This window comes from Pinus tabuliformis, chromosome 8 (genome assembly GCF_031772625.1).
Source record: "Pinus tabuliformis cultivar Carrire ecotype Pingquan chromosome 8, CPIR1, whole genome shotgun sequence".
Taxonomy (NCBI): domain Eukaryota; kingdom Viridiplantae; phylum Streptophyta; class Pinopsida; order Pinales; family Pinaceae; genus Pinus; species Pinus tabuliformis.
The window spans coordinates 607,822,632-608,110,989 of NC_142294.1; the positions used below are offsets into that span (position 1 = coordinate 607,822,632).

At 38.9% G+C, this 288,358-nt stretch overlaps 2 protein-coding genes, 1 long non-coding RNA gene and 2 pseudogenes across 4 annotated transcripts; 3 read left to right on the forward strand and 2 right to left on the reverse strand.

The window, feature by feature from the left end:
• Positions 1-40,289: 40,289 nt before the first annotated feature.
• CGL1 (alpha-1,3-mannosyl-glycoprotein beta-1,2-N-acetylglucosaminyltransferase) lies at positions 40,290-227,854 on the reverse strand. Of its 2 annotated transcripts, none has more exons than XM_089372551.1 (19): positions 227,500-227,854; positions 225,512-225,700; positions 204,986-205,036; positions 157,260-157,347; positions 115,062-115,124; positions 91,059-91,096; positions 90,748-90,824; positions 90,512-90,557; positions 90,292-90,354; positions 62,533-62,599; positions 62,370-62,438; positions 62,183-62,252; positions 61,996-62,057; positions 61,796-61,886; positions 61,599-61,692; positions 41,907-41,969; positions 41,604-41,642; positions 41,053-41,223; positions 40,290-40,871 (listed from the first exon to the last, which is right to left on the reverse strand). In XM_089372551.1, the coding sequence occupies exons 2-19, from the start codon at positions 225,590-225,592 to the stop codon at positions 40,758-40,760; spliced, it is 1,347 nt and encodes a 448-aa protein (XP_089228677.1). In that variant the 5' UTR covers positions 225,593-225,700; positions 227,500-227,854; the 3' UTR covers positions 40,290-40,757. The 2 variants fall into 2 exon arrangements, with proteins under 2 accessions (XP_089228677.1, XP_089228676.1); XM_089372550.1 differs by having other exon boundaries at positions 225,512-225,694; positions 227,500-227,848.
• LOC149236963 (ubiquitin-NEDD8-like protein RUB2 pseudogene) lies at positions 72,203-72,700 on the forward strand (annotated as a pseudogene).
• Positions 227,855-231,678: 3,824 nt separating the features above from the next.
• LOC149236964 (uncharacterized) lies at positions 231,679-232,395 on the forward strand. Its single transcript, XM_089369092.1, has one exon. It carries the CDS (start codon positions 231,679-231,681, stop codon positions 232,393-232,395), a length of 717 nt encoding a protein of 238 aa, XP_089225218.1.
• A 36,381-nt stretch (positions 232,396-268,776) lies between these two features.
• On the forward strand, positions 268,777-271,043 carry LOC149236965 (SWI/SNF complex component SNF12 homolog pseudogene; annotated as a pseudogene).
• A 1,883-nt stretch (positions 271,044-272,926) lies between these two features.
• LOC149236966 (uncharacterized) lies at positions 272,927-273,837 on the reverse strand. The gene is made up of 2 exons (XR_016268453.1): positions 273,519-273,837; positions 272,927-273,476 (listed from the first exon to the last, which is right to left on the reverse strand). It is a non-coding gene; the product is annotated as an uncharacterized LOC149236966 (long non-coding RNA).
• Between the last annotated feature and the right edge of the window lie 14,521 nt (positions 273,838-288,358).

A 288,358-nucleotide genomic window follows, 5' to 3' on the forward strand; every position in this document is an offset into this window, starting at 1 on the left:
ACTGATATAGCCACCACTTTCAAGGCATAATCCTTGATGTGATTCTTGTCCAAGGCTGCCAGGATCTTGGCCTTCTAGATGACAAAGTTGGATGCTCCATCCAATTTGCCATGATCTCTCAGTCCATTGACTGCCATATTTGCTAAAACAAGTTTACAACATGTTCTCTTCTCCCTCTCTTATTGTTGCCTCAGTAAGACTCAGATCTGGATTTCTTTGGCGCTAGAAATTTTTAAGGAACAAGTTCTTTCCAGACTCCCTCTAAGTCCTAATTTCCTTCACGAAAATCCTCCCGCCAAATGTCGAATCACTCCTCTTCAATCCTCCTTTGTTTCTGCTCAACAACCTAGATCTAGATTTCTTTAGCAAGAAATCTGTTAAGGTAGTGACTCCCTCTACCTCGGTTTTGTCTCCTCATACATTGTTTTACACCAACAGCAACAGCATCCCACTAGCACCACAGATCAAATTAGCATTGCTTCTCTTGCCCCGGCAACTGACTAACTTGAGCCTCTCAGGATTTGCGTTGGCCCAGAGAGCTAATGCAGTCACTGTGTGAGCTCCTCTCGGGTACTGCCTCACCCTCCACTAGCTCATAATGATGACACGGGCACTATGTGAGCCTTTTTGTCACTCCTCTGGCTCTGCGTCACTCCTTCAGCTGCTCCTTTGGCTCTGAAACAGTGTTGTCACTGAGGACAACAACTTCTCTGCAGCAGTTTCATTGGATCTCCCATCTGATGGCTTCAATGTCCTATGATCTGCAATGCTCTTATACCATGTGAAAAATTCTAAATCTACACATCAGAAATCCTAGTGCAATCATTGGTTTATCATCTCCTACTTGTTACTACATTCAACAAGTTATTTAATTTATAAACTGTGATGAAAAACAATATTGCAGCATACATTGACATATAGATCATAAACTAAAACAAATATGAGACAAACACACAAGGGACACCGTTACTTTTGGACAAACGTCTGCGGAAAATCCCAATGCGGGAAAATCGACGCAACATCTCTGAGGGTTTTCTATTATTAAGTAGTAGTTCTGAAGACAAATTTGGATGCCCCCTCGGCTATCCAGTTACACAGATAAAATATATTGGCAGAAACCTAAGTGAGGTTACCCAGAAAAATCCCTCCAATCCGGCAACTAGACTAACTATCCCTAGCTACAACTATGTTACCCCTTCGCAGTAGCTATGTGGAGCTCTCTGAGACATTGCGTCAGCTTTGCGCTGCCTCTTGGAGCTCTGACGCCAATCTTCTCGGCTGATCCTGCTACTCCACAGCTGAATTCAGACTTCTGCAGGAGGGAAACTCTTTCCCTTGCATCAAGCAATACATGGTCCCTCCTGGCCCAGCGTCAGCCTCCCCTAGACTGTGTTACCTCCTCTGGTTTACCTTCTTCTCTCTCTGTTGTGTATTTGGGGTCCCGACGAAGATCCTCCAACCCCAACTATCCATGCCCCTCTAATGTAACTCAGATCACCTGTTTGACTTTCTTAGCAAACCTCACCCCAAAAAAATCAAACTAACTAATCAACTTGGTGTATCTCCAACTGACCCTTAACCTCCTCTTATACTTTTCTAATTGATGAATCAACGACCAAGATTAAGTCCATAATCAACGGCTAAGATTAAAGCAGACTTGATCCTCGCCTCTTAGAAGCTTCTCACCCATATTTTTATTAATACCCATTAATATTTTTATTTTCCTAAGTTAAAAATATTAATTATTTTGATAACTCACAATTCGGGTGGAATTTCTCCAAACGATTTCTGCGTCTTGGAGATCTTATGTATTCTAGCCCCTGCACAAAATTTCAAAGCTAGAGCACATTCGATGCTACTCAAAATCAACACATGTCATATCATCATCTCATGGATTCCATACGTTAGAGTTCTTGTTGAGACACTTGCTCCCTCTCTAGATTAGTGAACCCTACGATGAGGATTCCATCAGAGAATTTTGAGGATCATATATATCCCCAGCTAGCAGATTTTTTCCTTTCTGACTTGATGTATGATGAGCCTTAGATGACTCCTTTCTTTCCTTCAATGTCCACTGAGGTTCCCAAGAGCTATATATCCTACATGTTGTCTGCCATGGATTTTTTTCCTTCATGATCACTATGGATATGCTACGAGATCTTGCTTATAATGCTTCCATGATGCCATGATGCATCTTATTATCATTGTCATGTCTTATAACACAAGATATAGGAGCTTATGATAGGATCCTTTTGTGAGGGAGACTATCTTAATCATAGGAGAGATTTGATACTCCCTCTTTCCTTGGCCCTTTTCTTTTATCCTTTAATACTATAGACTGCAACTTGTCTTTCTCTATCTATCATAGTGACCACAAATTGTCGGGTGAGGTAACCTTATTTGTTCACTGATATTTGTTACCTTACTCATCAATGATAACTACCTTCTTATCATCTTTCCTAGATCTTCATGAAGTTATTCCTTCATTCTTTGGTACCTTTATTATTGTGTAGATCTAACTAGCCTTCTTTACTTTAATTTCCGAGAGTATGTCTAGCATTTCATATATCTCCCTTTATGTCTCCTCTTCTACTATTTAGGTATGAGAGGACTTTTGAGTGATATCGTATGAATCCTATGAATCTCTTGATGGATTCAAACAATGCTTGACCTTCATATACCTTTCCATAGATATCAATGATTTCTCTTTTCTATGAGGATTATGACACTCCATATACTATGCAAAGACTTTCGATTATCTAACCGATTTATAAACCCCTTGCAATCATGAAATCATTTAACCAAATCTGATTATAAAATTGAAAGATACTTACTTGGTGTGTGAAGAGGAGATCTTCACCTTGATGCTTCTTTTTCTTGAGCTTCCCATCATTAGTATCCTTTCATCACGACTTCCTTGGAGGCCTTCTAGCACCATGACATCAATGATCTTGACATCAACGAGACTGATTCATGACCTTCCTAGTTCATTTTTAAGGTACTTTTGACTTCAAAATATTGTTAACATGTTAGTGATACTATTTTTTAATCTGAGCACCATGCTATTGAGATCATAATCATACACAAAACTAGAGAATGTAACAAGTATATTGATATGGCACTGCACAGTGATGCCTATGTGCATTGTGTACAGAGACAATGTATTAAGAGCCCAAACTTATCAATGATTAACATAACTAAACTGTGGGAGGCATTGTACTGCCTCATCACTGAAACTGCTTTGATGTATTAACTATACTGAGACAGTGATGTAATCATGGATTGTGAGAGGTATTCCTTGGATTACTTCTGCAATATATATATATATATATATATATAGATATATATATATATATATATATATATATATATATATACACCTGAGACTATATTTTATGGCATGGAGAAATTTTAGTGATCAAGAAGTGAGGATCATTGATATACTCCATCAAACTGGGCATGAGTTGAGTGCATGACTTTAATTACTAAAGTTGATACTCCATGACTATTATAGACCTTCTTGTTGTATACTTGCTCCTTTAATCCTTTCAACCTACATTGATGTCCTTGAAGACAGATACTTGTATGTCTCTTTTTCTGCCCTTCATTTGACTTCAGCACCTTAGCTCTAATACCATCTTGAAGAATCTAAGGAAAATGTAGTTAATGTGATTCTTCTTAGAATGATAACTATTTGTGAGGTATTTTAACTTTTTGCTTATTAGCACAATCTTATCTTGACATCATTAGTGTCTGTATTTCTTACTTCATCAAAAGATACCAAAATAGAAGAGACAAGAACACAAGATGTTGGCTTTCTGCCAGGGCCAAAACCTATCCCGCTTGGAGAGGAAAACCCGCATAAAATTCTTCTTATAGAGATTCTACTTGACGAATACCAAGACCATGACCCTTGACCTACTAGGCCACTCCAAGACCAAGACACCAACACTCCAAGACCAAGACATCAATCCTCTTCTTACTGTTGGCATCATCATCATCATTGTTACTACTTCACTGATATCATGATCATAATATCACAGAGATCCTTATAGTTTCATCTTGCTTTATTCACCATGTCAACAAGGTCTTGTCCCTGCTGCACTATAAAGGTAATAATTGAGATTATTGTTTTTGCAACAATGTTGTACCGAGACTTATGACAGCATCCTCTTTGCACCGAGATCACAGTTGTGCTGAGAAGTTGTGTCACTGTAATGATTTTCTAAGATCACATTAATCCATCTAAATTGTTGGTTTTTTGCCTTCATTCAAGTTTCATGTACCATTGTTCCTTTGTCTGCAATCTCATAGAGGAGTCCTAAGATATCACTACAATTGCCACTAAGGTTTCAGAAGTATGTCGAGGCTCTGTCTTCATCTAAAGTTACAGAGGTTTTTGCTCACTCTCCTACACCTCATCCGAGACCCTATACTAATGTGCTTGACCGAGACTTCATAGATGTATATGCTCTGCTCCTTATCCGTAGTTTCAGGATGTCCAAGATTCTGAGCTTCAGTGGTGACCTTAGCTGGGTTTATATAGTTTTCACGTCTCCATAATAAGATGACATATTACGGTGAACCAATGTGTCTCTATTTTTTAGCCGACTTGTCATATATATATATATATATATATATATATATATATGCTTTGAGGCTGACATGATTGTCTTCTTCATCGTGTTGTTAGCAGTATACTTCTTTGGAGGATGGTGCTTGTCTTGGAGGGCTACTTGACACTAGGTTGACCCATATTCATGCTCAAGAAGAGCTCCTTAACATGACTTTGATTCTTTGACTTTCCTAAACCTAAGGAATGAGCAAGAAACTCATAATAAAAATAATATTTATTTTTCTTGACAAGTACAAAGATCGAAATTCCATTTACAAATATTGAACCTAGTTACATTTTTCTTCAACACGTTTTAGATCAGATATATGTATGTTGGTGGCGTCCAATTGAGAGATGTGAGTGAGCTATATATAGTCTTCTCCATAAGTGAAAAGGTGCCCCATGTAGCTAAGCCGACTTGAGGGATAGGAGGGCCGACTTGGCATATTGGTGAGACAAATGACACTTGAAAAATTTAATATGCATTCCTTTTGCAAGGGTCATAAAGAACATGTGCTTCTAAATTTTATTTTGACCAATATAAAGCATGAAGGACGTGCTTGACAATTAAAAAATAATAATAATTTTATTTGTTCAAACATTATTTTATTTGTTCAAACCACATCAATAATTAGTTATTGTGAAGACCGACCATAGTTACTATTTCAACATAATGTTGAGGCGTAATACATTGTCAATAAAGTGATTTGATCTCTAAAACACAAGATCTAATTAATGTGAGAAATGGAAACAACTATAAGCCTCTTTCTAAAGACTTTTCAGGGGCCTTTTGTATTAATTACTCAAGTAATTTCTTTTTTTTACTTGACATTTATCTTTTGTTAACTTAGTGTTACTTAAGAAAAGAAAAAAGGCTTATGAGTAAGAGAAAGGAATGAGAGAGTCTTCATGTTGCTTTATTAAGATTGAAGAGAGCGTTATAGCATGAGGCCAAGGGTTAATGGTATGTTATAACGCTCCACTAAGGCTTAGTCGAGTGACACAGAGAGATAGGGAGGCCAAAAGATGAGCTCAAGAGAGAGATTTTAAGACCATATCACTTGACTCATGCTCAGTGGACTGCTAAGGAGGCTTAGGGAGGAAGAAAATTTGGCTTAGATCCCAAGTTTGAGGGTTGTAGTGTTGCCTTAATGTCAAAGAGGGTGTTATGATGCTAAGTTGATGATTAGGCGAGCGCTATGGCAACTTGACAAGGTAAAAATTTGAGAGAGACTCGAGAGACATTTTCCCAAGGCTATGATGTTGCCTTAAGGCTCATAGGGGTGCTACAAAGAAGTTGGAAGGCTAAAAATCAAGTTGCAAGGCAAAAGCATTGGGTTGAGGGTTGAAAATCCAAAAATTGCAAAGAAAATCAAGTTGAAACCTCTCCCTAAGAGTTACCTCAGTGGGCTAAAAAGATGCAAGGTCCCTCTATGGTGTTGTACTAAGGCTTAGTGCTCCCCATTGTTGTTGGATTGGCCATCGTGGCTTATGTTGAGAAATCAATGCTTAGGGTTTGATTCCTCTTTCATATAATTGCTTGTGAATTATGTTGGCTTCTTTTACTTCTTAATTAGTTTATCTTTCATCAAGCAATTACGATATTATATGTATATGAAGATCACAAGAACAAGAGACACAAGATGTAGGCGCTCAGCAGTGGCAAAACCCCTATAAGGGGAAAACCCAGTCAAGAACTCTTCCTTCAATAGATTCAAATCAAGATGAGACTCTTTCCAAACTTCTTAGACCTAGACAAAGACCTCCTCCAACCACCAAGTCAGCCCTTCCTCCTAGTAGATATATTTTTCTTAGCCTTCCAAGTGTCATCTCTTCAAACTGTAGCTTCAAATCAAAATTTCGGTCCCAGCTTGAGATTTTTATCCCCCAAGTTTAGCCCAGAATCTCCGCACATGTGAGGGAAAGGTAGCCCAAAAACTCATTTTTTCTTCTCCCAAATTCTCTCCTCCTCCTTCTGCAACTTTGCACTCTTTTTCTGCTACTACTTCTTAGAGATCAAACTTGAGATCATGCCATCCAAATGAAGTCCAGTTGCTCAATATATCGGCTTCTTTTGAGGTTGAATTTCCCTAACTCATGCCGACTTGATGAGGGCAGGGCCGACTTGGTGTAGAGGTGAAAAATGATCATTTTGACTCAAAAATAAATATTTTTACATGGAATAAAATCCCAAGGGTCTAATATAAATGGCAATGACTTTAATGACTCAAGACAAACCCTAGAAGTCTTCAATTGATACTTTGGCCTATAAAACATTAATGACTCAAGCATGAACCCCATGCTTTAATAATTCAATTAATTTAATAATGAAATTCGTTTTTCTTTCTTTGGAGAAATGCATTACATCATGACTCATACAATTATGAAGACCAACACTCATTACATTCATCAACAGCTTATTGAAGACCAACCCTCTCTCAAATCATCAGAGAGTTTATCATAGCTTGAAAGTTCTATCTAGGGTTTGCAAGGTAACTAAGATGACTAGGTGGGTCCCTCAATTCTCCTAGGCTCAAGACACTAGGAGGAATTGAGGGTTATTTTAGAAACTACATGTCATTAAATAGTTTTTCTTCTCTCCACTTGAGAGAAACAAGAGAAATAGGGTGCACCAAGAAGCTCTATCAAATAAAAATGATTAAAATGTTATCAAGCAAAGAAGTGCTCTACAAGAAAGTGTCCAAGTTGTTGAAACCACTTTCCAAGAAACAAAAAAAAAAAAAATTATCCAAGGTAGTGGGCCCTGCAAGACATCCCAAGACTGACAAAAGTGGTCCCAAACTAGTCTCCAAAGCTCAACAAGTATCCAAAAATAGTAAACCATAAATGAATGATCATGGGGTCCACATTAGCTAAGTACGATAACCATAAAATATTCTCCATTGGAAATAGTGAACCGTAGGGAACACCATGTAACCACTCTCCAAGAGGTAGGGAAAATTAGCTCAAATTCACTTAAAACCTCAACGAAGTGGAAGCAAAGTGAGAACAATACCAATTAATAATGTAGGTGGACCACCTACTAGACCACTCCACCTAGGAGAATGTGTGAAAATGAACAAAGGCCTATGGATAAAGAGATTTTCAAGGAATAAACTCAATAAGGACAAAGGCATGTGCATTATTAACCCTCAAACTATGTGCAAGCCTAACCAACTCCATAAGAACATATGCCAAAGGATAGGGCTAAATCCTAATCCACTGAAGTGGCATGTGTGAATGAGGTAAAGGCTTAGAAATCACCCAATTGAATTCATAAGATAGGCAACCAATAATGTGTGTGTGTGTGAGAGAGAGAGAGAGAGAGCCTCAATGTGTACCAAAGGGGGAGTGCTACCCTAAAGTAACCATGAGGATACGTTGTATCCCTAGTGCTTTATTATTTTTCTTTCATTCTTACCTTCATTTCTTTTATTAATTCAACTTACATAATAAGGCTTAAATCAAGGTTTAGAAGATTGAAATATGTTAGATCAATAATGTAGCACCTAAACTAAGGTTCAAGCTCAAATAATCAACAATGAAAATATCCCACACCGGTTTGGTGTTTCCACACAAGAAAGTAGTGAAACAATATAGTATGGTAAACAGATGATTAAAAATGTAAAGAAAACGATATTGATTTGGGTGAAATGACTAACGCAACCCCCTACAAACAAGAAACGTTGAAATGTGAGTGTAATATGACTTGTACCAAGATACAAAGTGGAAACATGGTGAGAAAATGATGTCTAGCAAAAATGAAGGAAAAGTGATGAATTGTAAGTAAAGGTAAAACAATGGGAGAACACATCACCATGAGGACATTAATAATAAAGAGCAAGACATGAACCCACCATGAAATAACCCAATGAGGTTAGTGACTAGAGAATTCTGAGCAAGCACAAATAACAATATGGTCTCCTTAACAATGATCAACTAAAGAAATGCACCATAAAAAAGATGAAATAAACATCAAATTTCATTGAAGCAACCTCCAGTTGTAGAAATAATTTGATACATAGGAAAGAATGAAAATGGCATGACAAATTAGTTGTGCCAAGTCATCCTCCATGAATTCCACCTTCCCACCTAGTTAGTGAAAGTTAAATAAACCATAATGGTAGCACAAATGATAACTATGAACAACATGATAATTCCCCATGATCCACCACTGCTACATAGAAGGTCCATAAATTTCATGCTATAAGATGTCATGGAATGGTACTTGAACAACCCATACAAAATATGTTGTGATAGGGGCTAATGATATCGATGAGTCCATGAAACACCTCAAAAATCAATCTAGACACATGAAATTCATAATGAAGAAATAAGGAAAAAAAATATCATACTATTGGAGGAGACAAGTGATAACTAAAGTTCCAGATTACCACAAAAGATAAATTAGAGCAGTTTGAGAAATGGAGAAATGGTGAACTACCTCAACTAGGATAATGGTCTTAAGCTAAAAAGAGGTGTCAAATGTTGGAAAATGTAACTAAGTTTGGTAGACTTCAATAATGTACTTGATTCATTATGTAATGTACTTATCAAAAGAATAAAGAAAAAAAAAATATTGTTATTATTGTGACTTATTAAAGCATGGGTTTCATGCTTGGGTCACCATGTTTTAGGTCAAAGTTCTCATTAAGAACGTCTAAGATTTATTCTGAGTCTAAAGATTTATTGTACATTTAAAGAGACCCTTCTTGGGCTTTCGAATCATGTAAAAAGCTTAAGTATTGAGTCAAATATGAATTATGTAACCTCCACACCATATCGGCCTAAGGAACCTATTTGACCCCACAAGAAGCATGTAAAAGGAAGCTCATCGAATTCATTTGGAGCCTCATTCTCTCATCAAGTTAGAACTCTCTTGCAGCTGGGAAGAAGCGCGAATATCTCTTGTTGCTGGGAAAAAGTGCAAAGTTCTCTTATAGCTAGGAAAAGGTACGAAATCTGTTGCCAGGACGCCGAAGTGAAGGCGAGTTTGGGGAAGTCTAAGGAAACAAGGAAAATCAAAATTTTGGTGTCTCTATATCTCTCTATTTCATGCACTGGATTGGGAGATTGAAGTCTTCCAAGTTTCACTATTGTCAGACACTACCAATTGTCGTAAGTTGCTGCATAGTCGAAGTTGCTAGAAAGAGGTCGAAATTCTGGGAGGCTAATTTGGTGTGGAGGGAAGGTTTGGTCTTCGTCTAAGGTGAAGAGTCTGAAAGAATACTATTGAAAGGAAGAATAATCTTGACTGGGTTTTCCCCTCGAAGGGGGTTTTTCCCTGGCTTGTGCCCACATTTGGTGTATATTGTTTCATGTGTTGCTACTTTTGGTAATTGCGAGATCAACTAAGGAAATAAGATATAAAGAATTGTAATAATAAGAAACATCACAAATAATTATCAAGATCAAGAAAATCTTTACTGCCTTTCTGATTTTCTAACATGGAATCAGACCTTTGGTGAAGAAGGAAGAAAAATGCAATCCTAAGCACTTTATCCATTCATAGGTACTATCTCAGGGAAGAAGTTTACTATATTTAAGGAAGATATCTAACTCAATCAAAGGTGAGAACAAACTTGAAGGAGCCTCTAACTCAAAGAAGAGGATTGACCTAATCCTCGAAAAGAACAAGGTGTTGGACTTAGTAAGAGGAAATGTAAAGAAGTCTACAAAAGAAGCCAGTGATGCCGACAAAGTGAAGTTCAGGGATTTAGAATTGATGGCTATGACACTGATGGTAGAAGGGATAAAATACAATCTTGTCCCATTCATAGCTAACATCGATCATGCTCAGGAGATGTATGAAGCCTTCTCGAAGTTGCTCACTATTAATAACATTGGTCAAGTAGCAAGTTTGAAGAATGAGCTGAGGACTACGTGTTGAAAAGTGTAACTAGGTTCGGTCTTCATAATGACATGTAATTGTGACTTTTGTAAGTGATGTAATGAAGAAAATAAAATTATTTTTTAACCCTTGCTCCATGGGTTTCATGAGAAAGTGATTTTATTTTAGATGGCTCCCATTGAGAGCCTTAGGATTTATCATTAGAGTCATAAAGTCAATGTCATGTATGCAGAAGCCCTACTTGGGGATATGTCAAATGTATTCTAGTCATAGGACTGTAAAATAGCCCTCCAAAGATGAGCATGGTTCTCCTCTTCATGTCAGTGTATAGAAGGAATATCAAACTCATGCCGACTCACAATTTTCAGGCCAGGCAGTAACTCCACCAAATCAATTCATATTTTATTCCTTCAGGTTGGTCTTTATTATATACATGAGGGAGAGACTCTTCACTTCATCCCCTAATGATTATTCATATTTCTTATTATTTATTTACATCAATTACATTTATTCACCCAATCTTGATGATTAGGTGTCAACATTCCCCCCTAATCTGAAGGCATGTTGGTGAGTCCAAGCATCATTCTGAATCGTTCAAACTTTTCTCTTCCAAGTGCTTTGGTGAAGATGTCTGCAATTTGCTCATTAGTGGAACAATGATAGAGATGGATTGTTTTGGCCTCAACATGATGTCGAATCAGATGATATTTAGTATTGATGTGCTTCATTCGATCATGGAACTTTGGGTTCTTGGCCAACTTTATTGCAGAGGTATTGTCAATAATGAGTGGAGTTGATTGTACTTGTTTTACCTGCAAATCTTCAAGAATTTTCCTGAGCCACACAATTTCTTTTATTGTCTCAGTTGCTGCCACGTATTCTGATTCTATTGTGGAATCTGTTGGAACTGATTGTTTTCATGATCTCCAGGAGACAACTCCTGATCCAAGACTAATAGCATATCCAGAAGTAGATACCCCAATTTCTTTGTCTCCATCGAAGTCTGAATTAGAGTATCCAATCAAGCTGAAGTCGTCCACTTGTGTATACTTGATTCCAAAGTCTTGAGTTTCCTTCAAGTACCTTAGAACTATTTTTGCAGCAGACCAATGTCCCTCACAAGGCTTTTGCATAACCCTGGAGAGGATTCCAACAACAAACGAAATGTTTGTTCTGGTAGTAGTTAGGTATTTGAGACTTCCTACAAGTTGTCTATACTTTGTTGCATCTTCAAATTCTTTTCCTTCAATAGATGTGAGCTTTAAGTTTTGTTCCATTGGAGTAGTAAGAGGATTGCATTATGTCATGCCAAACCTATTCAACATATCTCCAATGTACTTCTTTTGAGAAAGAAATATGGACTTCAGATGTTGAGTTACTTCAATACCAAGATAGTAATGAACATAGCCCAAATTAGTCATTTCAAAACTTTTCCCCAATTCCTTCTTTATGGATGCAATGTAGCTTTCATTATTCCCTATCATCAAAAGATCATCTACATATACCACAAGATATACAATTGTTTTGCCAACTTTCTTGAAAAATAAAGTTGCATCATCAAGATCATAATGTTTGAAATTGAGTTTCAAAAGATTCTCTATTAGTTTTTCATACCAAGCTCGTGGTGTTTGTTTGAGGCCATACAAGGATTTCACAAGTTTGCATACTTTATGTTCATGTCCTTTCACAGCAAATCCTTTAGGCTGGAACACAAAAACATTCTCTTTTAGATCTCCATTCAAGAATACAGTTTTTACATCCATTTGATGGACTTTCCAACAGTTTTGAGCTGCTAGGGCAAAGAGTGTCTTAATGGTAGCCCATTTTGTTGTGGGGGAAAAAGTCTCTTCATAATCGACCCCTTCCTTATGTGCAAAATCTTTTTCCACAAGCCTCGCTTTGTGCTTGTCAAGTGAGCCATTAGCTTTATACTTGTTCTTGTAGACCCACTTGCAGCCAATTGGTTTAATTCCTAATGGAGGATCAACCAGCTTCCAAATGCCACTCCTTATGAGCGCATCATACTCCTTTTACATCGCTTCTTTCCATTCATCATGAGAATCAGCTTCTTTGAAGGAAGTTGGTTCAAAATCTGTAGACAAATTAAATTCACAATCATAAGAAACATCCATATCAACAGGTGAATTAGAGTCATCTACATCACCTCCATTTTGCCGATTTGAATTTCTAGTTCCTGTGTTTCCAACCTCATCAAGATGAACACTTTCAAGTGTCTTTGTCAGCCACTTTGAGAGACCTTTCTCAGATGGTCAAGGCTGCTTCGTTGATTGAGTTGGGACTGAATCAAGATTGAGTCTCCCAATTCTATCAATCACATCACTTAAAGCATCATTCATTGTTGGAGTTTCATGTGGGGGAGAGAGTTCTTCAGAAGAAGATTCCACATGTTGATCTAGTATAGGAATCTCCCCTTCAAGATGTGGAATCTGATTATCAAATTCCTGAAATGATTTTTCATTTGTGAATCTATCCAAGCGATCAAGTTGCCGCTCAACAACATTGTTAGTTTTGGATGATTAAAGAAAAATTACATCTCTAGATACAACAAACTTTTTATTGACTTCATCATAGAGATGGTATGCTTTGGAGGTGCTTGAATACCCTAGGAAGATACACTTACGAATTCTTGCACCAAGTTTGTTTCTATGTACCTTTGGTATCAAGGTATAACAAGTGGAACTAAAGACCCTAAGATGCTTTACCGAAGGAATGTGCCCATACCACATTTCATATGGAGTCTTGTTTATAATAGCATTAGATGGACATCTATTCTTTATATATGCAGCACATAGAACAACATCAGCCCAAAACATTAATTTTACATTTTTGAAGAAGAGCATGGAGCGTACCATATTTAAGATTGTCCTATTCATTCTTTTAGCTACACCATTCTGTTGGGGATTATAAGGCACAGTTGTTTGATGTTTGATCCCATGTTGGCGAAGATAGTTTTCAAATTCATTTGATGTGTATTCTTTTCCATTATCAATGCAAATAGACCCAATATGAGATTGTGTATCATTTTCAATCCATTTATGAAAGTTCTTGAATGTTTGAAAAGCATCAGATTTGTTCTTCAATAAATAAACCCAACACATTCTAGCGTAGTCATCAATAAATGTCATCATATATTTATTTCCATTTGCAGAAGGAACGAGCATTGGACCACATAAATCTGAATGAATGAGTTCAAGTTTTCTATGTGCTCTTGAATGTGAATCATGAAAACACTGTTTGCTATGCTTTCTTAGAATGCAAGCATCACATTGCTTAAATTTCCTAGGAATTGTAGGCAAACTAGCAACACCATTTTCTTCAACAAGCGGAAGCTGTCATAGTTCATATGTCCAAATCTAGCATGCCATAATAAACTTGATGGAAGTGTACCTTCTTCATAATGAGAATTGTATGAGAAATGTTGTGCATGAGCAGAGGTACCTTGCAGCTTGAGAAGCCTTTCTTCTTCTATTCCCCTCATGACAAGTGAGTGGTCAGATGCTTTTCTCACTTCAAGTTTGCCATCAAACATATGAATTGAGTGACCTTGCTGGCGAGTGTGGACCAAGGACAGTAAGTTTCTCTTCAGCTGTGGGAGATATAGAACATCATGCAGAGGAAAGTCTAGAAGACCAGGCAATTTGAGCCTGATTGTGCCAAGCCCTAATAACTTGATTTTTGATTGTTCTACAAAGTATACTGCTCCATCAACATTGTCAGTAAATTCTTCAAAAAAATCTTTTCTATGAGTCATGTGGCAAGTTGCTCCTGAATCAAGCAACCAATCATTTTTCCAAGAAGCAAGTGAAGCATGAAATAAGTCTTCATTTACTCCAATATTACAGTGTGCCACAACATAATGAGCAGATTCGGGTGCTTTACCTTTGTCTGTGTCATTAGTTTTACCTTTGGGTTGATTTCTTTGCTGCTCAATTTTGTCCCAAGGTATTTTGCATGTAGAGGCATCATGTGATCCATTTCTTTTGCAGCGTATGCAGTGCAAATCTGACTTTTCTCCTTGAGAGTGTCTGCCCCCCCTGCCTCTGAAATATCTTTCTCTTCCTCTTCGACCACCTCTTCCTCTGGAAGAATCTTGAGCAGAATTCTTTTATTTATGAGCAAGGCACATAGCCTCTTCAGAAGATTCAAGGGTTGTCTTCTTTCCAAAAGCTTTTTCTCTTTCAACAAAATTTTTTTATAAGAGAGTCAAAGGTAATATCTTTGAGATTTCCATTTGCTTGCAATGACTCAAGATAATTGGAGTAAGTAGGATAAAGTGCCTTGAGAAAAGCGATAAGAGGAATATCCAATTCAACCTTAGTGGCTTTGATATCATGCATTATAGATTTTACTTCGAATGCAAGAGCAAGAGGATCATTATTTTGTAATTCAAGAGTGAAGAGTTTAATCATGAGTTGAACAACTTCAAGTGCAGAATGTGAGTCATAGAGTTCTTTCAGCGTTTGTAAGGATTCAAAAGCAGTTGAAAATGGCGTGCTAGACACATCCCTTCGTTGAATACATGTCGGCTTATATATATGGGCAGACTACTATATATAAGCATGTAAGGTATCCCCATTTCCACAGTTGAACAGTTCAGATTCCTCTGAAGTTTAGGTGGATAAGCATGAAAACAGTTCGGTTACATCTCTGAGATCTTCGGATGGGTAAGGAAGGGACAATGAGTCATGTTTAAGGCTGATCACAGTAAGTAAAGCTCATATTCTTTAAGGTTCAGATCACAAATAAAATATAAGCTCGGAGAAGGTATTGAAGGGGCAGCGAAGGTCCATGGAGTATTCAATGTCATGAAGTAACTAGTTTGAATAACCTTACAATCAAGGAACTCGCATATAATCAAAGTCAAGGAGTTTTGTATTAGTCAACAGTTCGGATTACACTACAGTTATGAATTTTGGGTTTTTGTGCTATGAGGAAGTCACATATCAGTGTTATAATGAAGCCACAAGGATTTGGTGTTTAGTACTTCTCAAAGATCACAGTTCATTGATGTGGTAATGATGAGTATATCTACAGTTCGATATGAGATGGTCTCAGTTCATAAGCATAGAAGGTCGAAGAGGAAGAGCAGGCAAGAAGAAGGTTGACTGTCAAAGGAAACTTGTCTTGATCTTGGAGTGGCTAATAGGTCAATGGTATTGGTATTGGTATTCGTTAATTGAAACCTCTATAAGAAGAATTCATGTGGATTTTCCTCTCAAAGAGTGAGAGGTTTTGGCCTTGGCTCATAGCCTACATGTTGTGTCTCTTGTCTATTTATGTTCATGCATTGGTCACTGTTTAATCAAGAACACTAATAATCTAACATGAAGAAGATCCTAATCTAAACAAGTAAAAAGCATTCACAAGCAGTCACTAATAGAAGAGAAAACACCTAATGCTAATGCCCTAGATTTTTCAACACTACGAAGATGACTAAAGAAGATATTGTGGCAACTTTCTTTGTGAAGATAGCTAGACTCAGGGATGATCTCGTGGCCATCGATGAGATTGTTTTGAACAAAGAACTTGTGATCACTACTCTATTAGGATTGCCACCCTCTTGGGATGCATTTTCTACAGGTCTCAACAGTTGGAAAGAAGCTCTCGCCTTTGAAGAATTATGGACCACCTATAGTCAAGAAGAATTAAGGATCTCAATGGTTGCCAATCTTGAAGGAGTATCAAATGCTTATGTTGTTCATCATAAAGGAAAGAGATCAAAGGGACCGAGGAAGAAAGTTGACATGTCCAAGATAGAGTACTATCAATGTCATAAGAAAGGTCACTTCAAAAGTGACTATCCCAACAATCCAAAGAATAAGAAGAGAGGAAGGGATCAAGTCAACCTTGTGGTAGAAGGAGACTCAAAGAAAGTCAATTCCGAAGAACCCGACATTAGGGACTTACAATATTAAGTCCTTTGCTTGTAGATTTACAAATTTGGTTTTATATGTTTTAGAATTTATAGGTTTTTAACATATTTTGGAAAAGACATTTTTGTATTGTTTTAAGTTGTAGGTTTCCCTCAAGATTTGGAGGGAGCCCCCAACAACTTCCAAAGATAAGTATCTCATGTCTTTTCATTTTTGGGTTCATATACTCATTTAGTTTTGATTATATTAAAACACTAATAACCTTTCTCCCCTTGTTTTCTTGATTTGGAAAACATCTGCAAGGAGGATCTCTCAAGACAAGGTTAGTCTAGAAACAAAGGTATGCTTTGAATACATTGATTGAAAGGATTATTCATTTGATGATCTATTACTAACTATGTTATGACTAGTTGTATTGAATCTTAGTGATTCTTGTTTGGGTTATCCATCTCTTGATAAATCTACCCACCCCACTCATATTCTTAACTGATTGAATAGAACCCTAGACAGGTTCTGGAAAACCCTAACCGAAGGATATGCTAATGTGAATGTTTGAAATCCTAAGTTGCTTAGGGATACTATGGAATGCTAGTTGAAGTTTGATCAATGGTGTCAGGTTTGGGATTTTGATATGATCGGGAAAACCTAACTTGTTAGGGTGGAATGATAAGGTCTAAAATCTCGAACCTTTGAAGTTTTGGTAATGTTGGGTTTGTTGTGTTCCTACATTGGAACCCGAGCTCATTAGGGTTTGGAGGAATGTGTGAGCGAGACCCTTATATTGTCTAAGAAATGTTTTCCTTGGGATGTGTGTGTTTGTCTAATCAAATCTTAGTGCAATCAAGACGATTGTGTGTTTAACTCTTATTGATCCTTGCGAAGTTGGGTTTGACTAACACATGATATGAAATGCATTTGCATGATGATAAAATCTAGGCTTATATGGATATGCCCTTTTGAAAATCCTAGGTTGGTCTAGGTCAGATGTATTAATACTGTTGGACATATGATATGCTTATGAATGATTATGAATTCCTAGATATATGTGTTGACCTAGTTATTGATGGTCATAACTCTTAGGACTTAACGGAAATCCTTGTTTTAGGATTTAAAGAAAGTCCTTGTCTGAGATTCTAGGGTGATGATTTTTGGAAATCTAAGGCTGTTGTAGCTAAAACCTAAAGAAGCTAAATTGTCTAGTATGTGTGACATAACAATCTGAAATCTATTGAGTGATTGTTGAAAATGAAAATCTAGGGTTTTGCAGTTAAATCCTAGTAGTGACATTGTCTAGTGTGAAATATAACAATCTGAGATCTATGTATTTAATCACTGTTGAAATTGTGAAAATGGAATTCTAGGGTTTTGGAGTTGAACCTTAGTCAAAGTAAAAATCTTTGAAATATGATGATTTGAGATTTCTGTAAGATTGCTTAGATTGTGAAATTGGAATTCTAGGGTTTTGGAGTTAAACCTTAGTCGAAGTAGAAATCTCTGATATATGATGACTATATGATAATTTGAGATTTGCGAGAGATTGTTGAAATTTGAATTTTTGGTTGAAACTGATGATTGATCATAAATCTAGGGTTTGAAACTAACCCTAGTGGCAGTTGGTCATGTTAGTGACTGATTAATGGTTGATTGAAAAATCTAGGGATTGGAATTAACCCTAGTAGAAGTTGGTCAAGTTAATGACTAAGTTGTGATTCACTGTGATTGATTCTTTTGTATGAAATCTAGGATTTGTATGAGTCCCTAGTGAGAAGTCTAACACATGTATTTTTGAAAGGTTGCCAGATACTTTGTAGATTTATATTTGTGAGAATTGTTTCTAGATTTGTTATATGTTGAAGGAAGGCATGTCATACATTTGGAAGAAACATTGAAACCCTAGATAGAATGAGAAGTGTTATGAAGTAGTCTAAGGTTTATAACAAAGTCCCTCGCAAGATGTTGGAGAGTATATGTCTCTTGTTTATAATTGAGTTCACTGATATATATATATAAAGATGAAATGCTTCTGTGATTCTGATATGGCTAACATCATGCTTCTATAAATTTGGTTGCACTTGTTATTTAAGTTGTGCAAACACACTATCTTCAACTTGGTGAAGATGCTCAGCGTGATGAGGATGACGATAACTCTGATGAAATGGTTGGAAGCTACGAAGGATTCTCTAATGTAGATAAGAAGAAGTTGATCTCCCTAAGGAAGCATCAATAGAAGAGATCTCCCCAAGATTAAGAGGGAATCTGAATAAAGAGATGGTTTCTGGTTGTGAGGGAGGGCATAGCTTGATGTTAAATGAAGAACAAATTTCGGAGGATATGTTGTTGCATGGGTAGGAAGAAAAACATATGATTGAGGAATATTTTGTCAAAGATTCGATTGATAGTCCTATTATGGAAAGTTGAGAAGCAACATCAAAGTTTTCTAAAAGACCCCAAAGGTTTGTATTTGACTATGTACATGCGAAAGTATATTTTTGATTGGGGTTGTGTTTGTACAGGTGAATCTCTCGAAGGATTTGATAGCATGTTGGTTACCAATCAAGTTTGAATGGGAGAGATTGGTCATTCTTGATTTGTTGGATCAAGGGGTATTGAGGCTTTGTGAGTGAAGCATTGCCTGGGAAGACCTCTGGTTGACACTTTGGGTTGATGTCTGAGTCCTGAAGTTGGAAAGGTGGTTTTGATCAAAGAGTTATGTTTTGGATACACACCTGGATTTTTGGGTTAATGGTTAGCAAATAAGCCTAAGAGTACCTGAAGGGGATGGAAGCTCAATTCCATCTTAGTCCCACCTGGATATATTTCCTTGGTCAGGAATCTAGTCCATGGCATTGTGGTGCCTAAATTGTTGAGTGACTATTTGGATAGATTTCCCTGGCCATGAATCTAGGCCATGGCATTGTGGTGCCTAAAGTTCTTCATATTTTATATAGTTTGAGATCTTCTATTGTATTTGTATATTATGAATACCTCCCTAGTTAAGAGGGAGTGTTGCAAAATGTAACTATGTTCAGTCTTTAATAATGTACTTGAGTCATTATATAATGTACTTATCAAAAGAATAAAGAAAATAATTTTTATTGTTATTATTGTGGCTTATTAAAGCATGGTTCCATGCTTGGGTCAGCATGCTTTAGGTCAAAGTCCCCATTAAAGACTTCTAGGATTTATTCTGAGTCTATAGAGTTATTGTACATTTAAAAAGACCCTTCTTGGGCTTTTGAACCATGTAAAAAGAGATAAGTATTGAGTCAAATATGAATTATGTAACCTCCACACCATGTCAGCCTAAGAGAAGATCAAATCGACCTAAGGAACCTATTTGACTCCACAAGAAGCCTATAAAAGGAAGCTCATCAAATTCATGTGGAGCATCATTCTCTCATCAAGTTCGAACTCTCTTGTAGTTGGGAAGAAGCGCGAAAATCTCTTGTTGTTGGGAAGAAGTGTGAAGTTCTCTTGTAGCTGGGAAAAGATGCGAAGTTTGTTCTCGGGAAGTCAAAGTGAATGCGAGTTTAGTGAAGTCTAAGGAAACGAGGAAAATCAAAATTTTGTTGTCTCTCTATCTTTGTTTCATGACCTAAATTAGGAGATCGAAGTCTTTCAAGTTTCACTATTGTCAGAAGCTATTAAATTATGGTATGTTCCATGCTTAGAGTAATTTACTTCTTTTTCTTCTTATTAGCCACAGATTAGCAATCACATATTCATTAAGTAAAGTGCAGATAGAACATTAAATGATCAATAGAAAACAAGCCAAGACAAGAGACACAAGATGTGGCAGCTAGCCAGGGACAAACCCCAATGTGGGGAAACCCTTTGATCAAATCTTATTTTATCTTCAATAGTTGAGCAGAGAGAAATAGTACAAAATCTGAATTCTATTGTTTTATATCAGCAGCAGCAAACCCTAAATCAACGAAGTCAAACTTGGTCAAACTAGTTGAAATTGACCTCTAAAATGCTTGGTCAATTTCCGGTCAACTTGTCTTCGAACAGCCTGAAGAAACAACCCTTGAACAACCCCAAAAGTATAGCCAATTTGCAGATTTTTGAAGGCAACTTGCAGCCCTAAACTAGGGCAGTCAACACCGGTCAAACCAGAGGTCAAATCACCTCGATTTTCATGCCAAAAATTGCGGCCGACCTAGGAGAGGCAACCACACCCAATAAGCACTTATGGAAGGTCAATGCTTGGTCAACGTTAGTCAAAGAGATGACCCGCTGCCCTAGCGTCCTTCTTTCTGCATCTTCCTTGCCCTAGAATGTCTTCCTTTCAGCCACATGTGTGAGAGAGATAGAGGCTCCTTTTGTGCGTAGGAGAGAGAGAGAGAAGATGAGTGAATTGAATTGTCCAAATGAGGAGAATGCTCCTTGTACATATATGCAAACATTGAAGTTGAATAGACATGACTGTTGGGATTCTGAGCCTACATAAATTTGTTGGCCGACCTTTACAGGTTGTCCATAATCAAAATAAATTCATATCTCCATAAATACTTATCTGAATCAGATGATCTTTAGATCAATCCTACACCTCTCGATGAGAGGAATCTAGGAAAAATATCATTAGCCATAAATAAGGTGACCCACATGGAGTTTGGCCCTAGTTGCCAATTTTAACACTCCCTCTCAACTAAGGAGAACTTCATTGCAACCTGTCAGACCGTCATTGCTATCCATCCATCAAATGCATTGTCCTGTACAACTTGACCCCACTGTGCTCTGCGTTGCACTGCTCTGCTCTACTCAAATTATGAAGAAGAAGAAATGATCGAGAATGTATCATACCATCCTCCACAGACCCGAAGCCAGTCTCAAAGTGTGAATGACTCTCACTGATCCCATATTAGTATCATTGATTCCAGATCAATAGAGGTCATCCTAGCATAGGGAGTACGGTAGATACAATGATGTGTCCTTAGATAGTACTACTATGGTCCCTATCCTCATTTCCCTGTTCATTGATCAGATGAAAGGTACTTCCCATGAGTCCCAGACTGCATGGGTAGGATGCCTCGACAGGAAAACTAATCATCATATCCACAGGAGGACGAATCATCATGTCCAGTTGATGCCACGGAGAACTAATCATCCTGGCCTACAGGAGAACTAATCATCCTGCTCCACAGTCTCCATGGAGAACGAATCATCCTAGCCCACAGGAGAATTAATCATCTTGTTCCACAGTCGCCATGGGGTGTCACATGGGAAGGTTGAACGTTTACCCTGTACATAGTGCACCACCAAGGGATGGTGAGTCGCCCTATGGTCACATGTCGCTCCAAGAAGTACCCCACACCCCCCTGGAGCTCCCAAAGCTCAATACATCATACTCGACCCTCATAAGAGGGTCTTTGAATGACACCAAGTCATTCTCGGAAAGTTAGGAATTTGACCTTTCCTAGGGGCTTTGTCAAAATGTTGGCGACCTGTTCATCTGTACTGATATGTTGGAGCCTTATTGCTCCTCGCTGCACCATATCTCGAATATAGTGGTACCTGATATCGATATGCTTTGAGCGATCATGAAATACGAGATTCTTTGATAAACAGATCCCACTCTGGTTGTCACACAGAATCACGGTGGTATCCAATGTAAATCCAAATAGCTCACTGAAGAGGTTTTGCAACCAGACTGCTTCACAGGAGGCCATGCTAGTAGTAATGTACTCTGCATCGGCGGTGCTCAAAGCCACCAACTTCTGCTTCCTGCTCACCCAGGATATTGAGGCACATCCTAAAGAGAAACAGCACCCGAAAGTGCTCTTTCGGTCCACCACACTACCTCCCCAATCAGCATCAGTGTACCCAAGTAGTCCCACATCTCCGACAGTTTATCTCAACCCATGAGTGATTGTGCCACGAAGATATCTCAACAGATTCTTGGCACCAATCCAATGTGAGTGGTGAGGCTCAACCATATGTTGACTCAATGTGTTGACTGCAAAGCATATATCCGAATGGCAATTCACCAAGAACATTAATGCTCCGACGAGTTGATGATACTTGGTAGCATTTTGTAAAATAGGTCGCTTAACTTCTTGAAGTCAAGCTCCATCGGGGTAGTTACGGGCTTGCAATCCACCATGTCGAATCTCTCCAATATCTTCACCACATATTTTCATTAAGATAGGAAAATCTCCTCTGGTTTCTAACAGACTTCCAGTCCTAGGAAATAGTTCATAAATCCTAGATCTTTCATCTCGAACTCAAAAGCCAACTCCCTCTTACATTCATGAATGAGAGGGTCTGCACCTGTTAGAAAGAGGTCATCAACATATAGCACCAGTATGAGAGGCTTGTCATCTATAACCTTAAAGTAAAGGTTAGGGTCGGCTCCACTCCTAGTGAATCCCAACTTCATCAAGTAGTTATTGATCCTCTCATACCATGCTCGGGGTGCTTGCCTTAGCCCATAGAGGGCCTTCTTCAACCTGCACACATGAGATTCTCAATCATAACTCTCAAATCCTTTGGGTTGCTCCACATAGACCTCCTCTTTGATCAAACCATGTAAGAGAGCAGTCTTGACATCCATCTGATGTAGGTTCCATCCTTGCGAAGTAGCAAGGGCTATGATCGAGCGCATGGTGGTATATAGGGAAACAAGTGCAAATATCTCATGATGGTCTATACCTTCCTTTTGGGAGAAGCCACAAGCGACAAAACGAGCCTTATACTTTTCTGCACTTCCATCAACTGCATGCTTTATTTTGTAAAGCCATTTTGAAGTGACAAATGCTTTGTCCTGGGGTTTGGGGACCACATCCCAAACATCGTTTTTCATGATGGACTCATATTCCTCGGTCATAGCATCCTTCCATACTTGATGCTTGACAACATCTGTGAATGACGAAGGCTCATTTTGGATGATCGTGCTCATGATGGTCAAGTATCCCTGATACTTGTTTGGCTTCTTACTTTCACGGAAGGTTCCTCGGGGTGTAATGTGTCCTTCAGCATCATCAAGTGTCCCCCTAAGCCATGAAGGCCTCTTCCAAGAAGAGGAAGGCTCTTGCAGAGGAGGATTAATAGGATCCATAGGTTCTTCCACATTGGGCATCGTCTCATCTTATTTTTCCTTCAGTTCCCCGATGTCAGTGTCTTTAGATCCCCTTAAAGTAGGAAGATTGTCTACCTTGCTAAGAGCCATATCTTCGTCAAAGGTGACATCATGACTAATCTCGACTTCCCTTTGACCAACTACATAGATTCTATAGCCCTTAGTATTTTCGCTATAGCCCACGAAGATTCCTTTCTTTCTAGATGCACCCAATTTATTCCTTTTTTCTTTAGGCACATGAAAATATATAGGGCTTCCAAAAATTCTAAAATGAGATACGTCAGGTTTCTTACCGGTGAACATTTCTTCGGAAGTCTTGGAACCCAATGCTTGATGAGGGCATCGGTTTTGTACATATATGGCGGTATTTGCAGCTTCGGCCCATATAAACGTCGGAAATCTTTGATCATGGAGCATAGCACGAACATCTTCCACAATTGTACGATTCTTCCTTTCCGCCATACCATTTTGTTCAGGAGTCTATGGTGTAGTAGTCTCCCTCTTAATGCCAGCCTCTTTGCAAAAGTCATGAAATTCAGTAGATTCATATTCAGTCCCATTATGAACCCTTAAGATCTTGATCTTATTTTCGGTTTGATTCTCGATCAAGGCTTTGAAGTGTCGAAACCAGGAGAACACTTCATCCTTCTTTTTCAAGAAGTATATCCAAGTCTTGCAAGAATAATCATCTATAAAAGTAAGGTAATATAAATATCCTCCCAAGGAGTTCATAGGCATCATACCGGATACGTCTAAGTGAACCAACTGCAATATATCGGAGGTCTTACTTTGGCTTGACGGGAGTGGTCCCCTTTTGAGCTTCCCTTCGGCACATCCTAGACATACACCTTCTTGCTCTAATCTGAACTTGAGCATCCGGGTCAACATTTTTCTTACATCAGGTAGAGCTTTATAATGAAAGTGAGCAAACCTCTGATGCCATAGTTTAGACTGAAGAGATGTGTCACAAGACATGACACCCAACGGACTTCCACCAACCTAATATAATGAATCAACTCGAAACCCAAGAGTAAAAGCATCTTTAAAGTTCTTTTTCCATACACGTACATTTCCATCGTTGAAGGCCACCTTGTAGCCTTTGTCTTCCATTGTCGAAATGGACACCAGGTTCTTTTTTAGATCAAGTACATATAATACATCTTGTAAGTGGATGGTATTACCCCAATTCAATTGAAGAGTGACATTTCCTACGCCTTTTACGGGATATTCTGAATTATCTCCAAGAACAATTTCCAAGTTGGTTTCCTTCTCTATCAGATTATAGAGAGCTTCTTTGTAACCAATGAAGTGTCTTGAGGCACCACTATCAATAAGCCAATTTCCTAGTGAGTCCGGGGGAGCAGTAGTAGATAGAGTTGCTGGTAGATAATATTCATCTTGCTTATTGTTAACAGTGTTAGGTTCATACCTGGAATTTCTTGCCCTCTTGAATGTTTGTCCTCTTCCTTGATTTTCGGCGCTTCTTTTACCGTTGCCATTTGACCTGCCATTCCTTTGACTGCCTTGAGAGGGATTTTGATCATCGTCCCGATGTGAGTCCCTTTTATCATGGCACTCCCTTGCATAGTGACCCATTTTATTGCAATTGTAACATCATCATTTTCTTCCACCCTTTGGTCTAGCCTTTCCTTTGAATTTAGCCCCGAAATTGTTTCTTCTTTTAGTATGAGAAAAAAGGCAGAGGGATGACCTTTTAAGTACGGGAATTTCTTGTTCTTCCATCCTTGTTTCTTCTTGACTGCATCTAGCCATCAATTCCTCAAATACAAGAATTACGTTGTTGTTGAGAAGAGTAGTCCTGAATATATATCATTCAGATGGCAGTCCTCCAAGAGTGGTGAGTGTCATTTCCATGTCAGAAATTACTTCCCTAATAGATAGGAGATCATTCTTGATCTCGGTGATCCTTAAGAAATATGCTTTCATACTCTCATCTTTGCCCTTCTTAATTTCCTTCGACTTATTTCTAAGGAACAAAACTTGATTTGCATCATTAACTTTAAATAAACTCACCAGTCTATCATAGATTTCCTTGGAGGTGGTCAGCTCGGAAACATTGGCCACCAAGCGCCTGTCAATAGAGTCTCGGATGATCTTCCTTGCTTTGACTTCTCCCTTGGTCCATTTGTTCTTAGTAGCAGTGGATGCATTTGATGGAGGCTCAACAATCTGGCCTCTCACATGGTCCAACACTTATTGCTCTTCTAATGTTAGATCGAGAGACATCTTCCATCCGTGATAGTCAGACTTCTCACGAAGTTTGTCTTCAGCAGGGAAGTGTGTTGAGGACCCCATGATTTCTTTTTAAAATAGTCTTGCCAACCTTTTGTTCGGTGATTTCTCTTGCTCTTGCTCTTGCTTGGGCTTTGTCTTCACCTAGCTCTAATACCATGTTAAATTATGGTAAGTTCTATGCTTAGAGCAGTTTACTTATTTTTCTTCTTATTAGCCACAGATTAGCAATCACATATACATTAAGTAAAGTGCAGATAGAACATTAAATGATCAACAGAAAACAAGCCAAGACAAGAGACACAAGATGTGGCGGCTAGCCAGGGACAAACCCCAATACAAGGAAACCCTTTGATCAAATCTTCTTTTATCTTCAATAGTTGAGCAGAGAGAAATAGTACAAAATCTGAATTCTGTTATTTTATATCAGCGGCAGCAAACCCTAGATCAGCAAAGTCAAACTTGGTCAAACTAGTTAAAATTGACCTCTAAAATGCTTGGCCAATTTCAGGTCAACTTGTCATAAAACAACCTAAAGAAACAGCGCTTGAATAGTGCCAAAAGTACAGTCAATTTGCAGATTTTTAAAGGCAGTTTGCAGCGCTAAACTAGGGCAGTCAACACCGGTCAAACCAGAGGTCAGATCACCTCAATTTTCATGCTAAAAAATGCAGGCTTCCTAGGAGAGGCAACCACACCCAATCCGCACTTATGAAAGGTCAACGCTTGGTCAACGCTGGTCAAAGAGATGACCTATTGCCCTAGCATCCTTCTTTCTGCGTCTTCCTTGCCCTAGAACGTCTTCCTTTCAACCACACGTGTGAGAGAGAGAGAGGCTCCTTTTATGCGTAGGAGAGAGAAAAAGTGAGAGAAGACGAGTGAATTGAATTGTCCAAATGAGGAGAATGCTCCTTGTATTTATATGCAAACGTTGAGGTTGAATAGACATCATTGTTGGGCTTCTGAGCCTACATACGTTTGTTGGTCGACCTTGACAATTTGTCCATAATCAAAATAAATTCATATCTCCATAAATACTTATTGGAATCGGATGATCTTTAGATCAATCCTACACCTCTCGACGAGAGGAATCTAGGAAAAATATCAGCAGCCATAAATAAGGTGACCCACATGGAGTTTGGCCCTAGTTGCCAATTTTAACACTCCCTCTCAACTAGGGAGAACTTCATCTGCATTCTATCAAACCGTCACTTCTATCCATCCATCAAATGCATTGTCATGTACAACTTGACCCCACTCTGCTCTGCTTTGCTTTGCTCTACTTTGCTCTGCAATGCACTACTTTGCTCTACTCAAACTATGAAGAAGAAGAAATGATCGAGGATGTATCATACCACCCTCCACTGACCCGAAGTCAGTCTCAGAGTGTGAACCACTCTCACTGATCCCAGATCTGTATCATTGATCTCAGATCAATGGAGGTCATCCTAGCATAGGGAGTACGGTAGATACAGCGATGTGTCCATCGATAGTACTACTATGGTCCCTATCCTCATTTCCCTGTTCATTGATCAGATGAGAGGTACTTCCCATGAGTCCTAGACTACATGGGTAGGATGCCTCAACAGGAGAACTAATCGTCCTGTCCACAGGAGGACGAATCATCCTGTCCAGTGGATGCCATGGAGAACTAATCATCATGGGCTACAGGATAACTAATCATCCTGCTCCACAGTCGCCACAGAGAAAGAATCATCTTGGCCCACAGGAGAACTAATCATCTTGTTCCACAGCCGCCACGGGGTGTCACAAGGGAAGGTTGAACCTTTACCCTATACATAATGCACCACCAGGGGATGGTGAGTCACCCTGTGGTCACATGTCACTCCAAGAAGTACCTCGCACCCCCCTAGAGCTCCCAGAGCTCATAACATCATACTCGACCCTCATAAGAGGGTCTTTGAACGACACCAAGTCGTTCTAGGAAAGTCAGGGATTTGACCTTTCCTAGGGGCTTTGTCAAAATGTCGGCGACCTGTTCATCTGTAATAATATGTTGGAGCCTTATTGCTCATCGCTGCACCATATCTCGAATATAGTGGTACTTGATATCGATATGCTTTGAGCGATCATGAAATACGAGATTCTTTGATAAACAGATCCCACTCTGGTTATCACACACAATCACGGTGGTATCCAATGTAAATCCAAACAGCTCACTGAAGAGCTTTTGCAACCAGACGGCTTCACAAGAGGCCATGCTAGCAGCAATGTACTCTGCATCGGCGGTGCTCAAAGCCACCAACTTCTGCTTCCTGCTCACCCAGGATATTGAGGCAGATCCTAAAGAGAAACAACACCCGGAAGTGCTCTTTCGGTCCACCACACTGCCTCCCCAATCAGCATCAGTATACCCAAGTAGTCCCACATCTCCGACAGTTTATCTCAACCCATGAGTGATTGTGCCACGAAGATATCTCAACAGATTCTTGGCACCAATCCAATGTGAGTGGTGAGGCTCAACCATATGTTGACTCAATGTGTTGACTGCAAAGCATATATCCGAATGGCAATTCACCAAGAACATTAATGCTCCGACGAGTTGACGATACTATATAGCATTTCATAAAATAGGTCCGGTGGCACTACCGCTTAACTTCTTGAAGTTAAGCTACATTGGGGTAGTTACGGCCTTGCAGTCCATCATGTCGAATCTCTCCAACATCTTCACCACATATTTTCCTTGAGATAGGAAAATCTCCCCTAGTTTTTTACAGACTTCCAGTCCTAGGAAATAGTGCATAAGTCTTAGATCTTTCATCTCGAACTCAGAAGCCAGTTCCCTCTTACATTCGTGAATGAGAGGGTCTACACCTGTTAGAAAGAGGTCGTCAACATATAGCACCACTATGAATGGCTTGTCATCTATAACCTTAAAGTAAAGGTTAAGGTTGGCTTCACTCCTAGTGAATCCTAGCTTCATCAAGTAGCTATCGATCCTCTCATACCATGCTCGGGGTGCTTGCTTTAGCCCATAGAAGGCCTTCTTCAACCTGCACACATGAGATTCTTGATCATAAATCTCAAATCCTTCAAGTTGCTCCACATAGACCTCCTCTTTGATCGAACCATGTAAGAACGCAGTCTTAACATCCATCTGATGTAGTTTCCATCCTTGCGAAGTAGCAAGGGCTATGATCGAGCGAATAGTGGTATATCGAGCAACAGGTGCAAATATCTCGTCATGGTCTAGACCTTCCTTCTGGGAGAAGCCATGAGCGACAAAACGAGCCTTATACTTTTCCGCACTTCCATCAACTGCATGCTTTATCATGTAAAGCCATTTTGATGTAACAACTGTTTTTGTCCTCGGGTCTGGGGACAACATCCCAAACATCGTTTTTCATGATGGACTCATATTCCTCAATCATAGCACCCTTCCATACTTGATGCTTACCAGCATCTATGAATGACGAAGGCTCATTTTGGATGATTGTGCTCATGATGGTCAGGTATCCCTGATACTTGTTCGGCTTCTTACTTTCACAGAAGGTTCCTCGGGGTGCAATGTGTCCTTCAGCATCATCAAGTGTCCCCCTAAGCCATGAAGGCCTCTTCCTAGAAGAGGAAGGCTCTTGCAGAGGAGGATCAATAGGATCCATAGGTTCTTCCACATCGGGCATTGTCTCATCTTCTTTTCCCTTCAGTTCCCCGGTGTCAGCTTCTTTAGATCCCCTTAAAGTAGGAAGATTGTCTACCTTGTTAAGAGCCATATCTTCGTCAAAGGTGACATCATGACTAATCTCAACCAATGTTTTACGACTCCGACTCCGACTCCGACTCGGCCAAGGATCGACTCTGACTCCGACTCCGAAACGGTAATGACTCGACCGACTCGATTTCAATGACTCGGTCGTTGTAAAAAATACATTAAATATTTATTTTTTTTATTAAAAAACATAATTTTAAATATTTTAAACATAATTTTAAAGATTTTCATTCATGTTTCCAAAGTCCAAACACACAGCATTATAATATAGATGGAAGACAACATATGATCAAAGTAGGCTCATGAACCAATCCATTATATCAAAATGGTACCCAATGGCAATACATAGTCAACTGTCATACATGATCAAAGACTCAAAACAAAATACAAATAACCAAGGAGGCTAGAAATGGCCTCTACAACAAAAGTAAACTGTGATGGTGACCAGACTCCAATACTAGTACTACTGCAGCACTGCTAGCAGCTACACTACTACTGGCTAGTAGCTACTGCCAGAGGAGCCAAGATCATCTCGACCAATCTCTGGAGTCTGGATCATCATCATCAGAACAGTGAAAAAAATATACAGTAGCTCTAGGTGTCAAGGTAAGGGTTTCAATTTGTATTCCTTTGTGTGTTCCAAATTTCCAATGGAATTTGTTTGGGTAATTCTTTGAGTATAATTTCAGAACTTTATTGTATTTTTGATCCGTTGGTGTTGTTTTACCTTGAGTCTAGGGTTATTTTAAATTTTTATCCTTAAGATCTGTTCTCTTCCTTTTGCCCTTGTGATTCGGTTGGGATTCCTTTTCAATTGCACACCCAGAATTTTATTACAGACCTGCTCCAAAGAACTCGACATCCACTAACAATGAACTACAGGACTTATGCTTGACTGTGGATAATCATTTGCACTGAAGACTCAAGTAAAGTGTTTAGGGCTCTGACATGTGTAGTAGGGCTTGAGGAAAAGTTATATTAACTGCAGATTTTAGGCCTTATAACCAGCAGCATAGTACTGTTTAGGTCCTTTTTGCATTAATTTGTTTTGTAACTCTGAGTCTCTTAGGTATTCTGTTGAGTGCAAGAGTAGGCCCTCATCTAGGGCATCATTTGACATTTCAATTGTAATTTGGACGATACCTTATATATAGACTGATATATAGAATCTAGATATCAGATTTACTAGCTGTAATAAGATCTGTACATTAAACAGATATGAAGAACCTGGGCTTATTTCAAAGGGATTGACCACTGGTATCTTCAACAATGATAGTGATATCAGCCCTTTCACTCTTCAGCTCAGAAAATCAGTGCATAACCATGTCACTCCAACAATGGACACGATCTGAAATAATTGTGGAATGAGGAAACACATACAGCAAAACTCAGCTCCCTTCACACTTGAATAGTCAACAGTGATAATAGATATATGGCAGATTTCGATTCCATATTAAAACATATGTGACTTAAACTGCATTAAACAGTTTGGAATCCTTAAACTCCATTAAACATTTGAAAAATACCAAAAAAATGAATTTTTTTATGTCTTTTATGCCTGCCCAACCGCATTTCATTGACTCGGCCTGGTCAATACGGACCCGGCCTGGTTGACCGAGTCAACTATGACTCGGCCTAGTCATTGGATGACTCGGCCTAGTCATTGGATGACTCAGCCGAGTCATAGTTGACTCGGTCAACCGAGCCGGGTTGCTAGCCTGGTCACAAAATTTTTTAATGGCTCGGTATGACTCGGCCGTTTCCGAGTTGAATCTGCCTGGTTGTAAAACAGTGATCTCAACTTCCCTTTGACCAACTACATAGATTCTATAGCCCTTAGTATTTTCGCTATAGCCCACGAAGATTCCTTTCTTTCTAGATGTACCCAATTTATTCCTTTTTTCTTTAAGCACATGAAAATATACAAGGCTTCCAAAAATTCTAAAAAGAGATACGTCAGGTTTCTTACTGGTGAACATTTCTTCGGGAGTCTTGGAACCCAATGCTTGATGAGGGCATCGGTTTTGTACATATATGGCGGTATTTGCAACTTCGGCCCATAGAAACTTCGGAAGTCTTTGATCATGGAGCATAGCACGGACAGCTTCCACAATTGTACGATTCTTACTTTTTGCCACACCATTATGTTCAGGGGTGTATGGTGTAGTAGTCTCCCTCTTAATGCCAGCCTCTTTGCAAAATTCATCAAACTCATTAGATTCATATTCAGTTCCATTATCAGTCCTTAAGATCTTGATCTTCTTTTTTGTTTGATTCTTCATCAAAGCTTTGAAGTGCCAAAACCAGGAGAACACTTCATCCTTCTTTTTCAAGAAGTATATTTAAGTCTTGCAAGAATAATCATCTGTAAAAGTGACGTAATATAAATATTCTCCCAAGGAGTTCATTGGAATCATACCGGATATGTCTGAGTGAACCAACTGCAATATATCAGAGTTCTTGCTTTGGCATGAGGGGAATGGTCCCCTTTTGAGCTTCCCTTCGACACATCCTGGACATACACCTTCTTGCTCTAATCTGAACTTGGGCATCCTGGTCACCATTTTTCTTACATCGAGTAGAGCTTTATAATGAAGGTGAGCAAACCTTCGATGCCATAGTTCAGACAGAAAAGATGTGTCACAAGACATGACACCCACCGGACTTCCACCAACCTGATATAATGAATCAACTCAAAACCCAAGAGTAAAAGCATCTTTAAAGTTCTTTTTCCATACACGTACCTTTCCATTGCTGAAGGCCACCTTGTAGCCTTTGTCTTCCATTGCCGAAATGGACACCAGGTTCTTTTTGAGATTAGGTACATATAATACATCTTGTAAGTGGATGGTATTACCCCGATTCAATTGAAGAGTGATATTTCCTACGCCTTTTACGGGATATTTTGAATTATCTCCAAGAACAATTTCCAGGTTGGTTTCCTTCTCTATCAGATTATAGAGAGCTTCTTTATAACCAGTGAAGTGTCTTAAGGCACCATTATCAATAAGCCAATTTCCCAGCGAGTCCGGGGGAGCAGTAGTAGATAGAGTTGCTGGTAGATAATATTCATCTTGCTTATTGTTAACGGTGTTAGATTCATACCTGGAATTTCTTGCCCTCTTGAATGGTTGTCCTCTTCCTTCTTTTTCGGTATTTTTTTTACCTCTGCCATTTGACCTGTCATTCCTTTGATTTCTTGGAGAGGGATTTTGATCATCGTCCCAGTGTGAGTCCCTTTTATCAGGGCACTCCCTTGCATAGTGACCTGTTTTATTGCAATTGTAACATCGTCCTTTTCTTCCACCCTTTGGTCCAGCCTTTCCTTTGAATTTAGCCCCGGAATTGTTTTTTCTTTTAGTATGAGAAGAAAAGGCAGAGGGATAACCTTTAAGTATGGGCATTTCTTGTTCTTCCATCCTTGTTTCTTCTTGACTGCATCTAGCCATCAATTCCTCAAATCCAGGAATTATGTTACTGTTGAGAAGAGTAGTCCTAAATATATACCATTCAGATGGCAGTCCTTCAAGAATGGTGAGTGTCATTTCTCTGTCAGGGATTACTTCCCCAATAGATAGGAGATCGTTCTTGATCTCGGTGATCCTTAAGAAATATGCTTGCACACTCACATCTTTGCCCTTCTTAATTTCTTTCAAGTTATTTCTAAGGAACAAAACTTGATTTGCATCATTAACTTTAAATAAACTCACCAGTGTATCATAGATTCCTTCGAGGTGGTCAGCTCGAAAACATAGGCCACCAAGCGCTTGTCGATAGAGTCCCGGAGGATCTTCCTTGCTTTGACTTCTCCCTTGGTCCATTTGTTCCTAGTAGCAGTGGATGCATTTGATGGAAGCTCAACAATCCAGCCTCTCACATGGTCCAACACTTCCTGCTCTTCTAATGTTAGATCGAGAGACATCTTCCATCCGTGATAATTAGACTTCTCACGGAGTTTCTCTTCAGCAGAGACATCTTCCATCCAATGACTAGGCCAAGTCATAGTTGACTCGGTCAAACAGGCCGGGTCCGTATTGACCAGGCCGAGTCAATGAAATGTGGCTGGGCAGGCATAAAAGACATAAAAAAATTCATTTTTTTGGTATTTTTCAAATGTTTAATGGAGTTTAAGGATTCCAAACTGTTTAATGCAGTTTAAGTCACATGTTTTAATATGGAATCGAAATCCGCCATATATCTATTATCACTGTTGACTATTCAAGTGTGAAGGGAGCTGAGTTTTGTTGTATGTGTTTCCTCATTCCACAATTATTGCAGATCGTGTCCATTGTTGGAGTGACATGGTTATGCACTGATTTTCTGAGCTGAAGAGTGAAAGGGCTGATATCACTATCATTGTTGAAGATACCAGTGGTCAATCCCTTTGAAATAAGCCCAGGTTCTTCATATCTGTTTAATGTACAGATCTTATTACAGCTAGTAAATCTGATATCTAGATTCTATATATCAGTCTATATATAAGGTATCGTCCGAATTACAATTGAAATGTCAAACGATGCCCTGGATGAGGGCCTACTCTTGCACTCAACAGAATACCTAAGAGACTCAAAGTTACAAAACAAATTAATGCAAAAAGGACCTAAACAGTACTATGTTGCTGGTTATAAGGCCTAAAATCTGCAGTTAATATAACTTTTCCTCAAGCCCTACTACACATGTCCGAGCCCTAAACACTTTACTTGAGTCTTCAGTGCAAATGATTATCCACAGTCAAGCATAAGTCTTGTAGTTCATTGTTAGTGGATGTCGAGTTCTTTGGAGCGGGTCTGTAATAAAATTATGGGTGTGCAATTGAAAAGGAATCCCAACCGAATCACAAGGGAAAAAGGAAGAGAACAGATCTTAAGGATAAAAATTTAAAATAACCCTAGACTCAAGGTAAAACAACACCAACGGATCAAAAATACAATAAAGTTCTGAAATTATACTCAAAGAATTACCCAAACAAATTCCATTGGAAATTTGGAACACACAAAGGAATACAAATTGAAACCCTTACCTTGACACCTAGAGCTACTGTATATTTTTTTCACTGTTCTGATGATGATGATCCAGACTCCAGAGATTGGTCGAGATGATCTTGGCTCCTCTGGCAGTAGCTACTAGCCAGTGGTAGTGTAGCTGCTAGCAGTGCTGCAGTAGTACTAGTATTGGAGTCTGGTCACCATCACAGTTTACTTTTGTTGTAGAGGCCATTTCTAGCCTCCTTGGTTATTTGTATTTTGTTTTGAGTCTTTGATCATGTATGACAGTTGACTATGTATTGCCATTGGGTACCATTTTGATATAATGGATTGGTTCATGAGCCTACTTTGATCATATGTTGTCTTCCATCTATATTATAATGCTGTGTGTTTGGACTTTGGAAACATGAATGAAAATCTTTAAAATTATGTTTAAAATATTTAAAATTATGTTTTTTAATAAAAAAAATAAATATTTAATGTATTTTTTACAACGACCGAGTCATTGAAATCGAGTCGGCCGAGTCATTACCGTTTCGGAGTCGGAGTTGGAGTCGATCCTCGGCTGAGTCGGAGTCGGAGTCGGAGTCGTAAAACATTGATCTCCATAAATACTTATCGGAATCGAATGATCTTTATATCAATCCTACACCTCTTAACGAGAAGAATCTAGAAAAAATATCGGCAGCCATAAATAAGGTGACCCAAATGGAGTTTGGCCCTAGTTTCCAATTTTAAAAGGAAGAAGTGTGAAAATCTCTTATTGTTGGACAGAAGTGTGAAGTTCTCTTGTAGCTGGGAAAAGGTGCGAAGTTTGTTGTCGGGAAGTCAAAGTGAATGCAAGTTTAGGGAAGTCTTAAGAGACGAAGAAAATCAAAATTTTGGTGTCTCCCTCTCTCTATTTCATGCCCTAAATTAGGAGATCGAAGTCTTTTGTCATCAGTTGTCGTCAGTTGCTACATAGTCGAAGTTGTTGGAAAGAGGTCGAAATTATGGGAGGCTGACTTGGTATGGAGAGAAGGTCTAGGGCGAAGAGTCTCAAAGAATACTATTGAAAGGAAGAATTATCTTGATTGGGCTTTCCCCTCGAGGGGGGTTTTGCGTTGGCATGTGCCTACATTTGGTGTCTATTGTTTTATGTGTTGCTGTTTTTGGTAATTGCTCGATGAACTAAAGAAAGAAGATATAAAGAATTGTAATAATAAGAAACATCACAAGAAATTATCAAGATCAAGAAAATCTTTACTACCTTTCTGATTTTCTAACATCAAAATGGTACTCCACACCATAGTTTTAAGACTCCGACTCGGCCAAGGATCGACTCTGACTCCGACTCCGAAACGGTAATGACTTGGCCGGCTCGATTTCAATGACTCGATCGTTGTAAAAATACATTAAATATTTATTTTTTTTATAAAAAAACATAATTTTAAAGATTTTAAAAATAATTTTAAAGATTTTCATTCATGTTTCCAAACACACAGCATTATAATATAGATGGAAGACAACATATGATCAAAGTAGGCTCATGAACCAATCCATTATATCAAAATGGTACCCAATGGCAATACATAGTGAATTGCCATACATGATCAAAGACTCAAAACAAAAAACACATAACCAAGGAGACTAGAAATGGCCGCTACAACAAAAGTAAACTGTGACGGTGACCAGACTCCAGTACTAGTACTACAGTACTACTGGCTAGTAGCTCCTGTCAGAGGAGCCAAGATCATGTCGATCAATCTCTGGATCATCATCATCAGAGTCAGACAGGGGGCCCCATGGCTCCTCATCATCATCATCTCCAACTGCAACTGTAGAAGTGGTACCACTAGCAGGCTGTGCAACTGCAACAGATGCAAGCTGAGGTAGAGTACATATGCGGTTGCGCTCCTGTCGTGGCTGAGCAGAGGAAGCATCTACAACTGGAGTCCTTGCTGGTGAGACTGAGGCTGGTGGATTGGGATCTGCATTCAACTGAACAGGCTGAAGTTGAACAACATGTTCAAGTTCAACTGATGTCTCCATATCTAAATCTACATCAAGATCCTCATCAGGATCAAACTGTGTTGGACGACTCTCCACTACCCAATCTGATGTTGGATCAATGTCTTCCAACACAATGGGATCTGAATCAGGTCTTTTGTTCAGCAAATGGTTTCGTCTGAGCCGAAGGTTGTATTGGACATAAACTAAATCATTTAACCGTTTTTTATCCAAACGGTTTCTCTTCTTTGTGTGAATCCTCTCAAAGACAGACCAATCGCGCTCACACCCAGATGCACTGCAAGTTTGACTCAAAATATGAATTGCAAACCTTTGCAATTCAGGACAATGGCCACCAAAGGCCTCCCACCATTGTGTTGCAAAAAACATAGGAGTGTAATGAGTTAGCTCAACAAAATTACAAATTATATCTAACTTTCAAATTATAAACGATTTAACAAACTTAAAAAAAAAAACAAAAAGTAAAACTATTAAGAATTTGAAAATTGAAATTTTTGTTTACCTGGCTCATCTGCTTCTCTTGCAATCTTTGCTAGGTTCTTCCCAAAGATACCTGCTGCATTGCTGAAGATATTGGCCTATCGGTGTATCTCCAGCTGATCAGACTCCAATGGGATCATGCGTTCAATGCAATCAACCAGTCCATCTCTGACCTCCCCCCTCAAAGCTCCTGACTCCTTAGCTTTATAATGATACCGTGGGTTCAAAAAATACCCAGCTGCATGTATAGGGCGATGGAGTTGATTGTTCCATCTTTCATCAATGATTGCCCAAATGGGCCCATACTTTGCCACTCTATCCTTGTATACCATCTTTATTTGCTCCTTTGCTTGATCCATAGCCTCATAAATGAAGCCCATAGCCAACCTTTCCCCATCCACCAACCGCAACACCTTAACTAGTGGCTCAGCAAGCTTCACAATCTCTGCTACCTTTCTCCAAAAAGTTTCCTCATGGACTTTCCTTTTCAATTCTTTGCCTTCTGGTTTGTTAGACCAATTGCTTTGATTCCATTCATCACTGGAAAACATCTTTTGCAAGTTTCTATGTTGGGAAAGCATAAACTGCAATGTCAAAAAATGTGTAGCAAATCTAGTGATGGTAGGCCTAATAATATCCTTGCCCCCAGTGTGTTTCCTCATGAGGCTCAAAACCAATGTATGATTGTAGATAAATTTTGTTATGCTTTTGGCAAGATCTATAGTGTTTTTGACCCAATCTAATTTTCCAATATCCTCAAGCATGAGGTGTATGCAATGTGCAGCGCATGGGGTCCAAAAGATGGTCTTGTGTTTTTCCTCTAACAGTTTACCAGCAAGAACATAGTTAGAGGCATTATTTGTGATGATTTGAACATTAGCCACCCCACCTCCTCAACAACCTGATCCAATAGCTGAAACAACAAGTGGCCATCTTTTACCTTATCAGATGCATCAACTGATTTTAAAAACATGGTTCCCTGTGGGCAGAAGACAAGAAAGTTTATAATGGTACGGTTTCTTTGATCATTCCATCCATTTGACATGATGGTACACCCTGTTCTTGCCCATGAGTCCCTGAACTCTTGCAAATACTCATTAATGGATTGAATTTCTTTCTGTAAATGAAACCCCCTTAGTTCATGCATAGTAGGGCCTTTGAAGCCTTTTCCAGCAGCATGTATGGCATCAAACATAGGCTCATAATATGGTGAACAAGCAGCATTAAAGGGGATATCAGCATCATACCACCATCTAGCTATGTACTCACAAGCAGTCTCCCTCAATTCTTTCTTCCAATGGTCATCTAAAGTGGGTTGTATTTGAGTTTTACTAACTTCAGGACCATGTGCATCTGATGGAGAGGAGGGAGTGAAACAACTTTTAATAGTCACATCACCCTTTTTCATTCTACCCTTTCCTTTATCTTGAACAGAACCAAAAGAGGGAGGAACATATCGGTTCCTTTATCTTGAACAGAACCAAAAGAGGGAGGAACATATCGGAAAGGGTTGGATGTATCAGTTTGAGGGATAGAGGAAGAACCTTCAAAATCATAATGGGGGTTGGCAGCCATCATTTTTTGTATCTCCCTCTTCCTCCCAATTTCAGCATGTATGTCTCTTTGCCTAGCTTTATCTTCTTTAAATTTCTCAAAGCTGGCCAACAAATTCTTCCTAATCTCCCCAATTTCCGGTGAGGTACATGGGGTAATTTGGCCTCTAATCCCTGCCAAGTGTTGTTTCAGCCTATTAATGCCCCCAGGACCTTCTTTAATTTTCCTATGGCAAAATTTGCATTGCATTTGACTATCAACCATTTCAACATATGCCCAAGCAGGATCTCTTGCTCTAGGTGCCATTTTTTTACTAGGAAATGAAAGAAAACAATTTGAAAAAAAAAAAAAAACCTTGATTCAATGTTCATTTATTTGACAAAAAACACTCTAAGATTTCTAGATATGCACCTAAAATTTACTAAGCAAAAACAGATTTATAGAGGTGAAAAAAATACCTCCAGGCACAAATTGCCTCCTCAAGCTTGCTCCAAGAATCAGCTCCTCAATGCTGCTCCAAATGGCTGCCCAAGAAGCTCCTCACTCTAGCTACAATGCTCCTCCAAGACTCCTCACTGCTGCTCCAAAACAAGCTCAAGAACTGCTCACTAACTCTCAAAGAAGACTCTCACTCAAATGCATAAGATTGCTGTGAGTGAATGAGAGCACTTGGGTGTGTTAAATAGGGTTTGGGGGGGGGGAAATGGACCCCAAAAATCATTTAGCAAATTCATATAACTATTTGGAGTCCAAACCAACCAAAAAACCATTTAAAAATCCATTAAAATTTTATAAAATCGTTGTAATACGTGTTGCTGGGCGGTTTGTTGTGACTCGGCCGAGTCATAACGGAAACGGCCGAGTTGGCCGAGTCAGCCATGACTCGGCCGAGTCATGGCTGACTCGGCCAGCCGGACCGTTCCAAAGGCTGGGTCATGGGTGGAGGCTTTGGCTCGGATCAACCCGGCCGTTTCGGTTTCGAAACGACCGTTTCTTAAAACAGTGCTCCACACCTTAAATAACTATGCCTTGGCTATCTTTGTGAGATTTCATTTTTTCTTTCAAAGCCAACCTATCTTATTGATCTCAAAGAATGCATATTAACAAACTTATTCCACAGATTAATTGTGAGCTTTTAGTCTTCCCAATATTGGACTTTCCTTAAGGTTCCAAATGTCAAGAAATCTACTAATTAAGCATAGGATTCCATTATTATGAAAAATGTTTATTGCTTAATGAATTCTAGATTCCTTGGAAGTCATAAACATGTCGGAGTTAGATACTATTGTATCATAGAACTTTGTTTGCCTCACTTGAGGACCAAGGGGACACGTCACATCCTTTACATGTTGGACATTATCTTCAAACTTCTAAACATTGATGCTGGGATGAAGAAGGATAACTCGAGATGACCTTGTTTACATTTTCCCTTGTACATATTTGGAACTGGTCTTCCAATCATAACATCGAGTCTCCTATCTTTTCTATTCTTTCAATATTCATCTATTATGTGAAACCATTTGATTGGATAATAAAATGGTCACAAGTTATTTTCCTCACAATTTACGTAAGTTAACACCCATGTGCTTTAGGCATGAACATACAAATTCTTAAGTATTCTATGCTTCTTGATTGATAGAAAAAACAAGCCCTGTATTTAGTCAGTACTGTCTTGCCCATATATCTAAGACTGCTGACTTTGAAAAAATTTCCTTATTTATTGAATTTATATAAAGAAGTGCAGTTCGTTTGGCATCTATCTCCACACATAAAATAACCAAAGGAAGTTATCACTGGATTTTCAAGCTTTGAAGTTATAGCAACCACTAATGTAACTTGGCTCAACTAGTTGATCATATTGCCAATACTAGGATGATAATATTGTATCACACAAAAGCTCTGCAGGCCACTCATAAAAAACGACGATGATTGCCTGGTAAAATTCAAGAAGCCCACTGCTTTGGCAAGTACAAGAGATACCAAAAATGGCTATCAGCATATCTGAAACTCACTTTGAACATAAAAATGAGAATTACTATCTTTCCTTTGTCTCTGTTTCAGCTTTAAATATTTACGGGGGATGGTGACAGAATCCCAGTGCTTCACTATATAATTTAATGGAAGATTCTCAAGAAGGATACCGTTCAGATTAATTGATATTTAGAAGGGTTGAATGGCCCTAAAAATTAGTGCAAGCTGATTTGACTGGCTGAAGTAGCTATCTTCTACTTCAAATAATTATAGGATAATATACAAAGGCTTCTGAAGAAAATACCATAGATAACCATTCAGGCCACCTATTTTTCAATGATCAATTCCAAGTTCTTTCATAGCCTCTGGACCAACTAAAAATATCCGCCTTGCTGTTTGCCATCTGAACACTACTACTCCTTTATAAGAAGTCCTTGGTATTCCATCCTGTAAAAATGACAAGATTAAAGTGGATGAACAATACTTCCATACAAACATTCTAAACATTATATTACTCAATTGAATATGATCAAATTGAAGGAAAGTATGATATGATTCTCCTGAACATCAGAACCTGACTGATTTCATATGATGCAAGTGGAGCAGGAGCTCTGGCAGAATTATATACCTTCCATTCTTCAAAGATCCCAAACTTCCGTGCAATCTGTTCAAAATGTCCCTGATCTTTATATTCTATCCGTACATCACCATCTATATTGTATGCCTTTTGAACAACATCCTCCCCATACACGGGTGTTGCACTTGAAACAAGTTTACCGAAGTACTTTGGATAGTTTGCCTGCACTCAGGGAACCTCCTATGAGCAAATCAAAAGCTAAGATTATATTATATTAGAAGCTGAATAAATTGCAGAGGAGTTGTCTTTAGTGCGACTTTTTGGACTTTTTGGTGCCAGAATCTGGCGGAAAATTTTGAGGTGAAATTTTGATTTGTGTTATTTAAACTGGTTTTTTGACTGTATATATAGATTCAGCACCCTGAAAAACCCTTAGGGCACTTCGATTGTGCAGGGGTTACCCATCAAGCTTGTGATTTCAATAAATTCCTGCCGGATTTTAGAGAAATTAGACTGGAAAAACCCACCGGAAAAACTTCCAAAAAGTCGCACTAAAAACGATCCTTATTGCAAATCATCTACATCAACTTTCAAAATGTTACCTCTGACAGGTAGCTCAGATCTTTTGACTTCCACTCAACCTGCACAACAAACATAGGATAAAATAATATCCATTGAGAGATATAAGAAATATCTATTTAGAATCACAACAGTTGTAATACAAATGGAAAAACAGCAGATTGGATTTCTCCGGCGAACAGGAGAAGCCAAAATTTCACTACCATTCTGATTTTGCCTGCTGAATATAACTATAAATACACAAAAAACACACATTCATCGTTCATGGAAAAGTCCTGAATACAAGCAGCCTGAAGATTGCATCGCAGGAGAATTTTATAACATACGGGAACATTATTCAGCTTGATTGACTCCAAATATTGTCTGAAAAACTGTCCCAGACTAGATCCCTGCCATTGAAGAGTGGGATTGAACAGTAATCAGCTTAAATAATCTGTTGTTCAGGAAAAAGTTAAAACTGCAAGAAGAAAAATTTCGTAATTAAAACTCTACAAAAATTTTCCATAGGTGCATGGCAACTTCATCAGACTGAAATAAAAACTAATTGATATAAAAGAATTATGAAACAGAGCTCCCTTGCAAACCAAAATACAGTTAACTGAAGTACACCATCCAAAATTGCATACCACAAAATGGATTTTTCATTCAAGTCTATATGCAAGAAGCAAGGAATGAGGGACATGAGATGCAGGTGGAAAGCGCAATCAATTTTTTTGAATATTTTGAGTAGGAAAGAAACAGAAAAGACAGCTAGAGTTGTGAAGCACGGGTATAATACTTGACCAGAGCAAAGAACCTGCAAGAAATGTCACGTTTGTGCTAGAATTGAGACTCGACTTGCCAGCTTGTTCCAAATGAGCTCCAAACACAGCCAGGAAGCGTGAAAGGGTGCAGATCCACATAATGTCTAATAGAGACTACATGTTGATGTTTCCCTTTCCTGGCTCAGGGAAGACCATCACATCATTTCCTCTGAATGTAAGTGATTTTTGTTTAGTCACATCGAACCTCTTGTTCTTTTACCCCATGGTACCAACAACACCAGTATAAGCATATTCTGAGTTTACCATATCAATAATTTCAAAATCTACATGGATGACAATACCCATTAGCCTATTTTGAATTTCTATCACAAAACCCCGTGGTTAAACAAAGTGTTGCTCGGGAACATTTAAGCAGTTCTTTGACCTTGATAATGATGTCAACCCAATTGTATACAAGCCGTTCTGGGATGTATGTTGACTTGTGACCCAAAATCAGCCACAAACTCTTGCACCAAAAATCCTTCTGTTTACTGGTTGACCTTAGGACCAAAGCTAATGAACACTCTCCAGACTTGTTCAACTTCTGAAATGTTTGGATTTATCCATTCAAATTAGCATAAGAAGAATTGGCATACAATATTTAAAGGATTTTAAGGAGTGCAAAAATGCATCGTCTTCTTTCAAGAATATCATTAGTTGTTTAACTGGTTTCCACAATTTGGCTTCTTGATCTTGACTTGTTGAGCAACTAGGCACAGCCAAAGGATTTTCATCCTAACCCATCTCTTGGAAGTATTGAGTTGCATCTTAAAAAATTGCTTCTACTCTACAGAGTTGCATATTGAGCTACCCTCCAAAGAGCTGGTCAAGTTGCACTTTTTGACCTGATAGTGGCATCAGTAACAATCTTTACTCCATGTCAAGTAACATAGCGACATGAATGTTGACATTCCTCTTTTCTATAATCTTTTCATGTATTTGGGCAAGATCACATAGAATGGTCCCCAACATTACAAAGACTGCAATACTTCAAGTCTCTTCTTCTTTCAAGAGCAATCAAAGCTCAAGCAGTCTTTTTTGAAACAAATGAAATATTATTGTTCAGCTTGACCTCCTTTTCTTTTGTCTCAAAATTTGACCTCGTAGCAGTTGACATATGTAATATACAACTCGTGGACTCATTGACTTCTATCTTCAAGTATTAAGTTGGCATTTAGAGGTTGAGTGTGTATCTTTTCATAGATAGATCACCATGATTTTTTGTTTTCAATTTATAAAGAAAATTTTGTGTATCATATATAACTTAGAATCACTGACATTGGTCCTAGAAGTTTCGTTCTCTATATGGTTGGACTATTCAATAAAAAGGATGAGACATCTACCTGTTGGTACAGGAGTTTTTGGACAATAAAGAATAGTATCTCAAATCATGACCCCCTCTAGGATGCAAAATACATTGTAGGACTTGTTACCCACCCATATACATGTATACATGGGTAACCTCGGGGAAAAGATTTTCTCCTATGATGCAGATTTCCAGCCAGCAGCTACATATGTTCTTCATTTTTCCACAACAGATCCACATTGTAGAGATGATGAACAACATTCTCCACATACAACAGCCCCTCATATGGCTCTTGATCCTAATATGCTCAACTCGTCAGCATACTCATCTGATGGTGGTGGCTCAACACACATGAGGTACTTTAGTCATTGATTCTATAGAGTGTTTACATTTAATGCATTAGGCATCTAAGGATCATGGGTTGAAGTCAAAGATCATGATGCTTGGACGTTATGTTTATTTCCTTACTTCACCTTGGTGGTTATCAATTCCTTCTAGTCAACTATGACAACCCTCAGGTTTTTCTTTCACTGTCCATGAGGGGCACAAATAGGAGGCCAAGATTGTGATAACATCATTGTAGAGATGATGAACAACATTCTCCACCTACAAAAGCACCTCATATGGCTCTCAATCCTCATATACTCAACTTGTTAGCATACTCATCTAATGATGGTGGTTTACCACACGAGGTACTTTAATCATTGTTTCATATAAACCCAGGAGGTAACTCCTCAAACGAAATTGTGATTTTGCATTAAGGTTGATCATAGATATATACATGGAGGGAGAGATTCTTGGGCTTCTTCTCCCAGTGTCTCTTCATATTCTAACTCTCCTTATTTTCTATTTACATTATTTTACACATATTCATCTAATCCCAAGGGTTAGGTGTCAACATTCCCCCCTTTAATCTGAAGGGATATTGGTGAGTCCAAGCATCATTTTGAATCTTTCAAACTTTTCTCTTCCAAGCTCTTTGGTGAAGATGTCTGCAATCTGCTCAGTTGTGGAACAATGGCATAGATGGATTGTCTTGGCCCCAACATGATGTCGAATCAGATGGTATTTTGTATTGATGTGCTTTGTTCAGTCATGGAACTTTGGGTTCTTGGCCAACTTTATTGCAGAAGTGTTGTCAATCATGAATGGAGTTGAATGCACTTGTTTCACCTGCAAATCTTCCAGAATTTTCCTGAGCCACACAATTTCCTTTGTTATTTTTGTTGCTGCCACATATTTTGTCTTTGTTGTGGAATCTGCTCGAACTGATTGTTTGCGTGACCTCCAAAAGACAGCTGCTGATCCAAGACTCATAGCATAACCTGAAGTAGATACCCCAGTTTCTTAATCTCCATCGAAGTCTGAATCAGAGTATCCAAGCAAGTTGAAGTCGCCCACCTGTGTATACTTAGGTCCAAAGTCTTGAGTTCCCTTCAAGTACTTTAGAACTCTTTTCACAACAGACCAATGTCACTCACAAGGCTTTTGCATAAACCTGGAGAGGATTCCAACAGCAAATGAAATGTCTGGTCTAGCAGTAGTTAGGGAGTTGAGACTTCCTACAAATCCTCAAATTCTTTTCCTTCAATGGATGTGAGATTTAAGTTTTGTTCCCTTGGAGTAGTCAAAAGATTGCACTCAGCGATGCCAAACTTGTTCAACAGATCTCCAGTGTACTTCTTCTGAGAGAGGAATATAAAGTTCAGATTTTGAGTTACTTCAATACCAAGATAGCAGTGAACATACCCCAAGTCTGTCGTTTCAAAACCTTTCGTCAATTCCTTCTTTATGGATGCAATATAGCTCTCATTGTTCCCTGTCATCAAAAGATCATCTACATACACCACAAGATATACAATTGTTTTGTCAACTTTCTTGACAAACAAAGTTGCATGATCAAGATCATAATGTTTGAAGTTGAGTTTCAGAAGATGCTTAGTTAACTTGTCATACCAAGCTCGTGGTGCTTGCTTGAGGCCATACAAGGATTTTACAAGCTTGCATACTTTATGTTCTTCACCCTTCACAACAAATCTTTCTGGCTAGGGCATAAAAACATTCTCTTTTAGATCTCCATTCAAGAAAGCAATTTTTACATCCATTTGATGGATTTCCAACCGTTATGAGCTACCAAGGCAAAGAGTGCCTAGATGGTAGCCCATTTTGTTGTGGCAGCAAAAGTCTTCTCATTGTCGACCCCTTCCTTCTGTGCAAAACCTTTTCCCACAAGCCCGGCTTTGTGCTTGTCAAGTGAGCCATCAGTTTTATACTTGTTCTTGTAGACCCACTTGCAACCTATTGGTTTGGTTCCCAATGGAGGATCAACCAGCTTCCAAGTGCCATTCTTTATCAAGGCATCATACTCTTTTTGCATCGCTTCTTTCCATTCATCATGAGAAGCGGCTTCTTTGAAGGAAGTTGGTTCAAGATCTAAAGACAAATTCAACTCTCAATCATAAGAAACATCCATATCAACAAACGAATCAGAATCATCTACATCACCTCCATTTTGTCTGGTTGTGCTTCTCACTCTTGTCTTTCCAACCTCATCAGGGTGAACACTTTAAAGTGTCTTTGTCAGCGATTTTGGAGGACCTTTCTGAGATGGTCAAGGCTTCTCAGTTGACTAAGTTGGGACTGAGTCAAGATTTAGTCTCCCAATTTTTTCAATCACATCACTCAAAGTATCATCAGTGGCTGGAGCTTCATGTCGGGGGGAGAGTGCAAAAACTGAAAGGTTAGTCACGGAGAAGCAGATGGATATCAAGGAGGGCTTCTTGTCTAAGAAATAATGAATGAATGAGTGGAGTCACCACCCAAACAGGACACCAACCAAAATATCCAGGGGCTAAAGGTGCAGATAGAGAAGATGAAAGGATTAGTGAGAAGAAAAAGATAAGGTGATGAAAAGATGAAGAAATACAATGGCGCTAGAAAATGTGGCATTGATGGGATAACAAATGATGAAAGATTGAGAAGATAAAGATGATTAAGACGAAGGTCGCAAAGCCAAGGTCCAATAAACTGGTACCCGACAATGGCACCAAAAAATGTTGTGCTATTTGACAGGCTAATGAAGAATGATTAGAAGATTAGGAAGAATGTCGTTAAACCCTGGCAACAAGAAACCATGTTAATTTTTGTTAAATTGGCAACTAGGGCCAAACTCCATGTGGGTCGGCTTATTTATGGCAGCTGATATTTTTATTAGATCCCTCTCGTCGAGAGGTGTAGGATTGATCCAAAGATCATCCGATTCCGATAAGTATTTATGGAGATATGAATTTATTTTGTTTATGTAATTATTATCAAGCCGACCAGCTCTTATGTAGGCTCTAGAAGCCCAACCGACGTGTCTATTCATCACCCTCATTTTAGTATAAATATAAGAGGATTTGATGTCATTTAGACACACTCTTTAAGTGATCTCCTCTCCACGTCTTGGGTTTTTGGAGAAGGAGAAACGTTAAAGAGTACGTTGGGCTAAGTATGATGCCCTAGCTTATATGCAGATGATGCCCTAGCCTACATGCTGTTCAAGAAGCCCTAACACTTCTGAACGCAGTCCTATAATGGAGTCTCCTAACCGCAGTAAGGGAAGACAATACACAGGTGGACTTCATGACTGTATATATGTTAAAGAGGAGACTTAGCCGCAGTTAAGAAGAGCCCTAGCTGCAGGTAAAAGAGGAGACTTAGCCGCAGTTAAGAAAAGCCCTAGCCGCAGGTAAAAGAGGAGACTTAGCCGCAGTTAAGAAGAGCCCTAGCCGCAGGTAAAAGAGGAGACTTAGCCGCAGTTAAGAAGAGCCCTAGCCGCAGGTAAAAGAGGAGACTTAGCCGCAGTTAAGAAGAGCCCTAGCCGCAGGTAAAAGAAGAAGCCTTATCCGCAGCAAAAGGAGGGCTGATCAGCAGTGAAACATAAGCCCTATACGCTGTAATGAGGAGGCCCTAATCCGCTGTCATATTGTAGCCACTGTATTGAGAAGAGTTTGGGCAGCAGCAAAAGAAGGCTTCTATACGCTGTCTAGAGGAAAGTCATGAAGCCCTAACAGCAGTGAGGAGATCTGGCCGCAGGCAAAAAGGGAGACGTATTACGCTGTCAATCTAGCCGCAGTTTGATGTGTGATCCATCAACTGTCTAAGGAACTTCAATACGCTGCATAAGAAGCCCTAAAGAGCCCTACACGCAGCATTAAAAGGACCCATATATCAGCGTCTAGCAGCATGGAAATCTCTGTGACATTACTGTTGTTTAAAGAGCTATTTAGATCACTGTTTGAAGAGACTACAGCTACAGTCCACTGCTGGGCTAGGCCGGAGGCCATAGCCAACAGTTGGAGGCCTTTTTAGTAGCTGCATTCAGAAGGTAAGCAGCCCTATAAGGCAGCGTATCACTGGAGGATTGTATGAAGGCTAGCCACAGTAATCAGGTGAACTGTGGGGTATGTTTAAGGTGTTATGGCTCTCAGAGTTTGTGCCCAAACAAATGACCAGGTCTGCCATGCACCCGTCCTTATGAAAGGTACCAGATTAGTAACCTTGACATGATCAGTAAAGCAGCAAAGGAAGGAGAGTCTTATGGAAAGAAAGCTTCAGTAATCTGGGTAATTGACTGAGCTGTTCATCTGCTGCATATCTTCAGTCCTTGGGATCAGATCTGCAACCTCATTTTGTGTTATCTTCATGGTGAAGATCTTTGATAACTGATCTCTTATCTTGTCAAGTCAAAGTATTGACTTCTGATGTATATGTACTATCTCTCTCTCTGCTGAACCATTGAAGAACATAGAAGAAGAATTTATCAAGGGTTTCCCCACATTGGGGTTTGTCCCTGGCTCGCGCCATATCTTGTGTCCTCTTGTCTTGGCTTGTCTTCTGCATATTATATTTATGTTCTATCTGCAGTTTATCGTAATGCTGATGTGATTGCTAACTGTGAAAATTTAAATAAATTGCTCTAGCATAGAACATACCTAAACTTAACAATTTTTCATAGTGCTACATTGTTCTTTACTTTGATAATTGCATTTCATCATTAATACATTAAGTTCACTCCATATCATCATTACATTATTCAGATCTACACCATTATTCATCAGCATATGCAATTATATAGAAAAACAACATTATCATCATCAATGCAGCGGAACATAAAAGAACAATAGAAGAAAAGCACGCACGCACATAGAGACACCAAGATTGGTCTGAGACCAGGGCAAAACCCACTATGGGGAAAACCCTTGCAATCTTCTTCTTCTTAGATTGTCATCAAATGATTCGGCAAAAGAGAGTACAATGATCCATAACTTTATCTATGCAACAAAACCACTATGATATCCATGAAACAGATCTAATCATGCGTATAATCAAAACCCTCATTCTGATGGTTGTAATGTGCTGTCACAAACTGTCAAATCTTGGATAGTGTTGTCACCGATATGAACACTGTTGTCACTAAGCGGAATCCTCGGAATACTGAAATCTCATCTATGAGTCCCAGACGTAGGGAGGAGGAGTTGTGTGAGCGTCTATAGCAGTTATAGACACTCTCTGCATAACTGGATGACTATGTTCGGAACAAATTTGGACGCTCCCAAGTGAACTGGATGAGGGCGTCTGAGGTCAAACATACCCAAACTTGCTTCAAGCCCTAGACGCTCTCATAAGGCCACTGTGCAAGCGTTTATGGCAGCCCAGACGCTCTCAGGTGTTGAAGGAAAAGTAACTAGGTTCGGTTTTCATTATGACTTGTAACGATAATATTATGAAGAAAATTGTTATTCCTTGCATCATGGGTTTCATGAGCAAGATGTGTTCACCATAGGTCAAAGACGACTTCTTGATGTCTTTAGGAATTTTATGTTTCATCATAAATATTATGAAAGACATAAGGTCAAAGGTCAAAGGATATGCTCCAAGATAAGTGTCACTATCGTCTTGCAAATTCGCTCTACGAACTGGAATAAGTCTCCTTGACATGTCAGTTTTAGATTCAAAGGCTCTCCTGTCGGCTTGACATATCATCGTTGACCTATATATATATAGTGGTAACGTAGAGTCAATGTACATAGATCTTTGGAATAAGATATATATTACAGTCATCAAAAAGGGAACGAATACACAGTGATATCTCTCAGTAAGTGAACTTCGGATATCTCTCGAGAAGCTCGATATATCTCTCAAGGTCTATAAGTGAAGCTCAAATATATCTCAAAAAGATTGCCTCAGCATATCTCTCAAAGTCTTCGAATCTCATATTACAGTCATCAAATATACAGTGGACATATCTCGAAGGACAGAGTCTTGGCATATATCTCAGAAGCTCAGACATATATCGAAGGACAGAGTCTCGACATATATCTCAGAAGCTCGGACATATCTCAAAGGCAGAGTCTCGGTGTTTATCTCAGAGTCTCAGTATTTATCTCAAGGTCTCGGTATATCTATATGTGAAGCTCAGTATGCTTTCTGAAAGCCTGTAAGGATATCTCGAAGCCTCTCAATCATGCTCGAATATATAAGCCTGAAAGGTATCCTTGGGACATCCTTCAGAAGTGCGATATATCACTCACTATAATGTATATACTTCAGTACTTATAAAAGGACTACGCATATGCAACCACAGCAACAAGTGCTCAACATAACACTATCTGGTGACATAACTTATCTCTAGTGTAATCAACAAGGAATCAAAGGACTGTGGCAAGTCAAGAAGAGAAGGTGTCAAAGACAGTGACCGGACAGTGAAGACATAAGGAGAAGGAGAACAGTGAAGTCAAGACAGTGAATCAAAGACCAAGCAGTGCAGAGAATAGTGACACTTATCTTGGAGGTAACCTTGTGTTTATTTTGTCAAGGGTCTTGGTATTCATCTAAATATCTATAAGAAGAGATTCAAGGGTTTTACTCTCAAGAGGAGAGGTTTTTCCTTGGCTTGAAGCCAACATCTTGTGTACTTGTTTTTATTATTGATCATCCATGTTGATAACTATTTGAAGAATTGAAGAACACACTAATAAAACAAAGTTAATTGAAGAACACAACACAAACTGTTATCAACAAGTTTGGGAAGAATCACTAAATCATGAATTGCCCTAGATTCTTCAACATTAGGACCACTCTGTGGGAGCATCCGGGGACTAATACAGCCTGATTTGACCCTCAAGCCCTGGATGCTCCCATAACTCACTATGTCAGCGTCCAAGGCTCCCTAGACGCTATCAGGACCACTTTATGCCAGCGTCCAAGGCTCCCTAGACGCTATCAAGACCACTTTATGCCAACGTCCATGGACTAAAATGATGAGTTTTGTGCCAGCGATCGAGATCCAAAAAACCCTAGATCAGTGCAAGCTTTGACCCTGAGATTTCAGACCCTTATGCGAACTTTCCTCTGACAGACCTATGCGAACCAAGACAATAAGAGAAGAGAAAATGGCTTGATCAATGTTTCTAAATGAGCTTGAGGTCTCTTCTATTTATAGGCTTTCATGAGGGTCCACTTGGGGTTGAGGCTGACCTAAGCAGTTACACATGGTTAGGGCCGACCCATTCCATAATACATGTATGAATAAAATAATTCAAAACTCAACTTTCGCTTGACCAAATTGGGTGATATTTAGGTCGATTTTGGTCCTCTCGAAAAGAGGAATCTAATGCAATCATTATCTTCATCATATGAGATGTCCAAGGTGGAATTTGACTGCAGTTGTCAGAGTTGTAAGCCCATTTTGCAAATATTTTAATGTAAATGATGCTAGTAAGACCATATCTATGTAACAACCTAGGTAAGCCTACTATTTTGGGAACGGATTTCACCCTAGGAGGGTTTTCGTCTCACTGATTCATTTGTGTTTCTAAACACAGATGATCGGCAGAGTTTTTCTCTCCAACCTCACCCCAATGCTAAGGTGGAATTTGACGTCAAGATCTTGGGTGAGTCTTAGTGTTCTAGTCGAGTTTTTTTGTAAAAGTGATTTGGGAATAATTTAAGCTAAATGGCTAAATTATTTTATTACAAATCACTTGGTCTACTAGATCATATTGAGTCACGAAATTGCGTATTATATTGAGGGTCTATAACGAAGGGGTGTTCCCCCTTTGAGGGTTGAAATTGTAATATCTTGATGTAAAAGATATTTTGGTGCATGGTCCCTCATATTTAGACACCATGGCTAAAATATTTAAGGGTGGAAAAAATTATTAATACCCTTTAGTGTCAATCAATTAATTTTTCTGGCTAAAATGAATTAAAATCCTAAGCCAAAAAATTAATATATTTTGAGTCAAAAATGATTATTTTTTATTTTTGGTTTTCTGGCAAAAAGCGACAAAAATATTAGCAAGAAGCTGGTCAGAAAATAAAAATGAGGGAAAAATAAATTCTCTCCAAGTGAAAAATATTAAAAAGGGGAATGTGCACTTTCCAAGAAAGGAATCTCCACAAATCAAGCAAGCAAAAATTCAAGAAAAAAAAAATTGGTCTAGAAAATAGGAATTAATTCCCAAAAAAAATGATTTTTAAATAAAATCGAATTTATGATCCAAGTTGGTTAAGTGAATGGGGATTTTTCAAAAACAAAAAACAAAAATTGGACCAAGGAAAAAGGCATCATCAAGTAATTCAATTTTTTTCTCAAGCAATCAACGGTGGAAATTATTTTGACATGGATCAAGCATTAATCAACCAAGATTGAGTCAAATTTGTGCACCTTCATGGATCTAGTCGTTTTCACTAGGAAGAGTCTCCAGAGCTCTCATTTTTTCTATATAAGGAAGCATATGCTTCTCATTGTAAAATATTTGATCTTTGGATAGTGTACTGGCTTTGAAGCTCTGTAATTTTTTTTCTTGTGCAATAAAGCAAACACTTTGGGGTTATACTACAGTGTCTTCTTAGTTTATTATGGTAATGTGTATCATCATGTGCTTATAATTTCTACAGTTGCACTATTTTTTGTTATATTCATTGGCCATCTAGATCTAGTGGTTACTTGTTTGTACCTCTATTTGGATTGGGGAGTCATAGTTGAATAGGTAGATCTGGTGGGTTCTTGTTTGAAACACGAGCTCCTTCTCTTTGTGCTAACCAATCCCTGTGAATCTAACATAATCCTTCAAAGTTTTGTAGAAATATTTTTGTGAGCAGATATTGATGACTTGGGGAAATTCTTGCTTGATTCAACAAAGTAATCGAGCTGGGCATTTTGGAAAGTTCTTGTTTGAACCACCCATCTACCTAGCACATAATGACTTTAGAACTCGTGGTCAATATCTTGAGGTCTTGATCATCCAGAAATTTTAAAAGGGAGTTTTCTCTGCCACTTATTTTAAATAAAAAATCATATTTCAAACTTTTAGCTTATTGAGCTTTAAGTGATAAATATGCTATTTAAAGAGCCTACCTCATTGTAGGTATTTGTAAATATTTTTTCTATCCTTTTCATTCTGAATTTGTAAATAAAATTTGTGTATATTTTAAAATAACCTTGTATATAATACCAATTTGCATTGTACGTATTGTATTTTTCTTGTTTATTTCTGCAGATCTGGAGATTTTTCACAAATCTTGAGGGGGTTTTGGCTCAGTTTCGGTAGCCCATATTGCAAAGTGCAAGCCTCTAGGGCTCTTAAAATCTGCATTTAATTTTTTTTGCTAACTCTGATTACTTTTACAGAGATCACTGAATTTTGACGAGAGGGTTTGGTCATGGCATTGTGTTTCAATTGCTTAAGCTCAATTTTGCAAATTCTGGAGGCCTGGTTTTGAATTCTGAAAATTTTAGTGAAGGTCGCTGGCATTTTATATGGCCTTTATTTCCTTGACTGAGAGCTTGAAGAGGTATTTCTCCTTTGGCTCGGATTTTCTCCTGGCTTGGACGTCATGAAAGGCAGCGAAAATATTTTTTAAGGGGTTAGGGCCTGCAATTTAAAGAATTAATCATAAATAAAAAAAAGGGAAAAATGAGCCTTCCTTCTCATCCAACCGTGAGTAATTTGGTTAAATTTCTTATTTTGCTATGAGCCCTTTGAAAGTTTGTCTCTGTGCATTTATCCAGCGGCTAGGGTTCAGAATCATATTGCAGAAGAATTTTTTTAAACCGTGCTCAAATTTTTCTGGAGTGTCTTCCACATTTTGAGCCTGCACAAGATTTTTTCCATATGTCAGATTGAGCAAAATTCCTCCTTGAATTAAATGTCTGGCAGTCTGACTAAATCTGTGAAAGATTGTCGAAAAATTGAATTTCTGGAACCCATCTGCAAATTTTTAGTAAAATCGAAATATTTCTTACTCCAGGGCTTGATCTTTAATTGATTTATACTTAACCCTTGGTTGCTCTGCAAAAAATAAAATCGAGATTTCTTGAGAACGTTCTCTCTTTCCTAGCAGACCGAAACTTTTTGGGCAGTTCGATTTATTCTGGGATGGTTATTTTTTTCTCCTGAATCAAAATTCACTTTGTGGACAGTCATTTTGCAGAGTATGAGGTCAGATCGAACTGTATACTTCCCCGTGGGAGCCGTTTGCAATCTTCCAGCCGTTTTCTCCTCTGATGCAAGCATAAAAGAAATTCGTCCTTTTATTTAAGCGAGAGCCCTTGATTCAATTCCGTGAGCGAAATCTCCATGGTATTTGAACAAATTTTCATAAAGTCGACCCTTGGAGAATTAATTATAAGAAACTCTAGCGTTTAATTTTTTGGAGTTCCACATCCACTTTGAAAATTAAATTTGGGAGCATTCTCTATCTTAGGTAAGGTCGATTTTCACTTTGGGAAGAAAGTTCTCTTGTTTCAATCATTATTGAATTTTTCCCATTTGAGAAAATCCTTATTTTGGTCTTGTTTATATTGACTTGCATCCCCACTGCTTTACAAAAATGTTCAAGGGCATAAAGGTGTATCTGCAATCCCTAGGCCGATTTAGCAATCAATACAAGGTCATCAGCGTATAAAAAAATCTTTATCACAAACTTCCCCAACTGAACACCACCCCCACCTTGCAGATTTAGCCATTCTTCCAATAATATATAAACCGAAAAGAGTAGGGGATAAAGGGCAGCCTTGCTCAACTCTGATGTCACTTCTAAAGCTTTCTGAAATGCCTGCGAAAGTTCTAATTTTGACTTTCACCTCTTCATAAAGCCTATGGACATCAACTCTATAATTCAAAGGAAATTCAAATTCTTCCATTCTACTCCACAACTTATCTCTAGGGACCATTCCCCAACCGAACACCATCCCCGCCTTACAGATTTAGCCATTCTTTCAATTTATCAATATATAAACCAAAAAGAGTAGGGGATAAAGGGCAGCGTTGCTAGACTTTGATCTCACTTCAAAAGCTTTCTGAAATGTCTACTGAAGTTCTAATTTTGACTTTCACCTCTTCATAAAGCCTATGGACAACAACTCTATAATGCAAAGGAAATTCAAATTCTTCCATTCTACTCCACAACTTATCTCTAAGGACCACGTCAAATGCCTTTTTGAAGTCAACAAAGCAGCGAAATACTTCTTCTTTGCCCTCCCCAAACTTTTCAATAATGTGTCTCAATGTGACACCATGATCTATTGTAGAATGCTTCGGCCTAAAACCTGCTTGCCCTTTTGCCCTCTTTTCTTTGACTTTTGCCCACTCACTGATTCTATTTTCCACCATGTTGCTGAAGAGCTTTGCAAACAACGAATTGATAATAATGGTTCTATAGTTGGAAGGATTATTCATGTCTGCACTTTTAAAAAGGGGTATTTCTAGACTAGTTGTCCAATCTCTTGGGAATCCTTGCCGAATGACATTGTTGAATATTTCCATGATGTGCGGTGCAAGAATGTTCATTCCCCACTTTAGATATTCTACTTGAAGTTCAACCAAGTCCTTTGCCTTTCCTATTTTCAACTTCTTAATTCTTGTCTCTACTTCATGTAATGTGAAAAGCTTTGTAGTTGTGTTAATCATGGGAGGAGGCTCCTCCGTTGATTCTTTCTCATAGAGTTGTCTTGCATAGTCAAACCATTGATTGGTTGTAATATTATTTTCAATTTGCTTCTTCCTTGGTTGAAGTTCCTGCCAAAAACGTTTTGGGTGATTCTTGCCTAGATATATTAACTCTTCTCGTCTTGTTTGCATGAACTCATCTTTTCTCTTTTTTAAAATATGCCTATATAAGTCTACATTCATTTTCTCCTCGTCTGCCTTTTTCAAAAAAATTCTTGCCATTTTGCATTCCTCATCAAACCAAGCAGTTACAAGAAAACAATTTGATTCAGATTTCCTATTTTTTGCTCTTTTGCACTTCTCAAGTGCACTCTGAATTATATTTGTTAACTCATGACTATTGAGGCTTTGGGAACCACTCTTCCCCTTCTAAATTGATCTCTCCAACATTGTTTTGAAGATAGTGCAATTTTCTTGTGTTAGAAGAATTTTTCCCTTTGATATCGATTGCCGAGAACATTGGGTTTTCTTCCTATGTTGTCTTTCTTCTAACCAAGATAGCTTTATATAAATTGGGTTATGGTTTGATTTTAAGTCCCATGTATGCTATCCAATCTTAACTTCATCTATCCTTTCTATCAAGCTTTGTGAACAAATAACGTAGTCAACAACACTTGCCCCATTGTATGTGTTGCAAGTGAACTTCCTAGACCTTTTCCATTTATCTAGACCATTGCAAATGATTAAGTTGAAAGCACCACACAACGTGAGCAACTCCTCCCCAAAATGATTGCTAACTTTGTCATCTTCTGAACTTCTCCGCCATTGGGGATTCTCCTCTTCAATGAGCCAGTTAGGATTGTGATCTTCTTTGCAACAAAAAAAACTAGCTTGTTGATTTGTTGTTCTAGCATTGAAGTGTCCCACTAAAATAACTTCTCCCTGCTGAGAATATATAGCAATATCTTGCTTTAAAGCTGCATATGGGTCTTTGCTATCTAGCCCCTTATTTTTGTAAGTTTTTGAGGCTTGAGCTGCAAAAGAGCATGTTGCAATTCTTATGTGGTTCTCATTCTTTGTTATTGTGCTTTAAAGTTGCATATGGGTCTTTGCTATCTAACCCCTTATTTTTGTAAGTTTTTGAGGCTTGAGGTGCAAAATAGCATGTTGCAATTCTTATGTGGTTCTCATTCTCTGTTATTTTGAACCATAAATATTGCTTATTTGTTTCTTCTTTCACAAACTGTATGTGACGACCTTGTTCTTTCACTAAAACTGGTATTCCTCCATACCCTTTGCCATTTTCTGTTGCCTCATTCCAAATTGCTAATTTTAAATAACCATCAAGCATAGGAGTTTTACAACCATCATGTTCATAAGTTTCTGTGAGACAGATTATGTCTCTACCTTCTGCAATATGCCCTATCCCATGTCCCCTCCTCCCAGGTAACCTCTATAGTTCCAACAGACTAGACTTAGGTAGACCTGGGTAGGATTTGATTGCTACGCAGTTTGGCATACAAGACTCAAATTTGAGTCTTCACCCCTTTTCATCCATGTTGATCCCGTTGTTTTCCTCCCTATTATAGAATTAACTGGTTTTTCTTTACTACCAAATTGCTGCCCTGCTTTGCCATGAGGCCCAAACATTGCAATAACCGCTTTACCATTGTACAACCATGCTCTTTTCCCTTCATTTCTTGTTGCTCTAATTTTCTCCACTTCTTCTCTTCTCACCTCTTGTTGTTTGCTAGTTAGATCTTCATCTAAGAAGAAGTGTGAGCCTTTCAAGAGTTTCTTTTTGCTTAAGAGATAGTGTTTGTCTTGCACACTCGCCATGATGACTTTTATGGGTCGAGGCCTCTCTTCACATATTTTTCCCACCCTTCTTGCTTGACAAATTTGCCCTCTCCAATGTAATTTCTCTTTCAAAAAGTCTCTTGTCAAATTGAGAGTGCTTTCATTCTTTCCATAGTCACTTATTCCTCTTATAATAAAATTTGTTTCCCTATCTTTTTTGTCTTTGTGCTCTCTTTCATGTGCTCTACGAGCACTTACATCTTTTTTTTCCTCCATCCTTATGTAACCTTTAGTGCCCTCAGCTCTGGTTTTGATTTCTTTTGGAATGCTTGTCCTCTTGATCTCTTTTGCATTTTTTTCGGAAATGACTACCTGCTAAGATATTTGTGTGTCCACCTAAGTTGCTTTAGAAATTATCATTTCCTTGTTTGCTGCCATTGATTCTTCCATGTTTACCATGTTGCCTTCATGTTTTCCCATTCTTGTTTTCCTGTCTCTAAATCCTCTTGTAGCATTGCTACTTTCTCTTTTAGGATCCTATTACCTTCCGTTAAAAATTGATTTGCAAGTGTAATCTCTTAAATTTTGTGGTCCCTTTCCTGTTCTTTGGCTTCCAAAATTTCCAGCCTTGCCCTGGCCTTCATCAGCTCCTGGACATAGAAATCTGACGACCAAGTAAGAGGTGTAGATGTGGGACTGTAAATGGTTGACTCTTCTTTATTTTTGTTGCTTTTATTTGCTTTCTTTTTCTATAACTATTTTCTTCTTCTTTGTTCCCATTTAAAGTGAGCAAGTCTGCACTTTAAAATGCCCCAATATTGTTTTTCATTTACCCAAATCCACTTCCCTATTTTGTTTGTTGAAGTAATTTTGACTTGACCTAAGTGATTTGTTTCCACAAAATCTGAGATTTCCTTGCCATTGTTTTCCATTTTGGGATGAGGCCTCTGTATATGTTTAGCACACCCACTGTAACCTGTCTCTATGTATCGTGCAAAGCGTAACGCAAGTCTCTGTATATGTGTAACGCAACAGAAAATGATAGTAACGCAACAGAAAATGACAGTAATGCACAAAAGACCAAAATACCAAATGAAAGAGACCCCGTCTGTCCGTCTGATCACTGGATGGGGGAGTTCTAAGCGTTGGTCCTCGTTGAACCCGAATTGAAATATTAACAAGCAAAGTAGAAAATAGATAGATGGGTACCTCACAGAACTTTTCTGTGAAATGGGTTTCGCGCTAACATATCACGTCGGTCGAACATGTGACGAGTCCTGCAATGAACAGATTGAACGCTTCTTATAATGGTTGCCTGCAAAATAAAGTAACAAGAAAAGCAGCAGCAACTCTGTGGCTACAAAATGTACAAGAATGTAGCACTGAATCCCACAAAACAGGCCCCATTCTTCTCTGTGGTCGTCCTCGTATGCAATTTCAAGCGCTTGTGATTGATTTACACAATTGCAAACATCACTAAACTGAAAACAGGGTCCGAAACCACGAAAATTGCTGCGATAACCTGATAACCTAAACTGTTGTGATAACCTGTATCTGAAATTTGCTCAGCGTAACCTGTAACCTGTAATTTTGCTCAGCATAACATGTAACCTGTAATTTTGCTCATTGTAACCTGTAGCGTAACCTGTAACCTGTGTAATGCCAGGCGACTGTACACAAGCAAGCCATCTCTTCTGAGTGGAGGGTCGAGTGTCCACAAAAATATTCTCATTTTAATATTTTTAAGTCATTTTTAAGATATTTCTCTCATTAATACATTTGAGGAGAGGATATTCAGCTATTAAAGTTATTTATTTCATAAATCCTCCTTGAAGGATTTTTAAACTCTTTATTTTGTCTAAAAGGAATCGTGGGATTACTTTATAATTGTGAGCTTATTTGAATGCCATAATAAGTTTCTTTCTTGCAAATTGTTTCTAATTTGCTTTACTGCTCATATTCCTGGGTATCTTGATCAGTTAAACTAGCTTTCTTCTTACAAAACTGCTAATCTAGTATTTTGAAGTTTTCATGTTGTGCAAGTGATATAATCTATATTGAGCATTGTTCATTAGGCACTGGTCTCTAATTCGAGTTATCTAGAGAGGTCGCGATCTTGCCCCTAATCTCCTAGGACTTGTTATTCCAACAAGTTTTCCCCTCATCATCATCATTAGGGACTACCCCCCTTGAATTAACTAAGAGAGAGTCTAAACGGACTGAGTTGGGATCAGGGTGACCGCACCTACGCTGAGTGTTGCGCTTTAGGTGTACACTTTGGGCGACAGCAGCACCCATGCACCAAGCAATGCACAATACTCAGTGCAGTGCTGATAAACGTGCACAAACTTATCAACAGAACGTGCAACATAAGGGTGTGATTGGAACCATCTAGAGGCTGGAAGTAAATGATGAGCCCAAAGTTAGCAATGCTATACTAACTATTAAATAACAAAATAATGGCCACATTGCAATTTGCCATATCAACTCACAGGCAGAGCCTACAAATTTATCAAATAGGTTACAGTTACCAAAGACTTTGCAAGAGGGAACGCAGCTCAAAAATTCTAAGCTAAGTTGCAGGAAACGTGGCCCTAGGGGGCGTTTCGCCAGGGGAAACGAAACGAAACGAAACGCGTTTCCCCGTACCGTACGGCCTGGAAACGCGTTTCCAGCCGTACGGCCACGTTTCCCGAAACGGAAACGTGGTCGTACGGCCGGAAACACGTTTCCAGGCCGTACGGGCCACGTTTCCCCCAAAAAAACATTTGTTTTTTAATTTTTTTTTTCTAATGTAGATCTCTTACATTTGTTTGCCCTAGTGTTGATATGCAGTTCATGGTAATGTTAAATTCTTAAAGTAAAAGTGATATTCTCCTTTATTTTTCATTTTCATCCTTTTACTTAAATTTTTAACATTACCATGAAATGACTCAGGATGTTTGAGAGTGGTTTCGCCGTCATTGGATTTCATATGGAGAAAGTAGAATTTTAGATCTTACTCAAAATCCAGCAGACTTATCTGTTTTTCAGGATTTCAGGATTGGGGGGATTTCAATGTTTCCATTGGATTTTATCATGTACTAGGGTATGGAACTTGTATTTAATCGAGAGAACAAAGCCTTCTATGCAGGGGAGACTCCCAATAATCAAGAGAATGTAGGGTACTAGGGTATGAAACTTGTATTTAATCAAGAGCACTAAGGTCATTCGACTATGTAGGAGGAGACTCCCAATCAACCACAAGACAAAAAATTAGAAATTTCTCGTGGCTGATTTTGGATATTTCTATTTTCATTATGTGATTATTCATGAGTAAATGTGATGTAAATTTAGATACTTATAGTCTATGCATTGACAATTGACAATTTTATCATAATGTAATAAATTAGAATGTATCATATATGCTTTATGATTGCACATATTTCTTAAATTCCTAATATATATATATATATATATATATATATATATATATATTCGCGTTTCCCCGTTTCCAAAATTTGGGGAGGTCGCATTTCGTATCGCTTCCCGTTTCGGAAACTCGTACCCGTTTCCCCGTTTCGTGCAACCTTGATTCTAAGTTGAAGGAAAAAGGATGGAGAGGGCATTGAACTTATTGACAAGGTTACAAATGCTCAAATGATCTTCCCAAAATTCTATTGAACGTTAAAATGTACACGGAACCTGATGATGTTCATTTGAATTATCTTTGTTAAAATCAAGCTTTGTTTTAATGATCCTACATGGGTGTAACCCATTACCAACAAATGAATCATTAAAATAAAAGGAAGGCATTGCAGACATTTCCAGTGAGGGTTACCACTATGCTACCTGTATTAAGTTGAAGGAAAAAGGATGGAGAGGGCATTGAACTTATTGACAAGGTTACAAATGCTCAAATGATCTTCCCAAAATTCTATTGAACGTTAAAATGTACACAGAACCTGATGATGTTCATTTGAATTATCTTTGTTAAAATCAAGTTTTGTTTTAATGATCCTACATGGGTGTAACCCATTACCAACAAATGAATCATTAAAATAAAAGGAAGGCATTGCAGACATTTCCAGTGAGGGTTACCACTATGCTACCTGTATAATCAGCATTTCTTTCTGAAAGATTTAGTGACTAGTTAAAATTCATATTTTTTATGAGAACAAGCACACTTACATGCTCACCGAAATTATATGTTCTGCATACTTCTGGACGAATAAACTGTCGATCTTTACGCACTTCCTTTAACCTTATCCAGTCATCCCAATAAGTATAAATATGTCAAGGATAGCAAGGAAAGGAATGAAGACAAATGGAAGCATATTATTGATGTACAAGGATGAAATAAAGAAAATGGGAAAAGTGAAGGATATGCTTTTGGCCATTTTGGAGCCAACTCATCCCACACAGTCTTTGTCAGCATCCACCCTAGTCCAGGGAAGAAGTCTGATCGATAGAGCAATTCTGCAACCCGGAATCAAAGGACCACCATCTAAGTTTCTAATCAAACCGATATTTAATACATTTATATTGTTGAAACATGAAACAATTCTACATGCTCCAGAGAACTCACCAGCATCCTGAACAAACTGCTTCTGCCCATTGTCATTCCAAGATGAAACCGCCATAAGGGTGCTTTTACAGAAAAAAAGTAAGGTAATCTCAAGGAATTGAAAATAAATAATAATTTGATAGTCATTTCTGAAAGCTGGAAAAGAAAAGGACTAGTAGTTTTCTGTAATGTAATTTAAAGAACATACTTGTCATTTTCAAGTAAAGATGCTGCTGCTTCAAAATATTCAAAAAAGTCGACAGAAATCTCCATATCATCTGCCTCAGAAAAACACAGTGACTCCAATTAATAAAGTAGAAATATTTGCCAATCCTTTTATCAGTAAATGGCGCTTATATGTTTTCCTAACATAAAATTTGGCAAAAATATCTCACCTTCCAAGATAATTACCCGCTTGAAATTCTGCTCATCAAAGAGTTTACCTAAGGCCCATTTATAATGATCTGAAGAAAACATTGGTACAGAACAATTCAGTAGATATTCAATATTAAATGATACCCTGCTCTATCAGACAAGGAATTCAAAAAGTATCCATACTCGCTATTTTGTAATAAGCAGTCAACTCTCCTGGCCTTTCAGTTCGTACTGGTTCAAAATCCAAGTGCTGCAAACCAGCATAGACAGCCAGTGTAAGTGTTGAAATTGATGAGAACAACAACGCCTCTAGTTAAGTAATTGAATCTCACATTCATCAGTTGTTACTGTACTCATAAAAAACATGTCAAACTTCAAACTATAAACTATAAAATGATGTTAAAAAAGTTCAAGAGCTATGAGAAGACTCATTGTAAGATAACTGAAAAACACAAACATGACAGTAAGGTGCGTGGCTTAGTTTCCCATGCATGAGGATCAGATTTGCCAATGGAAAAAGGGAAAGAACATAGCATTTTATCACTGTCTCATACTTTCCTTGCATGAGAATCTAATGTGTGAGAAATCGCAATAATGCAGCATAAGTGAGCATATCATGCTCTACAATGGAAAAATAACTGATAGATAGTGTGATAAAAAGACAAAATATGGATTTCATTTCTCCTAAACCCTAGAATTATTTTTCCTCGACATACCTGTAATACCCCGGTTTTGATCCCCATACCAATAACGTAATAGTGTACATGATGAGTGGCTATAAGCCAAACAAATGTAATTTGTAACAAAACACTGAATGTTAATAAAATACATCACAGGCTGCAGAAGAGGAAAAACAGAATGGGGGGCATGACTCCACAAGAGAGGAAAGTCATGGGGGGCTTGGGGGGTAGAGCAGGCTAAATGAATATAATATTATTTTAATTTTATCCTGAGTCCTTAAAATTGTTTAATTAGTGCCCTTTAATCCATGTATTATTTTATCTTATGTTGGGGATTAACTGCATGGAGTAGGTACATGGGCTCTCCATAGAGATACGTGGCCCATTCATGCCATGCAATTTTAACCTGTGCCTTTTTTTGGCCATGCAGTGTAAGATACCTAGCTGGAAGTACTTTAATTTTTCAACAATTTTCTGAGTTGTTTAATATAATTTTCAGTGGGAATTTCCATCAGAGTTGGGAGACACACTGCTGTAGGTATCCTTTAATTCAAATAACACACACAGTGACCATTACATATATGTAATTACTTCAAAACAACAACATCTGATTTATAATTTTATACTAATACAAGTCTGAGTAGTGACGAAAACAAGCATGAATAGCAACAATATTAACTCAATATCACAAGGAAATGAGCTCTGGAAAGTAGTCTTTGGATTAATTTGCAGCCGGGTTTACAATAAGAATGGAACAGTAGCACCTGATTTATAAACTTAGTTTATGGGTCCAGCCTCTTCCTTAAGTTCAACAACGGTGCCTCCAACCATACAGCCCAGAAATTGTCTTTCATATGGTACGCAGCTCCAGAAGCAAGACTTGCTACAGCTCAAGTATACATAGAGAGAAATTTGTCCTCCTTTTAGTGCCTCTCCACAGTAAACTTGGTCAGCAACAGGAATGGAGATTCGACCCTCCTTTGGGAGTAAACTTAATCACTGTACACTCAGAACTCAGCCTCTTTAGCTACAGCAGAACTTGACCTTGAGGTTCAGCTACTCATCCCCTCTCCACAGTATATTGAGCCAGCAGGTAAAGGTATAAATTTGTCCTCTCTCTGGCAGTGAACTCGTCCAAGACACCAGGAAACTCGACCAGCAAATGGTGAGTAACTCGGCCCTGAGATTTATGGCAAACCCAACTAGCAAGGAAACTAGTGAATGAACTTGGCCCTATCTCAGAGATGAAATCAACCCATAAACTTCAACAAAACAATGGTGCTTGATCTTCCAAAATGGTCCAAGAACTCGTTTCCCTTCTACAGTATGAAGCCTTTGACACAAAGCCCTCTTTCATTCACTAAATCAGCCCACTGGAATGATATCGTAGCAAAGACTCTTCATGGTTTCTTCCAATCTATCAAGAACTATGATAAACACAATATCAGAAGATAAAATCAACTGATAATACCTCTTTACCTCAAAATCTTCTGAAAACCTTTTTCTCCTTGGAAGCACAATGGTGAAATATGTCTAATCTCACTCTTGGAACCAACTAGGGTGTCTAGTTTAAACACCAAAGCTAGCTATGGTGGTTAAAGTTTGGAAAAACCTAAGTTTCTCTCCCAAAAGCTCTCAAGAATTCATTTTCTCCAAAAACGCAAGTAACAAAATGAAGAGAAACTCCTCACTTTTCCCTTTTTATAATTGAGTGACCACTTTTGCAGTCATTTTACCCTTTTAATATTTTATTAATTCAATTTAGTAGAATTTCACTTTATAAAATTAAATTGACTTTTTCAATAATGTAGGACATGTCCCATTTTCACCTCTTAGGCAATGATGAAGTTTCTCCTCAGTGAATCGCGTACCCTAATTAAAAAAATTCCCCGCATTAGCCTACAAGAACTCATTAGGCTAGCGGAACCCATCATATTTCTCCTAAGCAGTCGAGGACATTATAGTCCTCCTCACCCGAGTTTGCTTACCCTCAAGTAACTTCAACTCTAGATGTTTGAGAACATGTTCACCTTCCCATGTGGCATCCTCAATCAGTAGATCCTTCCATTTTACCAGGTATTCTCTCACGGTTTTGTTCCTCAACTTCCACTCCCTTGTTTCTAGAATCTCTTCCAGAACCAGGATTAGCTCTCCTTCCTCATCCAATGGAGGGAGCTCAGTGGAGGTGACTACCTACTTCCCCAAGGCCTTCTTGAGGCATGATACATGAAAGATGTTATGAATTTTACATCCTTCAGGAAGTGCAAGTTCATAGGCCACTTCTCCCACTCGCCTCACAACTTTGTATGGCCCATAGAATCTGGAATTTAGTTTCTCTTCCCCTTTAGTTTTGAGCGATGACTACTAGTGAGGTTGAAAACGAAGGTATACCATGTCCCCCACTTCAAAACTGCACTCCACCTTGTTCCTGTATGCATACACCTTTTGTTGGTTTTAAGCCATTTGCAGATTGTCCTTGAGGACTCGTAAGATATCTTGGCTCTCCTAAATCCAGTGTTTATCCAAAGGGGCACAGCTATCCCCAAATATTCGGTCTACAAATGTTGGGGCACATATCTGTATAGTGCTTTAAAGGGCGTCATACCAATGGACATGTGGAAAGTGATGTTGTGGCAGTGTTCCCCCAAATGCAACCACTTTCCCATGCCTTTTGTTGGTCGGTTACATAATTACGAAGATAGCCCTCCAGCGATTTGTTGACTATCTCTATTTGTTCATCAGTTTAGTTCTAATCCAGGCATGACAAGGTGCAACAAACAATATGAAAACAATATGCAGAGTTATGGGTCCATTGGCTCTGGGTTCTTCGAGTCAACTGGGTCTAGGATTGGCCCTGGAACTAGATTTGGATCTCTAACCGGGGAACGAACTGCCAGGTCAGAATAGATTAGCTCGATTGTGATCTAAGACAAGAAATTAAGAGGTGGGGGTATCAGAGTTTGCATGGACTTACAAGGTCTAAATGTGGCTTGTGTTCGCTGTGGGTGGTAATTGGTGGCAGGTGCTCAGTGTCAACTTGGTCCCCACAAGTCTGAATAGCTCCTGCTAAAAGTTGTCCATGAACATATTATCCCTCACTAAAAATGGTATTCGCCAACCCATGTAATATGAAGACCTCCTTAAAGAACAACTCGGCCACCTACTTTGTTGAGTATTTTGACAGTATGGCAGAGAAACAAGCAAATTTTGTGAGTCGATCTACCACCACATATGTACAGTATTTACCTTGTGTCAGGGGTAGCCCAATGATAAAGTCTATGGAAATGCTCTCCCACTTCTACTCCGAGATAGGGAGTGATTGCAGTAAACCTGTTGGATGAGTGTGCTATGCCTTGTTCTGTTGGCAAGTGCTACATCACTTCATGAACCTCAATACATCCATCTTGAGGCCCTTCCAAGTGAACCTCTCCTTAATTTATCTGTAGGTCTTTACGTACCCCGGGTGCCCTGCTAAGGGTGAGTTGTGAACTGCCTGCATAATTTTCTCCTTGAGTTGTAATTATGGCACCAGATAGATCTGATTCTTGTAGTAAATAATATCATCCACAACCCAATACCTGTCATCTTGTATCAACCCCTCCACAATCTCACAGGGAAACTTGTTTTTGCAATATTCTACAAGCAGCAGTGACTTCCAGTCATTTGTTATCTCCATGAGTGAGAGAGTGGATGGCATCCTAGAGAGAGCATTTGCTATTGCATTGTGTTTTCCCTTGACATACTCGATCTCGAAGTCATTGGTCTGTAATTTACTAATCCACGTTTGTTGTCTCTCACTCTGCTCCTTCTGCTCCATTAGGACAAAGACACGTTATATCCTATAAGTATTCATCCTACAAGTCCTGGGTCAGCTACCAAGTGCATGGTACGTCTGTAGGGTTGGTTGGGTGAAGGTGAACTAGGTGCATCTTCCTCGTCTAATAGTTGGATCTCAAGCCAATCCCTAAACATCTCTGGGGATCCCTGGAGTGTTGTCTACTGTTTAATTAATGAATGAATTGAACTGATTTACAATGAGCAGTGAAGCTCAATAAATAATACAATTGTATTTACAGAAACAACAAGTTTCTACTAAGAAAATAGAAACAACAAGTTTCTAATAAGAAACTGCTAATTAAGATCACAGATGAGCATTAAATACTAAAATAGCATTATTCTAATACCCTCCCTTAATGCTCAATCTATTTACAACATCTATAGACCCTCTGAATTTTACAAACTTATCAGGACCAAAAGGCTTGGTGAAGATGTCTGTTGGCTGCTCCGTGGTGGGAACATATAGCAACTGAATGGATCCGTCTTCAACAAGCTGTCGAATGTAGTGACAAAGGGTTTCCACATGCTTTTTTTGTTCATGTAAGACTGGATTCTTGGAGAGTTTGAGCACTCCCTGATTATCACAGAACAAGGGAGTAGGACCTACCTGGAAAACATGCATATCCTCAAGCATACGTCGAAGCCAAACTGCCTTACAAGATGCCTTAACTGCTCCCCAATACTCTGCTTCTGTCGAGGGGAGAACCACTGCCTGCTGCTTCTTACTAATCCATGTGACAGCACCAGCTCCCAGAATAACACAAACCCAGCTGTAGATTTACAGTCATCAACCGAACCGGCCCAGTCCTAATCTGTGTAACCACTGAGTGTAGGATCTGAACTCCGAGTGTACAGAATTCCATAATCAGAAGTGCCACTCACATAACGCAACACACGCTTTGCTGCTATCCAATGATCAGCCTTAGGAGCTAACATGAAGCGTGAAATGTAGCTCACTACGAAACTGATATCAGGTCTAGTGGCAGTAAGGTAGATGAGGCTGCCCACTAATTTCCTGAATAAGGTTTCATCCACAAGTGGTGAGGATGACTAAGCCGAAAGTTTGAGCCCTGGTTCCATAGGGGTCATGGCAGGTTTGCAATCCTGCATTCTGAACCTGTCCACAAGATTTCAGGCATACTTGGACTGAGAGAGAAATATGTTGTGCTCAGTCTGCCAGACTTCAACCCCCAAACAGTGATGAAGAAGTCCCAAATCTTTCATATCAAAAGTGCTACACAAATCCTGTTTGATCCCGTGGATCAAATGTGCTGAACTGCCAATAATGATAAGGTCATCCACATAGACAACCACAAACAGAATATCAGCACCAGTATGTTGGATATACAGGTTTGCATCAGATGGACTCCGCTGAAAGCCATGATCTGTGAGGTACTTATCAATTTCAGACCATAGAGTGCTTTGACTAATCTACAGACTTTTTGTTCTTGATTGGCAACCTTGAATCCTAGAAGCTGCGTCGTGTAGACTTCTTCCTGTAAGTCACCATTCAAAAAAGCACTCTTTACATCCATCTGATGGACTTTCCAATTGAACTGAGCTGTTAAGGCAAGGACAAGCCGTATGGTACTCATATTGGCTGTAGGAGCAAAGGTCTCCTCATAGTCTATGCCTTCCTTCTGTGAGAACCCTTGAGCAACAAGGCGAGCCTTATACTTGTCTAGGGTTCCGTCAGCTTTGTATTTCACTTTATACACCCATTTGCAGCTAATGGGCTTCTTCCTTGCAGGAAGATCAGAAAGGGTCCAAGTTCGATTCTTCTGAAGACTCTGGAATTCAGCTTCCATAGCATGTTCCCACTCAGGTGTACCCTTAGCATCTGAATAGGTTTGAGGCTCAAAAATACTGTGTAGGTTATCCATAAGAGCAAAATTTATTGTAGGTTGTTGTTTGCTCTTATTTCTGGAAGTTCTACCTTCAAGGAGCTCATTATCCCAGAGATCACCAATAGTTTTAGCCCACCATTTAGGTCTGAGAGTAGAAGAACCAATATCTGGAGTAGGTGGAGGAGGCTCAGGAATAACAGGAGCAGTGAGGGGAGAATTATTTGCCGGAGGGAACTCAGGTAGTGCACTATCAAATATTGATGCTGCATCATCCCTCCCATCAGGTGGACCTAACGGAAGAAAAACAATGTGAGGTTGATCCTCAGAACACTGCTTAGAAGGAGGGGAAAGAAAACCCTCTGTCTTCATCAAATACTACGTCCCGACTGAAGATAAGACAATCAGTGTCTAAATCTATTAGCCTATAGGCTTTGTGGTGATCACTATACCTTGTCATCATGAGTTTTTGGCTTTTGGAATCCAACTTAGAGCGCTTAGCAGCTGGAATCCAAACATATGCAACCGAGCCAAACACTTTGAGGTGACTGATCTTAGGCTTACGGCCAGACCAAACCTCTTCTGGAGTCTTCCCCTTAACAGCCTGAGTAGGTCATCAGTTAAGAAGATAGACAGCAATAAACATTGTTGCAACCCAAAATTTGTTCGAAACACTCCTGTGTTGTAACATGGAACGAGCCATTTCAACAACCGTACGGTTGCGACGTGCGACAACACTGTTTTTTTTAGGAGTGTAGGGTGTAGTTAACTGGCATTTGATGCCATGGGTATCACAGAAGTTGGAAAAAGCAGAAGAACAAAATTCCCCCCCATTATCTATCTTAAGAGTTATGATATTACAGCCAAACTCTTTGTCAACTAAGGATTTAAACGTCTGAAAGATACCAAAGTACACCCACATCTTTCTACTAAAATCATCTACAATAAGGAACTACTAAAATCATCTACAATAAGGAAAAAATATTTGCAACCAGTAACTGAAGATGTATTCATAGGACCACAAATATCAGCATGAATTAACTGGAGTACCTTAGATGCGCACCAAGATTCACCATCCTTGAATGCAGATCGATTTTGCTTGCTAGCTTGACAGGCGCCGCACACTCCCACCTGCTGAGTTTGAATATCACGTAACCGTGACACAAGTCTCTCCTGAGATAGCTGAGAGAGATACTGAATGTTTAGATGCCCATATCTCTGATGCCACAGAGTGTTGATGGGAGAAACATGAGCTTCTAGAGCCACTTTTGGAGAATCACCAGTGTCAAGAAGCCTGTATAGACCATGATCCTCTAGGCCAACAGCAACCGTAAGACGAGCGTCCCTGTCAATAATGGAACACTTATGTGCACTGAACACTACATCAAGCTGACGAGAGTTCCTCATAATCTGGGTGACAGATAACAGATTAATTTCCATACCAGGAACATAGTACACATTTAAGAAGATGAGTGTGCGCCCATTAGACTGGAAATGAACTGTACCTCTACCAACCACTGTGTACTCTTCACCTCCGCCGAATACCACAGAATCACTGAAAGATGAAAATTCAGTAAACCAGTCACGCATGTGAGAGAAATGACGTGATGCACCAGAATCAATGTACCAGGCAAAGACAGGGCATGATCGGAGGACCTCTTAGCCATAAAGGCATAAAAAGTAGATTCCTTTTGCTTAGAATGTTCTGCAACATTCGCTTGCTGATAAGACCCTCCCTGCTTCTTCTGTTCAGAAGCAATCCTCTGTCGGCAATCTTTCTTCATGTGGCCGAACTTGTGATAGGAATTATACTGCACATTTTTCTTCTTAACCAGATCAGAAGGCTAAGAAGAACCTTTCTGCTGAAAGGACTGAGAGGATTGATATTTGGCAGCAAAAGCATTTTATGAGGAGGCTGACGAAGCACTACTACCAAAGTGTTGTTTCCAACGATCCTGCTGCATGAGTTTGGTGCATAACTCTGGAAACTTCATATCAACATTAGTGGAGGTAATGTTGAGCGTTTCTATGAAGTGCTCATAAGGTTTTGGTAGACTTTTCAGAGTGATGACTACCATATCTTCTTCCTCCATGGTCTGACCAATGGCTTCGAGCTGATCTCGAACATCTTTAATCTTGTTAAGATGTTCCTGTAAAGACATATGTTCATCCATCATGATGGAGAACAATTGATTCTTGAGAAACAAAGCTCTGCTCTTGTCAGATGTCTCGTGCAATTCCCTCAAACGTTGCCAGATTTCAGCAACTGTCTTGCCGGAAGGAATCTGTGGTAACTGATCATCAGCCACAGAGAGAGCCTCTCGATTTCGATCATCAAACTTATCTTGATCAGCACCAGCTGTACCAGGTCTGAGCTCTTTGCCTAAAACAAGCTGGTCAAGACACCTATACTCAAAAATGGTCAACATTCTTTGTTTCTAGATGTTATAATTGGTGCCATTAAAGCGCTAACCGACTTCCAACATCAGATTTGTTAGCAAGGCCATTTGCACATTTCCCAAGACACAAAAAACAACAAAGGAGTCTGACACGGATTTTAATGCAGATGCCGGATGATCTAGACGAAATCTGACAGGTGCAAATTTTTATGCAGTCAACAATTAATTTGAGATATGACGTTCAGCATAGAAGACACGCTCAGCCAGCAATAAAAGACACGCTGAATACACCGTATAAGAGGGCTGATAAACACAGCAGATAATAGGCCTTGGAAACGGGGTGTATATATGTCTAGCACCCTTGCTGTTGCAAAAAACAGGCACGCTGAGAACACCTATATACGAGAACGCCCTTCTGGAAAAAAAAATTCTCAAATCACAGCCCCGTTAATAAATGCAAGCATGGGTAGAGCAGGTTCCGTCAACAAACGGAAACAAGACAGCGTCTGATGATCTTTGCGTGCAGAAGGACTCACGATGCATTTCTTCACGGCAATCTCTTTATGGCAACAACGTAATTCTCTACGTTTTTTTTCTTCAAACGACGACTTCAGCGGCTCAATATATTTGTATGTGCTGACAGTCGCTTCAAAAAAACAAAATGACAGTTACGTTTGAATGGACTCCTCCAATGGCAGCGGCAGTAGCTCGGATAGACAGCGGCAGCGACAGTAGCAGCGGGAATGAACAAGGTATGGACATGCTGATTTCGAAAATTTGGCGGATTCGAGCGCGCACCTGAGCAACGCAGAATCTTTGACCTCGAGCTCTATGACCACTGCGTTGTGCCTCGTCAAAGAATTCGATAGCTCCACCAAATGGCAAATTGGTTAGCGTACTTACGTGAAAGCATTGTTATATAATAGTCTTTATTTTGGACAGCGTAGCGAACAATGACGATGAAGGCAGAAGCGGTCCTCTCGCACACATAAACCCTCACAGAGAGCCAAGCAGGAGTCGACCTGCCAGGATCACGCGAGATATTTTCCAGCTTGACGCTAAGCACGGTGCCGCCGAGACGTTTGATGGTTGCTCGTCTGGTCTCTATAATTCTCACCACCCTTCAATCGGGGCTGTATTCCCCCTATATTGTAGAGGTTTTGCGGGGTTCAGTGATATTTGTAGGCCAAGATGCAGATATTTGTGAAGACTCTCACAGGGAAGACGATCACTCTCGATGTTGAAAGCAGCGATACCGTTGATAATGTGAAGAGTAAAATCCAAGATAGGGAGGGTATCCCTCCAGATCAACAACGATTAATATTTGCTGGAAAACAGCTAGAAGATGGGCTCACTCTAGCTGATTACAATATCCAAAAGGAATCAACTCTTCACTTGGTTTTGCGGTTAAGGGGAGGCATTTCCATCAAGGTGAAAAACCCTTACCAGAAAAGAAGTCGAGATAGATATTGAACCCAATGATACAATTGACCGAATTAAGCAGCGAGTTGAGGAAAAAGAAGGAATACCGCCTATACAGCAAAGGCTCATCTATGGAGGAGATGACAATCGGCGCCAAGACAAGTCTTGAAATGTAGACAAACAATGAAACTCCCAGGTTCGATCCCCACGACTTGTCCTTCAGGCACTGGAGATCTCAGAACAGGAGCGGGAAAATCCTTCGATTACTGCGCCAATCAGAACGAAACCCCTTGCAACGTAGAAATCCACACCCGCTATAACCCGAGATTAAACCAAATCCGACCCAACACGACATGGATAACTCTAGTATGAAAACCCTCAGAAAAAACTGCAACTCAGAAATTATGACGCCTAGTAAAAAAAATTCCAGATTCCTAGAGAGCTATTTCGAAATGAAGCAAAATTTTTCAAACAATGAAAAATTATTTCGAAAAAAATACCCGAGCTCTGATACCATAATCAATGAATGAATTGAATTGATTTACAATGAGCAGTGAAGCTCAATAAATAATACAACTGTATTTATAGAAACAGCAAGTTTCTACTAAGAAAATAGAAACAGCAAGTTTCTACTAAGAAAATAGAAACAGCAAGTTTCTAATAAGAAACTGCTAATTAAGATCACAGATGAGCATTAAATACTAATATAGCATTATTCTAATACTGTTGTGGAGGCCCATGGCTCTCAACACACACCCTACATGTGCCAATGTAGCCCTCTGGACGGTTAGGACCCCGTATAGGGAGACCAAAGTTCAAACCCAAGATGGAAACTACCTGCAATCCTACATAAGATCCAATGCGTCCCGTAGCCTTCCAGTACAACAAGTCATAGGGAGCTCAAACAGGGGGGAAGAGCATAGCTCAGTGTTCTTAATTAGTCGTGACTCTTACCCGAGAGAGTCACATCCATCAATCCAAGCTACTCTCTAAAGAACAAGAACTTCCCTTTCGGAAAAGCCTTGGTGAGAATATTTGTTATCTACTCATCGGTTGAAATGTGATAGTCTTACAGCTCCTCTGCACCATATCTCAAATGTAGTGATATTTAATCTCAATATGCTTGGACTTGTCATGGAACACGGGATTATCTGCCAATCAGATCCCACTCTTGTTGTCGCAATAGATTACAGTCGTATCCTCAACCTACTCAAACAACTCTCCAAGAGCTCCCTCAACCATACTCCCTCACATCTAGCCATGCTAGCAATAATATACTCAGCCTCAGTCATGCTAAGGGCAACGTATTTCTACGTCCTTCTCATCCAAGATATCATGGCAGATCCAAGGCTAAAATAGCACCCTGATGTGCTCTTCCTGTCAATAACATTTCCAACACATCCAACATCAGTGTAACTATGAAGTCTCACATCTCTAGCAGCATATCTCAGACCAAGATTAATAGTCCCGTGAATGTATCTCAAGATATGCTTAGCAGTGGCCCGATGTGTATGTAGAGGCTCGGTCATAAATGGACTTAGAGTGTTAACTACAAATCATATGTTTGGTTGAGTGTTCACAAGGAACATCAATACCCCAATCAATTGTCATTACTTGGAGGGATTCGCCAAGTCAGGTCATGCACCTTCTCCACATAACTTTTTGAAATTCATCTCCATCGATGTGGCCATATACTTACATACCAAATCTTTCCAGCAGTTTCACACCATATTTCCCTTGTGAAAGGAAAAACTCACCAAGCCTATGCCACACCTCTAAGCCCAGGAAGTAGTGCGTCAATCCAAGGTCTTTCATCTCAAATTTAGAGGCCAACTCCCTCTTACATTTGAGAATCAGAGGCTATCCACTTGTCAACAATAAGTCATCAACATATAAAACCAAAATTAGGGACATACCTTAGACAACTTTGAAGTAGAGGTTCGAGTCGGCATTTCTCTTTATAAAACCAAGCTTCATCAGGTAGCTATCTATGTGGGCATATCAAGCCCTAGGGCTTACTTCAATCCATAGAGTACCTTCTTCAGCCTGCACACATGAGTCTTCTTGTCATGTACTTCAAAGCCCTGTGGTTGCTCAACATATACTTCTTCCCAGAGAACGCCATGCAGATATGCGGTCTTCACATCCATTTAATGAAGAGTCCATCCTCGGCTAGCAACAAGGGCAACAATACATCGAAAGGTAGTATAGCGGGCAACCGGTGTAAATATGCCATCATAGTCCTCTCCCTCTTTCTGGTAGAAAACATTAGCCACGAACCTCGCCTTATATTTCTTGATATTTCCTCTCGCACCATGCTTAATCTTGTACAACCATTTTGAAGTCACTACAGATTTTCCTTTGGGTATCAGAATCACTTTCCATACATCATTTTTCATTATAGATTCATAGACTTCAGCCATAGCATCCTTCCATACCTATTCTTTCACTGCTTCATCAAAGGTGTGTGGTTCAGCCTATATGATGTTGCTCATAGCTACAACATATCCCTAATCCCTGCATGGCTTCTTGCTTTCCCAAAAGGTTCCTCTGGCAACAGCATGTCTCTTAGCATCATGTAAAGTGTCATGAAGCCAAAGTGATCTCTTCCTAGCAGGAGGATCACATGGAGCCGAATCCAAGGGGTCCAAGGGTTCCAAGGGATCATCAACAACATCAGTCTCTAGCCCAAGCATAGAAGGACCTTCCAGAAGATCCATGTCATAATCCTTCTTCTCAACATTGGCAGGGGGGGAGTGTCCCTAGCTTTCCCAAGGACAGCATCTTCGTCAAATATCACATCCCCGCTAAACTATATATTCCTCTAACCAAGTATGTATATTCTATGCTTTAGAATTTTCACACTAACCACTAGTATCTTCCTCAACCATACTACCTCACAGCTAGCCATGCTAGCAGCAATATACTCAGCGTCGGTCGTGATAAGGGCAATGGATTTTGCTTCCTGCTCATCCAAGATATCATGGCAAATCCAAGGCTAAAACAGCATCAGTGTAACCATGAAGCCCCACATCTCTAACAGTATATCTCAGACCAAGATTAATAGTCCCATGAAGGTATCTCAGCACATGATTAGCAACGACCCAGTGTGTATGTAGAGACTGAGTCATAAATTGACTTAAGAGTGTTAACTGCAAAACATATGTTCTGTCGTGCGTTCACAAGGAACATCAATGCTCCAATCAACTGTCGGTACTCAGAGGGATTCACCAAGTCAGGTCTTGCGGCTTCTCCACATAACTTTTTGAAATTCAACTCGATTGGTATGGCCATATACTTACATTCCACCATACCAAATCTTTTCAACAATTTCACAACATATTTTGCTTGTGAAAGGAAAATCTCACCAGGCCTCTACCACACCTCTAAGCCCAAGAAGTAGTGCATCAATCCAAGGTCTTTCATCTCAAATTTAGAGGCCAGCTCCCCCTTACATTTGAGAATCATAGGCTCTCAACCTGTCAAGAATAAGTCATCAACATATAAAACCAAAATCAGGGACATACCTTAGACAACTTTGAAGTAGAGGTCTGGGTCGACATTGCTCCTTGTAAAACCAAGCTTCATCAAGTAGTTATCTATGCAATCATACCAAGCTCTAGTGGCTTGCTTCAATCCATAGAGTGCCTTCTTCAATCTACACACATGAGTCTTCCTGTCCTGTACTTCAAAGCCCTGTGGTTGCTTAACATATACTTCTTCCTAGAAAATGCAATATAGAAATGCGGCCTTCACATCCATTTGATGAAGAGTCTATCCTTGGCTAGCAATAAGGGAAACAATAGATCGAATGGTAGTATAGCAGGCAACCAGTGCAAATATGTCATCATAGTCCTCTCCCTGTTTCTGGGAGAAACCTTTAGCCACTAACCTCGCCTTATATTACTCGATACTTCCATCTACACCATGCTTAATCTTATACAACCATTTTGAAGTCACTACAGGATTTCCTTTGGGTCTCAGAACCACTTCCCATACATCATTTTTCATGATCGATTTATACTCTTCAACCATAGCATACCTACTCTTTCACTGTTTCATCAAAGGCGTGTGGTTCAGCTTGTATGATGTTGCTCATGTTGGAAAATGTAACTATGTTCGATCTTCAATAGTGTACTTGTGTCATTATGTAATGCACGTGTCAAAAGAATAAAGAAAAGAGTTTTTATTATTATTATTGTGACTTATTAAAGCATGGGTTTCATGCTTGGGTCACCATGTTTTAGGTCAAAGTCCCCATTGGGGACTTCTAGGATTTATTCCGAGTCTATAGAATTATTGTACATTTAAAGGGACCCTTCTTGGGCTTTTGAATCACGTAAAAAGGTTAAGTATTGAGTCAAATATGAATTATGAAACCTCCACACCATGTCGGCCTAAGGGAAGATAAAGTCGGCCTAAGACGCTATTCGACCCCACAAGAAGCCTATTAAAGGAAGGACATCGAATTCATTTGGAGTATCACTTCTCATCAAGTTCAAATTCTCTCTACTGGGCAAAAGTGTGAAAATCTTGTTGCTAGGCAGAAGTGCGAAGCAGGTAGCTGGGAAAGTCTATTGTCGAGAAGCCGAAGTGAATGCAAGTTTGGGGGAGTCTAAGGAGACGAGGAAAATCGAAATTTTGGTGGTGGTCTCTCTCTGTTCCGTGCTATGGATTGGGAGGTCAAAATCTTCCAAGTTGGACTACTGCCAGAAGCTACTAGATGTCGTAAGTTGTTGCATAGTCGAAGTTGTTGGGACGAGGTCAAACTTTTGGAGGCTGACTTGGTATGGAGCGAAGGTCTGGTCTTGGTCTAGGGTGAAGAGTCTCAAAGAATACTATTGAAAAGAAGAATTACTTTGACTAGGTTTTCCCCTCGAGGGGGGGCAGTTCCCTGGCATGTGCCTACATCTTGTGTCCATTGTTTTATGTGTTGTTGCTTTTGGTAATTGCTTAATGAACTAAAGAAAGAAGATATAAAGATTCGTAATAATAATAAACATCACAAGTAATTATCAAAATCTAGAAAATCTTTACTGCCTTTCTGATTTTCCAACATGGTTTCAGAGCTTTGGTGAAGAAGGAAGAAAAAGGCAGATCAATTCATAGGTACTATCTAAGGGAAGGAGTCTATTATATTCAAGGAAGATGTCTAACTCAATCAAGAGTGAGAACGAACTTGAAGGAGCATCTAACTTTAGATCCTGGAAGACGAGGATTGACCTAATCCTCGAGAAGAACAAGGTGATGGATTTGGTAAAAGAAAATGTAAAGAAGCCTATAGAAGAAGCTAGTGATGCTGACAAAGCAAAGTTCAGGGATTTAGAATTGGTAGCTATGACTCTAATGGTAGAAGGGATAAAAGACAAGCTTGTCCCAATCAGAGCTAACATCGATCATGCTCAGGAGATGTATGAAGCCTTGTCGAAGTTGTTCACTATTAAGAACATTGGTCAAGTAGCAAGTTTGAAGAATGAGCTGAGGAATACAAAGATGACTAAAGAAGATATTGTGGCAACCTTCTTTGTGAAGATAGCTAGACTCAGGGATGATCTTTTGGCCATTGATGAGATTGTTCCGGATAAATAATTGGCGATCACTACCATATTAGGATTGCCGCCCTCTTTGGGTCCATTTGCTTCAGGCCTCAACAGTTGGAAGGTAGCTTCCACCTTTGAAGAATTATGGACCGCATGTAGTCAAGAAGAATTAAGGATCTCAATGGTTTCCAATCCTAAAGGAATATCAAATGCTTATGTTGCTCATCATAAAGGAAAGAGATCGATGAGGCCAAGGAAGAAAGTTGACATGTCTAAGATAAAGTGCTATCAATGTCATAAGAAAGGTCACTACAAGAGTGACTGTCTCGAGAATCCAAGGAATAAGAAGAGAGGAAGAGATCAAGCCAACTTTGCTAAAGAAGGAGACTCAAAGAAAGTCAAGCCTGAAGAATCTGACATTAGGGACTTACACTATTAAGTCATTTGCTTTACATAACTTGTTTTATATGTTTTACAATTTATCGGTTTTTAGCATATCTTTGGAAAAGACATTTTTGTATTGCTTTAAGTTTGTAGGGTTTTGCAATTAAATACTAGTAGTGACATTATCTAGTGTGAAATGTAACAATCTCAGATCTATGTATTTAATGATTGTTGAGATTCTAGAATTTTAGGGTTTTGGAGTTAAACCTTAGTCAAAGTAAAATCTCTTAAATATGATGATTTAAGATCTATGTAAGATTGTTGAATTTGTGAAAATGTAATTCTAGGGTTTTAGATTTGACCCTTAGTTGAAGTAGTAATCTCTAATATATGATGATAATTTGAGATTTGTGAAGAGATTGTTGAAATTTGAATTTTTGGTTGAATTTGATTGCTTGAAAATCTAGGGTTTGCAAACTAACCCTAGTGGTAGTTGATCATGTTAGTGACTATTTGATGGTTGATTGAAAATCTAGGGGTTGGAACTAACCCTAGTGGAAGTTAGTCAGATTAATGACTAAGTTGTGATTGACTTTGATTGATTCGTTTGTATGAAATCTAGGATTTGTATGAATCCCTAGTGAGAAGTCTGAAAGGTTGTTAGATACTTTGTAAATCTATATCTATGTAAATTGTTTCTAGGGTTTGCTATATGTTGTAGTAAGGTATGTCATACCTTTGGAAGACACATTGAAACCCTAGATGGAATGAATGTTGTTATGAAGTAGTCTAGGGTGTATAAAGTCCCTAACAAGATGTTGAAGAGTATATGTCTCTTGTTTGAAATTGAGTTTGGGTATCTAATATGTATAAATATGAAACGCTTCCATGATTTTGATATGGCTAACAGCATGCTTCTATAGATTTCGTTGTACTTGCTATTGAAGTTGTGCAAATACGCAAGCTTCAAATTGGTGAAAATGTTCTTTGATGTGATAAGCATGATGGGGATAATGATAACTCTAATCAAATGGTTAGAAGCCGCGAAAGATTCTTCGATGTTGAAAAGGAAGAAGCTAATCTACCAGAGGAAGCATGAATAGAAGATTTCCCTAAGATTAAGAGGGAGTCGGGATAAAGAGGTGCTTCTTGGTTGAGAGGGAGGGCTTAGCTTAGTGTTAATTGAAGAATGAATTTCAGAGGATATGTTGTTGCCTGAGAAGTAGGAAGTAAATCATATGATTGAGGAATATTCTGTCAAAAGATTCAGTTAATAATCCTACTATGAAAAGTTGAGAAGCAACATCAAGTTGTCTGTAAGACCCCGAAGGTTTGTATTTGATTATGTACATGTGAAAGTATATTATTGATTGGGGTTGTGTTTGTACAGGTGAATCTCTCGAAGGAAATCATGCTAGTTACCAATCAATTTGATTGGGAGAGATTGGTTATTCTTGATCTTCTGGATCAAGGGATGCTAAGGCTTTGTGAGTGAAGCATTGCCTCAGAGGACATCTCGTCGGCATATTGTGTTGATGTCTAGAAGTTGGAAAGGTGGTGTTAATCAAAGAGCTTTGTTTTGGATACACACCTGGATTTTTGGGTTGATGGTTAGCTAGTAAGCCTGATGGTACCTAGAGGAGTTGAAAGCTTGAGTCCATCTTAGTCCCACTTGGATAGATTGCCCTAGTCAAGAATCTAGTCGATGGCATTGTGGTGCCTAAATTGTTGAGTGATTGGCTGGATAGATTGCCCTGGTCATGAATCTAGCCCATGGCATTGCGGCACCTAAAGTTCTTCATGGTGCATATAGTTTTAGATCATACATTGTATATGTACATTATGAATACCTCCCTAGTTAAGAGGGAGTGTTGGAAAATGTAACTATGTTCGATCTTCAATAATGTACTTGAGTCATCATGTAATGTACTTATCAAAAGAACAAAGAAAAGATTTATTATTATTATTATTGTGACTTATTAAAGCATGGGTTTCATGCTTGGATAACCATGTTTTAGGTCAAAGTCCCCATCAAGGACTTCTAAGATTTATTCCGAGTCTATAGAATTACTGTACATTTAAAGGGACCCTTCTTGGTGTTGATTTGTGGTAGCATCGGATGTGCTCTAGCCACGAAAATTGGTGGAAAGGCTAAAGCACATGAGATCTCCAAGACCCAGAAATGGTTTGGGCAGAATCTAACCAATTTGAAAGATATTAAAATAATTAATATTTTTAATGGAGTCCCTAAGTCTAAACTTAGAGAAAATAAAATATTAATATGAATTAATATAAAACTGAGTTAGAATGGTCCAAAAGTCATGGATCAAGTCAGATCTAATCTTAGCCGTTGATTAGGGATTTAATCTCGACCATTGATGGACCAATGAGAAATTATAAGAAGAGACTTGAGGGTCAGTTGGAGAATAAACTGAAGGAGACTAGTCAGTTCGATTTCTGGAGCGGGGTTAGCTGAGAAATTCGAACTAGTGGTCTGGAGAGCAACAGGAGGCAGCTAGTATGAAGTAGTGAGTCAAGATCAGCGACAGAAGACCAGTGCAGAGGCAGGGGAGGCAGACGCAGGCCCTTTCAAGCAGACGCTAAGTCAGCTGGAGACTGCGCAGTCACTAGAGGGCCTGCGTGGGTGACACAGAGAGGCCCAAGGCTGACACAGACAAGCAGGGGCTGATGTAGAGTGTCTGGGAGCTACGCAAAGGTTAGCCAGGCTGACGCTAGGACTAGGAGAAGTGCTGGAGAATTTTTCTCTCTGTTGGGTAAGCCAGTTTGGCACCTGATTGTACTGAAGAAATGCTGAATAATAAAATCGTCCCTCGTTGCATCAGTTTTCCCACATTGGGTTTTTCCAGGGACTGTTGTCCAAAATATCTATGTCGATGTGTTGATTCTTATGCATGTGTTTGTTTTTGTATTATGGTGTGATATCTGCAGCAGAATTTATTTTAACGTTTATTGAAGGAATTTAATAAATAACTTATTGAAAATAAGTAGGCAAAGTAAATCAGATGTTGCAATGATAGAATTTTCGTATGGTATCAGAGGAAGTAATCAGAAACAGGAAGGGAAAACCAGTTATGGGTCGAGACAATGATGCAAAGGCATCCACGTCAGGGGACTCGCACAGATTTTCAGAAAATTGCACAAGAGATTTCGATTTCTCCATGTTGGCTTCTAGGATGGAAGAAGTGGCTTGTATGACTAGTTCTGCATCATTAGAAGTGTGGTATATAGACAATGGAGCCTCTTGGCATATGATGGGAATCATGGAATGTTTCTCAGAGTATCGAGAAGAGAAGATGAACTTTCAGATCACCATGGGGAACAATGCAAAGTGTACTCCAATAGTTTTTCAAATAGAATCGGGAGAACGGTTCCGCGCTACAAATGTGTTGCATGTACCAGGATTGGGGATGAACTTACTTTCCGTGTCGCAACTTCAAGGCAAGGGCTATGACGTCTACTTCATCAAGGAGAAGGTATACGTCAAACACCTGAGCTGAAAAAAGAAAGTGCAGATCGGGATCAAAAGTAACAAGTTGTACAGATTACAACTAGAATCACCAATGGCACTAATAGGTAGTCATGGAGACAAGGACTTGAACGAACTATGGCACAGAAGAATGGGACATTTGCACCATGGGGCTCTGAGAATTCTCAAGAGCACTGTAACAAGAGTTCTGGATCTTAGTACGGAACGAGATGATGTATGCAGAGGATGTGCTCTAGGAAAGTATGCCAAGTCAGCATTTCCTAGGAGTAAACACAGGCCCAAGAGTGTAATTGATACACTCAGATATTTACGGACCTATGTCCACCAAAGCTCTTAGTGGTGTCGAGTACTTCCTTACCTTCATTAATGACCACTCAAGGAAAACTTGGATTTATTTTCTGAAAACCAAGGACGAGGTTTTTTGTCGATTCAAAGAGTTCAAGGCTCTGGTGGAGAATCTGACTGGGAAGAAAATAAAAGTTTTGCGCTCAAATAATGGAGTATGTCGATAAGGACTTCATTGATTTTTGCGCTAAGGAGGGCATCATAAGAGAGTGGACAACTCCGTACAATCTGGAGCAGAATGGAGTAGCAAAAAGGAAGAACGGGACTATTGTAGAAGCAACTAGGGCCATGATGTATGATCGGGATATGCCAAAATTCCTGTGGGCAGAAGCATGCAACACAGCAGTCTATGTTTAGAACAGGACTCCTCATCGGGCATTGGGCAAGATTACTCCAAAGAAAGTTTTCACAGGGAAGACACTTGAAGTCATTCATTTCAGGATATTTGTAGTTTAGCATATTGTCGCATACCCAAGGAAAAGAGGAAAAAGCTGGATCAAACTACGGAAAAGGGATATCTAGTGGAATATAGCGAGAACGCTAAGGCATACAAAATCTATCTTCAAGGGAGCAAGAAGGTAGTGGTTCGACGAGATGTAAAGTTCATGGAGGGCAGGGCTCTCAGAAAATCTCGTGAGATGCCTTCCGAGGAGCAGTCAAAAGAGGAGTCGTTGAATAAAACTTATTCAACCAACAGAAGTAAAGAATTCTTCCTCGGATCAAGAAGATTCACAGGATGAGGAGGAGCTAATAGAGGCACCTGCTAATAGAGGAAGAACTAGCAGGGAACTTCATCAGATTCTGCGAGATGCAGAGGACTTCATCGATGTGCCAAGAAACAATAAGAGAGAGGGAAAACAGCGAGAGATATCAGGAATTAGTAGCTCAAGATGGGGAGCCTACCAGTTTCCAGGAGGCAGCTCAACATCAGGTTTGGCTGGATGCAATGGTAGAGGAGTACAACTCCATAATGGTGAACGATGTCTGAGAAGTAGTGCCAAGGCCTCAAGACAAATTAGTAGTAGGTTTGAGATGGATCTGCAAGATCAAATACGCTGCAGACGGCAGTGTTGAGAAATACAAGGCCAGGTTTGTGGCTAAGGGGTATGCTCAAAAGGAAGGAATTGACTATGAGGAGACCTTCACCCCAGTAACCAGGTATACATCTATTAGGACTGTGATATCTCTTGCAACTCAGATGGGGTGCGAGATTCATCAGTTGGATGTCAAAATGCCTTTTCTGAACGGGGTAATAGAAGAAGAGGTAGACAGTGAACAACCAGAGGGCTTTCAGACACATGAGAAGAAGTCTCATGTATGCAGATTGAAGAAAGCCTTGTATGGGCTGAAACAGGCACCTAGAGCATGGTATGGTCGAATCGATGGCTACTTGTAGAAGATGGGATTTGTTAAGAGTGACGTGGATCTAAATCTCTACTATCTGGTTATAGAGAATGAGCCGTTAATATTAGTATTGTATGTGGATGATCTCTTTCTGACAAGTTCATCCAGGCTCATTGGGGACTGCATGAAGAATCTAACCACAGAATTCGATATGAAGGATTTGGGAGTAATGCACAGAGAGATCTTCCTTGGGCAAGGGAGGTATGCTACAGAAATCCTGAAAAGATTCAAGATGGAGGACTGTAGACCCATGGCTACTCCAGTGATCACCAACTAGAAAAAGATTGATGCATCAGAAGACAAGGATGTTGATCCCACCCTATACAGGCAACTCATAGGGTCCTTGATGTATCTGGTCAATACCAGGCCAGACATTTGCTACGCTATCAACACCCTCAGTCAGTTCATGGTGGAACCGAAGAGGGTGCACTGGGCAGCAGCCAAACACGTTCTCAAGTATTTACAGGGAACAATCGATTATGGACTCTTGTACACCAGGGGTAAGGATATCAGATTGAGTGGATTTACTGATGCAGATTGGGCAGGAAGTTCAGTGGATCGGAAAAGTACCTCTGGGTATTGTTTCAACATTGGATCAGGAATGACTTCCTAGTGCAGTAGGAAACAAAAGTTTGTGGCTTTGAGCTCATCTGAGGCAGAATATATGGCGGCAAGCACAACTTCGTGTGAGGCCATATGGCTTAGAAAACTACTTGTGAACCTATTTAGAAGGAAAATGGAGGCGACCAGGATCATGTGCAATAATCATAGTCGCACCAAACTCTCTGAGAATCTAGTGTTTCATGATCGACCAAAGCATATTGATATCCAGTGTCACTTTGTCAAAGACTGTGTCCAACAAGGCATTGTACAGTTGAGCTACACTCCTACAAGAGAACAGGTGGCGGACATCCTCACCAAGGCCCTTGGAAGGACAAAGTTTGATTACTTCAGGGAAAATATGGGGATGATAAAGAACCCGTTTCAGTAGAAAAAATGGGGATAGCAACATGGATGCAAAGGGAGTTGTAGTGCGGATGCAGTGTTGGGAGAAAGGGACAAGCAACAGCACGAACGCAGAGGAAGTTGTTGTACAGATGCAACAGTGGTAGTAGCAGAGCCATGGGCAGTAGTACAGGATGCAGCAGTGCAAAGGATGTTGGGCAGGCAGGCTTAGCATCAACACAGGGACCGATGCCAGATGATCAGGGTGATAATTAGTGAGGAGTATTACTACAACACAGTCCTCGCTAAGAGGAAGTGTTGATTTGGGGTAGCATCGGATGTGCTCTAGCCACGAAAATTGGTGGAGAGGCTAAAGCACATGAGATCTCCAAGACCCAGAAATGGTTTGGGCAAAATCTAACCAGTTTGGAAGATATTAAAATAATTAATATTTTTAATGAAGTCCCTAAGTCTAAACTTAGGAAAAATAAAATATTAATATGAATTAGTATAAAACTGAGTTAGAATGGTCCAAAAGTCATGGATCAAGCCAAATCTAATCTTAACCGTAAATTAGGGACTTAATCTCGGTCATTGATGGACCAACGAGAAAAGTATAAGAAGAGGCTTGAGGGTCAGTTGGAGAATACACTGAGGGAGACCAGTCAGCTCGATTTCTGGAGCGGGGTTAGCTGAGAAATTCGAACTAGTGGTCTAGAGAGCAGTAGGAGGCAGCTAGTACGGAGCAGAGATTCGGGATCAGCGACAGAAAACCAGCGCAAAGGCAGGAGAGGCAGACCCAGGGCCTTTCAGGGAGCGCTAAGTCAGTTGGAGACGTGCAGTCACTAGAGGGCCTACGTGGGTGACGCAAAGAGGCCTAGGGCTAACACGAACAAGCAAAGGGCTGACATAGAGTTTCTGGGAGCTACGCAAAGGTCAACCAAGCTAACGCTGGGACTGGGAGAAGTGCTGGAGAATTTTTTCCTGTTGGGTAAGCCAATTTAGCACCTGGTTGTACTAAAGAATAGCTGAATAATAAAATCCTCCCTTACTGCACCGGTTTTCCCACATTGGGTTTTTCCTGGGACTGTTGTCCAAAATATTTGTGTCGATGTGTTGATTCTTGTGCATGTGTTTGTTTCTGTATTATGGTGTGATATCTACAACATAACTTATTTTAATGTTTATTGAAGGAATTTCATAAATAACTGATTGAAAATAAGTAGGCAAAGTAAATCAAATGTTGCGGTGATAGAATTTTCACACTTCAGCTTTTGAATCACATAAAAAGGTTAAGTATTCAGTCAAATATGAATTATGTAACCTCCACACCATGTCGGCCTAAGGGAAGATCAAGTCAGCCTAAGACCCTATTCGACCCCACAAGAAGCCTATAAAAGGAAGGACATCGTATTCATTTGGAGTATCACTTCTCATCAAGTTCAAATTCTCTCTACTGGGCCGAAGTGTGAAAATCCTATTGTTGGGTAGAAGTGCGAAGTGGGTAGCTAGGAAACTTTGTTGCCAGAAAGCCGAAGTGAATGCGAGTTTCAGGGAGTCTAAGAAGACAAGGAAAATCGAAATTTTGGTGGTGGTCCCACTCTGTTTCGTGCTCTGGATTGGGAGATCGAAGTTTTCCAAGTTGGACTACTGTCGGAAGCTGCTAGTTGCCATAAGTTGTTGCATAGTCGAAGTTGCTGGGAAGAGGTCGAACTTCTGGAGGTTGACTTGGTGTGGAGGGAAGGTTTGGTCTTGATCTAGGGTGAAGAGTCTCAAAGAATACGATTGAGAAGAAGAATTACTTTGACTGGGTTTTCCCCTCGAGGGGGGTTTTTCCTTGGCATGTGCCTACATCTTGTGTCCATTGTTTTATGTGTTGCTGCTTTTGGTAATTGCTTGATGAACTAAAGAAAGAAAATATAAAGAATCGCAATAATAGTAAACATCACAAGTGATTATCAAGATCCAGAAAATCTTTATTGCCTTTCTGATTTTCCAACAGCTCATAGCCACAAAATATCACTAATACCGGCATGGATTCTTGCTTTCCCTGAAGGTTCCTCTAGCAACAAGATGTCTCTCAACGTCTTGTAAAGTGTCACAAAACCAAAGTGGTCTCTTCTTGGCAGGAGGATCACATGGAGGGGGATCCAAGGGGTCGAAGGGTTCCAAGGGATCATCACCAACATCAGTCTCTAGCCCAGGCACAAGAGGACCTTCTAGAAGATCCATGTCATCATCCTTCTTCTCAACATTGGCAGGGGGAGGAGTGTCTCTAGCTTTCCCAAGGGCAGCATCTTCGTCAAATGTCACATCCCTGCTAAACTCTATATTCCTCTGACCAAGTACGTATATTCTATATGCTTTAGAATTTTCAGAGTAACCATCAAATGTACCTTTCCTTCCAGTAGCTTCCAACTTGTTCCTCTTGTCCCTCGGTGCATGAAAGTAGATGGGGTAACCAAAGATTCTTAAATGACCAACATCGGGCTTCATACCTGTGAAAGCTTTTTCGAGAATAGTCCTGTCACATAACGCTTGACGAGGAGTTCTGCTTCGAACATTGACAGCAGTATTCGAAGCTTCACCCCATAAAAACTTTGGCAAATTTTGATCATGTAACATAGCCCAGGCAGCTTCCATAAAGGTTTTGTTCTTTCTTTCAACTACTCCATTTTGTTGAGAATTATAAAGCACAATAGTCTCCTTCTTTATTCCAACATTCTTGCAAAAGCCAATGAACTCATTTGAAACAAATTCCCCTCCATTATCAGAACTGAATACTTTGATTCTCTTTATTATTTGATTTTCTATCAGTGCCTTGAAGTCCTTGAACATATCAAATGCCTCGCCCTTGTGCTTGAAGAAGAATATCCAAGTTTTGAGGGAAAAGTCATCCACAAAGATAATGTAGTACAAGTATCCACCAAGAGAAGTCACCAACATGGGTTCACATAGATCAAAATGAATAAGTTGTAGAATTCCAGTAGTCCTACCCCTGCTAGAAGGTAATGGTCCCTTCGTCTTTTTTCTGCTAGCACAACCCGAACAAACCCCATCATGATTTGCTTGAACCTCGGGAATACAAGAAAGTAAAAACCATCATCCTTACTTTAGGCAGTGCATCATAATGAAGATGAGAAAACCTTTTGTGCAGCAGCTCACCTTGATGATTACTATCATGAACCAACGCTCGAATTGGTCTACCATTGACCCTATAGAGACCTTCAATTCTTGATCCCAAAGTGAATGCATCTCTCATGTGAGATTCCATAGGCCAAGTGAGGAGCTTTCCTCTTATAAAGGCAACCCTCATTTCTTTGTCCTCCAAGGCAGATATAGACACATGATTCTTCTTCAACCCCGGAATATACAAAACATCATGTAGATGTATAGTTTCTCCATAGTCCAAATGAAATGAAACAAAACCAAATCCCTTCACAGGATAGGTAGAATTGTCCCTAAGAATGATCTTCACATTTGTCTCCCTCTCAACCAGGATCGAGGGGACTTCACGATAACCAATGAAGTGTCTAGAGGCCCCACTATCTACCAACCAACTATCAAACGAATCCAATGGAGAGGACCTAGAAAGAGCAAAAATAAGAAAACATTCAAATTGAGTAGAAATTGCATTATTTCCATATCTTAAATTCCTTAATCTCTTTTGACGATAGTGACCTTCATCACGATCATCATGAGCATCTCTCCTGCCTCTATAGTTAGACCTATTGTTGTTGTATCGACGATTGTTGTTGTAGGATCTGAGAGCATCATTCTTCTCAGGACAATCTCGGGCATAGTGATCTTGCTTATGATAATTGAAACATTGAATATGAACATATCTTTGTCCCTTTTCGATCTTCTATTAGAGTCCCTGGACACTGGAACAGGCCTTCTTGAATTAGATGGACCTCCTCTTCCTTTCTTCTTCTTAGCTTGAGCAACAAATGCAGAGGGTTCTCCTTCTTCATGCTTTTGAATCCTCCCTCTAGAAATCATCTTGGTCTCTTCTTGAGTGCACTTGCCAATGAGCTCATCAAATGTCGAGAACATGTCATTGTTGCTTATAGTTGTAATAAATGTCTCCCAAATAGGTGGAAGACCTCCAAGGGCAATGAGTACCATCTCTCTATTAGAAGTAACTTCTCCGATAGACAACAATTGATCCTTGAGTTGGGATATCCTCATGAGGTATGACTACACAATTTATCCCTTTTTCATCTTGATGTCCTTGAATTGATTCTTCAAAGAAAGAATGTGGCTCAAGTTGTTGACTTTGTACATCCCAACCAGCTTATCATACATTTCCTTGGACTTCTTCAACTTTGAAACATAAACAACAAGTGATCTCTCAGGGAATCAATAATAACTTTCTTAGCTTTGATCTCACCTTTCTTGTACTTGGCCTTGATAGCAGCAGAAACATTATCAAGAGGCTCAGGTACCTTTCCTTCAACATATTCCAAGGCATCATTTTCATCCAAAGTCACATCCAACTTGGTTCTCCAAACTGCATAGTCAGACGAGTCATTCAGCTTCTCTTCAATCTTGAAGTATGAGGTAGACATCTTGACCAACTCAAATAAGCTCCTTCAAATCAGATTCCTTTAATGCGATTGCTCGTCTCCTTGGGCTTGTCTTCACCTTAGCTCTGACACCATGTTAACTTTTCAGTGTTCTATGCTATAACAATCACTTACAACAATTTTTTCTTCCAAGAGCAATCAATTATCCAATTCAATTCCAATTATCCAGTGACAGTAAGCAATTGTAGATAGAACAATTAATCATACGCACAATAGAAGACAGCCAAGAACAATAGAGACAAGATTTGGTCAAAGACCAGGGAAAACCTCCACAAAGGGGAAAACCCTTTCCAAATTCTTCTTCTATTAGATTGTCATCAAATGTTCAGCAGAGAGATACATCATCCAAATACATCAATAATGAGTCAAAGTCAAATCTTTGACCAACCAATATCTTCCAACAAATATCTAATCAAAGATGAGCCCAAAAGTCAAATCTGCAAATTCTGTCAAGGTCAACAGCAGTCAACGCTGCCATAACCAGACAACAGTCAATGGTCAAAAGTCCTCCAAAGAGTTCGGTCAAAGCAGCAGCAAAATTGGCCTTCCAAAAAACTCGGTCAAATCAGCAGTCAACTCAGCCTCCCAAACAGTCCAAGAAGAATTGATCAGCCCAATTCAAAATATCCAATAAAAGGATAGTCAAACAGATCCAAAACAGAAGTCAATGCTGGGCAACAGCTTCTCCCTCTCCCCTTCGCACGCATGGCCTCGGACCTGAAATTTCAGAGCTATATGAACCAATCAAGAGAAGAATGATGATGTGTGATGATGCCTCCAAGTGATGTGACATGTGATGTATTTATGTGGCTGAGGGAGTCGAATTTCCTTGCCCAGGCCAACTTGTACTTTTGTGCAGTTGTGGGTTTCACATTAAAAATAATATTTTTCCTTGAGAAAATTAAATTCTTCCAAGGGCTAATAGAGTCCTCTCAGGGTGAGGAAGGCTTCCCAAAGGAGGGAATTTCTTCCTGAGCTGCCAAAATTCAACAAAGTAAAACTTTATCCAGTCATAATATCAAACTAGATGCTATCTTGTGTCTACCTGCATATATTTGAACTGAGTGTATCTCAAAGCTTTGCTTCTCACTGAATAATCTGGGCCATCCTGAAAATTAATTAATAATAAAAGATTACAAAACGATTTTTCTAGTTCTGAATTTTATACCAAATGAAACTGCATTTATATAAACAAAAGAGAGAAAATAGAAGAAAATAGATGTGCACAAAACTAGGTCAATGGAAAGAGTAGACCATTTAAATACCTGTGATATGAAAAGCGGAAACTTTGAAGCCACAGGTCCATGATACCTGAAATGAAAAAGCTAATGCTCACAGATCTAAAAGGGTAGACTGCATTTCATGAACAAAAGAAAAATGAAAAAAAAAAAAAAAAATCACTAAGAACGATCCTACAAAGAACACACAATTACTTCATAAGAAAGAGTTGTTTTAAACTTTTAATTAAATGGTCAAATGCATAGATAAGATTATCGCTCACTTTAGAATTGATTTAATTGTTCTTTCCAAGTAATCAGCACGATTGCAAGCCATAATGACAACAGCTGCTATGGGTTCCTGTAAAAATTAGTATTCACAACTAAGATGCCAATCTAATCTTTACCGGAATAAAACAGAAATTGGAAAGTAATGCATGAATTTAGGACCCTCTTCTATGAAATTCAAAGGGGAAATTTTCATGAGGCGGCTCTTTCCTCAAAAAAGAAAAAGGAAACCTACGTTACATCCAAATATATATATATAATCCCTATCCCAAACTGATTAATAGCCTATTTTTTCTGTAGTTCTCACCTCATTTCCTTCACCATTCTGTGTTTTCACTGCTCTTCCTGCCAGCAATATGATATACAAATGTGAAAAGCAGGTACAGAACAAGAAGAGATTGAGCAGGATAAAACATTTAAAACATGAGAATCACATATAGTATTCAGAGCAGATATGCAAAGGGCAGGAATACTGGTGCCATAGATCTTATCTAACATAAAAATATTCTACTGATGTAGCAACATAGAGTATCTAGCATGCTTTGAGGCCTTAAAAAATTCACTAGTAATGATCTGCAATGCCATGCAAAATAAGGAGTGACAATGAGGAACCTGTTTCATGTGAAGAGTCATGCGTGATCCCTCTGTGATTCGGCAAATCAATCTAGGACATAATGAATGAAAGTACTATCTACCCGCCATTCTTTCTGGAGTGACTGAGGATTATGTATGTGCATGGGTTAAGGGCGGGCTGCACTCTCCACCGGCTTGCTCTTATGAACCGTCTGACTAGGCCAGTGAATTTCATCTTCTGGTTGGGTGATCACCACTTCATTGAGCACTCTGCCTGCCTACACACAGATTTAGTTGCCGTTTTGCCTAGGAGTTCTACTCAATTAGCTGACTGGCATTCATTTTATTGAAAATTCCATAATCTGAGACTGGTTTGATTGGTGTTTTAAGGAAGCATTCTACTGAGATGTCTAATGGCACTGCAGCAGAGGTTGGGAGGGAACATCTGTGGTGAAAGGGTATTAGAAATATCTTCTAGTAACTCGCACCAGTCAATGAGAAAAAAAATGAAATGTTCACATTGTGCTCAGGTTTACAAGGAATTTAACCTTTTGTGCATAACAGCATAAGTAACTGTCTATAGAAAATCAATTATAAGTGCACAAGATTCCTTGGATGATTAATCTAATTAATGCGGCTTGCAACGTAAGAAAGACCCACTAGAAAAAGTAATGATTCCTTGGGAGAGGGACTTGTATGATTTTTCTGAATATAAACTAATAAATGAAAGTACTGGTCTTAATGGTGGTTCATTCCCATGTCATTGACACTGCAAAAATTTATGTCGGTACTTTTTTTTCAGAAGAAAAAAACGCTGGCTTTTTATGTATAATATTAAAAGTCCAGTACATGCATGTGAGTGAAGATAGACATGTTGGTACTTAATGATAGCATCTGTGGTTTACTTGTTTGTAATTTTGTATCTAATGTTGTATGTGAATATTTAATCATCTTAAAGTCATAAACTATGCCATAGGGTGATGCATTAAGTTGAACAGCATTCCAAACATAGTATAGGCATAGTGTGCCTCGTTGACAACATGAATACCTTGCTGGTCAAAATAGTAGCTATACAGTTGGATGTGATTAATTTCAACCATAATTGACTAGCACTATACCTATAATTTATCGTTTTCTCATGAATGCAATACCCTTTTTTCCCAAAGTTCAGAGAAAACCTAACAAAGATGAAGTTGGATTTGCATTTATGAGCACCACCATAAATTTTTTACAATATCAAGCTAAGGGGTTGTGAGCCCAAGGATAGTCATGTTGTGCCCATTGCAACACAGGAAAGGGTTGGAGTAACATGTGAGTTGTGTTCCAAATAGGGATACTGATGACCATGTGCTACTAGTTATTTTGAAAGATAAGATGCAGAAAGTTATATCCACTGCCATGAAAGTAGAATCCACCTAACATAAGGATAAGCTTATCTGGATTATCATGTGCTCTATTAATTTACATGCAATAAAGAATTCTAGCATGCCGAAAAAGAGAAAGAACTCTCCAACTTTGTTTTTGCTGCCTACTCTTATGAATCAAGAAGCTAATTCACATCATCCATTCAACAAAGAAATTTCCTCCCTTACTACTAACTTCGTAATGTCTAGGACAGTCCTTTGTAAAATGATTTCCTCTACAAGACATCACAAATTTATCTTATCTTTAACCATAGTTTTAAAAAGCAGAACTGGATTTAGAACCGGACCATTTATCAAACCATGGTTCAATTGGATTCAATGAACTGGAATTGAAAAAATCAGTGTCACACACATTGCGATAATATCGGAATTATCGCGATATTATTGCTAAACTGCCCCTCGACAATATTATCATCATAACTTATCGTGATAGTTTCCCTATTTTGAATTTATTGTGATAATTTAGGCAATTATAGAGAAAATTTTGAAATTATCAACTTGTCCCTATCAATTTCAACTCATTACCAATTTTTTTTTTCTTTTAACACTAATCTTATAAAAGTGAGTTAGGGGATTGAGTGGCAAGGATACTCTGCCTACTTCCATCAAGCAAACAAGGGGAAATCTATTGTTTTCATTTCCCAAGATTCATCTCATGAGATACATATCCTAGTAGCTAATGGTAATATTAAATTCTTAAAGTAAAAGTGACATTTCCCTTTATTTTTCATTTTCATGACATTTTCCTTTATCTTTCATTTGTTAATTTTCTCTAAGGGCTATATTGTTCTTTGCTTTGATAATTGCATTTATAAACTTTTCATCATTTGCATATTCATTCACCCCATAACATCATTAGCAATATATGCAATTACGTAGAAAGAACAGCATCATCAACAATGCAGCGGAAATAAGAGAAACATTAGAAGAAAAGCACACACACAAAGAGACACCGGGATTGGTCGAAGACCAGGGAAAAACCCCAAAAAGGGGGAAAACCCGTCAAATTTTCTTCTTCTATTAGATTTCATCAATTGTGCAGCTGAGATACAAATTGCATCATTGAGAGACATCATATGCATAAGGGTCGATAAAAGACTTGTTCACAACTTCGTTTGTGAACAAGTTACATCAATAATATAATTGTAGTCATCAATAACTTCATCATACTATAAATACCGCCATTGAACTTATACTAATGTTGCTTTGTTATGAGACTGCCATCCATAGATACCTATGAACACATTGATATACATGGATCAAAGACTGTTGTTATATCCATTGACCAAAAGTTGTTATCATAGCATTACTCATCAAAGCGAGCTCATGTGTCGAGACCATAATGCATATCTGGTGCCAAGACTAATGCCAAGATTGTAATACGTTGCGCCAAGATTGTAATACATAAGCATTGTGTCAAAACAGTGGTACACATGCAATATGCCTAGGACAGAGACCATACCATTGAGTAAGCAGAGAATCTGTGCCAACATGCCATAATGTTATCAAGCAGACGGGCCATCATGAAATCATGCCATCGTGCAAACTACCATCATGCAAACAAGCCAACGTGTCATCATGCGGACTGTGCCATGCCACTAATGGACCATTGGGCCAAACCACCGTCGAGTCATAGGGCCATGTTGTCGCTTGGCCATCAGGCCATACTGCCACTGTGCCATCGAGCCATACGGTTGTTGGGCCATCGGCCATCCTGCGACTGGGACATCGAGCCATATTGCAGCTGGGCCATTGGGCCATACCTCCGTCAAGCCATCGAGCCACTGCCTATGCTATGCGCTCATCGAGAGGGCAATACCAAACACATATCGGGCGATGAGGGGCCATGTAAAACACACATCGGGTTATACCTATTACCAACGATTCATCCAAACTAACTGAAAACATAACTATGCCCAGACTGCAATATATATATATATATATATATATATATATATATATATATATCGTCATGCGACATCATGCGAATCCAAGACAAAAATCATTGCATTGCGATGCCAAGACAAAAACTAATGAGCGAATCAAAAACAAAGATCATCATGAGGCAAAGAGACCATAGTGCAATGTGATGCCCAAAACGTTACTCCATGCGATGCCAGGAAAGAGATGAATGCTAGGTGTCGAGACAGAACCAGCATGCGACCATACCAATGCCAACACTGTGAATGAGATGTGTCAGGCTGAGATGTATATTTGATGCAATGACCGTAGATCGTCAATGTCGTAATATATATTTGATGCCAAGAACACAGACCACTAAGACATTAAAGACAATAGCGATCCTCTTCGTGTAAAACCCAAAATCCATTCAAACCACTGAATACCGCAAATGTAACAAACTTCAGATGTATGGTGAGTTTTCTTCTTGATTATCTCTCTCACATGATTCACAAATATCCTTTTATATGATATGATAGGACCCTCTTTAGTGAAATCGACTTGAAATCTTTGGAGGAAATTTTCAAATTTTCATTTAATAATATTAAATATAATTTTCCAAGTTTATGCGAAAATAAATTTGTAAAACTAATAATATTTCTTTATCCATTTTTAAAATCTTCTTTTGGTGAGATGGGATTGATATGAGGCTTTGGGTTTCCCTTAGGGGAAATTAGTCCCGACATTGCCCAATTTTAACATCATTTTCATTCTTTTACTTAAATTTTTAACATTACCATTAATTGACTCAGGATACTTGAGAGTGCTTCTAACATCATTGAATTTCATATGGAAAAAGTGTTGAAAATGTAGCAAGCAAGGTCTTCTAGCATGTGCCTAGCCAGTGAAGACCTCCAGTTGTCCTCATGAGTTAGACTTCAGTTAGGATGGGTTATTTCCAGGTTACTCGAATAATCATCAAGTTAGCATGCATAGAGTCAGACCTTCAGTTAAGTGGAGTCTTCATCAAATTTACTATAGAACGAGGTGGCAAGTAGGAATTCAATTAGAATGAGTTAGTCTTTAGTCTTGACTCTTGATTGAAGGAAGAGCAAGTTAGATCTCCAAAGTTGATTGGAGAGAGCACGAGTTATCAACTCCATTGATGATTGGAAGGAGAGCGAGTAACAGTCTCAATTAACTTGTTATCACAACTTGAGTTCTAAATTTGAACTAACCTAATTTAACATGGATCGAATCTATAAAGAGAGGATGAAGGCACAAGCAGATTACAATTGTTTTGTGCACAAAGGGTTGTGACATAACAGAGTTCACGAGTTAGTGTGAAAGAGCCTTCAATGAATGTGGGAATTGTTTCCTAAAGAATAGGAGCACAAGTGCTCTATAATTTAGGAGGATTGGTTGTGCGCAGGTTGTGTGGAGTTGGGGTCCTAAAAAATAAGAGCTCAAGTGCGCTAAGAAATAGGAGATTAGATCAAGGAATAAGGAGGCCAAGTGTGTAAGGAAGGAGGAGCAAGAATTGAAGCAAGTGAGCACGGTTTGCAGAGCAAGTCAAGGAGGTAGCAGAGGAAGAATTGTGTGAGGGAACCAATACCAAGTAGTGATCAAGACAGCCAATATCAACTGTATAAGCTGAGAATTGTGTGAGAAGTGGAACGCTTTCTCAAGAGCGACAGATTGCTTTGTAATAGATTCAATTGCTCCAAGACAATCAATAAAATAGCCACATCAAGCAACCAGGTTTTCCCTGTTGGGTTTCCTAACAAAAGCGAGTCAATATTTGTGCTATGTGTTTTTATCTTTGTGTTTTTATTTTGTTTCTTATAAGTTGTTAAGAAGCTCTGCATCTTGGTGAAATTTAACTAGATTCCAGTTTTCAGTAATTCACTAAGTAGTTGCAGACTTTCATGGAAATTTAACATGGTATCAGAGTAGAGATCAGTATAAATACCAGCACCAAATAGACCAATTAGTGAAAAGCGGAGATCAAGCAGAAGGCTTGAGTTTGAAGAGCAGAGCAGTTCTTTGAATAGTAGTATGGCATTCCAAGGACTAAGGTCAGATCACAGTTTAGAGGGAGCCTTGAATTTCGACGCATGGAAGGAGCAGATGTCAGTGGTGTTGGAAGATAGTGGGGTGCTAGAGTTTGTGAAGCAGCAAATAGTGCCACCTATGGATGCCCAATAGTTGGCCCAGCATAACAAGAATCACACCAAGACGAGGAGGATCATTCTTGAGGGGATCAAAGACCATATTATCTCTCATCTCCATGAGAAGAAGACAGCATATGAGATGTTTAAAGCCATCTTAGTGCTGGAAATACTAAGAGGGGGGTGAATCAGTATTTCACTTACAATTAGTTAATTTTTCTTTTACAGAGCATTCATTAACTTCACCATCAGATTAAAACATAAATCAATAGTGCACAGAATCAAAAGACAGTAAACACAAAAATTTTCGGTGGAAACCCTTCCGAGAGAAAAATCACCGAACGCTTCTCTAATAATTTTAAGAGTACATATAATTCAACTCCTGCTAGAAGATGCTCCAACACCCTGTTTTTATCAGCTGTTACTGATAGGATGCTCCAACACCCTTGCAAGTTCCAACTTGCCCTAGCACCACCCTACCACCCTAAAGTATTTTCAGGCTACCTGAAGGTGACTTCAATCGCCTACCTTGCACCACCCAACCACCCTGAAAATGATAATGAATTAGACCAACTATTGTGGGCTCTTGTACCAGGGACAATGACCCACTTACAAGATATTTAATGAAACCCTGACTGTAAAACAGTGAAACCCTTACTGCTAGACTCCTTCCACTACTGCAGAATGATGTGTCACTGAAACTCTTACTGCAAAACTTCTTGAACAATGACTCAAGACTTCTTCAAACACTGCTGCTAGGTGATGTAACCATGAACCACTTACTATTAAACAGCTACTACAGAAACCCTCAACCTTACTGCTACAAAATGACAATGATGAGATTGCTGGTAGTGAAACCCTTACTGTTGCACGATGACAGTGATGAGACCAGGCTAATATGAATCTCAAAAGAAAAGGTCTGCCAATCTGAAACCCTTACTGTTGCAAACAAATTCCTTACGGCTGAAGAGAATGCGAAGCCACTATAGGTTATACTATACCTCTATCTTCCTAGAAACCTTGATCACTGAGGACATAGATTAGTGTAATCAACCTTCAAGAATTTCCTTGCTGAGAATCATCAAGAACCAGTGCACAAGGATACTTAGTTTGCCATCAAACAGGAGGGATTGTAGTTATAAGTCCACAGTCAACTTGCACAGATAAGTCAAAGATATACCAGATCTTCAAGTTACAGTTCCAAAATGCTCAGATCTCCAACATTCAAAAGTCAAAACTTTTATCCTCACAACAAACATTCAAGCATAGACCTATAATTTTAAACCACATAACTTTGTTACACATTTGATTTGCAGAATGAATTCTCGACAGGCAGCTTCAGGCATAGACCGAAATTCCTTCCTCAAAGCATAGAATGCATGACGTGATACTTCACAAAGTTTCGACTTAATGAGTGATGGTTAGAGGCAGATCAATACAAGTCACCAATGCGGCTAGAAGGCCTGCACAATTTATACTTGAGCTCGCTTGAAATTCCGGATTCAGAACATAGTATGTGAGAGATTGTTCCAGTGCAGACTTAGCAAACTATTCGACAACTTTAGCACTTCTCAATTTTACACAGGAGTTTGTCCCAGAGGATTGGTCAACCAGGACGCATATTTAAGGCTATTAGGCCTCTGCCCTAGACATGCAACTTGCTTCAAATCACACTCAAAATTATCCTTGTTTCCTTCATTGGTCCTTGAGGAGCCCCAAAGATAGATGAATGAAACCCTTATGCTCAGAAGTATTGCCCTAAAGAGGGTCGATACTCAGAGATGGAGAATAACCTTGCAAAGAAAATCCCAATGAATCTCTTAAGCCTAGAAATGATAAGTTAAAAATCCCCATTGTTCCTATGAGATCAAAGAGTACAGGGATCGAAAATTGCTTCAGGCCTCTCGTTAGACTAGCCTCTTCTCCACAGGGCTGAAAATATTTCAAAGCTCACACACTTTAGATGTGCATTAGATTCATGCCCTAGTAGGTGAGACAAGGTGCCTTTTAATAGTATCTGGAGGATGCAATTAGGGAAGCCGACTTGCTAAATCTTAGGATGGAAACCCTTATTTCAAAATTTGAATTTTAAAATTGGGGCCAAAAGTTGAGGTCGACTTGCCTTGTTGGATGGAAGGCACATATTAAATTTTCAAATTTTCCTTCTCATAATTAATGAAATTTTATTTTGACCTTTGACCATTTTGACTTCCTTAGACCAACCTATAATGCCATTCCACATCATCTCTCTTTGGGGCTTTTGCCCACAAGTTGGGGCTTTGGCCTTCCAAAGGGCATATCTTGCAAATCGTGAGGAGCCACGAGGCATGTCATATACCATTGGAATTGGTAGGAGTATCCAATGAAGGTGGTCTTGTCATGAAAAAAACTGATTTTCCATGTCATTTTGGTCAACAAAGGCGGGGCATCTTCTTGTGTTGCTTGGGTTGATATCAATGTCAACCACATTTCAACACTTACATTTGTATCAGGGTTCCAATGATGCCAGGAAGCATGCTTTCAAGGAGAAGCTAAGAAGTATTTGGATGAGAAAAGGAGAGCCCGTTCACTCAAGTTTGGAATGAGCTAGGTGGTGTGGGTGAGACGGTAGCAGAAAAGACCTTGTGAGTCTTGCTCTTCTGGGATTCCATAAGTCTTGATAGAGTTTCCAGGATGCAGTAAGTGGTAGAGAGAATATTCCCAATTGGGAAAAGTTATGGAGTGACTAAGTTCAAGAAGAAATCTGAAGATGGATGAGAGCTAGTAGAGAAGCTCCAACAAAGGAAGAGGGGAACTTTGCCTGGCAGGCAAAGGTAGCAGAGCCAAGGGCAAGAGGGGCCAAGGAGAGATTGAGTCCAGTCAGAAGGGCAAGAAGAAGAAGAAGGATGTGAGCAAGATCAAGTGCTTCCATTGCCATTAATTCAGAGACTATGCCACTAAGTATCTTAATCGGAAGGAGGAGTCTAGTAAGTATCATGTAGCTACATCAGCGGAGGTGTTTTCTTCCCAATTTGAGAAATATTTCTCATTGATCCCCTGCATGGCAAGCTCAACAAATAGCAATGTGTGGTATATTGATTCAGGAGCATCCTTCCATATTACCAGGAACAAGAAGAATTTCAGCCACCTGAAGGAGAAGGACATGCAGTTTCATATTGAGCTAGGAGATGATAGCAAGTATGCAGCGAGAGGAGTTGGTGCTGCCAAATTTTAGAGAGATTCAAGTAATCTTCTTCATCTCAGAGATATTCTCTATGTTCCAGGATCAAAGCAAAATCTTGTTTCTGTAGCTACCCTCGAGGACAAGGGTTATGATGTCATCTTCAACAAAGGTAAGGACTACCTCTAGCACTTAGCTTCTGGATGTAAGAAGCATATAAGTGTGAGGATGAAGAATCTCTACAAGTTTCAGGTAGAGACAGGCGCAACCTAGAGCAGCAAGACAGGTAGTGTTCAAAGTAAAGAAGTGATGGTTGAGGAGAGCAGGGCTTTGAGAGAGTTCTTAGAGCAAGAGTAAGTTAGTGTACCTGAGAAGAAGCTACTCAAGATGGAGCCTCAGCCAGTATCTTAGTTTGAGTCTCGGCTAGTTGGCAAGTGGGCCGACCAGCAGGATGATGAAAAGCAAAGCCCAGGTTGAGTTGAGTGGAGGCAACCACTAAGTCAGTGACTCCTAGTATAGGGAGAGTTCGAGCCAAGTGGGTCGAAGATTTGTTTAGGGAAGATTAAAAGACTGTTGGACCTCCTAGTACCACATTCAAGCATAGTAAGCAGTCACAGAGATACATGAAGTACATGGCACCTATGACTGAGGTGATAGACTCGCAGAATAGGAGTATGGTTGGAAGCAATGGGCCTTTAGATCAGATTCCACAACAAAAGGCAGGGAAGTCTTCTAGTTTAGAGGGAGCAGTTGCAGCATAATGTGGTGATGTTGAATACAAATCCAAGTGGAAGAGGTTCTTCCAGAAGTACCTTCCTCTCTAAGAGGGAGTGTTGAAAATGTAGTGAGAAAGGTTTTATGGCTTGTGCCTTAGCCAATGAAGACCTCAAGTTGTCCTCAAGAATTAGACTTCAGTTAGGATGAGTTATTTCCAGTTTACTCGAATAATCATCAAGTTAGTATGCGTAGAGTTGGAGCTTCAATTAAGTGGAATCTTTGTTAGTTTGACTACAGAACAAGGTGGCAGTTAGCAGTTAAATTAGAGTGAGTTACTCTTTAGTCTTGATTGAAGGAAGAGTGTGTTAGATCTCCAATGTTGATTGGAAAGGGCACAAGTTATCAACTCCAGTGATGATTCGAAGGAGAGTGACTAACAGTCTCAATTAACTTGCTATCACAACTTGAGTTCTAAACTTGAACTAGCCTAGTTTAGCATAGACCGAATCTCTAGAAGAGAGGACGAAGGCACAAAGGATTGTGACAAGACAAAGCTCACGAGTTAGTGTGAGAGAGCCTTGGTTGTGGAGCATAGGAATTGTGTCTTATAAAATAAGAGCTCAAGTGCACTATGATTTAGGGGGATTAGTTGTGCACAGGTTGTGTTGAGCTAGGATCCTAAAAATTAGGAGCTCAAGTGGGCTAATAAATAGGGCCTGGAATGCACTAGGAAATAAGAGATTAGCGCAAGGAATAAGGAGGCCAAGTGCACAAGGAAGGAGGAGCAGAATTGAAGAAAATCAACAGGGTTTGCAAAGCAAGTCAAGGAGACAGCGGAGGAAGAATTGTGTGCAAGAACCAAGACCTAGTAGTGATCAAGGCAACCAAGACCAATTATATAAGCTGGGAGTTATGTGAGAAGCAAAACACTTCTCAAGAGAGACAGATTACCTTGTAATAGATTCAATTGCTCCAAGACAATCAATAAAATAGCTACATCAAGCAAGTAGGTTTTCCCTATTGGGCTTCCTAAGAAAATGTGTCAATATTTGTTTGAAGTGTTTTTATAACTATTTTTTTATTTCATTGCTTATAAGTTGTTAAGAAGTTTTGTATCTTGGTGAAAGTTACCTAGATTTTAGTCTTCAGTAATTCACAAAGTAGTTGCAAAATTTCTTGGAAATTTAACAAAAAATAGAATTTTAAATCCCACTCAAAAAAATCCAACAAACTTAACAGTTTTTAGGGTTTCAGGATTAGCGGGATTGTAATGTTTCTATTGGATTATGTGATGTAGGAGGGTATGGAACTAACATTTAATCAAGATCACCAAGCCCTCTACATAGCTTGACGTTGGTGGCATTCACTGTTGAGCTCCCTTCCTTCATGACCCTAGTAAAAAGGTACACTTCACTCACGCAAAATCTTTGATTAGGATTTTAAGTTTTTTCTATCTTGTTTTAATGCTTAGTGGGTGATCTTAATGAGTAGGATCCCAATATAGGCAATGATTTTGATGTTATGTAGTTATTTGTTGTTGCATGATTTCCTTTGGATTTCGGAGGCCATTTACAGAGTCTCGGTCTCTATTGATCTATTTTAATTCAAAGATGGATTGCACTCTGGGATATTTTGGTTATATGCACCCTTTCTATACACGAGAAATTTTGCATATTTGTGTATAGAAATTTGGAATCATATGAATGCACATAAATTAATTATGTGTTATTTTCAAAATTTGAATATTTTATGTATTTTTTGGTCAACCAATCTTTTGATCCAATTTTGATAACATTGTTGAGGATGTTGTGACCATTTTCCATCAAGCAAACAAGGGAAAATCCATTGTTTTCATTGTCATGATTCATCTCATGAGATACATTTATTTTTGTTTTGATACAATTTTATATCATTTTGTTAGATCTTATGACTTAGGACAAATATGTTGAAGGAAATGTAACTAGGTTCGGTCTTCATAAATGTACTTTTGATATTTGTATTTATTCAAGAAAAGAAATATTATTTTTATTATATTTGTCAATGAGTTTCTTGCTCATTGAAATAGGTTTAGCACATGTTAAAGTGCTATAAGTGAGTCAAAGAGTCAAAAGAATTATGTTGAAGACCTTAAGGGCATGTTACACTAGGTATACTTATGTATTAGAGTCGAAGAAGACACCTCTAAGCAAAGTCAAGTCTCCTCCAAGCAAAGACACCATCAAAAGAACCCATCTGAAGCAAAGAAGACAAGTCAGCCCACAGTAAGCAAGTCGGCCTAAAGGAGGGGCAGTCCTCTATATATAGAGGTTGTTCACTCCTCCAACATGACACACACTCATCTCTGAAATCAGCGAGAAAGAGGACGAAGAAGGGATACAAAAAGGTGAAGAAAAGAGGTCTCCAAGTGCAGTGAAGAAGAAGGGTACATAACCAAGCCTAAGAGGATTGTTCTAGGGCTAATTACAGCGACACGTGCAAGAAAATGAGGGTTGCCTCTGTGGTTATGACAGCAGCAACTCACAGTCAAAAATCTCTCAATGTTTGTGCTTAAAACTAGGCCTACAAGGCCTCCTACTCAAGCGAAGTAGAAGGAACCTCAAGCAAAGAAGAAAGTGCCTATAACATCAAGTAAACCACCCACATGTGCGATAAATTAGGGATGCAGGATAGTCATACCAACCCTGTACCTACACCTCAAGGAAGAAGCTCATTTGGTCAAGAGGAAGGAAGGGATCATCACAAGGAAGGAGTCTCATCATAGACCAAGAATAAGTGCCTCTTCTAGAGCAAGTGCAACAAGGTCTACCAACAGTTGAAAGAAGAACGAAGTGCCAGAAGGAGGACAAAGTGTCGGGAAAACAAAGTGCAGAAAGGAGGAAGGACTTGACTTGTGCTTGGAGGATATTCTTGTCAAGGGTCTAGGGTTTTGCATTGACCAATAAGAAGCTTCAATAAGAGAAATTTACCGAAGGGTTTTCCTCTCAAGAGAAGAGAGGTTTTGGCCCTAGCAGAGAGCCAACATTTTGTGTTCTTGCTCTTATTTTTTTGGTAGCAGTTTGATGAAGTACACACACATGCATTAATAAGAAGAAGAAGAAGATTAAGCTAACAAGACAAATTGTAAAAAGACTTCACAAAATGTTATCAAGTCAAGAAGAATCCTACTATACATCATTGCCCTTGATTCTTCAACATGGTATCAGAGCTAAGGTGACACATCAAGGAAAGGCCATCTCAAGAACACTAATCAAAGAAGGACCTACATCAAGCTACAAGTCATCAAGCAAGCCCACTTGGAAAAAGCAACTTCAAGAACATCAAGATCTAAGGAAGGCAAGCCACCAAGTCTTCAAGGAGAAAGCAAGTCCACTACATCTCAAAACCTATCAAGTAAGTATATGTCCCTTTCTGAATATACATCAATGTCTTTTTGCAAGGAAAGCAACAAATTGGTAGGTACCAATAACTTTCTTGCATGGAAGAAGAGGAATGATTTACTTCTCAAGGACAATAAACTTCTCAAACACATCAAAGGGAATATCGCTATTCCTGCTAAGGAACAAACTCAAGCCTTAGCCAAGTACAATAAGGATGAGACAAGAGCTCAAAGGATTCTAATAAAATCTATCAAGGACTCTCTCATTCCTTATGTCTCCAAACTTGAGACATCAAAAGAAATATGTGATAAGCTAGTAGAGCTATTCTCGATAACCACAATTGGAGAAGTAATATCTCTACGAAATGAATTATACAAGATGAAGGTATCAAAGGAAGGAATAGCTCCCTACTTCATGAAGATCTCTGAGATGAGGGATCAACTTCAAGAACTGAGAGAAGTAATGACTGACAGAGAAATGACAATCGTAGTACTCAATGCTCTACCTGAGGATTGGGGCAACTTCACATCAAGCATATATGCCAAGAAGGAAGCTACCTCACCAAGTGAATTATGGTTTTTATGCAAGATAGAGGAAACTAGACTCAAAGCAAAAGAGGATGTGGGATCAAAGGAGAAAGAAGTTGCATCCATGGCCAAGAAAAAGGGAAATTTTGGCAAATTTCGTCCACGAAGAACAAACAATAGAGACATGTCCAAAATCCAATGCTTTGGATGCCAAGAATATGGACACTACAAAAGGAATTGTCCAAAACTTAAGAAGGACAACAACAACAAAAGAAAAAGAGAAGAAGCTCACATGACTCAAGAGGTGAAGGAAGAAGAAAAGAAGCAAAAGGAGGAAGATCCTCCAGATCTCTACTATGACTAAGTCTACTTCTTTACTTAAAGTCTTCTTTCAAAGTTTTGAGTAGTATAGGAGCATATAGGAATAGAATAAAATTGCATGGCTAGAAACATCTTCTAAAATCTAGAAGCATGATGTACATAGAGTTCAAAATACTCATGTCAAAGGAGCATTTAGCACAAAATGCATGGTTAGAAATATCTTCTAGAATATAGGAGCATACCTATTATAGGACCTCATCCACTATGAAAGAAAAATTGATCATGAGTAAGAATCTTACAAGATCTCCATCATCAAAAAGAAAGAAACATTTGCAGGGTAAGGGTCTTCAAGATCTTCTGATGGAATCTTCAAAAGAAGATTCATAAACAAAACAAGATGTCTCATTGGGAGTCCCATTCATGCGATTCAAGAAAAGGATGATATGTAGGCAAGCTAACATGAAGCAAGAAGGACCACACCAAGGACAACCAAATGAAGCTAAGATGATCAAAGGATAATCAAGATGAGGTATGTATGCATCAAAGTTAAGTCATGTATATTATTGAGTCATGAGAATAGTTTTATGACATGATCAAGTATGAAAGAATCTCTTTCACCAATGACATGCTCAAAGGCATGTACTACAATGCAATGAAGGCCAACAAAAGGAAAATACTCACATAAGGAGTATAAGATTGTTGACTAAGAAGCAAGAAGAAATGTTGACTAGTCCAAGAAGCAAGCAATGAAGAAGTGCTCCCACAAGGAGTAGAAGGTGGTTGACCAATCTATCCAAGAATAAGCAAATGAAAAAAAAGATCAAGCATGAGAAGAACACCATGATCACAAAGAATCACTATCTGACAAAGATTTGTTGAAGACATCTCCCGAAAGAAGGCATGACGACTCTAACAAAGGAAGGAAAAGATCAAAGGACCCTTGACACCTATGAAGCCCTTGGAGATATGAAAGGTGCAGATAATTGATTCTACTCTACGAAGATGTCATGATGAAGAAGCTATCCAGCAAAAGCACCATTTAATGTTGAAGCAATATCAGGATAAAGTCATGAAGGGCTACTAGATCAAAGCATGGGAACAAGCAAGTACAACAAAGCATCCATGTGAAGAGTAGTCTGAAGCATAGACAAGATGACAAGGAGTAACCAGATGGCAAGAGAACATGATATATGTCAAGAAGGCCACTTTTCACGAAGGAAGCAATGACATGACAAAACTAGAAAGGAAAGTGATCGATGGATGGTGCCCTACCAAGAAGAAGTTTGAACAAAGACTTCATGACATCAAAGGAAAGAAGGAGATCAAGCAACTGAAGTACCCACGAAGAAGAAGTTCTTGATGAATGGACAAGTCCCTAGCTAAGAGGGAGTTATAACAAGTTCCCAATTACAAAGGAACTTGGACAAGTACCTTGTCAGAGGATACTTGGGCATATCTTCCTCAATTGAGAGGAAGAGATAGACACAACATTCTTATCTTCACTTGGGAAGAAAGAATGGGAGGATTGGGTAACCATCTGGCATCCAATACTATTTGAGGATGTGTAGGGCATCCATGACAAGAGTAGGAAAGAGGACCGAAATTCTTTGAGGGCTGGGAACCCAAGATAAGAATAGTCCTAGAAGGTCATACTCAGTGAACACCCGGGTGGGTATGTACCTTGAGAGACAATGACTAAGGCGTTAGAAGTCATTGGTCTCGCCAACATTGTGCCCTGATCTATTGAGAGATAGAGTTGTCAGTCAAGGCCTTGTTCTGGAAACAATGTTGGTTACTATGATGCTATAACAGATGGATTGCCAATACGGTCTCTCTTATGTGAATTCTTCAAGATTGAAAAATAGCCAAACACCTTATAATGTTGTATGAATACCTCCATAGTTAAGAGGGAGTGTTGAAGGAAATGTAACTAGGTTTGATCTTCATAAATGTACTTTTGATATTTGTATTTATTCAAGAAAAGAAATATTATTTTTATTATACTTGTCAATGAGTTTCTTGCTCATTGAAATAGGTTTCGCACATGTTAAAGTGCTATAGGTGAGTCAAAGAGTCAAAAGAATTATGTTGAAGTATGAAGACGTTAAGGGCATGTTGCACTAGGTATACTTATGTATTAGAGTCAAAGAAGACACCTCCAAGCAAAGTCAAGTCTCCTCCAAGAAAAGGCACCATCAAAAGAACCCATCTGAAGCAAAGAAGACAAGTCGACCCACAGTCAACAAGTCGGCCTAAAGGAGGGACAATCCTCTATATATAGAGGTTGTCCACTCCTCCACCATGACACACGCTCATCTCTGAAATCAGCGAGAAAGAGGACGAAGAAGGGATACGAAAAGGTGAAGAAAAGAGGTCTCCAAGTGCAACAAAGAAGAAGGGTACATAACCAAGCCTAAGAGGACTGTTCTAGGGCTAATTACAACCACATGTGCGAGAAAAAGAGGGTTGTCTCTGTGGTTATGATAGCAGCAACTCACAGTCAAACATCTCTCATTGTCTATGCTTAAAATTAGGCCTACAAGGCCTCCTACTCAAGCGAAGAAGAAAGAGCCTATAACATCAAGTAAGCCTCCCACACGTGCGACAAATTAGGTCTGCAGGATAGTCATACCAAGTCTGTACCTACACCTCAAGGAAGAAGCTCATTTGGTCAAGAGGAAGGAAGGGATCATCACAAGGAAGGAGTCTCATCATAGACCAAGAATAAGTGCCTCTTCTAGAGCAAGTGCAACAAGGTCTACCAACAGTTGAAAGAAGAACGAAGTGCCAGAAGAAGGACCAAGTGCTAGAGAACGAAGTGCCGGAAGGAGGAGGACAAAGTGTCGGGAAAACAAAGTGCAGAAAGGAGGAAGGACTTGACTTGTGCTTGGAGGATATTCTTGTCAAGGGTCTAGGGTTTGGCATTGATCAATAAGAAGCTTCAATAAGAGAAATTTACCGAAGGGTTTTCCTCTCAAGAGAAGAGAGGTTTTGGCCCTAGCAGAGAGCCAACATCTTGTGTTCTTGTTCTTATGTTTTTGGTAGAAGTTTGATGAAGTACACACACATGCATTAATAAGAAGAAGAAGAAGATTAAGCTAACAAGACAAATTGTAAAAAGACTTCACAATTTGTTATCAAGTCAAGAAGAATCCTATTATACATCATTGCCCTTGATTCTTCAACAAAATATCATATGTCAATATCGATCTCAGATGTATCACTTGACATCTTATATATCCACTTTATTTTCATATTTATGTAGCAATGTGTTTGTTTGATGTCGATGTTGTTTTATAAGTTAAAATTTTGAAAAAAAAAATTGTTTTTGTATTTTTTAAGTTTCATGATAATTTCCAATATTTTCCCCGATATTGCCAACAATTTAAATTTTGGAACCCTCTCAAAAAATTGTCGATAATGATAAATGTAACATTCAAAAAAAAACATAAAATGATTAATTTTCATGGGAAGGGAAACAAAAAACAAAAAAAAAACAATGTATGAAGTACTACAATGTATTGAGGATGTCTTGACTCTTGATGTTGCTAGAGTAATGAAAGAAGAAAAGCTTTTGACTAGTTGCATATGAATAACTCGATATAAGTGGCATCAAGATTATTGAGGACCCTGAAGGTTTGTATCTACTTGTATATGTATATTTAATAATTTATTATTGATTGGGGTTTGTGTTTGTCTCTCCATAAACAGGCTGAACACTTTGGGAGCATGCTTGGACAAATGGATATATCTTGTTTATTAGGGAGAGGTGAAGCATATAATGGCGGATGCTTGGGAGGACATCGGGTTGACCTATGTGTTGATGTCTAGATCCCGAAGAGGGAGGGTGGCATTTGTCTTGGAGCTCTGACCTTGGATACACACCTAGATCCCTGGGATGATGATTAGTTAGTAAGCTTGATGGTACCTAGGCTAGATGAAAGCTTTAGTCCATCTTAGTCCCACCCGAATAGATTACCCTGGTCAGGAATCTAGTCCGTAGTACTGAGTGTGCTAAACTCTTTGTAGTTCATTTTAGAGATCTTCCATGTACCTCTATAGATATAGGTAGTTATGAATACGTCCCTAGTTAAGAGGGAGTGTTGAAGAATGTAACTAGTGTCGGTCTTCATAATTGTACTTGAGTCATAATGAAATATATTTATCAAAAGAAAGAAAAAGAAAATTTATTATTAAATAAATTGACTTATTAAGGCATGGATTTCATGCTTGGGTCAATTGTTTTTAAGTCAAAGCCTCCATTGAAGGATTCTAGGGTTTATGTCAAGTGTCGTTGTCCATGTCATATTGTAAAGAACCCTTGTGATTTATTTGTCAAAGAAATTTATTTTATTATAAAATAGGCCATTTAGGCCTCCTCCACCAAGTCGGACTAAACTAGGCATCAGAATCACTATATAAAGGCAACAACTCAACCTCATTTGTCACACACACTCAACAAGTTCGATCTGAAACTTTTGGGGCCAAAAAAAGTGTGAATTCCAAGGAAAGAAGGAGAAAATGATAACAAAGAAGAAGGTCGTCTCTCACAAACATAAGAAGTCGAAATTCTCACTCTTTTTCCCACACGTGTGAAGTTGTGAAGCTACTGAAGGGGCCGAAATTCTGTAGTCACCAGGGAAGCCAAAATTCTAAAGTTGTTGGTGACATTGGGCCGAAATTTCTGGGTTGATGTTGGGTTGAGGCTACTGGGCAAGAAGAGACTACTAAAGTGTGCTAAAACATATTGGAAGGCTAACTTGGTGGAGGAGGAAGGTCTGTTGGTCTAGGGTCTCAGTCTATCTCATTTGAATTACTGAAGGAAGAGTCCTTGACTAGGTTTTCCCCTATATAGGGGTTTTTCCCTGGCTATGTGCCTACATCTGGTGTCCTTGATCTTCGTGTTTTGGTTTTGGTAATTTCTTGATGAACTAAGATAAAAAGAAGAACATAAAAAAGATAATAATAACTCAAAGAAATCACAAGTAATTATCAACAAGAGAAAATATTTCTGCCTTTCCAATTTTCTTACAGGACTCCCTAGAAAACCTCTTAGAGAGCATTTTTCTAGTGAATCTCTCCCCTCATAAACTAATAGCTAGGCTTAAGAAGTGAAAACTAAGGTTTTCCCCCTTAATCCCTTCAAAGTTTTGATATTTCCATGGTTACAATTCCTGAGACTCCATCACCCAAGTAGAAAAAGGCATTGGCAACCATCTTGATGATAAACACTATAAAACCTTCCCTTTTCCTCTCTACATTTTTAGCCCTTCAAGGAAAGCCACTAGAGCTAGGATTTAAGACGAATTCAAATAGGGCTTGAGCATTGGAGCTAATTTAACATTTCCACACCTTGCTTGACCCTACGACATCAAAATCTTATGTATCGCATGGCAAAAAGCATCTCACTAGGGTTGACATCATCAACCCTAGGTAATTTTAGGCCCTATAAAACCATAATTCTACACATAAGCTTCAACTTAGGGCTATTGAAGGTTCGCCATACCACTAGTTGACCATATCTTGTAAGGCAAACATTTTTCTTTGCTTGTATGCCTAGATGTGCCATTGCAGAGCTACATCTTGAAACCCTAGGCCACAAGCACTATTTCATAGGCTTTTTCAAACATATGTTGTTCCTTATTACAAATTATTGTGCCTTGTTCCTAGTGTGAGGTACCTTGATCTAGCCTTTGAAAGTATCACCTTGATCCTATCAACCTAGAATACCCTTAGGTGATATATACTAGGAAGCCTCTTGTGTGGTGAAATTCAACTAAAGAGCAGGAGGTGGAGTGCTAAGGTGACAATGGCATCCACCTCATTGTTGTGCCTTAGTTTGGTTGTTTCCTTGTGAGCCCTTCTCGCAAGGCCTACTAGATTTTGAGGCAACATGGACAATATATAAAATGTTGATAGTCAAAAACAAGATGATTGATTGTACAACAATGGGCCCCATATAAATACTAGACGAAGCGCCCTGTTCATTATACTAATTATTATTTATTAATTATTATTGAATTGTGAGTTACACACACACACACATGTATATGTATTATTTTATTTATTTATATTCATGACATATAAAATTTATAATGTACAAATATAATATTGTCTGCATATGTTCACTAGACTAATATCATCAAATCCTCCATGCTTAGAGGAAATAGTCCTTGATTTCTATTGAAGGTGGGCAAACTACATAACATACATAAAATATATAACTAACATTACTTAATACATAAAGAGTCTGGTCATTTTGTTTCCTTCATGTTGTTTAAGGCTACTCAAATTCACCCCCTTCTACATTGATCCAAAGACAATCTTCTCATCCACGTCTGAGCTTCTCTCCACTTGATTACTCGAATTTGTCCCCATGATATTTTTCTTCTTAGCATCTTTCTTTTGGTTCTTTGTGTTGAGCTTTCGATGCAACTTCCAACACTTTGCCTCTGTATGACTATCAATTTTATACTGCTTATAGTGATTGTTGGGATCTTTGCACTAGTATGTTGTGGTTGTTGTCTTCCTGTCCTTTCCCCTTTTATGTTGATTTTTCAAGTGCAATATACACTAGCACAATATTTCTGAAAAATAGATAATTACTTATAATGATGTTGATCTTCTTTTAGTTTTCCCAATATATCATTAAGCAATTATACTTCAAAAATTCAACCATACAATAACAATAGAAAAGTAGAGATCACAATGCACAAAGAGAACACAAGATTTACCCTGGGAAAACCCACTAAGGGGGAAAAGCTTAGCAACCTTTTCAATAGAGAAATTACTTTGTTCAACAAGAGACACACCTATACCTATGGTCAAACCTAGTCAACCCCTCCAAGTCAAGCCTCCTAATATGATCCAACACTGTGCTCTACTGATCCACCCTAAAATTTTGACCCTCCTGCAATTGCCAGAATCCCAGAATTTCGGCACCCTACAATTGCCCAGAAATTTTGGCCCCTGCAATAGAAACTGCCCAGAAAAATGCGAGCTACACAGAGAGAGAGAGAGAGGGAGTCCTTTGACACGTGTTAGATAAGAGAGAGAAAGATAGATTTTCGTCCTTCTTTTCGTCTTCCTTGTCCTTGTCCTGTGCTAGGATGCCCAAAAACTGTCTTGCTTGAGAGAGTGTGAATTGTGCCTTGCTACCTATATATAGTGATCTGCCTGGGTGGAAGGGGTGTGATTCTACCAAGGATGACTGGACTTGAAGGGAAACCGACTTGACAAACTTGGAGCCAAAAATTTCAAATTTAAAAATTCATATTTTCTTTTGTCAAAAGTCCAAATGGTACTTGACTCAAAATAATTTCTTCTTTTGACTCTAGCATTTAAAATATGCTTTACAATGATCAATATAAATACATCAAGGGCCAAACATACATTATGAAACCAACCATGGTTACAAAAATTCAACATTTTCCACTTCTTCTTCCCCTGCTTGACAACTTCCTAGTGCTCCTTCTAGTTTGACCAATTTGATTGTCCTTCCTTCAAGCCTATGTTCTCTAGGTATTGTGCATGTCCATAGTCCCCATCCATCATTTTGGGTTTGAACAGCATCACTTACTTCCAAAGATGGTTGTGTAGACCCCCTAGATAATTGAGGAGCACGTCTAGGTTCTTTGGGGAGATACCCAGCATAATTGCCATCTTCCTAAATTCGATGGTGTACTCTTATACACTCTGTCAATGCTTCTACCTAAAGTACTGCCATCAGATCCAGTGGTCTTCCACATACCCAATAGGGTAGAACTGGGACTTTATGAGAGCTTTGAAATCCTCCCACTTAGTCACTGGATGATCTCCCTCCAGCCTCAAGGTCTCTATTGGACTTTCCCACCAAGTTAGGGCATGGCCCTCTAGTTTCATCCAAGCAAACAAATTTTTTTGTTCTTCCTCTATACAATGAACATTAAAATAAACTTCTAACTCGTGCAATAGTGATTTAACTTCAATGTATCAATATCACCTTCATATGGCTTGATGTTAGCCTTTGCTTCCATCTTGAACAGGAATTGTGAATGGTTCATGGCACTCAAACTGGGTTGATCCTTTTTGGATTCTTTCTTAGACTCCCTCTCTAGTTCTTCCCAATCCGTTGATCCTCTCATTTGACCTCTACATTAGAACCTTTATCTTCTCTGAATAGCTTGAGCTTATTGGTCAGGGTTGCCATGAGGAGGCTCACATTATAGTTTATATATGTGACTTGTGCTTCCAGTCGCACAAACCTCTCCTCTACAGGATCTTGAGGGTTATTAACAGATTCATCAACCATGGCTGGGGTTTTATGGTTTTCGGCTTAACCAATCTAGGTCGCCTACAACTTCCCACAATATACCCAAAGAAACCTACTCTCATACCAATATTATCTGTAAATTGTCGTGGATATTCCACTGGACGGTTCATCACAACAGATTTCATAATTTTTTACTAAAAATCCAAAATATATACTATAAGGGTTATTTTCCTTAGACTTGTGGATTTATTAAGTTCTTGTTTTTACGCATGCAATATAGAAAATGCGAACAATAGGGAACAAACAAAAATTTAATCACTTACAACCATAATAACACAAGATATGACTTGGGAAGCCCTTTTGGGATAAAAACCAGCTAGAAGTTGAGGTTGCTCTGCTCACTCTTTCTTTGAATGGAAATGGATGAAAGTACAATGGAGTGAGACTTGTGGCTCGTGGGATGCTACGGTATACAAACTCTCTCTATTCTCTCTCTCTTTATCCACTCTCAGCTACTCTATTCATCTACAAAACAAAATGCACTTGAATGGAATGGAACCTATTTCCCTCCTAGTGGCCCGATTAAAACACAACCTGATAGCCCACTAGTGGTTAAGTTTGACTCCTTCAACTCTTAACTAGAGTTACAATATGAAATATTATAGAGACTTCTTTGTCATGATCACGTGGCTACCCCCTTTTACATGAATAATCGGGACTGACGTGGCATCATCTAGAATCATGGTGGTCAAAACAAGGTGCTCAACTTCCAAGTGGCATAACTTTTGAATACGGACTTTGATTGAGGCGGTTCTTGTCTCTCGAAAGGTATATGTGTGTACAATATTACTAGGGTTGTCGAGCCTAAGTGGCAAAGGTTTAACCCTGAAAAATGTCATTTAATGCCTCAAATGAATTTTGTAAGGTTTCAACACCTAATTCGTCAAACTGGGACCCACCAACGAAAATGGTCATGTGACTTGATTCCTCCACTTTTCCACTCTAAAAGCATCAAGATGGATAACAAATAATATAATGATCCAATCTGGATCATTAATCCATGGGATACTGACCACTACATATATCTACACCAAGTATGTTTACCATGATCCAATTTTACATTAAATATACAATCTACAACCAACTCCAATATATGTCAATCATACTCCAATCTCAATGGGAGATTGTACTCTTCTAGAAAGCTGTAATCTCAATTATGCGGATCACAATCAAAATCAACACAATAAATGTGGTCCAGCCTCCTCATATGCAACTCTTTACACTAATGTAGTATGCTTACCTTAGTTTGCCTAGACACAATAAGAAATTTGTTGGCATGGAAAAATAGGGGATCACTAAGCCCATACACATGTTTCATCATAAATGTGTTGTAAAAGGCAACAAAAAAGGAGCTCATGATTGCCAAGAGATGATGAGTGATGATGACAAGATGTAACTTGAAAAGGTACATATGGCAATGCCTTACCTTGCACACCCTATTTCCCTATACGAAGTTATCTTAGTTGCACTAAGAGAAGTTGTGTGCATTCTACATTCTTTATTGGATGAAATTACACATGTGGTGGCAGGTTGGTTATGCTAATATGCTAAAAAAAATGAAACCTAGCGTCTAATGTATAAAAATCAACATAAAAGAAACGATAACTAGCAAAGATCCATCTTAACCTAGAATTTTCTCAGTGATGACAGGTTTGCACCTAGGTTGCTTTTAACCCTCTCAATGCTTAATAAACATAGGATTAAGACAGATCTATGCTAGTTAACAATTCAATTTCTAAATTCTAGTACATAAAAGTAAAAGCGCAAATTCACAAATACCAACATATTAGAGATAAACGTGTAAAAATAAGCCAAAAAAATACAACTTACTTTCGAGGTCTTTAACGAGACTCCTAAGTTGTGTGCACTCTGCCTCCAACCGTTGCTTTGCCTCTGCACCATAAGAGGTAAGCTACAATCAATTGGACTAGAATCTATGCATTAGATACTTTCAATATACAAGTAAACAAACATAGCTCACCCATAGAGTTGGGATTTTATGAAATATTTATACCAATGTTTGATATGTTATAGAAGAAAATATAAAGGAATATGTTTTCATAAAAAGCCCTTAATATGGTAAACAGTTTACATTTGACCATGTTCATTGTTCTCATAAACAGCAAATTTTCAAATATATTTGCATCACAGATTCCTAACATACCACTTAAGATAACTACTAACAGCTATATGCTTAACAAATAAAAACTAGAATGTCGGAAGCTATCTTCCCAAATAAAGAGGCAAGGGATGAGAAATATGTTGGAAAAACAAAAATTGCTTTAAATGCCATAAACATTTTACATGCCAATCTCAATTGTAAAACCCTTTGAACACCTATCAATAGAAAATGATAAAAAAAAAATAAGCAATCTAAGAATAACTGGTTTGTGGAGGAATGAAAGTCATCCTAGTAAAAAATAGATAAGAAATCTAACAATAACTGCATTACTGGAGAAATGAAATTCATACTAGTAAAATCCCCTAAGGACCTGGAACGATAAATTTACCATCTTACATTACAAAATTATAAATGCATAAGCAAAATTGATCATTTACAAAAATGTTGAGTTCATACAAAGGTCTATACCAACTTGTAGTGTGCATGTCTTGAGTATCGCACTATTGGGATGACTATAAAAGTAACTAAAAATAATAGTAAGAAATATTAGAGGACTAAAGTTAAAATGACAAAAATAAAGAATCCGAAGAACAAAAAATAGTGGCAATTTTGAGGGAATTTCTTGAAGGAACGCCTTAAATTTTTGGATCAATTTCAAGCGGTTAGGAATATGAGCTTGGCAAAGGCTATCTCTCTATGCAATTCAAGCAGGCCATGAAACCAAAGTGACCTTTCTTCAGAATTTTGAGCATTAGTTTGAAGTTTACAATATAGATGAATTTAGTTGTCAAGATTTAATAATGTATTCTCTACCATGTTGTCTGAAGAAGAGAAATTTATCCCAATAGTTAGTGGAGTAGGTCCACGTTACCACCAAAAACTGGGTATCCAATAGGAAAAAACTCCTCCTTGGACAACTAGCTAGCCATCAGACCTATATGATCAGTACATGACATGATGTTGGAGATACTAAGAGGGGAGTGAATCAGTATTTCTTAGCAATCAGTAACTGATTAATTTTTCAGAGCATTAAGTTAATCTTCAGCAATAATTCATCGGATAACAGAAGCAGTAAACAACACCATTTAACAATGTGCAATAATAATACAGTGGACACAAAGATTTTCAGGTGAAAACTCTTCTGAGAGAAAACCCATCAAACGCTTCCGAATATTTGTCTTTCAAAAATAATTACATCAAGTTTTCAGCTCCAACCTGTAAGACGCTCCTACGCCCTATTGTTAAAATTGGCAACTAGGGCCAAACTCCATGTGGGTCATCTTATTTATGGCAGCTGATATTTTTATTGGATTCCTCTTATCGAGAGGTGTAGGATTGGTCTAAAGATCATCCGATTCTGATAAATATTCATGGAGTTATGAATTTATTTGTGTTATAAAACAAATTGTCAAGTCCGACAGCAACTTGTGTAGGCTCAAAAGCCCAATAGTCATGTCTATTCACCATCTACGTTTTAGTACAAATAGGTGAGAACTTGAAGTCATTTGAGACACATTCTTCATGTGATCTCCTCCTCTCCACGTCTTGGGTTTTTGGTGAAGGAGAGACACAAAAAGAATATGCTGCGCTAAGTGTATGATGCCCTAGCCGCAGTTCAGATGTACCCTAGCCGCAGTCAAGGGAAGGCTCCTATCCACTGTCTAAAGGAGCTCCAATATACAGTCAAGGTGATGCCCTAATTTGTTGTCACGTGATGCCCTAATCTGCTGTCAAGTGATGCCCTAATACGCTGTCCAAGAAGCACTTATACGCAGTCAAAGATAGAGGCCCTAATATACTTATACGCAGTCAAAGATGGAGGCCCTAATACACTTATACGCAGTCAAAGATGGAAGCTCTAATACGCTGTCCAAGAGGCCCTTATACATTGTCAAGGAAGAGCCTTAATACGCTGCCTGTAGAAGCCTAAACACAGTCCTATCACGCAGTCAATAGAGACCTGTTCATGCAGCAAAGGAGACTTTTTCTAGCAGTCAAAGGAGACCTGTTCATGCAGGCAGACCAGATCTCGTATGGCATGATAAAGCCCACGCATCTCTGTAGTCTCAGCATGATAAATGAGGACACAGCATATAGATGCAAGAATCTCGGATAGAGGTATATTCTTGGCATACCTGTAGGTGCTCGATCTCGGTTGATATAGCAGAGAGGATCTTGGATGAGGTGGCATGAAGTCTGGACAATCTCGGCATAACAAGTAGTCTTGACATCAAGATCTCGATGGCACTCCTGTAGCAGACTAGTCATTGGAAAACAATGATAGATCTACTCTCTCAGCTTGATGAAGATAATGTTATACGCTGTCTCTTCCATATATATATTACAGTCTTGCCATGACCTGATAATGAAACAAGGGTCAGATGAAGAGATCCTCGGCATACATATAGAAGGAGACTATATCATCACAGATCATGAATAGATGTGATCTCATAGTCTCGGAGGAACTCAGTGCAGCAAGTGATCCTAGTGATACTACGTAAAGGCCTCTATGTTGCAGCAGTGATGAAGATCTATGTTGCCGCAGTAATGAAGATCATGGTATTGCAGCAGCGATAAAAATGCAGCATGATGGGCATGTTAGTAAAGGGCAGCATGATGATGAATGAGACCATGATGATGAAAGATGCAGCATGATGGGCATGTCAGTAAGGGGCAACATGATGATAGGAGCAGATGGGAGCAGCTCAGTGACTAGGTGCAGCACAGCAACATGAGTACAAGCTGCAACACTAAGTTAGGTGAAGTCGTCACCTTGGAGAATCAGTTCAAGCAGAATGTCTTCAACTGATCTCATGTATCATCATGACAGGAGATGATCCATACTCATATCTAGATAAGTCAAAGTGTTGAATTCTGTTGTATATGTACTATCTCTCTCTCTCTCTGCTGAATTATTGAAGAACATAAAAGAAGAATTGATCAAAGGTTCCCCACATCAGGGTTTGTCCCTAGCTAGCGCCACATCTTGTGTCCTCTTGTCTTGGCTTGTCTTCTGCAATTTATATTTATGTTCTATCTGCAGTTTACTTTAATGTTGATGTGATTGCTAATCTGGAAAAGATATTGAGCTAACTGTTAAAATTGAAAAAAATTGCTCTAGCATAGAACATACCTAAAATTAACATGGTATCAGAGTTGAGGTGAAGACAATGCCCAGGCAAGAGTGAAAGAGCAGTCACCGAAGACAATTGGGGCAGGACAAAAGGATCAATGGCTTCCACATCTCTCTTCTAAATTCACCAAGGATGAAGTCAAAGCAGAGCATATTATCAGAATGGCGTAGTGGAAGTTTCTGATGGCCTACCTAAAGATCACTTCATTGGGAAATCCAGATCTAAAGGTGGAAGGAAAAGCAAATGCCTTGGTTGTAATAAGTTCAACAATTATGCGAAGGAGTGTCTGAGGTAGGGACACATCACTTGATGATGATAACAATCATTCCAGGGACATCTTCAATGATTAGAGGAATGACAAGTAATGCAGGTCATCAAGGAAACGGCCGACTCTTCAGAGAAAGCAAGGAACCCCAGGTATGAAGAATCAAATGTTGTTTCTGATAAGATAAAGAAGCATTATCTTGCATTGGCCCTCTCCTTCAGATTCTTTGGGAATCTGGCTTATTGATTGTAGTGCTTCAAGGCACTTCATCGGATATATGGGTGCACTCTCTAATTTGATAGAGATGGAAACAATCGTGGGATTATACTTGGAGCCGATGCCACCTATCCCGGAAAGGGTGTAGGGAATGTTATCCCTCAATTGAATAAGGGTAACTCGATTCATTTACAAAATCTCTTTTATGTACCTGATCGCAAGAAGAACCTAGTGTCCATTTCAGCAATGGAAGTAAAAGGTTTCAGGGTGGCGCTCATCGATGGAAAGGTCCACAGGTTTGGAACAACCCGTGGGGTTTGAGATCCATGATGGGGAATCTCATGTATACATGTGGAAGACAGCCCCCTATGGCTTGAAGCAAAACACCTCGGGCATAGTATGAGAGGATTGATAGCTGTCTGATGAAGTTGAGATTCACTAGGAGTGAAATCGATACAAACCATTACTCAAAGGTTGTGGATGATAGACCTCTCATAACGGCACCTTATGAGTACAATCTATTTCTAACAGGTGCAGACCGTCTCATTTGCAAAAGTAAGAGTGAGTTGGATTCCAGATGTGGAATGATAAACTGCAAGCCTGTGACTACCTCGAGGATCTTAACTTTCAGAAGTTATATGGTAGTGATGTCGGACCAGATTTGGGAAATGCCTCTGAGTTTCATAAACTCATTCGCGTTGATGTTCTTGGTGAACTTCCGTCCAGACATATGTTTTGCAATTAGCATGGTGAGCTCATATTTGGTTGAGCCTCACTGGATTGGTGCCAAGAATCTTCTGAGATATCTTCTGGGCACAATCTCTCATGGATTGAGATACATTGCCAGAAATATGAAATTGCATGATTATTCGAATGCTGACTGGGCAGGCAGTGTGGAGGAACACTAGAGCACTTCTCAGTGCTGGTTCTCATTGGATTCTGCTTCGCTATCATGAATGAGCAGGAAGCAGAAGTCGATTGTTATAACCACCGCCGAGACCAGATACATAACTACGAGTATGATCTCGTATGAAGCTGCCTGGTTGTGGAAGCTCTTCAGTGAGCTGTTTCTACACATGATGAATACCATTGTGATTCTTTGTTACAACCAAAGGTAGGATTCGATTATTAAGGAATCCCGTACTCGATGATTGCTCCACTAGATAGACATCAGATACTACCCTATCTGGGATATGGTAAGTCAATGAGCAAGGAAGCTCCATCGTTGTGAGATGATGTACAGGTCGTTACACTTTGTCAAAGCCCCGAAGGGAAGATCAAATCTGTGATTTTCCCGAACGACTTGGAGTCGTCGAGAGACCCTTGTAAAAGGGTCCTACATGTTGCATACATTGAGCTCTGGGAGCTTTGGGGACTTGGGGTACTTACTAGAGCAACATACGACCACAGGGTGACTCATCATCCCCTATTGGTGCACTTTGTACCATTGTTTTACAACCAGGCCGAGTTGACTCGGAAACGGCCTGGTCAAACCGAGCCGATAAAAAAAATTACGACCAGGCCAAGTAACCGGCTAGGTTGGCCGAGTCATTGATGACCAGGCCGAGTCATCCAATGACTCGGCCTAGTCATCAATGACTCGGTCAACTAGGCCGAGTCCGTATTGACCAGGCCTAGTCATTGGAAAACGGCTGGGCAGCGTAAAAAATAAATTTTATTCACTTTTTTTTGGATTTGTGGTGTGAAATTAATCTGTTTGGATGTCTGTAATTTTATTATGAAGTACACAATGCATAAAGTATGCCATGAACCATGGTATGAAGCAATAATGGGAAAATGATAATTATAAATCTTACGAGCCATGTCTGAGAAATGTCAAATCTGAAGTTGATATTTTCGAAATATATCAGGACTGAGGGCCAGCTGAATGCCCTTCTCCTGCTCAGAATATCGGATCTGAAAATGAGTTATTTCAACTCAAAATGATCTCGGAAACTTAACAAAAATGCTGCCCTAGCAATGAAAAACTTGGTTGTGAAGAAACCAACGCTGAAAATATGCTTAAAGTGTTCTATAGCTGTGCTTTCTGGTGAAAAATCAGGTCTGAAAGTGTGCTCTAGCTGCCATAGAAGTGACAAGATGAAGCTTGATTCTTTGAAAATCATATCATAAAGTTTTGCCTTAACAGCTAGCTGGTGAAAACAGCCTGAGAAGTGCAAATTTGTGCCCTAGCTCCCCAAATTAGTTCAACAAAAATCACAAAATGTGCCTGAGATGCTATTGCTGTTGAAAATCTGCAGTATTTAGTTTACCCTAAAAATAGTAGAGGTATGTTGTAGTTGTGTCCTAGTTGCTTGTTGGAGTTTGGTTTCACCAATCAAAAATTCCTTCACAAAAACAGAAAAAGAGCTGAAATGGACAACTTTGGCATTCTACTGGAGAGTGTCCAGTTGACAGTGGTCTGTGGGTCAGACCACATATGTCTTGACTTGACCTGGTTTTTAGGTCATTTGTGTCTGAGTGCCAGCTGTGGTTTGAATTTTTGAATGACTTTAATCATTGCATAGAGGATCAATGGTAAATCTCTAGATACCAAGTTTGTGACCTTCCGTGGAAGAGATGGAAGGTATTTCACCTCTTGGAAATTGAAGCTCCATGAGCCTACTTTGATCATATGTTGTCTTCCATCTATATTATAATGCTATGTGTTTGGAAACATGGATGAAAATCTTTAAAATTATGTTTAAAATATTTAAAATTATGTTTTTTTATAAAAAAAAAAAATATTTAATGTATTTTTTACAACGACCGAGTCATTGAAATCGACTAGGCTGAGTCATTACCGATTCGGAGTTGGAGTCGGAGTCGATCCTCGGCCGAGTCGGAGTCCTGGTCGGAGTCGTAAAACACTGCTTTGTACAGGGAAAAAGGTTCAACCTTCCCCTATGACACCCTGTGGCGACTATGAAATAGGATGATTAGTTCTCCTGTGGGCCAGGATGATTCGTTCTCCGTGGTGACTATGGAACAAGATGATTAGTTCTCTTGTGGGCCTAGATGATGTGTTCTCCATGGCGATTGTGGAACAAGATGATTCGTTCTCCTGTAGGCCAGGATGATTAGTTCTTCGTGGCATCCACTGGACAGGATGATTCGCCCTCCTGTGGACAGGATGATTCGCTCTCCTGTGGACACGATGATTAGTTCTCCTGTCAAGGCATCCTACCCATGCAGTCTGCGACTCATGGGAAGTACCTCTCATCTGATCAATGAGCAGGGAAATGAGGATAGGGACCATAGTAGTACCAATGGATGCATCGTTGTATCTACCGTACTCCCTATGCTAGGATGACCTTCATTGATCTGGGATCAATGATACTGGTCTCGGACCAGTGAGAGTGGTACCCACTATGACACTGACTTCGGGTCGGTAGAGGACTGATCTGGGACCAGTGTTACACTCTGAGACTGACCTCGGGTCAGTGGAGAATGGTATGAGACATTCTCGATCAAACTCCATGTGGGTCATCTTATTTATGGCAGCTGATATTTTTATTGGATCGCTCTAATCGAGAGGTGTAGGATTGATCTAAAGATCATCTGATTTCGATAAATATTCATGGAGTTATGAATTTATTTGTGTTATAAGACAAATTGTCAAGTCAGCCAGCAACTTGTGTAGGCTCAAAAGCCCAATAGTCATGTCTATTCACCATATATGTTTTGGTATAAATAGGTGAGGACTTGAAGTCATTTGAGACACATTCTTCATGTGATCTCCTCCTCTCCACATCTTGGGTTTTTGGTGAAGAAGAGACACAAAAAGAATACGTTGGGCTAAGTGTATGATGCCCTAGCCGCAGTTCAGATGTACCCTAGCCACAGTCAAGGGAAGGCTCCTATCCACTGTCTAAAGGAGCTCCAATATACAGTCAACGTGATGCCCTAATTTGTTGTCACGTGATTCCCTAATCTGCTGTCAAGTGATGCCCTAATATGTTGTCCAAGAAGCACTTATACGCAGTCAAAGATAGAGGCCCTAATACACTTATACGCAGTCAAAGATGGAGGCCCTAATACACTTATACGCAGTCAAAGATGGAAGCTCTAATACGCTGTCCAAGAGGCCCTTATACGCTGTCAAGGAGGAGCCTTAATACGCTGCCTGTAGAAGCCTAAACGCAGTCCTATCACGCAGTCAATAGAGACCTGTTCATGCAGCAAAGGAGACCTGTTCTCGTAGTCAAAGGAGACCTGTTCATGCAGGCAGACCAGATCTCGTATGGCATGATAAAGCCCACGCATCTTTGTAGTCTCAGCATGATAAATGAGGACACAACATATAGATGCAAGGATCTCGGATAGAGGTATATTCTCGACATACCTGCAGGTGCTAGATCTCGGTTGATATAGCAGAGAGGATCTTGGATGAGGTGGCATTAACTCTGGACAATCTCGGCATAACAAGAAGCAGTCTTGACATCAAGATCTCGATGGCACTCCTGTAGCAAACTATTCATTGGAAAGCAATGATAGATCTACTCTCTCAGCTTGATGAAGATAATGTTATATGTTGTCTCTTCCATATATATATTACAGTCTTGCCATGACCTAATAATGAAACAAGGGTCAGATGAAGAGATCCTCGGCATACATATAGAAGGAGACTATATCATCATAGATCATGAATAGATGTGATCTCATAGTCTTGGAGGAACTCAGTGCAACAAGTGATCCTAGTGATACTACGATAAAGGCCTCTCTATTGCCGCAGTGATGAAGATCTATGTTGCTGCAATAATGAAGATCACGGTATTGCAGCAGCGATAAAAATGCAGCATGATGGGCATGTTAGTAAAGGGCAGCATGATGATGAATGAGACCATGATGATGAAAGATGCAGCATGATGGGCATGTCAGTAAGGGGCAGCATGATGATAGGAGCAGATGGGAGCAGCTCAGTGACTAGGTGCAACACAGCAACATGAGTACAAGCTGCAACACTAAGTTAGGTGAAGTCGTCACCTTGGAGAATCAGTTGAAGCAGAATGTCTTCAACTGATCTCATGTATCATCATGACAGGAGATGATCCATGCTCATATCTAGATAAGTCAAAGTGTTGACTTCTGTTGTATATGTACTATCTCTCTCTCTCTGCTGAATTATTGAAGAACATAAAAGAAGAATTGATCAAGGGTTTCCCCACATTGGGGTTTGTCCCTGGCTAGCACCACATCTTGTGTCCTCTTGTCTTGGCTTGTCTTCTGCGATTTATATTTATGTTCTATCTACAGTTTACTTTAATTCTAATGTGATTGCTAATCTGGAAAAGGTATTGAGCTAACTGTGAAAATTGAAATAAATTTCTCTAGCATAGAACATACCTAAAATTAACATGGTATCGACGTCGAGGCAAAGACAATGCCCAAGAAAGAGTGAAAGAGCAATCACTGAAGACAGTTGGGACAAGACAAAAGGATCAATGGGTTCCACATCTCTCTTCTAAATTCACCAAGGATGAAGTCAAAGCAGAGCATATTATCATAATGGCATAGTGGAAGTTTCTGATGGCCTACCTAAAGATCACTTCATTGGGAAATCCGGATCTAAAGGTGGAAGGAAAGGCAGATGCCTTGGTTGTAATAAGTTCGGCAATTATGCGAAGGAGTGTCTGAGGTAGGGACACATCACTTGATGATGATAACAATCATTCCGGGGACATCTTCAATGATTAGAGAAATGACAAGTAATGCAGGTCATCAAGGAAACGGCCGACTCTTCAAAGAAAGCAAGGAACCCCAGGTATGAAATATCAAATGTTGTTTCTGATAAGATAAAGAAGCGTTATCTTGCACTGGCCCTCTCCTTCAGATTCTTTGGGAATCTGGCTTATTGATTGTAGTGCTTCAAGGCACTTCATCGGATAGATGGGTGCACTCTCTAATTTGGTAGAGATGGAAACAATCGTGGGATTATACTTGGAGCCGATGCCACCTATCCCGGAAAGGGTGTAGGGAATGTTATCCCTCAATTGAATAAGGGTAACTCGATTCATTTATAGAATCTCTTTTATGTACCTGATCGCAAGAAGAACCTGGTGTCCATTTCAGCAATGGAAGTCAAAGGTTTCAGGGTGGCACTCATCGATGGAAAGGTCCATAGGTTTGGAACAACCCGAGGGGTTTGAGATCCATGATCGGGAATCTCATGTATACAAGTGGAAGACAGCCCTCTATGGCTTGAAGCAAAACACCCCAGGCATAGTATGAGAGGATTGATAGCTGTCTGATGAAGCTAAGATTCACTAGGAGTGAAACCGATACAAACCATTACTCAAAGGTTGTGGATGATAGACCTCTCATACTGGCACCTTATGAGTACGATCTATTTCTGGCAGGTGCAGACCCTCCCATTTGCAGAAGTAAAAGGGAGTTGGATTCCAGATGTGGAATGATAAACTGCAAGCCTGTGACTACCTCAAGGATCTTAACTTTCAGAAGTTATATGGTAGTGATGTCGGCCCAGATTTGGGAAATGCCTCTGAGTTTCATAAACTCATTCGCATTGATGTTCTTGGTGAACTTCCGTCTGGACATATGTTTTGCAGTTAGCATGGTGAGCTCATATTTGGTTGAGCCTCACTGGATTGGTGCCAAGAATCTTCTGAGATATCTTCGGGGTACAATCTCTCATGGATTGAAATACACTGCTGGAAATATGAAACTGCATGATTATTCGAATGTTGACTAGGTAGGCAGTGTGGAGGAACACTAGAGCACTTCTCAGTGCTGGTTCTCTTTGGATTCTGCTTCGATATCATGAATGAGCAGAGAGCAGAAGTCGGTTGTTATAAGTACCGCCGAGACCGGATACATAACTACTAGTATGATCTCGTATGGAGCTGCCTGGTTGTGGGAGCTCTTCAGTGAGTTGTTTGTACACATGATGAATACCACTGTGATTCTCTGTGACAACCAGAGGTAGGATTCGATTATTAAGGAATCTCGTACTCGATGATTGCTCCAGCAGATAGACATCAGATACTACCCTATCTCGGATATGGTAAGTCAATGAGCAAGGAAGCTCCATCACTGTGATATGATGTACAGGTCGCTACACTTTGTCAAAGCCCCGGGGGAAAGACCAAATCTGTGATTTTCCCGAACAACTTGGAGTCGTCAAGAGACCCTTGTAAAAGGGTCCTGCATGTTGCATACAGTGAGCTTTGGGAACTCTGGGGGCTTGGGGTACAACATACGACCTGTCTTTCAAAAATAATTACATCAAGTTTTCAGCTCCGACCTGTAAGACGCTCCTACGCCCTATTTACCAGCTGCAATCGGATGGACGCTCCAATGCCCTGATATCAGGCTCCAACCTTATGAGTCCTCCAACACCCTATTTACCAGTTGCTACTAGATAGACGCTCCAATGCCTTGTGCAGGCTCCGACTTGTCCTAGCACCACCCTGCCACCATGAAGTGTTCTCAAGCTCCAACCCAAAGGTGACTAATGTTGACCACCAGATTCGCACCTAAAGATTTTTTGAAGACTCCATGACCAAGGATGTATCAGAGACTTCATCTAGCATCAGATTTTTTCAACTCTACTTCTTCTTCTCATCTTTTTTTGTACTCAAATTCCACAAGCCCTGCAGGGGCAACGTAAAAGTGATGCTAGTATGAAGAATTGAGTCATGTAACAGGCCTAGGTAACTTGGGACCCTGTCACCAAGTGAGTTTACTCGAGGAGGTTTTTTTCACTTGGTTAATTATTAGGTCCTTCCGAGGATTTAATAGTTAATTGAGTTTTTTCCTCAAAGCTAACCCCCAAAGCCGGAGTGCGGCTTGATGGTGAGGCTTTGGGTGAATCCTAGTGTCTATGGTCTTTGTATATTACCATACTAGATCACACCAAAAATTTGTGGAATTTGAGTAGGTCTAGGGGTCATTTTTTAAATTTCCCACAGGGCGGAGATTTGAATAAAATCTAAATGTAAAATGTAATAAGTGATGTTTGGAGAAGTTGTATGGGGTATTTGTGCTCAAAATTGCACCTCTCACCCTCAACTTTCTACTATGACACACTTAAAGCGGTAAAAAATAAGTTCTAGACCCTCAAAACCCACTTTTCCTAAGTTTAGTGGGAAATCTAGCAATAAATCAATTAAATGGAGAAAAATAATACCTCCATGTTACAAAATGAAATGGGAATGACTTGGAAATTATCTCAAGTTAAAGGAATGAGTCAAAGGACAAGTGGAGGATGATTTGGCACCTTGCATCATAAATACACCGCCCACTCAAGAAAATCGAATTTTTTACAATTAATGAAGCAGTTGGTGACTTGGAAAATCGAATTTCTTGAGGGGTTAGTGCACATGTTGGAATATCTCATGGAATATGATGGAATATTTAATGGAGGATTTGACAGAGGCTTGTCTCCACTTCACTCCTCTTATCTCTCACACTTGGCATCCTCTAGGAGGAACCATGCATTTCTCAAGGAGATCTACGGTTGGCACTTTGGAAGCATCAACTCGAGGTGGCACCTTTTGGCTTGGTTGTTGGGAATTAACTCCCTTTCATTGCATACTTGGCATTGCTCATCTCCACAATTAGATTTTCGACTTGCTTGATGGAGGCCACTTCATGAGTTCGATTTTGTTGGATGCTACACAAATGTCTCTTCATCCCTCCACTTGGAATTCGATTTCCTTCTTGGGATCTTCTCCATGGCCATTTGTCACTTGGTTGCTACATTGGGATTTGCTCCCATTTCTCTATATAATAGAGTTTTTTGCTCTTATTTTGTATCATTGTTACGAGCTATTGTTCTTAGGGAAGCTCTGCTCTTATGTACACTTGTTCTCAATTGCAATAAAAGACTTGGGGGTCTCATTCATGAGTTGTTGTTCCTTTGGAGTATGATGATTGGTTGACTATTGGTATAATTTCTTTTGTTCATGCTTTTATCTATGGTATTTCCATATGCCCTTGTATATTTGTTAATGTGAAGCTATCTTGCATTGAGAATTGATTTAGAAGTATGCTCTAAGTGTAGAAATCTCTAGTTATTTTCCAATAAATTTCTAGAGTTTTCTTATCATTGCTTATTTGCTAGATCTATATGGGGCTAATGTTTGATTGAAGTGTTGTAGAGGAAAATCTTATTGGGATCATATATTGTTAAAATTGGCAACTAGGACCAAATTCCACTTTGGACAACCTATTTGATGGAGATAATGATTGCATTAAATACCTCTTTTCGAGAGGACCAAAATCGACCTAATCATCTAACTTGGATAAGGAGAAATGTATTTTTGAATTTATGTCCTCTCATATGAAAATTGTCGAGATCGACCTCACCTCTATGTAGGCTCAAAAGGTCCAAACGTCATGTCTCTTGACCCACTCCAAATTGTATATAGAGAGGTGTCCTCCAACCTTATTTGATCATTCAAAGGCTCCAAAATATGCTTGCGGTAGCCGAGCACTATAAGTAGGTCGAAGCGCTGACTTGTTTGGGTTATTCTTCTACAACAGGGCCTAGATGTCTCAGATAGGAGAACTGTTGGTCTTGAGGAGATTTCTGGTCACATTGTATGGGTAAATTTGTCATTGCAGGTATGTTATCAAGAACATAATGGCAAGCTGAATTTGTGGACTGACTTGTGCATTGTGTGAGGCAGAATCTCCCTCTTGGTAAAGCCACACTTCAGACTTGTCACTTCAGAAAGGGTCGCAAGCATATACAAGGACAGATAAGGAGGCCGAAATGTCTAACAAGGGTTCAGATCAACCCTTAGAGCTAGCGAAGGGCACCATCATGTTTGCCTAGGAAGGTCGCAACTAAAATGAAGAGTTTTTGGATCAGTCAAGCGAGACAACATTGCTTTACAAGAAGCCGTAACCAGACCTCGCTTTAGGAAGGTGCCATCTAATCACTGAAACAGAAAGCCAGAATTACAGTGTTTGATTGGGCCATCTACTTGTTTAGCGCAACGATATTGGATCTACAAAATTGGCAAGTCATTTTGACTTTAAGTTATTGTACTCTCTCTCTCTATTGAATATTTGATATTAATAATAAGAAGATTTGATCAAGGGTTTTCCCCATCTTGGAGTTTTTCCTAGGCTTGAGCCAATTTCGGTGTTCTCTTATCATGGCTTGTCTTCTGCACGTGATTACTTATGTTCTTTCTTTAATTATTGTCAATAAATAATAGTTTAAGTGGTTGTTATTAAAATAAATGGAATTAATCTTGGGCTCATCTGAATCATTGAAGTAATTGTCCTAAGCAAAGAACATGTTAACTTAAAGTTAACATGGTATCGGAGCTCAAGAGAGGACAAGCCCAAGCAAGAGAGAATGCAATCACTAAGATGGCTTCTCACATCAAAAGATAGAAGCATACCCAGGACCAAGCTCTTTGTGACATTAAATCAAATTTTGGGCATGATCACTATGATCACTATGTCCATGCCGAAAACCTAATCAGACAGTTCATTACAGTAGTTTTGTGCTCATTTTGGAGGACAAATTCACACGTTTTCTTCTCTCTGAAATCTTTCGGACCTGTAGAAGCAACGCTTAATATTCATGGAGATCTTCATGGGTTATGGTTTTGATAGGGTTTCGTTGGTCTGTCTCAAGCTCATGTTGCAGGCAACTCTGAGGGAATTTGTATGATTTCAACTATGATTTTCGAGCCCCTCTTTGAAGTTGATCGTGTGACTTGAGGAGAACTTTTGTTGATTTTTAAAGCACTTCTGTTTGGTTTCATTGAAATTAAGGTGACAGTCTCTAAGGTGGATATGAAGGTTGTTTTGAAGACTATCCTCCAGTTTCATACCTATTTTGAACATCTGCGTTGGATCTTTGATGAGGGTTGTCATATTCTATTCAAGGCCTATACCTTCGTAGAGTTCGTTGATATAAGGATTAATGTATGCGGCCTGTTACTGCTCAAACTAGCAGGGGACCTAAAGGGTCAAATGCTAGACCAAGGGCAACAAGTGGAGACTTAGCCCACTGTCACCTCAGCTAAGTCTCCCTACTATTTACGGACTTTTGCCGATGCGAGGAGACCCGGTATATATGGAGTCACAAATGAAGGATAAATCAACAATTGGATATAAAGTGACCCAAATAATGGCTTTCCAGAAGAGGTTGAAGAATGGAGCTTGCTTGCTTCCTAAGAAAGGTACAATGTCTTCTAGGAGAAGGGTGTGGGGATTTTAGGGTTAGGTTTATGGGATAAGACTTATGATGGAGTTTCCCAATCCCTAAAATCTTTATTGAAATTGGCATCCTAGATGGTTCCTGAAGAATTGTCTTTTCAAAGGAGTAGGACCACACAGGACCAATTGGACCCAGCGTAGGTTAGGGGGCAAGAATTTAGCAACCAATGATATTCTTAACCCGGACAGGAAGGGGCAAAGGATCAAAGAAAGGATTTTCACTTAAAGGTGTTGAATTGATCCTATGTGGTACTAGCCTTGGGGATACTAGGGAAAAGTTTGATCTCAGAGCTAGGGCTTGGCTTTTCTCACAACTCCACCGTTGAAAAAGCTTCAAAGTTGGAGGAGGCCTTGAGGATAAACCAGCGCAAGAGAGGCTAGGAGATCGAACTTTTTGGAGGGTTATTTTGTCAGGAAAATGATGCCCTAGGTGACCCAACTTGGATAGAACTAGGAAAAGGTGAAAAAGATTTGATTTTTGGGTGACCACCTTTTGGTAAAACACTGCCTTAGTCTCGGGAGAATGGAGTCTATGACAAATATGAATGAGGACCTTGTTTCTTAGTCAAGGAGGCCTTAAGACTACCTCGCTAGCCTTCTAGGGCTAAGGGAAATAATCTTACAGCTTTTATACTTCGACTTGCAAAAGGTAATGGCTTATCAAGATGAATTTGTTGGTAGAATTATCTTTAGGAAATTTCATTCAAATTACATGGCCCAGACATTGAGAGATACTACATAGAGACAAAATTCCACAATTTAAGCACTAAATGCATGCAGCAATTAGCCCTAAAAATAGCGAAAATCCCAATCCGATGTATATGAAAAAATAAAACAAGAATAGCATTAAAAACATGTCGTTACACGTAATAGAACATATCCAACCATCCACACTTTGACAATAGAGAAGCTCCAAGATAAGATAAACCAAATCCAAACATCAAAATTCATGCATAAAGCTCCAATTCATCCTCCAAGAAAAAGTGTGAAAGTCTCAAGAGAGAAGAAATCCAATCCAAAGTGATGATGAGCAAATGAACTCATCTCACTTGTATTTATACACTAATGATGAGTTCGAATTAGTGTCCTAGGCCTACAATAGCCCCAAAAATAAAATAATGTGCTAATAACCTAACTTTTGGTGACAAGCCCACCAAACAACCTCACAAATGAAATAATAAGCCTCTTAAGAGGTCAGATGATAAATAATACATGTCGTAGGGCCCTCCAAGAGGCCTGATGAGGTCCATAGGTGCCATAATGAAGAGTAGGACCCTCAAAAGTGATGGACAAGAGGTTGGCCCCTTGTTCTCCAAATAATAAACTTGTGGTGCTCCCAATGGGTGTGGGGGCACAATAATAACCTCATGGGTCTCCAAATGAGTCGAAGATGCCTACAGATCATCTATAAGGGTTCTAATGATGGTGTAGGTGATGCCACATCATCCTAAAAGTCCTGCTCAACTGCTTAGTGCATGGTACATCTGTGGGGTTGACTGGGCAAAGGTGACCAGGTGCATCTTCCTCGTCCAATAGGTGAATCTCGAGCAATCTCTGAGCATCCTCGAGGATTCATGGAGTGTTTTCTACTGCTGTGGAGGCCCATGGCTCTCAACACACACCCTACATGTGTCAATGTAGCCCTCTGGAGGGTTAGGACCCCGTATAGGGAGACTATACCCAAGATGGAGACCACCTGCAATCCTACATAAGATCCAATGTGTCCCTTAGCCTTCCAGTACAACAAGTCATTAGAGAAATCGAGTAAATGAGCTTACCAACCATGGACCAGAGTTGGGGACTTCATAATGGCCTGCCCTTCCATAATGGGCTTCGGGATGTGCCAATGTCTCCCAAACTCCAAATGGGGTTAACCAAGTATCCTATTAGGTGGTTTCTACTTCTAAAGGGGATAATATGTTCAAAGTACATCCTTTAAAAAGTGGTGGTATGTGATAGAGAGGTGAATGAAGTAGGAGATGAGAATGGGCAACCCTAGGCCACATGTTGGGATACAAGTGTAGCTAATAAAAGGGAAGCCCATACTTGGGTCTATAATGTATAGGAGGGAGCAATCATGGTACATAAGGTGCCCCGACCTTGATTTTTCCACCCTTCTTTATATGCCTTTTTCCTTTTTATGATTTATCTTTGATTAACTGCTCGGGGCTCAAGGGGTAAGAGCATGATGTGTAACATATAACAGTGAATACCCTCTTTTAAGTTAGAGCGGTTCATTGCCCACCAGGGTTGGGACAATCATGGGTTCCTATATGATGAAGGAGGCTCATAGAACCTGTAGAAACCAGGGCGATGGCCATGATGATGGGGCAGAGCTCATGTATTGACTTTTGCCCACATGCTAAATGTGTTTGTCCTGGCCATCTTTTGCATTTTGTGGTATGTTTTCCTATTGAATGTGGCCAATTATGCTTTTATCTTTCTTTTTAGCTGCCTCAACCTATGGGGCATCATTCCAAGCTTAACCCAAGGTGTGGGCAAGGGGAAGGGGAAAGCTAACCCTATGTGGACCCAGTGGAGGAATGTGTGCCTAGGTAGGAGAAATGATGAATGGGGTAATAATAAGTGGAAAGGGGTAATATATGCAGATAAGTGTTAATTTTAGGTATGTTCTATGCTAAGGGCAATTTATTTCAATTTTTCCATTTATCTCATTATCGATTCCAGATTAGCAATCACATCAGCATCATAGTAAATGGCAGATAGAACATAAACATAAATCGCAGAAGACAAGCCAAGGCAAGACAAGAGGACACAAGATGTAGCGCCAGCCGGGGACAAACCCCAATGTGGGGAAACCCTTTATCAATTCTTCTTAAATGTTCTTCAATAGTTCAACAGAGAGAAAGAGAGATAGTACATATACATCAGAAGTCAACACTTTGACTTGACTAGATAAGAGCATAGATCTCTAAGAAGAACCTATCATAGTGTTGTACAATCGTACCATGTCCATCATCACTGAGCAACGCCATGCTGCACCACTGATGAGTTGTACCTCATCATGTTGTACCAAACATGTTGCTCTTCATCATCATGCTGCACACATCATGTTGTTGCACCATATCATCATGCTGCACCTCCTTGTGTTGCATTTTCAAACTGTACCTTACTGTGCCCATCATGCTGCACCTTGATACACTTGTGTTGCACAACCTTGACTACACATAACAACTGTTGTTATGGTGTTATGGCCTGTGGCCTAACACATAGCAACAAGCGTATCCCAGATAGTGTCCAATCATTATTAACGCAGCAACATTTAGTCATGTTGCAATGCTGCAATTCTGGGACTGGTTAGGGTACTAACCACAGTCCCTAACAGCCCATCTAAGTTGGCCCAGAATTGCTCCTAATGACTACGGTTGTCCTCTAATGAGATACCGCCCTCCACGCTGCATCATAACAGTCCTCCTTGATATAGCAGACCTCCCAAACAGTCCCACTAATGAACTGTTGTAACCTTCTCTTTTCCTGCGACTAGGGCAGTCATGAGACTGCATATAAGGAACCATTCAAATCCCTTCTCAGAACAATTTAAGGGCACATGAAACCCTCCACAAAATGCGGCCTAGAACAGTGTTAAGGTGATTGTGTTTGGACCTGCGTTCAGCTATGTACAGACAGCGTCTAGGACACATTTAACCCTTCCTTAGATCTGCGGCTAAGCCTCCTCTAAGGCCTCCTCATGTCTGCGTATTAGGGCCGCCTTGTTACATATATAAGTTCCCCTAAACAGTGGGTAGATTTCCCTTCTTTGTTGCGGCTAAGTAGCCTCTTTTGACTACGGTTAGGGCATCCTTTAGGCAGCGTATTAGAGCAGGTTTGGGCAGCGTATAAGAGCAAGTTTGGGCAGCATATAGGAGCCTCTTTACTGCGCCAAATCTCCTTCATGATTACGGCTAGGCTTCTTGTGGACAGCATATAGCTAGGGCATCCTCATCATCTTCATGTTTGTGTTTATCATGACAGCGTTATGGTATCTCCTTTCCTCCTGCATCTAGGGCTTCCTCCTCTTAGATTTCTCGTCCACTAAAACAAGTGGAGAGAAATCAAGAGTGAAGTGTCTAAATGACTATCAAGCCACCTCCTTTTTATACTAAAACGTTGAGCACAAGTGGGGGTTATTTGGTTGCTGGTCAACCTTGACGAATTGTCCCATAACACAAATAAATTTATATCTCCATGAATACTTATCAGAATCGGATGATCTTTAGATCAATCATACACCTCTCGATGAGAGGAATCCAAGAAAAATATCAGCTGCCATAAATAAGATGACCCACATGGAGTTTGGCCCTAGTTGCCAATTTTAACAATAAGGGAGCAAAACCACGCAACCAAAATCACGGTTTCCCATCAAATACCATCCCTAAAGCCAAATGATCAGTAAAAGAGATCCCACGGGACTAGAATCCAAGGTTAATATCCAAAAGGGGTCTAGGGGACAAGAGCACAGACCTAGCCCATTCTTTCCGCCAAATCCCCCCATTAATCCACGCCCGGAAGTGTCCATGATAAGCAAGCTACAATACTCAATTATCAAATGACAAGGCATACCTTTAGGTTCACAAGGCCCACCTTCAAACATACAATCATGGCAGATGGGTGAGGGACCACATGGCTGGCTCAGGTGGCAGAGAAATGGCACAATGAGCTAGTTGGTGACTGCAAGGGGCAGTTGGCTGTCGGCTGAGGACCATCTTGGAGAAAAAAAATCTTCTAGGGATATCACCCATAAAATGGTGGGTAACATGGCCTTGAGGCATAAATTACCCTCTGTGGCATACATTCTGGGAAATCTTTCAAAACAAAGAAGTAGGTTTTGGGTGAAATCTAAAGCTTGTTAATGACCAACTTACTCTAACTCTTGTGGCAGTCTTTAGGGGATATATATATGTCATTTTTTCATACATTTGTCATAGTTTTGAGCCGACCTTTATACAAAAGTCTATGAAGGCACTGTGGAGAAAGAAAGATGTTTTGATTACTTGGTATTCGGCTTTTATGCAATATGACCTTTCTTCTTGATGTTATCTCTGAGGTCTTGTGTGGCTTTTCTCTACAACAAACTTAGCTTGATTTGAGGAACTAAAACTATAACGTTGATATGATTTTGGGAGTGTTTGATTTGATGACTCTTTTATGATTGAAGCCTTAAGCAATTTCAGACCTATTGGTGTTCTTCAAGCCCTAGCCTGTGATGATATCTCAGCACATTGTTTGGATCTCAAAGTTCTCTTCAACCCTTGGCAAGTAACAATTGTCTACCTCATAATTTTTCTATCTGATATGAAAGAGTCTAGGCTATGAGGGTTTTTAAGGTAGCCCAAATTATGTAATAAGGGTTCAATGCATTGACTTGAAGTTTAAGTTTGGGCACACGAAATTGTAGCTTTTGTAAGGGATTTTTATTAACTAGAGATTTACAGCATCTCATCTCTTGTCCAATGCCTTACCATAACACTTACACCAACCATAACAGATTGTAGTGTCATTATCTTCAAAGACAAAGCTTTATCATATTATGGTGTGTGGCTCTTGGTTGACAAACCTATTTGACCTCCTCTCTCCTGGAGTCTGAAATCATTTAAAGATTAGGTTGAAATGAAACATCTCCTGGAGTGAATTCGAAGGGCAGAGGTATCAGCTTGTTGAATAGAAAGTTTGTTTGCAGCATATATATTATCTCTTAGAGGAAACCCAGCTGCGGGAAAACCTCTAGGGTAACCTCGAACCTCTTTGAGGTTGAAAGTTGGCCCTTCAACCTCGAGAGGGATCTCTCCCTAAAACTCAACTACTCTAGGTCACTAGTAGTAGGTTTTGCAATTGAGTTATGTGGCCAGATTTATTAAAAAATGAAGTTTGGTTGGGATACGTGAAAAATACTACCATTAGGCATGGAGTCTAACCCAATCAGGTACATATAAACACAGTTTCGATGAGCAATACATAAAGCCAAGGTAGTGACAATTCCTTCAACACTTTAAGGAATTTGGAAAGAAAATGAAGGAGATCAGTGCAACAGTCAAGTGAAAAACATTTATTAATGCATGATAAACAAAGAAGAAGGAGCATAAAACATGAACCTTAATTTCATACTCTTTTGTCAAACATGAGGAAGTATAAAATGAAGAAAAGATAGACAAGGAATCATAACACGAGAATTTCTGTAACCTGCTCATGAATATTGTTTTCATTAAAATCTGCTCAAAAATACACAAAGGATGATATATCTCAAATAAAATCCAACCCTTTCTTCTTCTACATTCTTTGCTTATATAGATAATACAATAACTGTAATATGTTTGTAGCTCAAAAAATAATTACAGTAATCCAGAAATAGAATAAATATCCTAGGTACATGCATCTTGAAAATATCTTTTAAATATATCAAAAAATCATAATAACTGTTGAAAAAAGAGCCTGAGAAAGTGTATCATGATCATGTTCTCCTCCCTGTAGATCAACCTTATCATCCTGCAAAAACGGGTTATGTTTTGTTGTTGTCTTCTCAGTCATTTGTGCTGCAATACACTGATACCGTCGTTGTTAGTCCTGTAGCTGCCTGAACCAATGGTTTCGTTGATAAGTCGACTGTCAGCGCCCTTTCCAACCTGTTTCTTTTTCAGAAAGCGCTAACAATGGAAATGTCAGCATTTTCTGTGCAAAATACACTAACAAGGGAAATGTCATCTTTTTTTGTGCAAAATATGCTGACAAGGGAAATGTCAGCTCTACTCCGCACTACTCTGTATCTAAACGCTGACATGTGTGTGATCAATGATAGATGACCAAAAACTCATTGTAGCAGTGACTTGATCAAAACTCAAAAAAGGGTCATCAACTTCCTAGTTGAGGGTGTTGGCCACTTCCAATATTCCCTTTGTTTATTATCAAGTCCTTTAATTGGACATTGTCCACATCTATCACTTACTTGGCGAGGTCAGGATTTTGCTTTAATTTTATTTTCAGCCTTAATTTGTTTAAAGGTCTAGTGTGAGGTTTCTTCCCTCACTTCAACATCTAAGACAAAGAGGGTTCTGCTTCATCCTGGGGCTCAGTTTCAATTTTTTTTCCCTTGACATGTTCTAGTGGGTGAGTTTCTGCAAGGGAAATCTTAATGGGTGGCTCTTCAAGGGGATTCACATAATGAGGTATATCTTCAGCAAGAGGGTTTTCAACATTAGGCTGGGTTTTCTTCAGTCTAGCACTTCTTCTAGCATACACCTTAGGGATTGTAGGTTCAGAGGATGAGGGGATCTCTCTTTATTCTTAGCTTTGGGCTTCAGTAGAAGTGCCCTGAGTAGAGGTTTCTCCTTGAGTTTTCTTACCAGGCTTAGTACCCTTTTGTCTCCCTCGTTTGGCTTTAGGGGGCTGAGGTTGAAACCCTCCCCAAAACAGGAAATGGCTCCAAGTCTTGCCAGCTTTAGCCAACTAGTTCTCAATTAACAATTTGATTAAAGCCTTGTGGTAAATAAAATGAGGAGATGGGTCTGCCCTAGCCCGGAAACGAGCAGCCATGTGTTTAAGACTCTCCAATAAATAAAAACAAGCGTTCATACTTACTTGCCCTGCTAGATGAGCTAGGAAATGAAAATGGTAAAGATTTACCAAGTTAAAATGTTGAGAAGTAACTAGGTTCGGTCTTCATAATGACATGTGTAATTGTGATTTTATGTAATTGATGAAAAGAAAGAAAAATAAAATTATTGTAATGCTTGTCTCATGGGTTTCATGAGCAAGGAATTTTATTTTAGTAATGGCTCCCATTGTGAGCCTTTAGGATTGAGTCATCTAGTCATAAAAGTCAAATTTAGTCAATGTCATGTATGAAGGACCCTTCTTGGGCATGATACACTTGTATATGAGTCAATAGAAGTGTCAAACAGCCCTCCAAGACAAGCACAAGCTTCCTCCTACAGGTCGGCTTCAAAGAAATAATAATATCTTCATAAAAAGGACATGTCGGTTCACCAAAAGTCATGTCGGCTTATTATGAGGCAGCAACCACTATAAATAGGCAGCTCGGCCTATTTCAGAGCACAGAAATTTCAGAGAAGTGCGAGGTACAAGGATCTGCAAGTCTGTAATTTGGTTGAAGTCTAAAGGGAGTGCGAAGTTCACAATAAGGCAACCTACTATCCGGCGAGGAAGGGAAACAAAGGTTCGAAGTTTTCAGCATTGATTTTAGGGCTTATCTCCTCACACGTGTGGCATAATCTAAGATTTTTGTTGCTGTAATATATCAGTCCTAAAGAAGTCATCGAGAAGGTCTACAAGACACCTTCTATGCTAGCCGAGATCATTAAGAGAAGCACTCTAGTAAAGCGAAGGAGGATAGTAGCCTAAATCCTCTCCATCTCCTCACACATGCAGAATTGCAGAAGTACGAAAGTTGCAGGTCCATTAAAGAAGGCCGAATTTCAGAGTAACTAAGATTAGCAGTAAAGGAAGGAAGTTTGACTAATGTTGACTTAGTCAAGAAGACGAAGCTAGAAGGAAGGGTTTGTGTCTTGGTCTTGGAGTGGTAGATAGGTCAAGGGTATTGGTCTTGGTATTCATCAATTAGAATCTCTATAAGAAGAATTTGTTCGGGTTTTCCTCTCAAAGAGTAAGAGGTTTTGGCCCTGGCTGATAGCCTATATTTTGTCTCTTATCTCTTTATGGTTTATGCATTGGTAGTTGTTTGATGAAGAACACTAGTAACCTAAGTAAAAGAAGATCCTAATCTAAAGAAGTAAAAATCACTCACAAGCAATTACTAATAGAAGAGAAATCACTTAATCTCTATGCCCTAGATTTCTCAACATAAAACACCCTTCACATGTGAAGTATTGTTGGGTAATGCATAGCAGCCCATGCCATTTATCCTCCAGCCATGATCTCTGCACCCTTGTCTTCCAATTTTTGTCTTTGAATTTTGTCTTCAGAAAAAAATCAGACATCAATACCAGCGAGAACATGGCTTCTGAAAACCTTTTCCCCATCCGTCAGCAAAGTCGTAACTTCTATAATCAATTCCTCTGTAACGAGGAACGAAAGTCCTCCTACTTCCACCTGCTATCCGTCAAACCCCTAGGTGAATGCTTGAGCTACGGCATCATGGTAGTCGGTGCACCAGTGGAAAAATTCCTGCCACCCAGCTCGTTGAAATTGTTGTTGAATGTATGGGTAAATCTCCAGAAGGTTGAGGCCTTTGGGCTCATTTTGATTTAGCTTACCGCTCCTCCCCATTTTCCTACAATTTGGTGATTACACAAACAGGGAACCAAGATCGAACGTTGTATCCCCGTCAATAAAATTGAAACAAACAGCCCTCGAGCGATCGAACTGACACAACTATGCAAACAAAAAAGGTGAAAATAACATGTGGTAAAAACAATGAGAAATTTTTAAACAGACTAACTGATTGACAGGTTAAATGATTACTCTGAACCTTTGATAAATACAACTCACACCATATTTCATTGGGCGGCGAAACTTCACTTTCAATACATACCTTTCACTTCCAGGTAAATCGTGGTGGGACAGACCAATAATTACCATATAGCTGACATGGAATGTGTCAGCGCGTTGTAAAAAATCAAAATACAAATTTTATTTTTGGCATTGATATTCCCACCATCAGCCAATACCTGATAATGTTGACACTCCCATTGTTAGCGTATTCTCGTTAATCATTTTTCTGTAGTTGATGAACATTGATAACCGCATTATCAACATTTCCCTGTTTATTACAAATTGTTTTCGCTAACACTGAAATTGTCAACGTTTACAGAGAATATATATATATTCAGACTCAAACTAAAAAGTGATAACAATATCAGTGACTAAAATTTAGGTTGAAAATTGGTTGCCTGAAGAGTTGTCATGGCAATGTGATCACTTATGTTGATAACTAGTAAAGGTTCCCTTCTTGTTGTTGCTTATACACGTTATCAACGGAATATTATAGTGAACTTGATAGAGGTTGTAACATTTAGATTAGGCTTCACAGGGTAAACATGAATAGGGCAATGTTGCTAGGGATTTGTTATTACAGGACTTGTATTAATGTATAACTATTTCTGGAACAGTGTTGAGAAGCCTCATTAACAAAACTATGCTTGTATGGACCATGATGATTACCTATTGATGCAATGATATAAGTATTTGACAGTGTTGATATTTTGGGGTAATTCCAGAGTCTTCCTGAAAGAATGAAGACCTGTAGCTATCAAGGATAGAACCCTGTGTAGTGAAGACTCTTGATTATATACGACATCACGTCTACCATGTATGGGCACTACCCTATGTATGATATCTCGGCATATGTAGCTCAGCATCACTTATGTTCCAGCATTATGCATGATATCATAACAGTGGTGATATGTTGCAAACCCAATAAATCAATGACCGCGTTGTAGTCTTGTTCACAAACGGAGTTGTGAACAAGACATAGTAAACTTTTATAGCCTATCTTTTAAAGATCAACTATGAAGAAGCTACAAGGATTTGCTAGTAAAAGAAATTGCAACGCCTTTGACTTTGACAAGGGATACAACACACTTGAAGGTTTCATTCTTGAAGATCAACTAAGTTTAGTGCATGGCACTTTGTTGAAATAATCATGAGAGGATTTCTTCTCCTGATTGAAGAAGAACCATGACGATTCTCCAGTCTTCTTTAACCTGGAGCTTCCTAGAAATTTATTGTTACAGTTGCCTCATGAAAAGTCTAATCCTAAAGATGAAGTGCATGTTGGAATCACGATTGTCGTTACACCAAAACCCGCATGTGTTAGTAAATGGACACACCACCAGAGTTAACGGATCCACGAGATGTGGTTAAGCACATGTCATGAAACACACGAGGAGTGCTAGTTTATCCAATGTCCAAAAATCTCCCTCCCAGCACACGCTAGTTGTGATTCGAACTCGAGACCTTTGGCTCTGATTCCACTTGTTGGAATCACAATTGTCGTTACACCAAAACCCGGAGGTGTTAGTAAACGAACACATTGCCAGAGTTAACAGATCCACGAGAGGTTGTTAAGCACATGTCATGAAACACACAGGGACTGTTGGTTTATCCAATGTCCAACAGTGCATATTGATAAATAAGACTTCAGAGGGAGCTATAGAATCCCATGTCAAAATAAGCTTGATGACTCTTCTTGCCTGATCAAGGCAAGACATGACCACTGATTATGATTATGATGACTCTGATGATACCTTCAAATATCCCTGCATGGAAGCTGCATAATCATGATTTATGACTCTGGCACATGGACCTAAGGGTCTATAACACAAAAAAGGGACACGTTGTAGGTGTTCCAATGATTATGCTTTTGGCAAGATCACATTACCTACATACAAAGGGAGCTATGGTCAAAGATGTAGTTATTGATGATGTTTGATTGATAACCCTCTTGTTTATCAATGTAAGAGGGAGTTGACTTTTAAAGCCAAGATAAAAGACCTAGCCTTGTTTTCTACACTTAAAAGTCTGATGAGATGGAGAAGTTGTTGGTCTACATATGTCTATCTTGAGGAATCCTTGGTGTTCTTGATAAGCACCCTATCAATCTTATGCCTTGCTATGAAGACTCTGAGTCAATCTATGGATGAACCTCATATATTGGATAGTTGCTTATTGAGATATCTTTGTGATTCTATTATCTATAATCTGAGGTACACTATCTAAGACTCCATGAATATTCTGATGTTGGCTCGATTGGCAGTGTGATGGATGGAAAGAGCACATCTAGTGCTATGTCTCCTAATTTGGTTGCTTTGGAAGTACTATTGAGGCAAACTGTATATAGCAGCAAGTTTGGCTTAGTATGAAGCTAGTTGGTTGAGGAAGCTCTTCAAGGAGCCATCTGAGCACGTGTTGGTAACCATCGTTGTATATTGCAATATTCTTATGTAAGATTCATTTTTTTCAATGAATTCATGTTCCACAACAGCTCCAAGTATTGGGTACCGCTTTATTTTGATATGGTACATTGGAGAGCTACCAAGCTCCATCATTGTTGGTGGGATGAACTGATTACTTGTTAATTTTAGATAACAATGGTATGTTCTATGCATTAGCACAATTTACTTCAATGTTCCTTTAGCATCCCAATGACAATTCCAATTATATCCAATACCAATCACATTAACAGTAAATGCAAATAGAACATAAAAACATGTGTAGAAGACAAGCCAAGACAAGAGGACACAAGATTTGGAGGTTGCCATGGAAAAACCCCAATGTGGGGAAAACCCTTTGATCAAATCTTCTTATTATTATTCAAGAGTTCAGCAGAGAGAGAGAGAGAGTACATAGATCAAATTCACTTGGCCAATACATAGTCAAAACAGCCATGACAAAATCAGCAGTCAACAATAATCGACTACAGCCCTAACCAGAAAGTCAACGATGGTCAAATCAGCACCAAAACGTCCTCTAAGCAACTCGGTCAATAGCAGTCCAATTCGGCCTTCAAGGACAGTCAAAGTCAGCCCAAAATAGTTCGGTCAAACCCAGTCAAAGGAGAGAGAAACACTGCTATAATTTTCTGCGGTCAAATCTAAACTCAATCAAAAGTCAACACTGGTCAAACTGCCCAAAACATCTCGATTTCTGTGCCCAGCAACTAGGCCTAGGAAAATCAAAATTCTGCCCTGAAAACCTAAGTCAAAAAAGGTCAAATGAGCCCCGGTCAACCCTGGTTTGTTTCTCTAAAATTTTCCTTGCACTTAACCCTGAAATTTTCAACCTCTTGCCACACGTGCGAAGGAGAGAGAGATTGCCCAAGCTGTATGAGCCAATCAAGAGAAGAAACGGAGATGAAATGATGCGATGAGTGATGTCCAAATGAGGAGAGAGGTCACTCCTATTTATACAATTCATTGAGGGTGAGGAGACACATCCATTGGGTTTCTTGAGCCTACATTTCACTGAGGTCGACCTTGACAATTTGTGCATGAGAGAGAATAAATTCAAAATTCCACTTCCGCTTGTCAAAATGAGATGATCTTTATATCAAAATTGGACCTCTCAAAAAGAGGAATCCAATGCAACAATCATCTTCATCATATGAGTTGTCCTAAGGTGGAATTTGGCCCTAGTTGTCAATTTTAACATTACTGTCATGGTAAGGTCACGATTATCTTTCTTCAGAGAGAGGCTGGCAGTCGTGGAAGGACCCTCTCGTAAGGGTCGTGCTTGAGTTGGACATTGAGCTCTGGGAACTCCTGGGGGCCTAAGGTTCTTCTTGATGCTATGAACTACCATAGGGTGAGTGGTTCACCTTCCCCTACAGGTACGCTAGGTACAGGGTGCGTGGTTCACCTTCCCCTGTGATACCTTATAATGATATATGATACATAGGGTGAGTGGTTCACCTTCCCCTATGGTGGATGTCATGTGTGTAGGGTGATTGGTTCACCTTCGCCTATGATTGATGAGATATGCATAGGACAAGTGGTTCACCTTCTCCTAAGGCATATGAGCAGGATGTGTGGTTCACCTTCTCCTGCAGATACCCCAGTGAGAGATGCATATAGGCATCTGCTTGTTGTCACATGTGGACATGTCGGTGGGACGTGATTCATCCTTTCCCCACATTTAGGATGCTCATTCCCTATGATCAATGCTTGACATGTCGATGGGATGTGGTTCATCCTTTCGCCACATGTAGGATCCTTCCTACGATTGCTAGTTGGCATGCATGTAGGATGTGGTTCATCCTTTCCCTACTCTCGGTGATTTGCATGCATGTAGGATGTGGTTTATCCTTTCTGTATGATGGTTGTGATATGTGATTATAGGATGTGGTTCATCCTTTCGCTACATGTGGTTGTAAGCAAGTTGTGATTTACTCTTTCCCTGTTATTACTCCAATATCATCCTACCCATGTAGTATGGGACACATGGGAAGTACCTCTCATCTACCCAATGAATTGAATTGGGAAAAGTGGATAGGGACCATAGCATGACCGATGGACGCATCGTGTACTGTCGTAATCCCTATGTCTAGGATGCATGATGTTGAACAACTTGATCACTTGGGATCAAGTCCGACTATGGTTAGACCCCTGGTGATGTGGACTAACTTTTGTCAGTGAGAGTGGCAAGGTCTTGTGACTCACACTTGATCAATTCTTCTTCATTATCTATATCAGTGTTTAGCAAAGTCGAGATGAGATACAAAGATAGTTCATGACGACAGGATGGTATGATGATGGAAGACAGGTGGAATTCTCCCTAGTTGAGAGGGAGTGTTAAATTTGGCAACTAGGGCCAAACTCCACTTTGGACAGCTTATTTGATGGTAATAATGATTGCATTAAATTCCTTTTTTCGAGAGGACCAAAACCGACCTAAAGATCATCTAATTTGGATAAGGAGAAATGTGTTTTTGAATTTATGGCCTCTCATATGAAAATTGTCAAGGTCGGCCTCACCTCCATGTAGGCTCAAAAGGTCCAAACGTCATGACTCTTGACCCTCTCCAAATTGTATATATAGAGGTGTCCTCCAACCTCATTTGATCATCCAAGGGCTCCAAAATATGTCTGTGATAGCCAAGAACTAAAAGTAGGTTGGACTTGTTTGGGTTATTCTTCTATAACAGGGCCGAGATGTTTCAAATCGGACAGTCGTTGGTCTTGAGGAGATTTCTGGTCACACTGTATGGGTAAATTTGTCATTGCAGGTATGCTATCAAGAACATAATGGCAAGCTGAATTTGTGGACTGACTTGTGCATTGTGTGGGGCAGAATCTCCCTCTTGGATAAGCCACACTTCAGACTTGTCACTTCAGAAAGGGTCGCAAGCATATACAAGGACAGATAAGGAGGTCGAAATGTCTAACATGGGTTCAGATCAACCCTTAGAGCTAGCGAAGGGCACCATCATGTTTGCCTAGGAAGGTCGCAGCTAAAATGAAGAGTTTTTGGATCAGTCAAGCGGGACAACATTGCTTTACAAGAAGCCATAACTAGACCTTGCTTTAGGAAGGTGCTATCTGATCACTGAAATAGAAAGCCAGAATTACAGTGTTTGATTGGGCCATCTACTTGTTTAGGGCAGCGATATTGGATCTACAAAATTGGAAATTCATTTTGATTTTAAGCTATTGCACTCTCCCTCTTTGCTGAATATTTTATATTAATAATAAAAAGATTTGAGCAAGGGTTTTTCCCATCTTGGGGTTTTTCCCGGGCTTGAGCCAATTTCGGTGTTCTCCTGTCTTGGCTTGTCTTCTGCATATGATACTTATGTTCTTTCTTTGTTTACTGTCAATAAATAATAGTTTAAATGATTGCTATTGAAATAAATGGATTTAATTTTGGGTTCATCTGAATCATTGAAGTAATTGTCCTAAGCAAAGAACATGTTAACTTGAAATTAACAAATATCAAGAGTGAGGGGAAGTCTTTGGAGAGGCCAACCCACTCTTGACACATTCTCTAAAGAGCTCTCATTGGTTCTTTGAGTTTCCATATTTTTATCTTATAAAGTGGTTTTTGCAGGGGTTTTCTTGGACATAGCTTGTATACAAGAAAAAATATTTCTAAATTTAAATCTCTTTAAAAAATTGTGCTTTCATTGATTTTATTTAACTATTTAAGAGCATTTTCCAAACTAGGCAAGTGATGGGGTTCACTCCCATCACTTGATTTGGTTTTGTACACTATTTTGTATCATACTTGTTCATTTTACATTCTCTCTCTACACTAATTGTGTCTTGGTTTTGCAGCCCATAGTTGGAGTTTTGACAACAAGTGCCTTGAGGAAAGACCATTGAAACTCTAACTATTTTTCTTGTAGGACCTCTCAAGCATTCAAGATTCATTCTAAGGAGGTCGTGGACACTAGAAGGAGTTGCAAAGAAGGCTAGGTCATGGGCCCTATTGGAGCTTGTAATTTTCTGATTTTAGAAGGACTTCATTGGCCCTTGAGGTTACCATAGTTTGGAGGGATTTTCTAGCTTTTTCTAGCTCTCATCTTGTACAAATCTCTTTCATCTTTTGGGCAGCCCTCTAAGAGGCTTTTACATCATTGTAACAAGTTAATAAAAGGCTTAGTTTTCTTGTGGGAGCTTGGGTTTTACCCAAGGCATCCTTTCTCCTTATTTAGAAGGAGGATTTTGTGTGGGTGGATTAACTTTGCTTTTCAATCTTTCCATTTGCATATTTTAAAATTAACACAATCTCACTATCACATTTTGCTCTTCTAAGTTAGATTTTTCTACAAGTTTTCATTTGATGTTTTGCTTTCTATTTTTGCTTTGAAAGTACAAGTTGACATTTTAGAGCAACTCATTTATTACATGCAAATATCTCAATTCGTGTAGCAAGTTTAATTTAGTTGTTTAACATTTGCTCTCTTTACAATTTGCCTCACTATAGGCTCATTTGTGGTTTTGCTCATTTATTTTCAAGGCACACTTTACAAGCAATCATTCACTCTTAGCTTCATCTCATTTTCAATTGCAATAAGTTTATTTGTTTATTGGCATTTAATTGGAACAATTTACAATTTCATTTACTTATAAGCTTATGTTTATATGCCTTGTACAATTTTGAGAGCAATTACGCAAGTTATTTCATAAAACTCTATAACAGGTCATTCCTCCTCTATTTAAAGTTATTTCATTCTGAGCATATTTCAATTACTTGAGGCAATTCATTTTTTCAAAGCACAAATAAACTTACTAGCATTCCATTTAGGCATTTTAGCATAGTTTGCATTTTAACTCAATTAACCTCCAAACATAAGCTTGGTTGATAGACATCATAGGGAAAAAAAATCTTGGAGAATTCTTCCAACTGATACGAAGTAAGGCAAAGGTGTGTGACCTTGCAGTTATGAAGGTGGCTTGTCCCCTTGTCGAAATGAAGGCAAACACTAGCTCGTAAGACTGAGGTGAAGGGTATCATTAACAACACATTCGTGTACTTAGCCCCTCTTTCTTACAGTCACCACAATTTTTACCCTTTGGAAAGAGTTCAAAAGGAATATCGTTCACTTAGAGTAGGCATTTAGCTTAAAATTAACCAAGATAATTGCATCTAATCTTAGTTAAGTACATTTTGTTGGGAATTACAATTGTCGTTAGACCAAAACCCGCAGGTATTAGTCACCGATCACATCACCAGAGATAAGGATCCATGAGAGACGGTTAGTCCATGTCACGAAACACACAGGGAGCGTTGGATTATCTAATGTTGTTAATTTATGGTATGTACTATGCTTAGTGCAGTTTACTTCGATTTCTTCTTATTAGCCACTGTTTAGCAATCACATAAACATAAAGTAAAATGTTGATAGAACATTAATAGATCGACAGAAAACAAGCCAAGACAAGAGACACAAGATGTGGCGGCTACCCAGGGACAAACCCCAATGCAGGGAAACCCTTTGATCAATTCTTTTTTAAGCTTCAATAGTTTAGCAGAGAGAAATAGTACAAATTCAGAAATCTGTAATTTTATGACAGCAGCAGCAAACCCTAAATCAGCAAAGTCAAATCTAGTCAAACAGCCCTGGATTGACCTCTAGTCAACCTTGAAGAACTTGGTCTTCAACAGCAAACTTCGATAGCCCAAAACAGCCCTTGGTCAACGGTCAAAACAGCAGTCAAAGATCAGCAGTCTGCGGTCAGCCCTAACCAGTCAATGCTAGTCAACACTTTGGTCAACGCAACACCCAAACAACATGCGCAGGTCAGCCCTTGGTCAACACTTCATTTAGCAACCCCGCACTTGGTCAACGCAACGCTAGAAAAGTCAACGCTGCCCAAAAAGTCAACATTGGCCTAAAATCAGTCAATGCTGCCCTAAAATTGTCAACATTGCCCTAAACAGAAAATGTGTCCTTCCTCTTGCACGTGTGACAGAAGCTACTCCTTCGTTAGCCCAACGAGAAGAGGAGAGAGAAGATGAGTGTTGAGATGATGATGAAATGAGGCACAATGTCTCCTTGCTTTATATGCAACGTTGAGGTAAAGCTGGGGGTGTGCCACACACTTTATCTTGCTGGCCGACCTTGACAAATTGTCAAGTATATACAAATAAATTCATATCTCCATAAATACATGTTGGAATTAGATGATCATTAAATCAATCCTACATCTCTCGACGAGAGGAATCAAGGAAAAATATCAGCTGCCATAAATAAGATGACCTACATGGAGTTTGGCCCTAGTTGCCAATTTTAACACTCCCTCTCAACTAGGGAGAACTCCATCTGCTAATCTGTCTGATCGTTGGTACTATCTCTGTCATCAAATGCACTGCCCTGCACTACTCTGTTGAACTATGAAGAAGAAGAAATGATCGAGGATGTATCATAACACCCTCTACTGACCCGAAGTCAATCCCAGAGAGTGTGTCATGCCACTCTCACTGATCCCAGATCAGTTTCATCGATCCCAGATCAATCGAGGTCATCCTAGCATAGGGAGTATGGTAGATACAACAATGCGTCCATCGATAGTACTACTACGGTCCCTAACCCCATTCCCCCGCTCATTGTTCAGAGGAGAGGTACTTCACATGAGTCCCAGACTGCATGGGTAGGATGCCTCGACAGGTTAACTAATCATCCTGTCCCTAAGTCGCCATGGGGTATCACAGGGGAAGGTTGAACCTTTCACCTTGTACATAGCGCACCACTAGGGGAGGGTGAGTCGCCCTATGGTCGCATGTCGCTCCAAGAAGTACCCCCAGCCCCCCCGAAGCTCCCAGAGCTCAATGTATGCATCATACATGACCCTGATAAAAGGGTCTCTCAATGACACCAAGTCGTTCTCGGAAAGTCAAGAATTTGACCTTTCCCAAGGACTTTGTCAGAATGTCAACTACCTGCTCATCTGTACCGATATGTTGGAGCCTTATTGCTCCCCTCTACACCATATCCTGGATATAGTGGTACCTGATATTGATATGCTTGGAGCGATCATGAAATACGGGATTCTCTGATAAACGAATCCCGCTCTGGTTGTCACACAGGATCACGGTAGTATCCAATGTAAATCCAAGCAGCTCACTAAAGAGCTTCTGCAACTAGACCGCCTCACAAGAGGCCATACTCACAGCAATGTACTCTACCTCAGCAGTGCTCAAAGCTACCAACTTTTGTTTCCTGCTCATCCAGAATATCAAGGTAGATCCCAAAGACAAACAGCACCCGGAAGTGCTCTTTTGGTCCACCACACTGCCTGCCCAATCAAGATCGGTATATCCATGCAGTCTCACATCTCCGGCAGTGTATCTCAACCCATGAGTGATTGTGCCACGAAGGTATCTCAACATATTCTTGGCACCAATCCAATGTGTGTGGTGAGGCTCAACCATATGTTGACTCAATGTGTTGACTGTAAAACATATATCCGGGCGGGAGTTCACCAAGAGCATCAATGCTCCGATGAGTTGACAATACTTGGTAGCATTTTGTAGAACAGGTCCGGCAGCACTACCGCTTAACTTTTTGAAGTCAAGCTCCATCGAGGTAGTCACGGGCTTACAGTGCGCCATACCGAATCTCTCCAATATCTTCACCACATATTTTCCTTGAGAAAGGAAAATATCCCCTGGCTTCTCGTCCTAGGAAATAGTGCATCAGTCACAGGTCCTTCATCTCAAACTCAGAAGCCAACTCCCTCTTACATTTGTGAATGAGAGGGTCTGCACCTGTCAGAAAGAGGTCGTCAACGTAAAGCACCAATATGAGAGGTTTGTCATCTTCAACCTTGAAGTAAAGGCTAGGATCTGCTTCACTCCTAGTGAATCTCAGCTTCATCAAGTAGCTATCGATCCTCTCATACCATGCTTGGGGTACTTGCTTCAGACCATAGAGGACTTTCTTCAACCTGCACACATGAGATTCTCGATCATGAATCTCAAATCCTTCGGGTTGTTCCACATAGACTTCCTCTTTGATCGAACCATGCAAGAATGCGGTCTTGACATCCATCTGATGTAGGTTCCATCCTTGCGAAGCAGCAAGGGCTATGATCGAGCGAATGGTGGTATATCGGGCAACAGGTGCAAATATCTCGTCATAGTCTATACCTTCCTTTTGAGAGAAGCCACAAGCGACAAAACGAGCCTTGTACTTTTCAGCACTTCCATCAGCTCCATGCTTTATCTTGTAAAGCCATTTCGAAGTGACAACTACTTTGTCCTAGGGTCTGGGGACCACATCCCAGACATTGTTCTTCATGATGGACTCATATTCCTCAATCATAGCATCCTTCCATACTTGATGCTTGACAGCTTCTGTAAACAATGAAGGCTCATTTTGAATGATCGTGCTCATGATGGTCAAGTATCTCTGATACCTGGCCGGCTTCTTACTTTCACGGAAAGTCCCTTTGGGTGCAATGTGTCCTTCGGCATCATCAAGTGAGCCATAAACGCCTCTTCCTAGAAGAGGAAGGTTCTTGCGGAGAGGGATCAATAGGATCCATAGGTTCTTCTACATCAGGCATCATGTCATCTTCCTTTTCCTCTGGTTTCCTGGTGACAACTTCTCCAGATTTCCTCAGTATAGGAAGATTGTCAACTTTTCTAAGAGCCATATCTCCATCAAACATGACATCATGGCTAATCTCGACATCCCTTTGACCAGCCACATAGATTCTATAGCCCTTAGTATTTTCGCTATAGCCCACGAAGATTCCTTTCTTTCCGTATGCACCCAATTTATTCCTTTTCTCTTTCGACACATGAAAATATACAAGACTTCCAAAAATTCTAAAATGAGATACGTCAGGTTTCTTACCAGTGAACATTTCTTCGGGAGTCTTCGAACCCAATGCTTGATGAGGGCATCAGTTTTGCACATATACGACGATATTCGCAGCTTCAGCCCATAGAAACTTCGGAATCCTTTGATCATGGAGCATAGCACGGACAACTTCCACAATCATACGATTCTTCCTTTCCGCCACATCATTCTGCTCAGGAGTATATGGTCTTGTAGTCTCCCTCTTAATGCCAGCCTCTTTGCAAAAGTCATGGAACTCATTGGATTCATATTCAATCCCATTATTATTCCTTAAGATTTTGATCTTCTTTTCGGTTTGATTCTCGATCAAGGCTTTGAAGTGACAAAACCAGGAGAACACTTCATCCTTCTTTTTCAAGAAGTATATCCAAGTCTTGCGAGAATAATCATCAGTGAAAGTGAGGTAATATAAATATCCTCCCAAGGAATTCACAGGCATCATACCAGATATGTCGGAGTGAACGAACTGCAATATATCGGAGGTCTTGCTATGGCTTGAGGGGAATGGTCCCCTTTTGAGCTTTCCTTCGGCACATCCAGTACATACACCTTCTTGCTCTAATTTGAACTTGGGCATCCCAGTCACCATTTATCTCAGATCTGGTAGAGCTTTATAATGAAGGTGGGCAAACCTCTGGTGCAATAGTTCAGACTGAAGATATGTGTCACAAGTCATGACACCCAACGGACTTCCTTCGACATGATATAAAGAGTCAACCCTAAACCCAAGAGTCAAAGAATCTTTGAAATTCTTTTCCATACACGTACCTTGCCATCGATGAAGGCCACCTTGTAGCCTTTGCCTTCCATTGCCGAAAGGGACACCAGGTTCTTTTTGAGATCAGGTACATATAGGACTTCTTGCAAATGAATTGTATTACCCTGATTCAATTGTAGAGAGACATTCCCTACGCCTTTTACGGGATATTTGGAGTTGTCCCCAAGAACAATTTCCAGGTTGGTCTCCTTCTCTATCAAATTAGAGAGATCTTCTTTGTAACGAGTAAAGTGCCTTGAGGCACCACTATCAATAAGCCAATTTCCCAGCGAGTCCGAGGGAGCAGTATTAGAGAGGGTCGTTGGTAGATAATATTCATCTTTCTTATTGTTAACAACGTTAGATTCATACCTGGAGTTTCTTGCCTTCTTGGAGGGTTGACCATTTCCCTGATTTCCGTCATTCCTTTTTCCTTTGCCATTGAACCTGCCCTTCCTTTGATTGTTGTTGGAATTGCCTCAGGAGTGATTTTGATCATCGTCATGAGATGTGTCCTTTCTATCAGGGCACTCCCTCGCATAGTGGCCAATTTTGTTGCAAATGTAACATCTACCTTTCCTTCCACCTTTCGGTCTGGCCTTTCCCTTAGATCTTGCCCCAGAATTATTTCTCCTTTTAGCATGAGAGGAGAATGCAGCGAGATTGCCTCTAAGTGCAGGCATTTCCTGCTCTTCCATCCTTGTTTCTTCTTGAATGCATCTCGCCATCAGTTCCTCAAATCCTGGGATTACATTATTGTTGAGAAGAGTGGTTCTGAATATATACCATTCAGATGGAAGCCCTCCGAGAGTTGTGATGGTCAGTTACCTGTCAGGAACGACTTCCCCAATCGATTGGAAATGATTCTTGATCTCGGTGATCATTAAGAAGTATGCTTGCATACTCTCATCTTTGCCCTTCTTAATTTCCTTCAGCTTATTTCTAAGGAACAAAACTTGATTTGCATCATTAACTTTAAATAAGCTTACCAGTCTATCATAGATTTCCTTGGAGGTGGTCAGCTCGGAAACATAGGCCACCAGGCGTTTGTCGATAGTGTCCCGGATGATCTTCTTTGCTTTGACTTCTCCTCTGGTCCACTTGTTCCTTGCAACATCAGATGCATTTGATGGAAGCTCAACGAATCTGCCTCTCACATGGTCCAACACTTCCTTCTCTTCTAATGTCAGATCGAGATACATCTTCCATCCGTGATAGTCAGACTTCTCACAGAGCTTGTCTTCAGCGGGGAAGTGTGATGAGGACCCCATGAAATCTTTGAGATTGCTTTTGCTCTTGCTCTTGCTTGGGCTTTGTCTTCACCTCAGCTCTGATACCATGTTAATTTATGGTATGTTCTATGCTTAGTGCAGTTTACTTCGATTTCTTCTTATTAGCCACTATTTAGCAATCACATAAACATAAAGTAAAATGTTGATAGAACATTAATAGATCGACAGAAAACAAGCCAAGACAAGAGACACAAGATGTGGCGGCTAGCCAGGGACAAACCCCAATGCGGGGAAACCCTTTGATCAATTCTTCTTTAATCTTCAATAGTTCAGCAAAGAGAAATAGTACAAATTCATAAATCTATAATTTTATGACAGCGGCAGCAAACCCTAAATCAGCAAAGTCAAATCTAGTCAAACAACCCCGGATTGACCTCTAATCAACCTTGAAGAACTCAGTCTTCAACATCAAACTTCGGCAGCCCAAAACAGCCCTTGGTCAACAGTCAAAACAGCAGTCAAATATCAGCAGTTTGCAGTCAGCCCTAACCAATCAATGTTAGTCAACGTTGGTCAACGCTAATCAATGCAGCACCCAAACAGCATGCGCAAGTCAGCCCTTAGTCAACGCTTCATTTAGCAGCCCAACACTTGGTCAACGCAACCCTAGAAAAGTCAACACTCCCAAAAAGTCAACAATGCCCTGAAAGTCAACAATGCCCTAAACAGAAAATGCGTCCTTCCTCTTGCACGTGTGAGAGAAGTTGCTCCTTCCCTGGCCCAATGAGATGAGGAGAGAGAAGATGAGCATTGAGATGATGATGAAATGAGGCACAATGTCTCTTTGCTTTATATGCATCGTTGAGATAAAGTTGAGGGTGTGCCACACACTTTATCTCGCTGGCCGATCTTGACAAATTGTCAAGTATATACAAATAAATTCATCTCTATAAATACACGTCGGAATCGGATGATCGTTAGATCAATCCCACAACTCTCAACGAGAGGAATCAAGGAAAAATATCAGCTGCCATAAATAAGATGACCCACATGGATTTTGGCCCTAGTTGTCAATTTTAACAAATGTCCAACAATCTCCCCCCCCCAACGCAAGTCGGGTGTGTATCGAACTTGTGACCTACGCTGATACCACTTGTTGGGAATCACGATTTCCATTAGACCAAAACCCGCAAGTATTATTCAACGATGCATCGCCAGAGATAAGGATCCATGAGAGGCAGTTAGTCCATATCGCAAAACACACGGGGAGCGTTGGTTTATCCAATGTCCAACGCATTTCATCTTAATTCACATTACTTTCAAAGCATTTTACTTGAAATTTATCATGTACTTGTTATGATGAGCACCCATTGAATCTATTGTTTGAAAGTATTTCCTTTGGGCAAGTACCATATCTTTAATTTTGCAACTAAAGCTTTAAGTTTATTTCATATTGCAAGTTATTTTACATTGCTTCTTGACATGCTTTGGAATCATGAATGGTTATATTTTGAAAGCATTTTCTTTAAGAGCAACTTAATATCTTGCAAGCTAATTTGATATTTCATTTTGAGATATTTCATCTTTGAGAAAATGTTATTTATTTTGAAGCAATATTGAAAGCACTGGTGTTTTATATGCTCATCTTTGATTTATGTGTTGATGGTTATTGACAAAAATATTTCATTTCAAATTGTTTATCATATTTTTGAACTTTGCTCATAATCTTCAAGTAATCCATTTGACCTTAACATCTCCTAGAAACCTCACATCATTTTTCACTTAGCTTCTCATTAGGGACCACCCCCCTTAGCTTGCCTAGGAAAGAACTTAAACGGAGAGAGTTGGGAATAGGTGACAGCCCCATCTCTTTATTTTGCCACCAACCACATCTTGTGGGGTTAAGGGCTTTTCCCACTAACTTAGTTGTGTGTGCAAGGCAGCAACAACAACTCCAACCACCTGCCTTGCACCACCCTGCCACTCTAATCAACAAGCGGATCACATTTCACAATTTTCAGATTGGATCTCCCTGCACTCAAAATCAATATAAAGAAACTGTAATGAAAGTTTTGTTGCTCTGCTTAATATGTATATCATTGTCAAATCCTGGCAGCCTCACTGCTCAAACCTGCTCAATCTGATGTCTGCACAATCGTACCTCAAACAGTATTTTCCACCATACCCAAACCTGTCTCTGTTCAAACACAATGCCGAATCAAACCACTGGTATCATCATCAAAGTTACCAGTTGCCAATTATACTTGTTCAATAACCATCCATTATCATATACGTAATGTGCTATGTCAATGAAGTACTTGTAATATCATCAGGAAACTATCATATACAAGGAACACTATCAAATATCAAAAGACACTGTCATATGCCAAGTGTACTCTCATGCAGATCAAGGTCAAAACATCAAGTGTGCTGTCATGTCATAGATTCATAATATCATAAAGGTCTAGCAAGATGACTTCTATTCTATCAATAGAGTCACTGTAGTCAAGTATCAAGTCAAATTACCATTATCAAGTCAATCACCAATACAGCCATATAGCCACATCAAATCAGATTCTCTTACCTGTTTCTCTGCTCAACAATGGCTCTACCAAATACTAGTTACAAGGTTTGCCAACATTTTTCACTGTCAACGTATTATAGACTGTTATCATGTCACAATCATCACTATCGTAACATCAATGTCACAAGCAAGCACTGTCACATTTGTTTCAAGTGTTGTTGTCAAATCAAGTCACTGTAATATGTTTAAAAGCATCACACCTTCAACAAGAATCACAGTCACACTGCTTACTCAGTTGATCATGAGCTTTAGAGGGAGCAACCCTATGTAAGCTTAGATCTTCTAGTTTTGAGAGATCAGTACACACTGGTGCAGTGATGACATCAGCATAAAGTCATCAACAGTGTGAGATCAGAGTATGCGCAATAGCATGGTGGGCAGTGACCGTCGGTGTAGTTTCTTCACAGTGATTTCCAGTGATAGGGAGTCAAATTAGCTTGAAAATGTGGAGGTATCACAGATGTTAAACACCTTCATCATGAATCAGTGCAGCTACAGGAAGTTCCCACAAACCAGTAGGTGGTTGATACACTCATGAAGGCCCTAGGGAGGGCTAAGTTCATCTACTTCAAAGAACAGATGGGCATAATGGAGAACACCTTCCTCGCTAAGAGGGAGTGATAGTTTTTGGATATGGTAGTAACAAACAAGTGTTCTAGTCTCAAATTGTGTCTAAGAGTTTAAGGAACACGAGATTTCCAAAACCATAAAAGGTTTTACGAGAAAAGACTTGGAGACACCTTAAATAATTTAATTAGGCATAATTAAAATATTTCCTAAATCTAACTTAGGAAAAGTGGTTAATTAATGGGAATTAATTAAGGAAGTTCGATTTTGCTCTAGAGGCTTCTATTGATGAAGTCAAATTGATCTTAGCCATCAGTTGAGATGTAATCATGGTCGTTGAGACTCCAACAAGAGATTACAAGAGCAGATTGATGTTGAAAATTGGCAACTATGGTCCAAACTTCACCTTGACATTGCCTACTGTTAAAAGTAAAGACATTCTTTGATGATTCATGGTGAGTAGAAAGCACCGAAAGATAGTATGGTACCTGGTATTTATCATTGATATATATTTGAAAGATAAATCAGTAATACATCTTTCAACTTTGGTTAGTTCCTGTAAATATTGACTGGCAACTGATTCTTAAGGTTTTGTCTCCAAAAGTCGTTTCCAATTTATTTGGCCATATAAAGTCATCATCCCCTTTACTACACTAATATATGTAACCATGACTTCAACGACTAAATTCAGTTTTAGAGAAAATCTCAGTGAAAATAGCATAAAACATGCACTTAACCATTTACAATTTTTATTGTGCGCAGATCTTCATCCATTGTCTACTTTACAAATGAGCAGATCAGATAATCGGCTTACCTGACCGGACAAAAGCCTCTTCAGAATGTATCCTGAGGTATTCAATGCATACTTAAGCTTTCAATAAGATTCAGCAAGATGACGTAATGCATACGCTTAGGCTTTCTAACATAAAGTCAACACTTCAATTAATTTACTTAAAATAATATATATTAACTCAGTATTAAGGATAAATGAGCTTTGAAACTTCAGATTAAGTATTTTCAAGATGCCAGTTGCAGCTTAACATTTTCTAAATCTCACAAACATTATGACCCCAAGTGAATCATCATGCAACTCAGTTTTTAGTAAATAAAAGCTCCTTTCCTGAAGCAAAGTTATATATCAGGCCATACCTTCAACGGCAACTATTTTCCCTTGTTGAATGCTTATTTGATCAATCAGTAGTCGCATTTGACTCGTACAATGATTTTCAGCTTCCACCTGTTGAAATAAGATTGTAACATTCGCAAATAATGAACAAGTTTTCACATTCATATATATTGAATATCTTGAACAATGCTAAAAACATTTCCATTGTAGCTATTTAGATACTGCTTCAGAAGAACATACTGATGAGGCAGCTTTAAGGAAAAGCACAGAAAGCTCCACCCTTAGAAAGGTGATCTGGATTTAACTTAAATACTGGCATGATGCAAGGATCATCATTTCAGGGGCACCTGCCTTTAGAGTACATGACTAAAAGTCCATAGAATTGCTCTATGTCATGGATTATGATCAAGCTAGAAAACGGTTTGATCACTTCAGCAACAATCCTGAAAGAGCATGAGAATTAGTGTCCCTAGTACACTGTCTACAGTGCAACCCAAACCAAAAAGGAGCACCAGTGCTCCAATACCAAAGTGAAGCACTGCTGCTCCAAGACAAAAGAAGACCACCGTGCATCTCAAAGAAACTGCATGAATCTACAAGAGCATGAGAATTAAGGCCATCCAATGCACTACAGTATACAAGGATGAAAGAGGAACACTAATGATATGAAAAGAGTAGGAGCACAGGCTGCTGCCAAAGTTTGAGATTATCCTTGTCTAGTTAGGGGCATTGCTGCAATGTTGAAGTTTATATGTTTCTATCAACAGGGCATTGGATCACTAGTAAGGCCAACAAAGCATTATGCCATCTACCAGGGTTCCATTCTCACTCAAGTCCTGCCCCACCTGCATGGCATGAGTTTCAGTATGGCTAGAACATCGTGCAAAATTCCAGGCCACTCTTATGATTATGATTTTGATCAACCTTAATGTCCTCGACATTTCCGATGACCTTATTCTCAATTCTGTCAATTTTTTACTAAAGTCACTCATTGACATTGATGACATTGATTGAGTCTGTGGTGGTGTAAATCGATCCAGCTTGACTCGCTTTCTTAACTTGATCCTAAAAAAATTCTAATAATAAATTAATATTATTATATAAATAATTAATCTATATAATTAACTATTTATATATCTATTAATTAATTATAAATAAGAAGCAATTGATTAATTTTATAAACTATATAATTAAATAATTTTATATGGTTTATATAATATATAGTTTATAATTTAATTAATATGAACCAAAAAAAAACAACAAGAGAGATTCATGATTCGAAGGTGGGTGGTCACAGATAGTCAACGGCGATTGGTGGAGCGGTATCAAGACCGAGGAGTGCTCAAAGGTGGGCGGTCTGGGATAGTCAACAACTATTAGCGACGCGGTATCGAGATAATACGACGCGACAGGGCAACACTGTGACAGACAGTGGCACGACGATGGGCGAAGGGGAGGAAAGCCCAAGAAATCGACGAAACAGGGTCCAATAAGCAGAGCGGGAGCGTGCCAAAGGCAGCGTTGTGGTGTTAAGGGTGATGGCGAACTATACAATGGAAGCTAGGGCCACAGGGGAAAACAGCGATGTGCAGCAATGGAGTGGAAGAGTGAGATCGGAACACACAGAAATGATGTAGGAACACAGTGGAGATGGCGGATGAAATAGAGCGTGGACCGGTTGACTTTGGCGAAACGGAAACGCGGTTGGAAGACACTGGAGACATCGTGCTCAACGAACAGGGCGCAGCACTAGCTGGCTCTGACACAAAATGGAGTAAAAGACAATTTTTAATCTGCAAATTAACAAATAATATATATATATATGTTATTAAAAACATGAATGATGATGTTTACAGAGAGGGCCCCTGGCTTAAATATAGCCTTGGGTGCCTTTTTGTGAAGGGGCATTATCTTTTGATCCTGCTCTTCTTCCTAATTAAACCCTAATTACACATATTTAGTTTTATTATATAACACCTAGCAACTAGAGAAAAAGTTTCATTGTAGTCAATACCTTCTTTCTTTGACTTGAAACAAGCTTGACCTTATGCATGTCAATATCTCTATGTAACGAACAAAGTTCATACTTCGCAATAATCTTCAGAACACTTGGAATACAAAGACGTCAATTGAGGATACAAGTATGTATATAAAATGTATGAATGAGAATATGATTTGGTTACAACTGAGGGTCCCATATATATACCTAGGTGGATACCCCATCGTAAACAATCATGTCTTTTGAGACATGCCTCTTCAATATACTAATCATTATTAACTATTAATTATTAATTATGTATATTCATAACATCGCCTTCCTCTTCAGAAAAGCTTTGTCCTCAAAGCTTATTGTTGATAAGGCGAGTCATCTGTTTCTTTGTTTCGTAAACTATTTGCATCTTCCAGAATTCTTTGAATTGTCATCTTCGACGATACAAGGTGATAGGATCGTCCGAGTGATAAACAATTTTTTTAGACTAAGAAGGGATCTAACCATCCTAAATCAATATTCTACGGAATCTTGCGGATACTGGAAACTTGAGATGAACTGTTATCACAAGACTGGATTATGGTAACATCGATATTCATTGGAATATAAGTCACTTGTTTCTAACTTTCTGGTCTAAGTGATATGGATTTGCAGACTGGGTGAGATGTCTGCTTGTATGATTTGGGTGTCAATAAGGAGTTCTTGTGATTTGATTTCCCCTTATCCTATTTGTGGCAATTTCTTGATTTACTTGAAGTATCTTATTTCCTTCATGCACTGAAGTCACTTGGTTATACGTTGGATTTTCACTTGAAATTTCCATCATTTAAATTGCAACATCTGAATATGTTTTTACCTCAATTGGTTTATCATCTTCTTGAGTTCTGATATTGACAGGATCGATATTTGTACCTTTTTCTTCGGCTTGAACATCTAAAGATTTCAATATTCCCTTCTTGATAAACTGTTGTACTTCGTTTTCCAACAACTTCATGTCCTTCTTCAGCTTCTTAATTTGCATCAGTAATTTCTCGTTGTGGTCCTTGAGATGAGTAACTTCTTCATTTTTGTTTGCGTTAATCTTTTCAACTTCCTTCTACATATCTTGCATTGCCTTCTAGTTTTCTAGAAGATTTACTTTTGAGATATTTTTACGTCTTCTGGCGTTACTAAATATGGCTTCAATGTAACATCCTGTAGCATTATTTTTTTCCTTTTGTAGGGAAATGTCAAAAAAATATTTTTTGTATTTAGGAAGGACCCTAGTGATTCCATCCAGGGCAAACCCAAATGCATATCACTATCATCACAAAATAAGGTTTTAACAGTGAATTGTGAGACAAAGTAGTCTCCAATACTTAGTTGCCAATTGCTTATGTCATATTGTCTTTTATTCATCTAATCCATCGTTTCAACTTTCAATTATATTTAAATCAGGATTCACTAATTGGTTAGTACATTCAGTACTAACATAATTATTATCTTGAGTAGGATCGATAGAGATTATAATATCCTTTCCTACAAGTGATGCTTTCATTTGAAATACTGCACTAACACTTTTACTACAAGTTGTAGGAAATCTTCCATTACCGATCTCCATTTCACTTTCATTAATAATTCACAATATCTTTTAACTTAGACTTGATATTTCAGGGGTTATTTGTTATCTTATGTACATTATTTTTTTGTTTCTCTTTTTTTTAGCTAGAAGGTTAAAATACCTTCCAACCTTTTTATTTTTATTTTTTTTAATTTTATTTTATTTTTAAATAATTCTTTTAAGTTGTCATAATAATAATAACAATATATATATATATATAGACACTCCAATTTCTTTTTCTTTTTTCAATTTTTAATTACTTTTGATAAGACCTTTTTCTAAAGTCACCTTTTGACTTGTTTAAAATCCCACTTCAATACTAAAATGTCTTACTCATTTATATAAGTCTGCCAAATCGAGTGGTTCATCATATGTTGTAAATAGATATTAAGTTATAATATTATCCCCCTACATGAGATTTAATGAAACAGCAATATGACTAGCTAGCAACCAAATGGTACGAGTCACGTCTCTACAAACAGCCTTTTTGATCTACACCTTACCTAATTGCTAAGCAAGTTGCAATGTGTTAATTTTAGTTAACAATGGTATGTTCTATGCTTAGCACAATTACTTCAATGTTCCTTTAGCAGCGAATTGACAATTTCAATTTAGTTTTCCAATAGCAATCACATTAATCACATTGACAGTGATTGTAGATAGAACATAAAATAAAATGCAGAAGACAAGCCAAGAGAGGACATCAGATTTGGTGGAGGTAAGGGGAAAACCTCAATGTGGGGAAAACCCTTTGATCAATTCTTATTATGATTATATCAAATGTTCAGCAAAGAGAGAGAGTACAAAAGCCAAAATTGACTTGCCAAATCAAAGTCAAAACAGCCCTGTCAAATCTGCAGTCAACTGTAGTCAAACTCAACCCTAACCAGAAATTAAAAGATGGTCAAGGCAACAGTCAAACAATCCTCTTGAAGCTCAATCAAATTCAAATTAATAAGGTGGTCAAATTCAGCCCAAAACAGTCCTGAAAAATGTGGTCAAACTTGGTCAACTCTGCAGTTAAGTCTACAGTCAACCCTGCAGTCAGCACTGGGGTCAAAGTGCCCAGAAATTCTCGATTCCTGTGCCAAACTATACGGCCTGCAAAAAACGAAATTTTCCCACAAAAATCACAGTCAAAGGATCAATTAAAGTGCTCGGTCAATGCTGGTCAAACACCTGCAACAGTCCTGAAATTCGGCCCTGCAATTTTCCCAAAAAATTCATCCTTCTGCCACACGTGTAAGAGAGAGAAGATCTGCCCAATAGTTGTATGACCCAATGACTCGAGGCGAGAGAAGAAATGTGTGATGATGATGCCAAATGAGGTGAGAGGGCACTTGTATTTATACAAGTCATTGAGGGTGAAGAGTCATGTCCATTGGGCTTCATGAGCCTACATGATAATGTGGCCAACCTGAACAATTTGCACATGTGTGGCCATAAAATCAAAAACACACTTCTGTTTGTTCAAATTAGATGATCTTTATATCAATTTTGGTCCTCTCGAAAAGAGGAATTTAATGCAATCATCATCTACATCAAATGAATTGTCCCAAGGTGGAATTTGGCCCTAGTTGCCAATTTTAACACGATGATAGTGATAAGTGTGAAATTTTTATCTATTGCAGTAACTGGAAATTATTCTTCTAACTGAAAATTTAACTATGCAATTTATTTGCTATGGCAAACAACGAATAAAATCACAACTACAATTTCCACCATAAAAATGTTGCGGAAAATAAAATACTGAAAACTGAGAAATTCTAGCAGACACAAGAATTTTAACACGATTATTTTTGGACAATTATCCCCAGAAAAACCCAATGCGAGAAAACAAATGCAGCAGATGAGGGTTTTATCATTATTCTTCAACAGCAATTCTGAGTACAATAATTTAAATGCCCAACTGGCAATCTAATCTAAGGAAAATACTAGCAAAATTACTATGACAATTTTCTCTCACCCTATAGCTAATTTTTGCCTCCGAAATTACCTCCCTAGCCTCTGTGTTGAGCCTCCTGCATCACCCTCTACGCAGAGCTTATGCTGACCCTATGAGAATTTCGACCTTTCTTTGTTTGCCTCTTCCGGAGACTGGAAACCTTCCTCCCAAAATGCTGCTATCCTCCTCTTCCACCTGCTACTCACCCTCTGGCTCTATCTTCTCTATTGAGATACTACTACTGAGAAAATCGAACTGCCTGGGCAACTGAGTATCTGCACTAGTCTACTCTCCATCACCACATCGACCTCCTCTTATAATCCATTGTTGGAGCACCAACGGCCAAAATTAAAACATAATCGATGGCTAAGATCATTTTTTGATCCATCTGTGTGAGTTTCTAGATGATTCTCACCTTATTTCAATTAATTTGATTAATTAACCATATTCCCTAAGTTTAGACTTAAAAAAATCTAAAAAACAATTAATAATCTAATTGAGACACTTCTAGGCGGAATTTCCGAGAATGATTTCTGGGTTTTGGAGATCTCATGTACAAATGCTTGCACAAATTTGCAAGGACAACACACAGGAAAAAAATTGTTGCACACTATGGTGTTTCCTCTCTCTATTGCCATGATTTTCATCTTAGTGGCACCTTGTGCAGAGAACCCGCATTGTGTACGGGCCAAATCACATAGCTATAACAGCGTTGTGCAATAGCGATGAATTGGATGGCGGTAATAGCGAGTGGCGAAAGAAACTTACTCATCGGGAGGCATCTACTGTTGAAAATAGTGTAACTAGGTTTGGTCTTCATTATGTCAAATTTTGTAACTATGTATTTTTGTATCAAAGAATTATTTTGCTCTAATTGAGAGCCCTAGACAAGTCATGTAAATGGAGACAATCATGTATTATTGTTCATGTAAATGTAATGAATGTAAGTCCTTCTAGATCATCAATGAAACACTCCAACGTCTACCCACAGATTCATTGCAAGGAAACCGCTCAAAGAAAATTATGGAAGCCTTCCAAATTCACGTCGGCCTATTAATTAATTAATTAAAGGGACATGTCGGCCTAATCTAGGCTCACGTCAACTCAATGGATGAGAGGGTAAGCCTATATATAGGCTATGTTTGGCTCCTCCAAAAAGGCTATTCATTCACACTCACTCACGAAGAGGGGCAGCAGTGATAAGGCCGAAGGAAGGAAGAGTAATCGCAGCAAGTGAGGAGGTATGTTCCCTCATGTGAAGATATCAACGAGTCTGCTCTTCCTCATGGCATTCAAACCCGGATTAGGGCTTTACATTTCATAACTCTATGGTTGGTTTGAAAGGTTGTTCTAGCCACAAATGCATGGAGAAGATTGTTGTTGAAAAGAGCAAAAGTATCATAGGGCTAGAAGAGCCCAAACACTATTCTCACATATGAATTCGTTCTGAAATCAAAGGGTTCTGCTCTCGCTATTTTTGAACAGTCAATGTTGTTGCCTTTCGAAGCCCTATAATCAAGCCCTAATCATCGATCTAACAATGTATGGAGGATCTACATAAAGTGTGAGGGTAGAACAAGGCTGGAAGAGCCTATTCGGAATTGTTGGTGCATATTTTCATGCTCATTCACTGCAGAAACGCACAATATGTTTGGGTACACGTTTGGAGGTATTGTCATTTGATGTTGAAGGCATTTCTGAGTCAATGTTTGGGTCATGTAACTTCTCAATAAAAATTCTATAAGAAAGAGTTCAACGGGTTTTTCCTCTCAGATTTTGGAGAGGTTTTTGCCCTGGCTTGGTGCCAATATCTTGTGTACTTGTGTATTTTGATCTTCTTGTTTTGGTGATTGTTTGAAGATAATAATAGAAAGAAGAAAAATCTCAAGCAGCTATCATAATTAAGAGAAATTGAAAAGAGAAATTGAATAATTCAGATTGAATATTTATTTAACTATTAATTATTGATCAACAATATCCTTACGCTTAAGCACATATGGCTACTGAGTATGAGGCTTTGATAAAAATTCGGATGTGGAATGGGTTGGCATGTGTGGATTTTGATTAGAACCTCACACTCAATAGCCATACTTGCTTCCCATTTAAAGGACTTATGGCCTCATAATAAGTAGAGGGGCCTCTACCAATGTCAACCTTGGTTAGAAGAGCTTATGTGGTAAACAACTGTCGATGAGGACACAGTTCACCTTTAGGAAGGAAATTGGCAGTGTTAAAACAATAGATAACACCAATGTTCCACCAAGTTTCCAAGATAGGGAGCGTAGGAACAGGGAGACGCACAATTGGGATGTGTGGGAGCACCCCAAAATTTAGGGAAATTCAAGGGGGGTGGGGGGACGCAAGGGTATATATATATATATATATAAACATGATTCAAATTAGATAATGAAATAATTGATTAGACATCATAAACGATTCAACGAAATAGAAATAGTAAAATATTGTACATACTGATTAAATTCATAATTTATTATTATAGGATCCAATTAGTACCAAGCAAAATAGTAGATACTAAAGTCTAAAGATTGGAATAGTAAATTGAAATTACTCAAACTTAAAAATAATAGATAGTGACAAATCACAGACTTGGTCTAAGGTCATCGGTATCTAGAGTCAAGACTCATAAGTTAAAGCTAAAAATGAACAATGGACAATGAACCAATGTCATCAAAACTAGACTAGATTGGTGATGGAACTGGTGATCAAAGTGGTCAACCCCAAAACTGGGAACTGGAAAAAAAAAATAAGACCAAAAAATTGGTCGACCAAACAACACATAAATATTCAAATTTTGAAGAAAAAAATGCAAGTATTCATGCGCATCCATATGAATCGAAACCATTATAAACAAATATGCAAAGTTTCGCATATATATAGAAACAATGCATATAAGCAAAATACCACCAAGTGTAATCCATATTTGAACCAAAACTACATCAATAAAGAGGCTCTGGATGTTTATTTTACTAAGGCACAGCTAGAATTATTTTTTTCTTCTACATGATAATTACTTCCAATGAACAATTAGCATTAATTCCACATAATATTCATCTAAAATCATTAAGCAGTTATACAGAAGAAAATATCAACCAGTAAAACATGAAAAAGCAGTAAAAAAAACCAAGACACAGGAGACACAGAAATTAAGCTCGAGGCCAAGGCAAAACCCACAAGAGGAAAACCTAGAAATTCTTCCTTATGACAGAGAGAGAGACAGAGTTCAAGATACATCAGTACATCAAAAACATCATCAAGATAATAACCAAACCAATGCCCAAGAATAAGAGAGATCCCAAGCAAAGTCCCAAGCCTTCCTTCCTTCAAATTTTGGCCTCCTCCTTCTACTCCCAGCTTCACTAGATTAGAGCTCAATGATAGATAGATCGGTGTGTACAAATGAGGAGAGGATGTCTCCTATTTATAGACTTAAAGAGGGGGTCGAGTGGGTGCCTCTTAGGGGCCCCACTGACCTAAAACAATTTGAGGCCGATTTATAGAATTTTGGGAGGGAAAACATAAATTCAAATTTGCAAATTTAATTTTATTTTCTCCCTTTTATTTTTATTAATGTAAATGTCGACCATGGCTACAATTTTAACACTAGATGGTCTATATAGTCCAAAAATTTCATGCTACAAATAATATTGGATCACCCTCTAAGCATTAAAATAAGATACAAAAAGCTTTAACATGTCTAGTTGAGATTTTGTTTGAGCGGTAGGTACAATTTTACTAGGGTCATGAAACAGGGGTTCAATAATCAATGCAACCAATATTGAGGTACATAGAGAGCATGGTGTTGTTGATTAAATGCTAGTTCCAAACCCTCATATATGATAGAGTCCAATGGAAACGTTGCAATCCCCCAATCCTGAATCTTGAAAACTATAAAGTCTGTTGGATTTTGAGTGGGATCTAAAATTCTACTTTCTCCATATGAAATCCAATGAGATCAGAACCACTCTCAAACATCCTGACTCAATTAATGATAATCTTAAAAATTTAAGTAGAAGGATGACTTTCACTTTAAGTATTTAACATTACCACTAATTACATAGCATTAGTAGGTCCCTAGCATTGAATATTAGGCTTCCCCCCTCATAAATTATTGTTTTCAAGCAAAATTAGGGGGACACGCATAGCCATTTCTGAGGGCGGAAGCCCACAAGCACCCTTTTTGGGGAAACGTGTCCCCCACATTGAGGAAATGTTTCCTCCTATCCCAAGTTTTCCCAAAACGGGGATGTGGGGAAACGTTTCCCCAGGCATCCCCCTGTCTCAAGCATGTGAGATATGAGGGTGGGCACACCCCACCATGGGGGAAGTGTCCCCAGGGAACACTAGTCAAAACACATTTTGACATAGGACTTGGCCCTTCTAGAGTAGATGGAGTAATATCTTCAACATTTTTCAGATGCACTATAGGTGCAATAGGAAGTGCAATCATTACAAACGAAGAGTCTTCAAGTGAGTTAATAATAACTCACCATTAATGTCATTCTACTTGTTATTGCAGAAAGAGTGTTTAAGGAAACACTTTATGAGAAGAATCATCATAATAGTGTGGGGGAGAGAGATCCACTAAAACAATCTACAAAACATATGTAGAAAGTAGTGAGAAATATCCCAGTGCATCATAAGAAAGGACCTCACTCAATATCACATCCCTTCATTCTATCACTTGATGAGTGGAGGGATCATAATAAGCCTTAGAAATTTTAAGTGTAACCTATAAAATACAACAATGATTTTAGTGTTCCAATTTGCTTTGCTTTTCCTTGAGAATAGGGGGCCATCCACTTGATTTAAAATGTGAAACTTAGGGGTTGCGGCCTTACCATTTCTCATATGCAGTCACACTTGGAACTACACAAGTGAGAAACGTGTTGATGATATGAGTTGCACAAACAATTTTCTTCACCCTAGAAATTTGTCTCCATTTCTTCGATTGAAGCATACATCAAACCATGTTCAAAGTTGTTTTATCTGTTTGGACGGCTACTTCCCCATCCTACGAAAGAGTCGTGTGAAGGGACCTTGTGATCTTTGAAAAGTCTTTGAAAAATTCTGCTCAATTTTGCTCAAATTGGCATTGGGATAAAATCGATAAGGGTCCGGAAACCAAAAAAAATCTTTAAAATCAGGAAAATATAGATAAAAATCGGCAAACATCGGCAATATTTAACGAAAAAAAAAAAACAAAACAAAACAAAAAAAAAAAGTGACTTAAGGCAAAAGAAAATTGACTTGCAATTTTTACAACTTTATTCTCATTTTACTATGACTTTTACGATTTTGTCCTAATTCTTTTGGACATATAAAATCAGCAATTTTTTCAATAAAATCGTTGCCTGCAAAAATCATGATGTGGCGATGTTATCGCGATGTTTGCAACACTAGTTCTACTAGTAGAAACTTCTCCACAACCAATCATGACACACTTGATCTTTGTCTTAGCTTGATTCTCCACTAATAGTTTGAAATCCTTTAATTTTCCAAAACATCATGTGTAAGACAAGAAATGTAATTAGAAAAAACAGGTATTTAGCCCCACCAAGAGACTGAATGATCAAAGGTCCACAAATATGAATATGAACCACTACAAGAGGCTTAGATGCATTGTAATGCCTCCATCTTGTGTTGATTTTTCAAGGAGAAATATGATCTTCAAATCTGATAATTACTTTCTAATGATTTCTTAATCAAGTTGCTTATATCACATATATCATTAACCGATTATACATAGAAAATATCAACAATAATGCAATAATGACAATAGGATCATAAAGAGACAACCAAGCACAAAGAGACACAAATTTTTTCCCTAGGAAAACCCTAACTAGGGAAAAACCCAGCAATCTTCTCTTAGGAGAAATTATTCAATTCAGCAAAGGTACAATCTGATTTCTCCCAAACTGACTACAGAATCCACACAAGTCAAACCTGGTCAAACAAAAAGAAATTCAGCCTTATGCCTCAGATAGTCAACTCTAGTCAAACAGGCCATAATTCGGCCTCCTACAACTGCCTCAGGAATTCGGTCAACTATGCTCAAATTGATCAGAAACATACCCAGAAAATCCCAATCAAACATACTATTGTTGTGGCCACACGTGTAAGGTAAAATGATGGTCAACGTTAGTCAAATACTAGACAAATTCGGTTGTAATAGAAAAATCATCTTCCTCAAGAAACTCGGCCTCTTCCTTAGTCCTCTTCGAAAGTGTGAGATAAATGAATGTTTGATGTTAGTGAATGATGAAATGAGGGCTAACGCTCTTTTATAATGAATTAGGGTGACCCAAGTAGTGTGTCCTTATGCTAGGCCAACCTAACTTTTGGATGTTGGAAATATTAAGAGGGGGATGAACCAGTATTCCTTAGCAATTAGTAACTTATTAATCTTTTCAAAGCATTAAATGTTATTAGCATCAAATAAACATAAGCATTCATCAACACCATTCAACAATGCACAATAATAAAGACAGTAGACACAAAGATTTTTAGGTGGAAACCCCTCCGGGACAAAAACCACTGAACAATTCTTAATATTTGTCTTTAAAATATTTACATCAAGTTGTCAACTCCAACTAAAGGAGGCTCCAACCTATAGGACCCTCCTACGCCTTGTTTACCAGCTACAATCGGAAGGATGCTCCAACGCCCTTCTTTTCAGGCTCCAACCTGGCGGATGCTACAACAACCTGTTTACCAGCTCCTATTGGACAGACGCTCCAACGCCCCGTACAAGCTACAACCTACCCTAGCAACACCCCGTTGCCCTGAAGTGTTCTCAAGCTCCAACCTGAAGGAGACTCCACTCTTCTGCCTTGCACCACCCTAATCAGTGGGCAGACCACGTTTCACAATTTTCAGACAAGCCAAAATTCGGCCTCCTACAACTGCCTCAGGAATTCGGTCAACTGCACTCAAAGTGATCAGAAACATACCCAGAAAATCCCAATCAAACAATCTATTGTTGTGGCCACACATGTAAGGTAAAATGATGGTCAACATTAGTCAAATACTAGACAAATTCGGCTGTAACAGAAAAATCATCTTACTCAGGAAACTCGGCCTCTTCCTTAGTCCTCTTCAGAAGTGTGAGATAGATGAATATTTGATGTGAGTGAATGATGAAATGAGGGCTAATGCCCTTTTATAATGAATTAGGGTGACCCAAGTAGTGTGTCCTTATGCTAGGCCAACCTAACTTTTGGATGTTGGAAATATTAAGAGGGGGGTGAATTAGTATTTCTTAGCAATTAGTAATTTATTAATATTTTCAGAGCATTAAATGTTATTAGCATCAGATAAACATAAGCATTCATCAACACCATTCAACAATGCACAATAATAAAGACAATAGACACAAATATTTTTAGGTTGAAACCCATCCGGGACAAAAACCACTAAACAATTCTTAATATTCGTCTTTAAAATATTTACATCAAGTTGTCAACTCCAACTAAAGGAGGCTCCAACCTGTAGGATGCTCCTACACCTTGTTTACCAGCTACAACCGGAAGGATGCTCCAATGCCCTACTTTTTAGGCTCCAACCTAGTGGATGCTCCAACACTCCGTTTACCAGCTCCAACGCCCTGTACATGCTACAACCTACCCTAGCAACACCCTGTTGCCCTGAAGTATTCTCAGGCTCCAACCTGAAGGAGACTCCACTCTTTTGCCTTGCAGCACCCTAATCAGTGGGCGGACCACGATTCACAATTTTCAGAATGGATCCACCTGAGCTCGATATCAATATAAAAGAAACTACAAAACAATCTTTGTCAATCAAATTTGTCTTTGCTCGATTTGTGCATCAAACCCTAGCTTTACTACTCATCTATTTGCAAACCCTGCATAAATAATTCTACCAAAACCTTGTCTCAACATGTATATGTCCCTGTCAAAATAGTAGCATCATACATCATTGAATACAAATGTCAAATTCAAGTTCATAGATTGTATAAATTCTGTAGCCAGTCCAATCTTAGTGACATAAACCCTGCTCAACATGTAGACCGTAGCAGCAAAACCTATCATCAATGCTCAAACACTAGCAGTGTGAAAAATTAGATATATAAATCATTCTGCTATCTCAAACCCTAGCTACTCAGATCAGCGATATGCAAGTAAACTGACAACTCCACATATAGTCCTGCAAAGTCATTGTTGTCAACACATTTAGCTCATTAAAGGCATCATACCCTGATTCTCCAACTACAAAATAACCTATGTTCCCAGTATATATATCAAACCCCAATGGGTGCAAACTCTGGTAGAAACCCTAGGTTTATCGACACTGCCAAATAATCATGATAATCACTTTAACAAAATCTATCTTAGAATTTGGATCTCAATGCTTCTTCTATATCTTGATTTGGTTAGATGATAACTTCAAAAACCAATAAAAGTCATTACAAACTACAAAATGATCAACATAATGCTTATTTTCAAGTCCATTATACAATTTGGTCTTTTCTGGTAATAATGCAACAAACTGCCCATCAGAGCTTATTTTAAACTTATATTTAAATCTATCGACATACCTTTTTGGATATTCATTCACATATCAAATTTGATGGGGTTGGGCACATGGTTTAGTGAGATTAACATATTATGAGATGGGCTTTTACAAGTCACATTATCCAACAAGTGTTGTGGTTCAACTTCTACTAGTCATTAACCATACGACATACATAAAATATTCTATATAAAATTGCATATAACACACAACGGAATTGATCTTGCAACCATGCTTGCCAATTTCGCTGCCCAATTGTTCCTACAACATTATGATTTGGCTCATATCATCAACCCTGGAAGCGGAATTTAAAACTTGAGAATGCATAGAGGCATCAACATCGAGTGTTGATCCTACAACCATGAATTTGCATTCAATATAGCGAGCAGTTAAATCTATTGAATCGTTGCAATTGTCGATAATTTGGTGACATATCTGTAATATTGCCAATATGTTTATATCTCTGTATACTACTCAAATGATAGCTTTATATATATATATTGACGCCACATATATACGTGCAACGCCACGTGATTGAACATTTCAGAACTTGTCCTTAGTAATTAAGACAATGGACTTGAATTCTGAACACGAGATCCAATGTAGTGATCAATCCGATTTTTTGTTATTGCAGTGAATTTGCTCAATATAAAGTATCGGGGACTCTCCAAAATGAGATGTTGTGTCACCTCAGAAGAGGAATGTGTTAAAGCTCTACGGGCATAAGTATCTCAAAGAAACTCGCACTTGAGAATTGATTCTGGGTCAGCCTCAAAACATGTCAAGGAACCAGACCACGTTGCCTCCTATTCAAGACAAAATAAGGCCTCAACACCTATGGCTTCCATGGGGCTTATCGCTGCCCTATCACAGGTTACTCTTGCGGCTACCGCAAAAAAAATTGTCCTTTAATTGTAGTTTCCTCAAGGCTATTGCGGCCCACAAACAGATTATAGTCTCAGAACCAGCTCGCATACGTAAGACTTGCATCAGAAACTTCAATAAAGAAAAAATAAAAATAAACTTTAATGCCCTTAAGTTTGTTGTTCTCGACCTCTTCATTATGTTCCTCAGCCTCAAAAAATCTACAATAGAATACATTGATGCAAGGAGGAAGCATAGGTCCAAATATATAGTGATAAGGAGCTTGATAGGAGGACCAACATGCCCATAAGGATGAAGCCGACTTGTAGAAACGAGGGCAAACTAAATTCAAAATTAGAATTTTGAATTTTAATTTAGAGCGAAAAACCCCAAACGGATAGGATCAACATAAGATACCATGATATACATTTTTGTTGATCCCAAGAATAATGTTATCCTTTTATTTTAATAAAGTTTCTTTTTAATCTTTGACCATGGAAAAAACTAATTTATCCCCTTTCTTCAACTTACGATAAGCATCGTAGTCTAACCAATAAAACAATGCCACATCATCTTCCATTGGGGTTTTTCCCACAAGACGGGGTTGCCATCTTCGAACAAGCATAATTCTCAAACCATGAAAGTTCTCGTGGCATGACACATACCACCAGAATCGGCTTGACAAGGAGAATCCAAACACAATGATCTTGAGATCCAATTCACTGACCTTCATCCATAAAAACCTCAGAAAATGCAGAGCTATTAGGGTTTCTAGTCATCCTTTCATTGGAGCTTCCAACTAATGCAACCCGAACAAATATTAAGAGTGTTCAACATTAGATGTTGACATCAATGACAACACCATTCAACAATCTCCCCCTTTGTCAATGATGGCAACACATACTCCTTTTGCGAGTACATCTCCCCTTGACTTCATGCCTCGATCTTCTTCTCCTAATTTCTCTCCCCCCTATGACATCTGTAGGAATCTACAAGGTAAGTTCCTCAGATAGAACACCAAAGGACACCGCTCACAAACAGATCACAGATCAATACACCAGTATTCTTGACGTGGTTAAAACCCTCAAAGAGGGAAACAGTCCACGGCCTGAGCCAACGCGGCCACTTCAGGAAATTTATTAATGTAAAAGAAAGAAAATTTACATAAGCTTCTCTCATGAACGGTCACCTAACAAATGACCCTCCATGCTCTTTAAATAGAGATCATGGACCAATCAGGTGTTAAGCCACGGATCAAGTATCGGTAATATCGAGGAGAGAATGAACCGTCAAATCACTTCATGTCTAGAACATATCATGATCATCGGATTGTAAGTTACAAAAAGTACATACTAAAGAAACACACTTTACTTAACTATACAATAGACCAAGTTGTACTTAATTATTTCCTATGTGTTGGAATATCCTAACATCCCCCCTTAAAAACAACTTGGGATAGGATTGAAGGATGTACAAAGATGACACAATAGGAGAAGGAAGGAGGCATTAAAGCCTATCCACCCTTAGTGACAACTTCCTGAACTCCAACCATAAATCGAAGTTTAGTAAACTTTGCCTCTGTGAGAGCCTTTGTAAAGATGTCTGCAACTTGATCATCGGTTGAACAATAGTGCACTTCAAGAACATGGTCATGAATGAGCTTTCTGATGAAGTGCATGTGTAGTTCAATGTGTTTGTTGTGCTGATGTTGGACTGGATCTTTGCATAGTTGAATGGCACTTTGATTATCACACTAAAGTGTAGTCGGATGTTGCTGCTGAAAACCAAACTCTAACAGGATCTGACAAAGCCACAAGGCTTCCTTACTAGCTTCAACGGCACCACAATACTCTGCTTCTGCTGAAGAAAGAGAAATGGCACTTTGTTTCTTGCAAGCCCATGTAATAGGTCCAGAACCAAGAGTGAAGATATAACCTACAGTAGACTTCCGATCATCAGGGCCACCAGCCCAATCAGAATCAATGAAACCAACCAATAGAGGAGATGCTTCTGCACTGTAATGAATCCCAAACTGAACTGTACCTCGAACATAACGAAATATTCTTTTAGCTTCTTTCCAATGACTTTCATGTGGGTTTTGCATAAACCGATCAACAAGGCCAACAACAAAGGAAAGGTCAGGATGGGTATGGGTTAGATATAAAATATTTCCAACAGGCTGATGGTATAAGGTTGCATCAACTTCAGGGGAAGTACAAGTGAAGTTTGGCTCCAGACTGAAAGGGAGAAGGGGTTGGCTTACAATCTTCCATGTGAAAGGCATACAATCTTCCAAAGTGGCGTAGAAGATGACAGGCATACTTGGACTGGGAAAGGGAAATACCTTCTTTGGGTTGCAAGACTTGAAGACCAAGAAAATAATGCAAGTGTCCTAAGTCTATCATTTCAAATTGCTTTTTAAGGCTGGACTTCACATGGTTTATAAGGTTGGGATCACTACTAGTAAGGACAAGATCATCAACATAAAGAACAAGAATGATAAGAGACTTACCCACTTTCTTAGTGTAGACAGTATTGTCAGAATGACACTTAGAAAAGTCAATATCTAAAAGAAAGCTATCCATTTTGGCATACCAAACCCGAGGGGCTTACTTGAGACCATAAAGGGATTTCTTAACCGACATACAACGCTGGAGTCAGTTTGTATAAAGCCATGAGGTTGTTCCATATAGATTTCTTCATGCAAATCCCCATGCAAGAAGGCAAATTTAACATCCATCTAATTGGACTTCCCATTTGAAAGAGGCAGCAAGGGAAAGAACAAGGCTGACAGAGTTCATTTTTGTAATAGGGGAGAAGGTTTCAATATAGTCAATGCCTTCAACTTGTGAAAAACCATTAGCAACAAGATGAGCTTTATGTTTATCAACTTTTCCATTTGGTCCAAACTTGGTTCTGTAAACCCATTTGCATCTAACAAGTTTTCGTCCCTTTGGAAGAGGAACAAGGTCCCATGTATCATTCACCAATAATGAACGATATTCTTCATTCATAGCTGCATCCCAATTTGGATGGCTTGAAGCTTCAGCAAAGGTGTCAGGATCATAATTTCCTGAAGCTTGGGCTAGTAAAGAAGAGGCTCTATCAAACTGAGAACTTGTGCGACGTGGATCTGTAGGATCACCTACAAGAGCACCTACTGCATCCCGAGTAGCGCGGACCCATTTTTGAAGCTAAGGAGCTGAATCCCGAGAAGGTGGGGGGGAGGATTGTCATCCTTGCTGTCATCATCTGAAGAAGGAATATTTTCATAAGTAAAAGGGATAGAGAGAGGTGGCACATCTGTCGAACTAGGCTCGCGGGCCGATATATTTTCAGCAAACTTTACATCTCTTCTAATGATAACATTTTTGGATTTAGGTTGAAGAAGTCTATTCCTTTAACATCTTCAAAATATCCAACAAAAATACATTTTGCACTCTTAGGTTCTAAGGCTTAATGTTTCTCATTTTGAATATGGGCCCATGCTTCACTTCCAAAAACACGAAAGTGACTTACATCTAGTTTAATTAAGCTTCATGCTTCTTCTGGAATGATATTCTTTGAAACCTTAGTAGGAGTGCGATTTACTATGTAATTTGCGCAGTTAATTGTTTCTGAGAAAAAATTAAGACTAAGTCTTTTAGATTGAAGCATACAATTAGCCATTTCCTTTAAGGTGTGATTCTTTCTTTCAGCTACACCATTTTGTTGTGGAACATATGGAATAGTATGTTGCAACTGAATTCCATGCTCAGTGCAAAAGTTGATGAATTTGTTAACATACTCTCTGCCATTATCAAATCTTAGCTTAAGAATTTGATGTCCAGATTGTTTCTCAACAAAGGCCTTACAGGCCAAGAACATGTTAAAGACTTCACTCTTGAGTTTTAAGAAGTATACCCAAGTGCATCTAGAGAAATCATCAATGAAAGTTAAGAAATATTTGTAGCCAAAGAATGAAACAACTGGAAGTGGATAAATCACTATGCACAAGCTGTAAAGGGGTTGAGGCATGCCAAGAGGCATGTTTTTCAAAACTATCTTGATGATGTTTTCCTAGTACACATCCAAAACAAACACCATCTCTGCAAGATAACATAGGAAGACCTGTCACCATATTTTCTTTACATAGAGTTTGAAGGGAGCGATAGTTTAAGTGACCAAATCGCTCATGCCAAAATTTGTTCACTTCATCATTATGAGCAACAAATACCGAGGGAAGAGTTGATGACCCAAAGTTGTTAAACTTATACAACCTTGTAGAATAATCAACAATGTCAGTAGCTAAAATCTGTTTAGTATCTCTTAGGTCCTTAAATACAACATCATGACGTGAAAATTCAACGGTTTAACCTTCACCTGAATGAGTTATTTGATATACAGATAAAAGGTTGCAGGATAATGTAGGAACACATAATACATCATTAAATTGACCATTGTCTAGATGAATAGTTCCAATCTTGTAGAAATTTCTGTTTTCCCACCCCGGTTTTCAGTTTTGCCTTATTTCTCCCATGTAGTTAAATGCCCTTTCCCATAACCATACATTCAACAACTGAAAAAATAAAAAATAAAACACAAATTCTGGAAATTTTACAGAATGCTAGAAAATGCAGAAATAAAAATCAGCAGGTACAAACAGCCATTTAAAACATTTAGACAGTGATTTTTGGTCAATGTGACCCTGGAAAAACCCCCTACAACTCTTCGGGAAAACCAGTTCGAGAGCTCTTCTTTATTTCTGAAAATGCCTTTTTTTTACAGTGAGAAATTTTCAGCAAAAATCAGCAAGCAAATTTACAACTTATCTCGATTTCTGAGCCTCACAGCCCACTGGAAATTTCCAAACAGCAACACAATGTTGTACGGCCACTGTACGGACTGTACGAACCTCGATTTTTGTGCAGAAAATCAGCTGCCTCGATTTCTGTGCAAAAACAAATCTGCCTTTTACTGTTTGCTCAGCAAAAACCTGTCTTTTATTGCTTGCTCATTCAGCTGTAAGGATTTGCTTAAATGCTGCCTTGGTATGTGTGCCAAGCTGCTGCCTCCTTCTCCTCCTTGTCCAGAAATCTCCCTTGCTCTCTTGCTCTCTCTCTCTCAATCTGCTCATGAAAGAATGAATGATCTTTTCCTCATTTTCCTCCCTTAATCCAACCTAAGTGACTTTTGGGTGATCCCTAAATCCAATGGCTGAAATAGATTTAGATCTATGGCTGAGATTAAATGCTCATTTAAATCTCACTTTCTATTTTTTAATTCACCCCACTTTAATAAAGAGCCACTTAGTCATTTATTTCCAAAGTCACTTTTCCTTTCTAATTTTACATTGACTTTAATAAAGTCACTTTAAAATTAGACTTTAGTAACTTTATCACTTAAAGTCACTTTTAAAATAGATTTAACTTTATAAAAGTTATAAAGTCACTTTAGGAGAAAAAATTAAATTCTTTTGGACACTTTTCCCTAGGCCAAAGATCAAAGCCTTAGGGAACCATCTGTCCTCCGGTACCAAATTTCAACACTCCCTCTTACCGAGGAAGGTGTTCCTCACCACACCCATCTTATCTCTGAAGTAGTCATGCTTGCCCCGTGGTAAGGCTTTGGTAAGAATATCTGCAACCTGCTCATCAGTGGGAATATACTCAAGCTTCACAGCGCCCTTCTGAACACAATCTCTGATGAAATGATATTTGATCCCGATATGCTTTGACCTGTCATGAAATACTGGATTCTCCGTGAGTTTAATGCAACTCTGATTATCACAGTAAATCACTAAAGGTCTCAACGGCTGACCAAATAATCCAAACAACATCTTGCAAAGCCAAATGGCCTCACAACTAGCTAGACTGGCTTCCATATACTCTGCGTCCGCTAAACTCAATGCTACTGACTGCTGCTTCCGGTTGAAGTTCCAGTGTTGTGAAAAGCGCGATTAAATCGCGCTTTTTATACCAAAAAAGCGGCTATATTTTTTTTTTGCCGATTTTTTATCGAGACAGCGCGTTTTATAATGAGATTTTGGGTTTTTTTTTTGTCGTTTGGACAGTGGGCGCGCGCAGAAGGAGGAGGACATCTTGGAGAAAGCAACTGGAGGGTTTGTGACCAAATCTAAGTGCTTATAGGACAAAGTCAAGAGGAGACCACCAATTTCTCCATAAAAACGGTATGTGGATTAATTTTTTTTGTTTTCCTTGTTTAAAAACATTGTTTTTCATTGTTTTTGGTTGGGAAACTTCATATGGGCACCATTTTCCTTTTGTTTTCATTGTTTTTAAAGAATTTTTTGTATTTTTTCATTGATTTGGGATGGGTAACTTGGTATGACTATGGGAACCAATTTTTTTTTTTTCATTTTTTTTAAACATTGTTTATGTTTTTTCATTGTTTTTGGCATTTGCCATTTGGTTGGGTAACTTGGGTTTGGAACTTTGGATTCTGGAAATTTGTAACTTGTAATTTTGTAAATGCTAAATTGTAATCCTAAATTCCTATTTCCTAATCCTTATTTTCCCATAGGTTTTCAAATTCAAAGTTCAAAAACAAACATGCCAAGGAAATTGGATCCTTTCTGGGAATATGGTGAACCTAAAGCTCCGAATGATAGACAAAACTTGAATTGCAAGTTGTGTGGAAAGGAGATACGCGGAGGGGTGTACAGGTTGAAGTTTCACCTTGCACAAATCCCTGGACATGATGTGGGGCCCTGTATAAATACAAATCCTGAACTTATCCAAAGAGCCATGAGAGCATTGGGAGAATTAGAGCACACTAGAGAGGCCAAAGAAGAACTCAAAAGGCAACTAAAAAGGTCAGCTGAAGGAAGTGGGCCAAGTGGCACTGGTTCTACTGCAGCATCAGTGAATCCGGTAGCTGCATCATCATTTTTTGTTCCTCGAACCACACCTGGTTCACAACCATCTATCGGTTCAATGCTAAAAAGAACTGAAAAAGAACACGCTGACAGGTTGATGGCAAAATTTCTCCTCTGGAGTGATATTCCTTTCAGCATTGTAAGGAATAATCCATTTTTCCAACCTACTATTGATGCTATTCACAGTGTTGGCCAAGGGTACAAAATCCCTTCTTATCATGATTTCAGAGGCCGGATTCTTCAAAATGAAAAGCATGACTGCACCCAAAGATTGGAGGATTTTAGGGCATCATGGGCACAAACAGGGTGCACTGTTATGTCAGATGGTTGGACTGACCAAAAGGGGAGAATCCTTATAAACTTCTTGGTTAGTTGTCCCAAGGAGACTATGTTTATCAAATCTGTTAATGCATCTCATCAAATCAAAGATGCAAGAACTTTATGTGATTTGCTGGATGTGTTTATTTTGGAGGTGGGTGAACAACATGTTGTCCAAGTCATAACGGACAATGCTGCAAATTATGTTGCTGCTGGTAGAATGCTTATGGACAGGCATCCTACTTTATTTTGGACACCTTGTGCTGCCCATTGTATTGATTTGATGTTAGAGGACATAGGGAAAATTCCCTTTGTCAAAGATATTGTTGACTCATCAAAAAGCATCACAAAATTTATATATAATCATACATCTGTGCTTAGCTTGATGAGAAGATTCACCAACAACAAAGAGTTGGTGCGCCCCGCCATTACACGGTTTGCCACGAGTTTCATATCTCTTCAATCCCTCTTGAATTCTATGTGGGATGTAAAGAGAATGTTTCTTTCAGAGGAGTGGCGTGCTTTGTCAATGAGCCGCAAACCAGAAGGAGAGGTCGTATGCAGACCAGTTTCATACCAGGAAGACTTCTGGGCGGGAGTGCAGGAGGTGTGCGTCGTTACTGAACCTTTGGTAAAGGTTCTTCGGTTGGTTGATGGTGAGAAGCCCGCAATGGGCTATTTGTATGAAGCCATGGACAGGGCCAAAGAAGCCATTTGAGCCTACTATGATGATAAGGGAGATGATGGGTTTCAGAAACAACTCCTTCTATGGGGAGTGATTGATGAGCGATGGAACAACACACTCCATCGTCCCATTCATGCTGTTGGGCTTTTCCTGAACCCTGCGTTTTCTTATGCATGTGGGTTTGATTTTGATGCTGAGATCATGGATAGATTCTTATCCTGTGTCCAGAAAATGGTGCGATCTCCAAAACAACGTATAGAGATCTCTAAACAAATTGAGACATATAAGACTTGGCAAGTGGCACATTTGGCTTTGAGATGGCTATCACTGATAGCACGATTAAAATGCCAGGTATTTTTTAGTTTGTAACTTTGTTTCAAATTTCATTGTCTCTTCAAATTCCATTTTTTTCTTATGTTTATTTAAAATTTTATTTGTAATTTTGTTGTAGATGCATGGTGGAAAATGTATGGTGGCAGGGTACCCCTTTTGCAAAAGCTTGCCGTACGCATCCTCAGCCAAACATGCAGCTCCTCAGGATGTGAGCACAACTGGAGTGTATTTGAAAAAATACACAACAAGAAGCGCAACAGGTTAACACTTAAACATTTAAAATATTGCAAATTTCCAAATAAATTTTTGAATTCATTAAACAATATTTTTTTTATAATATTAATTATTAATTATTATTTCATGATCTTTGTACAGGTTGGAGTCCCAGCGACTTAATGACATGGTCTACGTCTACTACAATCTTCGATTGTGGGTGAGGCAACTTGAGAGGACACCTGATGTGGATGCCATCTCATTGGATGGGATTGACACCACTGCTGCATGGAGGGTTGAGGCCGAAAGGCCTCTCATGGATTCTACTGATGATTGGTTAGTGCAGGATGTAGTGGAGGGGGAGGAGCAGGAGGAGCAGGAGGAGGAGGAGGAGGAGGAGGTGACACCGCCTACCCGGGCTACCACTGCCACCAGTAGAGGACGTGGTCTACCTCCTGTAGCTCCTACTTCTAGTTCTTCAGCTTCTAGAGCACATCAAACTCCACAGCCATTTCCACCAGCACAGGCACCAGCATCTACATCTAGAGGGAAAGGGAAAGCTGTGACATTTTCTCGCCTAAGTTACCGAAAACCCCTGAAGAATTTTCCGGAAACGCGGATCCCGTTTCCGATACATAAACGGATACGATTCTTGTCCGAAACACTGTAAAAACGTTTTTGTGCCGTTTCAAAAAATCGGAAACTTTAGATTTGGAATTGGATACGTTTCCAAGGGATTTAAATTTTTTTGGATCTGTTTCCGGTAAAACGGATCCACGAAAATTGTGATCAGAATCCACCCTTAAAATGTTAAAACTCTTGAAAATTTGCATAGCCATAAATAAATAATAAAAATGAAGAAATCAGATTTGCAAATAAACTCACTATAAACAGAGTCTCATAAAATCTTTTCTAAATCTTTAGAAACAACGACACTCCATATATTTATCAAAAATTCTTACTAAGAAAAAGATAGATGTTCAAAAATGCAAATAAAGGGGTTTGATGAATGTCTTCGTAAAGAGATTTATTTGAGCGATTAATTTTCATTTTGGTTAAGGTTTTGTTAATTGTCATTGATTTTGCTTTTGATTTCATAAATCCCTCCAATATAACAAATCTTCTCTAGCCAATCTTGTGCCTGCATATAGTCACGAGACCAAGCTGACATTGAGAAGATTGAAATGTTCAGATAGGTCTTGATGGAATATCCCAATGATCCCATGGGCCTTTTAATTGTCATGCAAGGAAGATAGATATCATCTGCCATGCATGACACGTTCTTTGAAGGAGTTGGACCCGAAAGCACAAAGGCTGTTGCATTTCTGATTACATTATTAATGATGATGATAATATGTTGAATGTTATAATAATCACTAATGATGATGACAATGTTTATGTTGAATTGATGATGATGATTTGTTTATGTTGAATTCATGACGATGACTATGCATTTTAAGATATAGATTCTAGATTCTAGATTCTAAAAGATGAATGGTAATATGAAATATATATATATATATATATATATATGCATGTCGTTTCCTTGCCGTATCGTATCCTCATATTTTGAAAATTTGTCATATCCGTTTCAAACCTCGTATCCGTATCCGTGCCCGTATCCATTTCAGTGCAACTTAGTTTCTCGCAAGAGGGGCAGAGGAAATCAATAGGGTTAGACTTTCATTTTATTGTATATGACATTATGACATGATGAGATACATTATCATATTTTTTGTTGATATTTTGAGGCTGAGTTGGGACTCAGGAGTCAGGACTTACTATTCAGGACATGATTCAATGTTATGTGTGATTTTAGCGCTAGAAATGATATTAAACATCTTATATATTAGTTTTTTTATCATATTTATGTGTCAATGTATTTATTTTATGTTGTAGATGGTTTAGATATTAAAAAAATTGAAAAAAAATGAATATTTTTGTACCAAACGATTTTTTCCCGCTTTTTTCTGCTTTTTTCCCGATTTTTCCGATTTTTTCCGATTCGTTCTCCGCGCCGATTTAATCCTGCTCACGCTTTTCACAACATTGGGTTGAACCATGACACTACTGCCGAACCCAACCCAAAACAGCACCTTGAAGTGCTATTCCTATCAGAAGCACAACCTGCCCAATCAGAATCAGTGTAACCTGCCAATCTCACTCCATCCCCCTGCCTGTAGTCCAGACCATAATCCACTGTCCCCTGCAAGTACCGCAAAATGTGTTTTGCAGCCACCTAGTGAACCTTCCTAGGCTCACACATAAACTAACTCATCGTGTTGACTGCAAAACAAATATCTGGTCTAGTGTTGACCAAATACATCAAGGAACCAATCAGCTGCCTGTACAATGTGGGATCCACCAACTCGGAATCCGAAGCATGAAGCTTCTTCCAATTGGTAATCATCGGTGTCATCATGGGTCTACAATCCTCCATGTGGAATCTGCCAAGGATGTCCACAATATACTTCCCCTGCCCCAGGAAGAAATTCCCCTCCTTCTGCCACACCTCCAAACCCAAAAAGTAATGCATCAAGCCGATGTCCTTCATCTCAAACTCCGTCGCAAGATCTCTCTTGCAGTGCTCTATGAGTCTCTCTGCACCTGTAATGATCAATTCATCCACATACAGCACCAGAATGAGAGGCGCCTCACCTATCACAATAAAGTAAAGGTTCGGATCTGCCTCACTCTTTGTGAAACCCATCCCCTGCAAATATGTATCTATCCTGGAGTACCAAGCTCTGGGAGCTTGATTCAAGCCATAAAGGGCCTTCTTCAGTCTGCACACATGGGACTCCTTCCCATGCACCTCAAAGCCCCGTGGCTGCTCAATGTACACCTCCTCCTGTATGAAGCCATTGAGAAATGCAGTCTTCACATCCATCTAGTGGATCTTCCAACCCATCTCTGCTGCTATCAATATAATGGAGCGGATCGAAGTATATCGAGCCACGGGAGCGAAGGTCTCCTCATAATCAACTCCCTCTACCTGGGAGAAACCTCTAGCCACAAACGTCGCTTTGAATTTCTCAATGCTGCCATCTGCAGCATGCTTTACCTTGTAAAGCCATCTGGAAGTAACCACGGATTTGCCCTCAGGCCTCGGCACCACCTCCCAAACATCATTCTTCATGATAGAAGAATACTCCTCCCGCATGGCCTCTCTCCAGACCTGCTGGCTAGCTGCCTCCTCATAGCTAGAAGGCTCAGAGTCAAAGATGCTGGTAACCATTGCCATATAGCTACAAAACCTCTCAGGTGGTCTACTCTCTTTGATCGGTCTCTTCGGCTCAGCAACAGATGTGGCATCTCTCAAGGTGTCCTGAAGCCACTTGGGCTTCCTCTTCCCTGAGTGCACTTCTCCCATAGGAGAATGAAACTCCTCCTCCCCATCATCATCAAGAGCCTGAACTCCTGACTGTCTGTCTGCTGTCCTCCTGCCTACACCTGAAACTGTAGAAGCTGAGGTACCGTGTGAACTGTCCATCAGTGGACTCCCTAGTGAACTGCTCTGCATGCTGCCCGGAGCACCACCCCTCTGGCTCGGCGAGCCACTGCTCACTGACGGACCTGACATCCTCATAGATGTACCTCCAGATCCTCCTGATCCCTGCCCACTGGATCCCTGCGACTGACTCAACTGCTGTTGAGGGTCTGGCTGATCCAGATACTCTAACTCCCGTGATCTCCTAAAGGCCCTGTCCTCCTCGAACTTCACATCCTGCCTGACAACAACTTTCCTCTGTGCAGGAATGTAAATCCGAAAGGCCTTTGAGGTCTCACTGTAGCCCACAAAGATACCCTTCTCTGTGGTGGGCTCTAGTTTGGTCCTCTTCTCCTTGGGTATGTAGGAGTATGTAATGCATCCAAAGATACGAAGATGACCAATATCAGGCTTCTTCCCAGAGAAAGCCTCCTCCGGAGTCATGTGCCCCAAGACACGATGCGGACTCCTGTTTTGCAAGTAAACAGTTAGTTGTGTTGCAGGCCTCTGCCCACAAGAACAATGGCAACCCCTGATCATGTAACATGGCTTTGGCAGCCCCTACGATGGATCTGTTCTTCCTCTCCGCAACCCCGTTTTGCTGGGGGTTGTAAGGAACAGTGAACTCCCTCCTAATGCCTGCCTCCGCACAATAGTCAACAAACTCTCCAAGGGTGTACTCTCCCCCATTGTCCGACCTCAGGGACTTGATCTTCCGACTTGTCTGTGTCTCCACAAGAGCTCTAAACTCCTGAAACCGCTTGAAGACCTCACTCTTGGTCTTCAAGAAATAAATCCAGGTCCTCCTGGAGTGATCATCAATGAATAAAACATAGAACTCATATCCACTCAAGGAAACATGAGACATCCGACCACTCACATCGGAATGAATCAAATCAAGTATCCCAGTCGCTCTGCTGTCACTGCTGGGAAAAGGGGATTTGGCAAACTTGCCCATCGCACATCCTCTGCAAGTATCAAAGCGATCAGTACTGAAATCTGGCACACCTGTAGTGATCTCCCGCAATGTCCTCAAGGCTCCATGATACATATGTCCCATCCTGCGGTGCCAAATCTCACACAGCTCAGAACTGCTAGCTCTGTTGTCGGTACTACTGTTCAATGCCACAAGGGACTGGAATGCAAACTTATACACCTTTGCATGGCGTACACCTATCACTCTAGCTAAATCAGCTGGAGTGCCCCTGGGATACATCAACACCTGTCCTCCCCTGAACAGTACCTCATATCCTCTGTCCTCCAAAGCTGAGACGGATATGAGGTTCTTCCTCATCCCTAGCACATAAAGAACATCTGACATCTTCAAGGGAGGTTTGGACTCCCTCTGAAATGTCAGTGTCCCCACCCCGACTGCTCTGACAACTCTGTCATCACCAAGTACTACCTCAATATCAGTGCCACTCTCTGAAAGCTCTGAGAAGTACTCACGGACTCCTGTCATGTGACGTGAAACCCCACTGTCCACATACCAGATACCTGAAGATGCTCCGCTAATCGAGGGAAAAGCGTGCTCCCTCTGAACCTGTGTGGCAGGTGATCCTGCACTAGAGGACTCATACGCAGTGAACCCAAACTCTCGGTCAAAACGAACTGCAAAGTCCTTAACCTCTGTTGAAGCTTCCACGTTCTAGTTCTTCCCCTTCTTCTTCTTCTTCTCCGGACACACAACTGCATAGTGTCCCATCTTTTGACAATTCCAACACTTCACCTTGGAATAGTCCTTCTGTGTGTCACCCTGTTTACCTTTACCTTTGCCTTTGCCCCCACCATTGCTTGTGGAAGCCTGCTTTTTCCCTTTGCCTTTCTTGCCTCCTGCTGACAGTGCTACATCCTCATCCTACTCAACTGGCTTGGCTGCCCCAAGCTGACCTTTTCTGATCTCTGTCTGAATGCAATCATCCCAAAACCTCTCCCATGTGGGAAGGGTCTCACGTGCACAAACCCCATCAGCAAAGTTCATCCATGAACGGGGGAGGCCATTCACTGCAATCCGCACCAACTCAGTGGGTTGAATGGCCTCTCCAATTGCTGCCAACTCATCTCTCACATTAGTAATCTTTGTGAGATATCCAGTTGCACTATCATTACCCATCTTAATAGTTTTCAGCTTCTCCTTCAGGACCATTTTCCGATTCTCATGGTACTCTGGTAGAGATTGGACAATGTTGTCCACATCTCATGGGCATTTCTCTTTCCTCTCACATGAGGAATGCAATGGTCTTCGACTCCGTCTAAAATCAGTCTCTTACCCTTGTTGTTCTTTTTATTATACTCAGCCAACTGAGTTGCATCAGTAGGCACAACAACAGGGTTCTGTGTGGTATGCACCATGATATCCCAAACTTCTGCCTCCTCAAAGATACTTTGCATTCTCTCCTTCAAAACGTTGTAGTTTGTATGCCCATCCAACCTATCCTCCACCCTCAATCCCAATGACATCCTGCTGTCCTAAAACTGAAAAAATAGCACCGTTGTAGTAAAAATAAAACTGTTGTTTGTGAAAAATCAGCTTGCTGGAATTTTCTGAGTGAAAAATCAGCAGCTGTAATTTTTCTTCTTGCTGTCCCACACTGCACTTTAGCACTCAAGCTCTGATACCATGTAGAAATTTCTGTTTTCCCACCCCGGTTTTCAGTTTCACCTTATTTCTCCCATGTAGTTAAATGCCCTTTCCCATAACCATACATTCAACAACTAAAAAAAATAAATTTTTTTTGCTGAAAACACAAATTCCGGAAATTTTACAAAATGCTGGAAAATGCAGAAATGAAAATCAGCAGGTACAAACAGCCATTTAAAACATTTAGACACAGTGATTTTTGGTCAATGTGACCCTAGAAAAACCCCCTACAACTCTTGGGGAAAGCCAGTTCGAAAGCTCTTCTTTATTTCTGAAAATGCTTTTTTTTACAGTGAGAAATTTTCAGCAAGCAAATTTACAACTTATCTCGATTTCTGAGCCTGACAACCCACTGAAAATTTCCAAACAGCAACACAATGTTGTACGGCCACTGTACGGACGGTTGTACGGACAGTACGAACGGCTGTACGGACAAGCTATACATACAGTACAGACAGACTGTACAGACCTCGATTTCTGTGCAAAAACAAATCTGCCTTTTACTGTTTGCTCAGCAAAAATCTGCCTTTTACTGCTTGCTCATTCAGCTGTAAGGATTTGCTTAAATGCTGCCTTGGTATGTCTGCCAAGCTGCTGCCTCCTTCTCCTCCTTGTCCAGAAATCTCCCTTGCTCTCTTGCTCTCTCTCTCAATCTGCTCATGAAAGAATGAATGATCTTTTCCTCATTTTCCTCCCTTAATCCAACCCTAAGTGACTTTTGGGTGATCCCTAAATCCAATGGCTGAAATAGATTTAGATCTATGGCTGAGATTAAATGCTCATTTAAATCTCACTTTCTATTTTTTAGTTCACCCCACTTTAATAAAGACCCACTTAGTCATTTATTTCCAAAGTCACTTTTCCTTTCTAATTTTACATTGACTTTAATAAAGTCACTTTAAAATTAGACTTTAGTAACTTTATCACTTAAAGTCACTTTTAAATTAGATTTAACTTTATAAAAATTATAAAGTCACTTTAGGAGAAAAAGTTAAATTCTTTTGGACACTTTTCCCTAGGCCAAAGATCAAAGCCTTAGGGAACCACCTGTCCTCCGGTACCAAATTTCAACAAACCCCTACAACACTAAGAGATCTATCATCACCAACATATATATTTTTGGTGTTACAATCATTTAAAGAAGAAAACATGGCTTTGTTTTTGGCCATGTGATAAGAAGCTCTAGAATCAATGAGCCACTCATGAGAATGAGAAGAAGAAGATACATTTATTGCATAACCAGACCGAGATGCTTGACAACCACACGCAGATAGTGCAATTCCTAAAGATGAAGTTGAAGTTGAAGAGTGTTCCAAATGGATGTTATGCTTCTTCATGGATGCTTCCAAGGCTTCCATCTTCTTAAAGCATTTGGATTCTAAGTGGCCATCACGATTACAAAAGTTGCAATGTCTATCAGTCTTATTCCCTTTGTTTATAGTTGCCTTATCATTTTGTTGAATTGATTTTTCATTTTGAGACTGAAATGGCTTAGGACCCTTGTTTGGTTTAGGACCATTATTTTTAGGATGATGCTTCTTAGGATTCTTTGAACTCGATTGTTGTTGGGCCGCTAAGGCTTTCTTAGAAGAGTTTCTAGTATTAAAAAGACCAAGAGGTAAGAGTTTTTCTTGTTCTCTTATTAAAGAATCACAAAAGGCATCCAAAGAGGGGGACTTGTAGGCTTGTTATTGAGAAATAAAGGCTTTTCTAGTAGAATGCAAGGTCGAAACAAACACAAAGCAGGATGGTCCTACCTTAGTAAGAATAGAATAGATAAGGCTACCATCTTCTTTCTTAACCTTAACACCTTCCAAGAGAAGTCTAAGGGTCTTAAACTTTGACAAAAAATCTTCAATGGAAGAAAAATTATTGGAGTCCAACGTAGGTAACTCATTTTCGAATTGATGGGCTCTAATTTCATTTTTAATTCCAAAAACTTTATTGAGTTGTTTCATTGCTTCATCAGGGTATCAATTTCTGCGATATGGAATCTAAGGTCTAGAGAAATAGACATCCCTATCAACCCATGTGCTTGATCTTGCTTATTTTCCCATTTGGCTTGTTTATCTTCATCTTTAGGTTTAGACTCTTGGCCTGAGGCTATTCTATAAAGACCTTTACTTCTAAGTAAATCCACAATGTAGGATAGCCATTGGAAGTAGTTGGTGTTGTCAAGAATAACTAGGCATGGAATTTCCATTTTAAAAGAAATTGAAGTTGTAGATGCTGAAACTAAGTGTTCCAATGGAAAGATCTCGAAAAATTAGGCCGATTAAAAAAAAAAACAGCTCTGAAAACGGCTTTCGGATGAAGAAGTTATGGCTTTTTGAAGAAAAGTTGTTGAAGATGCCAACGAACTACGTGAATGTTGGGAAGTGAATGATAATGTTATATTTATAAAAAAAAATCCCCCCTTTCCAAACTTAATCTAATTAGCCACTTCAAAAACAAACAAACAAAAAAACTTTATGTGACCCACTTTTACAAATAAGTGAAAGTCACTATTACAATGGGACTTTATGAACTATCCACTAAATTGTAACTTAAATAAAAGATAAAGTGACTTTAGAATTATAAATGACTCACTTTTTATAATGGATGAGAACACTTTTACATAAAGTAATTTTAAAACATAAGTTACATGTGCTTTTTGAAAAAGTTACTCGGCAAAAAAAAAGACTTGAACCCAAAACCTCTATTCTCATAAAGTAACTTTGGACCAAGTGAGCTAGTTTAAAAGGTTAGTAATTTTTGGAAAATAGGAAGGGGATTTTTTTTTCTCACTGAAGCTTTGGAGTGAGTGCTTACTTGGAAAACTTCTTTTTGCCTACAAACCAAAAAAAAACCACACAAACCAAAACGAACACGCAAAAGAAATCCAAGCCTTACGGCTTAAAATTAGATTTGGCCGGAAACTATATATTTTCCTCAATGTTTCTGGTTTTCCTAGATCGCACTACATCACAGCAGAAAAAAACATACGCATGAGAAAAATCCTTCTTTTTGTTTCTGGTTTGCCCAAATCACACAGAGTTGCGGGGCAAAGAGTATACGCAAAAATGAAAGGTATAGATCTAGTAATAAAGAACAAAGACATAAATAAACTGAAATAAATAACTAAAACTGCAAATAAAAATTGTATACCTCTAGATCTTAAAAATGATGTAGCTAGGGCTACCGGAAACCTTTTCACGTGAAACGAAAAGGGTTCTTCACTAGAACAGATACTCCTAACACGGGGTATCGGAAGGGAAGGCTGAACCACTCACCCTGTACACAGCAAACCACTAGGGGAAGGCTAAACCACTCACCCTATGGTTGCTCATCACTCCAAGAAGTACCCCAAGCCCCCCGAAGCTCCCAGAGCTCAATATCCATCTCACACAAGACCCTCATAAGTTCTCCATGACTCCAAGTCGTTCTCAGAAGGTCAAGAACTTGACCTTCCCCAAGGGCTTTGTCAAAATATCGGCGACCTGCTCATCAATCCCAATTTGATGGATCCTTATTACTCCTCGTTGTACCATATCCCAGATAAAGTGGTACCTAATATCTATATGCTTGGAGCAATCATGAAACATGGGATTCTCTGATAATCGTATCCCACTCTAGTTGTCGAAGAGGATCACGGTGATATCCAGCACATGTCCAAACAGCTCACTAAAGAGCTTCCTCAACCAGACAGCTTCATAGGAGGCCATACTAGTAGCTATGAATTCGGCCTCAGCAGTGCTCAAGGCAACTGAATTTCGCTTCCTGCTCATCCATAAGTGCTCTTGTGATTCACCACACTACCATCCCAATTAGGATCAAAATAACCATGCAACCTCACATCTCCAGCAGTGTATCTTAGTCCATGAGTGATTATGCCCCGAAGATATCTCAAAAGATTCTTGGCACCAATCCAATGTATATGATGAGGCTCAACCATATATTGGCTCAATGTGTTAACTGCAAAACATATGTTCGTACGGGAGTTCACCAAGAACATCAGTGCTTCTATGAGTTGAAGATACTCAGAAGCATTTCCCAATTCAGGTCCAACAGCACTACCACATAACTTCTTAAAGTTAAGTTCCATCAGAGTAGTCACAAGCTTGCAGTCCACTACATCCCAAATCTTTCCAATACCTTCACAACATATTTTCCTGAGAGAGAAAAATTTCACCTGGGTTTTGCCAAACCTCCAACCCTAGGAAATAGTGCATCAGTCCTAGGTCCTTCATCTCAAATTCAAAAACCAACTCGCTCTTACATTTTGTGAATGAGAGGGTCTGCACCTGTCAAAAAGAGGTTGTCCACATAAAGTACCAGATGAGAGGTTTATCATTTTCAACCTTAAAGTAAAGGTTCAGATCGGCTTCACTTCTAGTGAATCCCAGCTTCATCAGATAGCTATCGATCCTCTCATACCAAGCCCGAGGTGCTTGCTTCAATCCATAGAGAGCTTTCTTCAACCTGCATACATGAGATTCCCGATCATGAACCTCAAACCCCTCGGGTTGTTCCACATATACTTCTTCTTTGATTGAACCATGCAAAAAAGCGGTCTTGACATCCATCTGATGTAGGTTCCATCCTTGCAAGGCAACAAGGGCTATGATTGAGCGGATGGTGGTGTATCGGGCAACAAGTGCAAATATCTCATCGAAATCTACATCTTCCTTTTAAGAGAAGCCTCGAGCAACAAAGGGAGCCTTGAACTTTTATGCACTTCCATTAGCTCCATGCTTGATTTTATAGAGCCACTTAGAGGTGACAAACGATTTGTCCTGGGGTCTAGGGACCACATCACAAACATCATTCTTCATAATTGACTTGTATTCTTCATTCATAGCATCCTTCCATACTTGATGCTTCACGGCTTCTTCGAATGATGAAGGCTCATTTTGAATGATAGTGCTCATGGCTGTCAAATGTCCTTGATACTTGTTCGGCTTTTTGCTTTCACGGAAAGTCCCCCTTGGTGCAATGTGTCTCTCGGCATCTTTGAGAGTCTCCCTAGGCCATGAGGGTCTCCTTTTGGAGGAGGAGGGCTCATGAGGAGGACGATCAATACGATCCATAGGTTCATCAACATCAGGCATTGTTTCGTCTTCTTTTGCACCCTAATTTCTAGTGTCAGCTTCTTTGTCCTTCCTTAGGATATGAAGGTTGTTTATCTTCCTGAGGGCCATATCTTCGTCGAAGGTGACATCATAACTTATCTCAACTTCCTTTTGACCAGCCACATAAATTCTATATCCTTTAGAGTTTTCACTATAGCCCACAAAGATTCCTTTCTTCCCAGATGCACCTAATTTGCTTCTTTTCTCTTTCGGCACAAGAAAATATACGGGACTTCCAAAAATTCTAAAATGAGAGACATCGGGTTTCTTACCAGTGAACATTTCTTCGGGAGCCTTGGGGTCCAATGCTTGATGAGGGCATCGGTTTTGAACATACACAGGGGTATTTGCAGCTTCAGCCCATAGGAACTTCGAAAGGCCTTGATCATGAAGCATGGCACAAACTGCTTCTACAATAGAGGGATTCTTCCTTTCAGCAACACCATTATGCTCAGGAGTGTATGGCATTGCAGTCTCCCTCTTAATGCCAGCTTCTCTACAATAATCTTGGAATTCATTGGATCCGTACTCGGTCCCATTATTATTCCTCAATATCTTGATTTTCTTCTCGGATTGGTTTTCGATCAAGGCTTTGAAGTGTCAGAACCAGGTGAACACTTCATCCTTCTTCTTCAAGAAGTAGATCCAGGTCTTGCGAAAATAATCATCCGTAAAGGTGAGATAATATAAGTATCTGTCAGGCCAAGGTAACTCCACATTGAACAAGAGAGAAAACTGAGTGATTTTATTCATTAGGTAACTCATGTTTATATACAAAAATAGAAACGGATCAGTTCATCTTCTAGATGACTGTCCAGTTCACCCATCCGTTTCGGATTAGGTGTCAACATTCCCCCCTTAATCTGAAGGGATGTTGGTGAGTCCAAGCATCGTTCTGAATCTTTCAAGCTTTTCTCTTCCAAGCGCTTTGGTGAAGATGTCTGCAATTTGCTCGTTTGTGGAACAATGACGGAGATGGATTGTTTTGGCCTCAACATGATGTCGGATCAGATGATATTTAGTATTGATGTGCTTAGTACGATCATGGAACTTTGGATTCTTGGCCAACTTTATTGCAGATGTGTTATCAATCATGAGTGGAGTTGATTGTATTTGTTTTACCTGCAAATCTTCAAGAATTTTCCTGAGCCACACAATTTCTTTCGTTGCTTCAGCTGCTGCCACATATTCTGCTTCTGTTGTGGAATCTGCTGGTACTGATTGTTTGCGTGATCTCCAGGAGACAGCTCCTGATCCAAGACTCATAGCATATCCTGAAGTAGATACCCCAGTTTCTTTGTCTCCATCGAAGTCTGAATCAGAGTATCCAATCAAGTTGAAGTCGTCCACCTGTGTATACTTGATTCCAAGGTCTTGAGTTCCCTTCAAGTACCTTAGAACTCTTTTTGCAGCAGACCAATGTCCCTCACAAGGCTTTTGCATAAACCTGGAGAGGATTCCAACAGCAAATGAAATGTCTGGTCTGGTATTAGTGAGGTAGATGAGACTTCCTACAAGCTGTCTATACTTTGTTGCATCCTCAAATTCCTTTCCTTCAATAGATGTGAGCTTCAAGTTTTGTTCCATTGGAGTAGAAAGGGGATTGCACTCTGTCATGCCAAATCTGTTTAACAAATCTCCAATGTATTTCTTTTGAGAAAGAAATATGGACTTTGGATGTTGGGTTACTTCAATGCCAAGATAGTAATGAACATAGCCCAAATCAGTCATTTCAAAAAAATTTCCTAATTCTTTCTTTATGGATGCAATATAGCTTTCATTGTTCCCTGTCATTAAAAGATCATCTACATATACCACAAGATATACAACTGTTTTGCCAACTTTCTTGACAAATAAAGTTGCATCATCAAGATCAAAATGTTTGAAGTTGAGTTTCAGAAGATGCTCAGTTAGTTTTTCATACCAGGCTCGTGGTGCTTGTTTGAGGCCATACAAGGACTTCACAAGTTTGCATACTTTGTGTTCATGTCCTTTCACAGCAAATCCTTCAGGCTGGGACATAAAAACATTCTCTTTTAGATCTCCATTCAAGAATGCAGTTTTTACATCCATTTGATGGACTTTCCAACCGTTCTGAGCAGCTAGTGCAAAGAGTGTCCGGATGGTGGCCCATTTTGCTGTGGGAGCAAAAGTTTCTTCATAATCGACCCCTTCCTTCTGTGCAAAACCTTTTGCCACAAGCCTAGCTTTGTGCTTGTCAAGTGAGCCATCAGCTTTGTACTTGTTCTTGTAGACCCACTTGCAGCCAATTGGTTTGGTTCCAAATGGAGGATCAACCAGCTTCCAAGTGCCATTCTTTATGAGGGCATCATACTCCTTCTGCATCGCTTCTTTCCATTCATCATGAGAAGCAGCTTCTTTGAAGGAAGTTGGTTCAAAATCTGTAGACAAGTTCAATTCACAATCATAAGTAACATCCATATCAACAGGTGAATTAGAGTTATCTACATCACCTCCATCTTGTCGGTTTGTATTTCTGGTTCCTGTTTTTCCAATTTCATCAGGATGAACACTTTCAAGTGTCTTTGTCAGCCACTTTGGGGGACCTTTCTGAGATGGTCCAGGCTGTTCTGTTGATGGAGTTGGGACTGAATCAAGATTAAGTCTCCCAATTCTATCAATTACATCACTTAAAGCATCATCCGTTGTTGGAGTGTCATGCAGGGGAGATTGTTCTTCAGAAGAAGATTCCACATGTTGATCTAGTATAGGAATCCCCCCTTCAAGATGTGGAATCTGATTATCAAACTCTTGGAATGATTTCGGTTTTGTGAATCTATCCAAGCGATCAAGTTGCCGCTCAACAACACTGTCAGATTTGGATGATTCAAGAAAAATGACATCTCTAGATAAAACAAACTTTTTATTTACTTCATCATAGAGGCGGTATGCTTTAGATGTGTTTGAATACCCCAGGAAGATACACTTACGACTTCTAGCACCAAGTTTGTTTCTATGTACCTTTGGTATTAAAGCATAACAGGTGGAACCAAAAATCCTGAGATGTTTTACCGAAGGAACATGTCCATACCACAATTCATAAGGAGTCTTGTTTCTTATAGCACTAGATGGACATCTATTCTTTATATATGCAGCACATAGAACAGCATCAGCCCAAAACATTGTCTTTACATTTTTGAAGAAAAGCATGGATCGTACCATATTCAAAATTGTTCTGTTCATTCTTTCAGCTACACCATTCTATTGAGGATTATAAGGCACAGTTGTTTGATGTTTAATCCCATGTTGGCGAAGATAGTGTTCAAATTCATTTGATGTATATTCTTTTCCATTATCAGTGCGAATAGACCCAATATGAGATTGTGCATCATTTTCAATTCATTTATGAAAATTCTTGAATGTTTGAAAAGCATCAGATTTGTTCTTCAAAAAATAAACCCAACACATTCTGGTGTAATCATCAATAAATGTCATGATATATTTATTTCCATTTGCAGAAGGAACAGGCATTGGACCACATAAATCTGAATGAATAAGTTCAAGCTTCCTATGTGCTCTTGAATGTGAATCATGAAAACACTGTTTGCTATGCTTTCCTAGAACGCAAGCATCACATTGTTTATGTTTTCTAGGAATTGTAGGCAAACCAGCAACACCATTTTTCTTCAACAAGCGGAGACTATCATAGTTTAAATGTCCAAATCTAGCATGCCATAATAAACTTGATGGAAGTGCACCTTCTTCATGATGAGAAATATATGAGAAATGTTGTGCATGAGCAGAGGTTCCTTGCAGTTTAAGAAGTCTTTCTTCTTCTATACCCCTCATGACAAGTGAGTGGTCAGATGCCTTTCTTACCTCAAGCTTGCCATCAAACATGTGAATGGAGTGACCTTGCTGGTGGATGTGGACCAGGGACAGCAAGTTTCTCTTGAGCTGTGGGAGATATAGAACATGATCCAGAAGAAAGTCTGGAAGACCAGGCAGTTTAAGCCTGATTGTGCCAAGCCCTGATGGCTTGATTTTTGACTGATCTGCAAAGTATACTGCTCCATCAACATTGTCAGTGAAATCTTCAAAGAAATCTTTCCTATGAGTCATATGACAGGTTGCTCCTGAATCAAGCAACCAGTCATTTTTCGAAGGAGCAAGAGAAGCATTAAATAAATCTTCATTTACTCCAATGTTACATTGTGCCTCAATATAGTGAGCGGATTCAGGTGCTTTACCTTTGTCTGTGTCATCAGTTTTACCTTTCTGCTGATTTCTTCTCTGCTCAACTTTGTCCCATGGTAGCTTGCATGTAGAAGCATCATGTGATCCATTTCGTTTGCAGCGAATGCAATGCAGATCTGCCTTTTCTGCTTGAGGATGTCTGCCCCCCCTGCCTCTGAAGTATCTTCCTCTTCCTCTTCGTCCACCTCTTCCTCTTGTAGAATCTTGAGCAGGATGCTTTTCTTTATGAGCAAGGCAAACAGTCTCTTCAGAAGATTCAGGGACTGTTTTCTTTCCAAAGGCTTTCTCTCTTTCAGCAAACTTTTTCACAAGAGTGTCAAAGGTTATATCTTTAAGATTTCCATTTGCTTGTAAAGACTCAAGATAATTAGAGTAGGTAGGATAGAGTGCTTTGAGAAAGGCAATAAGAGAGATATCCAGCTCAACCTTAGTGGATTTAATATCATGCATTATAGACTTTATTTCAAATGCAAGAGCAAGAGGATCATTATTTTTCAGTTCAAGAGTGAAGAGTTTAATCATGAGCTGAACAACTTCAAGTGCAGAATGTGTATCATAGAGTTCTTTCAGCTTTTGTAAAGCTTCAAAGGCAGTGGAATAGGATGAAATATGACAACTTACTTCCTCATTTACAGATGCTGCGATCAATGCATAGGCTTTGTTGTTCTTGTTTTCCCAAATGACAAGTTCTTTATCTGATGTAGGCTGCACAGGGTCTTTGTCTTCTTCTCCGACACACACTCCTTTCCACAGCTCATTGTAGATGAGGGTGTGTTTTACCATCCGAGACCATTCAGAATAGTTCTCCTTGCCAGTGAGAACTATTCCGACCATAGAAATGATTGAATGCATTCTGTAAAAAAAATATCTCTGGCAAAAAACTTCTGTTGATAAAAGACTTCTAGGTTAGTGGAGGTAAAACCAAAATGTACAGTTGTTATTTGTCGGTGAAATGATATCGTGATATGAATCACAAACCAGAAATATCATCATTCTGCCTTATAAAATCTCAAGCAATCCTCTTTCTTGTCCCTTATGAAAAAATCGAACTTCATTTACTGCTGCAATAACATCACTTTGACTTCAAACATTCCAAATAATAAAAATCTGGAACTTCATTCCCATTTGCTGTTGCAATAATATCACTTTCACTTACAAAAATCTCAAACCATAATCGAAAACCATAATTTGAGGCTCCTTATTACTACACCGGATAGAGGCGCAGCGGTTAGAGCGTGCAACAATAGGAGCAGTTCTTACATTATAACGCAGCGATACCACAGTCTTTACAAAAAACGCAGCGATACCACAGTCTTTAAAAAAAAACGCAGCGATACCACAGTTCAAAAAACGCAGCGAAACCACAGTTCTTACAAAAAACGCAATCGATACCACAGTCTTTAAAAAACGCAGCGAATAATAAAACTGAGGCCTCTTTAAAAACTGAGCGATACCACGTGGATTTATGAAGCTACAAGTCACTTTATCATGCACAAATAGTGAAAATAGGGAAATTCAGAGCAGTTACTTTCCCGAATAAACAAGTAGCAAGTTACTCTGTTATAACCATTAAGAAGGCATATAAAGCATCCTAATAGTAATAGTTCATAAGATTATTGTACGTGATACTTGCTAGAAGTTTGAAAAGCCTATCCTTGTTTTCATTGCATTTACAAGAATCATATTTGACTGCATTAACCAGGAGGCACCTCAGGCACAACACTATATTCCGTCAACGCTTCCACGCATCAGATTTATGTAGCACAAATGCTCGTCTTGAATCCACTCTCAGCATTCACGGATTTTACCACAGCTATCAGTCGAGCACTCACAATAATCAAGGCCGCGGTCTCTCAGATACGTGATGCTGAGTTCAAATTTCCGCAGAAGAGAAAAACAAGAGAGAGGTGGTCCCAGCTATTGAATCGGAAATGGAATAGAGAGCGTAGAGGACGCAGTGTCAGGAATGTACCTGAGAGTAACGTGCTGCAGGTCGGCATCAATTCTCCTGCAGCGAATTCAGGTATGCGCAGAGAGGGGCAAACGTTTATAAAAGACAATGCGCAGTCTCTGGCAGTCAGAGAGCGCAGGGCATTCAATAAAAATCAGAAACGTATTGCAGTCAGGGAATCGCTCAGGATGATGCAGCGCTCAGCAGGAGTTACACTATTTTGGGACCTGTGCTCTGATACCATGTCAGGCCAGGGTAACTCCACATTGAACAAGAGAGAAAACTGAGTGATTTTATTCATTAGGTAACTCATGTTTATATACAAAAATAGAAACGGATCAGTTCATCTTCTAGATGACTGTCCAGTTCACCCATCCGTTTTGGATTAGGTGTCAACAGTATCCTCCCAAAGAGTTTACGGGCATCATACCAAATATGTCGGAGTGGACCAATTGCCATATATATGTTTTCTTGCTATTACTTGAGGAAAATGGTCCCCTTGTAAGTTTCCTTCAGCACATCCCGGACATACACCTTCATGCTCTACTTTGAAATTGGGCATACCTATCACCATTTGTCTCACATCGAGTAGGGCCTTATAATGAAGATGGGAAAACTTTCGGTGCCATAGTTCAGAGTGTAGAGATGTGTCACAAGACATGGCTCCCAATAGACTTCCTCCAACTTGATACAAAGTGTCAACCCTGAACCCAAGAGTAAAAGCATCTTTGAAATTTCTTTTCCAAACACGTACCTTTCCATCGACGAATGCCACCTTGAATCCTTTGTCCTCCATGACTGAAATGGACACCAGGTTCTTCTTGAGATCAGGTACATATAGTACTTCTTGTGAATGAGTGTTACCTTAATTCAATTGTAGGGTAACATTCCCTACTCCCTTCACGGGATAGGTGGCATCGTCTCCAAGGATGATCTCCAAGTTTGTCTCCTTTTCTATGAGTTTAGAGAGGGCTTCCTTGTATCTAGTGAAGTGCCTTAAGGTACCACTATCAATCAGCCAATTTCCCAAAGTGTCCGGAGGAGAGGACGTGGAGAGGGCCGGTATAAGATAGTGCTATTTTTTCTTATTGTTAACAACATTTGATTCTTCATCCCTGGAGTTCCTTGATTTCTTTAAGGGTCGACCATTTCGCTGATGTCCCGCATTCCTTTTTCCTTTGCCATTGGACCTGCCATTCCTTTGATCGTTGTTGTTGAAGTTGCCCCTTGTTAAAATTGGCAACTAGGGCCAAACTCCATGTGGGTCATCTTATTTGTCGCAGCTGATATTTTTCTTGGATTCCTCTCGTCGAGAGGTGTAGGATTGATCTAACGATCATCCGATTTCGACAAGTATTTATGGAGATATGAATTTATTTGTATTTACTTGACAAATTGTCAAGGTCGGCCAGCAGCTAAATGTGTGGCATACATCCTCAACGTTTCATCTAAATACAAGTTAGGTTGAGGCATTATTCACTCATCTCATCTCATCTTACATTCTTCTCTCTCTCTCCTTACTTGATTGGGTATACAAGGAGCAGCATCTCTCACGTGGGAGAAGAAGGACACAACTAGGAGGACGCAGGTCTATTTCAGCGTTGATTGTGGTTGACCTAGGAGCAGCAAGCTAAGGGTGACTGCGTTGACCAGCGATGAAGGTGTTTTTGACTTCAACCTAGTGTGAGGAGTCTCCATCAAGCAAGCCGCAGATCTAAACAGCGATCTGTTGACCTGATTTGATAACCGAATTGACCAGTGCTGACTGGTTAGGGTTGACCGTAGGGCTGCATATGTGTTGACCTGTTTTGACCATCTCTTTTGGGCTATTTTGGGTTGACCTTCATTGTTGTTGAAGGCCGAGTTGACCAAGGTTGACCCAAGGTCATTTGTGGACTGTTTGACCAACTTTGCGAGCGTTGGTTAGGGTTTTATTACTATTGTCATAAAATTACAGAACTGTACATTTGTACTATTTCTCCCTCTACTGAACTATTGAAGATTATAGAAGAATTGATCAAAGGGTTTCCCCACATTGGGGTTTGTCCCTGGCTAGCAACCACATCTAGTGTCTATTGTCTTGACTTGTTTTCTATCGATCTATTAATGTTCTATCAGCATTTTACTTTATGTTAATGTGATTGCTAAACAGTGGTTAATAAGAAGAAATTGAAGTAAATTGCTCTAAGCATAGAACATACCATAAATTAACACCCCTGGAATGATTGTGATCATCATCATGCGATGTGTCCCTTCTATTTGGACACTCCCTTTCATAGTGGCCAAACTTATTGCAAACAAAGCACCTGCCCTTCCTTCCTCCCTTAGATCTAGGCTTTCCATGGAAATGACCTTTAGACCCTGCATTATTTCTCCTTTTGGCATGAGCGAAGAATGCAGTGGAGTTGCTTCTATTATAAGGCATTTCTTGCTGCACCATTCTTATTTCCTTTCGAATGCATCTCGACATCAATTCTTCAAACCCTAGAATTCGATCATTGTTGAGGACAGTGGTTCTAAATACATACCACTCAGGTGTGAGTCCTCCATGGGTGGTGAGAGTAAGTTCCCTGTCAGGAATGACTTCTCCAATCGAGAGTAGATCATTCTTGATCTCAATAATCCTCAAGAAATTGGATTGAATATCCTCATCCTTGCCCTTCTTAATATCCTTCAACTTATTCTTGAGAAATAGAATTTGATTAGCATTACTAACCTTGAACATGCCAACCAACCTGTCGTAGATCTCCTTGGAGGTCTTCAATTCGAAGATGTAGGCCACCAAATGCTTGTCAATGGAATCCCTGATAATCTTCTTTGTTTTGACTTCAGCCCTATTATACTTGGTCTTCGCAGCAGTCGATGCATTTGAAGGAGGTTCAGGGATTTTACCCCGCACATAGTCCATCACTTCTTTTTCTTCCAAGGTCAAATCAAGGGACATCTTCCATCCATGATAGTCAGATTTATTATGGAGCTTGTCTTCAGTCGGAAAGTAGGATGAGGAACCCATTGAACCTTTTGTCCTTGTCCAACTATATTTGGTGATTGCTCTTTCACTCTTGCTTGGGCTTTGTCTTCACCTCAGCTTGGATACCATGTTAATTTTAGGCAACAATGGTATGTTCTATGCTTTAGAGCAATTTTACTTCAATTTCTTTATTAGCCCAGTATCAATATTCAGATTAGCAATCACATCAACATGATAGTAAAATGTAGATAGGACATAAACACAATCAGTAGAAGACAAGCCAAGACAAGAGGACACAAGATGTGGCACCAGCCAGGGACAAACCCCATTGTGGGGAAACCCTTGATCAAATCTTCTTTTAGTCTTCAATAGTTCAGCGAAAAGAGATAGTACAATTTACAAATCTAATAATTTATAATAGTAGCAAAAGAGCCCTAACCAAAAAAGTCAACGCCAGTCAATAGGGAAAATTTGACCCTCAGCAAATCGGTCAACTTCAAGGAACTTCAGCCTCCAAACAGCAAGATAAAACAGCCCTCAAAACAATCAAATTTAGCCCAGTCAAAGTCTGGTCAAACAGCCCACCTGCAGTCAGCCCTAGCTGCAGTCAACGCTGGTCAACAGTCAATGTTTAGCCTCGATTTTTGTGCCCAGAAATGTGGCCTGCCCAAACAAAGATAGTCCTCACAAAAATGCAGTCAAAGGAGGTCAACACATGCTAGTCAATGCTTGGTCAAACTGTCCTGAAATTTCGCTCTCCTGAAATTTCGACCTCCTGAAATTTCGCTCTCCTGAAATTTCAAATGTGTGGAGAGAGAGAGAGAACCAGAAATTTGTACCCAATCAATGAGGAGAGAGAGAGATGTGTGAAGATGAGTGTGTCCAAATGAGGCTAAGTTACCTTCTATTTATATGCAACGTTGAGGATGAATAGACGTGACTGTTGGGTTTCTGAGCCTACATAAATTTATTGGCCAACCTTGACAATTTGACCATAATCATAACTTCATTTGTACATGTCAGAATTAGATGATCTTTAGATCAATCCTACACCTCTTGGAGAGAGGAATCCAAGAAAAATATCAGCAGTCATAAACAAGATGGACCCATGTGGAGTTTGGCCCTAGTTGCCAATTTTAACACTTTAGCTTGGGATGTCATGGTTCAACAAGAAGCAAAATTCTGTGGCAGCAGAGGCAAAATACATGGCAGCCAATACTGCTAGCTGTAAGGCCATCTAGCTTCATACATCACTTGCAAAGATCAGGTGTTGGATCCCAATGTGATATATTATGACAGTCAAAGTTTAATCAAACTCTCAAAGAATCCAATATTTCATGACATGTCCAAACACATCGGGATTACATATCAGTTCATATTAGATAGGATTCAGAAGGTGTTATACAACAAATTGACCTCCTCATCAACTCAGAGGGGAAAGACATGATAGCTGAAGCAAAAACCACAATTATAGACCTTGATTCCACACTAACGTTGGTTGTACACTAACAACCTGCTTTATAAAGCTTGTTACCAAGCCTAAGGGTGCGTTAGTGACCCTGCTAACTCAAGTTGCTAGTCAGGGGATAGCGTTAGTGAAACTTGGTGAAGTTCCAAGGGTCAAAGGAACGAATTGACTCATAAATATCTAGATATTTGTTCCTAAAATTACTCAAGAAAAGCAAGGAAACATCCAAAATCGACCTATTTGGAGGATTTCTAATCCGAAAGGAGGCAAATGGGAAAGAGCTGAAAAGCATGGCAAGTTCATTGCTTTTGCCCTAGTGAACTCAAGGAGGAACTTGGAAACCCTAACTCAATTGCTACATAAGCAAAGCTAGGGCTATTGTGAAAGGGGTCAGAGCATTTGAAAGGATAGCATACTTGACTGTTGAGCATTGTCTCATATCATCAGAAGTGAGCAAGAAGGGAGAGAGAGAGAGAAGTTGAAGGGGTAGAGGAAGGCTAATGCAACAAAGGGTTGTAATCACTCTTCCAACATTAATATAGAACTGCAGTTGTACTGTCTACTCCGTGGTGTTGGTACTATCATTCATTAAGTTGTTTGTCCGATACCTGTTTGCATGAGTAGCTTAGTTGTATGCAATTATATGTTCTTTATGTATTCATGTATTAGTTATCAGAGTTGTATGTTGTGATTACACTTGTCTCTTCTTTGTGCAGGACTTGATTTGGAGCCGGCTCAGGGGACTTCCACCTGGCTGCATTTGTGCTCTCCAGTAAATCTACATGGAGGCTTGAGGTAATCTCCTTCTCATACTTTGATAGTTAGTAATTGTTTATGAACATGCATGTAACTTTGTGATTGCAAATAATCTTACACTCTGTCGAAGGTCCCGGGAAGACCTTTGAGGGTATTTTCAGTCTCCATACACCATGCATTTTACCCCATAACAGAAGGGAGCAGCAAAGCTCCAATATGTTCCTACAAATCAGTAAGTAGTTGATATTCTGACCAAACCCTTAACAAAAGGGAAGATTGAAGCATTCAGAGACAAACTCGAATTGGTGCAAAATTTCTTCCTCGTTAAGAGGGAGTGTTGAGAAATGTAGTTTGGACAAGAACTTCTTGCACAAGTTTAAATGCGAACATGCAAGAAGTGGTTTGAGACATTTTGAAAGAGACCACTTTGGAAAAGTGGGTAGTTAATTCTATTTTGTAATTCATTTAAGAAAAAGAGAAATATCTTATGTTTTGTCATTGACTTAGCCCAATGAATCTAGTAAAGTGTATTTAATACATTAAACACTTAGGTCTAATCCACGTTATACATCTCAAGATGAGATTAAGGGTTTTTGCATATTAGGGTTTCAGCAAAACATTAAGACAAGATAGAAGACGTAATTGACAATTAAGAAGATCTAGCAAGCAGGAGAAGCCAAAGTTCAGGAAGCAGGAGAAGATCAGGGCTGTACAGCGACCAAACAGCTGCAGTCATACAGCAAACATACACCTCTTCAGCAGCCTGTACAGATTTGTTTTGGGTGATTTTGTGGACTGTACTCCAGTTCAAAAATAATAATAATAATAACAATTGTGGACTGTGCAGCTGTGCAGCTGTTAGTTTGGCAGGCTGCAAAGGTCACCTTGTATGCCTTGATCCAAGTAATGAGAAGCTAATTTGAAGGAGAAATCATCTAGATATGTATGTATATCATTTATGCTTCCACTATTTACTTTTCCAGCTATCGTGTGATTGATGCTGTGTTCAGAAATTAAATTGCTGCAGTTAAATAAATTCAGTTTGACTTGTTTGCTTTGAGATCATAAGAACATCAGTCATCTAGGGTTAGAAATCTTAACCCAAGCAACTCTATAGTAAGAGGTGAAAGAAGCACAAGAATTGAATAGATGGTGCCCTTTGGAATTAGCATCATTTCCATAAGGTAAGTCTTTATTATGTTATGTATAGATGAAGAATAATTATCATTGTTGAGGCTAGTTTGAGATAGAAAGTTGTGTGGGTGTTTCGAATAGCCCTTTAGCTAATCCCGACTCACAAATCACATCTTAAGACACAAAAAATATGAAGGTGCAAGGAATGTTTTCCCTGGAAAATGAAAAATAAGGGTATAGCGTAGTTTATGAATACTATAGGACATGCTAGGCATACCCCTTTATCTGTCCCTAATGATAAAAAGAGAAAATACTTCCATGTGCTCTTTAACTTATAGCCCATGACAACTAGACAACATTATCAAATATTAGCGATGGTAGACAAGTTAACTAAGATGGCTAGATTTATCCTGTGTTGTATAACACACAAGAAAGAGGATGTTGGTAACCAATGCACAGAAGAAACTGTATAGGAAGAATCCTATGTAATTGTCAAGTCTCAGAAAACTTCACCTTGCCTAATTATGTAAATAAGAACTTAAAAGGCATTGTTGACTCATTCATATCAAATTTGGGTGATTCTGCTTTCCTTCCTCAATATCATGAAATAGCTAGGAATATATGTGTAACATACCGCAGCTGCAAGATGATCTGCATACTCAGACTGCGTTGCAAAAAGCCGCATCTGCAAAAATCAGGAAGCATGAGACCACCATTTCATTAAGAAAGGAAACTAAAATCAAATTGCCAGTCTGTTTAGAATAAACGAATTTTCAGAAGTATAGATGTATAAATAATTAAACTTAAAATAATGAATCTAAACAAGTGAATTCCCACAGAGATGCTAGATAAAATTGCAAGTCCCAAGTAGAGTAGCTTCTTAGAAAATATCAACAAGCAATGATAATTAATCCATAGAAGAAGTGGTCAAAGGCTAGCGAATGAAAATGTTGACAGAATCACCGCAGTGAAAAGAAGTATGTGATGAGAAAAAGTAAAATAGAAAAGGCACCATACTTTATCATTTAGCCCAATCAAAAATCCGGGGATAACTGACAAAATCAACAAAAGAGATATATTTCTGAAATTTCAAAAGATGACTCATAAGTTAAAGTAACTAACTCTGCATCATAGCATACAAGATAGAGGATTTTTTTTTAAATAAGGCTTCTTATTGAGCCGAGAGGCTCATTCTACAGCCCAGTATGATGTGTAACCCTGTCCGTCCGTCATCAAAATTGAAATTTTGCTCATGTCAGCCAAAATAAAAAATAAAAAATTAAATAACTATACAAAACATTTAAATAATGTTGGCTCATAAAAAAAATTGTACAAATAACGTTGGCTCGTAAAAAAATTTGCACATGAAGAAATTGGATCCCTCTCGGCTCATGTTAGATCCGTATTTAAGATGGATCTATGCTGGTATTAACAACAAATACAACAAGTACAAAATCAACTCACATCTATCAAAAGGACAGAAAGAATATCTTTAATATAGACTGCACCCAAAAATCTGTAATGTCCCCCTCAATATAGATTGCGCCCAAAAATCTGTAATGTCCCCTATTGATTAATTGCCCAAGGGAGTATGGAACAGTGTTGTTAAAAGCGCGATTAAATCGCGCTTTTTTCCCTAAGCCGATTTAATCGCGCTTTTTATGGGGAAAAGCGCCTAAAAAAATTTTTGCCGCTTTTTTCGTAAAAAAGCTCGGGGGTCCGTGGCAGCACGATTTATAATGAAAATTTGGATTTATTAATTATTATTTCATGATCTTTGTACAGGTTGGAGTCCCAGCAACTTAATGACATGGTCTACGTCTACTACAATCTTCGATTGTGGGTGAGGCAACTTGAGAGGACACCTGATGTGGATGCCATCTCATTGGATGGGATTGACACCACTGCTGCATGGAGGGTTGAGGTCGAGAGGCCTCTCATGGATTCTACTGATGATTGGTTAGTGCAGGATGAGGGGGAGGAGGAGGAGGAGCAGGTGGAGGAGGAGCAGGTGGAGGAGGAGGAGCAGGAGGAGGAGGTGACACCGCCTACCCGGGCTACCACTAGGACCAGTAGAGGACGTGGTCTACCTCCCGTAGCTCATACTTCTAGTTCTTCAGCTTCTAGAGCACATCAGACTCCATTGCCATTTCCACCAGCACAGGCACCAGCATCTACATCTAGAGGGAAAGAGAAAGCTGTGACATTTTCTCGCAAGAGGGGCAGAGGAAATCAATAGGATTAGACTTTCATTTTATTGTATATGAGTCTATGACATTATGACATGATGAGATACATTATCATATTTTTTGTTGATATTTTGAGGCTGAGCTGGGACTCAGGAGTCAGGACTTACTATTCAGGACATGATTCAATGTTATGTGTGATTTTAGCGCTAGAAATGATATTAAACATCTTATATATTAGTTTTCTTATCATATTTATGTGTCAATGTATTTATTTTATGTTGTAGATGGTTTAGATATTAAAAAAATTGAAAAAAAATGAAAAAAAATGAATATTTTTGTACCAAACGCTTTTTTCCCGCTTTTTTCCGCTTTTTTCCCGCTTTTTCCGATTTTTTCCGCTTCATTCCCGGCGCCGATTTAATCCCGCTCGCGCTTTTAACAACATTGGTATGGAATAGTCTATCCAACCCCGTAGGCTATAGTCTTTGATAAAGAGGGAAACCCAATTATCCAATGCAGTGTTGATAATATCGCCGAGATATCGGCGATATTCGGAAATATCGCGATATTTTCGGCGAGCCGATATATCGCTGACAAAAATCGCGATATTTTCGGCTTTTGAAAATATCACGCGATTTCCGAAATATCGCCGATATTTCGGAAAATATCGCGCGACAATCGGAAATATCGCCCGGTGACTGTAAAAAATTTATGCACGGCCTATAAAAATCTGATTTTGGTTTTTTTTCATATCATTTTCATTTCTGATTGCTAGAGAAGGAAGGGGAGAGCTATGTGGTTACTGCCAAGGAGGTTTTGAGCGTTCTAGGCCCTAGTATTGATATGCTATTCATGGTAATGTTAAATTCTTAAAGTAAAAGTGACATTCTCCTTAATCTTCATTTTCATCCTTTTACTTAAATTTTTAACATTACCATGAAATGACTCAAAATGTTTGAGAGTGGTTCCGGCCTCATTGGATTTCATATGGAGAAAGTAGAATTTTAGATTTCATTCAAAATGCAGCAGACTTATCAGTTTTTTAGGATTTCAGGGTTGGGAGATTGTAATGTTTCCAGGTGACACCACCTGCCCGGGCTACCCCTGACACCAGTAGAGGACGTGGTCTACCTCCTATAGCTCCTACTTCTAGTTCTTCGGCTTCTAGAGCATAGCAAACTCCACTGCCAACTCCACTAGCACCAGCATCTACATCTAGAGGGAAAGGGAAAGCTGTGGCATTTTCTCGCAAGAGGGGCAGAGGAAATCAATAGGATTAGACTTTAGTTATTTTCTTATGTGCTTGTAAGTTGTACATGAACAATGAACATTGAATATTCAAGAATCAAGACTAAGCATATCACATTCTAATTTCTAAATAGTAAATTTTGATTCTATTTATTTGTTTAAAATGAACTATGAACTTTGAGAAGTAATTATATTTTAATTTGATTAGATAAGCTGCAACCTGCAATTTAATATGGATAAAAAACTATATTTTGGTATATATATATATATATATGTATATATATATATATATAAAACGTGTCCCCCGTGTCTTGTTTCCAGGTCGTTGTGTTTCGTATTGAATACTCGTATTTACGTGTCCTCCGTGTCTCGTGTCCTCGTGTCATGTGACTTAGCTTAGACAATATTGATGTATTGTCTCCGTGGAGGGTGGAGTCTGAGGAGCCCCTCTTGGAGGAGTCACCTTCATGGTTAGAGCCAGTGGCAAATGATCCATTAGAGCAGGGGCAGCAAGAGGAGGACTCGGAGTCAGAGGAGCAGCAGCACTCAGAGGAGGAGCAGGAGGAGGAGGAGGAGGACACTGCGGGAGCATCAGCATCAACACCATCTGCTATAGATATAGGAGAGCATAGCCCCATACCTAGCACTCATTATTTGACATTAAGTGCAGAGGCAGGGTTAGGGCCTCCTACTACTAGGGGCAGGACTGGCAAACAACCCATCATGTTTTCCCGTAAAAGGGGGAGAGGGCAGTGATTTCAGATAGATAGCTGCTAGTTTTATTTGTTGTGCTACATATAACTCATGATGATGAGATACTTTTATATATGTGATGTTATTTTGTATTGGTTCTCCACATTTGAGTCCTTAAATGGACAATTATCAGGGATCAGCAGGATTTGGTATCACCTTTGATGTATCATTTCTATTTGACATCATATATATCAGTGTTTTCTTCATATTTATGTGCCAATGTGTTTATTTCATGTTGTTATTGCTTTATATGTTTAAAAATCTGAAGAAAAAAAATGAATATATTATGCATTTTTTATGCTTGTCGATATTTTGCCGATATTTTCGCCGATATTGCCGATAAGATATTTTCTGGACCCTCACCGATATTTTCCCGATACCGATATTATCAACACTGATCCAATGTTTTGGGGCAACATCGGATAATTTTAGGGTAGCTGGGGCATAAAGTTCAAATTGGGGTTGCACATGAACCCCTCACATTCGATAAAGGAGGAGAAAACCCCATGAGGAAATCTATAAATAAAATCAATTTGGATTGGAAATTTGGAATATCTCTTATTTTCTTAAGCCTGAAACTCTGAGGATTTTAAGACCCCTTCTTCTTGATTAGTTTCGGTGGAGGTGATCCCACCCTAGCTAATCCCATCTAGTTTCGATAGAGCTGATCCCACCCTACCTAGAAACTTCTTTTCTTTGTTCTGGCACAGCAACTTCTCTTGGAACCACTCGGATTTGTCTGGTCAAGTTTCTGTGGATATTGTCCAGATCAACGAGCATTGTTTCAAGGACAGCAGAGATCCCTCCCTGAGAAAACCCTACTGCATTTGTCCTTAAGGTTGAAGTTCATAAGCTCATCTCGTGGTTGAATAGAAATTGTTTGAGGCTGCACCGCATTCTTAACAGTGATATAATCAGATTAATCTGAGGTCGATTTTAAGTTAACGGACTAGTATTCGACCCTTCTAGAGCTACGGCTAACTCATAGAAGGGCAGTCAAACCCTAATCAAGGACAGCCTATTAATTATTAACATGGTAAATTGAAGAATTTGGCCTGCGGCCTGTTGAAGAGAAAATTTGAGTGCTATTGAAGACGGGAAAGGAGTGATTTGATTACAACTCAAGTACAGTGAGGAACAGCGAGTGATTCGATCAGTCTGAGGATTACTTTAAGGCAGCAACTTAGAACTCGGATTTGTTAGGGTTGTGGATAATTCCCAGAGGAACAAATAGAACTTACTCTAAGATGACTAAGGCACTTCGGGTTTGAGTCTAAGCCAGCAACCACGCACTACCTGCAGCTCATCACGGGACACTCAACCTTCACTACGACCATCTGTTGGAGTCTCAAACCAGATGGTGATCCTATGGCTGCTAAATATTTTGTCTCAGTGGTTACCCACAGGGAGGGGACTTTGCCCCTGAGTCAGTAAGCTTAGGCTTCGCACAGTAAATAGTAAATTAATATAGGGACCTTTGGATTAATCTAGCATAATTGCAGCGAATTATTATTTTACTACATTGTGAACATTGTTGTACTAGTGGAATTATTGTTGGATACATTCATGGTTTCATTGGGTAGTCAGCCCTAATCTGTTGTGATTTGGTTGAGAATCCTATTACTGTGGAAATCTTATATGCATGTATACATAGAAGGATACCTATTGTCGCCAAATCCACACCTTTGGGCTACGTGGAAGAAATCTTTAATCTACTAAGTGTGACCTTAGGGACAAGTCTTGAGTTGAATTGTTGTCACTCAAATCTCAACTCCTTTTTCTAGGCTAACTCCTAGCGAAGCCAAAGGGGGTAGTCCCTAAAACAACTAAGGTTGATTAAGCTATTGTAAACAAAGAAAAGATTCTAGGAGTTAATTTGATTTATCAAAAGTATATTCACCAACAGCATGTGATTTACAACATGCAACTTTAAAGCATATAAATACAATGCATAAATAAATTATATAGCAATAACAATCACATAAATGAAATGCTTGTAAGCAAAAGATATAACAATATAGACCAGTGCCAATAAAAGAATGCTTGTGTCATTTGAAAATAAATCTGGCAAATGTGATCGTGGCCCAAACAAAATATGTCGCTTGTGGGAAGTGTTCTTAGTAAATCTTATTAGATTAGTTTTACTTTGGAACTATTGGTGAATGTGAAGTGACGGATTTGTGGTGATGCGTGTGATTTGCAATGAAAGTAAATCTAATATAATGTGTTTCCTCTTCCAACCTTAACCTTCGAATGGGTTTGAGAAAGTCACAAGGAGATCCAATGGGAGGAAGCTTCGCTTCAATGACTAATCCCCTAATTTCACAAGTCGACAAGTTGCAAGGAGTTCCAACAGGAGGAAGCTTCGCTTCAATGACTACTCCCCTAATTTCACAAGTCAACAAGTTGCAAGGAGTTCCATCAGGAGGAGAAACTAGCCCACACCTCTCATTTCGCAAGTCAACATTTTTTTTTCCCCAATCTTACGATAAATGGTAAAAGCGGTTTTCCCTAATTAAACTAATCCAACCAACAAGTCCTCTCGAATCATGCACGAGGATCAACCTAAACTTGCATCGGCAGAGAGCATATCAAAACTTGAAGGGGTTCGTTACTTTTGCAAAAATGAAATCTAATCTAAAGGAAAATTGAAATCTAGTCTATTAAAATGAAATTAAACTACTCTAATGTTTTGCAATGCAAGGTTAATTTTAAGCCCAAATAAAGCACACCATGAAAAAGAGACACAAAACACAAGAGGCCCCCATTGGGTAGGGGGGAATGGGATGCCTAGGAGACTCTCCCTGCTCCCTCAAAATTACAATGCCTTTGTAGTGATGGGTATCCCTTGTAAATAAAGGGAAAATGGTTTTTTATCAATTTGTTACAAAGGGATGGTTATTGGTTTCTTCTTGGGTTCTTAAATGCTCCAATTTGACTGAAATCGAACAACACCTCCCCTTGTATTTTCACTGACCTGCAAAAAACCAGCAAGCAAACGGGAGTGAAAGATGACCAAAAATGTTTTGGAACACCCACAATTGTTAGTACAAAAAGCCCAAAAAAATTCAAAGTAAAATCTAGATTGAAATATATAAATTCCTACTCTAGGCAACCAAGGAAAGACCAAAGTAACTTGGCTTTTCTTGGCTGATTTTCTATTGATGTTAGGACAGCAATAAGATCAGCCTTCAAATATGCTAGATTTATCAATGAAAGTTCACAAAATCAAACCAATAAGCTTTGAAAAACTTTTGAGAATGTGTATGAAGAGATAAAAGAAACTTGGGGTCTTCAAAGTGATTGGAGACACTTGGAGCTTGGTGGGAATTTGATTCTGATGTGTTGGAATAAATGGATCATCTAACCAAAGTGAGCCACTTCTCCAACTTGATGTGCCTGTAAAACTTCACAAATATTTGCCAAGAAAACTTGTTAATAGATAGGTGTTCCCTACGCATGAAACCTTGAAAATATGTGAGTCAACCAAATCAACATATAATCTAGACTCTCAAAGTGTAGAAAAACAAATAGACTAATCAAATAATTGAACTTGAAGAGTCTACTCCCACTGAGTGGCAACACCCCTTCAAAGGCCTATTCATCAAAGAATTTCACAGCAATATAATTAAAACCATTATACCACAATTGAACTCCAAGCTACCACACAAAGATCAATGCCATGTAGCCTCAAAAGCCTTCTTTTATTAACAAATTATAGAACAATACAATAGCAGCAATTCCCCAAGCTCTCCCAAGCTTCAATACTAACCTGAAGAGGAGGGGAGAACTTCAATTAGTATGAAATGAGGGAGAAGATCCCAATGAGTGATCATCCCAAAGAAAGAATACAAGCTCCAAGTAGCCATGTGTATCTCCTCAATGGGAGTGCATAGGCCAAGTAGGCAATGCGTACGCAAAGTGGGAAGGAGAGCATGGTGGAGAGGGAGTGAAGGTGGAATGAACTCACACTCACTCTAGTAGACTCATCATCCAACTCAACCTTCAACTAGTGAGTCAACTCAGCCTCCTCCTAATGAGGCAACTCACACCTTCTACTTGGCCCTCTAAACTGGCAGCTAACTCGTCCTTATAGCAGCCACCTTGTCCTCAATTCATGGGCCTTGACTTGTGCTAACTCCCTCTTGAGTGCTTAGTCACTCCTCTTAAGTGATTGAGAGACTCAGTTTGACTGAAGACATGTTCTCAGTTATTTAACATCCTGATTTTCTTGTATTTTTCCTCACTTTTTCAGTAAAAGTGACTTTTCATGAGGAAAAATTAATAGTTTCCACCCAAAAGTTGGTACTAAGGTAATGTTGGTACTCTAAGCATGAAAAATGAGTACCTACGTGCCATATGGGTCTTCCTAGTACCAGTTTTTTAATTTATTACATAAATTTTAATTAAAAAAAAATTCTTGTTTTGCGGGAAATTTTTAATTTTTTAAAGTTCCTATTAAAACCTAATGCAACTCCACGTGACTCAGAATAATGCCTAGCATGGTAATATACATTGACTCTAGACTTTGAAAACACATTCAAGGACATACTCCAGCTTTGGAGTTCATGAGTGAAAAAACTGAATTAATTATTAACAGTGAAAAAGCAAACACAATTAATTAAGTGAAAAAACACTCTGGAGTGACTTCCTTAAGTCCCAAGTGGCTAAGTCTTTTACATAAGTTCATCATGCTAGTACATTTTTAACAATTCCCCCATGGGGTAAGGAATTTGCATAGAGAAAGAAGAAAGAAGGAAAAGGGGCAAAATTACTTTGCAAGACTTCTAGACTTGAAAAAATTGACTAGTGTCTTGTCCTAGCATGGTAATATACATTGACTCTAGACTTAGAAAATACACACAAGGCCTAGTTATTAAGAGTCAAGACACTCCAGCTTTGGAGGTTGTGAGTGAAAAAATTCAATTAATTACTTATTGCTAAAAGGCAACAATAATTAGTTAAGTGAAAAAAAAGCTTGAGTCACTTCCTTCGTAACCAAGTCCCAAGGGGCTAAGTCTTTACATAACTTCATCATGCTAGTACATTTTTTACAATTCCTCCGTGGAGTATGGAATTTGCATAGAGAGAGAAGACAGAAGGAGAAGGGGCAAAATTTCCCAGCAAAACTTCTGGACTTGGAAATTTTCACTGGTGTCTTGTCCACTGGGCGATAGTCTTCCTTTATTTGCTAGGTACAATCCAGCAAGTAACAATACCCACTTTTGTTTGAATTAGACTCTCTGATTTATTTGGGGAAAAAAGCTTGGTAACAATAGAACCCTAAGGGGAAATTTTCCTTAGGACATTATAGTGGTATCAGAGTTGTGCATCCTACCAACTTGTGAGGGCATGAGCCTTGTATGTTTCCCGAAGATACAAGCAATGTTACAGTAAGACAAAAAACGATCACCCACCATTCAGTTATGGGGCATAGGGAAGGGTGAGGAGGACCGGATACTAATGAACCCTTACATGTTATAATCCATGGACAGACAGAAATAATAAATTTGCTAGTGCAAAGCAGTAGTAGATGGCCCAAGGAGAGCAACAAATGACACAACTCATCCAAACCATAAACAATCTTGGTGACAACATTGCTAATGGTTTGAATGTTGGTAACAGAACTAGTGTTGTAGGAATCAACAGCCATAATCATGGTCCCTTCAATACTTTTGCGCAATGTAATGTCAGGGCAACCCATGAAAGTAATTATAGGCCCTTATTGCCTCGATTTTTAGACAGCCGACCACAAACAACCCAAGGAGCAGCAGAACAGGATGGACTTTTTGATGAATATTTTTGGGAGGATGCAACACTAGAGGAAAATACACGAGCATCCATGTCTTTCCAAGAGTGTAGCAACATCAAATACAAACATAGATCCAAAGGACAACATAATCTGGAATTAATGCGCAAGGTAGGAAAGCTACATGTCCCTTCTTTTGATGGATCCTCAAAACGCTCAACAGGGCTTAAGTACAGAAGTTGGACACCTATTTATGACTTAATCCCATGTAGAAAACAGATGTTATCCAATTTGCAACATTACACTTGGAAGGCGGGCCACAAGAATGGTGGTACCATGGCCTGGTCACCTTGGGGCACTCTAGCATAACCTCTTATACGGAATTCATCCAAAGGTTAATAGAATGTTTTGATCGACAAGACCCTAAGATACATTTGAGAGAGTTGGCACAACTCAAATAGACTATAACACAAGAGGCTTTCATCTCAGAATTTGAATGGACAACAATCATGATGACAGACTGTTAAAGAATCTAGGGCAAAGTAGTGTTGTGATGATTCTCTGTGACTTGATAACAATTTGTGAAGTCTTTTTACTTTTCTTATTAGCTTATACTTCTTCTTCTTCTTATTAGTGCATATGTGTGTGCTTCATCAAACTGCTACCAAAACAAAATAACAAGAACACAGAATTTGGCTCTCTGCCAGGGACAAACCCTCTCCACTCTTGAGAGGAAAACCCTTTGTAAGATTTCTCTTATTGAAGCTTCTTATTTGAACAACTACCAAACCCTAGACCCTTGACTAGGATATCCTCCAAGCATAAGTCAAATCCTTCCTCTTTCTACACTGTCACTTCCGGCACATCTTCCAGCACTTCTTTTGGCACTTTAACTTCTAGCACTTCGTCTTCCAATTAGAGTCTTTTTCACCTTTAGAGAGATGGTCTCCTTCACTAGGCTTGTGAGCCTTTGGAGTTTTGATCTCTTATCCAAACAAAGGATCGTTTAGCTTGTTGTCATCCCCCGTTGTACCTTACACATGTGACTGTTTCTAGCGCTAGAAACAGTCCTCTACTTTCTCGACTTCCTTCGTTTGTGAGGGTATCTTCTTTGCTCTAGAGGGAGGCCTTGTAGACCTTAAATTCCAACCCAAATTGTGATGATACTTGAACTGTTCTTCTCTGTTGCTATGGCCATAGTGCAACCTTCCTTAACCTCGCACGTGTGACTGTGGTAGCTTCAGAAAAGTCCTCCTTTACTTCATTGTTCTGTCTTCTTACTACGTTGCCCTTGTAGCCCTCTCCCTTGTCTTCTTTTCGTCCTTTTAGCCCTCTCTTGCTTGCAGATTTCAGAGTGTAGTGTGTGTCCAAATGAGGAGTGGACAGCCTCTATAAATAGAGGTCTGTCCCTCCTCCTTTAGGCCGACTTGACAGTTACATTATTTTCATCTTTTATTTATCATTTTTGCTGCTTGTAAACTTATTTGCTGCTAGGAGAGGATTTGACCATGCTTGGAGGTGTTCCTTTGACCTTGTATGATGTCATACATGATGTAACATGCCCTCAAAGGGTCTTATCATAATTACATTTTGACTTTGACTCTCTCGAAGCACTTTAAAATGTGCTTGTCCTATTTTTAATGAGCAAGAAACTCATTGACAAATAATATCAAAATGAATTCTCTTTTCTTGAATAAGTACAAATATCAAAATTGCATTTATGAAGACCAAACCTAGTTACATTTTCTCCAACACTCCCTCTTAACTAGGGAAGTATTCATACAATATTACAAGGTGTTTGGCAATTTTCAATCTTGAAGAATTCACATAAGAGAAACCGGATTTGCAATCCATCTGTTATAGCATAATATTCATCAGCATTGTCAAAGTGTGAGGCCTTGACTAACAGCTCCATCTCTTTATGAGACCATGAGCTACAATGCTGGCAAGACCAATGATTTATAGACACCTTCATCATTGTCTCTCAAGGTACATACCCACCCGAGTGTTCACCGAGTATGACCTTCTAGGACTATTCTTATCTTGGGTTCCCAACCCTCAAAGAATATCGGTCCTCTTGCCTACTCTTGTCTTGGATGCCCTACACATCCTCAAAGAGTACTGGATGCCAGATGATTACCTAATCCTCCCATTCTTTCTTCCCAAGTGAAGACAAGAATGTTGTGTCTATCTTGTGTCTACATTTCCATTCATGGCCTTCATCTAGACTTACGGTTGTTAGTCCTTGTCTAGTGCATGACCCATGAAATGGAAAACACAATTGTCACTCTTTTGTAAGCGAGGGTAATTCAAAAACTCCCTCTTGATCAGGGACTTGTCAAAGCTCCCTCTTAACTGGGGATTCTTTCCTTCATCAACAACTTCTTCTTAGTGGGTCCTTCAGTTGCTTGATCTCCTTCCTTTCTTGATGTCATGAAGTTTTTGTTCGAACTTCTTCTATGTAGGGCACCACCCATCGATCACTTTCCTTCCTGGATTGTAATGTCTTGTTCCTTTGTGGAAAGTGGCTTTCTTGTCATTCATCAGATTTTCTTGTGCTTCAGAATATTCCTCTCATGGATGCTTCGATGTACTTTCTAGGCTACATGCTTTGACCTAGTAACCCATCATGACTTCATCCTGATATTGCTTCAACATTGCTTTTTCTTTTGTTGGATGGCTTCTTCATCACGACATCTCTGTAGAGTAGAATCAGTTATCTGCACCTTTTGTATCTCCAAGGCCTTCAAAGGTGTCAAGGGTCCTTTCTTCTTTTATCAGAGTTGTCCTACCTTCTTTCGGGAGATGTCTTATCAAGGCATTTTGTCAGATAGTGATCCTTGGTGATCATGGTGTTCTTCACATGCTTGATCTCTTTCTTCATTTGCTTCTCCTCAAATAGATAGGTCAACCATCTAATGCTTCTTGTGGAAGCATTCCTTCAATGCTTGCTTTCTGGACTTGTCAGCATTTCTTCCTGCTCCTTAGTTAGCAATCTTATGCACCTTATGTGAGCATGTTCCTTTGTTGGCCTTCATTGCATTGTGGCACATGCCTTTGAGCATGTTCTTGGTGAAAGAGATTCTTTCATGCTTGATCATATTATACCCATGACTTAATAATATACAAATGATAACATGACTTAAACTTTGATGCATACATACCTCATCTTGACTCTCCTTTGGTGTGGCCCCTTCTTGCTTCATTTTAGCTTGCCTGCATATCATCATTTTCTTGAATCCCATGAATGGGATTCCCAATGAGACATCTGCTTTGGTCCATGAACCTTCTTTTGAAGTTTCTATCATAGGGTTTTGAAGATCCTTACCTTATAAATGTTTTCTTTCTTTTTGATGATGTAGGTTTTCTAGGATTCTTATCATGATCAATTTTCTTTCATCATATATGAGGTCCTATACTAGGTATGCTTCTTTTACATGAATATGTTGAGCTATATCTGCCATGCTCCTATATTCTAGAAGATATTTCTACTTATGCATTTTTTTTCTTATCATAAATGCTACATCTACATGAGTCTCTAAAACTCTATGTACATCATGTTGCTAGATTCTAGGGGATGTTTCTAGCCATGCAATTTAATTTATTCCTACATGCTCCTATATTCTACTCAAAACTTTGAAAGAAGTCTAGAAGTAAAGAGTTTGACCTAGTCATAGTAGAGATCCGAAGGATCTTCCTTCTTTTTCTTCATTCCTTCTTCTTTCATCTCTTGAGTTATGTGAGCTTCTTCACTCTTCCTTTTGTTATTGTTGTCCTTCTTAAGCATAGGGCAATTCCTTTTGTATTGTCCATATTCTTGGCATCCAAAACAGTGGATCTTGGACATGTCTTTGTTGTTTGTTCTTTGTGGACCAAACTTGCCAAATTTTCCCTTTCTTTTGGCCATGGTAGCAAATGCTTGCTCCTTGGATCCCACATCTTCTTTTGCCTTAAGTTTGGTTTCCTTTGTTCTGCATAGAGACCACATTTCACTGAGAGTGGTTGCTTCCTTCTTGGCATATATGCTAGATGTGAAGTTTGGAGATCATACTTGGAGATAATGCCACCTATCCCGTGAAAGGAATAGGTACTGTAACTCTTTACTTAAATCAAGGCCAAACCATTTATCTACAAGAAGTATTGTATGTACCTGATTTGAAGAAGAACTTGGTGTCTATTTCTGTGATGGAAGATAAAGGCTCCAAGGTATCATTCATTGATGGAAAGGTACGTATTTGGCAAAGAAACATGAAAGATGCATTTACACTTGGATTTAGGGTTGATGGTCTCTATCAAGCTGAAGGAAGTCCTTTGGGAGCCTTGACTTGCAATACTTCTCTTCAATCTGAATTATGGCACCGAAGATTTGCCCACCTTCATTACAAAGCCTTACCTAGGGGTAAGGAAGATGGTCACAGGTATGCCCGAGTTCAACATGAATCATGAAGGAGTTTGTCAGGGTTGTGTAGCTGGGAAACTTACAAGGGGACCATTCCCTTCAAGTGAAATCCAAACTACTAATATTCTTCAATTGGTCCATTCTGACCTATCTGGAATGTTGCCCATAACATCATTGGGAGGATACTTATACTATGCAATTTTTGTGGATGACTTCTCTCGCAAAACATGGATCTATTTCTTGAAGAAGAAGGATGAAGTGTTCAAATGGTTTCGTTCTTTCAAAGCCTTGGTGGAAAATCAAACAGGGAAGAAGATCAAAATATTGAGGACTGACAATGGAACCGAATATGAATCAAATGAATTCAATGACTTTTGCAGAGAGGCTGGCATTAAGAGGGAAACAACCATTCCATACACTCCTAAGCAAAATGGAGTTGTTGAAAGAAAGAATCAAACAATCATGGAAGTCATCTATGACGTGCTCCATGATCAAGGTTTACAAAGTTCTTATGGGGAGAAGCTGCAAACACTGTCGTATATGTTCAAAATAGGAACCCACATCAAGCATTGGATTTCAAGACACCCGAAGAAGTCTTTACTGGTAAGAAACCTGAAGTTTCTCATTTTAGAATATTTGGTTGTCACATGTATTTTCATGTGTCTAAACAAAAAAGAAACAAGCTAGAAGCATCTGGAAAGAAAGGTATATTTGTGGGCTACAGTGAAAATTCAAAGGCATATAGAATTTATGTGCCTGGACAAAGAGATGTGGAAGTTAGCCATGATGTCACCTTTGATGAAGACATTGCACTTGGGAAGGCCAAAGATCTCCCCATTCCAAGGAAGGATAATGATGATGCTGCAGAAAAGCAGGATGAACCTCCAACAGATGAGCTTATGCCTGATGTTGAAAGCCCGATGGATCCCATTGATCCACCTCCTGGTGATCCCTCTACCTTAAGAAAAAGACCTTTGTGGCTCAAAAATACTCTCAAAGATGCTAAAAGATATATTACTCCAAGAGGGACATTCCGTGAAAGCAAGAAGTCGAACAGTTATCAAGGGTACTTGGTTGTTGAGTACTATCAATGTTGCACGAAGCGGGGACGTTTTTTGGAAGCAGGGACGCGGAAGCATCATTTTCCAAAAATCTAGGAAGCGAAGTGTCTGCGGAAGCGTCTGCTATATATATATTTTATTGCATTTATACTCAAAACAAACATCCCAACTACCAAATTAGTTGTAGAAGACATGAAAACATGCATATTTTTGCATAAATCAAGATAGATATAGCATCCATTGTACATTAATGATTAATTATTCGAGCATCAACCATCTAGAATCTAGATTCTTCTCCTCTTGTCTAGCCTTTGCCTCTACCTCGATTGTCTAGGGATATTAGTCAACATTGGCCAATTTTGATCAAGCTACCTAATTCAAGACTTAAAATATGGTAGAAAAGCTTAACATGCTTGATCAATGATTTTGACTTGATTGAAAGGTAATTTTTTGCTAAGGGCGTGACAAAGGAGTTCAACAATTAACACCACCAACACTAGGGTACATATAGGGCTTGGTGCTCTTGATTAAATGCTAATCGCATACCTTCATACTTGATATAATCTAATGAAATGCCACAATCCCATTGATCCTGAATTCCTGAAAACTGTTAAGTCTGCTGAATTTTGAATAGGATATGAAATTCTATTTTCTCCATATGAAGTCCAATGAGGCTGGAACCACTCTCAAACATCCTGAGTCATTTCATGGTAATGTTAAAAATTTAAGTAAAAGGATGAAAATGAAAAATAAAGGAGAATGTCACTTTTACTTTAAGAATTTAACATTACCATGAGGGAGAGTCTGCTATATTTATATTTTTTTTATATTTTTTTTGCCTTCATTCCTCACCCTAACCCAAAAAAAAAAAAAAAAAAAAAAAATCGATTTTTTTAGGCCGTGCGGCGCTTTTTCCGGAAGCATACGGGAAGCGTATGCTTCGTCCTCCGAAGCGCCACGCTTCATACAGCCAAAGCGTCATACAAAGCGCGCTTCTGAGCCATGCTTCAGAAAATTCTAGGAAGCGGCAAAATCAGGCGGAAGCACGCTTCCGCACGGGACACGCTTCCAGGCTTGGAACCGACGGGGGGCGCTTCGTGCAACATTGAGTACTATTGTTTAATATAAGCCATGTATGTTTGAAGAAGTCGTAAAGCACCAAGTCTGGAAGAATGCAATGAATGAGGAATATGAATCTATCATGAAAAATGATGTCTGGGATGTGGTGCCTAAACCGAAGGACAAGTTCGTAGTCACCTTAAAATGGCTATACAAAATTAAACATGGAACTGATGGGAGTGCTGAAAAATATAAGGCCAGGTTCGTTGCTCGAGGCTTTTCTCAAAAGGAAGGAGTGGACAATGACGAGATATTAGCACCGGTTGCCCAATATACCACTATCCGATCGATTATTGCTCTCGCGCCTCTCAATGATGGATCCTACATCAAATGGACGTTAAAACTACTTTCTTGCATGGCTCGCTTAAGAAGGAAGTCTACTTGGAAACAACCTCAGGGGTTCAAAGTAAAAGATCGAAGGACACACGTATGGAGGTTGAAGAAATCCCTTTATGGGTTGAAGCAAGCCTCTAGGGATTGGTATGAGAGGATTGATAGTTGTCTTATGAAGCTGGGATTTACAAGGAATGACGTTGATCCTAACCTATACTTCAAGGTTGAAAAGGACATGCCTCTCATTTTGGTCCTTTATGTAGACGATCTCTTTCTGACAGGTGCCGACCCTCTCATTTATCAATGCAATAAGGAGTTGGCTTCCGAATTCGAAATGAAAGACCTGGGTCTGATGCATTACTTCCTAGGCTTGGAGGTTTGGCAAAAGTCAGGTGAGATTTTCCTTTCTCAAGGAAAATACATTGTGAACTTAGTCGAGAAATGTGGGATGGTGGATTGCAAGTCTATGTCTACTCCGATGGAACTCAACTTCAAGAAACTATGTGGAAGCGTTGTTGGGCCCGAATTGGCAAACCCTTCCGAGTATCGACAACTTCTAGGGGCCCTGACATTCTTGGTAAACACCCGACCGGATATATGCTTTGTTGTGAATACGTTGAGTCAATTTATGGTCGAGCCTCATCACGTACATTGGATTGCTGCTAAGAATCTCTTGAGATATCTTCATGGCACAATCAACTATGGATTGAGATACACTGTCGGGAATTTGAGGCTACATGATGTACTGATGTTGATTGGGTTGGCAGTGTGGTGGATCGTAAGAGCACGTTTGGATGTTGCTTCTCATTGGGGTTTGCGTCAATTTCTTGGATGAGTGGGAAGCAGAAATCAATTGTTCTAGGCACTGCCGAGGCCGAATACATTGTTGCTAGTATGGCCTGTTGTGAAGCTATTTGGTTGAGGAAGTTCTTTAGTAAGCTATTTGAGTATGTGTTGGATACCACCATGATCTACTGCAACAACCAGAGTGGGATTCGCCTTTCAGAGAATCCCATGTTCCACGACCGCTCCAAGCACATTGATATCAAGTACCACTTTATCCGAGATATGGTACAACGGGAAGCAATAAGGCTCCAACACATCAAGACTGATGAGCAAATCACAAACATCCTCACGAAGCCTTTAGGGAAGGTCAAATTCTTAGCCTTCCAAGACAGACTTGGAGTCGTGGAAAGACCCTCCCATGAGGGTCCCGCTTGAGTTGGACATTGAGCTCTGGGAGCTCTTGAGGGCTTGTGGTACTTCTTAGAACTATGAGCAACCATAGGGTGAGTGGTCCACCTTCCCCTATTGGTGCATTGTGTACAGGGTGAGTGGTTCACCTTCCCCTGTGATAACCCATGATGATTGACATGTGTGTAGGGTGAGTGGTTCACCTTCCCCTACAATTGACATATGCATAAGATGAGTGGTTCACCTTCTCCTATGGCATATGAGCAGGATGAGTGATTCACCTTCTCCTGTTGATGCCCCATCATACATCCTACCCATGTAGTCCAGGAATCATGGGAAGTACCTTTCATCTGGCCAATGAGTTGGGAAAAGTGGATAGGGACTATAGCACTACCAATGGACGCATCATGTACCGTTGTACTCCCTATGTCTAGGATGCACGGTGTTCGGATGAAGTCTGATTGAGGTTCTACCTTTGAACTGACTTTTGTCAGTGGGGAGTGGTAAGGTCTTGTAACTCACTCTCAATCGATTTTTCTTCATTATTCATATCATTGTTCAACATAGCAGAGATGAGATGAGATACAAAGATGGTACATGACGACAGGATGGCATGATGATCGATGATGATGGATGGATTGGTAAGTGGAATTCGCCCTAGTTGAAAGGGAGTGTTAAAATTGGCAACTAGGGCCAAATTCCACCTTGGGACAGCTTATTTGATGGAGATGATAATTGCATTAAATTCAGCTTTTCAAGAGGACCAAAATTGATATAAAGATCATCCAATTTGGACAAGTAGAAGTGTGTTTTTGAATTTATGCCCACACATGTGCAAATTGTTCAGGTCAACCACATCATCATGTAAGTTCATGAAGCCCAATGGACGTGACTCTTCACCCTCAACGACTTGTATAAATACAAGTGTTCTCTCACCTCATTTGGCATCATCATCACACACATTTCTTCTCTCTCCCTCTCTCATTGGTTCGTACAGCTATTGGGCAGAGCTTCTCTCTCACACACATGTGGCAAAAGGACGAATTTTCTGGCCAAATTTCAGCACTGTTGCAGGAGTTTGACCAGCGTTGACCGAGCACTTTGACTCATCCTTTGACTGTGATTTTTGTAGGAAATTTCCATTTTTGGCAGGTCGTACAGTTTGGCACAGGAACCAAGAATTTCTAGGCAATTTGACTGCAGGGCTGACTACAGGGTTGACTACAGGGCTGACCGCAGAGTTGACCAAGTTTGACCGCAGTTTTCAGGACTGTTTTGGGCTGACTTTGACCACCTTATCAAGCCGAGTTTGACTGGGTATGACTGAGCTCCAAAAAGGAAGATTTGCTACTGCATTGACCATCTTTGACTTTCTGGTTAGGGCTGAATTTGACTGCAAATTTGACAGGTTGTTTTGATTGTGATTTGGCAAGTCAAATTTTCACTTTTGTACTCTCTCTCTCTCTGCTAAACATTTGATATAATAATAAGAAGAATTGATCAAAGGGTTTTCCCCACATTGGGGTTTTTCCCTGGCATCCGCCAAATCTAGTGTCCTCTTGTCTTGGCTTGTCTTCTGCATTTTGTTTCATGTTCTATCTACTTTTACTGTCAATGTGATTAATGTGTTTGCTATTGAAAACTAAATTGTCATTGGGCTGCTAAAGGAACATTGAAGTAATTGTGCTAAGCATAGAACATACCATTGTTAACTAAAATTAACAAAACACTTCCCCAAGAAATCCTTATCCCATTGATTTTTTCCACTAGTCAACTGTGATATTTCTTTCCAAACTAAATTAACTAAAGGAAAGGACAAAAAACGATCCACTATTTCAATAGCAGACATAAAACCTATGTTGCATGAGTTTCTGGAACGTGGGAATGTTGGGAACTTGGGTACGGGTTTCTAGAACGGCTAGAGGTTTCTCCAAAATTTACAGGAACAGCTAATAGGGAGCGGTAATATTATATAATAAAAAAATTAAAATATTTTTTTAATTATATAATTTATATAATAATCAAAATTAATATTGATTCAAAATACTCAAATATTAAAATCAATTTAAATATATAAATAATAAATATATAACCTCTCTTATATATAAATATATTCTCTGGGTGCCTCTCTCCCAGAGTCTCTCCCTTTTATATATATAAAATGTCAAGTTCATTATCAGTTCTCTGACATGTTTCTCTAGTTATTCTTACGAGAAAAAACAACTCTAATGTTTAAGCATTGATTGCCACATACAATATGCACACACAATCTTTTGCGATATATATACATAAACAACAAAAGAAATACTCATCAGCTTGACATCCCAGATATCGCCCTTACGTTGAGGTGCCACACGCTTCCTTAACCCATCAAGAGATTGCTCCATTTTCTCAATTAACGATATTGGTGTTAAACATGTCTTTGGCCTTTCTTCCTGCGAAGGTTTCAACATAGGCTCATGTTTTACGGGCAGTTCAGCAAATTTCTCTACAGGCTTTGTATTCCCCAACCCTAGGGAACACCAGAACTCCAAAAAAACAGTCTTCAAAGCTCCCGGAACTTTCCCAAGCTCCCATTGAAGCTCCCGCTGAAAAGGTAACGTTCCCATACAGTTCCAAAGCTCCCGAGAGCGCGGGAACCATTGGAACAGGTTTCCCACCTCTCAGGAGCAGTTCCCGTGTAACAGAGCATAAAACCCTTGCAAAATGTACTTCATGTGATTCCAAGCTGTCAAGACTCAAACTTAGCTCAACACAGATGCTACCAAAAGCGGACTTTGAAAGGTATTGAGTGATTTTAGTAGATTAATTGATGCCTGTATAACTGATATCAGGTCAATATACATATAAACAGAGGTATACAAATGACATAGAGGAATTGCTTTAATGTTGAGAAATAGGCTTCAACCTTATTTTGCGAAGTAATGCAAAAGAAACCCTAGTTTGTGAATCAGAAAGTTGCCCTAGATCAGATCTTTAACAACAGTATGGCCAGAATTCAATCTAAAATTAACATATTCTGGGATCATTGGATCTAATATTTTGTGAGCTGTAAATTCAAAATTTGTTCAACATTTGCAGGATAGAGATTTAAGTAATGGGTAAGTATAAAGACCTGGATGGTGATGAACAGGACTGCTGCAATGAGGAGTAAGATCCGCACATCACAGATGTTTCTGGGTATTGCTAGAGGCATGGTAATTGGAATGGTGAGCGCTTTCTTTCTTCTTCACCCTTCCTCCTGATCTTGCTTGTTTTAGGACACCAGGCAATTCATTTACCCAACCATTGCAAAGCCCTGCATCTAAGAAATATAGTTAAAACAATGACACTTTTGAGAAGCATCCAAAGATAATAATCTAGCTTCAGCCTTTTTTCCTGGTGTGCGTTATTCAATCCCTGCTCTTATTTTTCCTTTTTATATAAATATTGAGAGAAAAGATATGAGGAAATTTCATTTGACATTGCCTTTTGGGCATGATGGATAAAATTTGAGGAAATATAGAAATGAAAGCACATGATAGAGTTAATGGCTTAAGATTCATGCAACCATGAAAGCTTAACCTCCTCCCCTTGATAAAATTAACAAGGCCAAACAAACATTTACAATACCAAAAATAAATTTGATCTTCAATGCTTGATAGATTTAAAATAGCCTAATATAATTTAAAATAAATGTTAAATCTTTTTAAAGGAAACATGAAGGAGGAAAGGGAAGGATCTATGCTAGTGGCTCATTGGATTGGTTCCTATAATTATTGATAAGCAATAGGATCTTGCAATTAGGTCTTGCCGGTTCAAAATGTTAGTGCCTGGCACAGTCAGAGGTTTCTGCTTTAGCGATGTGCTTTACGAATGGATGGTGAACTCTTTCCTAGTAGTAGAATGGATATTAGGAGAAAGGTCAATATGCTGGAATGGGAAGGGAATAGAACTGGATTATAGATGAATATATTTTATGTCTCCGGAGAGAAATCCAAGGATGACTAAAAAGACATATTTGCATATTAAAGATATAAATTCGAGGCAGAATCAGTAGGCAGTTAAGGATCAGTTTATTTGGTCTAACAAAAAAAGGGACCATAGGGGATTAATACAGATAGCATTTAATGGGGATGTCCAGAGGCAGGATATAACTGTTCAAAATATAAGTGGAAGATTTGTAACTGAATCCAATTATCTACTTATCACCACCTTGCATGGTCCTTGATGATGATTTAAAACAGAAGGCAACCTTGAAGAGAACATGGGGGTAGGCTTGGGTCCTTAATGTGGTAATGTGTGCCCAACTAGGGCATTGAAAAACACATTGCCCTACCCAGTGGGCATGAGTTTCAAAGGATGAGACTGGGTGCAAGTCCCAGGCAAGCCGAAGGAAGTCTAAGTTATATAGTGAGGGCCCTTCACCTCAGGGAGAGTTTCTCAGAGCACTCCCAACAAAACAAAAAATACAAAGTTGCTTAAACCTTCATCTTATGCTGGCCTGTGAATTCTCCAACTGGGAGTCTTATTTCCTCCCGTTGGTGCCGTTATGTTATCAATGGACTTATGGCTCTTCATGGGGCTATTGTCTTGGCAAAATGTGCTTCGTGTGAGTCCGAGTTAACAAAATTTAGCTCAAAATGATTGCTACCGGAAGTGGACTTTGAAAGTTTGAAAGGTATTGCCTGGCTTCAGTACACTAATTGCGGCCTGTATAACTGATATCAGGTACGTATACATATAAACACGGATATAAAATCGGCATCCAACCCTGATTCAACCCTAATTCATCATTCAGCAAATTGCCCTAGAACGGGGCCCTTTAACAGCAGTACAGATGGAATTCAATATAAACTGGAAAAAAAAATTCGGATCAGTGAGAGTACTGTTTTACGATTTGTAAATTCGAAAATGACTGTACATTTGCGGGTTGGAGATTTAAGTGATAAGTAAATATAAAAACCTGGCCCACTGTTTTGTAGTCTGTAAATTTGAAATTGGCTGAATATTTTCAGGATGGAGATTTAAGTAATGGGTCAATATAAAAACCTGGTCCAATACTTTTGCGGTTTGTAAATATTTGCGGTACGGAGATTTTAGTAATGGATAAATATAAAAAACCTGGATGCCGATGGACAGGACTGTTGCAATGAGGAGTGAGATCCTCTCGTTGACGTTTCTGTGTATTGTTGGAGGGATTTGAATTGTGATTTCGTTTTTCCTGCTCCGTCCTTTCTCCTGCTGTTTGCTTGGGTTAGGACACGAAGCAATTCATTTATCCAATCCTTCTGAGGTCTTGCATTGAAAACGTATGATCCAAACATGCACACTTCCGAGGAGCATCCAGAGATGAGAGTCTCGATTAGTTTCGTGTCCTGATGACCATTACTTCAATCCTGATCGTTGAGAGATCTTATGAGAGGAAAAGAGAGGAAGGTGGAAATCTCTTAAAGAGAGGAGGGTGGAAATTTCTTTTAGATTTACTGATTTAATTGTACTACGATCGGTTTGAATTTATTTAATTTCAGATTTATTTAAAAAATGAGGGGGTGAGTCTTTTTAGAAGAAGTTATATTAACTTGAAATTCACAATTACACATATTTAGAGAAGCCAGATTGAATTCGTAATGTGAATATTTACATAAGCATGATTGTTACAATACGCTGGAAGCGAAATTGAACACAATAAGCTGCAGAGTAGCGGAAGCATGCAGGGAGGGTCGAACCCGGGTGGGGAGGCGATACGCTCACTATTCCCACCACTCAGGATAAGCGTCAAAGCGCAATTTAATTTTAAATTTATTAAGAGTGGAAAAAATTTTGGATTTACTAGTGGAGAGAAATTAAAAAAAAAAAAAAATTGAATGTAGAAGATTAAAAATTTTGAAGTAAAAAACTAAATTTTGAGATGGAAATCTATTTTAGAATAATAAAAAAAATAATTTTTTCAGAATAATAATATATAGACTAGTTTAATTATTAATAATTATAATTATTAATTTTTTAATTTAAATAAGTTAAAATATTTTAATTAATAATTATAATTATTAAATGCTATTGCGTCTCTCGCCGTCGAGGATTAAAAGCTCAGGGGTGGGTGAAGGGAATTCAATGCAGCGTCCGGTTAATTGGTGCGACTGCAATTTGCAGTTATGGAGAACAGGTCTCGAGGGAATGTTGAGGATATTAAGGTGGGTGATGGTATGGAGCAGGTTCACGCTCAGCGCTGTGGTTACGAGGTTCAGGCTCCTGCTTGTTGTTTTGTTCTACAAGCCACAACTCTTGCTGTTAAGGCCAGTTTTCAAGGTGGTGAGGGTTGTCTCCAGCCCGGAAACTCTGCTGGTTGCCGCCTCTGCTCTGTTGAGTGTTGTCCCAGGTCTGCTGGGAGCGGCTCTAATTCAGTTGGGGGCTGTCTCAAGCTGGGAAGGCCTTCAATCGCTATACTGCTTCAAGCCGCCGGCACTCCTGCAAAAATGGTTAGACCCCGGCAAAGACTGCTCAGTCGACGAGGTTCTGCTCGGGGAGGGTCTTCTCGTCCTCCAGCTACAGAGCCCCATCTCCAATGTTGTCGCTGTAATTGCCACAGAAGGGCACCCTCCAGGCGAGCCAGTTCATGGACGCGAGCAGTCCAAGCTCTGAACCGGACCCTCTTCCTGCGTTTGGCTCCGCCATCTTCACTTTTGGCAGCTCGAAGAATAAACCCCGCATTAATGCTCACATTTCGGTCTTATTCATTGAGGAAACTCAGGATGGTGAAGGTGGTTCGCGCAGTAAGGAGGAACTCCCAGATGAAAGCATGGAAGGCGACGAGGAGAGACCAGCGGGGGCTCCCGTGCAAGCTCCCATTCGCCCTCAGACTCAGCAGGCGTCGACCTCCAAGGAGAACACTGCTGAAGACTGGGACTCCTTCCCCACTGCAGAAGAACAAGAGAAGTATGGATGGTGCAGAATTGTTGAGGAGAAGCCGGAGGACTAACCTCCACTGGTTCAACCTATCGTCTTCCACAATTGTGCAGGTCCTGTTCCGGTTTTATGACTATGTCTATGTCTCTCTGGTTTATGTTTCTGTCTATGTCGGCTATGGCTATGTCTCTCTAGTTTACGTTTATGTCTATGTCTGCTCTGGCTATGTCTATAACTCTTTTGATGCCCCTGCGAGGGATGTACTTCTCTGCTCCGGTGCCCCTGCGCGGGATGTTTTTTGTATGGTATGGATTCACTGTCATATTATGATGTCATGTGAAGATAGTTTTGTCTGGTCGCGATGCCCCTGCGAGGGCGGGTCTAGTGCTGAGAAATCATGCTCCAAAGAGCCACAGTCGGCCTTGGGCAATCTAAATATATGCATGTAATGTTTTTTCTGTACATAATAGAATAGAATAGATTTACCGAGAAAAAAAAAATTATAATTATAAATTTTATTTTTATATGTTTATATAATATAATTTAACATTACTTTATAGTATCTTTTTACTTTTTATTTTTTCAAAAAAGAGAATGTTGCTTTGTTAACCTAATTATAAGGATTTTTTTTTATTTTTATTAAAAAAATGGAAGGTATTTTTTTACTTTTTATTTTTTCTAAAAAAGAGAATGTTGCTTTGTTAAGCTAATTATAAGGATTTTTTTTTATTTTTAATAAAAAAATGGAAGGTTGCTTTGTTAAATTAATTGAAATAATTAATTACAAAATTATGATATTTTTTTTAATCACTGCCTCTATAATCTATATTTTGTAAATTGAAATTCTTTCTATAAAAATCATAATGGAATTTTTGTGTCTATGCCTTTCAAATCATTCACTATATTTCATTGTCCAAACTAAAATTATACTTTAAATCACTTTCACACTTTCTAATCATAATAAAAATAAATATATATTCTCTATTGTTAAATAAATATTCTATTATTCTTCTTTAAAAAAAAAGAAATAAGAAAAAGAAAAAGAAAAAGAAAGAGTACTTACTTCTTAATAATAAAATATATAGGAACTTGAGAGTATACAAACTTGAGATGGTGACTCGACGGAGGCGAAGTGAAGGATTTTGACTGATGGAGCTAGGGTTTCGAACCAGAGGTTTCTAACTACAAGTGGGCTCCCTGAAGGGCTGAGACAGCAACAGGGAGGAGGTACGGGTGACAAACAGATGGCATCAGAAGGTTCGTGGATGTCATGGACGGGAGGACAGATGGAAGGCAACATTCATGAACGCTAATGCCTTGGGAATCATACCATTAAGCCTATGGTTTAAGCAGAGGATGGCAAACGGAAAAATGGTTTACAGTCTTAAACTTTGTTGCGTTATCGCTTCCTTTCCTCAGCACGCGCCCGTGGTCGTAGCACAAAGTGTCGTTTCTATCGCTAAGTTGTTAAAAGGAAACATGAGGGCGGAAGATGGTCAAATAGAGCGAAGCTGTTGATTTGGATCCCGAACCTGGGGACACTTTGTCAATCTGGGGTCTGGAGGTAACAGACCAAAATATAGAGAGGTATATTCGTCCAGCTAGACAGCTAGGAAGGAAGAAAGGCGGCTCGGGAGCGGGTTGGAATCAAAGCAAATCCCTAGGACTCCTGGAGGAAAGCTTAGGGTTGTCGTATCTGGAGAACTGGGAAGGGCAGCAGTTGCAAGGGAGGCAGTCCTTTTCAGAGCACGGAGCGGCGGAAAGCGAGGGTTTTCATGTAAGTAACGATCCTCCTCTTTCACTAAAACAATTTTACTCAGGGGGTTTAGAGGACATAGTTATCAGTTGTGGATTTAAGGGTCAGGAAGGCCTGTGTTCCTGCTTGGCGGGTGGCTTAGGGCCGGAAAAAAGATGGGAGAGGGTCGTGCCTGAACAACACCCTTGCATGCAGAAGCCTGCAAAATAGGGGAAGTAGGGATGTCTCTCGGCATAACCCACTTGCAGGGACGAACATTGTTGGCCTGCTAGAGCAAACAGAAGACTCGTCAGGAGGCTGGAAGGCGAGCGAAGTTAGGAATGAGGAGGTTGGGAAGAGTGGAGGAGTAAAGCAGACAGGGGCTGAGAAGGAAGCATTACTTGAAGGGGAAGGGCAGCTGGGCAGCAAGGAAATCTACCCAGGGGTAGAGCAGACGAACCAAGAGGGAGAAAGGTCCTTTGAAGGACTCGGAATATTCAGGAAAGAGGGGCATTTTGGAATGCTCCCGGCAGCACCAGCCAATGCGAAAACAAACACACAGAACAAAGAGGGAGGGGTTCGACAGTGACAGGCAGGGGAAAAAAAGGAAAAAGCACAAAATAATCAAGAAGACAGATTTTGTAGCAAACTTGGTCCTAGGAATGGATGTCCAAATCGACGAGGCCATGGAGGTCTCGGAATTAACCTTGGTAGGTCGGGCAAGAGGGAAGAAATACTCGGCCAGTTTCATACAAGAATGGACTGCAAAAAACTGGCAGGAAGCGCCAGACTCAGCCTTTGTGGTCACAACACTGGCGAAAGGATGGTTCATGATCAAGTTCGGGAAAAGAGAATTGGTGGACTGGGTCATGGAGAGAAATTGGAGCTTCAGGAGATATCCGATATACTTCAAAAAGTGGAACCCCATGTTTGATGCACAACGGGAAAAAGTATATGAATCACCTGTGTGGGTTCGTATGCCTAGTCTACCGTCGTTCCTCTGGGTCGAATCCGTATTCAGGGCTATTGGCAATCACTTGGGCAAATTTATGGAAGTTGATATGTCGTTTCTGCAAATAAGAGATCAAGGGATGGCCCGTATACTGGTAAGCTTAAATCCCCGAGAAGGCTTGGCGGAAGAAATAAACCTTCAATACAAGGAATTCACTTATACACAATTGTTAGATTATGAACATCTGCCATTTAGATGTCACAGGTGTCATAAATATGGACACCTGGCAAAAGAATGTCCGTTGGGTTTCAGGCGAAGAAGGAGGCAAAGGAAGGAAGGGGGAGGGAAAGCAGCAGAGGAGGAGAGTAAGGGTGAAAAGATGAATCTAGGAATGGGGGATGATCAAATGGAAATTGACAAGACTTAGGAGGATAATGTGGAGAATATGGAAGTGCAGGAAGAAGACCATCCTATAGCTCTGCATTCTCAGCAGGAAAAGGAGACTAAACCAGCACCAGCAGCAGTGGATGTCGGGAGCCTTACTCATCCAATAGAGGGTACGGTTCCGGATCCTATCCTTCCTCATATTTCTCCTATTCTTTCTTTGATTTTTTTCTGCATCAAAGCGTGGTCCCTCTAGGCCTAAGAACATTATTATTCCCCTCTCAAATTTCGCTAATGAACAACTGGATAGTATTATTACATCAATCCCTGATTTAGATTTGAATCGAAGGCCTAGGAAGGGTGAGGAAGCCAAGAACAAAGATATTATCCAAGCAGTAAACCCCTACTATAATCTCAGGCCTCATGAGAAAAAAAAAAAACCCTCCTTGGGAGGCCGTGGGAGGGCTCAGAATGCAGGCTATCCAAGTAGGAGACTGGAAGGTTAGAGGAAGGAAATCAAATTTGTCAAAGGCTCAATTGAGAGCCAAATTAGACATTGTGGATGGGAAGAAAATGTCCATCTCTGGGGTGCTTAGAGCAGCGCATACCCCCCCACCCAAGGTTTTTTAATGATTATGTTGTCCCTGAATTGTAGGAGTTTAGCCAGTGGTCCTAAAAAATTGGCTCTAAAGGAGGTAATTCGCAATTACAATCCAAACATACTACTCTTACAAGAAACGTTGGGTGTTGGAACAGAGGTCACAAAAGCTCTGTCAAAATTAATGCCTGGATGGCACATCCAGGCTTTGGATGCCAAAGGCCGATCAGGGGGGTTGGCTTTGGGTGTAAAGGAAGGGAGATTAAAAGTTCTGAATGCTTGGGGGCTGGATCAGGTGATCAGAATAGAAGTCTATTCCTTAGAGCTTTGCACAAATCTAATAATCCTCAATATTTATGGACCATGCCAAGACAGAGTCCATTTTTGGAATAACCTTTGTTCCAAGTCGCTTATGGATAACCTGAATCTGGTGATCGGGGGCGACCTGAATTTTTCCTTGGGAATTGCTAAAACCTGGGGCCCCTTTTCCCATGGAGATCCGCTCTCTGATTTTTTCTCTAATATCATTAGGGAGAAAAAGCTTTTAGATATCAATATGTTGAAACCTAGACCAACTTGGAGGAATAGGAGAGCTGGGGAAGCCCGTGTGGCCAAGAAACTGGATAGGTTTCTCTTGAGAGAGGAGGTAGCAGCAAAGATTTATGTGTTTTGACAGTGGGTAGGAGAGGGAGTTGATTCTAATCACTTACATGTTTTGCTCAAATTGAAAGGGTTTCTCAGAAAGCCGACAACACCTTTCAAATTCAATCCAGCTTGGCTATTGGAGGATTCTTATAACACCCTCTTTAAAAAAACCTGGAGACCTGTGAGTCCAAGTGAGAGTGGTGAAAAAGCATTCCTTTTTATGGAAAACTTAAAACGCCTTAAGAAGGTTACGATTGAATGGGCCAGAGACAAAAAATTAAAAGAAGAAGAAAATCTAAAATAGATTGGGATGGAACTCGATGAGCTCGAATGTCCAGAAGTTGATGGATATGAGACAATAGAAAAAATAGATAGGATTAAGATGTTGGAAACCCAAAGGAGGAAAATCCTCTTAGCAAGAGAAGAACAGTGGCGTTTAAAAGTAGGGCTATATGGTTAAGGGTTGGGGATGAAAACACAAAATTCTTCCAAAATTATGCTAAAGGAAGGAAAAACGTAAATACCATTTGGTCCCTAAAAATAGAGGATGGAAGGTAGGCCAACTCTTTTGAGGAACTGTCTTCAATGGGAAAAAGCCATTTCAAAAATATTTTTAAAGCATCTTTAAAAGTGTTGTTAGCTGAGGTCATCGGACAACTTAGGCTTTCCCTCGATATGTGGATGAGGAGGACTCTGAAGAGTTCATGGGAGAAGTCACAAGAGGGGAGGTGGAAGGAATCATAAAATCAATGCCAAAGGACAAGAGCCCAGGTCTAGACGGCTGGATAGTGGAGTTGTTCCAACACTTTTTCGAGACGACAGGCAGTGAATTAACTGAAGTGGTTGAAGAATCCAGGAGGAAAGGAGTAATTTTTGAACCCTTCAATGCCACATTTATAGCTCTTATCCCCAAGAAGGAGGATCCTTCCTCTTTTGAGGATTTTAGACCGATTTCTTTGTGCAACTGTATCTACAAAATAATAGCAAAAGTGATAGCTGTTAGATTGAAGTCGATTCTCTCAAGGCATATTTCAAAAGAACAATTTGGATTCCTAGATGGAAGACAGATTCATGAAGCGATAAGCGTGGCTCAGGAAACCATCCATAGCATAAAACAAAAAAACAAAAGCAAAGGTGCAGTAGTGAAAATTGACCTCTCCAAAGCCTATGATAGAATCAGTTATATGTACCTCTGAATGTAATAGATCTGACCTGTAAGTATATGAAAACAACAATATACCCAATATTGCAATTAAACCCAAGAGCCAATACAAGAGAAAAATATATAAACTCCAGATCTTTATTAATATCAAACCCTTAAGGTAAGGTAACACCATACAATCACTCCTTAAGGAAGGAGAACACTCCACAAGCCATATGTTTGTCCATACAATATTCCTTGACATCTCTCAATGGGGAGTCTCTAGCCTCTATATAGGATTCATACATACAATACCATGGTTCTTGCAATTCCATATATCTAATACCATGGGCTTATCACAATATTGATAACTACTTGTGGTCCCTTACATGATGCGGGTTAACCACTTTATTTATTAACTATGGTCCATCCCATCATTACATTATTCCCTTGGGTACCTCCCTCTGTACCCCATATTATCCCCCTAGGTATACTACATTCCACCCCCCTTAAACATGTTTCGTCTCCAAAACATAAGAAGAACACAAATAATAAGATCTACTCAAAAGAGTAGTCCATTGGTACCACGAACGTGCATCTAGTCATCCAAGAGAAAGGTGAACCCTCGATCTAGCTGGTGCCTCGCTCACTTGAGATGGAAGTTGACCCCGGTGGCTCTTCTGTGTTGATGTGTTGTGGGTGGATCGTCGCCCCTCTCTATCTGTCATGCAGGGGTTATTCTCCTTGTGGCTAATTTGTTGCCATCGTGTTGGTTGTTTTCTTGCGGGGTGATGTGGGTGGTGATATGCTGAAGTTTTAACCAACGGTGTATCTTTCTTGAATTCACCACCTAATGAAGCTTGATGGGTATCTAGTACATGTTGTGGCGCCTGCAATTGTTGCTTATCTTCCAGTATTACTTTAACCACAGACTCCTCATCTGATGTATCAATACTTATAACATTTTCTGCTTCAGCCTCCTTGGACTCTACCTATTTATTGATGGAAATATCTTGTAATGTAATTTTCTTCTTTTTATACCAGAGCTTCAGGAGTTTCTTTTGCACATTAATATTAATAGTACCAACAGATTCCATCCAAGTGTATCACAAAATAACATCCACATTAGCAATATTTGAAGCATAAAAATCAAAATGCAATACATACTTATCCATAGAAATCTTCAAATCTTTATAAACTTGCACCTGCTCATTATTAACCTGTGTGTGTTCCATTTGTTTGGCTGGGATTTGCAATCTTTTTGCCAAATTAACATTTATAAAATTTTGCTTGCAACTAGGATTTATAGACACAATAATCTTCTTCTTCTGAATACATCCATGAACCTGTAATAAGGAGATACCAATAGAAAATAACCCCACATGCTTCTCATTATCTTGTTTTCCAGCATGAGACCATTTGTCTAACAATAATTTTTCAAATTCTTCATCGGGCAGGTTTAAACACTTCACTCTGTTAAGTGATTCCCACCATGTGGCCGCCTCATCTTTAAAATGAGTCAAACATTTCCATCATTTTGGCCATAATGACTTTTGTCTTTCTAACAATTCTTTAATAGTAAGACCCTTATCGTTCCCTGTAAAAAATTTATTGTTAGAAGTCATGAAAAAAAAGCACGCACTTGGCGAAAATTTAAAACGGCCATAGTTCAGTCAATATTGCTCAGAGTCCTTATTATGACCTGTTTTCGGAAATGGAACAACCATTCTGCATCTTCCATGTGATAGAAATCCCGATCTAGGCACTGGAATTTCAAATTTGCGCTGTGACTGTCCCGCTGTCACAAAAATTTCTAAAAAAATAGCTGATTTTAAATCAGTAATATCTTCCTCATCCGGACTCCGATTCGACCAATTTTGTTTTTGAAATTGGGCAACTTTTCAAGAGGATATCAGATCCGTAGTTAGTTTCTCATAATTCCACACAAAAACGACAAAAATTAATTGGAGATCCGCCATCCACGAATTTTCGTCAAAATTTTTTTTTGCAACACACCTGATTTTTAAATTAGCGATATCTCCCTCATCCGGACTCCGATTCGGCCTACTTTCTTTTTTGAAATTGGGTATTTTTTAGCAAAAAAATCCAGATATGTGATTTGTTTCTTCAAATTTTGCAACAGAAGTTACTGATATGATCTGCAAACTCGTTGCCCCAAAAAAATTCTACAAAAAATAAAATAAAAAAATTCTCCGCTTTGCCCAAGAAAGTGCTTTGATACCACTTGTAATAGATATAACCTGCAAATATATAATAAAGCAAATATACCCATAAATAACAAGATCGAAATAGATAAACTTCTCTTTGTTGATAAAAAACCTTAAGGTAGGGCAACACCATACAATCACTCTTAAGGAAGGAGAACACTCCACAAGCCATATGCTTGTCAATACAATATTCCTTGACATCTCTCAATGGGGAGTCTCTAGCCTCTATATATGATTCATACATACAATACCATGGGTCATTACCATGGTTCACTCAATACCATATATCTAATACCATGAGCTTATCAGATTATTTTTAACTACTTGTGGTCCCTTACATGATGCAGGTTAACCACTTTATTTATTAACTATGGTCCATCCTATTATTACATTATTCCTTTGGATACCTCCCTCTGTACCCCATAATATCCCCCATAGGTATACTACACCGAATGCTCCTAACCCGCCTAGGGTTTCAAGTGGGCTTCATAAACTGGGTCATGGGGTGCTTGAACAATGTTAGTTTTGCAGTTTTAATCAATGGGGCGACATCCTCTTTTTTCCAAAGCCAAAGAGGGTTGAGACAAGGATGGCCTTTATCCCCTCTCCTCTTCCTCCTAGTAGCAGAAGGTCTAAGTCAGTTGTTACGAGAAGCAAGAAGAAAAGGAGACATTCAAGGAATAGAAGTGGCAGTCAACCTTTATATAACTCACCTACTGTTTGTGGATGACATTCTTCTTTTCAGCAATGGAAGGAGTGAAACAAAGAACATAAAAAAGATATTGGATTTGTTTCTCAAGGCGACGGGCATGCTCGTCAATAAGGAAAAATCCTCATTAATTATGGAAGGCTTCAGTAGATTGGAATCAAGGAATATAGCAAAAGACCTGCCCTTTGAAGATCGGAAGTTGGAGGATAGCTTCAAATACCTAGGATTCTTCCTAAAGCCACATTCATATAGGAAACAGAACTGGTTCTGGTTAGTGGCAAAAATAAAATCCAGGATTAATCATTGGAGCTTTAAATGGTTGTCCAGAGCAGGAAGACTAGTCCTCATAAAATCAGTTCTAATGGCCATCCCGGTGTACTAGGCGACACTTACATGGGTCCCGAAAGGAATTCTGGAAAGGATAAGACGAGTATGCAACCGATTCCTATGGGCTGGCTCGAAGGAGGATTTGGTGTTGCCCTGGGTGGCCTGGGATAAGGTGGCAAGACCTAAGGAATGGGGAGGATGGGGAATAAAAGACATATCAGCTTTTGGACCATCTCTAGCTGCAAAACTGGGATGGAGACTAATAAAGATGGAAAACTTGTGGACCATAGTGGTCAAACGAAAGTACATTGATCCCATTCCTTTGGACGATTGGATCAGGAGGCCAAATAAGAAGAATGGGAATGCATCAATGGTGTGGAAAGCTACTATAGATGCCTTTAATATCATAGAACAAGGCCTCTCCTAGAAGATTGGAAATGGAGAACAAGTCAGGATAGGGAAGGATCCCTGGGTGGGATGCAACGAAGGATACTTACTATCTCCGGGTCTTATAAATCAGCTAGATTCAAGAGGCATCCATCATATAAGCCAGATCGGAAAAAAAATGGACATTCCACGATATGGGGCCAAGCATGGCTATCTAGGACAGACCTAAATCTCGACCAGCAATGGAGGGAGGAGTGGCAAAATTTCACCAAGGAACTAACCAGGTCAAATGTTAGGCTTAGAGATGGGCCAAACCAGCTAGTATGGGCACATGCCCCCTCGGGTACCTATTCTCCAAAATATGGGTGAATCTCATATGGAAGCTGAAATGCCCAAAAAAAGCTCGATTGTTCTTCTGGTGCATACTAAAAAATAAAGTACCAACTTGTGACATTTTACAGAAGAGATACAAATCGGGCCCAGGAAGGTGTGCTTTAGGTAAAAATGATATAGAAACGATACACCATCTCTTTCTTAAATGCCCATTCATAAAGGAGGTGTGGATGGAATCAGGGAGGTTGATTCAGAACAGGATGACCTGGGAAGGGGAATCTCTATCAGAAGTATGGAATCAATGGTGGAAGGACTCTCCAGAAGGAAATTTGTGAAACCTCCCTCTAATCATAGCATGGGGTATCTGGATGGCTCGCAACAACAATATTTTCAAAGACCAAACCCCCACAGCAAGCCACATTGTTGTAGAATGCGTTGTTATTTATGCAAGTATCCCTGAGCCAACCCGGGATATAAATCCAAGGATAGTAAGAGAGGAACATATTAGAGAAGGAACTCCTTGGGCCTATTTTGATGGGGCCTCAGACCAAAATAATAAATGTGGGGCAGGTTTGTTGATACACCTAAATGATCACAGAAGCCTTAAAGCCTCTGTAGGATTGGGGAATGGATCCAACAATTACGCAGAACTTCTTGCATTAAAACTACTACTTTGTTGGCTTACCCACCTGGGCATCCATTCGGTTCAGATCTTCGGGGATTCGATGAATATTATCAAATGGTTCAATGGTGAGAGCAGATGTCAGAATTATATTCTATCTCCTTTGTTAGAAGAAGCTAAATATTTAAAACAATTTTTTAATGATATCACAATATGTCATATTTATAGGGAACACAATAGTGCAGCAGACTAACTTTCTAAAGTGGGTCTACAACAGGATCTGGACTGTTGGAGGATAGAGGAAACCGAGCTCGATGAGATCCGTGTGTCGGATTAGCCACCATTTTGAGAATCTTGCCAACAGTCTCACGGCTTTGGCCAATGATGTTTTTCCTTACTGTTATTATGTATTAGTTTTTTGTTTATCAACAACACAAACTTATTATTATGCTAAAAATGGTCTTTGGAAACAGATTTAGATTTGGGCAAATATTTACTTGTTAAACTGAAAGTTGGCCATACTCCTGTTTGGGTTGTTTTCCTCTATGAGGAGGTCTGAGAATTGGTTCAGAGCTTCCTTTTGGTACATAGACTTTCTCAGACATCAACTCCTGCTGTTTTTTTGGTTTTTTGATATGTTGAAAGCTGATCAATATCCTATTTGGGTTGTTTTCCTCAATGAGGAGGCCCGAGATAATGGTTTCAACAATTCTGTTATTTGCAAAATGAGATGGTAGAGTAAGAGGACACTCAAATTCACCATTTCAGAACAACTCTATGCTTTGGACAAAAGTCATAGAGTTTACTGAATGCTTAAATGCTTATACTTTGTAACCTTTTATTACCTTAATAAAAAGTTCGATTTTTTCTTTTGAAAAAAATTAAAATATATATGGTATATACATTTTATAGAAAAATTAAAATATGTAATGAAAATTTACATGCTTATATATTTAATCTATTTTTAAATATAAATTATTTTCAATTTTTTTAAATAAAAACAATGTTTCATCCATTTATAAGTATAAAAAAATTATATTAATTTTTCTAAATATTAAAACTGTTACCTCATACGTTACACAAAGGCCACGTGGCGACAAAAAGGAGGGACAAATATAAAATAGGATCGTTCAACAAAAGTGAAAAGGTGGGCCCCTTAATGAAGTCTTATTTCAAAAACTCCGTTACAATTCCATTTTTTTAAGTTTAAAAAAATTATTAAATGAATGTTTTGAAAATAATGTAATAGGTGTGGAATGATCTTGAAAGATTCTAGAAGGTTGGATTTTGTGTTTTTTTTTTTTTTTAATGCTAAATGCGTTTTTATTGTGAGGTTCATTTTATAGTAATTGTGAAGTTTATCTTATTAATCTGATAGATATTTGTAGGTCAACATTTCAGAAATTTGGTTTAACACTTCGTGAGTCAACCCTCTGTTTTTTTGTATTTTATATTTTATTCATTAAATAGAGTTGTTAATAATTCTTGAAGAGGTAAAAAGAATTTAAGAAATGGGTTACACTAAAGTTCTTTGAGATTTAGTAATAGATTTTTTGGTTTTTTTTATTTGCATGAGTTTTTGTGTTTCACTTGGTTAACAAGCTTATTGTCTAGGTAAAATCTTCTTCTAAAAATGTTTCATGAAATATCCTATTTGGAGGTTGAAAGGCACTTGAATGATGTAGTTAATATAAAACCCAAAAAGAGTGCTTATGAGCCTAACTACGACATATGGGTTTGGAAAGAGGACCAAGAAAGCATTAAACTCAATTTTCATATCATTTTATTTTTTTATAATTTAATGGTCATAAGGAGGCATAATGCATGCATTACCTCCCAACTTTGATGAAGCCAAAGGTGTTTGGCACGTTTTATGGCACATCATATTAAGTTTGCTTGAGGCTACACATATGGGAATATATGTAAAATCTATTAAGGCTGCAAATTCTGATGCAATGAGGTGTTTATGGAGGTCAAGGATTGAGGTATTTTATTGTCTTATGTTATAGTGAAATTCTTTTGATCAATACATATGGTATTATTCATTAGTATTCTCACTCCATCTCTTTATGGATTCCTCTTTGGATTTCTTTATTGTCAGGGTCAAATCCACTAGAGTCTATTCAAGTGTTTCATGTCACTTTGTGTTGAGAATTTAAGGGCATTTTATTTATTACATATTATCTTACTTGATTACTACTTGTGTACATCTTCTTATATTGTCTTAGATCCTTATTATTGTGTGTGTTCAGTACATCAAATAGCAACCAAAACAATAAGACAGTGACACAATGTTTAGGCTTTCAAGCCAGGGCTAAAACCTCTCCTCTTGAGAGGAAAACCCTTCAATCTCTTCTTATAGATGTTTAGTTGACGAATACCAAGACCCTTGACAAAATTTGACTCAAGATTACCTCCAAGCTACTTGTCACTATCCCCTGCACTATTCAGCTTTCAATCCACAGTCTATAGACTTGATGTCACTGTACTCCTTCAGTTCTCGGTCTCCTTATACCTTCGTTGTCTAGTCACAGTTCTCGGCTCCTTCTTCCTTGGCTACCACAATTCTTCGCTCAGGAATAAGTTACTTCGTTCATGTCATTGTCTTGAGACAGTCCTTCATGCTCTTCGCTGTTATGATAATGATAGGACAGGCCACCACCGAGAGCTATACTGAGAGCAGTCACTATATATATATATATATATATATATATATATATATATATATATATATATATATATAGTCCTTCAAGAGTTATGTTCAGACTTCTGAGAGTTATCACTGTGTATAGATATAGACCTCTGAGAGTTTTGTTTAGACTTCCGAGAGCTTGACATGATGTATATGTATAGTAGGCAGACTTCACCGAGATATTACCCTTGATCACTGTGTATGCGTATCTTCTTCGCTGACTGTATTATGAATGATCTGAAGACTTGTTTATTTGACACAACGTCACTCCTTATATATACATATAGATCAACGATGGTACATTAGGCCGACATGAGTGCCTTAAAGCTAGGCCGACATATCATCAAGGAGATCACTGTCTTTTATTTAGCCGACTTGCACAAGGATAGTGACACTTGTTCTTGGAGCGTAGACCTTTGACCTTATGACTTTTATAATACTTATGATGAGACATAAAATCCTAAAGACATCAAGAAGAAGTCTTTGACCTATGGTAAACACATCTTGCTCATGAAACCCATGATGCAAGGAATAATAATAATTTGTTTCTTCTTTTACATAATATCATAATTACAAGTGATAATGAAAACTAAACCTAGGTACATTTCTTTCAACACTCCCTCTTAACTAGGGAGGTATTCATTAAATGGTACATGGTTATTCTCAATACTAAAGAGATCTCATAAGAAGAGTTGGACTAGTAATCCATCTGTATAGCATCATTATAACCAACATTGTCACATAGCAAGGCCTTGACTAACAACTCTATCTCTTCATAGATCAGAGCACAATGTTGGTGAGACCAGTGATGGTAAACACCTTCATCATTGTCTCTTAAGGTACATACCCACCCGAGTGTTCACTGAGTATGGCCTTCTAGGACTATTCTTATATTGGGTTCCTAACCCTCAAAGAATATCAATCCTCTTGCCTACTCTTGCCTTAAATTCCCTACACATCCTCAAAGAGCATCAGATGTCATATGATTTTCCAATCCTCCATTCTTTCTTTCAAAGAGAAGACAATAATGTTGAGTCTATCTCTCCCTCTTAACTGAGGAAGATATGCCCAAGTTTCATTTGATCAGAAACTTGCCTAGGTTCCCTTTTAATTAGGAACTTGTCAAAGCTCCCTCTTGGCTAGGGACTCTTATATATCAACAACCTTTTCTTTGTGGGTTCTTTCGTTACTTGATCAACTTCTCTCCTTGATATCATGAATTTAGTTGAGCTTCTTCCTTGTAGGGAAACAACCATCGATCACTTTCCTTAGTTTGTCATATCATTCCTTTCTTCATGGAAAGTGGCCTTTGTCTAGTCAATTTAACGTCTTAAATTGCTCTACATAAATTATCAATCTGGGTATCATAAACTAATGAAGTGTGGTGCACCATATGTGCTTAGTTAACCTTTTTCTTACTTCGTTGTTTTATAGATTTTATTTTGTTTTGGGGTTTTGTTCTTGCTGATCTCCTAAAGTATCTAATGCAAATGGAAATCCTATTCTAAGGTCTTAAGAATACTTTTAAAGGTCAAGTATGGATGTAGATTTCAAGACAAGGTCTATGTCCCTAATGGTAACTTCCAAAAACTTAGCACTTCAAAAGATCTTAAAACATGTTATTAATGGAATTAGTACTTAAACAAAAGTGTAAGTATGCAGCTACTTTAATCAAGCAAAAGATGAAATATTGATCATGAAATCACTGTCTCTGCTGCTTGTCTAAATACGGAAATAAAAGTTAAGCTATTGCACTCAAACAAATCAAAAACTGCAAACCAATAAAAAGTAGAATCAAACCACATCATTCATAGTCTGATTTCTCGCCAGGTAGTCTAAGCTATGGCTTTCGGAGATAATCATCAATAACATGAGCAATCTGATATCTAATTGCAGAAAAGTAAAACTAAAATCAAATCACATCAATTCATAGTCTGATCCCTCGCCAGGTAGTCTCGCTATGGCTTTCGGAGGTAATCATCAACAACTTGAGCAATCTGATATCTAATTGCAGAAAAGTAAACTTAAAATCAAATCACATCAATTCATAGTCTGACCCCTCACCAGTTAGTCTCGCTATGGATTTCGGAGGTAATCATCAACAGCTTGAGCAATCTGATATCTAATTGCAGAAAAGTAAACTTAAAATCAAATCACATCAATTCATAGTCTGACCCCTCGCCAGTTAGTCTCGTTATGGCTTTCGGAGGTAATCATCAACAACTTGAGCAATTTGATATCTAATTGCAGAAAAGTAAACTTAAAATCAAATCACATCAATTCATAGTCTGACCCCTCGCTAGTTAGTCTCGCTATGGCTTTCGGAGGTAATCATCAATAACTTGAGCAATCTGATATCTAAACTAACTAACAAAGCAAATGAATAAGACTGAAATCAAAGCACAATTGAAATTGAAAAGATAAAAAAAAACAAAGTCAGCAAAGAGGTAAATCTCATGTCACTATTTGCTGCAAAAACATGTAAAGAAAAACTAATCTACAATCAACCGGTTGAACACACTTACATGAATTAAAATTGCATGAATGGAAAATCTAAACTATCAAACTTGAAAGCAATCAAATGACATAATGAAATCAAAGCAAAATTACAAAATGAAATCTATTCTACGTTACATTCTAATATGCTCTATGACATCTACTTCACATCTCCTTCCATGTTGAGAACATCAAAGCTTTATTCAAATTCTTCAAAATTACAAAGTACAACAAAGCTCTCCAAAGCTTTCCAAAGCCATCTCACAAGCTAACAAGCTAAGACTTAAGAACTCACAAGCTAAAAGACTAACAAATGAAGGAGAGAGATCTCCTATTTATACAAAAAGATGAGAAGCCATCTCATTAATGAGAGTCCATGAATCTCTCCCTCTACCTCTAGAGTCCTAATCAAAATAGGAACTGATAAGACACATGTCTTCTTAGAGTTACAATATAATTAGGAGATGTGACACATATCCTCATGATCCCATGATTCTTTCCACTCAAATTCGAATTTGGCCTTAGAGTGCGACATAAGGGTCTTCTAGAAGCCTCCTTTCAACCTACACATGTCAACAATCTCAACCCATTTGTTAGGTATAACCATATGCACATTATTTTCTAATTTTTAACCACAAATGATAATGAGAGTGGGATGAATGTGGTGACATAGTAGTGAAATGGAGGTGATATAATGGACATAATAGTGAAAGTGTAATGGAAATGAATGACATTTTCAAGACGCAACAACCTTCTTCATATCTGGAACCTTTGTCATATGGACACTTCTTCGTCATGCTTCTTCTATCCACCACATGGATGCTAGTTGTACTTGTATTTACAACTCTTGTTTTAGTGGCCCTGCATGAACTTATCCAGATATTTTTCAAGAAATCAAAACATATTAAATCAAGTATTAACTTACGAGATGACTCTTCATCATGACATATTTCTGTAGGTATCGGCATCCTGCATACATGTTGACACATCTCCCAAAAATATCCACTGTCCAGGGTCTTCATCTTTTCCATCAGAGTCTTCATATATTTCTGGGAGATTTTCTATTCAAGTCTTCTTGACCTTTTGGATGTTGATTGCCTTCATTAGGGTTGCATATCTCATGATCTCTTCCTTCCTCACACATTTCATTCCTAGTAGCTTTCAATCAGAGTTTCTTCATTGTAGTCGACCACCTTATACTTCATATGAGGACATATTATGTTGATTTCATCTAGTGTGACTTATGTCTTCCTACATCCTTTCAAAGGAAGAGATCCTTTTTCTCTTGATCATGCTTCTTAAGATATAAGCAATGATTCATGTTACATGCAACCATATGACATGACATTATAATATTAAACATGAGCGTACATACCTTATTTTACCTTTAGGTCATCGAGGCTTCTTCCAACAACTTCCTTGATTACAAAGATCTTCAATCCCTTGATTTGCTTCATGTCATCATATCATTATCCATGAACTGCATAAGTTGGAGTTCCTATTGAAACACTTGCTTCATTCCTAAATCAATGAATCTTCTAGTGAAGATTCTATCAGAGAATCTTGAGGATCTTAAAGATCCCTATTCAACAGATGTTTCCCTTTTGATGCATGATGAGTCTTCTTCAAATGTTTGAATTCTGTAAAGTTGTTGCCTACAGCTTGCCTTCTTTCATAGAAACCTTAAGTTGTTGACAAAGGTATCTTACTTAACCTTGTGAATCTAGTCACCCTCATGATGATGTCACGAGATCTTGTTTCTAATGCTTTCATGATGCTACGATGCATCTTAATCTTATGGTCATATCTAAAGATTTAGGAACTTATGGTAGGACCCCTTTTTGTGAGAGATTTGTTGCTCCCTCTTTCTTTCTGGTGATATGAGCTTCTATCCACATTCTTTCTGTAGCATTGAATCTTACACTATCTTTCTCTATCTATAATAGAGACCACAGATTGTTGAATGAGGTAACCTTCTTCTTATTATATTTCCTAGATGTCCCAATTGAGATCTCATGAAGATATTCCTTTATTCTTAGATACCATTGCTTTTGTGTAGGTCTAAGTGATGTGACTTTCTTTACTATAATTTCAAAGAATATATCTTCTAAGATTTCATATATCTCTTTATGTCTCGTCTTCTGCTACATAGGCATGGGAGGACCTTCGAGTGATTTCATATGAATCCTATTAATCCCTTAATGCATTTTTGAACTTCAGAGACCTTTACATAAACATCAATGACTTATCTTTTCTATTGACAATCCTCTGTGTTCTATGCAAGGAACTTTTTCATGAGGACTGTGACTTTCCTCCAGTATTTCTATTTCCTTCCAAAACAAAGTCATTAAACCAAAAATTGATTAAACATCAAAGATACTTACTTGGCATGTGAAGAAGAGATCTTCACCTTGATGCTTCCTTTGCTTGAGCTACCCATCATTAATATCCCTTTATCAAGACTTCCTTGGAGACATTATAGCACCATGACATTAGTGATCTTGACATTATTGAAACTGCTTCATGACCCTGAGATCATTTTGACTCCTACTTCATCTTTAAGGTATTTGAGCATATTACTAATATGCTAGTGATATTGCTATCCCACAAGTGGAATTTATCACACTCAATATTCATTGGAGTGCATAAGCAAATACCTACATAGAGCATTATCCAAACTATGATAACGATATAGGGAGACTTATTGTTCTGATATGAGCATCATGTTGTTCAAGATCTGAGACTGTGACAAGTATATTGTTATGACATTGTATCGAGACAATGATGTCTTTGTGTAGGGAGGCACTATATAGAGAGATTGTCTGCCTTCTTTTCCCGAGTTTCTGAAAGTATAATTTATGTCGAGACAAAGAAGAAATGTCTCCTTGTATTGAGGACTTGTATGGAGTTACCCAAATGATGGCATTTTACCCGAGATCCTCAATAACTAAGCATCATGAGTAGTATTGAGATCACCATGCTTACTTCATCAAACTGTATTTCATTATGGAGAATATTTGAATAACCATTTCATCAAACTATGGATATAGTTTTGTTGAGTAGACATCTTTGTAAGTGATGATATGTGCATAAGTCGAGATAGAGTGAAACCTTGTTAGGTCCGCACTAAGATATGTCATCCAATTATAAAGGTCCGCATTGTAGTCACAAGATCATGTAGTATTGTTGAGATTGTCAGACCGAGATCTTCACTATAATTTTGAAATAGTTCCAAGAGGGAGACTGTGATTTCACAGCGAGATCATATCACCTGAATTAGCACCAAATTCCTTTATATGACTTGATCCGAGAGGGTTAACCGTCTTTTTGAAATGTATGTCAAGATGATAATGCCATAAGAGGACCGATCCTTTCATTAGGTGTCCTAATATCATTGTATTGACTTCCCTTGATTGAACCATAACTCTGAAACCATGTTGAGAATTTAAGGGCATTTTATTTATTATAGATGCTCTTACTTGATTACCACTTGTGTACATCTTCTTATATTGTCTTAGATCCTTATTATTGTGTGTGTTCAGTATATCAAATAGCAACCAAAACAATAAGACAGTGACACAGTGTTTAGGCTTTCAGGCCAAGGCTAAAACCTCTCCTCTTGAGAGGAAAACCCTTCAATCTCTTGTTATAGATGTTTAGTTGATGAATACCAATACCCTTCTGGAACTTCGACCTGCCCAACAAACTCTTCTGGAACTTCGACCTGCCCAACAAATTCTTCTGCAACTTTGGCCTGCCCAACAAATTCTTCAGCAACTTCGACCTTTACAACAAATTCTTTTGGAACTTCTACTTACCCAGTAAATTCTTTTGGAACTTTGACCTGCCGAACAAATTCTTCTAGAACTTCGACCCAACAGTTTTACAGCACTTCGACTTGCCAAAAACTCTTCAGTACTTCGACTTTCCCAACAACTCTTCAGTACTTCGAATTTCCCAACAACTCTTCAGTACTTCGACTTGCCCAAAAATTATAGAAACCCCAACACGAGAGAGAGAGAGGGGCCCAAAAATTTGATCTTTTCCTTCTTCTTCTTCTTCGTTTTTTCCAGCTTTTATCTTGAGGAGATTGAACTTGCTTGAGTGAGTGTTTAAATGAGGTCGAGTTCCTTCTTATTTATAGGCTTGTGAGGGTTACGAATTGCTATCATTAGGTTGATTTATCCTTTCATGTAGGCCGACTTGATCTTTTCACCATGACGAGGTCTTGGAGGGTATTTTGACTCTATTTTGACTCAAATAAATTCTTTTTACAATATGTAACATGCCCAAATGAGCCTTATATACATGACAATGACTCTATTGACTTGTAGACATAATAACAAGCCCTAGAAGCTCTCAATGGGAGCTTGACCTATAAAATAAATTTCCTTGAGCATGAAACCCATGCCTCAAGAATAAGAATAATAAATATTTTTTTTTTCTCTTTTCATTTAATACATAAAATCATGATTACATATGTCATTATGAAGATCGAACCTAGTTACATATTTCAACACTCCCTCTTAACTAGGGAGGTATTCATAATCCATACAAGGTACTTGGACATTATCAATTTGAAGAATTCTCATAAGAAGAGTCGGATTGGTAACCCATCTATTTAGCATCATATCATCCAACATTTTCACACAGAAAGGCCTTGACTAAAAACTATATCTCTCCACTAGATCAGAGCACAATGCTGGCAAGACCAATGACTTATATACACCATCATCATTGTCTCTCAAGGTACATATCCCACCCGGGTGTTCACAGTGTATGTCCTTCTAGGACTATTCTTATCTTGGATTCCTAGTTCTCAAATAATATCGTCCCTCTTCGACTACTCTTATCTTGGATGCCCTACCTCATCCTCAAAGAGTATCAAATGCCAAATGCTTACCCAATCCTCCATTCTTTCTTCCCAAAGTGAAGAAAAGAATGATGTGTCTATCTCTTCCTCTTAACTAGGGAGGATATACCCATTCTGATAAAGGAATGTACCCATTCCTATAAAAGAATGTTCCCAATGTCCCTCTTATTCAGGGACTTTTTCAAGCTCCCTATTAACTAGGGACTTGCTTCCAACAACATTCTACTCTAGGTAGAGATCATGGGACTATCAGTTGCTTGTGGGTCTCCTTATTTCTATGTCATGAAGTTCATCTTAAACATTATGGATCCTTCATCTTTTCGTAGGGCATCAACCGTCCATCACTTTCCTTCATGAGCCATATTGGTCATATCATCTTTCTCTCTATCATAAAGTGAACCTCTAGTCCACATCTTGTTTTTTCCTCATACAACTACCTCTTTCAATTCATGTTTCCTTTCATATCTTTCATCCAAACCCATGAGGGAAAATTGTATATACAACTCTCCTTTGGTAGCCCTGTATCAACCCACCCAGATGTTCAAAAATCAACCAATGAATATCAAATCATAGTTACCTTTTGTGATGGTCGCTTATCATGACGTCTTGCTTGCCTGCAACATCATGCACATTCATAAACACATCTCCAAGACTTCATGCGTCAAGGGTCTCCTTTGTTTACAGACTTCATCAAGTTCTTCATACCTTTTCCATGGATATGTCATATCAAGTCCTTCTAGTCCTCAGATGTTGATTCCATAGTTGCATCTTTCATGATCTATTCTTTCTTTCTTCACATATTGCTTCTCGGAACTTTCATCCATAGCTCCTTTATCTCTTCCAACCACCTCTGATATTCCATTTGAGGACATAATATGTTGATTTCATCTTGTCAATATGTGAACCATGCCTTCATGAATCTTTCCAATGAAGAGATCCCATTTTTCCTCGATAATGCTCATCAAGTAGAGCATTTACCCATGTTGTTTGCAACTATGTGATGACATGACTTATTTATCAAATATATACATAACTATTTTCCTCTTTTGGTCATCTAGACTTCCTTCGACGACTTCCTTTCCTTGATTGAGAGTACTTCAATCAACTTGACCTGCTCCACTCCTTTGTCACCATACCACCATCCTTCTAAATAATGTATCCCACACAAGGTGGAATGATCAACGAGACACTTGCTTCTTCCAAGTAGAGGTGAACCTTCTAATGAAGATTCCAACAAAGGATCTAGATTATCCTCATCCGACAAAATCTCCTTTCTCATGATGATGATGTATGATGAATTCCTTATATCATGCTAGATGAATTTATTTCAACTATATGCATTACACATGATTTCAATGAGGTTACCAAGAGCTACTTCCTTTATATGATGATTGCTACATCCATGTAGACTTCTACTTCAACTATCATTTTCAAGCTTCTACAATGAGCTCTTGCTTTAATCGTATGCTTCTACCATGATGCCATCTCCTAATATGATGCATCCTATCATACTTGAAATGTTTTTTATCATGATAGCTACCTTTCATGAAAACATTAAAAAAGTTATGATGAAGGAGATTATCTTAGTCGTAGTAGAGATATTTCTCTTCCTCCTCCTCTGATTTCTACTTTTCAGCTTCTTCCACTTCTTCGGTGATATGGGCTTCTTCCCGTCCTCTCTTGTTGTTGTGCTTCTTGATTTTAGGAAAATTTCTCTTGTAGCGCCCATATTCATGACAACCATAACATTGGATCTTTGACATATACTTCTTGTTCTTTTTCTGAAGACCAAACTTTCCAAACTTTCCTTTCCTCCTGGCCATGGCAACAAATGCTTGAACTTGATCGTTTGATGTTACAACACTTTTTTCCTTCAACCTAGTTTCTTCAATATTACACAATGACCAAAGTTCACTGAATGGGGTATATTCCTTCTTTCCATAGATGCTTGATATAAAGTTTCCCCATTCCTCTGGTAGTGCATTGAGCACCACGGTGGTCATTCCTTTATCAAACATTATTTCTCCCAATGTAGGAATTTACAGGGTAAGTTCCTCAGACAGAACACCAAAGGACACCGCTCACACACAGATCACAGATCAATACACCAATATTTTGACGTGGTTAAAACCCTCAAAGAGGGAAACAGTGCACGGCCTGAGCCAACGCGGCCACTTCAGGCAATTTATTAATAAAAGAATGAAATTTTACATAAGCTTCTCTCATGAACAGTTAACCTACAAATAACCCTCCATGCTCTTTAAATAGAGATCATGGACCAATCGGGTGTTAAGCCACGAATCAAGTGTCGGTAATACCGAGGAGAGAATGAACCGTCGGATTGTAAGTTACAAAATGTACATAGTAAAGAAACACACTTTACCTAACTCTATACTAGACCAAGTTATACTTAACTATTTCCGTTGTTGGAATATCCTAACATTCCCCCTTAAGAACAACTTGGGATAGGATTGAAGGATTTACAAATACGACACAATAGGAGAAGGAAGGAGGCACTAGAGCTTATCCCCCCTTAGTGACAACTTCCTGAACTCCAACCATAAATTGAAGTTTAGTGAACTTCGCCTCTGTGAGAGCCTTTGTAAAGATGTCTGCAACTTGATCATCTGTTGAACAATATTGCACTTCAAGAACATGGTCGTGAATGAGATTTTTGATGAAGTGCATGTGCAGTTCAATGTGTTTGCTGTGCTGATGTTGGACTGGATCTTTGCATAGTTGAATGGCACTTTGATTATCACACCAAAGTGTAGTCGGATGTTTCTGCTGAAAGCCAAACTCTGACAGGATCTGATGAAGCCACAAGGCTTCCTTACTAGCTTCTACGGCACCACGATACTCTGCTTCTGCTGAAGAAAGAGAAATGGCACCTTGTTTCTTGCAAGCCCATGTAATAGGTCCTGAACCAAGAGTGAACACATAACCTGCAGTAGACTTCCGATCATCAAGGTCACCAGCCCAATCGGAATCAGTGAAACCAACCAATAGAGGAGATGCTTCGGCACTATAATGAATCCCAAACTGAACTGTACCTCTAACATAATGAAGTAGTCTTTTAGCTGCTTTCCAATGACTTTCACGTGGGTTTTGCATAAACCGAGCAACAAGGCCAACAACAAAGGAAAGGTCAGGACGAGTATGGGTTAGATGCAAAAGTTTTCCTACAAGTTGACGGTATAAGGTAGCATCAACTTCAGGAGAAGTACAAGTGATTGAAAGTTTGACTCCATACTGAAAGGGAGAAGGGGCTGGCTTACAGTCTTCCATGTGAAAATGGCATAGAATATCACAGGCATACTTGGATTGGGAAAGGGAAATACCTTCCTTGGATTGCAAGACTTGAAGACCAAGAAAATAATGTAACTGTCCTAAGTCTGTCATTTCAAACTTCTTTTTAAGGCTGGACTTCACATGGTTGATAAGGTTGGGATCACTACCAGTGAGGATAAGATCATCAACATAAAGAACAAGAATGATAAGAGACTTGCCCACTTTCTTGGAGTAGACAGTATTGTCAGAATGACACCTAGAAAAGCCAGACTCTAAAAGAAAGCTATCCATTTTGGCATACCAAGCCCGAGGAGCTTGCTTGAGACCATAAAGGGATTTCTTAAGCCGACATACAAGGCTGGAGTCTGTTTGTATAAAACCAATAGGTTGTTCCATATAGATTTCTTCATGCAAGTCCCCATGCAAGAAGGCAGATTTAACATCCATCTGATGGACTTCCCATTTGAAAGAGGCAGCAAGGGAAAGAACAAGGCGGATAGAGTTCATTTTGGCAACAGGGGAGAAGGTTTCAGTATAGTCAATGTCTTCAACTTGTGAAAAACCCTTAGCAACAAGATGAGCTTTATGTTTATCAACTTTCCCATCTGGTCCATACTTGGTTCTATAAACCCATTTGCATCTAACAAGTTTTCGTCCCTTTGGTAGAGGAACAAGATCCCATGTATCATTTGCCAATAATGAATGATTCTTCATTCATAGCTGCTTCCCAATCTGGATGGCCTGAAGCTTCTACAAAGGTGTCAGGATCATAATTCACTGAAGCTTGAGCCAGTAAAGAAGAGGCTCTATCAAACTGAGAACGTGTACGTCACTGATCTGTAGGATCACTGACAAGATCACCTGTTGCATCCCAAGTAGCACGAACCCATTTTGGAAGCTGAGGAGTTGAAGGAGGATCTTGAGAAGGTGGGGGAGGATTGTCATCCTCGCTTTCATCATCTGAAGAAGAAATATTTTCAAAGGTAGAAGAGATAGGAAGAGGTGGCACATCCGCCGAACTAGGCTCGTAGGCCGATATATTTTCAACAAACTTTACATCTCTTCTAATGATAACATTCTTGGACTTAGGTGGAATAAGTCTATATCCTTTGACATCTTCAGAATATCCAACAAAAATACATTTTTCACTCTTAGGTTCTAAAGCTTTATGTTTCTCATCTGGAATATGGGCCCATGCTTCACTTCCAAAAATGCAAAAGTGACTTACATCTGGTTTAATTGAGCTCCATGCTTCTTCTGGAGTGATATTCTTTAAAACCTTAGTAGGAGTGCGATTTATTATGTAATTTGCACAGTTAATTGCTTCTGCCCAATAATTAAGACTAAGTCCTTTAGATTGAAGCATACAATTAGCCATTTCCTTTAAGGTGCGATTCTTCCTTTCAGCTACACCATTTTGTTGTGGAGTATATGGAACAGTATGTTGCATTTGAATTCCATTCTCAGTGCAAAAGTTGATGAATTTGTTGTTAACATATTCTCCGCCATTATCAGATCTTAGCTTAAAAATTTGATGTCCAGATTGTTTTTCAATAAAGGCCTTAAAGGCTAAGATCATGTTAAATACTTCACTCTTGAGTTTTAAGAAGTATACCCAAGTGCGTCTGGAGAAATCATCAATGAAAGTTAAGAAATACTTGCAGCCAGAGAATGAAACAACTGGAAGTGGACCACATAAATCACTATGCACGAGCTGTAAAGGCGCTGAGGCGTGCCAAGAGGCACATTTTCAAAACTATCCCGATGATGTTTTCCGAGTACACATACGAAACAAACACCATCTCTGCAAGATACCATTGGAAGACCTGTCACCATATTTTCTTTACATAGATTCTGAAGGGAGCGATAGTTTAAGTGACCAAATCTCTCATGCCAAAGTTTGCTCACTTCATCATTATGAGCAACAAATACCGAGGGAAGATTTGATGACCCAAAGTTGTGAAACTTATACAACCTTGTAGAATCATCAGTAATGCTAGTAGCTAAAATTTGTCTAGGATCTCTTAGGTCCTTAATTACAACATCGTGAGGTGAAAATTCAACGATTTTACCTTCACCTGAATGAGTTATCTGATATATAGATAGAAGGTTGCAGGATAAGGTTGGAACACATAATACATCATTAAATTGACCATTGTCTATATGAACAGTTCCAGTCCCTACAACACTAAGAGATCTATCATCACCAACATATATATTTTTGGTGTTACAATCATTTAAAGAAGAAAACATGGCTTTGTTTTTGGCCATGTGATAAGAAGCTCCAGAATCAATGAGCCACTCATGAGAATGAGAAGAAGAAGATACATTTAGTGCATAGCCAGACCGAGATGCTTGACAACCACATGCAGAAAGTGCCATTCTTGAAGATGAGGTTGAAGTTGAAGAGTGCTCCAAATGGATATTATGCTTCTTCATTGCTGCTTCCAAGGCTTCCATCTTCTTAAAGCATTTGGATTCTAAGTGGCCATCTCTATTACAAAAGTTGCAATGTCTATCAGTCTTCTTCCCTTTGTTTTTATTTGTCTTATCATTTTGTTGAAATGATTTTTCATTTTGAGGCTGAAATTGCTTAGGACCCTTGTTTGGTTTAGGACCATTCCTTTTAGGATACAACTTCTTAGGATTCTTTGGATTTGGTTGCTGTTGGGCGGCTAACGCTTTCTTAGAAGAGTTTCCAAGGTTAAGAAGACCAAGGTGTAAGAGTTTTTCTTGTTCTCTTATTAAAGAATCACAAAAAGAATCAAAGGAAGGGAACTTGTAGTCTTGTCCTTGAGAAATGAAGGCTTCTGTTGTAGAATGGAAGGTGGAAACAAACACAGAGTAGGCTGGTCCCAACTTAGTAAGAATGGAATAGATAAGGTTACTATCTTCTTTCTTAACCTTAACACCTTCCAAGAGAAGTCTAAGGGTCTTGAACTTGGACAAAAAATTTTCAATGCAAGAAAAATTATTGGGGTCCAATGTAAGCAACTCATTTTCAAGTTGATGGGCTCTAAGTTCATTTTTTATTCCAAAAACTTTAGTAATCTGTTTCAATGCTTCATCAGGAGTATCAAGTTCTGCAATATGGAATCTAAGATCTAGAGAAATAGACATCCCTATCAACCCACGTGCTTGTTCTTGCCTATTTTCCCATTTAGCTGCCTTATCTTCATCTTTCGGTTTGGTTTCTTGGCCTGAGGCTATTCTGTAGAGACCTTTACTTTTAAGTAAATCCACAATGTAGGACCACCATTGGAAGTAGTTGGTGCTATCAAGAATAACTTGGCATGGAATTTCCATTTTAACAGAAACTGAAGCTATAGATGCCGAAACTAAGTGTTCCAATGGAAAGATCTCGAAAAATTAGGCTGTTAAAAAAAAAACGGTTATGAAAACGGCTTCTGGATGAAGAAGTTATGGCTTTTTGAAGAAAATTTGATGAAGATGCCGACGAAGTGCGAGAATGTGCGGAAATGAAAAATCCGCCCCCACAAAAAGGAGACTTGAACTCAAGACCTCTACTCTCATAAATTAGCTTTGGACCAAGTGAGCTATACAAAAAGTTTGAGAGGGCGGGGTGGGGTTGAAGCTTTGGGTTGCGTGCTTGATTTGAGAAAGTTCTTTTTCCCTACAAAACAAAAAACAAAAAACCCAACACGGACATACAAAAAAAACGAACCTTGCGGCTCGAAGTTAGCTTTAGCCGGAAACTAAATATTTTCCTCAATGTTTCTGATTTTCCGAGATCACACTAAAGCACAACGGAAAAGAGCATACGCATGAGAAAAATCCTTCCTTTCTGTTTCTGATTTGCCCAGATCGCACAGAGTCGCGGGGCAAAGAGCATACGCAGAAATAAAAGGTATAGATCCGGTAATAAAAAAAAGCTAAATAAACCGAAACCGAAATAAACAGAGAGAAAATAACTATAAACTGCAAATAAACATTGTATACCTCCAGATCTTAAAAATGATGTAGCTAGGGCTACCGGAAACCTTTTCGTATGAAACGAAAGGGGTTCCTCACTGGAACAGATGCTCCCAACACAATAGAGCAGTCCTCTCGGCCCGAAAGTAGTAAGAAATAGTAGATCTAGGAAACGACAATCGGATGCAGTTCTACCGGCTTTAGATTTGGATCACCAACGGACGCGACCCTCAAATAGCTTTGATACCATGTAGGAATTTACAGGGTAAGTTCCTCAGACAGAACACCAAAGGACACTGCTCACACACAGATCACAGATCAATACACCAGTATTTTGACGTGGTTAAAACCCTCAAAGAGGGAAACAGTCCACAGCTTGAGCCAACGCGGCCACTTCAGGCAATTTATTAATAAAAGAATGAAATTTTACATAAGCTTCTCTCATGAACAGTTAACCTACAAATGACCCTCCATGCTCTTTAAATAGAGATCATGGACCAATCGGGTGTTAAGTCATAGATCAAGTGTCAGTAATACCGAGGAGAGAATGAACCGTCGGATCACTACATATCGTGACCGTCGGATTGTAAGTTACAAAATGTACATAGTAAAGGAACACACTTTACCTAACTCTATACTAGACCAAGTTATACTTAACTATTTCCTATGTGTCGGAATATCCTAACACCCAACTCTTGTAGTTGGTCTCTTATTTATGATACCCTCATAAAGTATGAGGTCATTCCATCTTCCTTTGAGATCTTCATTTTGTATAGCTTGTTTCTCAAAGATATTACTTCTCTGGCAGCACTTACGAAGAATAATTTTACTAGATTCTCATATATTTCTTTTGATGTCTCCAATTTTGCAACATATGGTATGAGGGGATCCTTGATGGATTTTATAAGGATCCTTTGAGCCCTAATTTCTCCTTTCATATATTTGACTAGGGCATGAGATTCTTCTTTTGGACGTTTAGTGATTGGACCCTTAACATGTTCAACAACTTCATTTTCTATGAGGATCAAATATGTCCTCTTCTTCGATGCAAGAAAGTTTGATGACCCAACCAATTTGTTGCCTTCCTTGCAAAATCAAGTCATTTTAGCAAATTCAGACATATATAAAGATACTTGTGAAGATACTCCTTGCTGACAATATCTTCAACTTGGTGCCTTCTTGATTTTGATGATGATGTTGATAATAGAAGATGTCTTCCTTCAAAAGTGATCCTTGCCTCAAAGAGATGGAGATCACCTTAATTCCTTGATGATGATGATAATGCTTATTCTTGCTTCCTCAGATGATAGTGTAGAGTGTGGTGGCCTTCCCAAGATACTTCAAATGTAGAGTCTTTCTTTGATTGAGTGGATCACGGTTCCTTGAGGTCTTATTTCCTTTGAAGATTGAAAACTTCCAAAGAATTCTTTAATTGAAGAAACCTTTTGTGGATGATCTAGGGTTTTGATGTCTCCTTCTTGTTGTTGCTTCTAAATGGTGTGATCCTTGAGTAGTCCTTCTTAATGCTTCTTAGTTTGTTTGGCTCTTATGAATCCCTTCTTGGTGATTCATTGTCCTTGATGTTCCTGAATGATCTTCTTATGCTTTAGCCCTTGAGTATCCTTCTTGAAGTTGCCTTTCCTTGGTGTAGTCACCTCAGCTCTGATACCATGTTGAGAAATCTAGAGGAACCTAGAGTAGGTGGTTTCTCTTTCTTTGATAACTGCTTGTGAGGTATTTTTACTTAACTTGATTATTATTAGTATTCTCTTCATCAAATAGTTACCAAACCATAACGAACAATATGACAAAGGACACAAGATATAGGTGATCAATCAAGGCCAAAACCTCTCCAATTGAGAGGAAAACCCACAAAAAATATTCTCTTCTTATAGAACTTCAATTGATGAATTCCAACAATTTCTGCAATTTCGATTCGTAGTAGATTCTTCTGCAACTTCGACCTTCCCAACAAATTCTTATGCAACTTTGATTTTCCCAACAAACTCTTCTAGAACTTCGACCTACCTAGTAAATTCTTCCACAACTTCAACCTTCCCAACAAATTCTTCTGGAACTTCGACTTGCCCAGCAAATTCTTCTCGAACTTCGACCTACCCAACAAATTCTTTTGGAAATTCGACCCAATATTTTTCCATCACTTCGACTTGCCCAACAACTCTTTAGTACCTCAATTTGCCTAGAAATTGTCGAAACCCTAACACACGAAAGAGAGAGAGGCTCAAAACTTTGATCTTTCCCTTCTTCTTCTTCTTCATCCTCTTCTAGCTTTTATCTTGAGGAGATCAAACTTGCTTGAGTGACTGTTCAAATGAGGTCGAGTTCCTTCTTATTTATAGGCTTGTGAGGGGTACAAATTGCTATCTTTAGGCTGACTTATCCCTTCATGTAGATTGTTATGAGCCAGCTCACAAAAATATAGAAAAGATAGATCAATGACTTCAAAATCAACCTCTTCCAGGGGGCAACCTCCTTTACATTGCACAAATGAACAATTCTTGGATGATACAAATGAAAAGACCCCCTTTCTATGTATAGGAGTCTAAGGGGTCATAATATAATCAGAGCCGACATAACAATAATAATGTAAGGGTGCAAGAGGAGATCAAACTTGCTTGAGTGACTGTTCAAATGAGGTCGAGTTCCTTCTTATTTATAGGCTTGTGAGGGGTACAAATTGCTATCTTTAGGTTGACTTATCCCTTCATGTAGGTTGTTATGAGTCAGCTCACAAAAAAATAGAAAAGATAGATCAACGACTTCAAAATCAACCTCTTCGAGGGGGTAACCTCCTTTACATTATAGAAATGAACAATTCTTGGATGATACAAATGAAAAGACCTCCTTTCTATGTATAGGAGTCTAAGGGGTCATAATATAATCAGAGCCAACATAACAATAATAATGTAAGGGCGCAACAATAACAATAGTGGGCTTCTATGGGGCACAATAATAACAATATGGGCACAACAATATAATAAGGGGGTTGCACTAATAACAATAAGGGGTTACACTAGTAGTATAGGGACCTAACATGCCCCTCTCCTTCAAAAAGTGTTGTCCTCAAAGCTTGAGTAGTTATGGATGCTTCTGTTTAAAATTTTCTTCCTCCCGCGTGGACTCTTCAGCGGGTAAGTTCTTCCACTTAATGAGTTACTCTAAAATTGATCGATTTTGTAGCGGTCGATTTCTTATTTTTGTGACTGCTTCTGGTTCTAATATGATTTTTCCTTCCTCATCAAGTTCTGGAAATATTGTTTGACATGGGATCTTCTCACCTATAACCTTCTTTAAGCATGAAACATGGAAAACTAGGTCCACTCGGGAAGATGCAGGAAGCTCCAATTTGTATGTCATAGTACCAATCTTTTGTAACAACTTGTACGGACCATAATACTTTGGTGATAATTTATTATCCTTCTTAGCTTGCTTGAGGGACATTTGTTTGTATGGTTGTAGTCGTAGAAATACCTCGTCACCTACATCAAAACTTCTTTGGCTGCGATGTTGATCTGCCCATTGTTTCATTCTATTCTTCGCCAAAGTGGGGTTATCCTTTAAAAGTTGGAGAACTTCGTGTTGATGCTTGATGTGATCTTTCACTGCTTGAACCTTTTTCTTCTTGATATGTCCTTCTATCTTGAGAGTTTAAGGAGTGGTAATTCTCGCCAATGCATTACAAGATATTGTCGGATTCATTTCTTGATGCTCGATGTGATCTTTGACTTCTTGAACCTTTTTCTTCTTGATATGTCCTTCTATCTTGACAGTTTGGGAAGTGGTAATTCTTGCCAATGCTTTACAAGATATGGTCGGATTCATTTATTCTTTCTCTGGGGTTGGTTCCTAGTGTATATCTTCTTCTTTTGATGTTTCTTGATCATTTTCTTCCTCCTATTCACAATCTATGTAAAATAATTTATTCTCAACACACTTATGAACTTTAGTATATTTGCTATCACAAATGTAACAAAGCCCTTTTTCTCTTTTTTCTTCCAATTGTTGTGGTGTTAACCTTGTAGGTTGTGGAAGGCTAGGAGAAAAAACACTTCCATATTTATAGTTGTGAGTGGTAGGATTCCTTGTTTCCATAATTCCTCTTTTAATTTTTCTTGCCAACCTGAATGTCTTCTCCAATGAATCAGGTTCCCAAAGACGAACCTCGTGTTGAATGTTATCCTTTAAAGTCCCTATGAAGACATCAATCCTTTGCTTCTTTGGAATATCATTTACCCTTATATTCAATTTTTAGAAGTCCTCAATGTGCTCTTCCATTGAACCCTTTTGTTTGAGATTTATTAATTGGCTAAAGAAGGTGTTGCTCTTTGTATCCTCATAATGTGCTATCATTTCCTCTGTGAAAATTGACCAAGTGACAAGTGGTTTACGAGAACAAAGCCCTTTATACCATAAAAATTGATTTGATTCTAAATATAAAGATGCAACACGTACCTTTTGTAACAGTTGTATATCATGTAGATCAAAATATTGCTCCATTTGTAGTATCCAATTTATCGGATCTTTGCCATCAAACTTCCTCTTATCGCCTTTTCTAGATTTTAGGAGCTCGATCTTGAAACGACTGTAACTCTGCAATTTCGGATCTCCAAGTTCTGAAATTGTGAACTGTGATATCCCTCTACATCCTCTTTCCGATGCCACCAATTTGATCGAAATTGGATTCTCTAAGAAAAAGTTATGCCCAATCTCCCAAGATGACCTGATTATATACTTTTTCAGTAGATTGAACTTGTACAAAGTGCCTCATGTCATTGTTTCGACCTTCAGACCTAAAATCGATACAAAGAAAACTACAAGCTATCCTCTTTCTATAACTTCTTACAAAATTTCAATCTAATGCTCAGAAAGAAAGTTATGACAATTTTCCCAAGGTGACCTGTTTGCGATGAAATTCAAGAGCCTGCGAAAACCCTAACTTCCTTAGATCATATCTGCGAAAATATAGCGAGACAAGATCTAAAATTTGTACCTGGGATCATCGATATTTCAGCTCAAATGGGTTTTTTTTAGCTTCTGAAATGTCGCAGAAAACAAGTTATAGAGAACATTCCACGATGACCTGTTTGGAGCAGCGAAACCCTAGAATCCAAAGCTCTGATACCAAATGTTATGAGCCAGCTCACAAAAATATAGAAAAGATAGATCAACGACTTTAAAATCAGCCTCTTCGAGGGGGCAACCTCCTTTACATTACACAAATGAACAATTCTTGGATGATACAAATGACAATACCTCATTTCTATGTATAGAAGTCTAAGGAGTCATAATATAATCAAAGCCGACATAACAATAATAATGTAAGGGCACAACAATAACAATAGTGGGCTTCTATGGGGCGCAATAATAACAATATGGGCACAACAATATAATAATGGGGTTGCACTAATAACAGTAAGGGGTTACACTAGTAGTATAGGGACCTAACACAGGTCAACTTGATCTTTGCACCATGACGAGGTCTTGGAGGGTCTTTTGACTTTATTTTGACTCAAATAAATTATTTTTATAATATGTAACATGCCCAAATGGGTCTTATATACATGACAATGACTCTCTTGACTTTTAGACATAATGACAAGCCATAGACACTCTCAATAATAATATGATTTTCGAGTATAAAATTTGTTTAAAATAAGTTATCTTAAGAATATTTATCTAAGAATTTCATCTTAAAAAAAAGAAAAAAAGAAAAAAGAAAAAAAAAGCAAACAACTAAAAAGATGTTTACCTAAAAGTTACCACCTCTTTTTTTTTTTTGTAAGCTTAGGTGGGACCTTCTCATTTTCGAGTTTTTACATGTCCGTTATTCACCCCATTTCCAGGGAGGGTAGCACAAGAATCGAACCCAAGATCTCCGGTTCGGTGAGACTTCATTTCCACGGCCATTGCCACTTGAGCTACCCCATGCGGACAAAAGTTACCACCTCTTAAAATGCAAATTAGATTACAATAACATAATTCTAAAATGTAAAATTTGTTTAAAAATAAGTCATCTTAAGTATATCTATCTAAAAATTTGATCGTTTAAAGAAAAAAATCTAAACCGATGTTTACTTAAAAGCTACCATTAAAAAAAACAATAACAAAAATTAAAAATAAATAAAGAAAAAATCATCTTAAAGAAGAAAAACAAAACATAATACAAATCAATCAAAACTAAATATTTGAATAAAAATATCAACCTCCTCTAAAATGTTAGAATATGTACATAAACTAAGTGATCACAAAACTCTTACTTAAAGTAAATAAACAAACAAAAGATTCAAATCAAACAAATCACAAAACTCTTACTTAAAATAAATAAACAAACAAAAGATTCAAATCAAACAAAGCATGATTTTAATTTAGGAAAAAAAGAGAGAAAAAACTAACCATATTTAGGTTAAAATAAATAAACAAACAAATGATTCAAATCAAACCAACCATGCTTAATAAAAAAAAAAAAAAACTAACCTCTATATCTATATCTATATATGTATATAATTTATCATATCTTAAGACATATATATAATTTATCATATCTTAAGATATTTTAAGACATTTAGTTAAGATAAAATCAAACAAATCATCATTTTTTTAATATTTTAGGAGAGGAGGAAAAAAAAGAAAAAGGAAAAACCAACTAACTACAAACTATATATATATAAAAGCAGTAACTTTTTTTTTTGAAAAGGGAGGGGTTAGTTCCCAAGGGAAGCGGAATGGGGCCCTTTTTTAATTACATTATATTGTCAGACCCCGCTGACTAACCATCATATCATACATACATACGCTGAAACAGGTCATATCGAGTATCACCGGAATAAACGCCATGGGATCAAATACGCTGCAGCATTGTGCAGCTCCACAGGACTCGAACGCGGCCGGAAAGCGTGCAAACCGACTGCACCAGCCACTACAACATGCACTCGTTAAGCCCCTATAATTTGAGAAAAAATTTCATTACCAAAACGGTTTGTGTTAAAACCTCACTGGCCTGCTAAACAAACTTCTTTGAGAAGAGACATTTTTTTTTTTCTCTGAGTAAAGACTATTCTATTATGTATAAATAAAAGAGGAAAATATTTACAAAGAGGTTGGAACCTCTGAGGGGGCTAAAGCCAGCCCTCTGTCAAGAAAAACTTCTGCCATCAACTCTTAACTGTTTGTTTACATAGATAAAAAACGAGAGCCCAGGACTCTGTAGAACTAGACACCACCACCAAAAAACAAAAACAAGAAGACGATGGAGAATTACACTGAAAAAAACTGACGTGGACATTAGCGGCAGCATTAAACCGCTTAACAAAAACTACCAGTTTATCGGACTGCCGTCGACCAGCGAGCGGTATCCGTATGAACAAGCCCGATAAAATCTTCTGTTGACGTGTGGCTCTCGACTGACGTCATCATTTCTGACTTTTCGGTACATAAAGTTCCGCCAAAAAGAGCCTTCCGAAATCCTCCACCGCCGTCCGATCTGCTCCATCAATCTCCGCAGTTGATTGATTCTGCCTGAGGTGGTAACTCTGCATCTTCGCTGTTGGCTTTGCACGGAGAGCTGACCCATTCAATCATCACATTGTCTTCAACATCCGTAATATTGCGACCAGGAGGCATCACCGGATACAGAACAGTGTCAGAGAACTGCGCCGGTGCACAAGTAATGACCTCCTCGTTTGAAGAAGTTCGCTGAAGACGCGCATCCTCTTCATGACCTTCACCCAATATAATTAACAAATCATTTTTTTTAACCAAATATAATTTCATAAAGCAAGAGAGGTAGATCTGAAATGGCTCCTCCGACCAAATCCGAATCCAAGAAAACAATCAATATAAATCTTTGAGAGCTTCTTCCAGCTTAATCATTTCTTAACTATCTCAGATCTTAAATTACTTATTATATATTTGAGTCAATCAAGATCATTAAGGTTTTAATCTCCTTCGTGTTTGCTATCACTTTTAAATTAAAACAATCTTAATTAGTGGTTACTCACTTCTTTTAATAAACCGTTGTTATAATGCGACTTTTTGGAAGCTTTTCCGATGAGTTTTTCTGATCAAAATAACACTATCACTTCTTATTTTAAGACGGCACCTTAATACAACACAAAGTATTATATTCCGCTAAATCTAGAACTACGGATGGAATGAGATCAGGGGAACGTGGATTGCTGGTCAAATGTTTTCCCGCCAGATGTAGCGGCGATTCACGGTCATGTGAAGTGCGCAGTTCGCACATGCAAACTCCCGCTAAATTCCAATTATCGTCCCCAAAGAATTTTGGGTAACGCTAAGCAGAATTTTTAATGTAAATAGATTCGTTGTATAGTCCCACCATGCTTCTGAATCTCACAACGCAGCCAAGTTTAGAGGATCCGGAGCGTCCGCTCCGGCTGAACTTTCAAATGCTTTTCTTTAAATAAATCGATTCGATCCGGGCAGATTTCATAAACATCTGTCAAACTTTCGAAATGATTTTTTGTTTCCCAGATTAATTCATTGAGGCACCAAAATATTTTTATGAAATATCAATGTTCCATGATATACTTCATTCTGACATAAAATCTTTGAGATGAGCCAGAGGCACAGATATTCAGTAGCTCTCATACTATGATATTCTTAAACGATGTCAGTTATGTTTGTTTCTTTTATTAAATGGGGAAAATATAACAAAATCTTGTTCCCATTTATGTTGGTTTCTTTTATTAAATGAGGGAAAAATAACTAAATCATGTTCTCATTTTTGAATTTGTATTACTAATTCATAAAGGCAAAGCATGTAATAAATGGAGTTCGAATTAGAAAATCACAATTTTCTAATTTACAATTAATTTTACATATATAGAAAACCCTAGTGTAACCCTAAGGTAGCTAATCATTAAGGATTATATATAGAGGACATGATTTGTCAAACACACTATTTATGGGGTTAAGGGAAAGTATGTTATAAATGGAACTTGAATTTGGGTAGAGAGGATCACAATTTTCTCCTTAATCAATTTACAATTAATTTTACATATATAAACAACTTCATTGTAGGTGAACATTAAGGACAATATATAGAGGACATGATTTGTCAAACACGTAATTTATGGGGGTTGGCAATATCCTCCATCTCAAAAGCGAATGAGTTATATGTGCCACTAAAGCAAGGACAATTAAAAGGATCATAATTTTGAATGGAGTTGTGAGGTAATAATGTCTTGTTTTGAAGAATGGTTTTAGGTACAAGGTAACTAAACTTGTAGAACAATTATGAGAGAAACATGGTATATCATATGGAAACTTGGATTGCAAGGTCAGGGGAACCTGCAATATTTTCCTTCTCAAAGAAGTATGTTGTCAGATACCTACACTTCAATGAGCTTTTTGGACAAGTCTACTTTTAAACTTCAATTTTCTTTCACTTAGTTTGTTGTTTCCTATTCATATCTAGAAAGTCTTGGTTGTGGTTTCCTTCCAGTTTAGAAACCCCTCATCTTTGCTTTGAAACATGTTTCCTCTCAATTTTCTTTTGGTCTCCTTGCCCCCTTCCTATACAACTGTCATTTCAGTCTTGACCCTTATCCTATTTTTGGGATATGATTCTTCTACTTTGATTGGTCAAGTGGTTTTTCTCGTCATCTCTTCCCTTCATATTTTATTAGTTTGGTCATCTTCACTTGTAAACATAAGATGGTTTGTGTCAAACTTCATGTAGGTCACAAGGTCTCAGGTTTCTTTCCTTCTTCCTCCTTACCTTTCAATTTAATCTATAAGCCAAAACTTTGAATCAGAGCCAGTAGTGAAAGCATTCCACAAGTCTTGTTTGAACATTTGTAGGGAAGGACATTCCCTCGTTACTGTTCTCTTTTTTCAAAAAATGTTGTTCTCTTAGTTGGAGTTATTGGTCTTACTCCTTAAGTGTCAATGGATTCAAGAAAATGAACATGGCCATTAGTCTGATTCTTAGGTTCGTATTCTCATTTCCACCATTCACATCTCTTGTTCTTGCTGGGAAGAGTGGGTTGTTCAAGGCCTAGTGATGGGAAACTTTAGAGATAGGGTTCGTTAATTGATGTAGAGTTCAAAGGCACAGTCTTTTCCTTTAAAATTCTATCTTTAAGCCTCCCTTGGGCTAGGTTGTTGGTATTCTTCCCTTATCTCTTTCTTAGTTCTATCTCCATTGCCAAGGGGAAATCATACCTCTTGGTAGGGAAGCTCTTAGTACAAGAGGCAACCACAACAATGTGAGACCATCCAACTCCTTGGTCTAGTTAGTTGTTGAGAACACAACTCATGTTTATTTTAGCATTACCCCTCTAGTCATTCAAAGGGAAATTGAGAATGCTGAGAGAGAGGTTATGATCATAAAACATTGATTTATACCAAACAATGAAATAGTGGAGTCAATCGGAAATTGGGTTCCAGATATAGGCTATATGAGAACAAGGAATGCCAAATACATGCAGACAATTGACATTTATTGGCAACTCAAGACCATAATGGGAAAGATGTTAGCGGAAAGATCAGAAGAACAATAGGAAATTTTTCTATGTTTGGATGAGGTAGCGAAAAAGATCAAGATAATGAAGATGGTAAGGAAACTTGCAAATCTAGAGTTTACAAACTTAGAAGAAGACACAAACCCACCTATCACAATCCAGGTGGATTACCCCAGTGAAGACTTCATTATGGCAAGTGTTGTTATGTTGCTTTGTAATTTTTTGAGGATAAAGGATGATAGAAAGGACCCTCTAGTCTGCAAAATAGGTCATGGTATGTTAAGTAGGTAGGTAATATCTAATAGATTTTTTTATTAGTTTAAAACTCTTTATGTGGTAAAAAACAATAATGTTATATTACTGGTTTGGTTTCCCATGTGGTAGACCAATACACATAGCAGAATCTGATGTTATTTTTTTATATGATATAATATAACTTACCTATCTAATTTACACACAAAAAAAACATGTATAAACAATAAGTTACAATGAAATAACATAAATCTAAATCCGTCTTAACTCAAAATTTATAACGCAAATTTCTATATAATAAAGGGTCTATGCATGAAGTTGGGTTACACTTTTTGGCAAGCGAGGGAGCTTTGTGGGTGAAAAAAACAGCTCAATTGAGCCCTTTTAAGAGGTTGATCGAGCAATCTTTCAACCCTCGATCAAGCTATTTGAGAGCCATTAAATATTGCTTGACCGAACATTAAAACAACTCTGGATTGAGCTCATGTGTAACTTGAGGTTATCTAGGAGCTCAATCGAGCCTTTTTTTTTAGTTTCTCAATAATACAACCTAGGCTGGGAATTAAAATAAGTGGTTCGATCAAGCCTTATAGCTCGATTCGATCGAGCCTTCATTTAACCACGTCAAGAGCTCGATAGAGGGTTTCTTAAACCCTCAATCGAGCTATTTAAAATTTTATTTTAAGTGCTCAATCACGTTGTTGAGGGCCTAAAAATGGAGTTTTAGGTCCCCTTCTGCATATTTCTCTACAACACCATTTTGTAGCTTGGCGAACTTAAGGAAGTATTTGTCCTTAAATGATGGAGTTGATTATAATGGATTTGTGAAGGAATCATCTATCCAATGGCATATGAGCTTAACATTTTTGAATTCATATGATATTTTTCATCTAATTTCTTTTAAACATTATGTTTGAAATTATTTTGGATAGTTTCAAAAATACGAACATCCTTATTTATAATTCTTCTTAAAAAAAAAGTACTTGGTTTTTGAATTTATTTAAATAATAGAATAATTTTGTGAACGCACGTGTCTCAAAAATATAATTAGCTATCTTAATAAATTAATAAAAAAAATACTTTTGCATAAAAAAATAAAATTATAATATATACAATTTAGTTCTTTAAATCATCCTCATGTTTGAAAATTTATAAGGACAAACCTTTCATTTAATGGAAAATTAACAAATTATATGACATAAAATAAATTTTTTAAAAACAGATAATCATGTTTGAAAATTTACAAGGACAAACATTTCATTTAATGGAAAATTAACAAATTATATGTCATAAAATAAATTTTTTAAAAACAGATAATGTAAAACGTTTAAACTCCTGCATTTCCATAAAACAGAGTAAATTTCACAACCATATACCAAGTGAGCATAATTGAATGGAATCGGGTGATTTATTTCCAGTATGACATTCGGTCAAAGGATAATTAATTGTTCAAAGAATCTAGCCACAAATTCAGGCTGCACTTCTTTTTAAGTTCATGGTAAGTTGTTCCAATAAATAAATTCCTCTTCCAACCCATCTAGCAAAACCGAGCGAGGAAAACAGGGCAGGGTGTTTGCAGTCCTAGGAAATCGACCAACCTGCAGAAATGAAACAAACTATGGTGAAGAAGACGCACAGGTGAGGGTTCAAATCTCAATTGTTTTTCCGTTCGAGTTCGTTGATGGTGTAGGGTTTAGGGTTCTGCCATGGCTACTGATAATAACAATAATAGCAACCTGGCCGGGCGCATAGGAGGAGGTGGTGTTGGATTACCCACTGGGCCGAATCCCTCTTCCATTGCAACAAATATGGCGGGGGTTTCGAACCCTGGTCCTAACACCACCGCACACGTGACAAACCTCCACTCAACAATTACGCATTCGACTCCTGCATCCTCACACTTCCAGGTCCAGCCACAGTTACAGTCACAGACCCAATCCCAGTTGGCTGCTACGCCACCACAACCTGGCGTTTCCACCCTGTCAAACCCTAATTCTGCAAACCCTAAGCGTGGTCAGCAGAAGCCTCCTGTCCGCCCCATGGGAGCCACATCTCTAACTGGAAATCCTCAATCGTCCCCATTCAAACCCACAGAGTTAGCCCCGGCCCCTCGGAGGAAGAAGCGCAAGGCTCCCGAGAAGCAGGTTCCCGACCGAGTCGCTGCGCTACTACCGGAGTCCGCTTTGTATACCCAGTTGCTTGAATTTGAGGCTAGGGTGGACGCGGCCCTGGCCAGAAAGAAGACTGATATCCAGGAAGCCCTGAAAAATCCGCCCTCCCTTCAGCGCACGCTGCGAATCTATGTTTTCAACACCTTTGCAAATCAAAACCACCACGCCCGTGGTACCGATGATAAACAACATATGTTGGAGCAACCGTCGTGGACCCTGAGAATTCTCGGAAGGATTCTAGAGGATGGCATAGAGACGGATGCTTCTGCTTCCGCCGGCACTATTCCAAAGCAACAGAGTTCATCGTTTCCCAAGTTTTCGTCTTTCTTTAAGAGGATCACAGTCAATTTGGATCCTAGTCTGTATCCTGATAACCCTGTCATTATTTGGGATAATGTTAGATCACCGACTCCTGTGGAAGGGTTTGAGATAAAGCGGAAGGGTAGCAAAGAATTCACTGCATCTATTCGATTGGAAATGAATTATGTTCCGGAGAAATTCAAGCTCTCGCCTTCCTTGACTGAACTTCTCGGCATTGAGGTGGATACAAGACCGAGAATCATTGCTGCACTTTGGCAGTATGTGAAAGCTAAGAAGCTTCAACATCCTTCTGATCCATCGGTCATTAACTGTGACCCACCATTGCAGAGGATTTTCGGGGGCGAGAAGATTAAGTTTTCTTTTATATCCCAGAAGCTTTCTCAGCATCTCTATCCTCCGCAGCCCATCCACTTAGAGCACAAGATAAGATTGTCAGGAAATAGTCCTGTTGGCCATGCTTGCTATGATGTTTTAGTGGATGTTCCTTTCCCATTGCAGAAGGAAATGAGTGCGTTTTTGGCTAATATTGAGAAGCACAAGGACATTGATGCCTGCGATGAAGCAATTTGTGGAGCAATTAAAAAGATTCATGAGCATCGTCGCAGAAGAGCATTTTATCTGGGCTTTAGTCAATCTCCTGTGGAGTTTATAAATGCTTTGATAGCCTCACAGAGCAGGGATTTAAAGCTTGTTGCCGGGGAAGCAAGCCGGAATGCTGAGAAGGAGGGCAGGTCTGACTTCTACAATCAACCATGGGTTGAAGATGCAATCATTCGTTATCTCAACCGCAAGCCAGGAGCAGGGAATGAACCTCCTGGAACTACGTAAGAGCTTGATTCTTGAGATTAGAAAGGGGAGAGCTTATAGAACTTGGAGTCAGCAATATGTTGCTTTTCCAGTATGTCAAATGAGCATAATGACTTTTAATAGTAGTTATATGCATTTATGCCCCCTCTGGTTTATAGTAAAAGTTGTTCCAATAAATGACTGTTCTGGCTTGGAAAATTGCCACTCAATTTGTATTAATTTGTTTGATGTATATTATATACACAACCATGTGATCAAATGGCATCCTCTACTTCTTAAATTCAACTGTCATGGACCAGTGAATGGTAAGTTGTTCCATTAATCGACTGTTGTTGCCTAGTAAATCGCCATTAATTCTGTATTATTTGTTTGATGTATATTATATAGACAAGCATGTGATCAAATGGCATGACGAGCTGTTTAATATTTGTATGTCTCTTTATCAAATTTTAGGGCTCTATGTTTAGTAGTAAAAATGATGATGGCGCATTGATGGGTTTGTATTTCATTCGTAAAGAAATGAAAATGAAATGAATTGTGTGATTCACTTGTCAGGCGTGTGAAAACATGCGCTAGCCTTTTCAGGGACGTACTAATGCTTCGGTTAAACGTGTGACGAGCTCGTAGCCTCGTAGAAGCTTGCTCTTAACATGAAAATATTTTATATTCCCAAGCATTGAATGTCTTGGCTTCTCCACTAGATTCTGATATAGTAAAATACAATCCCATATATTATTTTTTGTCATTGGATGGATTAATAGATTTCGTGAATTCTACGTTGTTCTTTAACATTAATTCATTGATGTATTATAGAAATGTATAGAATATGCAGGGTTAACAGATACAGTCTCAGTAGAACCTAATTATGAAGTGTCCCAGAAACAGCAGAACTCTGAGAGGTAACAATACTAGTACTAGCACAGGGCATTCTTCTTGAATATCTCTTATTAGTACTGATTCAACTCAAATGTTGACCCAAGGGCTTGTTAGGGTATTTTAAATTGTATTTTTCAGAAGTAAATCATTGTGTTTTGCTGATAGTTGATTTTTTAGTACTTCATCATTCAAATATTTATGTTCAGCCCTTACTGAGAGTCTGGGAAGAGTTTCTTCTTAAGTTCTTGGAACGGATTCAGTGTTCTTATGCCTTTAGCGTCCTGAGTTCCTTAGACTTCTCATTGTTTATGGCACACACCTCTAGAAGAGACCAGCTTAAGCCAGATAATCCTGAACATTAGTCTTTTATGAAAGAAAACCTTTCTGAGGATTATAAGCAGGAAAACTGCAGCAAGTGGGAAAGTCTAGGAAGAAGAAAGCTGTATTAATTGTTACCTTTGGAAGAGACTTTCTAATGAAAATGATAAATTTGAAGTTAACAAGAAAATGGAAGATATCACAATTCCAAGCAGAATCCCTTGATCATTGATTTAATATTAGGTAATGGCCACCGATCTTCTCACCGTGGCTTAGGAAGTCTGCAGCACATGCTTATAAACTCCGCAGCAGCCACTTACAAATGCTCTTTAATGATGCAATTAAATAACTTCTCCATCTTATCATGATTTTTTAATTTCTATTTCAAAAAGAATCGCCGCTACCAAATCCCATAAATGCGGTACCTTCCCTCCAAAATTTCTTGAAAAATACTCACCAATGTATATAATTTTTGCGTAAATATAACCTGGAATATGTCAAGAGGTGAAGCCATTATCTTCTTCGCCTAGGCTCAAATTGCACTTGTGACATGTTTGCTCTCCATGAGCCAATTGTTGATTGGGACTTTTTGTGAGCTAATTGTTAATTGGGGCTGGCAAGGTACCAGTAATCTTGTTCTCCCTTATAGGGAGCTAATGTTGATTCCGGCTGGCAAGGTACCAACAATCTCATTCTCACCTACAGACTAGAGGGTAGGAAGATTTTCAAGGTACCAACAATCTCATTCTCACCTACAGACTAGAGGGTAGGAAGATTCTCACCTACAGACTAGAGGGTAGGAAGAGCATGGCAACGTGGTAAAAAAACAAATAATAAACTGAAACACATTAAACTTGCTATATAAATTAAATGAATTTTGGAGATGCATACCACAGCTCATATTGAATTTTTCTGGTAAAGGGACTAAGCAAGTAGACCTTCACATTATCGAAGATTCCATCTCTGTACCTTGATTCCTGGAGAACCATATTTCTAGGACTCCATAAGCACAGGCAGCAAACAAAACGATTCAGAGTTCCTCAGCGTAGAAATCGCAAATAAGTGTTCTACCAGTGAGATATTTTATAACTGGATTGTAAATGTTACAAGCACCATAAAACTGTGAATAAGTCCCTTAAAAAGGCCTGATACAACTCTTGATGCCTGCGTGGCATTGGTTCACTGGTGAGGTTGACAGAGAAACAAGCTGAGTCACCACATTTTAACAAAATCAGAAATTGCCGCAATTCAAGCACTGGTAATTAAATTTGCGTACTCAAAAAATTTAAATAGCCACAAATCTGACTGATATAGAAAAGACTGATATATTTCGCACACGCCCCCCTCGCAACTCCCAACCAGAGCATTAGCCGTTCGCCATTGATTGCAGTCTATTGCCTTTTCGCTTCCGCCCCATCGCATTTCCCATCCAGCGCGATGAGAGCCCGGACGCATTTCCCACCCAAAGCATTTACCATACACCATTGCGATATGCGATGAGCGATAAGAGCCCGGACCTGATCATACTTTATTTCAGTTTTTGCCATTTCGCATCCGGCCCCCATCACAGCCCTCTGCGATGGGCCTCCACCCCGCCTAACTCTGATTGCGATTTCCGATTTGCGATATCCACCCCGCCTAACTCTGATTGCGATTTCCGATTTGCGATATGTGTTGCATGTTGAAAGCCCGGACCCGATCACTCTTTTTTTTCAGGTTTTTCGCATCTGGCCCCCATCGCATCCCTCTGCGATGGGCCTACCCCCGCCTAACTCCGATGCGATTTCCGCTTTGATTCCGGTCCCGATATCGCTTTTCTGCCCACTTTTATAGAGTTTCAGATCCGCTACGCTTGGTTTTCCGATCTTGGAATTCTTGATCACTTCATAGCATTCCGCCAGACAAATCAAAAAGAAACTGAATTGTTTCATGGGTTGATCCGGCAGTCCAGCGCGGTGGGTCTCCTCCAGCGAAAGCAGTGGATCTCCAAGGCGTCAGCCAGGAACAAATCAAGTCCTCCTTCAATCAAATCCTTTCTGCTACCACAATGTAAATCTTTCAGCGAGCTTTTCAAAATCCAATTCTATTGGCCCTGCTGACTGTAGCAAGGATCTATAGTGTATCTTTTGTTTAAGCCCTCGACAGCTGTTTCGTTGATTTTCAAATAAAAAATAACCCTTTTAAAAAGAAAAAAGAAAAAAGAAGAAAACACTGATATAAGAGAATTTCCATCTCGGCCTGGAGTATGCCGTAAAACTGCTTCTGCTTGGCTAAGAGCTCGTCTTCCTCGGACGTAAGGAAACAGGTTAACGACCCAAGACCCAGAGGCATCTGGCAGGAGTGAAAGCCTGCTCCCTTATGGACCACCAGCGGGTTATTACAGGTGGTGTGATTTTCCTTGATAACAATGATGAGTCAAACCGACATTCGCGGATAGCAGCCAGAGATGGCTGTCCTCATTGTTGGTTTGACACCTGAGTTTGATAGGTTTTACCACCTTCGAAAAAAAAAAAGGAAAAAAAAAGAAAAAAGAGAATTTCCATCTAATATTTGAAATATATATATCTTATATTCAAAATAGAATTATCTTACAATAGAATTTCAAATAGGATTATCTTACAATAGAATTTTGGGATAAAGGAGTGATTAAAATTCTATTATGCTCTACTGTTGAATCAATAAAAAAAATTAATTACGCATGCTTAATAAGTTAATTGACTCTGCCAAACGCATGAGCATTTTTTTTGTCCAATCAGAAATTGCACACAAATCAAGTGACTCAGGTGACAAGCTGTCCACTAGGGTTCATTTATAGCTGGGTACACGCCGCCCGATTCCAAGAAAGGGATCATGTCAGGTTCAAGTCATGGGCAATTTTTGAGGAATAGAGACCCCTAAAACTTGACTTCTAAGCTGAAACGAGTCCGTTCTTCATGGTGCAACCCTTGACATGGTTCTTGAAGCACTTCCAACAAAAGAATAAAACAGTTATACACAGGCCTGGTAAACCAAAAGCATCCTTGATCTGCCTGATTGATGCCAAAGTGGCACTGGTTCACTGGTGAGATCAACAGAATGCCGAGAGAAACAAGGTCATTCAAAATCCCGGGTAGGGGTGAAGTGATGCAATAAATCCAGACGGTGCATTGCGTGGATCAAAGATGGAAATTAATTTAAACCCGGGTATGATATTCAACTCGAGTTTCCGAATCTCGAACATGCATAATCTAGCTTCACACAAATGGCAGAGGCATCAGATGTGGGAACTGGAAGTATGCAACTTCATACTTACGAACCTGGAAGGTGCATATCAGGCCCCGGGATTAAATGACACTGTTAATTTAAATTCCAATTGATGAAATTGGTTTAATTTTTCATTTCAAATACCTTGACGGACATCATTCAAATGTGCTGGAAATGGGTGAAATATGAGGGGAGAGTTGCAAAGAAATATATACTTACATCTCTGTGGGATTTCTTCTTCGAGGCCTGACGAGCGACTTCTCCTTCCACATCATCTTCCTCGTCATCTTGGAAACCGGGAGGGGGTGGACGAGGCGGTCTCGTGGGCTTCTTGGGCTGAATAGGCGTTCTCAATTGCAGGCCATACTTTCCACTTGGAATCATCGTTTTCTCGCCCTGTGGAAATCAATATTTTCAGAGCCAATACTCCAGTTTGTTATTTGAACATTGAACCACCATTTGACAGAAAAAGCGCGGGCGTTGGGTAAGGGGAGACCAAAACACTGCTTCCGTTGGTGATATTTTATGAGAAGCGATCCTTGGTAGCAAATTCTTTAGAAAAAGATGTCTTATTGCACAATAATTGTATTAATTTGTGATTCATTATATATCATAATAAAATAACAAATCATAGAGAAAGATGTCTTATTGCACAATAATTGTATGTGCAATAATTGTATTAATTTGTGATTCATTATATATCATAATAAAATAACAAATCATATTTGCAAAAAAAAATTGATAGAGTGAAGTTCCTCTCATGGAGGAATTCAGTTCGTAACGACTTGGCCCTTTTAAAATGGGCTACAGTTTTTAAGATCCCATCAACTTGATGTCAAAATGGAGACTTTTAGGTTTAGTTTAGAAAATGTGAAACAAATAAGAAGACAATATTAAAGTCAAAATGGAGAGTTTTAGGTTTAGTTTAGAAAATGTGTAACAAATAAGAAAACAATATTAAACGAATTTTTTTGTTTTGTTTTTTGTTTTTGTTTTTGTTTTTTTTGTTTGTATTCAAGCTTCTGTGATCCATAATGAATTAAGCAAAGTCTTTCGATAGAAATCACATAAGAGAAATTTTTGGCCAACTTGTTTCAAACCAACAAGTGTTGTTCATCATTAAGACCTAGTTCTAATGATGAACCACACTTGTTGGTTCGAAATGCGTCAGCCAAAAATTTCTCTTATGTGATTTTTATCGAAAGACTTTGCTTAAAACAAATAAAACTATTTAAAAGGTAAAAGTAAAAATAAAAACATTTATCTCCAGGGTCATTAGACCCTCATATTGTAAATATTGGGTCATACAATATAAAGAGTACATTAAAATAAATATCAAACATTAATAAGTTGATGTCTTTTGACACCATTTTTTAAACATAAATACATGTGATAACTCTAAAAATCCATTTGTGAGAAAGAGGATCTTTTAGTAAAGTTTTTGAAAGAGTACTCATAATTAGTGATGGTTTAATTTATACATATACTAGACTCGTAAGTGTAGTAGATTATGTAATTTGCTCACATAGTTTGTGTGAGAAAATGGAGGAAGTTTTGATTGGAGATTAGCTTTAGGACTTAAAATTAGATCACAAACCAATTTAGTTAAGTTTCTCTTGGACCGGAAAGAAACAGTTAGAGTCAAAAACTCAGTGTGTTCAATAAAATCTCCCAAAGGGCATAATTCTTTTGACTCCAAAAAAATGTAATACCTTCAAAATAGCGTTAGAGAGGCTCTTCGAGAAGGAGAAAATCTCATTTCACGACCTTCATAGTCACGAATTAACACATTTAATTCAAAGCGCAAAAGAGCAAAAATTAAGAAGTCTAAAACAAATTGCTTCCCATTTAATGCTTGGTTTGATGAAGAATGCAAAAAGGCAAGGAGAATGTGGAAAGAGTCAAACAAAGATAACATAAAGCTCAAAGCTTAGAAGTAGATATTAAGAAAGAAAAAGGTTGATTTCATGGTTTCGAGGAGAGAAGAAATAATCTTCCTCAGGAAAAATAACCCCAAATTATTTTGGAAGGAGCTCCAGCCGAGAAAGATGCAAACTGAAAACAGTATTACAGCTTCTAAATGGTTTGACTATGCAAGGCAACTTTATGAGCAAGATCCCAAGGTTGACCCTATTCCCTTGGTCAACACTGATACAAAACTCTTCATGGTGCAAGAGGTAGAAATGGGTATCAAGAAGTTAGGCATTGGAAAAACAAGAGACTTCGCTGAACTCCAAGCAGAGTATCTAAAGTGGGGCTTAAAAATTCTTGCACCTCACATTACAACAATTTTCAAAAGCATCATACAACAGGGGTTCCTCGCAGATTGGACAACTAGTCTGGCAATACCTCTTTTCAAAAGTGGTGACGTCAATAATCCCTCCAATTATAGGACCATAATGATAAACCCCTTGTTTGCAAAGTTATTTGGAAGCATGTTGGAAAATAAAATCAGTAAGTGGGTAGAAGAAAGAGATAAATGTGCTAAAGGGAAAACAGGTTTTAGACCTAAACATTCCACAATTGGTCATGGTATAACTTTAGAGCACATCATTGAAAAAGTTTGGGAGAAAAAGGAAGAAGTCTTTTGTTGCTTTTTTGATTTCAGAAAAACCTTTGACATGGTTCCTAGAGATAAACTTTGGCACAGAATGGAGAAACTTGGGCTTTTGAGGCATTTGAGAGCAATTGTGCATAGGCTGTATGAAGAAGTGAAAGTTAAAATTAGAACTTCGATAGACATTTCTGAAAGTTTTAGAAGCGATATCGAGGTCAAACAAGGTTGCCCATTGTCTGCTACCCTCTTTGGTTTATAAATTGACAAGCTTGAAGAGTGGCTAAATTTGCAAGGGGGTGGCGGTATCCATTTGGGAAATTTTGTTATAAGGCTTATTTTATACGTAGATGACCTTATTCAGATTGCTAAATTTGCTCTTGGTTTGCAAGAGCACTTACTTTCCCTTGAGAATTTTTGTAGAAGAGTGGGGATGCAAGTCAATATTAGCAAAATGAAACTAGTGGTTTTCTCTAACAAAAGAAAACATAACCAGGATAAATTCTACTTTGAAGGCAACATTCTGGAAGAAGTTGCGGATTACAAATACCTTGGAATTGAGTTAAATATAAATCTAAGCTAGGATGGATGTTGAAAGAAAAGAACTTTGGGGAGTTGGAAAACATTTTATGCTTTTTCAAAATAGGTGTAGAGCGGCAGAGTTATGGCACTGAAAACCACCCTAACTCTTTTTGGCCTTTTAGTGATTCTCGTGATTCTCTACGGTTGTGATCTGTGGACCAACAGTGCATCCAACATGCAGTGGAAACAAATTGAGAAAATTTAGAAGCGTTTGATTACAAACAAATTCAAAATTAAAAGTGCAGTGCCTTATGTTATCTTGTTAAGTGAAACAACGGTTGCTCCTATTGAAGCAATTGCTATAGTGCGGGTCATAAGGCATTTAAAAAAAAAATGAGCAAATGGAAGAGGGCAGATGGCCTAAGGTTGTGTTTAATGACATATTGTGCAAAAGAAAGAAGACCTCGATGCAGCAAAATAACAAATGGTTTAGTAAATGGGGTATTTGTTTGAGCATGTGTCCCACAAACAGTAAAGAGATAAAAGCTTTTGTTATGGATAAGTTCCACAAACGTACTTGGGAGAAGGAGTTAGGGAGAAAAAAAAAATATTATATTGAAGAGTTTAATCCCACTCATAATCATCAACAAAAAGTGTACATAGGGGCCAATATTTCTTGGAGAGCCAAAATTCTTATTGCTCAATTAAGGACTAATTCTCATCAACTCCATTGTGAAACAAGGCGCTAGAAAATGCCAAAATAAGTGTGGGAGGAAAGAGTATGTATTTTTTGCTCTTCCGGAAAAGTGGAAACAGAAAAACATTTCATTTTAGAATGCGAGGCCTTCAAAGACAACAGGGAAAGTTATGCAGATATTTTGGTAGCTAGTTCTTGGGATAATATATTCAGCGACGGGTTTGTCGAGAAGCTTAAAGCGTTTATCGTGAAACTTCACAGGAAAAGGGTCGAGTATAAGAGCCAGATAGAGAAGCAATTTGTCCCATAGGCTATCTTTAGCTTCGTGGACGTTAAAATAACTTATTCTTCTTTTTCTATACTTCATGGTTATAGCATTTATATTTTATTGAGCAATAATGATAAGTGACGAATTAATTTATACATATATTTCATGGTTATAACATTTACATTTTACTTTTAATTAGTTATGATTTTAATAATTAGAATAAGTTTAGTTTAATTATGCAATATAATAAATGTTTTGTCAATTGAGTTTAGCTTAGGTTGTTGGGCAGAATCGTTGTGATCTTGCCCACCCAGGTTCAAGTCTCATAGTTTGACATGTTGTAGCTCTGGAATAGAGTAACTATATTGTGCTCTTAAGTGAGTCTATAATGTGGGTTGTCCATGTACCAACAACCTCTCTCTTGCCTTCAAATTGAGAGCGAGGCCAATTCTTTCCCCGGGCAGTCCCCAATGCCCAAAATTTAAGTCAATTGAGTTTAGCTTGTGTGGTTGGGAAGAATAGTTGTTGTCCTCCCCACCAAGGTACAAATCTTGTAAGTTGATAGGTTTATGCTCTAGAATAGAGTAATTATTTTGTGCTCTTAAGTGAGTCTATATTGAAAGTTGGCCTAGTACTAGCAACCTCTCTCTTGCCTTTGGACAGAGAGGGAGGTCAAATTTCTTTTGTGGGTGGTACCCAATGCACAATTTTTTTTCCTTGGAAAAAAAGCATAATATATGTTCCAAAATAGATAGTGTGGCTTTATATCTATGGAAAGTTATGCTAAATGCCAAGAGTGAGAATTATTCTTTGCACACACTCTAAGGATGACCTTGCAACCTAAGAAATTGCATGGAGTTGATGGCCATTGGTTCAGGAGGACTTGTACCTCCCCTTCCTCCCCCCGCGCTAAATATAACTATGTTCCAAGCGTTGGTATCTAGCACCCACAGTGCTCCCAAGAAAAAACCAACAATATTTGTAAAAAAGCTAGAGGAAATCCCCAAAATTTTGGTCCATGCAACCCAGTCTAGACTAGTGGCACTCTGGTTGGAAAAAAGGGGTTTGGTGGGTTAGTTTATAGGCATATGGACCTCCCCCAAATCCTTAAATTCTTGGATAGACAAGAATTTGAAGCCTCTCATCCAGGGACAAATCTTTATCTCCTTTTGTGGAAGAGGGTTCTTCACCTTTCTTTTTGAGAATAAATCTAATAGAAATATGATGTTCAAGAGTGGACCTTATTTCATGGGAGCCCAAGGACCATATTTAGATAATGGAATCCGGATTTCAACCTAGAAAATCGTGTGCCTTCAATTGTTCTAATCTAGGTAAAACTCCCTTATATAACCCTGCATTATTGTAATGATGAAACCTTTTTTATCTATAAAAAATGTTCTATGTAAATATATATATTTAGCATAACCAAGAAAAGGTATGGTTTCTTGTGTCAAGATCTATGTTGAAGTTGATTAAAACAAAGGTCTCATTTAGCTCTCATATTAACTCTATCTAACTAATGCTTCTTACAAGAGGTAGACTATGATCAACTACCATTTAAGTGTAAACTTTGCCATGAATATGGGTATTTTTTCTAGGAACTATAAGAAGCTAGAGGAGAACCAAAACCAAGCTAAAGAAGACCAACAATGGATTCAACAACCAAAGAGAAGAAGAGGCACAAGTCATCAACTATTTGTTGCTAAAGGCATAGAGAAAATAAATGGAGAAAAAGAATCTCAAAATTATGGTCCCGCCTGAAGAAACTCGGGCATCATCCTCCAGCAAAAGTAATAGTCCCTCTTAGTTGGAGAACAGCTGTGAAGTCTTAAGCCATGAAGAAGAGGATGCATAACTCAAAGAAAAAAACAAACTGAAAGATAGATTTGAAGTTACATCCAAAAAAGACAAGGTGGTGTGGCAACAAAAGGTAAATCTCCCTAATTGGGAACAAGATGAATATGAATATGAATCCAAATCAAAATAAGAGGAGAAATTTCTATCCCCCCCCCCCAAAAAAAAAAAAAAAACTAAACAAGAAGAAATTTCAGCAAAATCAGTAGATGAGAGACCAAAAGGAGACCATGGGAAGGATTTGGGGCAGCCTAAAGTATTCAAAATAGTAGGTTGAAAAGCACATAACAACTTGAAGGAGCAACCAACTAAAGACAAAGAATAGATGTTGCCTTCTCCAAATGAGAAAGAACTACTAGAAAAGGAGGCCCCCCCATTGTGCACGGGGGAGAAAAATCTCTTAGTAAATAATGAAAATAATCTCCTGGAATTGCAAGGGATTAGGCTAAAAAAAAATGGCATAAGTTAAAAGGTTGATTAATCAAGAAAAGCCTTCAATCCTTTTGCTCCAAGAGACAAAAATGGGGGAACAAGAGATCCTCCAAAAATGTAATTTTTTTATTGGAAAAAAACACAACTCAAGTAGTAAGTTCATGTGGGGCCTTTGGAGGTATTTGTACCATCTCATTTGACTCATTTCCAACTCCTCTCGATGGATCACTCACTTCCTTGGTTAGCAACTAGATTTTTTTTGTAAGATGATTTTTTGGAAAAGAATTATGTTTGGAAATTTCGTTTGTCCAACACTTTGGGAGTGTCCACCCAAAACATTGGACAAACTAAATTCACAAACACATTTCTTTTCCAAAAATTCATCTTAAAATATGAATAACTATGAAAAAGTACACAAAATTATAGTGACTAGACTTTTGCATATTCCTTCCCAACAAGTATATTCTATTGTTAATGTGTATGTGTATGTGCTTATTCTTTATGAAGAAAATATTCTATGTTGGAATGTGTTAAATAATCTAAAGAAGTCTAGGTTCTAGGTATAATAATGGAATATCTTTGGAGGAGATCTCAATCTCACCCTCCACTCATGGGAAAAATGGGGGTTCCCTTGTAAGAGATCCCTTAAGAAAAATATGAAGGATCTTATCTCATCATTTGAGCTAGTGGATATTAAACCAACCTTCAAAAAATGCATGTGGAATAATAAAATAATTGGTTCGGGACATATAGCTTCCCTCCTTGACAGATTTTTAATTAATAGTGACCTTTTAAATTAGGAAAAATTGTTCTTCTCAAACATTCTCACTTGGGGAGGATCAATTCACACGACAATATGCCTCTCAATGCGCTCAGAGATTGATTACAACCCTCTACCATTCAGATTTCAAGTGGTCATGGATCTTATCACATCCACCTAAAGAAATGGATTATTGGCTCCCTTATTCAATATGGGAATGTAAAATTTAAAAAATCCTAAGCTTTCTCTTGGACAGTGGACCAAGGAAAACAAAACAAAACAAATTAGGACAAGCAATAAAACTCCACAAAACTATTTTGAAAAATATACAAAATAAACTAGAAAATAAAAATATATCATATGAAATTCTACAAGAAGAGAGAAGAGCCTTAAAAAACGAGGAACAAATCTGGATAATCAAATAAACAAGCGTATGGATAGTGGAAGGGGATCATGTCTCTGATTTTGGGAAAATCAAGGAGGTCACCTTTAACCACTTCAAAAATTTATACATGAAATTTGAAGACAACATTTCAGCTTAGGTTCCTTACATACTAGAGCATATCTCAAAATAGATCACCGATGAAGAAAATGAAGCGATCCTCAAACCTACATTAGAAGAAGAAATATAGAAAGTGATGACATTTTTTGGGCTAGAAAACTCTAATCCATATGGGTTATAAGCACACTTCTACCAAAAATTTGGGGAATATTTGAAATAGATTTATGTCAAATGAATGACTATTCTTTGAAGCATGGATATGTTGGGGGAGCGCCAAACTCCTCCTTCTTAGCTCTAATACCCAAAGAAGTGAATTCATCTTCTTTTGGTTATTTCCATCCTATTTCCTTATGCAATGTCTCATACAAGTTAATCCCAAAAATTATAAGAATGAAGTGTTACTTGTTCACACTTATCTCTAAAAATCAAAGGGGGGTTTGTTGGTGAGAGACAAATAATGGATAAAATTATATTGACGCAAGAAGCAATACACTTAAGGAAGACAAGGGGGAAAAGGAATGGTAATAAAATTGAATATGTGCAATGACTTTGATAAATTTGACCACAAATTTCTTCTCGAGACTCTAAAGAAGTCTGGATTTGATGATTGTGTCCTCCAATGAATCTCAACTTGTGTTACCAATCCTTGGATAGCTCTGATGGTCAACGAGAGACCTATGAAGTTTTTTAAAACTTTAAGAGGGTTAAGACAAGGTTTCCCCTCTCTACCCAATGTTATATATTCTCATGATGAACACCCTCAGCAAAAGGCTTGAATATGAAAGAAGAATCGAAATGCTTTCAGGAATAAGATATGGACCAAATATCAAGAACATCAATTAATCACAATTTACAAATGACACTTTTTTTTATTGGGGGAGCATCAATCATAATTTGTTTTTGTTTGTCAAGTTGTATGCGTCCTCCATAGATGACTACAGGTTTAACCTTTGGCTTGATAAATCGCGACCCAGGGGCATCTAAACCATCAAAATCGCCTGAGGATCACACTCGTCTTAGGCCACACTAACCCTTAACATGGCTGGATTTTTTCCCACGAAGTTTTAAACCAGGGACTTAATAGTACACCCCGTCATCGTCTATTATGTGTCCCATGGGCAAGGGGAGCATCAATCGTAATAGACAAAAGGTTCAAAATTATTTTAGACAAGTTTGTCAAGGCCTCAGGAGGAATAATTAATTCAAAATCAAAATCAAATTTATACCTGGAATACCAAGAAAAGGAAACAAATGCAACTGAACATATTGATGGGCTTCAAAGTGGTGGAAATTTGGTAAACTCATTATTAAGCCATTTCCCCACCCATCTTAGACTCCAATGATCCTATCCAAATTTGGGGAAAAAGTTGGAACAATGGGGAGTCGTCTATTTAAACTTGGCAGGAAGAATAATTCTAATTAAATCGATTCTCTTAGCTCTTTCCCTATTCCAATTTTTTGCATTAGTAGTCCTAACAAGTGTCATCCTTAAAATCTCTCAAATCATAAAGAAATCTCTTTCGCAAGGGGGTAAATTGAAGACAACAACAACAACAACAAAAAATTGGGCAAACGGGCAACTATGCACATTCTCAAAAGTCATGGTCCTCTAGGAATAAAAGATCCATCTTTAATGAATCTTTCCATTAGTGCGAAATTATCGTGGGTATTCATCTCGTCAAAAGAAGAATGATGGAAATTTGTGATCATTCATAAATATTTAAATGGAAATAGGTTGATGTGTCTTTATTCTCTTCCTTCACATTGAGGAGGCTCCTCAATTTAGAAGATATTCACTTCAATAACTTCTTTGATCTCAAAACATTTAACTTGGGTTCATGGGAATGGACAATTAATAAATATTTGGAATTGCGGCATTATGAGTTGGTCACCCTTAAGTGAATCAATGCCTTTTCTTCGCCTTAGGGAATGACTAGTGCAACACAAGAAGATGTCTCTAGTTGATAGATCACTATAGGATGAAGATTGGAAGTGGTCAGGTTGGGATTTGCATGGAGCCCCAGATTACCTCAATGAAGTGAAATGCCTTCTTGAAGGGAAGCTTTCGAGATGTGCCCCAAATCATCTTGAGGAAGAAGACTCCAAGGGATGGAATGAGATGGAATACATAGTTAAAGTAGGATATCAGGCCTTGTTATTTATGCATGGTGAGCCTCCCAAATCAATCTATGAAGGAATATTTGGCCTCCCAACAACATTTCCAAAATAAATTTTTCCTACTAGCTCCTAGCTCATTGGAAGATTATTACGGTAGGGAATCTTGTCAAAAAGGGAATTCAAGACCCCTCCAAATTCCTTCTAATATTATCCGCTGAAGAAAACATTTCTTATCTCTTTATGGAATGTGGTTCCACCAAAGAAGTCAAGGATATGATGCTACAACCTTAGTTAAATGTGTAAATTGGCCAAATACAATTAAAAAATTCTTTGATGTATGGCACAAAAAAATATACTAGATGATTACATAGAAATATCCTCCTTAAAAAAATCTAGGTGCCTCTCCCCATGTTCATTTTCCAAAAGATATGGCTAACTAGGAATAGAAGTATCTTTTTATAACAACCTCGGGTTAAAAGTTTATGTAATAAAGGCTAATAAAGGCAAAATAAGGCCAAGATAATGGGACATGTATTCCAAGTTGAATGTTGGGCAAAACATTATAGTGGGAATCACTTTCGGTTTATTAATGGCTATGGAAATTAGCAAAGGCATTGACAAAGGTAAAGAGGCATTAATTGGCATTTAATTATGAGAAATAAGGAAAATAGGAGAAAGGGAAGGTGAAGAGACATTGTAATATCCCTACTGAAACTCATGTACTTACATAATATTATTGTTTAACTTGTTGACATATGGAATCAATAATTAGTTATGGAACGACTTGTAAGTACCATTGTCGGTTCCAAGAAAATAATTTGGCAGGAAGGAGGGATGAGAGTGGATTCAATGGTTTTATTCCCTTTTGACTGGATTGGAAAAAAATAAATTGAAAAGATAGTCACTACACTTGAAGTTTGGTACTTGAGGGGGAATCGACTCATTTTATAAGCTCAACAGCAAGACCCACTTTTCTTTCTTCCCCAGAATTGCAGAATGTCACCATTAAAATTTGACCTTTCTCCTTGGTAGTCATCGCACGATGCTTGATACTCGTGTATTTTTCATTACTAATTACCTGTACAAATAAAAGATTGCGTGGAAAGAAAGTCGCTCTAAGCATAGTAGCTGGGTGATAGATACTCTTCGTTGGCCTCAGTCTCCTATTCACGGTGGGTCAAGCAAGAGCTGCCAACTGTAATTAAAGCCAACGACCTTCCAAATCATGGGCTACTGAAAGGCATGATGTTTTTCTCTTGGCTACATAAGGGATTATCCAAATACATTTCATTAAGAGATAAGTAACTACATTCCTTGTTGAGAAGAATAGGTAGTTCTTGAGATTCTTTGGAAAATATCATGTTGTTGTGCTTAGTTATATATGTCGTTCTTGCATGGAAAGATTAAGCGATTATGATATATTTTGGGAATGAATATATATATATATATATATATATATATATATATATATATATATATGTTAGATGATCCAAAAATAAATATTATCATAGGTTATTAAGTTAGAATAAAATAATTATTAATTTAATATATTAAATTAATAATTATTAATCTAGAATATTTAATTATTTAATAGAGACATTTAGAATTAGTATATTGTTGTAAAAGATATGACTCTACAAATGTGTCGTAGGGTTTATTTTAAGAGAATTGTTAGTAAGATTGTTTGAATAGCTTTTATTGTAAGTGGACACTTGTTATTGCGTAAGTGATCCATAATTAGAGGTAGTTAGGACATTGAGCTTATAAATAGCTCATTGCAAGAGTGTTTGGTTGTTCGGGTGTAAACTCTTGCAAAATTCTAGATGTAATTGCTTTTTTTGATTAATAAAATTATGTGTTTAAGGACACTTCTGCCATTATTGTGGTAACAGAGCTCCAGTAATGTTGTAGTGGATGTGAGGAGGATATTCCAGCTCAACAAAGTCCTGGAAAACTCCATTCAATTGACCAACAAATGATTGGTATGGAAATTGTCCAGATTTTGTTTAAAAAAGAAAATAAATTTTATCATTGATTTTAGATTTTTAAAATCTGAAAATCATTTTTTAGTATTATCAAAAAATTGCTTCTGTATCTTGAACTTTTGTTATCTGCACCGCATAAGCGAGGATTCTTAGGCCTGAATTTAGACTTTTCTTATTCCGAGGAGGACGATGTTCATTGAGGAATTTCTATTCCCGATCCTACTTCTGATTTCTGGGTCTCTATCTTAGAGCACAAACTCTGGTCTTTTCTTAGACCTGCATATTATTTTGAAGGGCATTTACCTCGTTTTTCTCATCATTTGCACGCATACTTTGCAATCAGATCCGATCATTAAATGTAAAGAGAGTTGCAGAGAGGCCCTTGTAGTCATGTCCTCCGCTACGAACGCGAATCTCCCACCCAAGTTTTATGCAGCACGCCACCGTTTTCTGCACCTGTTGCCTGCTCCGTGGGACAATCAGAGCATATGGCTTGGGCACACTCGATTCTGTGTAACGTAGATTTTGCACAAAAAAATTGACTACTGAGTAATGAAATTGCAGAGAGAACAACCAGCGATAGCGCCAAATCGATCATAAAAAACAACATCAATTATACAACAGTTTCAGTACATATATTTTCCCTGGTCTATAATATCATTACAGAGAAAACTTCTCTCTCAAGCTATGAAAACTGCAGAACGAGAACCCAGAAAACAGTAGTGCATTCTCAGCCCCTTTATATTGCAGCAATCTTCTCCTCTGTAGCGTGGATCTGGATCCTCAAAGGAATTACAATAGCGTAATTCAGTTTCCATCGTTCTCTCCTGCGTTGGAATCTCTTTTTTTGCATCTCTTGTCTCCGCTTTCCTTCGAGAGCTTCTTCTCGGCCTTTGGCGCGGGTTTCTTCTCGGCCGCAGGAGATTTCTCTACAACCGGCTTCTTCTCGGTGGGCCTCTTCTCACCTTTGGGAGCCATTGATACTGCAAATCGCTGGTCAAGATCATTAGCAGTATTACACGGTCGAAAGCCAATCTAAATTCTAAATACAACAAGAAGCCAGCCAACGTGAGCCAGCCAACCACCAGCGTGAAGGACGAGTAAAAAAATCCAACTTCTTACAATGTTTGTTTTTAAGTAAGTTTAAAGTTGAATCGAAGAAGTGAAAAAGTCTTTGCTGGAGAGATAAGGAATTTTTTTTTTTTTTTTAATTTTGTAAATTTTTGGAGAGATAAGGCATATTTTATTTAGGAGAGATATGGTGAGTTTTTGTATTTTGGGAATTTATTGTTTGTAAAAATTTTGGAGCAATAAGGGGATATTATCTGTAATTTTTATTTGGAGAGATAAGTGTGATATTGTAACTCAAAGTAATTTTACTTTGAGGGGGGGTAACATTTTTTTACCAAGTTTTGCAAGGGCATCATTGTAAAAGTCAAATTTTGAAAGTTACCTTGTAAATATTTGAGAAATTGACTAGAGCCAAGTGCAAAGCTCAGTCATTTTTCTCTTGTTTCAACGACTATACGAGGGTCAAGGCCAA

Coding starts and splice junctions, on each gene's coding strand:
- CGL1 (XM_089372551.1), bottom strand. CDS start 225,592: ATGCCTCTAGCAATACCCAGAAACATCTGTGATGTGCGGATCTTACTC. Junction 61,693..61,795: donor GCTCCAAAATGGCCAAAAGC/ATATCCTTCACT, acceptor ACATATTTATAC/TTATTGGGATGACTGGATAA. Junction 40,872..41,052: donor GGATCTTTGAAGAATGGAAG/GTATATAATTCT, acceptor TCATTTTTACAG/GATGGAATACCAAGGACTTC.
- LOC149236964 (XM_089369092.1), top strand. CDS start 231,679: ATGGATGTCCAAATCGACGAGGCCATGGAGGTCTCGGAATTAACCTTG.